This window comes from Zootoca vivipara, chromosome 3, assembly GCF_963506605.1.
Source record: "Zootoca vivipara chromosome 3, rZooViv1.1, whole genome shotgun sequence".
Lineage (NCBI taxonomy): Eukaryota > Metazoa > Chordata > Lepidosauria > Squamata > Lacertidae > Zootoca > Zootoca vivipara.
Window position 1 is genome coordinate 103,341,652 of NC_083278.1, and position 288,358 is coordinate 103,630,009.

Here is a 288,358-nt window from a genome sequence, read left to right on the forward strand (position 1 = left end):
TCTTTTCACCCTGTTCGCCGGAGAGAACAATTCACCCGCCCACCCACCCCTTAAAAAGAGGTTAGGGGACGCTGCTGTGGACGTCAGTTGGTCGCCCTGGTTAGTCAGGGGCCTGGTAGGACTTTTCCCATACTGGGCTAGCCATGATGGGTTTTCTGCCTACCTCGTAGCATGTCGTCACAACTTAGGTTAGGCGGTTAGGCGTTGGAAATTTGCATAACAATTAGATGGAGGAGGGGCAGGTTATGTCATCAACTGCCCAAATTTGGAGAAGTAATTCCATTAAAGGATTCCAGGGGCGAGGCTTGGTCCTGAGCCTGGAGTCGCCAGGGCCGTAGGGCACGCCCCTTCGGTGGCCACAGGGGGAGTTCCGGTAGATGTACATCACTGGGCTCCTTACTGGTGGTTAACTTCTCACAGACTCTAACACACAGGTTGGAGTCGGATATATTCTGATAGGTTCCAACGCCTAAGCCAATTCCGCTCAACATGCATAATCAATAAAGTTGTGGCCTTAGCCACCCAATTAAATCTTAATCGCTGTGTCATGAGTCTTTATTACACGGGAAGGAGGGACATTGCCACACAACTTGAAAGAAGATGTATGTACCTCGGTTTTTTGAAATGTAAACGTTTCTGAGCAGAAACAACTTTGCTCATGTTGATGATGTTCCATACATCCCAAAAATATTCTACAGGAATGTATTCTGCATGTCTGTCCTCCATTTTTCCATGGCATTCATAATTTGAACTGAGGTTTAGTTTATGTAATAATCTAAACCTTGGTTCAAATGATGAGGGCCATGGAAAAACTGAAGGGAAGCATGCAAACTACATCTTTCCATTAAAATAGTGTATTTTGTCTATCTAATCTGTTTAGCTACCTAAACCGTGGGATGTGTCCAACATTCCAAGAAGGACCAACTTCATCTCTGTGTCAGTTTGTTTGGACCGTTGAACAGTTAAGCTGCTGCTGCTGATAGATGCTATGAAGGAGTTGTTAAGACTCACTAATATGTAACATATCGTTTATTTTATAACCTAAGTATGAATCTGACAGTAAACTAGTTTGTTTTATTATAACACAGATTCATGTGTATTGTTTTTAAGAGGGATTAAAGGGATTTGCAACTAAGAAAGGCTCTAACGAGTCAGCAAGCCGTTTTGCTGCTGTGCAAACTTCAGTAAGGAAACGTTTGACTCTGCAACTAAACTAAAGTATATTATAAATGTTCCTACATTGGGTTATGGTTGGCCCAGAATTGCGTAATTTTTTTTTTTTTAGTTCTTGGTTGTCTAGTGGGGATTAAGTAACCCCTCCCTTCCCTCAGAGGTTACAGTAACCTAAAGCAGTGGAGATTATATATATATATTTTAAAAAATGGCTAGTGGAGATTTTGAAAGTGATCTCGGAAGAGGTTTGCCTGTTCTAAATAATTTTGTGCACTGGAAGCAACGCTTAATAGCACTTCTAGATGCAAAAGGCGTCCTTGATGCTATAAAAAGCCCCCGACCCACAAGCACAAATAAGGGTGATTTACCCAAGATAAGAGTTTGGTAAGAAAAGAATAGTAAAGCTAGATTCATCATTTTGAATGGACTTCGCGATGAACACCTCTCAATGATAAATTCTGAAGAAACTGCATCTCAAATATTAACTGATATTGAGCGCATGTTTGGAGACACGATGAAGAGCTCCTACTGGGTGTTAATACGTGAGTTAACCAGACTGAGAATGAATTCTAAAGATGAATTCACAAGGCATATGAGCCAGTTTACAGAAATGGTTCAAAAGATTCAGCTTACCTCAAAACCACTTGATGAGGAAATGAAGACATCATTTCTGTTATTGTCTCTAGGACCAAAATTCAATGCATTTGTGAGTATAATGGACCACAAAGAAGGTCTAACTTTAAGAGATCTTGTAGCAGGGGCCCAAAGGGCCACAATTAAGGTGCTAATCCCAATAAATCTTGGAATCCCAATAAATCTTGGAATATGCTTATAAATCCCTATAAATCTTGGAATATGCTTATACAGTGGTGCCTCGCTAGACGAATTTAATTCGTTCCACGGGTCTTTTCTTATAACGAAAAATTCGTCTAGCGAATCCCATAGGAATGCATTGAACCTCCGCTCGAAAAATCCTTTCGTTAAGCGGAAATTTCGTTAAGCAGGGCATTCGTTAAGCAAGGCACCACTGTATTAGAAGAGTTATGGTAACCAGATGCTTTAAAGAAACTGATGATTTAGCAAGATGCTGTCCCTATTGGGATAGAAAGTCAGCTAATATGTCAATCACAAAGAAGCAATTCATAAACTAGAACATCCACACATAACACAGGTTCCCATGCATGTAAACTAACAATATGTAACAGATCATGGTGAGAATCAAAGTTTAGTTAATGATGCTTATTGCACATGTATATTAAATATGAAATGAGGTAATGATGAATATTAAATATACAATGATGTAATGATTTATGTGATTGGTTAAATCAAAATCCTTTGTCTGAAATGTTATAAATTCCTCTGCCCCACACTGGGCGGGGTTGCAGTTTTGCGAAATGATTTGACTGTAACCCTATTGCTTTGCAACAAACAAAATGGACTCCTAACTCCTCTTGTCTCTGAGTTTTATTGGCCTAACTCAGAAGACAGGCCATTTTTGGCCACGCAACATTCTGACTGCTTATTTAAGACAGGAATGCAGAGGGAGAGCTGAGTCTCCAGAAAGAAATACTCCATCAGGCAAGGCCTCTTTCCACCTGCCTTCCCCACCCCCCCTGGCCCTGGGACTCCTCATAAGGAAACTATGCCTGGAGGAAGAACTGTGAGGGGAGAGGCTCCATCAGGCAAGGCATTCTTCCACCTGCCTTGCCTCATCCTCCAGTCTCTGTTTTTCAATTTGTATTGTATTTTTTTATGCACTGTGGCTTGCTGTTGTTTTATTGATTGTTGTTTTGAAATTATTTATTGTAAATGTTAAGAGTGGGTTTCTGTTTAATTTTCATATGCTGATATCATTCTATACTATTCGAATGATTGTTGAGCGTTACATTATTTGATTGCTTATTTTAAAGCTATATTTTATTATCACATTCTTGTATTGCATTAGATTGTTATAAGGGTGTTTTGTATTTCATTAGATTCTGTTTCTTCAGCTTGTAAACCGCCTTGAGTATTGTATGATAGAAAGGCGGTCTACAAATTAAAAGTGATGATGATGATTATATGTTAAAGGACGCATCTTTTCCACGCAAGCTATGGGCAGATGCAGTGCTTACATCAATATACCTACAGAACAGATTGCCAACAAAGGGAGCAAAGCACACACCTTTCGAGCTTTGGCTTGGGAGAATTCCTAATCTGTCGCATATACGTGTATCTGGCAGTTTGTGTTAAACGTTCCCACATAAACAACATCCATATTTGTAGTAGGGGATAATTGTGGACTCTTGCTAATGTTACGGCTAAACAGTTGCTTCTCAGTAAGAATCAAGTTGTAGGCAAATTAATTTCAGGGACGGAAACTGTAGATAACTTGCCACTTTGAAGGGCTTAACTTTAAACACTTTCCCTGAATCCAAGAAGCAAGAACACATTCCAAAACACTTATTAATCCCACTGCTGACTTCAATGAAACTTTGAAGCATAATATTTTTATTTGTTATGGTTGCTAGGTAAGTATGTTGCTAAGCTATACACTCAGAAGCCTGGCTCCTATGATGTTTGTGTAATCTGACCGTGTATACTGTACTGAGGGATTTCTTTAGTCAAACGGGCCAAGTTTAGTTGTACTTCGAAGCTACAAAAAAGTGCCATTTTTTAGCTTCCCATGTGCTGACTATTTTTTCCTTGACAACACAAACACATGTACAGTAATTATAGGTAAACAAATGTTTGTTGGAGGGGCTTGGTCTTTACATTGTGCATGGAGGTTTCATCTCTTGACTTCCTTAAATGATACCGTGTTTCTCATATTATAAGACATGTCTTATATTCATTTTTTCCTCAAAAAAACACACACTATGGCTTATTTTCAAGGGATGTCTTATTTTTTTCCTCCTCCTCCTGCCGTGGCTGGCATTGCTGCTGCGCCTATCACTATGTCTTATTTTCGGGGTATGGCTTATATTCCTTGAATGCTTAAAAATCCTGCTATGGCTTATTTTATGGGTATGTCTTAAAATATGAGAAACAGGGGTAGTCACTTTGAGATGATTCTTTTCTGTATAAATAACACCAAGGTTGCAGGTTCAAGCCCTGTATGAGACAGCTCCATATTCCTGCATTGCAGAATCTTCTCCCCCCACTGAGTTGCGCAGAGAGTCCCAGGTGCAGCCAAACCCCGACCCTTTACTCCATCCACCTTGGTTCCTGCAATAATAGAGAACTGGTCTTCCTCCATTTCGGCCTCACTGCCCTCTCTCCAGAGGCACGTTATGAATCCGCACCAGCATCTTGGCTGCGGCGTTGCGCTTGGCCAGTTTTCTGGAGGTGCCGCTGCCTATTTCAATGAACCTTTCAACCCGGCAGGTCATGGTGAATTCTTTGCGGTGTGCAGGCCCTAACTCCTGAGTGACAGTGTATTCGGGGAGCCACCGGCCCTTCTGCACCACCAGCTCCTGCAAGGCACCAACCAGGTTGCACTCCGACTGCTGTGGTGATACTGGGGACTTCATGTCCATTGCGGAACTTATGGGAGACGCAACCAGCAGGGGTGTAGCAGGGGGGCGTAGGGGGCGCTGCCCCCGGGTTCCACTCAGGGGGGTGACACTCAGCGCCCCCCACCCCATGAGCCAGCGGCCAGCCACTGCCCGGTAAAAGTCTGCTCGGCGGCTGGCTGCCCACTCACTTGCTCAGTGCACGCTTTGCTTCTTCCTGCTCGGGCTGAGGCAAGGGGCGGGCCAGGGAGGGACGTCAGCGGCAGCTGCTGCCGCCCCTCCCTGGCCCGCCCCTCGCCCAGGAACAAGCAAAGTGCGCCAAACCGGTGAGCGAGCAAGCTGCAGAGCGAGGCACCGCTCTAGCGCCGGGATCCTCTGCTCGTGGTGTTGCGTCGTGGCTTAAGAAGTCCAGATACGCATCTTCAATAGAACAGTTCTTTATTTAACTCTGAGGGCAGGAAGGCTACATTTATAGGGACAGGGAACTAGCTAGAAAGGGATACATTTTGGAGGGAACAATATCAGGCAATCACAGTGCTGCCTTTTGGAGGGAACCAATAAGACAGAGGATCCAAATACAGCAGCTTAAATGAACCAATAGTAGCTGTACCTTCTGGAACCAAAAGGCAGCTACTTAACCCTAAAGCACATACAGACAATAGTAATGCAGATATAAAATCCTTTGACTCAATACACAACACGTGGCTCCTGCACGCGGCTGTAGTGGCTTCATTCCCGCAGCGGCTGCATCCCCTTATGGCACTCGGCTGCGTACGGTGCATGTGCCATATGCATACGCCGCTGCGCATGCATGGTGCGTGTTGACGCCCCGCCCCTGGGTGCACGCCCACGGTTGCGTCCCGGGTGCCGGAATGCCTTCATCCGCCCCTGGCAACCGGCAAGGTGGGTACAGGAGTGTTGACTGGAGTGATGGTCTGAGCCAAGGGCTCGAGAGAGTGTTGGAAAGGATCCTGAGGATAATCTCTGCAATGCAGGAATATGCAGCTGTCTCATACAGGGATTGAACCTGCAACCTTGGTGTTATTTATACAGAAAAGAATCATCTCAAAGTGGCAATCATTTAAGAAAGTCAAGAGAGGAAACCTCCGTGGACATGCACTGTGTTATCCAATAAATATTTCATTTGTATTTTGTTAGTTTATTTAATAAATCTCTAACAGTATATTCCCCAGTCAAACCTTTTCCTCTTACAAGTGCAAAACAAATAACAAAATTAACAGAAGACAATGTAAAGACTAAGCCCCTCCAACAAACATTTGTTTACCTATAATTACATGTGTTTTTCGTGTCAAGGAAAAAATAGTTGGCACATGGGAAGCTAATAAATGGCACTTTTTTGTAGCTTCGAAGTACAACTAAACTTGGCCCGTTCAACTAAAGAAATCCCTCAGTACAGTATACACGGTCAGATTACACAAACATTTTCCAGAGAAGGAAAAATGATAACTCTCTTAATTCTGATATCAAGCCTGGAAACTATGCCTTATGAGGAACGGCTTAGGGAGCTGGGTATGTTTAGCCTGGAGAAGAGAAGGTTAAGGGGTGATAGGATAGCCATGTTCAAATATATGAAAGGATGTCATATGGAGGAGGGAGAAAGATTGTTTTCTGCTGCTCCAGAGAAGCGGACACGGAGCAATGGATTCAAACTTCAAGAAAGAAGATTCCACCTAAACATTAGGAAGAACTTCCTGACAGTAAGAGCTGTTCGGCAGTGGAATTTGCTACCAAGGAGTGTGGTGGAGTCTCCTTCTTTGGAGGTCTTTAAGCAGAGGCTTGACAGCCATATGTCAAGAATGCTTTGATGGTGTTTCCTGCTTGGCAGGGGGTTGGACTGGATGGCCCTTGTGGTCTCTTCCAACTCTATGATTCTATGATTCTAAGTAGGTGCCTCCACTGCACCTGGTTAAAACCCCTTTGTTTGGTCAAGCCTATCCAGACACATAGGTATTGGTTTACTGTAATTTTAATCTTTTACTGTTAATTTTAATTATCTTTTAAATGTTTTCAGTTATTTAACTGTTTTTGTTGATAAGGAATCAAAGCAAGACGAGGTGAAGCTTGTTTAAATGCCTTATTAAGCGATGCCATCACTTTCTAATGTCTTATGATGACAAGGTAATGTTGTATGCTTGGTAGGATATGTTTTATGCAGAGAAACTAAAAAAGTTATAGCTTTAACTGACATTTTCAGAAGGTAAAATTAAAAATTTTCGGTTCTCTGAGAACAGTTTATGTGTGATTTTTTAAAATCAATTGTAGATATAACAAGCTAAATGTTGTCCAATCACAAAAAATAGAAGATTTTAATTCCTCACACCCCAAAACATATTTTTAAAAGCCCTCACTGAATAAATTTGCAAAAATTACACACCCTGCCATTGCTACAGTGAACCTGGGTGGAAGGTTTGTTGTCAATGTTCTAATTATTCAGATACCTGGTTTTGCGTGAATAAGTTTAGGTTGAACCCTCTTAAAAAGTTTTTTTTAAAAAACCATTCTTTATTCATCTACTTTAATTATATACTCTTATGGAACTACAGGTTATTACAATAATCGTGCCAATGTCCTTATCTGTTTACAATTTGTTTGTAAATATTCAATAAACCATTTACCGGTACATTCTTTTATAAACCATTTCCATTCTTGTATAAACAGTTTGTTATCTTGATTTCTTATTTTTCCGTTAAGTTTCGCCGTTTCTGCATAGTCCGTAAGTTTTTGTATCCATTCTTCTTTCGTTGGGACTTCTTTCCATTTTGGGGCAATAAAAAGTTTACTTTAATAGGGGGAAAAGATAAACTATGCAGGACGAAGAATAAATGATTTTAAAACCACCTAATTAATTAATGGCTCGGTTTTCCATTGTCAGTGTATATGTCCTGTTATAATAAATTCTCCTTCAACAATGTAACTGCTATTTAAACAAGCCATGCTCAGCCCATCCCAAGTTTCCCTGACTTTATTTCCTACATGAGTAGAGTGATGTTAACAGATCTGATCCAGCCGTAGTTTTTTAAACACCATTTATTTTTAAACACCATTTATTTCAGTGGGGGACAGTTAGGCCGCAATCCTATACCCACGTACCTGGGAACACCGTAGAGCAGGCATGCCCAACTTGTGGCCCTCCAGATGTTTTGGACTACAATTCCCACCACCCCTGACCACTGGTCCTGTTAGCTAGGGATCATGGGCAAGAGAGACCCAGAACCAAGAAGAAACATCTTTTTTAAGGGTTTGCATTTTGGCGTGGAGAAGAAGCACATCCCCTCTACAAACAGAAATCACATCACACATAAGGTGGGGTTATCATAACAAACAAACGTGCAGAATCCCAGCGCTTGACGCTGCTGTTATTTCATGAACAACACAGATAATCATGGGATTATTAGGTAACAATATGGCACCAGCAGGCCTCAAACCAAAGGTGATCTTGCAGGGTTGAGAATAAAAATATGAGTATTTCCTATGAAGAAAGAAATCCTTCCAGGAAACAACATCGCCCGACAATGGATTCCATATGTACAAATAAAAACCTGAAGTTTAGCATGGGGCTGTGCAGGATCCAAAACCGTTCTCAGCTGCCACAGGAGCATATTCTCTGCGGTCAGCCGTGTGACTTCAACGAGCTTGACACTAATGACTTTTCAGTGTTTCTTGGAGATCGCCCACACTTGAAGGCTTAAGGACTGTTCTGAAGCCAGCTGAACTCAAGGCAACATTTCCATCTAATGGTAGATCGTGTCCTAGTAGTGTAAACTTTATTAAGGCACTGGGATCAGATTATCAGACTATCCAGGGACTCACAGTCACCACTCGCTAGCGAATGAGCCTCTCTGCTTGCCGTTATGTAATGCTGTGTGCGTTTCACTTTGGCTGGTAAGCTCCCGTTTTTATGTAACTCATCCCAGATCAACTGATTTCCTTCAGAGTCCTAGAGCTTATTCTCCACCAGTATAGGTGGATAGAAGAACTTGGTTGAAATTAACCTAGAATCATAGAATCATAGAGTTGGAAGAGACCACAAGGGCCATCCAGTCCAACCCCCTGCCAAGCAGGAAACACCATCAAAGCATTCTTGACATATGCCTGTCAAGGCTCTGCTTAAAGACCTCCAAAGAAGGAGACTCCACCAAACTCCTTGGCAGCAAATCCCACTGCCGAACAGCTCTTACTGTCAGGAAGTTCTTCCTAATGTTTAGGTGGAATCTTCTTTCTTGAAGTTTGAATCCATTGCTCCGTGTCCGCTTCTCTGGAGCAGCAGAAAACATCTTTCTCCTTCCTCCATATGACATCCTTTCATATATTTGAACATGGCTATCATATCACCCCTTAACCTTCTCTTCTCTAGGCTAAAGGTTTTTGTTGTTTAGTTGTTTAGTCGTGTCTGACTCTTCGTGACCCCATGGACCAGAGCACGCCAGGCACTCCTGTCTTCCACTGCCTCTAGCAGTTTGGTCAAACTCATGTTCGTAGCTTCGAGAACACTGTCCAACCATCTGCTCCCCTGTCGTCCCCTTGTACCCTCCATCTTTCCCAACATCAGAGTCTTTTCCAAGGATTCTTCTCTTCTCATGAGGTGGCCAAAGTATTGGAGCCTCAGCTTCAGGATCTGTCCTTCCATTGAGAGCACAGGGCTGATTAGTTGTGCACAACAATGCAATTTTGTGCAATTAGTACAGGCAACTCCCCAGTTACATGCTGGAATGTAACCTATGGTACAAAGGTAAGCGTCAGTTCCATTGTTCCAGCCATGTTTGCCTCTGACCTCACTCACCACCAGCATGGAGACCCCAGACTGCAAAAGGTCCCCCCCCCCCGATTTATTTCATTCAGTTCAGTATCCTACAGTGCCAGTTATTTTATATAAGCTCAAGTTTATCAGGACTCCCATCACTTGAAAACTGTATATGCCATGCTATTTGGCTTAGGTTGCTCAAAGATGGATCGGGGAGGAGGCTAAGCCCATTTTCCAGCTGCTTGCTAGCACACATATGGAAGTCATTCGTACCGAAGCCTCATCATTGGAAGGCACAGATGAGCCCTTGCTAAAACTGAGTGCTAGAGGAATTATATAATGGATCCATCACCAAGCAGACCATCTCAGGGCATGATTTATGCCTTTGTATTTTTCCAGGAGTTATTTTTGTTTTCATTTTATACATGCTCGCACAAGTAGTGTTTCCTCTCTAAGGGCTATTGCTTTATTTGCGACTGCCTTTCTTACGCACAGACGGAATGATGCATTAGGCTTTTGCTTTTCGATAAAAAGAGATTGGACAACGTGCAGAGCTGAGTAGACCACCAGTCTCCAAAGTGCTGGCATCAACTTCCGGTAGTTCTTTAAAAGTATGAATTAGGGTGGGTTTTTTTTTGTCCTAGGTGAGTGTCATCACTAATTCCTGGCAGGCGACCCATTTCTTTCCCCTCCAGATTGTGCTTCAGCTGTAGGGAGGCAGTATTTCATCAGCATTTTCGATAGTATTTTGAAAATATGGTGCGTACGTTTCCCCCCTCACAGCTACCTCACCCTGGCAAACTCATGGAGAGTAAGGCTTCCAATGGCTACCAGCCAGAAACATTCTTGCTTTCAAATACCAGTTGCCTGAAACCACGGGAAGAGAGAATGCTCTTGAGCGTGAACCCTGCTTGCGGGTTTCCCCCAGGCATCTGATCTGGGTGGTCACAGTGAGAACAGAATGCTGGATTAAGTGGGCTACTGGCCTCATCCAGCAGGCTGTTCTCATGTCATTGTTGTTGTTGTGATTGTTGCATGACCAAGGGTTGCTCCAAGTATTCATGGCAACTAGCGGATAGTGTTGGTGCTGCACTACTAAGCATATTTTCCATTGCACCTGAATGTTTCTACGTTTGTTCTACATCACAGGCTATTTTACCCATAAAACCATGACTGTTTATCATAAAATGTTCAATGTGTGGTGTGAAAGTGGCTCCAGTTGTAGCAGAAGGCCTCTAAAAGGTTAACTCATTACTTTTATAGCTTCCTTCCTTCCATAGGAGCCAACTCCCAGGGGCCGAGGTCCCTTTGCCCCCACTCAATAAAATATTTGAGGGGGCTGCTCCCCCAATATTTTATTTAAGTTGGCACCCCTCCTTCCTTCCTTCCTTCCTTCCTTCCTTCCTTCCTTCCTTCCTTCCTTCCTTCCTTCCTCATAATCAACACTAGCAAAAAGATAATCTATTATTGCTCACACCAAGTTATCCACTTTAACATTACTTGAATCTGGGAATCCTGGGCTACTGTGCTTGCATACTTTTAGAGATTAAAAGAAAAAAAACTAAAATAAACAACATTGAAGGATTTGGACTGAAACCAAGCTGATGTTGCTCTTTTGCGATTTCTTTTCCCTCCCTTTGCCTGCGTAGTGTTTTTACTGGATCAGTACATGAGCCCACAACAGAAAACCTCAGAGGAGAACAAGACTGTTTCACAGTTCACTTTGCAGAAGCCAGCTCGATTGCTTGTTTGGTTTTCTTTAACTCAATTTCCCAGTGCAGGTTTTACAAGAGATCTTAGGCTGCAATCCTATATACCAGGTACGGAGAGCTTTTTTTTTCCAACCTGAGGGCCACATTCAATTCTGGAATGGACTACTTGAGGGTGGTTAAGGCCTCTCCTTCCTTGGAGGTTTTTAAGTAGAGGTTGGATGGCCACCTGTCATGGATGCTTTAGCTGAGATTCCTGCATTGCAGGGGGTTGGACTAGATCACCCTCGGGGTCCCTTCCTACAGTTCCACGATTCTACGATTCTATTTCCACAACAAGTAAACTGCCTTCAGGGGATGCACATAGGAAATGTGTGTGTGCACGCACGCACACACACACACACACACACTGATTGCACAAAAAGCATGATTCTGCAGAACTGCCTGGAGCCACATAAAAGATTATAGAAATCAACTGCCTTGTAGTTATTGAAACAATAAACCTCTGCCAGTTCTCGCTGTTATTCAAATGTCTGCATTTAGGAAGTACAGCGAAAAAGATTTCTCTATTTATTTATTTGTTTTGCTTCAGGCGAACATGTTCCCTGCTTTTTCTTGGAATAATTAATCCGCAGAGTACATCAATAAAAGGAAAAGCAGGTTCAAGCAGCAGTGGATCATTGATGGGCCAATGCCACAGGGCCTGGCGAAAGGTTCAGCAGTGCCTCTTTTGTTGCCCTCGGATGTTCAAGCCAAAAAAAAGAGGGGGTGGCTTTCATGCAAGCATGCAAAGTAGCCTGTAATATCAACACCTGACGAAGCGATCCGATCTTAAATACCACAAACCAAGTTGCAGTGCTAAATAAGAGACAACATTCAAGCTTTCTTATGGAAAATGGAAGCTGCCATTTACCTGTTTCACCTGTTTGCTCAAGCATCCCAGTACAATGATTTTGCAAAGCTACTGGTGAGAGAGAATTTTGGTTCGGGTTGCATCTATAGGCAAGCCAACCTAATTTCCACGTTCCAAAACAGGGCAAGAACTGAAGCACAGTCCAGCATCCTGTTCTCACAAAGGCAGTAGCGTAGCAAGGGGGGCGGGGTGGGAGGCCGCCCCGGGCTCCACTCTGGGTGGGGGCTCCACTTGGGGCGCCCCTCCCCTTCACCTGTGCACGCCGTACGGACATACACGGTCCGTGCCGGCTACCCTGCGAGTGGCAGCCCGTTACGGGCCGCCGTGCGCCAGCAGCAGCGCATACTGACTGTGCATGTGCAGCATCCCGGCATGTATGGAGTGCACACACACTGGGATGCTACACATGTGCAGTCAGTACACGCTGCTGCTGGTGCACGGCAGCCCCGCGGGCCACTGTGTGCGAACAGCAGCCGGGCTGGCACTGCTGCTCCCATGGCAACCTTACGAGTGGCAACTCGTAAGGCTGCCGCGTGCAAAAAGCAGCACAGACGGGGCAGCCTTATGAGCGCTGTTTGCGCGCGGCAGCCTTACGAATTGCCGCTTGCTCAGCGGATTGTAAGGTTGCCGCGGGAGCAGCAGCGCCAGCCCGGGCGGACTGCGCATGCGCCGTTCGTCTTGACGCGTGCACCGTGATGTCACGACGCCCCACCCCCAGGGGGCGCCTCCGCATTTGTCGCCCTGGGCAGCCAAGCGGCAAGGTTCGCCACTGCACAAAGGCCAACCAGATGCTTGTAGGAAAATGGCAAAGAGGACCCGAGCACAAAGCACTCTCTTCCCACCTGGAGAACTTCTCTAGAAAAAGAGTTCACCATAAACGCATCCCTTGTTCTTTTATAATGGCAATGGCCGCCTACTTGAGAGGTGTCAGAACTAAGTTCTGGTGAGTTCTGGCTGAAAAAAGCCCTGATATTAGGTATACTTGCATACACAAAGGTATATATTACAAAAAATTCTCACTAAAATGCTAGGGGTTTTTTTAAAAAAAAAAAATCACAAAGTGATGTGGAAATATGGAGAATTGAATTCAGGATTGGAAAAAATGAGAAAGCGAGAGAACTCAAATTTGACAGATTAACTCAGCGTTTCTCAACGGCTGTTCCGCGGCACACTACTATGCCGCGAGACGCTGGCTGGTGTGCCGCGACGTGAGGCAACGAGAAGGGCGATTTGCAGCCGCCAATAGGCAGCGCTGACCCGCCAGAAAGGAAGCCGGCCAGGTCAGTCTGGAGGGCGCGGGGGCGCGAAGGGTGTTTCTCCGTCATCTCCTCGCGCTCGCTCATGGCCGCACGCCTGGGCTGAGGGGCCGGGCTTGGAAGCGGGAACATCGAGGGACGGGGCGGATCTCTCCGCCGCCGGACACAAAGCGCCGCCGACGCCGCTGCTTTCCGCAATCCTGGGAGAAGGAGGAGGAGGAGGAGGCGGCGGCGGAGGCTGCCCCTCGGGTCTCTCTCTCCGGCCCTTCCTCTCTCCCTCCTTGCGTATGAGTCAGGTATTTCCCACTTTGAGTCTGGCAGCGTCTGTCTCTGTGGTCTTAGATGAACCTCTTTCACATCACCTGCTATCTGACCCCTTTTCAACTGGAGAAATCAGGGACAGAAGCTGCTGCTATTGTTGGACAATTGGGAGTCTGAAATCCTTGTTGATTCAGTTCAAATCACTACCGGTAGGTCAGGCATGTCCAAAGTTCGTTTCAGGGGCCTATTTAATCCGGCCCCCGTGGCAGTATACAGTATGTCCTTGGGTTAAACCGCAAAAAAAGCTCAACAACTTTGGGGTAAAATTGTAAAAAAAAAAGCTCAACAACTTCAGTCGGCCCTAACGCATGTTCACTTCCGGCCCTCTTTGAAAAAAGTTTGGGCACCCCTGCACTAGGCGATCTGCCTTTTGATTACCCTTGCAATGTCCTGTCCCAGACACAGACACTGCATGTGATTGGGCATTCCGTGCATGAAGAATATTAAAGACTACTAAGGCAAGGGAAAACCAATCTTAAAGGTTCTGTAAGCGTTTAAAATTCCACCAGGTGAAAAAAATGCATTAGATTAACACTTTGCCCTGTGTTTTGTTTTCATATGCATACTCTTGGACCCAACAGCTCAGATGTTAAGTCTGTCTTGTCAAAGGTGGAGGCTATTTTTATGACACTGGGACATAAATGGAACTTTCAGCCGCACATGAGCACACTTGCAATTCCATCGCTACCCCTGCGTCAACAACATTCAACCTCAAATATATCGCCTGGGGAATTCTAGCTAATGTAAACTTCCTTATGCAACCGAAGTCAGGTAAGATCGACTGAATAAACACAAGTCTGCCTTATTTAAGCCAAATGCATATAAAACAGCCTTTGCAGTGTATTAAAGGGGGAGGGCCGCAGCGCATGTGAAATATACTCGGAGTGAATTTCATGCTCTTTATTCAGCTCATAGTCATCGAGGAGAAGAATGGCTCTTTTCCCAAAACCATCTGCTTATATACATTATTTACACAATGGGCCTTGCGTGATTGGCTACTTCAGGGCTACACCTGTGGGCCAATCAGGTTGTGGATTGAGTTCTGCCTGCAGCCTGATTGGCTGCTCCTACAGGCCAATCAGGTTGCAGATTCACTTCTGCCAGCCGCCTGATTGGCTGCTCCTGCAGGCCAATCAGGTTGTGGATTCACTTCCACCTGGAGTTGGATTGGGTAGCTCCTGCGGACCAATCAGACTGCTGATTCTGAATCCTATTGTTCTAGGATTCAGCTCAGTACATAACAGCATAACTCTCTATTGTCCTGGAGACTGAATGTCTACCCTTGTAATAGCAATAGGCAGTTTCATTCTTCATTTCAGGTGAAAGAAAATGTGATGTCACTGAAAGATGCAAAGGTACAGACACCCTGCAATGTTGGAGCAAATTGTCTCCTGTAAGGAAGTGGTACCCAGCAATGAAACTTCTCGCTTGCATAGTGGGCCAGAAAGCAGAGTGGGTGGTATATCTGGACTTGTTTTTGTTTGTTTGTTTGTTTCTTGATAATAATGTAAGATTCACTTCATACCAACACACATAAGATATAAACACAAACAGGAGCAAACGTAAGAATACAAAAATATCAGAAATGACAAATGGGGCCACCTATCAACTCTCTTGGTTTGTTAGCGAAATTGGAAGATGTGAGGAGATAGATGCCTTTTAGTAGAAACATCAAGAAGTCCATTATTTCCCACATTGGCAGCTCCAAAGAGTCCCGAAGGACAGTTGTACTGGTATAAAAGACAAAATCTGACCACACAGCATGAAAACGGTCTAGATTTAAGCCTTTGGAAACATATATACAGTGGTACCTCGGGTTACAGACGCTTCAGGTTACAAACTCCGCTAACCAGGAAGTGGTTGCTCCAGGTTAAGAACTTTGCCCCAGGATAAGAACGGAAATCGCGCACCAGCAATGCAGCGGCCGCAGGAGGCCCCATTAGCGAAAGCGCGCCTCAGGTTAAGAACCGTTTCAGGTTAAGAACGGACCTCCAGAACGAATTAAGTTCTTAACCTGAGGTACCACTGTATTGAGTTATCTTTTCTGCAATCACCAAGCTCCATATAGTTTTAATATACATAGATATTTGCAGACCCCTGCAAAATCTTCCATTTTTGTGTGTGCTGTGAATATTCTAGCTGCTGCCAACAGCCGTATTACCAGTTCTTTAGATTGTAGTCTTTGAGTATGACCATCCCATATATTTAGAAGCGAACACTGTGGGGTCATTTGTAACATAGCATATAAGGTAGTAGGGGGAGCGGGGGATAGGTAACAACATATTGATAATCTTTGGCCAGTTCCTTGGCAAAATATCTGCACTTTGTGTTTATATCTTGAGTATTGCCAGGATCAGCACCAGCAGAGTCCCTTGGTCTGTGTGCTGGAACACCAAATGGTAAGGCATTTGGAATTGTACGGTAGAAGAAGAAGTGGGGTTGATGCTCTTCCAAACCCCAGCATACGGCTACTCCTCGGGAATCCCATTATTTCTTTGGGTCTTGGGCTGGCTAGAAATACTGTCCAGGCTTGAATTTCGGGCTGAGCAACACTCCACCTAGTACTGAGCTCAAGCAATGGCTGTTTGCTCTTCAACCTGGTCTACAGCCATCATGATGGAAGGCAGGATTGGGGAACCATTTTCAGCATAAGGGTCACCTGAATCCCTTAACCAAAAGAATGCCCAGGGTCAGAGCCCACTCAAAGCGCCAATAAATAGGACCAGCACCACATTCAGCACCAAGGAGAGCAACAGGTAACCACAGACGTTGTTACAAAGCCCAATGACAACTGTAGTGATTCTCATTCTCCCTCCTGTTGGAATGATCTTGTAGGGGCAGTGCCCTGATTTCTAGCCTCACATGCTAATGCTAATGCCACTTCATAGGTGCCGCCAGATCAAGCAGAAGTTCCTTTAAATGTGAGGGATCTTGAGTGTTGGTAAATTCCTAGGGAATAGAGCTCAGGCTCCATGGATAGAGCTCATTGGTCATGGGTAAAGGACCCTGTCTCCTCTTGCGGGGAAAGTGATGAAGTTCTGAAACACTTCTACCCCAAATGGAACCAGAGGAGGCATTGTTTTCATTCCTCCTGCATTTTTGTTCTGATGTATAGTTCTTCCATATACAGGCTCCAAGAAGCAGCTTGTGAACATGGTCTTCTCCTTGTCCTTCTCATTCCAAATACGTGATCTGTGCTAATCAATAGAAAGAAGCAGAGAGAAAGAAAAGGAAGTGTCTGGATTCCGCCCTATTTCTTAGGGTAGGGGTTCCCAACAAAATTTTCTTGAGGACCCCTCATCGAGCCGCTATTGTGACAAGGACCCCCATTAATTCCTAATCCTAAATCTAATTCCTAATTAATTTTTCCAGTAAGCTTAACACTGATCTTGGAAGGGTTAGGTTCAAGGGACGCCGGCGATTTAGGTTCAATGGACACTGACAAGATCGGTTCGAGAGTCACTGACTTACTTGCTTGAACATCAAATGCATTATCTTCCTCTTCATATGTTGGCCTTTGTCGTTTTAACGAACCACTTTTTAACCAACGGTCCATTTTTAACTATGTGAACTGTAGCTTCCGCGAAAAACAACGCTTTGTTTACAAACACTACTGTTTTGCAAAGAGGCAGCGCACGCCAGGGAGGAGGGAGGGGAATGGAGAAGACAGGGTACCTGCGCGGTAGCGCACAAATGAAGCTGGCGCGCACAAAGCATCTTGGGGAGGTGAGCGTTAGTAGAATGCGCGCGCTGCCTCTTTGCAAAACAGACTCTGCGCTAGACTCTGCTCATGCAGGAAGCGGCCAAAACAAAAAATCTGTTATCATACAAAATATATTTAATATATTTTTTATTCTAATAGCATCTTGCGGACCCCTCTGGCATAGCTCGCGGACCCCTGGGGGTCCCCGGACCACCTGTTGGGAACCACTGTCTTAGGGGATCATCTGTTAGCAGAGAATACACTGCTGATGGTTCAGAGGTGCATGTGCATTGCAGAACCCTCACAATGTGCCCACAGGTTCTTAACGGACCTCTCTTCTCCATCCCACACTAGCATACTTACCTACCTCACCCTTTGGCATAAACATAACTCAGTACCATAGGTGTCGTTGTTGTTGTTTAGTCGTTTAGTCGTGTCCGACTCTTCGTGACCCCATGGACCATAGCACGCCAGGCACTCCTGTCTTGCACTGCCTCCCGCAATTTGGTCAAACTCATGTTCGTAGCTTCGAGAACACTGTCCAACCATCTTGTCCTCTGTCGTCCCCTTCTCCTAGTGCCCTCAATCTTTCCCAACATCAGGGTCTTTTCCAAGGATTCTTCTCTTCTCATGAGGTGGCCAAAGTATTGGAGCCTCAGCTTCACGATCTGTCCTTCCAGGGAGCACTCAGGGCTGATTTCCTTAAGAATGGATAGGTTTGATCTTCTTGCAGTCCATGGGACTCTCAAGAGTCTCCTCCAGCACCATAATTCAAAAGCATCAATTCTTCGGCGATCAGCCTTCTTTATGGTCCAGCTCTCACTTCCATACATCACTACTGGGAAAACCATAGCTTTAACTATACGGACCTTTGTCGGCAAGGTGATGTCTCTGCTTTTTAAGATGCTGTCTAGGTTTGTCATTGCTTTTCTCCCAAGAAGCAGGCGTCTTTTAATTTCATGACTGCTGTCACCATCTGCAGTGATCAAGGAGCCCAAGAAAGTAAAATCTCTCACTGCCTCCATTTCTTCCCCTTCTATTTGCCAGGAGGTGATGGGACCAGTGGCCATGATCTTGACCTTCATGGATCAATGCCTTGTCGTGGCGAAGGGGCTTGAATAACTCAGAGAAGCTATGAGCTATGCCATGCAGGACCACCCAAGATGGACAGGTCATAGTGGAGAGTTTTGACTAAACGTGATCCACCTGGAGAAGGAACTGGCAAGCCACTCCAGTAACCCTGCCAAGAAAACTCCATGGACAAAGACCATAGGTGTCATCTCGCGCCAAAGATTGTGGGTGCTCACAACGAAGGGTTTCAACTTTGCCCGTTGATTTCGTAGAGGCCCAGCCCCACAAATGAAGCACCCATGGCCCCCTAGGTGTAGAAGATTGCTTTTCTCCATAGCTTGCCCTTGCTGGGTCAAGACAAATGTATCTTTCTGGTGGCCTTCTGATGTAACGTTGCTGAGTTTTCCACTCGCGTGTTCAATTTTAGACAAAGGAATGTCAGTGGAAGGAGAATTTGCTGCCCAGTTAAACTTTGTGAAGACCTAAAACCGGATGAATTCTGTAAGCGTTCCCCGCCCCCTCAAAGGCAGAGTAATAAATTTATTTAACAGAGACTAAATGCTGGTGAGAAAGCAATGGGTAGATCTTGGTACACAGCGTTTCCAACTGGAAAGGAACTCTGCATGACAGCTTTATTTTATTTTCCTGGGAATTGAAGGCCCCTGATCTCCTGCATAATATAATTCCTAATATTCTGAGTTTAATTGCAGATAAATCACAAGCCTTGCTCTTTTTTTGAAACAGACAAATATCTATTTTTTAAAGCTATCCTCCCAAGCGTTTTCCCTCAATCCGCTGCACTCATTTTCCTCCGTTGGAGGACAGAGCTATGTATGCCACATGACTTGTCCTATGTAGGGAAAGAGAGAAATCTAGTTCAGTTCACATTTAAAGGTGCACTGTCCAAAACAATATGAGAACTGAAACACAGCCATTCTTCTGCCTTTGCACTTGTACACATTTTAAAATGAATTCTCCTACCAGTTTACAAAAATGCATATAATAGGGGGAAGGGTACGTAAAAATGAATATATTAGTGACATAACATAGAAATATAAATTGTATTCAGGAAATTTGCTTGCAAAAAATGTGTAGGTTGCTCAAAACTGCTTACAAAAAATGAGTTTATAGTAAGAGAAATTCACACTAAGCTGCTGATGAATTTCATGAGGATTTTTTTTTAAATTGCAAATTGCCAAAATGCAGGGAACTGAATTTAAGATTGGAAAAATAAGAAACTGAGAAAACACAAATGGACAGACCCTTCCCTCCCTAGTCTTCAGACCCTTAAATTATCCAGCTGCATCAAGTGCAATGAGGGACACTACACTGTTGTCAGTAAAATTCAGCTGGCAATCTAGTCATCTTCTGTTTGAGTGAGTGCCATGGGCGTCACCTTTGCGGGACACTTTTCTCTGCCAGATGCACACACTTATATTTTAGTTATCCATGAGATTGCACTAAGAGCTGAATCTGGTAGGATTAACCCGAGCACATAGAGCTGAAAGAGGAAGTGGGAAAGAGCGTCTCTCTTCCCACTTCCTCCTTCAGCTCTATGTGTTTTCCCTTCAGCTCTACCGTATGCATTTTTCGAATAGGGAAAAAGGCAACTACCCTCACCAGCTGATGGTCAAGGGGAAAAGGGGGGGATGACAAAGACCCTTCCTAGGTACCCAGAGAGTATCTCAAGGGTGCCATCATGTCCATGGGCCCCATACTGCCAACTCCTGGATTATGTGTTTAAATGCTGGAGGTAAAAATGCACAGGACTTGTGAGGAACTGGCCGTACATATGAAGCCCCATCTAAAAGAAGACGGAATTTCAAGGAGAGAGTTGTTGGCTTATGATTTTTTTAAAAAGGGAGCACAGCTCCAGGTTTGCATCCACATTGGTTGCATTCCATTCTAACATGATCGCACATGTTCATAGGCAAAAGATACAACTTGATAAATATGTTATTTGACCTACATATTTGAGTACATAGGTACATTGATTTTATTTTTTTATTTTTTAAAAAAACCTCTCAGTTTGCATGTTCACTTCCAAGGTACAAATTGGCACGGGTTCAACGATTTAAAGAAACCGAAACTCCCAGGTCTGGTATTTCAAGGACACGCTGTTCTCTGATACATGATTTCAAGGGATGGATTTACATGTACAGCAATTGTGTTTGTCTGAGTGGGGAGCTGTGTACATTGTTCACGATAGCACAGAACTTGTCAGGGGGAGAAAATAACATTATTTTTTTGGGGGGTGTTTGGGGCAATTCACAGGACTAATATGCATGCTAATACGCATGGACAGTTGAGAGACAGTCATGTGACTACTGTTTTCAGTGTCGTTTGACGTCAACTCGACCCAAGACATTTTGCTTCCTGAGGTGAAGGATAAATATGGCACCTCTTCCAGTCTGTGTATAAAAACTGACGAGTGAGCGAAATCTTTTTCTTGAGACAGCACCGTCCACTGCACTTGAAGGCAGCAGGCTAGCCGAGGAAGCGCAGGGTAGGAAACAAGAAGTTTCAGTGTGCTAGTTTGCCATGTTCATAAGAAAATAGTAGCTAGTCGCCATTTATAGCTGTCTCCTCTGTGAATTTGTTTAATCCTTGAAATATACTCGGAGTCGAGAGTGAATTTCATGCTCTTTATTTGGTTTGTAGCAGCAACAGAAGAAGGAGAAGAAGAGAAGAATGGCTCTTTCCCCAAAATGTCTGCTTATATGCATTATTTACACAATGGCATTGCGTGATTGGCTACTTCAGGGCTGCACCTGTAGGCCAATCAGGTTGCATATTCACTTCTGCCAGCAGCCTGATTGGCTGCTCCTGCAGGCCAATCAGGTTGTTGACTCGCTTCATCCAGGTGCCTGATTGGCTGCTCCTGCAGGCCAATCAGGTTGCTGATTCACTTCCCCCTGGAGCTGGTTTGGGTGGCTCCTGCGGACCAATCAGACTGCTGCATTCTGGATCCTATTGTTCTAGGATTCAGCTCAGTACATAACACATAACAATCCTCTCTAAAAGCCTTCGAAGGCTGAAGATTGAGTTGTGCCATTCCATTTCTGCCCTCAGCAATTGTTACAGAAAGCATGACTAGGTGGATAAAAGTAAGTAAATATATTCGCAGAGGGGCATAGTGCTAATTTTGTACTCTTGTTTGGGAAAAAAAGAATGTCAACTTTCATCTGGTTAATTGACATGGCTTAGTTAGATCAATTCCCTCTAAATGCACAAGCTAGTTAGCAAAGCACTCAGATGTCCCATAACCTAAGCTGATCCCTTCCAAACAAACGGCAGCCCTCACACGAGATTTTGGATAGATGCTGATGGGAACCACTGCTGCGTGGGAAACTTGGAATGCCCAGGCCCATGCGCCAGAGGGAACATCCAGTTTTGTTTGCTCCTGTGTGCAGATAACTTCAAATTAGTCCAAGCTTCTTAGCCAATGGCTTAGTCACATCATTGACCCAAATGTTTTGAGATCGCTGGATGTAAAAGGGATTGGATGGAGATAAAAGAGGTATAATCAGCATCTATTTATTCAAAGATTTCCCACTAGTATTGTTATCCTAAATTTTCCTTTTCTCTGCTAGCTCTCCCTGGAAACTCTGTTTTGGATGGTTTCTCGGAAACCTGTTGCATCAGCTGTCGCTTGAAACCAAATAACACGTTCACCTGGCAGGTAAGCAAGAAAAGTGACTTTGTCTCTAGCCTTTTGTACAGCTTATAGCTAGGGGTGTGTGAATATGCCAATTTTTGCCTGTCGATTTCTCATTTTCCGGCCTTAAATTCGCAAATGTCCTCATAAAAAAATCACCAGCATTTTAGTGCTCATTTCTCCTCGTATATGCAACTTAGTTTGCAAATTTGCTCAGTGCACATCTTTCTGCATAGCTGATTTCCCCAATATAATGTATTTTTTTTTTGGGGGGGTGTATTTATATGGGCACTTTGTGCATTTATCTACACATTGATTCGCTGGAGAATGGCATTGCAAAATTCAGAGAAGTGTGAACGTCGAAGGACAGCTTGTGTTTCTGATCTCATACCGTTTCAGAAAAGGTGGCTGCAGTAAATTCATTTTTAGATGCAAACTGAATCCCTATTTATAGCAGGGGTGGTGAGCCACAAGCTGTTACGGGACTGTGTGTGGTCCTTGGCCCAATTTCACATGGGTGAGGGAGCTCGGAGGAAGAGAAGTGGGGGAATGCAAGGATGGGAAGAAACCCAAAATGGATGGGGCAAAGGAGCAGGGAAGTTATCTGCAAATGCCCAGATAAGACCTCTAAGAAGAGCAACGAGTCTGCATCCCAGCTAGACAGGGAGAGAGAAAGAATGAGAGAGGAGGATGTCAAAAACAAAAACAAAAGGGACGGTCTGTTCTGGTCCACCTTTCCTCTTCTTGTCACCACTGGTATGTACGGTAGCTTGCAACAGATTATCTCCCGAGGGAATGTGGCCTCTTACTGCTGATTTATAGTTAAAGATGCAACTTCAACGCAAGGTGGGGTAACCTCAGGTCTAGGGGCTGAATGTGGCCCTCCAAACCTCTCTGTCAGGCCCTTGGAGCTTTCTCCAGGCCACACCCCCCCTGCTCCACACCCTCTTTGAGTGCTTTTGCCCAGTTGGAAATGGTCCTCGAACTTCAGTAATGACTCTTGCTTGCTGAATGTTAGACAGAGAGGCGTGAGTGTGCCTAGAAACTAGCTCATTATACAAGACAAAATTTGCAGTTGTTGCTCTGCCCACATTTCCCTCTGGTCCTGCCCACCACTGATATGTGGCCCTCTGGAGGTTCCCCAGAAAGGAATGCGGCCCCCTGGCTAGAAAAAGACACATTCCCTAATCGTGCTTTAGCGGGAGGCTGTTCCCGGAGGTGGTTTACCTATCAATCCTTCTTCACCGGCACCTCAGGGAATTGCAGTTCTGGGATGGGAATAGGGGTCTCCTCATAACTCTCTTAACAAACTGCAACTCCTAAGATTCTTTGGGGGAAGAAGTGGCGCCGTAGTGCTTTAAGTGTATACTGTGAATTTGGCGTCCATGATATGCTCCTTGCTGGAACGGCTCTGAGAACGTCTAGCCCAACTTGCCAGGAAATTTGTATAGATGCTCCCCTTCCAATGAGAGACTTTTTAAACGCCCCTCCCCCCGAGGGAACAGCAGCTGATATAACCTTTTCCCAGGCTTTCTATTCTGGCAGAAGCAGGTACCTAGTATGCCCCTGGGGGCTGATACCAATTGAGAGCCAGATTTTTGTGCCAGTGTTGTGACTGTTTCTGCTACTAATGTAGAACTCTTACTATTATATATATGCATTTATGTATGCCATAGCTGCCAAGTTATCCCTTTTTTAAAGGGATTTTCCCTTATGCTGAATAGGCTTCCTCGCGAGAAAAGGGAAAACTTGGCAGCTATGATGTATGCAGGTGCAGCTATTAAATCATCCCGGATGCTCAATAAACAAGGCAGATCTGGATGAACTGATGCTTGCCATTGTTCATGTTATGTCATAATCCAGATTTCTGTCATGTCAGTTTCGGTGAAACTACACCTGGGTTTTGACGATCCATGATCCCAGGGGCACCATAGCTGCCAAGTTATCCCTTTTTTAAAGGGATTTTCCCTTATGCTTAATAGGCTTCCTCACGAGAAAAGGGAAAACTTGGCAGCTATGAGGGGCATACATAAATGCAGAAGAAGATAAAATCCAGGACACTCAATGAAAAACACACACGAAATACAAACAAGGACATGTTTAATGGAATTGTGTTCCCCACATCCCTTTGATTGAACAAGATATCAGAGTTGGAACAAAATTCTTATTGTTTTGGAGCTGGGGGTGGGGTGGGGGTGGACACAGAGCCAAAGCTGTCAAGTTCTCCCTTTTTTAAAAGGGAAATTCCATTATGCTGAATAGGCTTCCTCGCGAGAAAAGGGAAAACTTGACAGCTATGCACAGAGCTATTGGAGAGAGAGTGTAAACATATTCTTATAAGAGCAATTTGCATTATATATATATAGCCCACTAAACATAACAGGCTTCTAGAAGTGGGAATACCTCAAGGAACCATAATGGGAAAATACATTCATATGTATGCCAGTTCTTTGGGGTATTCCCAGTTATAAATACTGTTAAATTTAGTTGGATTATGAAGCAAGGTGCAAATCCGACATTTTACTATTTAGCGTAATAGTGTTACATGCCACCCCAGTCTCTGAGTGGTGAGAGAATCCAGGGGTTCAAGGCTCTTTTTCAGGGTTCAGTTTCCTTGGAATGAAGGCCATAGGAGACTGTGGTGCCTCTTGGATAAATCGTTTTATTTACACATATATACAACCTGAGCATAAGATGGAGGGGCTCGCAGCATTAACACCCCGAACGATCTTGCTTCTCTGTTAGTTACAGCTTTGGATCCAGCATAGAGCAAACATGTCTATGCGCCTACAGCTTCCAGCCTGCTTCTCCCTCTTTCAGACATGCTACACCGGCTATTATTCTCCTTCCTAGCAGCTGGGGCCAGGGAGGACCACCCACCTGTCCTATGGCACAGAGCAACTTCTTTGGTTATGCTAATTGTGGTGCTTAACTAGTCAACAATCGTGGTGCTTTTCCTAGACAAAAGGACTGGTTTGGTAAGTTTGCTCTCCTGTGGTTTACCCCCACAGATACAGGATCCCGATACAGTGGTGCCTCGCTTAACGAATGCCCTGCTTAACAAAATTTCCGTTTAACAAAAGGATTTTTCGAGCGGAGGTTGCCTCGCTAGACGAATGCGTTTTACGAAAAATTCGTCTAGCGAATCGCGGTTTCCCATAGGAATGCATTGAAATTCAATTAATGCGTTCCTATGGGCAAAAAAAAAAATTCAATGCATTCCTATGGGATTCGCTAGACGAATTTTTCGTTATAAGAAAAAGACCCGTGGAACGAATTAAATTCGTCTAGCGAGGCACCACTGTAATTGGAAGGGACTCAGGGCACCATCCAAACTCATAATAATGGTTTCTGCAATTCATCATCAAGGCTTAAGATTCAGTTTCCTCAAACTGCCCCTCAAAGCTATTATTTCACAGGCAAACTATGAAAAAAAATATATATTCAGAATTTAGTTCTGAAGTATGGCCGGAATTGTGAGTTTGCTGCAATGTAATTTGGAACTGTTCCAGCTCAGTACTTTAGGGAGCAATCCTAGAAGACCCACTTACCTTGGAGTAAACCCCATTGAACTCAGCGAGACTTACTTGGTCTGAGAGTAGATGTGCATAAGATTGTCCTGTTATGGTCCCACTGGTATCAGAAGGAGGTATGTGCAGTGTAACTCTGTGTACATTGACTAGAGAGTTAGGCTGCAGACCGAACCCCACTCTCAGATATTCCACCAGAATTCAGTAGGACTGGCTTCTGAGCAGACATGGTTAGGGCTGTATGTACGAAATCAGTGGTGCTCACTACCAGGGAAACAGGCATACGGTAGGTTTGCACTGTTAAGCACACCATTACTTGTCCTTCCCATTGAAATAAACAGGAATTAAAAAGTGTTTCCATGGTTGCTGAATCATGCTCATGGTTTGCGACATCAGGTAAAGGGACCCCTGACCGTTAAGTCCAGCCGCGGATGACTCTGGGGTTGCAGCACTCATCTCGCTTTACTGGCCAAGGGAGCCGGCGTTTGTCTGCAGACAGCTTCCGGGTCATGTGGCCAGCATGACTAAGCTGCTTCTGGCGAACCAGAGCAGCAAACGGAAGCGCCGTTTACCTTCCCGCTGGAGCGGTACCTACCATGTTTCCCCCCAAATAAGACATACCCATAAAATAAGCCATAGCAGGATTTCTACGCATTTCCATAATATAAGCTATACCCTGAAAATAAGACATGGACGCGGCGCCTCCCGGCAATAGCTCGCTGCCCTCAGCCATGCCGCGTTGGTATTTATCTACTTGCACTTTGATGTGCTTTCGAACTGCTAGGTTGGCGGGAGCTGGGACCAAGCATCGGGAGCTCACCCCATTGTGGGGATTCGAACCACAGACCTTCTGAATCAGATCCCTTGCAGCAGAGATATGATGTTTTTGCTCTCATGCAGCATCAGAGAGAGGGACAGGGAGAAAAAGAGAGATAACCACGCCACATTAAGGACAGCTTGTCTGTTTATGTGGCATGGTGGATTGGCTAACAAGGGGGGGGGGTCACGTTGGTCAAGGTGGGACACCAACCATAGTTGGCAGTCAATCTCATTATTATCCCTCCAAGGCAGTCAGGGCATCTAGTGTTTAAAGTCAAACAGGGGTAGCCAATGTGGCGCCCTCAAAATGATGCTGAACTCGAACTCCCATCAGCAGCCTGCAAGACTGATGGAAGCTGTAGTCTAACAGCATCAGGAGAGAGCCTTGCCAGCTACCCCTGGAGGAGAAGCAGAAAGGTGACAGCCATTATATCTGAGGCTGGCATTAACACAGGCAAGTACCCAGACAGCAATGCCTGATGTCTGTTCAGGCTTTTGTAGTACAGCTGGTGGTTAGAACCAAAAGTTCTGGGTGAATAAGAGCAGGCCGCGAGCTGCTTCTTTTCCTCCCCTGTGCAAACGGCTTCCGTTAAAACTCGTAAGCCGACACGAAGACGGTAATCTTCGAGACGTGCTTCGCTTGGAAGGTGCGGTCCAGGTACTCGGTCATGTCGACTTCCACTTCTGTGGTCTGAGGGCCTTGCAGGCTCTGGACGAGGATGAGCTCACCGGTCTGCCTGTCCGAGCGCTGCATGACGAAATGGCCCCGGCCGTTGCCTGCCGCGATTCCAAAGCGCAGGCCGTCGGGGCCAGGCCGCCCAGGAGCCGACGCGGTAGCCATGCGGAAGAGGGCGGTGGGAGTGACGAGGTTGGACGGCAGAGGGAGGTAATGGAAGGAGATGGTCTTTGGGGCGTGGTGGCAGGATCTGCTGTCCATGGGGCATGGGTTCCGTTCGCATTGGCTAGGAAGGAAAGTGAAGGGTAGGGGTAGGATGGAGATACATTTATTTCTTAAGGTAAAGGTAAAGGGACCCCTGACCATTAGGTCCAGTCGTGACCGACTCTGGGGTTGCACGCTCATCTCGCATTATTGGCCAAGGGAGCCGGCGTACAGCTTCCAGTTCATGTGGCCAGCATGACAAAGCCGCTTCTGGAGAACCAGAGCAGCACATGGAAACGCTGTTTACCTTCCCACTGTAGCGGTTCCTATTTATCTACTTGCACTTTGATGTGCTTTCAAACTGCTAGGTTGGCAGGAGCTGGGACCAAGCAACGGGAGCTCACCCCATTGCAGGGATTCGAACCGCCGACCTTCTGATCAGCAAGCCCTAGGCTCAGTGGTTTAACCACAGCGCCACCTGGGTCCATTTCTTTCTTAGTGGTATGGAATATCTTTACATCCTGCCCTCCCTCCAGTCTGGAGCACAGGGCTGCAAATAGGGATGGCGATAAAGCAGCAGCATAAGTGAATCCGGAGGCGGCAAGTTGCCTCCAAGATTGAGGGTACCCAACGCTCAATGCATGTGCATGGCGTCACACACATTGCATGTTGGGCATCGTGCAATGTGTGTGACGATGCATGCGCAATGCAGGAAGCCAAGCTCTCTGGAGGAGCCAGCCGCTTGACCTGTACTACGCATGTGATGCCACACGCATGCACCATGCGCAGGGTCATATGAAGATTAAGGGGGTCTGACCCCCTTTAAAACAAACATCGAGAGGGCCAAGGTGCCTTCAACTCCACAGAGTTGGTGCACCTGAGCGAATCAAAAACCAGAGAGTTGGATAAAATGCAGTTAGTGCCAGTGAGAATATATGTCGGGCTGGCATACCCCTAACATAGTGGTCCAAACAATTGACCAAATATATAAACAATATATTCTGCAAAGATTTAGACCCCAGGAGGTCTTTGCAGAATCTTTAACTTTTCTTCTTCCCAGTAAGGCTCTGAGATGTTGTTGGATTCCATACAGGCCACCCACCTTTGTTTTAGAGTCTGAAGGTGAAATCCAGATTACCTTAGGCACTTTTCATTTCCATTTATTTTGAAGGGCAAAAATTTGGCATATTGGATTGGAATTCAATGTCACGCTTTGATGAACTGAGCGTTCCATCTGCACAAGGGTTCCTGCTTGCCAGCTGGAACAACTCCCCCCCTTCCACCACCCCCTTGCTGTTCTGGGGGTTCTCCCAACCACCTCTCAAGACAATTTCAGGGCGCATACAGCAGGAGAAGAGGAGGAGGAAAGCTCATTGTTGCAAGCAGAAGTCCTTGTGCAAGGTTTCCGCTGATGGGGCTCATGAGGTGAATCCTGCCCGTTATGGTGAACAGCACTAACCTAACCACGTCTACTCGGAAATAAGTCCCATTGAATTCAATGGGCTTACTCCCAGGTAAATGGGATTAGGACTGCATCCTAAGGCTGAAGACACACCGTACCTTTAAAGCACATTTTTCATCTGTAAAGAATCCTGTGAACTGTAGTTCACCACTCACAGAGCTACAGTTCATCGCACCCTTTAACAAACCACAGCTCCCAGGATTCTTTTTGGCGGCGAGGAAATGTGTTTTAAGGATATGGTGCGTCTGCAGAATAGACCTCTCATGGAAATCAATTGGATTTAAAGGTCTTTAACTTTTCTGGATTGTGCCCCAAAAGTTCTCTAAACTCAAACAAAGCTCCGTTTGCAACACACAGCGATGGTGCATAATCAAGGCACAGAACATTGGCCCTGTATCAAAGAAAATATAACAAGTAATCTTACTGGCTGGAGGGGAAATATTCATAAGGTTGTCGTAATGTTTGATCACAGACCAGAAAACAATATGCCAACAGCCTGGATCATCAAGATCTTTTGGTTCTTAGTTTTAAATGAAAGGAACTGGAACTGCACAGTGGGTTTTCTGGGCAGTCATCATTTCTTTCCTTATGCCCAGAACTAGGGCCTGCTCTATCATTAGGCAGAGTGAGGCAAGGGAGCAGGGCAGGGAGTATGATGAGGTGTTGGAATACAGAGCTCACTCCGTGCCACGCGTAACCTGCCCCGAGTGCCCTAAGCTAGCCTACTGCCGTCAAATGTGGCAAACGAGACGATTTCCCATTATACTTACAATGGCGATGTTTTCACATAGCTGATGTTTCCACTGGGCTTGGGGCACTCTGGATTAACACACTGAAAGCTTCCTCCTGTATTAATGCACGTTGTCCCCCTGGTACAGTTGTGCAATGAGAGAGCACACTCATCGATGTCTGTAAAACAAATGGAAACATGAAAAGCAAAGTACCAGAGCCGATGGTTTCGGTGACGTGCTTAACGCAGAAGGGGAAAGTATGATCTTCTCCACCCTTTTGCTCTCAAGGCCAGTGACAATTTGCACACTCTAACTGGTGCACAGAAGTTCCACCTAAATCCTTTCTATGTACAAGAGAAGTTTCTTGAGCTGAGCTCTGCCAAGGAAGTTTTCTGCAGATTGGTATCCTCTGACCTCTTCTTTTGGTGGTGCATTTCCTGTTTCCAGATGATGCCCTAAGTGGCCACTCCATACATATGAGAAGACCCAAGCCAGTCACCCTGTCTCAGCCTAACTCTACCTCATAGGGTTGTAGCGATGATGAAATGCATGGATAGCTTAGTCAGTAGAGCATGAGACTCTTAATCTCAGGGTTGGGGGTTCAAGCCCCACATTGGGGAAAAGATTCCTTACATTTAAAGTACTCTCCCCCCGCAAGAATCCTGGAAACTGTAGTTTACCCACTACAGAGCTATAGCATCCCTAACACAACCTTGATGGCAGAAAGTGAGGAGGAATTAAAGAAACTTTTAATGAGGGTGAAAGAAGAGAGTGCAAAATATGGTCTGAAGCTCAACATCAAAAAAACTAAGATCATGGCCACTGGTCCCATCACCTCCTGGCAAATAGAAGGGGGGAAAATGGAGGCAGTGAGAGATTTTACTTTCTTGGGCTCCATGATCACTGCAGATGGTGACAGCAGTCACGAAATTAAAAGACGCCTGCTTCTTGGGAGAAAAGCAATGACAAACCTAGACAGCATCTTAAAAAGCAGAGACATCATCTTGCCGACAAAGGTCCGTATAGTTAAAGCTATTGCTTTCCCAGTAGTGATGTATGGAAGTGAGAGCTGAACCATAAAGAAGGCTGATCGCCAAAGAATTGATGCTTTTGAATTATGGTGCTGGAGGAGACTCTTGAGAGTCCCATGGATTGCAAGAAGATCAAACCTATCCATTCTGAAGGAAATCAGCCCCGAGTGCTCACCAGAAGGACAGATCCTGAAGCTGAGGCTCCAATACTTTGGCCACCTCATGAGAAGAGAAGACTCCCTGGAAGAGACCCTGATGTTGGGAAAGATGGAGGGCACAAGGAGAAGGGGACAACAGAGGACGAGAGGGTTGGACAGTGTTCTCGAAGCTACAAACATGAGTTTGACCAAACTGCGGGAGGCAGTGGAAGACAGGAGTGCCTGGCGTGCTCTGGTCCATGGGGTCACGAAGAGTCGGACACAACTAAACGACTAAACAACAACAAAACAAACTACAGTTCCCAGGATTCTTTTTGGGGGAGGCGTATGTGTGCGTCAGATGTGCTTCAATTGTAGGGTGTGCATGCAGCCAAAGTAAATAATGAGCGGAAATATTCCAGGTTAATTGGCTTGTGGAGTGGGCAGAAAATATTTTAAGCCGTGCAATGTCAGTCTGCCTCCCTTACACAGGATGCTTTAATTTTAGAGACAACAGCAAAAAAGCCAAACAAATCCCAGCGATTAGCTCTGTTTTATCATAATCTGAAGGCATTTTCTGTAGCCAGCGAGAGCACAGAGTGCCTGCTTCATGCATACAATATCACTATTCAATTCCTTTTGGCACTTGACCGCCATACCTCCCGACATATCTAAATGGCATTACAATGTCTACCTTGTTTCAGCGGGCCTCGCTCCCTTGGCATTCATTAACAGCCAGAATTTTAAGTAGCCGTGCATTACAAACCGTTCCAAAAATCTGGCTTCTTGCACGGCGTTTGGGAAGTCCAGCTTCTATTCTGTTATCATTTCATTGCATTCATAGTCATAAAATGTATGAGTGCCTAACCAAGTCCCTGCTCCTAGGTGAGAATGGGCAGAAGTGAGCTTAAACCTGGTTGCAGAGAAACACACGGCACACAATCTAAGCAGCTTTTGGGGACCGAAAAGGCTGCATGAAACCTGCACATTCAGCGTCTGCGAAATGCCATCTGCCTCATGCTAAAGTCACCTTCACAGCTTTTCGCATCGCTGAAGATCTGGTATCCTCTGGGGCAGGAACAGCGGTACGAGCCAGGAATGTTGATGCAGGTGTGCATACAGAGACGAGGGGCTCCCTCCAGCTTGTAAACTTCACATTCATTCACATCTGCAAGGGGGAAGAAAATACTGACGTTATTTCTACTTGGACAAATTTCATGACAGGCTACACAAGGTGATCCACACCTGAGGATCAAAGCGCCAAGGATGATTCATCTTTTCTTTTCTGTTTTACTTACGTTACTCTATTAAAAAAAACACCCATACAGCACTGAGAGACTATAAACGAAAGGCCGCACAACCATATTCTGCAGCTTAGACACGGCTTTAACTTCGACAGAAAGCAGAAGCAGCTTGTAGCAGCCGACTCCTCAGAGATCTCTTGCAATTGCACTCTTACCCTGGCAGATGCTGTTTTCTGCTGTGCCGCTCATATGGAAGCCCGCTTCGCAGCTGCACTGCTGCATCCGGTCAAATTTGGCGCAGCGAGGTTTACGGCTGAACGCCGGGTCATCTGTTACGCTCCATTCGGGTGGTACTAAAGGACAAGTGGGGGAGGGAAGAATTCGCCTCCAGGACAGTGTAAAATCCCAAACCACAAATGAGAAGAAATCCTTATTTTTACACAACTAATAAAATGGAGTGGTGGATTTGTTCCACATCTGCAGCAACAAGGGGGAAAACTACACATTACACCCAATGTTTGGGGACAGAGATGGGCAAAACCATAGCTGCCAAGTTATCCCTTTTTTAAGGGATTTTCCCTTATGCTGAATAGGCTTCCTCGCGAGAAAAGGGAAAACTTGGCAGCTATGGCAAAACCAGCATTCCCATGAGAAGTCCTCTCCCTCTTCCTGTCTAAGCTTTGTGATCACTTCCTCCACATGGAGGAAAATGATATCAGTGGAAACCAGCGACTATGGCTATATTGTCAGTGTAGCTAATATTGAGCTAAATGAGCAAATGGTCTGACTCACTATAATGTCTTGTGTTTCTAGGGCCTGCCCTCCCCATCTTTCACATTAAGCTTTAAATATTCCTCTTTCCCTCCCTCCTTAACCCCTCACCACAATACATACCTGTCTGTGTTTGATATTGGCAGTTGGGGCCTGTCCACTCCTGGGGACAAAAGCATTTGTACTGTTCACCTCGGTCAACACATGTTCCCCCATTCTGACACAGGTGACTGGTGCATACCCCAATATCTAAGAAAGGGCCAATAAAATAGGGAGGTTTCAGAGCTTCGATTTATTTCCGCAACCCATAGCCTGCTTTTGAAGTTCTTCAGTGAAAGCCTACAACATTTTAGTACAAATTTCTCCTCATAATTTTCTTTCAGGTATGAAATTTGGATTAAATCTACAGATATATCTCAAGCATTTCCCTCTAATTTCTCCCCCAATCCCTAGTTGCAATCCACAAGATCCAGAGGGCACCTCCTTGGCTACCCCTGCTCAAGGGCAACCTTTGGTAAACACAACCAACAGCAATATGGCGGCTATTTGCCTGTTTGGTTAGGCAGCTTCCTTCTGGTTTTGCAAATGTGCATATCCTCCTCAAGGCAAAATACACTTTAATGGAAGAAGCAAAATCTTTTATTTGCAAGAGCTGGCCAGATTCTCCCCTCCCCCCCCCCAATCTCTATTCACCTGAGGCACCCTTTCACCTCTCCCTGGCTTATTATGTGTTGAAATAATTAGCGCAGTGGAATTCCTTGAAGAAACAGGCTGCGTGAGTGAATGCCTCATGGATTGCCACTGCTTCCCATCTGCCAAAAAAGCCAAGCTCCCCTGATCATCAATAGAATATTCTAAATAATCAGGGGCCACTAGACCATGAAGTTATTGAACAAGCAGCCAAGGAATTGTAGCCGGATTTTTCCAACCGCTCCTGCTTCCTTGAACTTTCTACAAAGCCGAAATTGTCATCTGGCTGTCCGTGCTGAGTGTGTGCACTAGGCCTCATCGACACCTGGGCTAGGCATTGTGAAGAGGACCAGACACTGCCCAGGTGTCCTAAAGAGAACAAATGGTGGTTTTTCACCTGCATAGATGCCAGCTACCTAACCATTTTTATTTTTGGTCAAGGAAGACACTGGCCATACTGAAACCATATATGTAAAAACACTATGATACCACAGTCATAGATCCATAGAGTTGGAAGCATCATCGAGTCCAACGCCCTGCAATGCCGGAAGATGTATATGGGGATCGAAGAACCTGTGACCATGCCATTATCAGCACCGTGCTCTAACCAACTGACTTCTCTACTACTGACAACCCCCAAAGGGTTATGGGAAATGTAGTTTGCTTAAGAGTGCTGAGAGTTGCTAGGAGAACCCCTATTCCCAGAGCTGCAGTTCCCAGAGTTCCCTGTGAGGAGGGAATAACAACAACAACAACAACAACAACAACAACAACAACAACAACAATACCCCACCCATCTGGCTGGGTTTCCCCAGCTACTCTAGGTGGCTTCCAGCACATATAAAAGCATAATAAAACGTCAAACCTAAAACACTTCCCGATACAGGGATGCCTTCAGGTGTCTTCTAAAAGTGGTGTAGTTCTTTCTCTCCTTGACATCTGATGGGAGAGAGTTCCAAAGCGTGGGTGCCACTACCAAAAAGGCCTTCTATCTGGCTCCGTGTGACTTCACTTCTCACAGTGAAGGAACGGCCAGAAGACCCTTGGAGGTGGACCTCAGCTGAACGGTTTGACCACTCTGAGAATTGTAATTCTGTGAGGGTAAAAGGGTCTCGGCACCCTTAAGAATTACAGGCCCCAGAATCCTTTTGGAGGGGCACCATTACTGTTTAAAGTGGCATCATAGTGATTTAAATGTATGTTGTGAATGGGACCGTTGTGGACAGCAGCAACGGGCATTCTCCTTATTCCCACTGCTCACTTGATAATTGACCAAAGGTCACAAACCTCGGGCCACAGGCCAACAGATTCCCATCAGACCTCATGCCTCTCCCCAGGCCACACCCCTTTCTTAACCCCACCCACTATTGTGCTTTTGCCCTGCTAGGATGTCTCCTTGAACTCTGGTCATGCCTACAGAAGTAGATTTCATTGCTTTGCACCTATTGCCTCCGGCGCCTCCCACCACTGCCATATGGCCTCCAGAACATTGCCCAGATGGGGAATACGGCCCTTGGTCTGAAAAGCGGCTCCCCACCCCTGTTCTAGAGTCACATCTGGCTGGCCGTCTAGCGCACTGTGCCATAATCTCTTTAGAAATGTCTGTCTTCTCGAACACAATGGAGAGTGGCAGGTCTCTGGCCTTCGCAGCCGCTCAGTCCGCCAGGGGCTCAATGGCTCATTAGCATTTTGCACAATGAGGTAGGAATTCACCTAAACAAACAGCTCTGTCAATGCACAGGGGCGTAAGCACCCTATGGAGGAGCGTGTGAAAATGTAAACCACACAGACCAGGGCCAAGAATTTTTGCATGAGTTAACTGAGAGAGACAAAGTCAGGAAAATGGATGCAAATCCCTCTCTCTCTGTCTCTCTCTCTCTCTCACACACACACACAGAGAGAGAGAGAGAGAGCGTGCTATGATACACACTGATTTAATCCAATGTTTACAAATATAGTAAGACATACAGACATACAGTGGCATAGTAATAGGGGGCGGGGGGGGGCACCGCCTCGGGCAGCCAAGGAGGAGAAGCCCCCAACTGCCTCACTCCGCGGCTTGCTCAGGGGGTTTGCCGCGGCACCTGCCTACTGTGCGCGCATGCGCCGTGCATCAAGGCATGTGCGCCGTGCGTCATGATGCGCAACGCATGCGTGCAATGGACATCCTGCCCCCCGGCAGGGTGCCTTCGGATTTGCCGCCCCGGGCTGCCAGGCGGCTAGCTACGCCGCTGAATACATAGCACAATAAAAACCAGCAACATCTCTATCCCATTATCAGGGTGTGGCTCATGGGAATTGTAGTCCAAAGGATCTTGAGGAGCACCAGTTTGGGGAAGGCTGAAGGAGAAGAATTCCATGTGCTACAAACATTATTAAATATTATTAAATATTATGAAATGCTAAACAGGGGTTCTAAGGCAGTATTCTGCAACCCTGGATTGCCAGCTGTTTTCAGACTACAATTCCCATCATCCCTGACCACTGGTCTTGCTAGCTAGGGCTGATGGGAGTTGTAGTATAATAATAAAAACAGCTGGATACCCAAGATTGGGGAACACTGTAAGGGACAGAAACCAAGCAAGGAAAGGGTTTTCTGGCATGGAGATGATTGATGAGAAAGCTTTGCTGGTGGGATTTTTGTGAGTGAGGCTGCTGTAAAAGACACAGGAGCAAGGCCAGAGGCCAGTTTCTATGGCTTAATGTAGTTAATTTCATTCCCCAATTGCATTTCAATAAGCAAAATACAAGAAATGCACACTTTAGGAATAAGTGCAGGTTAAAGTACAGTTCTGCAGTCAAGTCTCCCTACAGCTAAGAGGCAATTGCTGATATAGAGGCCCCCCAACCAACATGTTGGATCTGGTCCCTTAGTCTGCTCCCAGATTGGCCTTTCCCAATGTCCCTAGTCCCCATCTGTGGTACAGTGCTTTCGACACTGTAAATCGTAATGCCCTGTGGACTGTCCTTCTGAAAGTTGGCTGCCCAGATAAATTTGTAAACATCATTCGGCTCCTCCATGATAATATGACAGCAACAATCGCAGATAACAATGGCTCTCAAAGTGAACCATTCACAGTGGGATCAGGTGTTAAACAGGGTTGTGTTATTGCCCCAACTCTATTCATTATTTTCATTGCCATGATCCTATACTTTATCGATGGGAAACTCCCCACCGGAGTAGAAATCATATAACGAACAGATGGAAAGCTCTTCAATCTGAACCGGCGGAAAACAAAAAGTAAGGTTACAGTAACTTCCGTCATAGAGCTTCAGTATGCTGATGACAACGTAGTGCGCGCACGCTCAGAGGATGGCCTCCAAACCACCCTAAATATCATTGCAGAAGCTTACGAAAAGCTTGGCTTATCACTCAACATCCGAAAAACCAAAGTGCTGCATCAACAAGTACAAAATAACCCCTCTGCAGCGCCACAAATCCAACTCAGTGGTGTGACGTTGGAAAACGTTGATCACTTCTCCTACCTAGGCAGTTACCTTTCCACAAGGGCCAACATTGATGCTGAAATCTAGCATCGCCTGAGCTCTGCGAGTGCGGCTTTCTCCCAATTGAAGTGCAGAGTGTTTGAGGACCGGGACATTTGCAGGGAAACCAAAGTGCTTGTTTACAAAGCTATTGTACTACCAACCTTACTATTGCTTGTGAAACATGGACCACTTATGAACGCCATCTCCAACTCCTTGAAAGATTCCATCAACGGTGTCTCCAAAAATTGTTACACATCACTTGGGAAGAACTTGGGAAGACAGGCAAACTAATATCAGTGTACTGGAAGAAGCAAAGATCACCAGTGTTGAAGCAATGATTCTTCAACATCAACTTCGTTGGATTGGTCATGTTGTGCAGATGCCTGATGATCGTCTTCAAAAGCAACTACTCTATTCCCAACTTAAAAATGGAAAGTGTCATGCTGGTGGTCAACAAAAGAGGTTTAAAGACTGTCTCAAGGCAAATCTTAAAAAATGTAGTATAAACACTGACAACTGGGAAACACTGGCCTGCGAGCACTCCAGTTGGAGAACAGCCTTTACCAAAGGTGTCATGGGCTTTGAAGAAAGTCGATCTCAGGATGCAAGGGAGAAACATGCTAAGAGGAAGACATGCTTGGCAAATCCACACCGTGATCAACTCCCGCCTGGAAACCAATGTTCCCACTGTGGAAGGACGTGTGGATCCAGAATTAGCCTCCACAATCACTTACGGACCCATTGTTAAAATTGTGTTTATGGAAGACAATCTTACTCGGCTACGAGTGATCGCCAAAGAAGAAGACAGTATTCTAGCCAGAGGTGGGTCAAGTTCCTACTTGACCCATGAGGCCATTTCCCCCCAAATCATGCCCACCTTATGTCATATGTGCTGGCTGGGGCTGATGGGAGTTGTTGTCCAGAGCATCTGGAGGGAACCAAATTAGAGAAGGAAAGCTCTAAAGCACCCAGCAGTAGAACCATAGTTTGCAGAGAGTTTGGAGTTTAAATTCTCAGCAGAAGTTGAATTTGCTGCAGAATTCCCTGCTGGAGGAGCACACTTTGTTCTGGATGGAATCACAGGGTGACGCTCGAATTTGGAAAATGAGCTACATTTATTGCAGGAAATATTTACTTTGCTGAATTTATATCCCAACATTTTATCCAAGGAGTTCAAGGTGATGTATAGGGTTCTCCCAATCTTCATTTAATTCCCATAAAAACTACATGAAGTAGGTTAAGTAGGCCAGTTTCACCCAGAGAGCTTCATGAAAAAGTGGGGATTGGGATCCTGGTCTCCTAAGTCCTGGTCTGACACTCTAACCACTGCAGCATGTTGGCTCTTGATAGGAAGGATCCTGGTTCTACCTAAGATGCACTATGGTTGGTCTTCCATCTCAGTGGAAAAGAGCTTCAAGTATGTCTGCTGTCTTGGCATGGATAGGGTTGCCATATGTCAGCTTTGCCAAAAAAGAAGCAGAAGCAGCTCAACAACCTTTCTGTCCGGATTTGAAGTATGGCATGGAGGAGGAGGAGAAGGGAGTGCCGTCAGGTCAGCAGCGCAAAGAGAATTAATACTGAAGGAAGAGCAAAAGGTGAGCATAAATAAGCTCAGAGAGTCGCCTCTATGCTTCTCATGCAGGTACACCAGCCTACAGTGTAAGCAGAGTTGCACCCCGAGCCTTCCAACCACGTCTTCCCTCCATGGTTTGACATTTCCATCACACTTTTGTTGCCTTCTTACAGCTACAGGCAAGCACAGTAACAGTGGCTGCTCAGGAATATGAAATGCGTGTGTTACGCCAAATGCCCGCTCATCATCAACAGAACCGCCTTCTGCCCAGTAAGCAATTTTTTTAAAATAGAGGTAATTATGTATGAGTTTCTTGTTTTGCCAATCTGGATAAACCTCGCGTTGGTCCCCCCCCCAAAAAAAAAGCGCATAAGATTAATTACTGTGTTTGTGCCAGTCGACTTCTCAGATGTTGTCATCTGTTTCCCAGTAATAAATTGCCTATTAAAAGATTTGACATATGCTTGGATCTGCAGCCTCACACACAATGAACAACAGTCGCGTGGATTTAGAGCTACAGTATCGGCAATAACTTGGTCACAACAAATCCATTCTGTGAAACAGCTTTTTCTTTTTCTTTTTTTGCATTGCAAAGAAAGCCTCCATTGGCATCAATGGCAGTTTACCCTGAAATGCAAATATCAGTTTGGGAAAGAGTCCAACTCGCCCCCCCCTTCACCCCCATCCCTGCAAGTATGTAGTCTTAAGGCTGATCAGCTTCCCCCATGGATGCTATTTCCATTCTGCAAAAATATGCATGCTCAGTGCATTCAAATTCACTTCTAGTTTGGCCCTAACCCTGCACATCAGTGCTGAGTAACGCCTAAGGATGAATGCTAAAGTGATAGTCTTCTAAGCATATAATGTGCAAGAAGGATTAGAAGCCTGTGACTCTCCAGATGTACGGTAATTGTACTCAATCTCCCATCTGCCTCAACCGGCATAGCCAATGATAAGGGATTATGGAAGCCGTAGTCCACAAGAGCCAGCACCGTGGTGTAGTGGTTAGAGCAGGGGTCTGCAAACATTTCCAGCAGGGGGACAGTCCACTGTCCCTCAGACCTTGTGGGGGGCCAGACTATATTTTGAAGGGGGGAAATGAACAAATTCCTATGCCCCACAAATAACCCAGAGATGCATTTTAAATAACAGCACACATTCTACTCATGTAAAAGCACGAGGCAGGCCCCACAAATAACCCAGAGATGCATTTTAAATAAAAGGACACATTCTACTCATGTAAAAACACGCTGATTCCCGGACCGTCTGCGGGCCGGATTTAGAAGGCGATTGAGCCTGGGCCTTAGTTTGCCTACCCATGGGTTAGCATGTTGGACTAGGATCCAGGAGACCAAGGTTCAAATCAGCCATGTAGCTCACTGGGTAACCCTGTCCTAGTCACTTCCTCTGAGCCTAACCTACCTCACAGGGTTGTTATGAAGATAAAATTGGGAACGGGGAGAACCATGTGTGCCACTTTGAGTGTCTTGGAGGGAAGGTGGGATGCAAATTCAACCACCTTCAGCATCCGTGGCTACTCCTGAAACAGCTATGTTTGATCATCTGAAGGTGAGCGTTTATGCCCGAGCCAAGGGAATCAAAAAGTGAATTACCTGTGCACTCAGGAACATCTCCTGTCCAGCTGCCGTTTGGCTGACACACTCGAGAACTGGAGCCGATGAGTCGGAATCCAGGATCGCAGGCGAAATGAACTTCATGGTCCACCATATTCTTGGAGCCAAATCTTTTGCCATTCAGTGGGGCATCCAGGGCAGGGCAGAACACTGTGTGAGTTGGGTACACAAAAGTACCAGTAATAAAAGACGTGGTTAGAGGAAAGAGGGCAAAAGCATCACCATCACAGAAACATGCTGGGATGCAGGGGTGTGGTTAGAGGGTGACTCAGGGGGCCAAGACCCATGTCTTTTACAATGGGCCCTGGATCTTGCACCTTCCCTCCATTTCACACCCATAGTTTTGTTTTTTTTTATATGAAAAATGTTACTTGTTTTGTTCTAAGACTTTCCTACCTCTATATCCAAGAGAGACTTACAGATGTCATTGAATAATGGATGGGCAGTATATAGGGGCCATATGACACAAGGAGCCAATCGGGGTCTATCTGGTCCTATAAAGCTGCTGGCTATGCCCTGGGTTCTCAGCCTGAGCAACGTTGCCCCTGCTCTTGCACCGCCACCACTTTAGGCTTGTTGTTTTAATTACCAGTTGGTGGTTCAGGGGTGGTTTTCATGACTGTGTTTTGCAGAGTCGTCAGCCGGTGTTTCATGACACGGAGCCCCTCGGCAAATCTCGTTTCCTGCCCCTTTAGAAATTGTTGCATTTGGCGGATGGCAGTCAGAAGCTGCTGCTTGTTCATGCAGTCCTGTGGAAAACGCAAAGACATTAAACAGCTGGATCAGGCCTTTAAATGGGCCTTTATATGTACGGTGTTAAGCATGATGGTTGAGTCCAATTAGAAAACCGTTTCCCCCAATGTCTTCCCCACTTGATTTGTATCATAGAATTGTAGAATTGTAGAGCTGGAAGGGACCTTGAGGAAACAGTGGAACCTCGGTTTATGAACACCTCGGTTTACGAATTTTTGGTTTACGAACGCCGCGGACCCATCTGGAACGGATTAATTCACTTTCCTTTACTTTCAATGGGAAAGTTACAGGTAGGTAGCCGTGTTGGTCTGAGTCGAAGCAAAATAAAAAAATTCCTTCAGTAGCACCTTAAAGACCAACTAAGTTTATATTTTGGTATGAGCTTTCGTGTGCATGCACACTTCTTCAGACCTTTCAATGGGAAAGTTCGCTTCAGTTTATGAACGCTTCAGTTTATGAACAGACTTCCGGAACCAATTACACCCATGCTTCGGGTTAAGTACACTTCAGGTTGAGTACTCCGTGGACCCGTCTGGAACGGATTAATCCACTTTCCATTACTTTCAATGGGAAAGTTCGCTTCAGTTTATGAACGCTTCAGTTTAAGTACTCCGCGGACCGTCTGGAACAGATTAATCCACTTTCCATTACTTTAAATGGGAAAGTTCGCTTCAGTTTATGAACGCTTCAGTTTATGAACAGACTTCCAGAACCAATTGTGTTCATAAACCGAGTTACCACTGTACAGGAATATGCAGCTCGGCCATATGGGGATCGAACCTGCAACCTTGGCATTATCAGCACCACGCTCTAACCAACTGAGCTATTCTGACCTTCCTGCACCTCCTTCAGGGAATCCACAGTACCAGACTCATAGGGCAGAATTAACTGAGTCATTGACTTGCCTGTGCCACCTACCAAGATCCGTAGCTCAGTGGAGCACAGACTTGAGCCCAATGGTCATTTCACACGTTATATTTTTTTATAGCTGGAACCTGAAACAACTTGTGTGCTCACAACATTGTAAGATGTGCTGGCTGGACAAAGAGGAGTGGTGGGAGGCACTAGCCGGGGAACCCCCAAGGGAAACCCCAGAGGAGGAAGGCTCAGAGCCAGGGGATCGGTGGTGGGATACCGAGGAGAGGTCAGAGGGAGATGATTGGGAGGCAGGGCTGGATGCTGAAGGGGCAACAGGGTTTAGTGAGCGGGAAGAACCTGTGACAGGGAGCAGTTCAGACACTGAGGCTGAAGCAGAGGAGGGGGACTAAGAGACTGCTGAAGAATCCGGGGAGTCTCCCTCTCTTGCTGAAATAAGCTCCCCTCCATGCTGGTCTCCAAGAACGTGCAGGATAAGGAGGAGGGCAGAACAGAGGTCAGAGGTGGGCAGATGCAGTTTGAAACATCCGGGAGAGGAGAGCCTTAGAAAGGGTTGAAGGCAAGGACCTTCAGTCCTGGCAATTGCTCCATAGAGGCAAGATCTGCTGGGAAGTGTTGCTGAGATATGCCATGCCCCTGAATAAAGAGTTAACTTCACTGACAACCAAGACCTGTGTCTTTTGTGCTGACCTGTGTCTCATGCATGTGACAAATGTGTTTAAAAGCAGTGTTTCCAGCAATTGCCTGGAAACTTTGGACAGCTGCATGTAGTGCTCAGGTTGAATGCTGTAGGACAGTAGAACTTAGATGTTGCTGAGCCTTATGGAGGAGTTAGCTCCATCATCAGTGAAAGGTCACTTTTCCTTTAAAGGGCCCCCGCCTTCTCTAACATTTGTTAGAGGTTGGCTGAGGCTGATGACAATATTTGGAGGGTTCCAAGTTGGCAGAGGCTGACCTGGTTCAACATTCAAGCCAGGTGACTGTTGTTTGGCTGCCCTGAGACGTTATGCTTTTGAATCTGTTATAGTTTTCTTCTGCTACTGATTTTGTACGGTAATTCAGTAGTATTTATCTATTATAAGGGCACGTTTCCTATTGATGGAAGTTGCCAAAAGCAGGAGTTGACCATCTGTTTTCTGCTGATGGCTGCATTCTTTGGGGGCCACATGCAAGGGGTGGGCAGGGCCAGGGACAAAAATGGGTGGAGCCACTCCCCCCCCAACACCCTTCTCTCTCTCTTGTCCCTCCCCACCTCTGTTTCTTTCTTTCTGCCATCCTCCTTCCCTACCAAATGGGCTGGGGTGTTTGGGAGTTGTTGGGCGAGGTTGTCACTGCTGTATTTTGTATCTTTATTTTAGATCTGGCTGTCATTTATGTGGAAATTGTTCAATTTGGTCGTGTATTTTTTAATATTTTGTTTATTGTTTATCACTACGTTTGTAATGTTGTAGTTATTTTCCTATGTATTTCCCATGTATTTTCCACATGTTGTAAGTCACCTTTGAGCATGGTTTGAACTGTGGAAAGGTGGCATAAAAATAAAGTTATGTATGTGTGTAACAGGAGAGGACCAGATTGCTCTTGCCAGGGGTCTGAATTGTACAGGGATTTTTTAATCAGGCTGAGAGCCATACAAGGCTCTAGGACTGAACGTTGCCCAGCCCTGGTCTATGGCTGTTTACAAGATTGGCAGAGAACAAATTATATGTATTAGTGTAACAAATAAATCTGTTGTTGTTGCTGTTAAGATAGCGTGAACTTTTCCTTGGTCCAGCAAATGCCAGAATACAGGGCCTTGACAGGGGCCAAGAGTGGCTAGCTGTCAAGGCCGTGAGCTGATGAGATCATTGGCATACAACTGTCATTGTCACCATGCTAACATGCATGGCCTGACCCCTTCCCATCCTCTTCCACTGTGCTAATCAATATACACAACAGGTACCAACCTTTGCAGCTGGGCCAATGCCCGGGCAGCCAAGTTTGGAAGTCAATAATATTGGTCTTCTTGGCAGGGTGTTGTACTTGATGGCGCAAGGGTGGAGCCAGGATGAAACCTGGTGAGTTGGGCACGGACCATCAGGTGATATGGCTGGCCACACATGTTTTGTTTTGTTTACTGGGTATTTGGCTGCCCATGTCACTTGATCCCCTTTCTTCCATGGCGACAGGCTTGGTGCATAGTTGGTGGGTCTCTTGGGCTAGGCAGCTCCTTAACAGGTCCAGGCCCCCCAAAAGCACCCAAATTTTCCAACTGCTAGCACTGGCTTTGCCATGATGACATAAGCAAAACTGTGAGTGTCTGATTAAAACATCATCATCATCATCATCAACAACAACAACAACAACAACAGTTATTTTCTGCTTTGTATTCCACAACATGCTGGAAGAGTCCCCAGAATCACTTTTAGTGTCACGTGAGAAATACTTTCGTGTAAATGACTGCCAAGAGAGCAAATGGAATGCAAAGATCCCATTCAACAGCTGCTACCCCCTGCCTTTCCTTTATGCCCTGAGAGTGCCAAGATGTTCAGTCCTGTTTGCCTCCTGCAAGAAAGGAATGCTACCTATTGCACAAGGGTTTGATTCATCTGTTACGCTATCTAAATCCTGTATCCACTCAGCCATAAATGCATATCTATTGATCTGTCTGTGCAAGTTTATCAATATCTGTCCATTTATCGCAAATAGGGATGCACAAACCTGTCATTTTCAGTTTCTTTTGGTTTCCCATTTTCCCAGCCTTAAATTCAGTTTGCCTATTTCTGCATCAATTTGAATAAAAAAGTCAACACGAAAAATCAGCATGCATTTCCATGCAGGTTAAGCCTAATATATGCATCTATTTTTCTTTCTTTCTTCTTTTTTGCAATTTTGCCTATTATACATATGTTTGCAAGCAAATCCATAGGTTAATATAGTGTTTTTTTCATGCACAGTCTTCTTGGTTGGAAAACTGCATTGTGAAATCCAGAGAAGTGCAAGTTTTGAAATATAGCTGGGTTTGCAGGGGAGCTTGCACTAAAATCAGGCAAGGTCAAAGTAAAATGTGAACTGAACAAAAGTCTTCTTATTGCTGATCGCACATGCACAGACACCCCCACACAAATGCTGCTTTTGCTATGAAATTGACTTTCTTTATCCGTTGCACAACTTCTTCACCAGGATCAAAAGTCAACACTAAGTACTGGGACAGGAGCCAGTCAAAACGGAGTGACGGCAGACACAATAAACCTGACATTTCCTTACAATTTGATTGAACAAGAATTTAATTGCCATGTTTTATATGAAGCATGTTCTTGGGGTTTGGGGAGTGAGCAAGTTTTCTCTTGCCCAAGACTCTTATCATATGTAGCATACAGCAGACTCTTTAAAAAAAAAAAAAGTCATACTGGATACCTTTATAATAAGCTCTTTGTTAAAGAGTTATTTTTAACCTGAACTGCTGCGCTACTGTTAGGCATAATAAACTTCATCACTGTGCAGCTCGCTCAGCCCATTGTTGATATTCCTGCAAAGTGACTTGAACTCACAAGCTCTGCAATCACTTGACTGCACTGGTTTATTCAGGCATTAACGGAGGAACAGGTTGAGTTTCTTTCCTAACTCAGCAAGAGGGTTGCAGTTGCATTATTAGCAGAACCACTGAGCCTAGGGCTTGCTGATCAGAAGGTCGGCGGTTCGAATCCCTGTGACGGGGTGAGCTCCCGTTGCTCGGTCCCAGCTCCTGCCAACCTAGCAGTTCGAAAGCACGTCAAAATGCAAGTAGATAAATAGGAACCGCTACAGCGGGAAGGTAAACGGCGTTTCCATGTGCTGCTCTGGTTTGCCAGAAGCGGCTTTGTCATGCTGGCCACATGACCTGGAAGCTATACGTCGGCTCCCTTGGCCAATAATGCGAGATGAATGCGCAACCCCAGAGTCGGTCACGACTGGACCTAATGGTCAGGGGTCCCTTTACCCTTTACCCTTTTACAGGGCAAGAAATATAAGAATTTTCAGAGGCAGATAATTTGCAAAAGTAATTACATGCCCTACACTTCTGGAGCTGCATTTTTCACCTCGAACAGTGTCGAGGGATTTGAGGATTAAGTGATGGGAAGGCTATATTTTTAGTCTTCAAATTTCTCCAGATGAAGATTTGCATATTAGTTTGGACTGATGGTACTTATTTGGCTTTGGACTGACCTTGTTTCCTGCGTGTCTTTTCTGATTTACACCAAACATTAACCACACCTCTTGTCTGTTGGTGTGAAGTTGAAAATTAGAGGGTGTGTATCGAAGGGCACCAGCAACCATAATTTTACTTACCTGTTGCCTTTGCAGAAAGAGACACATGAGGCCGGGGAGGGAGAGCTAAAATAAAGTCCAGACTTTTAAGCAAAAGTTAACAAACAAAACACACAAAAAACAACCACCGTTCGTTTTACTGTCAAGGGAAACTTATCATTTCTTTCATGCATTGCATTTATAACCCCTCCAAGGTTTTATAGATGTTAAATAAAGATGATAGATAGATGATAGATAGATAGATGATAAATAGATAGAGATAGATTATAGATAGATAGATAGATAGATAGATAGATAGATAGATAGATAGATAGATAGATGATATAGATGAAATGTTATCCAGACCTAACCTGTTGTTGATTGGGAGAATGGGGCTTACCTGGGATGCTCGAGATTCTTGACATGATGTTAGGCACAAGAAGAGTAAGAGGCTGTATTGCAATCCAGAAAGCATGGCACTATTATTCCAAGATAGGTAGGTAGATAGAAAAGGAAAGAAAAAACTCTTCTCAGATTGCACAGGAACACCTGGCAAAGCACTTTCCTCGACAGCCAAGTTGCCCTGACTGCAAATCAGGAGGGATAGAGAGCACTCCTGTGCTCAGATCAGAAATGACTGCAGCATCACACAGCAGGTTTTCCAAAGATCCAAAGAGTAAAAAAAAATAAAAAAGGCTCAGTTTCCACCTCTCATTGGTAGGCTGCCTTCGCTGCCAGTGTGCTCCCTCCTAGGAGCTGTCCTCCACAGAAACACACCCCAGAGAGAGAGAGAGAGAGAGAGAGAGAGAGAGAGAGAGAGAGAGAGAGAGAGAGAGAGAGAGAGAGAGAGAGAGAGAGAGAGAGAGAGAGAGAGAGAGAGAGATCTTGCAAACTTGCATCTCAGACTGATGGCTCTAACATAGAAGCTTGGCTTGCTTTATTGCTGCTACTCAAAGACGATGAGTAGAAGCAACAGTCGCCTCTTCCCCATCACAGTCAAAAACTTGTGTGTGAGAGAGAAACAGGATGGCTTAAAAAAAAAATCAAAGTGGCCCATAATTTAGGATATTATTTAGATATATAACCTGCCCTCCCAAGCCAAGAGCTCACACTAAACATTAGCGTTTAAGTAGTCAGGCTCAGTAGGTGCCACTCATGTTTTCTTTAATAGGTTGGAGATTCTTGTTTGTTTTGGCTAGCAAGGGTTATTATTATTTTGCATTCATATGCCATTTGACAAAATTAGCTCAGCAGTCCTTACGGCAACCTTGTAAGGTAGGCCAGGATCATTCTCTGCAGTATTAATCTGCTGCTAAGGGCCAAAGTACACATGACATTATTCATAGTGGGTTGCTTTTGTTTTGTTTAAGTGAGCTCAAGCTTTTTTATTTTGGAAGGGAAGCAGCCTTGGAGTGCCCCAGTCAGGATCAGACCACAGCATCCGTTTCCCCACCTCACCTTCAGATTTGACATTTGTCCCTGAAGCGGGTGTCAAACTGACACTTGTTCAGACTTTCGCTTCTTCCCGCCAACAATATCTCTGGCACTGGGGGGAAAGGGGCCTCTTGCCCCACAGACATCACTGGATGGTCATAGTAATGGGCAGGCTAGATTCAGAAGTGCATGGAGCAATAGACTCACCTTTGTATACTGAGCTATATTCCACCCATGCAAAAAAGAATTCAGAGGTTTTTGCACATAAAAGGTAAAGGTTAAGTCCAGTCAAAGGTGACTATGGGATTCCGGCGCTCATCTCGTTTTCAGGCCGAGGGAGCCGGCGTTTGTCCACAGACAGCTTTCCGGGTTATGTGGCCTGCATGACTAAACCGCTTCTGGTGCAACGAGACACCATGACAGAAACCACAGCGCATGGAAACACTGTTTACCTTCCCGCCGCAGTGGTACCTATTTATCTACTTGTACTGGCATGATTTCAAATTGCTAGGTTAGCAGGAGCTGGGACAGAGCAATGGAAGCTCACCCCGTTGAGGGGATTCGAACCGCCAACCTTCCAGTCGGCAAGCCCAAGAGGCTCAGTGGTTTAGACCACACACACACAAACAAACACACACCTCTCAAGGACACATTCGTGGCGAAAACACTCAAGAAGTGTGTGGCTTCTGGGAAGCTGTGTAGATCCCCTTTGGCCCATAGGTCTAAGGTTCTGCACCCCTGACCTAGTGTGTCCTCAAGGTGAACATGGTGGGCAGGGGAGTTGGCTGGAGTCCAGGACATGCTGTGTCACCACTCCCTGTGGATATGCTGCAACATTTTGTCGCCGCCATCCCCCAACCTTCTTGCACAAAACAAAATCCTGATAATTTGTGTGGGCAAAATTGTCGAGGATTCCCAAAGCACAAGACCCCACTATCAAGATTTTAATAAGTGTCTGATTGCAACGATTAAGAAAAGTATTAATTTATCCTGACCTCTAGCACCATCTGCTGTAGAAACAGTTAAAAGCGCCACCAGAGTTAAAGCGAAAGCCATAGATCCGGTAAAGAAAATGGGGGCCCCCCCCTTAGGACGAAAGAGAAATACATTTGCCTTTTTTTTTTAACCTTTACATATCCAGTGAAGAGGTATTACCTCTGGCAAGGAAACATAGGTACTTTGGAACATAGGTTTCTTTCGTATCCTGGTTCACACTACTGGTCCATATAGTTTAGTATTGTCTGCACATACTGGCAGCAGCTCTCTGGGGTTTGGGGTAAGGCCCTCTTCCTGTCCTCCCAGGAGACACTGGGGACTGAACTCGCAACCTTCTGCATGCAAAGCGGATGCTCTGTAATTCACCTGCGACCCCTTCAGAGCAGGCAAAGCTGCATTATATGTTGTAGCATTGACGTCTGGTGCCACTCTTATCAGGATAAATTAGTGGAAGTAGGGGGAAAAATCACCCTCCTCACTAGCTTTGAAGTGTGAACTGCAAATTACTCGGAAGATGCAGTTTGGAGACTGGCTGCTTTAAAACATAGTATTAGAAAGATTCTTTTGTTTCTATCTGCCATCACTAAGGAAAGAAAACCGTATGTGATTTATACTAAGATCTTAAGGTATGGTATCATCCAGGGTCCTGCAACATCTGGGGCCCCCCACAGGATGCCAATTCCTGTTCTAGCTGAAACAGCTTAACGAAAAATGAGATTCCAGCTAACATCAGGAGGAAATTTTTGACGGCAAGAGCTGTTTGACCATGGAAGGTTCTCCCTCAGAGGTTATACAGTGGTGCCTCACTAGACGAATTTAATTCGTTCCACGGGTCTATTCTTATAACGAAAAATTTGTCTAGCGAATCCCATAGGAATGCATTGATTTTTTTTTTTAAAAAAATTGCCCATAGGAACGCATTAATTGAATTTCAATGCATTCCTATGGGAAACCGTGATTCGCTAGACGAATTTTTCGTAAAACGAATTTCTCTAGCGAGGCAACCTCCGCTAGAAAAATCCTTTCTTTAAGCGAAAATTTTGTCTTACGGGGCATTTGTTAAGCGAGGCACCACTGTATGTATTTCTTCCTTGGAGGTTTTTAAGCAGAGTTTGGGTGGCCATCTGTCATGGATGCTTTAGTTGAGATTCCTGCATTGCAGGGGGTTGGCTGCGATGGCGCTCGGGAGTTCCTTCAAACTCAACAATTCTATGAATTCCTCTCCCATTCCACTGTGCGTTATAGGAAATATACAAACTTTGCTAGCATTTCAGATCCTCGCTCCTTGCCCCATGCTGGGCGATTGTGGTACATGCTCCCAACAATACATCCCTAGAACAGGAGTAGCTAACAGGGTGCCATTGGACTACAGTTCCCACCTGCCCCTGCTAGCATCGCAATGGTGGAGTATGATGGAAGTTGTAGTCCAGTAAAAAGGTAAAAGGTAAAGGACCCCAGGGCGGTTAAGTCCAGTCAAAGGTGACTATGGGGTGGTGGTGCTCATCTCGCTTTCAGGCAGAGGGAGCCAGTGTTTGTCCACAGACAGCTTTCTGGGTCATGTGGCCAGCATGACTAAACTGTTCCTGGCGCAACGGAAACCGTGACAGAAGCCAGAGAGCATGGAAACGCTGTTTACCTTCCCGCTGCAGCAGTACTTATTTATCTACTTGTACCGGCATGCTTTTGAACTGCTAGGTTGGCAGGAGATGCGACAGAGCAATGGGAACTCACCTGACCTTCCGATCGGCAAGCCCAAGAGGCTCAGTGGTTTAGACCACAGCACCACCCACTGTCCAGTCTAGATGTCCAGTAACATCTAGAGAGAACCACCACGTTCACCATCCCTGCTCTAGAGAGATAAACCGTCTTCTTAACTACAAGATGCAACCACTGTGCTTCCTAATGTTCAAAGCACTTTGTATCTTACTTCAGTAAAACTTGCAACCACCCTGTAAGACAGATCACTGTTATCATCTCCATGCTTTAGATGGGACAGGTCTTCTAGTGAATTCATGGCAGAGGCAAGCTTTGAATGAGGGATATTCTAGCTCACACTTGTAGTCATTGTACTGTCTTCCTTTGCAGAAGCAACCTCAACCCTTGCTAGAGGTAGGAAGTGCCTTATACTGTCTAGCTCCCACTGACTGGGAGAGGATCCCCAGGGTTTCAGGTAGGGGATATTCCCAGCCCCACCTGCAAATGCCGGCGATTGAACCTGGGGAACTTCTGCATTCAATGCAAATCCTCTACCATTCAACTACCATGGTACCTCGGTTCTCAAACGCCTTGGTACTCAAATGCCTTGGTTCCCAAATGCTGAAAACCTGGAAGTAAGTGTTCCGGTTTTTGAATGTTTTTTTGGAAGCCTGGTGTGGCTATTGGCTATTGTTTCCGGGGCGCATGCACCAATCAGAAGCTGCGCCTTGGTTTTCGAACATTTCGGAAGTCAAGCAGACTTCCGGAACGGATTAAGTTTGAGAACCAAGTTACCACTGTACAGCCCTTTCCTTGCTATTTAAAAAGAAAACAGGATTGCCATATATCCCCTTTTTCATTTTCATGGGTAAAGTCATCATAGCGATCCCTTGTTAAAAGCAGAAGTCGGCAAATGTGTCCTCTTTTTTGCTCTTCAAAATATGGCAACCCTAATATGTTAACACCATGTCTAGTGAAGATAATACAGAAGTTGTGGAAGGAGCCAGATGACAATCTGTAGGCAAAGCCATATCATAGTGAACAGGGGGGGGGGGAGAGAGAGAGAGAGAAAGAGAAAGAGGAGCAAATGAAAGAGACCGTCCTAATGGGGGTGTTGTTTATTAAAATATAATCTCTATAAAGATACCGTATTATACAAAACAGAGAGATAGAACATTCTATTAATCACATGCTGTACACAGGGCTTGGAGAAGTTGCTACACAAGGCTGGCTTTGCACGACGAGAGCAAGAGAAGTCCATTCAGAACTTTTCTGGCCGAGAAGAGACTGCAGCTCATCGGGAAGTCCTGCTCCTTCTTTCACAGCAGAATCTCAGAGTCCTCCAAAGAGTCGTCCGCGTACAGTAGTTCACCGGCTAACGTGCTCCCGACAGGAAGGGTGCTAGCTTGAGACCATAGCAGCCCGTTCTGTGAGGGTGTGTGCTGCAGCAAAGGGGTATCTTCCTCTTCTGTTCTCCTCTGGCTGCTGAGGTGCTCTTCGGTGGCCCCGCTCAAAATGTATCTGTCCCCCATCCCATTGCTGTCATGGACGTCCACGGTGACCACAGTGGTCTCTGGTTTTTGGGAACAGGACTCTATGATGTGGTTAGGGTCAAGGTCCGTGTCTATCCGGGGAAACTCGGAGTCTTCTGTCAGCTCTTCCACACTGTCCTCCATCAGGCTGGTGTTAATATAAATTACGTCCTCGGGTTCGCTGAGGGCGGGCAAACTTTCCGACAGCTTCTCCAGGTGAAGCTTGAGTTCGGAGAAGACGGGCCGCTCTGTGGGATCTGTCCTCCAACAAGAGTACATTATTTCGTACCTGAGGTAAAAAGGGACAGGGTGGAGTGAATGACATTTTGTTTGCTTGACAAAAATCTTCCTGGTGGGGCTTACAACTTTTAAAGCAATTAAAAAACTCAATGCGGTTTCACTAGAACAGCAGCAGTAAAAACACTGCAAATACACCTGTGCCTTGGGAACAATGCTGTGGAGTGGAGAGAACAATGGAGGCTCTCTCTCTAATCCAGAGTTTCCCAAACTTGGGTCTGCAGCTGTTTTTGAACTGCAATTCCCATCCTCCTTGACCACTGGTCCTGCTAGCTTAAGGATGATGGGAATTGTAGTCCAACTGGAGGCTCAAGTTTGAGAAACCCTGTTCTAATCAGTCATAAATTATGGTTGTTGATGTTGACGTGGGGCAGGAAGGAAGGGAGCCGCGATCCCTGGATGGGATCCAGTTGCTGTTGTTTTGTCTGAGCTGAGGTGATGCAGCCACCTGCTGAGGCTAAGGCAGGCATGTCAAACCTGCGGCCCTCCAGATGTTTTGGCCTACAACTCCCATGATCCCTAGCTAGCAGGACCAGTGGTTGGGGAAGATGGGAATTGTAGTCCAAAACATCTGGAGGGCCGCAGGTTTGACATGCCTGGGCTAAGGAGTTTTTTGCTTGGCCAGTGCTTGATTGGGAGTCCCAGGTGCACTGCCTTTGAGTTCCATGAAAGAAGGAAGGTGGAAGACAAATAAAATAGCCCTGGGAGTGGTTTTTAATTTTACTTGTGTGTGTACTGGAGAGGAATTCTCGTTATTATTTATTAGATTCCTTCACCATGAAGACCCTCCAATGTATCTTTCCTTCACCATGAAGACCCTCCAATGTAGTGGAGCAGGAGATGTTATAAGGAGGAGGAGCTATAGCAGAATGATCTCCTTGAGCTGCATTTTGAGGACCAGTGGGTGGCGCTGTGGGTTAAACCACTGAGCCTAGGGCTTGCTGATCAGAAGGTCGGCGGTTCGAATCCCCGTGACGGGGTGAGCTCCCGTTGCTCGGTCCCAGCTCCTGCCAACCTAGCAGTTCGAAAGCACGTCAAAATGCAAGTAGATAAATAGGAACCGCTACAGCGGGAAGGTAAACGGCGTTTCTGTGTGCTGCTCTGGTTCGCCAGAAGCGGCTTAGTCATGCTAGCCACATGACTCGGAAGCTGTACGCCGGCTCCCTCAGCCTATAGAGCGAGATGAGCGCCACAACCCCAGAGTCGTCCGCGACTGGACTTAATGGTCAGGGGTCCCTTTACCTTTACCGTATATGTATGGTGCATAATACTCAGAAACATACAGGAGACAGAGCATTCACAAATGCTGGAAATTGGGCGTGGTGGGGAAGGTCAAGCAAAGAAACAAACAGACCTCAGAGCTTCCAGCTTCCCAAGCTGGAAGACTGCAGCGGTGACAACTGTCTTGAGCAAACCATGGTGTTTTGTACTACTGCAGACTCTCAGCCAACTTACTGGGAAGGGCTGTATGTAGCTCAGTGGCAGAGCATCTGCTTTGAATGGAGAAGGTCCCAGGTTCAATCCCCAGGAAGGGGTAGTTCAGACCCCTGTCTATAACCCTGGAGAGCCACTGCGAGTGAGCACAAAAAATGCTATACTGGACCAATGGTCTCTGTATAAGGGAGCTCCCTATGTACTTCCTATGTGTTATTACTGCAGTGAGATAAAATACTTACAACTCGTCTAAGCAGCCTTCTGGCTGCTTCAGCCTGTGCCCATGAAGGAGGTAGTCGTAAATTTCATGGTTCTGCACTCCTGGGTACGGAGTCATCCCTCGGGTCGCTATCTCCCACATTGTAACACCGAAAGCCCACTGCAGGGAACACAGAGATAAACATATATTTAGATAGGCGTTACTGAATACCTTGGGAAAGATAATCTCCTACAGTGCAACCCTAAACACACTTGCCTGGGAATAAATCTCACTGAACTTAGTGAGACGGATGCCCAAGTAAGCCAGGATTGGGCTCTGTTCCCTCATACATTGTTTGAAAATTCTACTTGTGATATTCCCCAAAGTGTTTGGTACAAATGTAGTGAAGCTCACATTTTGAGGGGGGGAGGGTTTTTTTTTTGCAAGTTTTGTCAACTTCATTAGATGCAGTTTTGCTGCAGCAGAACTAGCTGCGCAGGCAAGTTGTCAAAACTGACACGAGTATATAAGGGCTACTTTTTCAGTTCAAATGAATGGATAGATGTTGCATGAATTTCTCATTTTCCCCAATCTCATACAGTATAATAAATTATTATTATTCCTGTGAAAGATTTATGGATGATAAAGTAAAGACCCCTTCACCGTCTGTTTAACTCGTTGCTTGTTTTCCTTCTCTTCCTGTTTTGTGGGATGAAGGGTTTTGTTGGGATGGTATGTAATGAATTTTAACATTTTTAATTATTGTTGTGTTGATATTTGTGTACAGGCATGGTCCTCACAATAAACGGTGTTGTTGTTGTTGTTGTTGTTGTTGTTGTTGTTGTTGTATTCCTGTGGAACACCCTCTCACCAGATGTCAAAGAGAAAAAAACTACCAGACTTTTAGAAGACATCTGAAGGCAGCCCTGTTTAGGGAAGCTTTTAATGTTTAATAGATAATTGTATTTTAATGTTCTGTTGGAAGCCGCCGAGAGTGGCTGGGGAAACCCAGCCAGATAGGCGGGGTATAAATAATAAATTATTATTATTATTAGTAGTAGTATTCAGTTTGCTACATTTTCCGCACCAGTTTGTGAATTTCAGGGTGCATTTAACCTATTATACCGTACACTTTCGGGGACTAACTGCTCCAAATACAACACATTTGTGTATATTATTTCCACCAATATATTCATTTTTATGCATGCATTCCCCTGATATATACCTTCTTTGGGTGACAGGAGTGGAGGCGTGCATTGCAAAATTCGGACAAAGGCAACTTTTGAAGAACTGCTGCGTTCCATTTCGCATAATGTTTCAGGAAGCCTGAATTACATTGGTGTGCATTAAAATGCAAACCAAACTGAATGTCCCTCCCATTACTTACCACGTCACTTTTTGTCGTGTAGACGCGGTCGGCAAGACTTTCTATCGCAATCCACTTCACGGGCATCTTTGCGATGCGCCCCTGCCGGTAATAATCACCACTGTAAATCTTCTTGGATAAGCCAAAGTCTGCCACACACACGGTCATGTCGTCCCGTAACCTGCCCATAGATTAATACGAAGTAGCATTAATAAAAATTCATGTGAAAAGGACAAAGGCTACTGAAATATGTAATATTATGTGCAGGCTTCTGGGAAAGACAAAAAGCATGATGTAACTTTGAAACCCATGTGGCCCTTCCCACACGGAACCCCTGGGAAAATGAAGACCTATTAAGGGATTAGGGATCTCTAATAAGACAGTTCACAGCATTCTCACAAAACCACAACCCCTGGGAAAACCCTTGAGGGTTAAATTAGACCTTTAATTTTATAGCTTGGATGCACCTTTTAAGTGACTCATGAACACTTCCAAAATAATAATTTGCACTGATGGGAGGTCTCCTGACACAATTCCCATCAATCTACCCATATATTATTATCATGCTGATGCTCCATTGTTTGCCTTTTTTAATTCCTATGTTCTGAATTTATGTTTTATTTTGCGAATTGATGGAAACCACCCTGAGATCACATTTACACAGTCAAAGGCTATCTACAAATTGGAGAAAACAAAATAAAATAAATTGCACAGGTCCATAGATAAAGATGTTCTGGATCCAGGCAGCGGCAGAAAATATAAGTTGTTTGTTTGAAAATATAAGTTGTTTCTTTTTCTTTTAAGCCCCAAACAAGCTGGAATTGTTGGGTGAGGCCTGCTAAGATCTTTTATTGCTGCCTCAACAAATCGCTAGACAGCAGTCTGAATAGCTAGGAAAACCTGGGCTAGACCTGATCCAGATTCTGGCACATTTTGGGCACATCTTTTTATTTGAAACATTTATTCCTTGCAGTTCAGCCAAAAAGGGCTCCCAGAGAGGCTTGCATAAGATCAGGGACAGTCCATGCCTGCTGGCTTACAGTCTGAAATAAATTTCACAGAAGAAAACAGGGGTACAGAAAAGAGAGGAAAACAAGCAAACTCTGGCACCAGTTCTTAAAGTCACATGACCAGCTTGAATGGAAATAGTTTAGGAAGTGGAGGCCACTTCCCACCATGTTTTTCCTCTGCTTGCTTTCCCCCAACTACTTCCCTCAAGTCAAGGTCTGCAGTGGTTTGGAGAGAAGAGGTCAGGGAAATGAAAATCACTCGTTTACGCTTCTAAATCATAACCCACTTCCCAGCATCACTTTTCACCAGTTTGGTGCCAACCCAGATTCTCAGATCTGGGCTCTGCAACTGGTTGATCTAGGACAGCCCACAGAAAATTTGCAAACTTGGGAGAAGGATTCTTCTTTAATGTGCAATTTTTCTAAATGCAGGGAGCCTTTTTGCCTCTGATAGAACATTCAAATCTGAATGTTCCCCGCGACTGCAGACTGAAGTTCCAGCATGATTATTCTGAATCTGCTCCTAAAAAAAAAATATGTTCCAAAATTCTGAAATAAAGTAGTTTCTGCTCGACTTTTGCTCAAAGCTGCAGATTCAGAGCAAGATTAACATGCGCTTTTCATTCCTCTTTTTGGAGCGGCAAACCCAGAAAGAAGACTGAAGCTGGACTCTTTTATTAAGAGTCGAGGGAAGGAACGTAGAGACTCACATGCAGTTTCGAGCAGCCAGGTCTCTGTGGAGGAAATGCCTGTTGCTGAGGTATTCCATTCCTAGAGCAATATGGATCATAAACTTCAACAAAGTCTGCAGTGGTACATACTGGGAACGAGGAGGAGAGAAGAAGAAAATTGTAATGAATTCAACGTATTGTTAACAAACAACAACAACAACAACAGTAATGAAAATGAACAAACCTCCATTTTTAATCAGATTTAAGGCTCTTTACAAGGATAAAAGAAAACCCATTCAAGAGCAACCAAAACACATTTCCCCAAACATTTCCTAGGACAAGGCTGCCCCTTCAAATGTTCCTGGATTCCAATTTCTATCAGTCTGGCCAGCATGAATTTTCTTAATTCCTTACCTATCAATCTATCAGGTACTTATCTATCTATATATTCCATTTATACCCCACCTTTCCTCCAAGGAGCTCAAGGTGGCATACATGGTTCTTAGTCTCCCCTTTTTATTTTCACAACAACCCTGTGAGGTTAAGCTGAGGGACAGTAACCAGCCAAGGTCACCCGGTGAGCTTTGAGGCTGAGCAGGGACTAGAACCCTCCTCTCCCAGGTCTTAGTCCGATGTTCTAACCACTACACCACACTGGATCTCAGTGAACGGACGACAAAATATATCTCAGGGTTCCTTGCACAACAGAAAACCTCTTCCCCAGCCAGCTCCTCACTGACCCTGTACATGCCCCTTCGGAGCTGGGCTCTAGTAAATGATAAAATGAAATGGATCCTACTCCTTTTAGAAGAGGGAGAAATGTAGCCCCCATTTTCCATTCCAGCACAACAGCGGGCAGGATAAAGCTCTCTTTGACGGTTCCCAATTACATGCAAAGACATCATTTAATTTTCCACTTGTTTGCAGCTCATGCAGATTCATACGCTTAGTTATGAACAACTCCTTTGTTTACAGCGGCTGGACAGAATCACCATTTGTTTATAGCAGGGTTCATTTCCTCCCCGTATTTTCTTTAGTGAAATAAATACGAGAAATCAAATTATCACAAAAAAGAGCACCGTCAGCTATTGCGACAATTTGCTTTCCACTGAAAGGCCCTTCAGTGTGTTGTCCTGTTTCAATAGGACTCCTTTGTGAAAACAACAGAACTGCTTTCGCCACAAAACGTGGGACGGCCATCTCTTCCAGAGACCTTGTCTCCAGAACAATTAAAGCCTTTCTCTACTGTTCCAGTACAAGGCTAAGAGTCCATCCATGTGTGACACCAACAAGGAGGACAACAGCCTGGTCACTTACAGGAACAATTCTCCAGAAAGCTGTCATATTTCTTGCAACTGGACTTTAGCATCAGTGGGGTTTTGAACAGACATCAGATTTCCTTCGGTCTGGCAAGATGGTGGCCTTTATATCTCGCCAAGTGCGACATAACTAGGCAACACTCAAAGGTCAGGATTCAGTAGCTCAGCAGATGCACACAAGAAGAATGAATAAAGTCCCAGCCCGTTCCAAACCAAGTGATCCAAATACTTGATCTGCCTGGCAAAAGTACTCATTCACTTAAATTTCCAGAGTGCAACATCCCAAGACAACTGCCATGTTCAAATATATAAAAGGATGTCATATAGAGGAGGGAGAAAGGTTGTTTTCTGCTGCTCCAGAGAAGCGGACGCGGAGCAATGGATTCAAACTACAAGAAAGAAGATTCCACCTAAACATTAGGAAGAACTTCCTGACAGTAAGAGCTGTTCGGCAGTGGAATTTGCTGCCAAGGAGTGTGGTGGAGTCTCCTTCTTTGGAGGTCTTTAAGCAGAGGCTTGACAGGCATATGTCAAGAATGCTTTGATGGTGTTTCCTGCTCAGCAGGGGGTTGGACTGGATGGCCCTTGTGGTCTCTTCCAGCTCTACGATTCTATGATTCTAGGTGAGAAGAGGTTCATGGGCCAGTCTACCTTTATCCCACATTGTCCCCCACACTGATGCCTTCATGAACCTTTCTTGCCACTTTATTTCCAAATGAGATCCCTCCAGTTATTGAATTTGGCCGCTGAACCTTTGATGGAGCCCTTGTCCACCCTTAGGGCCCCAGATGTTGTTGGACTACAAGAGCCATCGTCCTTAAGTCAGCATGGTTAATGGTCAGGGATGATGGGAGTTGTAGTCCAACAACATCTGGGGACCCAAGGATGGGGAAGGTTGTTTTATAGGATACATTATTCTGGTGTGGCTGTGCCTTCAGCTCCTGTGCAGGTGCAGTCATGTGAGTACAGGCAGGTGACTAACAGGGGATTCAGAATAGCAGCCTGCGGAAACTTTCCTGGAAATAAGCTGCACTGAACCATACCTGCCAAGTTGCTGTCGGAGAAATAAGGGACCGGCCGGAAGTAGCAGACCGGAAGTAGTGCTGCCGCCATTTTGGAACTGGGTGGAGCATGCTCAGAAGTGACTTTTGATGCTGCTTTGCCCAATTCCAAAATGGCCGCCGCGCCAGAAGTCGCACTGCAGCCATTTTGGAACTGGGCAGAGCAGCATCAAAAGTCGCTTCTGAGCATGCTCCGCCCAGTTCCAAAATGGCCACCGCGCCAGAATAAACCGGGAAAAAACAAAAAAATCCATTTTTTCAGCTAGGAACAGCTGGAAAAACGGGGATTTCCCGGGGAATATGGGAGACTTGGCAGCTATGCACTGAACACAGTGGAACTTTGAGAGTGAACATACATAGGTTTGCACTGCCTATCACTTAAAGATTTTCATTTCTTCAAACCCCCCCCCCCTTTTTTACATGGAACCACAGACAACTTGTATTTTTCTCTCCTCAAAACAGTTTTGCTTTCTGTGTGGCACAGCATGCCTGTTGTTTTCTCAGCTTCAGAAAAGCAATACTAAAAATAAACTGAAATGGCATAGCAGGATTCAGATCAAGCCTCTAAATGTTTTCCTTCACTGGGCAGTGTTGCCGGATGAGGCCCTCCTCATTTCTTAGGAGGAGGAAGCAGGGGTTTTGTTCTCTCTTGCAATACAAAGCAGTACAACCTTTCCTCGGGAGGTGGCTGGACTCTCGTTCCTTGGAGGTTTTTAAGCAGAGGTTGGAAGACCATCTGTCTTGGCTGCTTTAGTTGAAATTCCTGAATTGCAGGGGGTTAAACTAGATGACCCTTGGAGTTCTTTCCAACTCTACGGTTCTATGATTCTATGAGCAATACAAGCCTCTATTATCACATTTCTAGACAGACTCCCAGTCTTCTGCTCTACTAACAAGGCGATTCTCTCCCAAATAATTGATTACCTGTGGGCCCATTCCAAGCCTTGAGCGAAGGAGGAAGCTATGCAAATCTCCATATTTCATGAATGGGAGAATCACCATGGGTTTGGGGACCTGCTGAGAACTTGGTTCTATACACACACCTAGAAGGGATGGAAGTAAAATCAGCACAGCACTTTCATTCAACAAATGTCTGCTGGGAAACTTGAATGAGGGATTGGTCCAGCAGAACTTCACCCCAGGGAATCCCAAGGCATCTATCTGGTGAAAATGGGGAGTGGGGGGGCTCTGCTTCACCTTCCTGCAACTCATGATAGTATCTTGGGGGGGAGAGCATCTTGGGGTGCCTGGAAGCCTGTGAAGGGGTGAGGATGCACTGCCTCATTACATTGCTGGCACATCCCCCTCCGCCTGCGTAAGGGAGAAGGCAAGGGGCTTTAATCTCTGCTCATCAGATTATGAGCAGGGATTAAATCCTGAGCATGGTTTGGGGGGAAATGGCCTGGTGGACCAAACTGAGCATCCCTCCTCACCCCGGCCAAAGATGTTCCCCACCCCTGATTTATCAGACAAAATAGCTACTACTAAGGCCTCAGCGGAGGTAGTGACACACACAAACACACCGGCCTTGTGCTATGAATAAAATCTTGTCCCTGACAACTGCCACTTCTTGGTTGACCCACCCAGAAGTTTGATGACATTTGGATGATCGAAGTCTTTCATGCAAGCTGCTTCTCTGAGGAACTCTTCGATTTCTCGCTGGGAAAAGCTGTCCACTGAAAAATTGCAAGAAAAGGGAAAAAATGCTTATTACAAAAGGTAACACCCCTTTACCCATTCTTTTAAAAAGTGTTCATCTCATCACCTTCTTTGTACCAATACAGTTTAGTTGTGAGCAAGGGGGAGATTAAAAAAGGAACCAATCCGTGTGCAGGAAAAGGTTTCTGGGATGTTGGGGAACAGAGACGATGTCTTTTGTGCTCTGGCCTCCATTTTAGCTTCATCTCTTTTCTATCCAAGCAGCTTTTCCTAATGTATTTTCTGTGCTGTAACTTCACATGTCTTGGGAACATGCACACAGGGAAGAAAACGTTGCTTTTCGATTACTGCTTGTACTAATTTTACCCCGTGTTAAGTCCATACCTGTCAAGTTGCTGTCAGAGAAATAAGGGACCGGGCCGGAAATAGCAAACCGGAAGTAGCACTGACGCCATTTTGGAACTGGGCGGAGCATGCTCAGAAGTGACTTTTGATGCTGCTTTGCCCAGTTCCAAAATGGCCGCCGCGCCAGAAGTCGCACTGCAGCCATTTTGGAACTGGGCAGAGCAGCATCAAAAGTCGCTTCTGAGCATGCTCCGCCCAGTTCCAAAATGGCCACCGCGCCAGAATAAACCGGGGAAAAACAAAAAAAATCCGTTTTTTCAGCTAGGAACAGCTGGGAAAACGGGGATTTCCCGGGGAAAACGGGAGACTTGGCAGCTATGGTTAAGTCTTCTGTGCTGAGGTATGTAGACCATCAATCTCTCCATGTACAGTCATACCTCGACATCCGAACGCTTCAACTTCCGAAGGTTTCGACTTCCAAAGGTTTCGACTTCCAAAGTCGACAACCCCTGGAAGTCCTTTTGGCGCACGCATTCTGCACCTGCGCAGAAGCGCAAAATCGTGCTTCGTGCATGAACCGTAGCAGCGCTTCGACATCCGAAAACCTTGACTTACGGAGACGGCCACAGAATGGATCGTCTTCGTAAGTCGAGGTACCACTGTACTTGCTGGACTTCTTAAATCTAGAAGGATTTTCTATCATTTTCTTTTGTAGAGAAGCTCCACAGTACTGTCAAACCTCCCTCGCAACCAGTGCCGGATTTACGTATAAGCTAAACAAGCTATAGCTTAGGGATCCACTCCCTTGGGGGCCCCCAAAAAATTTAAAGGAAAAAAACCTGGATGTACATTTCCAAAATATAACATTAAAAAACAAATAAAACCTACATACAGCAACAGTGTTTTGTGTTCTGTAGGCTCCTATGATGTAGGTAATGGGCCCTGCCCGTATTTCACTATTAATATGCTTCTTCTTAATTGTATTTCAGTTCAACAATTACTTTGATAAAATACATATTTTGTTATGTGCAAATGGCTTTAGATACCTATTAGGTCCATAAATTACAGTGGTACACCGCAAGACGAATGCCCTGCAAGACGAATTTTTCGCAAGACGAATGCGTCTTGCGATCTGATGGTGACTCACAAGACGAATTCGTTTTGTGAAAAATCCGTCTTGCGAATCGCGGTTTCCCATAGAAATGCATTGAAATTTAATTAATGCATTCCTGTGGGCAAAAAAAGAAAAAAAGAAATTTCAATGCATTCCTATGGGAAACCGCGATTCGCAAGACGAATTTTTCGCAAAACGAATTGACTTGCGGAACTAATTAAATTTGTCTTGCGAGGCACCACTGTACCATATAGCATATATTCAACACAAAAAACAGTGACAATGTTGTTGACAAAGGACAGCTGGACATATAAATAGCCCCATTACCTTCAGTAGCTTAGGGCCTCATCAAACCTAAATCCGGCCCTGCTCGCAACACACCTAGGGGCATCGGAATGCTTCTTATAAAAAAATCAGAACAACTCTAGACCTACTAGATCTGCTGGTACTTACATTTCATAGTTTTCACAGCTACTTTCTGGGTAGTTCCATCAGGATTGCTGAGATTCCCTTCCATGACTGATCCAAACTCCCCTAGATGAAGAAGGGGGAAAAACACCTTGCATTTATATCTGTCCCACACTTAGAAATAGTTAATCAGCTTTATTGGGCTTTCTTAAGTAATGTTTCATTCTGGATGGTTTTATTTGATGTTTTAAAATATATGTTGCACACTGCTTTGAGATTTTAAAATTAAAAATATAAAACGGTACAGAAATGAAAAGAAATGAGAAAAGTGGGAAGAATGGGATACAAAAACTTATGGAATATGCAGAAATGGCAGAAATATGCAGAAACTTACCGGAAGAACAATAAATCAAGATAACAAACTTCTAATGAAAGAATGGAAATGGTTTATTGAATAATTGTAGATAAATTGCAAACAGATTAAAAACATTGGCAGGATTATTGTAATAACCTGCAGTTTCATATTTATTTAATGTAGATAATTAAATGAGCAAATTAAATGAATTTGGATATGCAGAAGATATTTAAAAATAAATTTAAGGAACCACAGAGGGGGAAGGATGTCAAACTTTGAAATGTTAAATCGATTGTAAAACTAATGAAATGTATAAACTTGAAAATTACAAATAAAAACTTTTTTTAAAAAAGAAAGAAATGAAATAATGAAATGAAATGAAATAATGAAATGATGATAATGATAATGATAATGAATATAATGATGATGATGATGATGTAGCATTTCCTGAGAGTTGATGTGGGCACTACAGTGGTACCTCGCAAGACGAATGCCCTGCAAGACGAATTTCTGATGGTGACTCGCAAGATGCATTCGTTTTGCGAAAAATTCGTCTTGCGAATCGCTGTTTCCCATAGGAATGCATTGAAATTTAATTAATGCGTTCCTATGGGCAAAGAAAAAGAAATTTCAATGCATTCCTATGGGAAACCGCGATTCGCAAGACGAATTTTTCACAAAATGAATTGAATCGCGGAACGAATTAAATTCGTCTTGCAAGGCACCACTGTACTGTGTTTTCCCAGGGAGCAAGTCTGGTCTTGTAGATGCTAAGGGAGCCAGATTTCACCTTGCCCAGCAGAGGGCAAGCAGGAGCTTCCTCCTGCCAGTCTGGGGAGCAGAAGGACTCACTCAGGGCATGCCATTCTTACCTTCTCCCAAGATCTTCCCCAGAGCCAGGTTGGTCCTAACAATCACAACATCCTGGAGTTTCTCCTGTAGCTCTTCGCTCACACCAAGGCTGCCCACTGCAAGAGAGGCCTTCTGATGAGTTGGGGGGGAAGGGAAATGGCATGCATTTGGATTCAAAAGCCTAAGGCATCTTTTTACTTTAACTTCAGCTTGGTCAACACCAAGCTGCAAAGTTACATAGTACAGCTTTTCCTTGACTACCCGTGTTTCTCATATTATAAGACACCGTCTTATATTTATTTTTCCTCAAAAAAAACACAGCATGGCTCATTTTCAGGGGATGTCTTATTTTTATTACGTATGGTACAGCAAGAAGCTTCGTCGGATCCGGCTCTGTTGGGCGGGGTGGGGGAAAGGCGAAGGAACGATCCTGCGCCTTTCCCCCACCACTGCCAAGCCCCATGCCGGTGGCAAGCGGCAGCGGGGGAAGACCTTCCCTCGCCGCCGCATCTTGCCTGCCTCCCCCGGCACGGAGCGCAACTTTGGAGGTCTCCGAAGTTGCGTTCAGTGCCGGCTTTTCGCGGCAAGACGCGACGGCGGGGGAAGGGGCGTCCGTCTGAGGCAGCCCGGAGATGCGGCTGCCTCGTGTTGGAGGCTTCGTGACTCCTCTTCGTGGCAGCAGCATCTTCCTTTTCCTCCCACCACAACCCGGTACGGCTTATTTTCGGGGTATGCCTTATATTTCACCAACCCTTGGAAACCCTGCCATGGCTTATTTTGTAGGTATGCCTTAAAATAGGAGAAACACGGTATTCTACTTCAGAGCAAGGGTGAATAATCTAGTGACTGGTTATATTTTCTCTTCCTTACAAAAAGAAAAAAGTAGAGTATCAGCAAGTGACTTACAAAACTTTAAGAGCATCTAGCATAACGTAGATAAAAGCTGTACGAAAAACTCATAAGGCAGGCAGCAGCAATGTACATATATATCTCCATCAATAAGCACCATCAACCGCCAAACGCTTGGGAGAAGACATACCTTTTACTTGACAACAAAAGGAGATTAATGATGGTGCTGGCGGGGGGGGAATCTCTCTAGGGGTCCTCCACAAGTGAGGAGCCATCACCGAGAAGGCCCTATCACTGCCACCCTCTGCGCCTCTACCTCAGAGAGGGCACCCAGAGGAGGGCCACAGATAAACCATTTTGATCCACCAAATGCATTAAAAAGGTTAAGGGGGCCCTGACCATTAGGTCCAGTCGTGACCGACTCTGGGGTTGCGGCGCTCATCTCACGTTATTGGCCGAGGGAGCCGCCGTACAGCTTCCAGGTCATGTGGCCAGCATGACAAAGCCACTTCTGGCAAACCAGAGCAGCGCACGGAAACGCCGTTTACCTTCCCGCTATTTATCTACTTGCACTCTGCACTGCTTTCAAACTGCTAGGTTGGCAGAAGCTGGGACCGAGCAACGGGAGCTCACCCCGTCGCAGGGATTCGAACCACCGACCTTGTGATCGGCAAGCCCTAGGCTCTGTGGTTTAACCCACAGCGCCACCTGCGTCCCTTGGTGCAAATGCATTACTGTTTATTAAAAAATATAAGAAACAAAACATTAAGCAGCTGTAGTGACACATCCAAAACTTACGTGTCAGTTCAATAGCTCTGCGGCCGTAGGACTTCTTTGCTCTGTAATTTACAGCCAGTTCTGACTCATCACTGCTGAAGGCGTACCTAGGAGCGGGTGGGTGGACAGAAAACACAACACTGTCATGGCACCGTAACAGTTCTCCCATCAGCCTGAATTCTTTGGAAAGCACGGGATTCACAGCTGCAAAACGAGGCCAGGGGGTCGTCACAGACAGGTGTTGGGCTCACAATGAATTTTTTTTTTAAAGGAAACGTCACTATTCTCATGTTTTTCCTTTGAACGGATTGACCAACACACTTGGTTCCATTACTTTATCTCGAATAGACTCCTGAATTAAACTTGACTATGAGAGAATGCTGAGTCACTCAGCTATTTTGGGGTGGGGTGGGGGGGCCGCGAAGCTATGTTGGTTATTCATTTCCTATTCCTATAACCATGCTCTTATGAATAACAATGTAAAACCCTATAAACTTTCACTTCCGTACACTGTTGTATTTTCCCTTCCTGGCTCGCAGTTCCAAGCTTCTCAAAAGAGAAACCGAGACCTTCTGAGCTGGAAGGGCCAAAGCGATTAACCTGAAAGCAATTAGCATGCATAGAAAAAGAAAGAAAGAAAGAAAGAAGGGGAGTAAGAATAATAAAATCATAGACGAGGGACAAAGCACAAAATAAGGGGTTTACCTTTTTCAAAAATCCTGCCCCTCACCCCCCCCAAAGAGGCTAGTCTTATTGTTTTTTAATATTTTGCGCTTTTAGTCTTTGAAATATGTTTTTATTTTATTTCAAATTATATTGTTTTACTGCTTTGTTGTTTGCTACTCTGTGTACCTTTGGGAGGAAGGCTGCTGCAGCAGCAGCAGCAGCAGCAGCAACAACAACAACAGCAACAACAACATTCACCCCAAGAAGGAAGTTTCCATCATCATCATCATCAACAACAACAACAACAACAACAACAACATTCACCCCAAGAAGGAAGTTTCCATCTAAACAGAACTAAGATAGTCATCTGTGCCATCCATATACAGTACCCAGCCAATGCAAACTTTCAGTTTCCTTACTTCCTCTACGGTAATATCCCAGATCAGCACAACAGAACACAAAAGACCAACATTTCACAATATCCGAGCTCAAATCACCCCAAGTGCCCTCCCAAAAGCTGTGGTTTTGGTGATGTGATGGAGCTTGGGAAGTGAGCAACTTGGAATGACACCACTCAAGTGTTGGGAGTTTTGCAAAGAAGGGTAATAAGTTTACTTTAAAGCCAAACTCAACAAGTGTTTTTAATGAAAGCTGGTGTAGCTCAGAGGTGTCTGAGGAATCGAAGACCCGTTAATATTTCTGCAGCAGGGTCCCAGCAAGGTCCAGCAACAACCCAATCGGCAGGGAAAGGGAGCCTTTCTACCCACTGCTAAGAAAGTCTTCTCACTTATCGAGTGAAAAGAGGAAAGTAAAAGGAAAGTAAAAGTCAGCCATTGAGTGAAAAGAGGAAAGTAAAAGGAAAGTAAAAGTCAGCCATTGAGGATTGACTCTTAGGGTCATCCTGGAGAAGGGACAACACCAAGAAGGAGTTATTCTGTGTGTTCCAAAGCGAAGCATTTAGGGACACCAAAAATATAAGGTGCTCCAGTTTATACAGAATGGTGTGCACGTTCCGTTGTGTGCAGTTGCACCTCAGGGAAAACACAACTTGCATTGCACCAAAGGAAGATATTGGAGCACCAAATCGTTCGCCCGCGTGAAGGGCAGCGCGTGGAGATCTGTACTGATTGCAATGCATCTCTAAATATTATTATTGCATAATTGTAGGATTATACTGTTGTCTTATGGGACGTGGGTGGCGCTGTGGGTTAAACCACTATGCTGCTTGGGCTTGCCGATTGAAAGGTTGGCGGTTCGAATCCCCACGACGGGGTGAGCTCCTGTTGTTCGGTCCCTGCTCCTGCCAACCTAGCAGTTTGAAAGCACATCAAAGTGCAAGTAGATAAATAGGTACCACGCCGGAGGAAAGGTAAACAGTGTTTCCGTGCACTGCTCTGGTTTTGCCAGAAGTGGCTTAGTCATGCTGGCCACATGACGCGGAAGCTGTCTGCGGACAAATGTCATCTCCCTCGGCCAATAAAGCGAGATGAGCACCACAACCCGAGAGTCGTTTGCAACTGGATTTAATTATTATTATTATTAATAATAATAATAATTTATTATTTATACCCCGCCCATCTGGCTGGGTTTCCCCAGCCACTCTGGGCGGCTTCCAACAGAAAAATGAAATAAAATAATCTATTAAACATTAAAAGCCTCCCTAAACAGGGCTGCCTTCAGATGTCTTCTAAAAATCTGGTAGCTGTTTTTCTCTTTGACATCTGATGGGAGGGCGTTCCACAGGGGTCCCTTTACCTTTATTGTTGTCCTAGAAGGGTCTGTGGCCGCGACTGTCACGAAGCGACACTGCACTTCTGAATTTGCCGCTGCACTACCAGTATAACTTGCTAAAGGCCAGACCAGATGTCTATATGTTTATTAAGTATATGGATTTGAAGAGTTGGTGGGAGGGTAGCTTTTTACACTAAAGGAGTGCATGGGGAAGGGAGTGACATGACCTCCCCACACTCTGCTGTCTAAAGACATTTTTGCCAGCAAGCTGGCATGGAGAAAATGCCTTAAAGCCTTGGAGAGCTGTCACACTGCTCCTGTAAGAAGTTCGCCTCTCCATCTCTTTTAATAGCCAAACACCCCTCACCAGCCCTGCTTCATATACTTCTGGAATGGGTCCTAAACACTGGCAATGCCTAGAGAGGACAGAGTGTGCATGTTGCCCAGATGAGGATGAAAAACCATTTTTTTTCTGCCTGAAACAAGTTCCCCAGCCCTGCTTTAAACGAATGTTACAGCGCCTTGTTAGCTGCGATTCTCCAGGGCTCAATCTCTTAAAAGTTAGATCTGTGTAAGTTTGTGGGGGTGGGAAACACACCTTGTCCTTCTTGAACAGATGTGCAGAAACATGTACAAAAGCACCAATTGGGGCATTATTATTATTTTGCATCAAGGCTTCGCCACAGCCCGGTTTTCAGAAGCACGTTAGGAATATCTATCTATCTCTCTGGCCCACTCAGAACAGCTGCTCATTTCAAAAGGTCTTACGAGGAAGGGGCAGGAGCTGGTCTGTTTGGAACTTCATTGTATAAGGTCACAAGGGGAGGAGTTTTGTGAGCCAGGATTACAATGGACCTTTGTTGATGCAAGAAAACAATCCTTGGATAAAGCAACATGTTAAAAGTGACTAAGGATCAGAAGAGGTGAGTGTTGTAAACAGGATCCATATTTGCAAAGCACAACCTGTTCTGTTTCTAGAGGGCTGCCCCCCCTAAAATAAATCTGATTCCTGTGACAGAATTGCTCCCAATTTTAGAATGACCAGAAGGGGACCTAAGGCAGAGGGTGCAGATTAGAGTGGCCTTAAGTTCAGAGAAACTTGACTGTGTGTTATTATTTTTTTGTAAAAATATCCAAGACAATTAAAACCTTTAGCAGTCAGAAAACTGTTCACAATCACATGCTCAACTGAATCACGTTTCACAAAAAGGTTACAGAGCCTCTATTATCCAAATCTTCTCATTACATGAATTTGGGCTCTGTGTCCTTTCTTACTGCTCACTGGGGCATCATGGAGCTAAAATCCAGTTTATTTAAATGCAATTTTGTTTAAGCAGGAGAAAATTAAACAAATGCTTAAGGCTGCCGTCCTGTGCATTCTTGCTGGGGAGTCAGTCCTATGGACCTCTGTAGTTTTACTCAATGGCTCTTACTGACAGGCAAACATGCATACCATTTCAGCCTAACTTACTTAAGTCTTGGGCTGAGCCTGGGAAGGAGTTCAGCACTTAACCAGCCAACCACACTGACCTCTATTCAATTATCCTGCTCAATATAGACTTTAGAAGGTAGCTTCCATCACAGGGGATTGTGACTATCCCAGATGTATGGCAGTTTTCTGGCTCAACATTAAAGGTGGACGTTAATGTCAGCTTTATGGCAGATTGCTCCTGAAACCCAGTGAACTTTTGCATCGCCTGATCAATGAATTTTGGCTAAAAACCAACTCCCAAGCTTAATATGATTAGTATTTTGTATTTTTTGTGTGTACTTACCCAAACTTGGTCTCTTCTGTGAACTTTTTCCTGATAATCACAGACACATACAGGATTAACCCAACAACGACAACTCCACATATAAACCCGAGGACTATCGTCGGTGAATGTGTGCTTCTTGATGCTGGAGTCGAAGAAGAGGCAGTGGATACGAAACCTAAGACAATAAGATGCGTTACAGAGAAAAGGGAGTGGAGATCCTCATACAGTTTGGGGACCTGGGGAGTGTTGAAGCGATGATTCTTCAACATCAACTTTGCTGGACTGGTCATGTTGTGCGGATGCCTGATTATCGTCTTCCAAAGGAACTACTCTGTTCCCAACTTAAAAATGGAAAGTGTAATGCCAGTGGTCAACAAAAGAGGTTCAAAGGCTCTCTCAATGGAAATCTAAAAAAAGGAAATATAAACACCGACAACTGGGAAACACTGGCCTGCGAGCGCTCCAGTTGGAGAACAGGCTTTACCAAAGGTGTCATGGGCTTTGAAGACGCTTGAACTCGGGATGAAAGGGAGAAACATGCTAAGAGGAAGGCACACTTGGCAAACCCTCACCATGATCAACTCCTGTCTGGAAAACTATGTCCCCACTGTGGAAGGACGTGTGAATCCAGAATTTGCCTCCATAGTCACTTACGGACCCACTGTTAAAATGTGTTTATGGAATACAATCTTACTCGGCTACGAGTGATTGCCAAAGAAGAAGAGGAAGAGGAAGAGGAGGAGGAGGAAGAGGAAGAGGAAGAGGAAGAAGAAGAAGAGGACAGTTTGGGGTCCTGGGGAGCTGTTTATGAGGGAGATTCACAACAAGATTTCAAATATGTTCAAAGTAGGTGCAAGTGGATGGCTTCACTAGATTTGCCCGTTTTGAACTGGTTCAAGATGCGACTATATTGCAATACACATCTCTTGGTTCAATCACAGAATCATAGTAGAGTATTTACACGGCATGAGCCCTGATTTGTTTGCAGGAATGCTGAGCAACATTATGTCATTCAAAAGCTATCTCACACCACAGCGGCAAGAATGTTACTTGCCCCAAAATGGAAAGAAGCAGAAGTCCCAGCAAAGGAAGAATGGATACAAAAACTTATGGAATATGCAGAAACAGTGAAGAATGAGAAAGCAAGATAACAAACTTTTTTAAATAAAAGAATGGAAATGGTTTATTGAATATTTACAGATAAACTGTAAACAGATAAAAACATTGGCAGGATTATTGTGATAACCTGCAGTTTTATAAGGTTATATATTTAAAGATGAATAAATGAGCAAATTAGATTAATTTGGATATGCAGAAGATATTAAAAATAAATTTAAGGAACCGCAGAAAGAGGGGGAAGGAAGCCAAGTTTTGAAATGTCAAAATGATTGTAAAATTAAGGAATTGTATAAAATTAGTGAAATGTATAAACTTGAACAGTATAATTTTTTTAACAACAAAAGTTGCCTCGCGCCTTCCACTGCATTTCTCCAACACTTTGCTTATTGCAAAAAGTCTGATTTGGGGGTGGCAAGCATGTGTGTTGCGCAACAGCTCCAAATAAACTTTCATTACACACCCTTGAATTTGCTAGGTTATGATAAGGACATAAAGGTGGGCTTGCTGGATCAGGCCCATGGCCCATCTAGGCCAGCATCCTGTTCTCACAATGGACAACCAGATGAGAAACCCTCAAGCAGGGCCCAAGCACAAGAAAACTCTCCCCTCCTGTGGCTTCCAGAAACTGGAATTGAGAAGCCTCGCTGCCTCCGACTGTGGAGGCAGAGAACAGCCTTGTCCTTTGTTCATTTGCCCAATCCTCTTTTTTAAAGCCATCTAGGTGATTGAATTCCACCTGAAGATACTGCCAGGCTGCAAGTGTTCCTTAGCTCATTATCGCGCTACATTAGTCCAACTCACCATTCCCTGGAATAAAAACTGCCACTGGATCACTGAATGGCCCCACTCCGCCATTTGTAATGGCAGCTACTCGCACCATGCAGGTTGCATTGATGGCCACGATTGGAATGTGAATGGCGCTGGACTCTTTACCGGTACGCGAAGAGAGATTCTGCTGCAAAGGGGGAGAAGTTCTTTAAAATGCAGAGGAATTCATGGGGAAAGACTTTCCCCCTTTGTAGACCCATTTCCTCCCATTAGACTAAATAATTAGCTGAAAACCAAGATTTATCCCCATCCAACAGATTAGATTTCATGCTTGTTTGCTGAACATAAACAGGCAGCGCTCATGTCAAGAGAACAGCTATTGATTCATGGGGAGCTACAGTTTCTGTGAAGGTAGCACTCCAAGCACGGGATCGTAGCTGGCCAGCATTTCTTACTACCGCCAGAGTCAAAACTCAACGTAAATTTTACCCAGTTCTATAAGCTTCCAGCTGCGGACCATCAAGCCCTGTCATTGCAAACCTGTCCTCCTTACAGACAGAGCCAAATAGTCAAGGGGACGAACAAAAAACTTCCCAAACTGGAGTGCTAAAAGAAAGCCGAGGATGGGAATGGTTTGTAAAATTCCTTGCTTTCTCTCCCTGTGCTCGGCCTTTTCCCACTCCTTTCTGAATTTGCAAAGCCACAGGAATGTTCCCAGGAAGAAGTGCCACTTAAAAGACAAAGTTAATGTGTTTAATTAGAGAAAAATCATGACTAGCATTCATTAAGGACTGTAAACTTTTTATGGGTTTTTTGTGTGAAAGAGAAAATGAACTTGGAATATCTGGATTTGAAGACTGAAAAAATATTGGTTTATGGAAAATAGAGTGGTTGGAGGTTAATGAGTGAATACGATACTTAGCTGCAGGACAAAGAACTGGGAATCTTTTTATCTTTCTTTATTCTTTTTTCATCTCTCTCTTCTTTCGTTCTTCCTTCCCTCCTTTATTTCCCTTTTTACTCTTTTCTTCTTCTTTCCACCTCCGTTCCTTTTTAGATTAAACATCTCTTTTATTTCAGTGTATTATGAAAAGATACTTTCTATTGGATATGAACTTTTGTATATCTTTGGACAAGTATCAATAAATATAATTAAAAAGTGCCACTTAGGAGACAAACAATGGGGCCAAACCAGCTACTATACAAGGAACAGAGAACAGGCAAAATAAATGGGCTTCAGGAATCTCGGGAACCCAAAGCCAACCTCATCTCACATGTTTGCCCATGAACATTTGATACAAAGCATCAGGGTGCAATCTTGTGTCCACTAGCTTGAGAATAAGCCCGATGAAACAAAAATGAGACTTATTTCTAAGTAAACATGCGTAGGACTACAGCCTTAAGATATTCTTGAGCATTTACTAATGGTATGGAAATTACAGTGGTACCTCGCAAGACGAATGCCCTGCAAGACGAATTTTTCGCAAGACGAATGCGGCTTGCGATCTGATGGTGACTCGCAAGACGAATTCGTTTTGTGAAAAAAATTGTCTTGCGAATCGTGGTTTCCCATAGGAATGCATTGAAATTTAATTAATGCGTTCCTACGGGCAAAAAAAGAAATTTCAGTGCATTCCTATGGGAAACTGTGATTCGCAAGACGAATTTTTCACAAAACGAATTGACTTGCGGAACGAATTAAATTCATCTTGCGAGGCACCACTGTACCTGTGTTTAAAGCAGTATTGCCATTAATGAAAATAATAATTCTGACAACTAGGCATTCTCTTAACACTTGTGGTATTTGGTTGTGTACATGGGAATGCAGCAGACATACAAGGTGCCATTTTTGATCTTAGATGCCATGCTTGTAGCTAGAATTCCTCCAGAGACAAAATGGGCATTTGGGCACTTGCAGCTAAAGCAGCTTTATGCAGGAGAAAAGCAAATTGTTTTAATAAGCTTAAGTGACGCAGCGGCATCCCAGCCAGATATCTCTCCAATAACGCTAGCATATCTGATTTGACACAAGAGATACCCTTTCCCGTAAATTCCCTGTTATTTCCTGGACATCCAGTGAGTCAGCTGAACAGCTGAAAGGATGATAGGTCCTGCTTCCTGGTGAACCGCTACTGAAAACCAAAACACACAAAAAATAATTTCTTCTGTGACTCACAGTCCAGCTGGCAGGCTGGCATGTAACACTCAGTGTCTTCGTAGGGCAATGCGTTACGGTAGTACAGCTTCAACTGAATAAGGCTGTATCAAAGGACTGTGTAAACAGGAACTAGGCAAAATTATGAAATGATTAAGGCTCTCAGTTGATCGTTAATAGACCAATTAGCACACACACCACCTCAAAATGGAGAAGCTTTAACAAAAGAGGGATTGGATACTGGTTAACAGGGAGCAAAGGGTGGTGATGGTGGGTTACAAGTCAAATCTGTTTATATACCCCTTTATATAGCCAAGGTTTGTTCTTGGTTTACAGCTCATGGTTTATCTGGAGCAGGGCCAGATTTAGGTTTGATGAGGCCCTAAGCTACTGGGGCCCTTTATATGTCCAACTGTCATTTGTCAACAACAAATTGTCGCTGTTTTTGTGTTGAATATGTTGTTGTTGTTGTTGTTGTTGTTGTTGTTGTTTAGTCGTTTAGTCATGTCCGACTCTTCATGACCCCATGGACCAGAGCACGCCAGGCACTCCTGTCTTCCACTGCCTCCCACAGTTTGGTCAGACTCGTGTTCGTAGCTTTGAGAACACTGTCCAACCATCTCATCCTCCGTCGTCCCCTTCTCCTAGTGCCCTCCATCTTTACCAACATCAGGGTCTTTTCCAGGGAGTCTTCTCATGAGGTGGCCAAAGTATTGGAGCCTCAGCTTCAGGATCTGTCCGTCCAGTGAGCACTCAGGGCTGATTTCCTTCAGAATGGATAGGTTTGATCTTCTTGCAGTCCATGGGACTCTCAAGAGTCTCCTCCAGCACCATAATTCAAAAGCATCAATTCTTCGGCGATCAGCCTTCTTTATGGTCCAGCTCTCACTTCCATACATCACTACTGGGAAAACCATAGCTTTAACTATACGGACCTTTGTCGGCAAGATGATGTCTCTGCTTTTTAAGATGCTGTCTAGGTTTGTCATTGCTTTTCTCCCAAGAAGCAGGCGTCTTTTAATTTCGTGACTGCTGTCACCATCTGCAGTGATCAAGGAGCCCAAGAAAGTAAAATCTCTCACTGCCTCCATTTCTTCCCCCCTATACGGACCTTTGTCGGCAAGGTGATGCTATATGGTAATTTATGGACCTAATATGTATATAAAGCCATGACATGCAACCAGTCCATGTAGAATGTAGGCAACCTATATATAGAAATGAGCAAACCAGTGATATTTTCGGGAGCTGGGTAGCAGGCCATTACTTACATCATAGGTGTCTACCGAACACAAAACACTGTTGCTGTATGTAGGTTTTATTTTATTTGTTTTTTATCTTATATTTTGGAAATGTACACCCAGTTGGTTTTTTCCTTTATTTTTTTTGGGGGGGGGCAAGAGAGTGGGGCCCTAAGCTATAGCTTGTTTAGCTTATACATACATCTGGCACTGATCTGGAGGAGACAAACCCCAAGTTGGGGTACGGATGACACACTAAGCCGAAACATGGCTTAACTGGGGATAGCAGCAACAAGGAGGGGAGGAATGAGGCAGCCACAGTCTTATTTCCGGAAGTCCAGTATTTGCCATGAACTAGTTCACAGATTGTGAAGCTGAGGCTCCAATACTTTGGCCACCTCATGAGAAGAGAAGAATCCTTGGAAAAGACCCTGATGTTGGGAAAGATTGAGGGCACTAGGAAAAGGGGATGACAGAGGACAAGGTGGTTGGACAGTGTTCTCGAAGCTACGAACATGAGTTTGACCAAACTGCGGGGGGCAGTGCAAGACAGGAGTGCCTGGCATGCTCTGGTCCATGGGGTCACGAAGAGTCGGACACGACTAAACGACTAAACAACAACAACAGTTCACATAAACAAAAGATCAAGAATCTCTGAACTACCCCCGAAAGTAGTTCCCATAATTGTGGGGTGAACTAAATGTAAACTATATTTATTTTGGGGGGCAGAACTTTGAACGATTTCTAATTTATCTGCATGTTTATTCTCCTCCAACCCACCCCAACCGGGAGGCCCTGGCTCTTAGCATCGACCAGAATTCATTTTAAAAAGTTAGAATATGGAGGCGACGATCTAAGGCTTATTGGGCAGATACAGAGGTGTTGCTGTTGCTGAGGATGCTTAGTCACTGTTGCTAAGCAATCAGAAGGAAGGAATATAAGGCATTTCCTATATCTTCCTTGTTGAAGAGATTCACTCTCTTCCAACCGGAGCAGCTTGCAGTGAGAAGTACAAGTACAGAAAGCAAGCAAATTATGCTTTGTGCCCCTAGCAGCTCTATAGCTGGCACAAATTAAGTAGGGTAAGTCTTCTGTAGTAGGGAAATACAACATTGGGGGAAGCTTTACCTGTTGACATTCTGCTTGCCAGACATCTTGTTACCAGTCTGTTGCCTCCGATTTACTTTTTGACCTTATATTTAAGCAGCTTGTAACATTCTGAACTGTTTTTGGCTGAGGATGAACTTTTTATGAACTAGTTCATTTTGTAAAAGGATAAACCTAACTGGAACTAGGTAAAGGTAAAGGGACCGCTGACCATTAGGCCCAGTCGTGACCGACTCTGGGGTTGCGCGCTCATCTCGCATTATTGGCCGAGGGAGCCGGCGTACAGCTTCTAGGTCATGTGGCCAGCATGACAAAGCTGCTTCTGGCAAACCAGAGCAGCACATGGAAATGCTGTTTACCTTCCTGCTGTAACGGTTCCTATTTATCTACTTGCATTTTGACGTGCTTTCGAACTGCTTGGTTGGCAGGAGCTGGGACCAAGCAACAGGAGCTCACCCCGTCACAGGGATTCGAACCGCCGACCTTCTGATCAGCAAGCCCTAGGCTCACTAAGGAACTTGAACAAATGAAAATGAACTTTCCCAGCCCAGCACTGCAGAAGCCTGCATGCTCACGTGTCCACACTGAGCCATGGTTTGGTTTAGCGTCATATGCAAACTGACTCATTCTCTCTTAGCCAGGGTTCGAATCTAGTTAGCAACCCCTGGTTAAGAGGGAACCAGAGAAGCATAAAAAATGGTTATCATCTTTCCTGATATGAGGCTTACAATCACTGTTGAGACAAGCAGAAGTCAGGGCCCCCAAAAAGAGAAGGTGGCTGAAGAAATGGGACAGGCGATCCCATGTTCCCAGTCTCCTAAGATCAGGAGCAGTACACATTTGCACCATCTTTCAAGTGTATTTAACTCTTGCCTAAGCAACTTTTGCTGCACAATAAATCTGTCCTGTTGCTAGAAGCCACTTGTCTTTTGAAAGGGCTTCATTAAGAACTTACAGCCTGACAAATGATTTACTGTCGTACTTAGGAATGTTCAAGAGCAAACAATGGAGTATGTTTTATTACATCTGAGAAGCTGAAGGCACATGCAGAATGTGAACTGCCTAGATATTAAAAGTTTTGGCATCCAGCGTTTTTCTGGAGAAGCAAGATGCTAAGATTTACGCCTTCCTTCTCTGAGGATGAAGGAAGTGACCTTTAGTTAAGACAAGTTGATGAGTTTGCGTCTCCACCCTAGACTAGTCACAAGACCATATTATCACTTTGCTGATTTCAGTCAGTTTGAGCCCTTTGATTTCTAAATCCCAAAAACATTAAAAAGGGAACAGAAAACTCTAGTCGTCCAGAAAACAAGCATGAATCACATTCCCCCCTTGCATGGGAGATTTGAAAACAACGAAAACATTTGCGCCCTGACCTGAGCGCAAGCCCCAATGAACACAACAGTGCTTATTCCAGCATAGGCATGCATAGGATTTTGGTGAGCCGCGGTGCAGTTTCTTTTCAGTACCTCAATTTTGGACTCAAAAAGCCAATCTAATATAAATAAAATCTACTCAGTGGAAACCTAAACTAGGAATCAGGATCTGTTTTGGATCATGCTTCTATCACAAGTATAAACTTCTTGTTTTCTTTTTTCCTTCCTCATGGGACTTGTGATGCCACAATTTTTCTGATGTAGGCCACCACATTTCAGATAAAAGTGGGGACTTCACTGCCGTTTTCTACCTGCTCAGAGGCTGGGAGGGCTGAGTGAGGCTTGCTGTGAGTAAGACTCCTCACTCAACAAGGTTTCTAAGTTCAACAGGCTTTTTGCAATGCTCTCATAAGCAAACACAAAAGGCTTCAAAGTATGAGATTGCAGGGTCTTCCCAAACATCCTTTTAAGCTACAAGCAGCTGAAGATTTTAGGGCCAAATCTTCTTATCTCATCCATAAAGCCAGGGATATAGGATGAATGCCAAGTCTGGAGCAGTGCAGACTTAAGAGCCTCACGGTGCAATCCTGCGCATGTCTACTTAGAAATACGTTCTTACTGCGTTCAGCAGGACTAGCTATGAGGTAAGTGGATGTAGGACTGCCACCTCAATCTCTTAACTGCTGCTAAATATCTGGGGCCATTTGGAGAAGGCATGTCCCCTTCCCTGAGCAAATTCACCACTCTGCCTTAGCTGCATTTACGCGATACATCAGCACCTGTATTTCGCTTAATCAGTGTTCAAAATAACTTTAAAAACTCTGGTTAATAGGAACCTGGGTTGTTCACTGGCCTGGTTTGCATGTAACACTAACCCATAGTTTATAAACCATGGTTTAGCAAACCATCGTTAATCATTGGGCCCAGCCTTACTACTTATCTATGGTTTATAAAATACAATTTGAACATGCTTGGCAAACCAAGGTTTCCTGTTGGTCTCAAAAGCTTGGCTATCATTAACCATTGTTTAGGGTGACATGTGAATGAGGCCATTGTTTCAATACTTACAAACACCTCTGAATTCTGCCACACATGAGAGATGCTGTAGCCTTGAAGTTCACCATTCATCTGTGCAGAGGGAGGTTTTATCCACGTGACAATCACAGAAGAGCTGGACTCGTTGACGGAGAGCGTGACATTCCCAGGCGGAGCAGAGGGAGCTGAAAAACACACAGTGGAAAAACAGAAAGATGGTCATTTCCCCATTTTGATGACTTCGGGGAGATGTGAGCTGCAGAATTGTAGGGGTGGGAGCACACAGCATTCAGAGAACAAGACAAAAACAAGTGCAAGTAGATCACAAGATAGGCACAGGGTATGTAGGGACAGGGTATGTATGTAGCATCTTCCACTCTTTTTTTTTTTAAAGGGCTACATGCATTGCTTGAGTGACACAGAAAGTGAATACCCATCTGCTAAGAAAATGGCAGAGATACGAGAGCAGGGTGTGTGTGTGTGTGTGTGTGTGTGTTGCTCATCATCAGTGATGCCACTGCCACAGTCCAATAGGTGCCCACAACATTCGCCCAACTACATTCCCATGCAGCAGCCACTATCCTAATTGACAGTATACTGGGCCCAGTAGGGGCAAAATAATGATAAATTTCCTATCAACAAAAGCATTACCTTGTGTAGGGGGCGGGGAGGGGGAAGAGATTCTGGATCCTGCTGCAACAAGTTAGGTATGACATGTACTATTACTTCGGGTAAAAAGTGCAACCTGGAAATATCTTGGATAATCATACGGTAGCACAGAATAGGCTATGGTTTGCAATATATACGAATATAGCAGGGGGGTCCAACTGGTCGACCGCGATCGACAGGTCGATCCCCGGGTGACCGTGGTCGATCGCGGGATCCTTACCGCTCGCATTGTTTTGAATCATGTCTATGCCCCCTCGGTCTTTCCGTGCGTCACGTTTAATGGGTGCTCCTTTGTCTGCTGTAGCGTTGCGTTTGCCTGCTAGTGGCTGCATTGTTGTCATGCTATTTATTGCTATTCTTCTCAATTGAGAAGCCCCACCTAAGGAAAGATTTTCTCCCCTAAATAAAGCCCAACAACTTCAGTCTGCCCCCCTAAAAAAATGACACACACACACACACACACACACCAGTTTTTACTGCCAGATTTTTTTCTGGAAGTAGATCGTAGTCTCTTGGGAGTAGGATGTCCCTGTAATATAAAGTTGAATGTGGAAACTTGATGGGAGTGTTCTTGAATGCAATGCTGTAAATACGGGGCAGAGCTTTAGCACAGCCAAACCAAAGAACCTTGTATGAACTTCAGCTGGGAAAAACTGAGTTAAAACCGCTATTTGGCCATGAAGCTCACTAGATGACCTTGGACTAGCGGCAATATTTCAGCCTAATCTACCTCACAGGGTTGTTAGGAGGAGAAAAATGGGAGCAAACGTTCCTAAGCTCTTAAGAGGAATCGGAAAGACACACAAACATGATACTGCTACCAAGGGCTACTTTATTCACCGGGATAGCATTGCGTTGTTTGTTTTACTTACCTCCTTCTGTTGTGTTGGCAATTATCCACGGGCTGAAGCCAGACCAGCCTACTTCGTTCATACAAGAAACAGAGATGTTATAATCCTTCAGGGCCCCCAGATTCTGAATACGGTACAGATAAGGAGGCACAGAAGCGTTGAAAACCAACGCAGAGGCATTGCTTGGTGCAAAAGCATCCTTCACCTGAAATGAAGAACAAAAATGGTCAAGGCAAAGATGATTCAGCAAGGAGTTCCAAAGCTACAGGCACAATTATCTGCCAGCAGCCCTGCGTAATATTGCAAGGAGAGAAGTGGCAAGGCCGCCCTCTCACCACAGAAAATAAGCATGTTGAACAGCAAGGAATGGCTCCCTTCCACAGAGTTACAGCAAATGCCCAAGGCGAGAGGAAGAGAGGCTTCAGAAACACATTTGGAGTCAAATCAAAGTATCTCCATGTGTTACTCATGTGAAAATGGAAAGCAACTAGTAATTCCTAAATCTGCCTAGGCCTAGCTCTCACCTGAGTCGTAAAATGAGCTGCAAATCTTCATAGTGACACTGAGGTCCAGCGCCAAGGGCCTTCTGGCGGTTCCCTCACTACGAGAAGCCAAGTTACAGGGAACCAGGCAGAGGGCCTTCTCGGTAGTGGCACCCACCCTGTGGTAGTAGCACCCGCCCTTCCATCAGATGTCAAAGAGAAAAACAACAACCAGACTTTTAGAAGACATCTGAAGGCATCCCTGTTTAGGGAAGCTTTTAATGTTTAATAGATTGTTGCATTTTAATGTTCTGTTGGAAGCCGCCCAGAGTGGTTGGGGAAACTCAGCCAGATAATTTATTATAAATAACAAGTTGTTGTTGTTGTTGTTGTTACAGTGAGAGCTTATGTCACTAGATGTGTCCAGAGAGAAAACAAACATGCAGATCCTTGTACCTAGAAAATAAGCATGGCAGGGAGAAACTAGAACCCTTATCCCTGACATGCTATCTTTTTGTGTGCAGGGTGTCTGCTTGTTTGTTTTCGCAAAGACATTTTTTTTATTTAGCCACGTGATTTCCCACCTGCAGCCAAATAAACACGAAGGCAATGATTCTTACCCTCACCCTCAGCGGAGAACCATTTTCCTCTGTTTCGTTGCCCCTCTCAAATTATCATTAAAACAAGGCAAGTACATTGTGCAGGGCACATTTATCTTTATTTTTTATTCACGTCAATGCCGCACACCACCAGACAGAAAACAAAAATTAAGCAGCCATTGATGCTACCAGATGCTCTGGCAGGCAAATACGGGGAGAGTAAATAAAACCAGCTGTTTTCTGTTTTTGGTGTATTTCATTTGCCATCACATTAATGGCTCTTGTGTCACCAAAGGTGCCTGAGGCCATTTGGTCCAGGCAAAGGGACGAAACCAAACCACACCGCCTTTTAAAAACATCAACAGCTTAGTAATTCTGGCCTGGTTTTGTGAGTATCAAATGCTAAGATCTCTAAAAATGGTCTTGCCTTGGGGATTTTGAATGCGCTCGAATTCAGAAATTCTGCTCTTTTATAGTATCTGTAAAGTGGCCAGTTATATAATATTAAGTCATAGGGTTTCTTTAAAAATATTATTACTTTCCAACCTATTTCCGGAGTTTCAGCAGGAATGCAGCATCGAATACCACTGACGTGACAACATCAAGAAAGGAAAGGCATCACCCTGTCCTGATCCACCCACCGCAACTCACAAAAGCAGCTTATTAGAGTTTCCAAAAGGCAGCCGGTGCTACTTAAACCGATACTGTGGAAATATCACATAGGAAACTCAATAACCAGGCTCACAGATGCTTTTATGTTTCGGCACTAGAAGGAATGCATCTGTGCAAAATGAGATATGGAAAACAAAATGCCCTGACCTTTCTTAGGAACAAGAGGAAATCCTGATGCTGTCCAGTTATCTGCATGTAAGGGCACTTCCTCAGCTGAATGAAACAATTATTTAAAAGCGTAGCATGATCGCAAAGGGCGGCCTGCTGTGCGGATGTGACTCTGCACCCCTGCATTGCCCCGGACATTGGGTTCCTGCCTGCATCCTGGGGCTTTCCCCAGGTCTACAACCAGACATGGAAAGAACAGGGAGCAATGGGCTTGTGGCTTCCAGCCAGGAGACCTTGTGACCTGCTTTAGCCAATCATGGCAGCTTCGGAGAGTGTTGCTCGGTCACTAATCCATGAGATCTTGTGGCTCTGCAACAGATCTCTGGCTGGGCTTATTCTCTGTTCTGCACAGAACCTAGCTGGTGCAGAAATTAATTTTATAACTAGGGATGTTGGCGAATTCTGACGGAAACGAGAGCAGAAATCACTTATTCATCCAATGTCCAGAATGGAAATCAATCCAGCGAATATTTACTCTTGCTGTTGCTTTTGGTCTGCAAACAATACACCATTAAATTTAAGGCCCCTGCCATTTGCATCGAGTTTCCTTTGCATTTAAATGAGTGGAGTGGAACAACGAAATTAAGTGGGTTGCATAATTTCACCACAGCGGGCAGCAAGATGAACAACATAGTTTGTGGCAGAAGATGGGATGCAGCAGAATGGAAGCGGAGGTGCATGTGACAAATACAGGGAAGAATGGAAAACGATGCCTTCTTCCATTCCTTTCATCCCTTTACATTGAGATCTTCTTGGTCCATTGAGCTAATATTGTTAACACTGACTGGCAGCAGCTCTCCAGGGTCACGGCCACGGTTCCTTCCCAGTCCAACCAGGAGATGCCAGAATCTGAAACAGGAACTGCCTGCTTGCAAAGCACAGGTGATATTCAATTAAGTTGTACTCAGAGTAGACCCATTGAAATGAATGACCACGAGTGTATTAGGTCCACTAATTTCAATGAGACTACTTAGAGTAAAACTGAGCTGAATACCATCCCACATGCCCTTCTCTTGAGTTACAGCCTTGCCCCATTTTTCTGTTTTCCAAAAATGTTTTCTGCCAAATAAACAATAGGGGTGAGGAAAGGATCAAGGGAACAAGTACCCGCCCCCTTGCTGCTGTTCTCCCAGTCAAAATCACCCCTGAAAAATCTTTTTTAATAAAGAAAAGAACAAAACAGTGCTGTTAGGATAGCAGTTACAGTACTTGAGTTTGTGTATAAATGTGTAGCTGGACACTAATAATAATAATAATAATAATAATAATAATAATAATAATAATAATAATTTATTTATACCCCACCCATCTGGCTGGGTTTCCCCAACCACTCTGGGTGGCTTCCAACAGAAGTATTAAAATACACTAATTTCTTAAAGATTAAAAGCTTCCCTAAACAGGGCTGCCTTCAGATGTCCTCTAAAAGTCTAGTAGTTGTTTTTCTTTTTGACATCTCGTGGGAGGGCGTTCCACAGGGCGGGTGCCACTACCGAGAAGGCCCTCTGCCTGGTTCCCTGTAACTTGCCTTCTCACAGCGAGGGAAACGCCAGAAGGCCCTCAGCCCTGGACCTCAGTGTCCGGGCAGAGCGATGGAGGTGGAGACGCTCCTTCAGGTATACTGGACCGAGGCCATGGCTCTGTAGCTTATTGCCTCCAACCAGAGAATCCTGTTGCTTTTCTGACAATCACTAGCATGCTTTCCAAACACCCCTTTCCCCATCACCAGCAGCAAATCAGTCTCCTCCCGGCTACTCAGAACATGCATAGGTGTTTTGTTGCCTGAACTAGCAGCTTCCATGGGATGTGGATTGCCACCTGCAGCATAATGTAACGAGCAGAATGTTAAACAGAGCAGGCAGACTTAGTTCAAAATCCCTATCTAGCTGCGGTTGGCCGGTTATCTGCTTTCAGCCTAACCTACCTCGCAGGGTCGTTGTGAAGATATGGGGGAAACCTTCTGCACTGCTCTGTGCTCTTTTATTGGAGGAAGCATGGGTTGAAATGGCAACAACGAAATAATTGAAGCATCCTTGTGTTTTCGAGGTCATAAACGCCGGATGGCAAGAGTGTTGTTCCTCGTATCCCATTTGTCCAGGCGAAATAAACAAGCAAACGTCCCCCGCTTCGGCATTCAACAGCTACATTAGGGGCTGCAGCCCTAATATGCAGGCTGCCTCCACCCCCCCCCCCCAGAAATCAACGGGATGAGAGTTGTTTAACCCTTTGGAGGATGGCAGCCCACACACACACCCTAGGAATCTGGGATGCACAAACTGTTATTGTGAAGCCGGGCGGCTTCTGAGAAACCCCAAACGCCAACCGCTTAGATACCAAAGCTATTTGGCTGCGCTCCAACATCCACACAGTTCTGCCCATTTGACATGGCATGACCGAAGGGAAGCGAGATAAAATGCGTTCAGCGTTACTGTGAAATGTGTCAAATGCTTAAGCAGACGGTGCCTCGCTTGATAACTTCTGGCCATTTTCAAACTGCAGAGCGTTTCACCGGTACAACAAGCTCTTGGAAAGTTGAAATAGTTAAGGCAGAATTCACGGGAGGGGCAGGATCCAACCCTGTTGCTTTTTTCCTCCAGCCACCATCCCAGCCAGAGGGCACTCAAGGCGACATCATGCAATAAAACCTAAACTCATCGCCATAAAACCCAGAGTTAAACATTTAAGAACAGACAACAGGAAAACACACAGACACCCTGCACACACTAAGCCAGTGCGCTCAACAACTTGGCAAACGGAAAGGTTTCTGCTTCCAGGAAAAGCATTAAAAAGAAGGGACCTCATCTGATCTCCTGGGGAAAGGAGATCCAAAGTGTTCTCTGCACAGTATCATAAAAAAAAAATAGGCAGCTGCCTGACACCAGGTCAGACCATTTAGATCAGTACTGCCTACACGGACTGGCAGCAGCTCTCCAGTTTTAGACAGGTTCCTCTCCCAGGGATGCATCTGAAGCTGGGTTCTTCTGCATGCAAACTACCATCATCTTATAGCTGTGCCCGCTTGGAGATGGGGGGGGGGGCTCTTGCTCAAGGCCTCCCAAAATCTGGCACCAGTAACTATACAATCCTGATCCATACTGATGACCAGGGCAGACTGTGCATAGGCAGCCTTTGACACAAAGGACGCCTAGAGCATGTGGAGGTTGAAAGCCAAGCTAGCAAGTACCACCTTGTTTCTCCCCACCATGCACTCAGTTCCACCTGGAATGGATGTTTGCAAAAAGCGTTATGTATCCGCTCCTGAGAGCAAGGGCCAAAGAGAGGCATTGCTTGTGCCTGTCCCAGATACAGAACCCCTTTGCACCTGAAACTCGCCCCTCTCCTCACCTGAGCACCTTTCAGAAGCATCTTGAGGTCTACCTGTTTGGGCTGGCCCTCAATGCTTTGGGTTAGGTCTGCCAAGGACTTGTGAGGCAACAAGGTTTCATTCTGTTACGCTGGGGTCTTCTGCTCTTGTTCTCCCCCCTCAAGCCTTACGGAAGGGGCAGGCTACGGTTGTAAGTAAATCAATGAACTCAAAGGGAGCTGTGTGGCCGTTTCACCTGGGTGACTGAGCCAGGCAATTGCTGTTTAATTTCTTGCAGGCAGACACCGAAGGAGTTGACGCCAGGCTTTTCGTAAGTTGTACCCTGAACTCATGAAATTGACAGCAGCCACTTGGACTCACAGATGACTCACTTATGAACTCTGATCGGAGTTCCTTCTACATGTGCCACCCAGAAGTCTCTTTAAGAAGAACTGAAAATGCCACTTGCGCATATTACTCCCAGCTATGAGGAAGGCAACTCTCTCTTTTTCTTTCCAACCACCCTTTGCTTTCTGTTCCTATAGCCAAGCCTGGCTTCCAGGAACCCAGGTTAACAGGTTAACCCAGGTTAAGTGACTTACAATAATAATAATAATAATAAAAAGGTACGATAAAATAACCCAAACAGTCAAAATTTAAAAAATGCAAAGTATCATTTCCTGTCCACCCAAAAGATGAACACGAAGAACAGGCCGGAAGAACAAACCACATCACGGTCCAAATGGCTGGTGACCATCGCAGGGTGTCTAAATATATTTCCCTTCTGCATAACACTAGTTCTATTTTCAAGCTTCCCTTTGCAGGAAGGCAAACTAAGCCTGTGACATTCAGGGCAATCCTCATTTGCAGCAGTGCACCCAGAAGAATTGCCACATCCCCCATATTCTGCAGCCTTGCAACAGAGGGCAGAGAGTGCCTGGAGGCGGTTGGAGGATGGATGGCGGCTAACAGATTGAGATTGAATCCTGACAAGACAGAAGTACTGTTCGTGGGGGACAGGAGGCGGGCAGGTGTGGAGGACTCCCTGGTTCTGAATGGGGTAACTGTGCCCCTGAAAGACCAGGTACGCAGCCTGGGAGTCATTTTGGACTCACAGCTGTCCATGGAGGCGCAGGTCAATTCTGTGTCCAGGGCAGCTGTCTATCAGCTCCATCTGGTACGCAGGCTGAGACCCTACCTGCCTGCGGACTGTCTAGCCAGAGTGGTGCATGCTCTAGTTATCTCCCGCGTGGACTACTGCAATGCGCTCTACATGGGGCTACCTTTGAAGGTGACTCGGAAACTACAACTAATCCAGAATGCGGCAGCTAGACTGGTGACTGGGAGCGGCCGCCGAGACCACATAACACCGGTCTTGAAGGATCTACATTGGCTCCCAGTACGTTTCCGAGCACAATTCAAAGTGTTGGTGCTGACCTTTAAAGCCCTAAATGGCCTCGGTCCAGTATACCTGAAGGAGCGTCTCCACCTCCATCATTCTGCCCGGACACTGAGGTCCAGCACCGAGGGCCTTCTGGCGGTTCCCTCGTTGCGAGAAGCCAAGTTGCAGGGAACTAGGCAGAGGGCCTTCTCGGTGGTGGCGCCTACCCTGTGGAACGCCCTCCCGACAGATGTCAAAAAGGAAAACAACAACCAGACTTTTAGAAGACATCTGAAGGCAGCCCTGTTCAGGGAGGCTTTTAATGTTTAATAGATTATTGTGTTTTATTCTTCTGTTGGAAGCCGCCCAGAGTGGCTGGGGAGACCCAGCCAGATGGGCCGGGTATAAATAATAAATTACTATTATTATTATTATTATTATTATTATTATTATTATTATTAAATATCAATGACTGCAACCTTATGCTCACTTGCTTGGGAGAAAGCCTCAACAGGACTTACTTCTGATGAGATTTGTATACACGACGGCACTGGAAGTAACCATATGAAACACCAGGTAAAAGCAACCACACAAATGCTGAACAACAAATAAAGGCATACCTGAACCCTGCAGCGGCTCAAAAGCGAATAGCCATCGAAGCCTGGGACCCAGGACACTGCTATCGTGTGAGCTGTTCTGCTCCTCGCTTGCACCTCAAGAGGAGGGGACGGGATTCCTGCATTAGAAAGAGCAAGACCTTCAGCAATAGTGCTTGAATATGGCAGCCAGCACAACACACACATACCATTGCCAGGCCTTCTGGACACCATGCAAAACCATCAGAATTGCTGGATTTTATGCTTTGGGGAGGGGGCAGAAATAAAAAAAACGGCCAAGCAGTCTGCTTGCCAAATTATGACCAGACAGTGCCCACTATCCTATAGGCTGGTTTATTCAAAATCAAATTCCACTGTATTCAGTGGGGTTTAAGTGTCTGGGAGTGTGCTTAGGATGGTAGCCAAAAAAGACAAGTTAGTAATATTATTTTGTGTTTGTCCCTCCCTGCTTCCAAGATGCTCAGGGTAAGTTTATGTGCACCCCCCCCCCGCGCATCGCGGCCTGCCAAGCACACACCCCACACTTTTTTTTTTACTCACAACCATTGCAGAGGGGAAGAGTGCTGTTGAGTTCAGGTCACTGTGAGAACAGGATGCTGGACTAGATGGGTCAGGGGCCTGATCCTGCAGGGATCTTCTTAACTGCTTATGCCTGCAGGGATTTGAACCCAGGTCTCCTAAGTCTAAGTGCAACATTCCAGCTCAGGTATGAGAAAGCTGTGGCCCTCCGGACGGTGGACCTCAGTGCCGACCAGTGTCAACCAGCATGGCTAAAGATCAGGGACAATGAGAGTTTTAGCCCAGCCACAACTCGAGAGCTGAGCTAGAATGGAGTTCCCCACCTCTGATTTTGCAGCTTCAAAGCACCATTGTTCAAATATATGAAAGGATGTCATATGGAGGAGGGAGAAAGATTGTTTTCTGCTGCTCCAGAGAAGCGGACACAGAGCAATGGATTCAAACTTCAAGAAAGAAGATTCCACCTAAACATTAGGAAGAACTTCCTGACAGTAAGAGCTGTTCGGCAGTGGAATTTGCTACCAAGGAGTGTGGTGGAGTCTCCTTCTTTGGAGGTCTTTAAGCAGAGGCTTGACAGCCATATGTCAAGAATGCTTTGATGGTGTTTCCTGCTTGGCAGGGGGTTGGACTGGATGGCCCTTGTGGTCTCTTCCAACTCTATGATTCTATGATTAAGAAAAATGGGTAAAGATGACACTACAGTCACAGGGTTAGGTCTGAGCTCTGCAGCATCCTGACCATTACCTGGGAGGACTCTGGTTTTCACCTTACTCTTCTGCTACATAGGAGAAAGATCCCATAAAGGACTTCAAATAAGTAAGTGTCTGAAGGTCTCTTCTGTATGAGTGTAACAGACAGGGCACTGTAGAGACATTGCAGGAACATCTGCTCCCACAAACACGCATTGCTCCCGACTATAAATCTACCCATCATCACAGTCTGGTTTTAATGAATATTGAGTTATACAGTTTTATTTTTAAGTTGCTGTTAGCTCCCAGAGCAATCTAGAAACTCAAGTAATTTTAGAAAAATAATAGAAACAGTGTTATCCAAGGCCAAAGCCAATCCGTCTCAAGCAAACAAGAGTTGTGGGTTTGTTTGTTTTTTAAAAAAGGCTTGGCAACCAGTTTATTCAGGGATCATCAACCTTGAACACATTTGGAGTCTTGAGAGAGGAGAGAGTGTTTTGGGCAACAACCCTCCACCCCAATTGCTCTCTCCCCCTTCCCCTGAGTCACCACTGCTCTGACAGGGAGAAAAGGGAGTCGGAGAGAGAGAGAAAGAAAGAAAGAGAAAGAGAGAAAGAGAAACAGAGAATGTGTGTATACACAGACATTTTGCTTGCTTTTCCTGTTAAAGCTGGGTAAAAGTCAGATCCATTAGGATAAATACAGATTTGTGTGATTCTGCTCAAGGTTCCCCACACCAAAAAAGTCAGCATCAAATTAAAGTTTGCATCAGTAGTCAGTGCAATAAAAAAACAACAACAAAGATCTGGTGCTTGACAGTACCACAAAACCACTGATCCAATTTACAGATCTTTATGATTTTAAATAGGATCAGGGCTGGCTCTAGGGGTAGGCTGGGTGGCGCGGGGCGCCGGGGCGCTGCGCTCTGGAGCGATCTCCACGCCACGGCGCCCGACATGCTTGAGACGGCCCTGAATAGGATGGCAACAAAAACAACAAGCCAACCAACCTATGATTGTGGGTTTGAGAGAATCCCTTGTAAAAATGATGAGAATCCATAAGGATTTGTGCCTCGGGTCCCATGGGGGGGGGGGAAATCATGCAATTTCAAAATCTGTTTTATGGCGGGTGGAACTGGTTGGAAATAAATAATGGAATAACTATTACCGTGTTTCCCCTTTTTTAAGACACCGTCTTATAACTTTTTTTCCTCAAAAAAACACACGGTGTCTTATTTTCAGGGGGTGTCTTATTGTTATTATGTTTTTATGGCATCTATGGTTCCGGGCGGTGGGGCGGCAGGCCTCCTCGGCCGGGCCATGAAGAGGCCAGGCCGCTGGCTAGGCGCTCCGCCCGGCAATGCCTTTGTCTCGGTTTTTTAATTCTTTCTTCTATTTTCCCCCTGCCGACCGCTCCAAGGTTCCTGCTACTTCATTTTTTGGGGGGGGGGTGTTTCGCATGAGGATGAGCAGTGCTGAGGGATCCCGCCCGGCCTTAGACAGGCCACCCGCGCGCCTTCCGAGCTTGGCCAGCCGAGCTTGGCAAGGCGGAAGGCCTCCGGGGAATGTGGGGCCCGGGCAAGGCGGCACTGAGAGCCCCCACGGCCGCGCAGCCATCACCCTTGTTGCTGTGTTCCTTTCAAGCCTCTCGCTCAAAACGAGGCGCTCACTGCACTTGGAAGGAGCCGCGCGCCCACGGCTCATGCAGCAAGGGCCCTCCCGACTCCTTCCCAGGCGCCCCTTTCCCCTCCTCCTTGCCGGTTTTGGGCGGCGGGCGGCAGGCAGGAAGAGGCCAGGTCGCTGGCTCGGCGCTCCGCCCGATCGGGGCTGCGGAGCGCTCCGAGCGATCGGGGCTGCGGAGCGCTCCGAGCGATCGGGGCTGCGGAGCGCTCCGAGCGATCGGGGCTGCGGAGCGCTCCGAGCGATCGGGGCTGCGGAGCGCTCCGAGCGATCGGGGCTGCGGAGCGCTCCGAGCGATCGGCGCTGGTTCTGGACGCCGGGGCGGCAGGCCTCCTCGCCGGGCGCTCTGGCGGCGCAGAAGGGGCCAGCAGCGCTCCCGCCGTGTGTCGCCCCGGTGGTGCGGAAGGGCCTGCGGGCCTCCCGTCACCACTCTGCCTTGGGCCATGCAGCCCAGGACACTCCGGCGTCACGGAAGGGGCCAGCAGCGCTCCCGCCGCTGTCCATCACTCCAGTGGTGCGGAAGCGCCCGCGGGCCTCCCGCCGCAGCTCAGCCTTGGGCCATGCAGCCCACAGGGGCGAGCAGCGGCCTCACCTCTGCCTGGCCCGGCAGCAGCAGCAGCAACAGCAGCGGGAGGACAAGGACGGCGCTGCTGCTGGGTCCCGCTGCCTCGAGGCGAGAGGCGCTGCTGCGCGGAGGTATGGCTTATTTTCAGGGGGTGTTTAATCTGCACAAATGCTTAAAAAGCCTGATATGGCTTACTTTCTGACTACGTATTAAAAAGGGGGAAACACGGTAGTTGACCATTTGAGGAATTACAGGATTATGAACTATTTTTGGAACACACTGCAAGAGACATAGCAAAGCAGAGCTAAGTATGATCTCTGTTCAGGACCCAAAATAACAATTTGCCTTATTTAGAAGAAAACTGTGTTCTTTCTGAGTCCTAAATCTAGGAAGATCCCTGGAGAGCAAATAAAGGAAAGGAAAGGAAAGGAAAGGAAAGGGGATTTTTATTTTTACATTAGACTGCTGCTGAATGGAATACTTTAACAAACTTGACCATCTATCCCAGGATCTTTAAAAAAATCTCTCCCATTACATAAAGCAATAGTCCCCTACACTGAGTGTCAATCGGGGACAAGAGGACCCACTTCTGCCCAAATTAAATTGGGGTCAATCATACCAGATAAAATATATAAATCTAAATCAATCTACTTAATATTCAGGTCCGCTCCAAATCAACAGATCCCCATTATGCTTCCAATGACATCAATGAGGGCCAAATAGGACTTTCCAAACTGTGTGTCGGCTGCAGTGTGTAGGTGTGTTGTGCAAACGCTCTCCATGCTCCTCCCGGGGCTGGAAAGGGGTTAGTTTAACCTCTGGTTGCTAGTAAAACTGAATTACTGTGTCATGAAATGATGCATGTCTAAAAAGTGTGTCACCAACATGAAAGGTTTGGAAAGCTCTGACCTAGAAGTTTCTCCAAACATTGCAAGAGCAGAGGTAGCAAGAATCATTGCCTTGACATGGCTGTAAGCACATGCAGGGTCAGGGACGAAGATTCCTTTTCGTTGAGTGAGGGAAGTGAGGACCCCGAACCTCAAGAGGAAAGACATGCAGGACTAGCCGCCAGACTCCTGCTATCAGTCGGACCTTCAGGATTGATGCTTCCTGAGGATGTGGCACTGGTACCCTCTGACTCAGAAGACTCCACTGTAGAAGACCCAAGAGGACCTGAGACTCCATTGCTCCATCACTGTAGGAGATTCCTGGAGCCTTCATCATTGCAGGACACCATCCTTGGGGCAAACCTTTTAACCCAAAATTCCCTAAATTGCTCTTCCTGAAACACTGCACAAACTGAAACACAGCTATTCTAAATGGTTACTCTTCCAAATTTTGTGGTGGCAGTTCCCCAAGCAAATGCAGTGTGCAAAAGTGTGTCTATTGGCATGCATAAAAGTATGTGTCTTGGGGAAAATAGCATGCAGAAATGCTGTTCAATAATAAAAAATCACTTATTCCAGCAGACATTTTAAGATAGTGTTTGGGCCTACTATGAAAGGTGCAAGAGCCTTAACTTATTTTCCACCTGAATGTTGGGGTCATCGTGACAGATCTGCAAATTTCAGTCTGAATCATCTTTCAGGCTCCACTTCATTGCTAGTGACAATTGTTGAGAAATCACGCAGAACAAATGCTGTCCAGAAATTGGCTGCGCCGCTTCCCACTGATATACAGGCAGGTTCTCAACACTCCCTTGTGCTCATCACAGAATAGCTGAACCTGGGCAAGTTGGAAGCAGTCAAGAATTGCAGGCGTGCACAATCAAGCTCATGTCATACTTATGGCTGACCTTTTATATTGATTCGGGCTTCTGTTGATGTAGCCACACCCTTCACGTTGTGAGCTTCGCAGTGGAAAACGGCGGTTTCGTTAAGACCTGCAGCCCAATTAAAACAAGGCGATAAATCATCAAATCAAAGTAAGGCGGAACAAAACGAGAATCTCAGCAAGGTGGCAAACGGGATTGTGACAGGGGAAGAAAGAAAAAGCCATTGAAACCACTTCTCCTCCAACTCGGCTTCCTTCTTGAACACAAGACCACAGAAAGAAACCCAACTCCCAGGTGTTGTTTGTGACGATTCGGGTAAACATCTCAAGTGTGACACTTCGCTAAGCGCAAGGGAGATTCTTCGTAGGAAAGACTGGCTCATTTTCTTTTCTTTTCGTAAAATTATTTCCCTTTGCCAAAGAAGGGATTGAACACTTTGACAGAGCAATTTGAAAACCTGCCTGCTGTAGGTATGGCCAAGCGGCGAGTGAAGCCATGAAATGGAGAACTTCTGACAAACCATCAGCGAATAAAAGAGGAACCATGCCAACTCGGTTGCTTTTACAGCAGCAGCCTCCCCCAACTTGGTAGCCTCCAGATGTTATAGACTAGCTGGCAGGAGTTGTAGTCCAAAACATCAGGAGAGGACAAAGGCAAAGGTAACACCAGGCAGGGGAGGGGCTGTGGGCTATCATATCTTATTGGAACCACGACTCCCATCTTCCTTGTCAATTGGCCATGCTGGCTAAGTCTGAATGGAGCTAGAGTCCAATAACATCTGGAGGCAAGGGCGTAGCCAGGATCAAAACTAGGGGGGGGCAAGCCATGATCATTCAGGGGCGGGGCCACAAAGTGGGAACGTGGGCGGGGCTACAGGGCCAGCTGGCCTGACGACATCGTGGTGGCGGCAGCGGCCACCTTGTGCTTCTGGGGCTGGCAACGGCGGCGGCTACCCTGCTTGGCTGGAGAGGACGGGAGGGTCGGGCAGGCAAGAGGGGGTGACAGGGTGGGCGAGGGCAAGGCAAGGCACGGCCGCAGTCACGACGGCTCCGAGGCGTTGCTGCATATCAGCATAATATTTCAACCATGTTGTGGGTTCAAGCCCCACCTTAGGAAAAAATTCCTGCATTGCAGGGGGTTGGACTAGATGACCCTTGTGGTCCCTTCCGACTACAATTCTATGATTCTATTGATATATTGCCATAGCATATGCATCATTCTGCTTTCTTGAATTGTCCTACTCCTAGGCATAGCAGCCAACTCCTAGAGGCCTAGGTGCCTCCCCCCCCAAATACTAGTAAATACCGTATGTGAAAGAGTCATCCCCCCCATGTTGATGGGCTTTCTATGTGGGGCTTATCTGCCCCCCCCCATATTTTATTAAGAATGGAAGAGGGAGGGAAGGAAGGAAGAAATAGAGAGAGGGATAACTCATATTTGTGGGTGCCTCTGGGTGACGCTGTGATGCTGGAACTCTGCAGCAAGAGGACGGGAGGGTCGGGCAGGCGAGAGGGGGTGGCAGGGCGGGTGAGGGCAAGGGAAGGCACGGCCGCAGTCACGACAGCTCCGAGGCGTTGCTGCATATCAGCATAATATTTCAACCATGTTGTGGGTTCAAGCCCCACCTTGGGGGAAAAATCCTGCATTGCAGGGGGTTGGACTAGATGACCCTTGTGGTCCCTTCCGACTACAATTCTATGATTCCATTGATATATTGCCATAGCATATGCATCATTCTGCTTTCTTGAATTGTCCTACTCCTAGGCATAGCAGCCAAATCCTAGAGGCCTAGGTGCCTCTCCCCCCCCCCCCAATTACTGGTAAATACCGTATTTGAAAGAGTCACCCCCCCATTTTGATGGGCTTTCTATGTGGGGCTTATCTGCCCCCCCCCAGTATTTTATTAAGGATGGAAGAGGGAGGGAAGGAAGGAATAATAGAGAGAGGGATACCTCATATTTGTGGGTGCCTCTGGGTGATGCTGTGAAGCTGGAACTCTGCAGCAAGAGGATGGGAGGGTCGGGCAGGGGAGAGGGGGTGGCAGGGCAGGCGAGGGCGAGGCAAGACAGGGCCGCAGTCTCGATGGCTCCGAGGCGTTGCTGCATATCAGCATAATATTTCAACCATGTTGTGGGTTCAAGCCCCACATTGGGGAAAAATTCCTGCATTGCAGGGGGTTGGACTAGATGACCCTTGTGGTCCCTTCCGACTACAATTCCATGATTCTATTGATATATTACCATAGCATATGCATGATTCTGCTTTCTTGAATTGTCCTAGGCATAGCAGCCAACTCCTAGAGGCCTAGGTGCCTCCCCCCCCAAAAGAAATTACTGGTAAATACTGTATTTTAAAGAGTCCTCCCCCCCCATGTTGATGGGCTTTCTATGTGGGGCTTATCTGCCCCCCCCCCAGTATTTTATTGAGGATGGAAGAGGGAGGAAAGGAAGGAAGAAATAGAGAGAGGGATAACTCACATTTGTGGGTGCCTCTGGGTGACGCTGTGATGCTAGAACTCTGCAGCAAGAGGAAGATACCGGTACACCTGTACAGGAGCCTTGTAAGCAGCTTTCTCTCTGCTTGATTTACAGCAGGCACGTCCAACAGGTAGATTGTGATCTACCAGTAGATCACTGGATGTCTGTGGTAGATCACTGCTAGATCACTGGCACCCCTAAAAAAAGCTCACCCAAATTTTTCCTCCTCCCTAAAAAAAGCTGAACTATGACCTGAAGCCCTAAACAAAAATGGGCCTCCCTCCCTCCTAAAAGAAGCTCAACAAGTTTGACCTAAACCCCCCAAAACAGGGCTTCCCTTCCTTAAAAAAACTCAACAGCTTTGACCTGAACCCCCCAAAAGGGGGTAGATCACTCCCAGTTTTTAACTCTGTGAGTAGATCAGAGTCTCTTGGGAGGTGGCCACCCCTGATTTACAGTATACAGATGCAGGAGGAGGGGCAGACTGGAACACCAATGCTTTTTATAAACATCACTGTGTCTATCAAAGCTACAGCCCCCCCTTCTTATTCACTTCCTTTTAGCCTTGCAGGGCCACCTTAGTCAAATTGAATCCTCTGCACCCTCATTAAATCGCCAATAGAACTGTTAATGCGATCCCTGAATGCCCATTAACAACTCCCACTGAATAACAATAGGGTGAATAGGGTGCACCTTGCCTGAAGGGATATTTAACTCCATTGTCTTAACTGCTTAAGTACTGGTAGCCACTTTGCTTTATTTATTTGATGTGTTTTTGTTACAGCTGTGTTCCCGCCCCCAGCAAGTGGCGAGCTGCTCTTGCTAAAGCAAAGCCCTTTCCACTTCAGTTTTTGGAGGGGCAAAGTATTGGTTATGGTCTGTAAAATACAATAATTTTTTGCTTCTAGGGGGGGCAGCTGCCCCCTCCTGCCCCCCCTGTCTACACCCATGTCTGGAGGGCCACTGGTTTCGCATTTCAGGATTACACCCCTAAACCCAGGCTTGCTGACTAGGTTTTCTGAAGGCAGAAGGAAAGAGGTTTCCCCCTCTGCCCAAGTGAGTTGCCTGTAATGCAATGGGACTTACTTTTGAGTAGACTTGCATAGGATTGTATTGTAAGGCTATCCTATACACACTTACTCAGGAGCTGACTATAGCAGGACAGTCTTCCAATTTGCACTCGAATATGTGTTTTTTAGACACTTGGGCTTGTAGACAGGGCAATACAAGTTTTTTGTTACTATAATAAAGAAAACCACTGCTTTTCCATTCATTCATTCTACTTTAAGCTCTACCTAGGGTGGTCAGATAAAAAGAGATCAGGGCTCCTTTACCTTTAATAGTTCTGTGCAGAAGATGGATGCTCACCAGGTAGCCAGCTATTAAAGGTGCAGAAGCCTTGTCTTTTCCCCCCATCTGGCCAGCCTAGTTCCACCTACGATGGAAGGCTCTGGCTTTGGGCAGAGGTAAGATTCACTTCTTGAGAAGCAACAAAGCGAAAAGCAGAAGAGACAACTGAGGATTCCCCTCCCCCCTTTTTATGTTGCTTGGGTGTAAAAAGAACAACTTGTCCTTCGCAGAAACACAATGTGATCCACCCATCCCTGTTGTTGCCCTCCCTTTAAGTGGGGCATTATTCCACCCAAGCACTCGCTGAAACTAATGTGAGCTGAACAAGCAGGAAGCCTTGGCAGAATTCGCCTTGTGGCTTCTCCTCCTTTGGGAAGTGCTGTGCAGTCTGGCTGGTGGGTGGACCGAGTTATTTGTAGATGGCTGGGGTGACCTGATATTTAAAAAGACAACTTCCTTATTTTACTTTTTTTAAAAAAAAAACCAAGCGGGGAAGAAAAAAATTGCAGAGCTTAAACCGCAGGAGTTTTCCTGAAGTTTTAAGTTCTGCAACTTTTTCCCCCTCCCCCTGCCAAAAATCTGTATCTCTCCAGGGTTAACTCAGTGGAACGTTCCAGCTGAATCACGGGAAGATTAAAACACCACACTTGGAATCACGTACCCAAAGTTAGATAATTTAACGTTGCCTTAAATTCTGATCTATTTCATTTCTTAATCCACCCATCCCTCCTCCACCTTGGAAGAAGGCAATTTTTAAACTAGCCTGCTAAGAGGTTAGCAGCTTGCACTTCCATGTTGGAAAAAAATTCTCCCAGCATGAAAACACAGACTAGTCTCTTGGCAGGCTAGTAACTTTGGTAAGTCTAATTTACAAGGCTGATAGAAGCACAGGAAGCTAGAGTTGGGCTCCTTGCTGTCATCTAGTCCAACCTCCAGGTCAATGGAGGAATCGTGCAGCTACGACACCCCTGAAATATGACTGCCCAACCCCTGCTTAAATGCCTCCAGTATGGAAAGCCCTCACTATTGTGCCAAGGCAGTTTCTTCCACTGCCAAACAGCTCTTACTGATGCGAGGTTTCCAACCTTCTTCCTGAGAAACTCCTAATAAATTTCTGAAGAACCTCAGATTTCCTAAGCATGCAGTTTGCAAGGCCTTTGGCTTAAAGCCAGGCAAGATAAGCAGCAGCTCGCTTCAGAAAACAAGACGCGCGGCCATGGAATGAGGCGAGATTTCATTCAGGTCAGCAGAAAGTAAAGCTCAAAAGAAACACTGCAATCTAAGGTAATCCCTGGTTAACTAGAGTTCGCCTTCTTTCTCTCTTCGGATGCCTATCGAGCATAGCTGCCAAGTTTTCCCTTTTCTCGCGAGGAAGCCTATTCAGCATAATGGAAAATCCCTTAAAAAAGGGATAACTTGGCAGCTATGCTATCGAGTTCTCAAATCTTGCAAGTGATTTCACTGAGAAAGTTAGCTAAGCTATTTAAAAATGGTTTTTAAAAAAGGAAATGCCTACCACATTCTGCAATACTGAAACCATTTTCTCAAAGGCTTTGGTAAGAACCAGATAAGCCACTTGAAAGGACCACACCCATTAAAACAATCCCTTAAACCAGGGGTCCCCAAACTAAGGCCCGGGGGCTGGATGCGGCCCAATCGCCTTCTAAATCCGGCCCGCGGATGGTCCGGGAATCAGCATGTTTTTACATGAGTAGAATGTGTCCTTTTATTTAAAATGCATCTCTGGGTTATTTGTGGGGCCTGCCTGGTGTTTTTACATGAGTAGAATGTGTCCTTTTATTTAAAATGCATCTCTGGGTTATTTGTGGGGCATAAGAATTCGTTCATATTTTTTTTCAAAATACAGTCTGCCTCCCCCCACAAGGTCCGAGGGACAGTGGACCGGCCCCCTGCTGAAAAAGTTTGCTGACCCCTGCCTTAAACCAAGGAAACTGTGTGGCTATCTCAAGGGGGGATAATGCCTCAAGGGTCCCTCCTTCCCCCCCCCCAGCAATAGCTCCCTAGAACAGCCTTCCCCAACCTTCAGTTCCCAGAAGCCCAGATAAAATGGTCCACAGTCAGAGATGCTGGATGCTGTAGCCCAAAGTATTTGGATGGCATCAGGTTACAGAGAGCGCCTGCACCCGAATTGCACAGCAAGCAACACCTGACGAAATTCCTTCTTCAACATACCAACTAAAGGCCCACAAGAGCCCATCGAATGGACTTGTCTCGAAAACCATTCGGCTCACCTGGCACAGCCAAGACAGATGGAGAAATGTCAGCTTTCTTGGTAATTTGGCTGCTGTTCCAATGCCAGTGAATCGCAATGGGCTCAGGGGGCCCCACAGCATGGCACGTGAGATTGAACGGCGTGTTCCGGGTAACGTTCAGCCCCTGGGGCTGCTTAAGGAAGTACGGCAGTCCTGCCACGCAACAGGAGAGAAAGGATGGTTAGGCAGACTAAAGAGACAAAGTGCAAACTCCAAAGAGTAAACTGTAATAACACAGATCGGTATGAATGATCCCATCATGGCAAACTTCAGATCTGTTTCCCCCCCCCCCCCCGAGCAAGAGCAATGATGTCATCTGCTGGAGGGCCAACTGGCAGACCCTCCTTGCTCCTCTGGACAAGTGAACCGAGGTGATAATGAGGCTTTAGCATAAAGGAAGGGAGAGAAAGAGACAAATACAGGTGAAACTCGGAAAATTAGAATATCGTCGAAAAGTGGATTTATTTCAGTAACGCAACTTAAAAGGTGAAACCAATATATGAGATAGATGCGTGACATGCAAAGCAAGATATGTCAAGCCTTTATTTGTTGTAACTGTAATTATTTGTCATTAGGCGGGTCAATTATAAATGGAATTTAATTAATGAAATGTAATAGCGATGTTTATTTTTGTATTATTGTAACTATTTGTTTTATTACTGTGGAATTTCCAAAAGAAAGCATTTGTAAAAATCAAAAGAAAAAGAAAAACTAATAAGTTGCATTACTGAAATAAATGCACTTTTCAACGATATTCTAATTTTCCGAGTTTCACCTGTAAGTACGAGTTGGACACTTTCCTTTTCTTTGATGGGCTTCCCCCTTCCCCCTACCAATTTAAATGGTAACACTTCTTTTGCAAAGAAAAAAGCTTTTAATTAGAAACACAGACTGATGACGTATCTTTTGCTAAAGCGTTATACAAGTCGCCGCCGTGTCATCAGAAATAAGCACCACTGAGATCAATGGAGCATCCCAAACGTGTGTACTCCCCTTGGAGGCGTGGCTATGCGAGCCACTGTGATTTGCTCCCAACATTTCAAAATTTACCACTGCATGGACAGAGTCCCAGATTCCTTATCCCTGGTCTAAGGAGAGGGTTTCCTCAAGGAAGCCCCTACTACAGTTCAGAAGCGCGGGAGAACTGTCCAGAAAACACGGTTCTGCCTCTGACAGCACAACTCTATGCACTTCTACTCGAGAAGCAAGTTACACTCCCGGGTATGGATTGCTGCATGATCGTGACTACCTGGGCAGAGGGAAAGTGAGAAGACAGGAGGCAATACTGACCAGGCTATCCTGCAGTTGAAACAAGGGTGCCTGCCCTCTGTTCTGGAAGCAGATGGATAAAATACTGTATATGCATTGGCCTTTTTGAGCGTAACATGGGTTGCAAACGGAAGACCGTTCATACAAGGGGTCTTCTCTTTCTCCCTTGCAGATCCCTTTACTCCTCAAAAAGCTTCTCCGCAGGATCGGGGCGACCTACTGGCCTTTGTAGGCTACGCCATGTGGGTTTGCCGGAAGATAATGGGGAGAAATTTCATGAAAATTGGAGCTTCCTCCAGGTTTTTCCGCAATTTCCCAGATTGGTTCTGCGTTTAGTTCATTTTTTTCCCTTCCAGTTCTCTCGGAATAGTCACTCTCATATTTGTTAATACAAAATCTCCCAAGCTAGCTATTCATCCACAGTTTTACATTATCAAGTGCTTTCTTTCAAAACTAAGCATACCTTCCAACAAAACCAAAATAGGATCTGACACGATTTCTTCGCTGTTGACTTTCAGTTTGCAGGTGTAGGACCCATTATCAGAGCGTAGGACATTGGGTATACTGCATGGGAGAAGTGGGGGAAAGACTTAAAATTTTGGTTTTTTTTTCCTTAAGAAAACATTTCTATTCCACCTTTCATACACAGCAAGAAGACCGGGTACTCCCCCCCCCCAAAAAAAAGAACAATAAAATTGCAATTAAAAATAGAATGGCCAGTAAGTTAATAAGGAACCAATGGATGGTATTATTATTATTATTATTTAATACTACTGAGTGCCAAGAAGACATAAAAGCTAATTGCACACGATTGTTAAATTATGGGATAATTAAAATATACCATAATTAAAATACACAATAAAATGATTCAATTGAAACATTAAGATATAAATGCCCATGATTAAAATGTGCAATAAAATAGCACAGCAATAAAAAACAGCAGACTCTTGGCTGTGAGCCCTGGAAGACCTGCTCCCTTCCTTTGCAAGCCTTTTCCCACCTGGCCTGGAAGGGTAAGGCCCTGACTGACTCCAGCTACAAAATATGAGGCTGCTGAACAGAATCTTGGACGGGCCTGTTGTTTAGGGAGTTTTGTTGTGGGTGGGGGGTTGTCACTGTGAAATTTTTGTATCTCTATTTTGTATCTTAGGATTTATGTGGAAGTTGTTCTAATTTGGTTGTTTTGGTTCAATTTGATATTTGGTTTATTCTTCATGACTACTTTTGTTATGTTTGCAGTTATGTAATTTTTTTATACGTTGTAAACTGCCTTGAACACGGTTTTAACTTTAGAAAGGTGGCATACAAATAAAATGATTGATTGATTGATGGTAAAGAGATCAGTGTAAACAGGTGCATCTTCGGAGGCCGGCGGAATGCCAATAAAGATGCAGAATCTCATGGAATGCAGTCCCTGCTTAAATACAACCCTGGTGAAAAAGCCCGCCTTTGCATCAAAACAAACTAATAGGCCATGTTAAGGTTAAGTGGGTTCAATCTGTTGGTTTTAGTGTCCTTACTGGGAGAGTAAGGGGGCAATCTCTGGGTTATTTGTGGGGCATTGGAATTCGTTCATTATTATTTTTCAAAATATAGTCCGCCGTCCGCCCCCAAGGTCTGAGGGACAGTGAACTGGCCCCCTGCCGAAAAAGTTTGCTGACCCATGGTCCTAAGTCTCCTTCCGCTTTATGATTCTAACTCGTGCTTTTTCATACTTTTACAATATTAAGCAGCTGCTGACCGGACCTTTGAACTGCACGGAGGTTACTTACTTGAAAGTAGATATCATGGTGGTCACTTCGTTGTCATCAAACTGAAAAAACTGGCTGGCTATCCTGTCGGCGCCAACAAGCTCCTTCCCATTCTTCCACAAGGAAATGAGTGCCGAGTCGTGGTTGATTAGTGATTTAGGAACACTGATAGAGCAATTAAATTTTATTTCCATGTGCTCGGCAACCACGATACTTCCTACTGTAGGGTTGAACTTAAACGACCCAAGAGGGTGAGCAGCGTTGCCTTCAGTAGATAAGAGCTTATTCGTTTTCACAGTATTGGAGTCTACGGGATGTGTCGGTGCATAGATGGTGGGAGTGCTGTTTATCCTGACCTCCAAGGAGCGGGGAAATCGGTGTGCGCCATTCGAGTCCTTTAAAGGTAAATGTGATTTTACGGGTGCCGACGAGTCGAATCCCTTCGCTTCTTGTTTCGCTTCAACAGGACCTGCAAATTAAGACAAGTTTTTTGTTCCAACATTCTCAACAAGGTTACACGGTTTTTAAATTCCCCCTTACCTCCAGCATCTTGCCTTTGTCTACACTGGGCGATGGAATACAGATTATCAGATGCTTTGAGGGTGTTGACAGGGGAGATGACTTTGCAAAGAATCATAGACTTGGAAGGGACCTCAGTGAAGGCTGGGCCATTGGGGCAAATGGGGCACTGCCCTCTCCCAAACACAGCCTGCCTCCACGTATCCCACTCAAGTAATATTTTGACCCTGGATCCTAATAGCGCCTTTTCAATCTGCGAATTATTTTCCGTAAATCTGTATTTTTTTATCAAGCTTAAATATTGTACTCAACTGCTGAGAACTTAACCAATCTGCCACATGATCTTTCATCTCTCCATATCTTTCAATTTGTAATCCTCCCCAGTGACAATTAGCGGGTCTATATGTACTCCAGTTTATCTGTATGTTAATTTTTTCCCCTAGCCAGGGCTTCCGTTGATGACAGCCACATCAATGTTTTCCTTTCTAGTAGGTTTTTATATTTTCCCCATACCTTAAAGAGATTTTTCCTGATTATGTGGTTTGAAAAGCTCTTCTATATCCTAGCCTTCCCGTACCACAGGCACACATGCCATCCAAATTTTAGATCATGCCCTTCCAGGTCTAACAGGTGGCTGTTATTTAGTAAGATCCATTCTTTCAACCAGCATGAACATGATGCGTCAAAGTATCATTGTAAGTCAGGGTGGGCAAAACCAACTCTCTCTTTGGTGTCAATCATAATTTTATGTTTTCTCCTGGGTTTTCTTGCCTGCCAAATAAACTTAAGATAGATCCTTCTGCCATTCCTTGAAATTTCGAATATCATTAACTATAGGTACCGTCTGAAATAGGAATAGCATCTTTGGGAGTATATTCATTTTTATTGGGCGTTCCCGTTTTGGTGATGGCAGCCCTGGTTTAAGGAGCCATTTGGTGCCTGAGTTTCTAATGCTGAGTTCAACCAAAATATATCGTCCTGTAACTGAAGTCCATTCTGTCCCTCTAGGGATGAGGAGTACCAGTCTTTGCCCTCTTTTATGGGGCAGCCCTCCGGGGATTTGAAGAGTGCTGCTATCAAGGCTCCTTCTCAGCTGTCCTGCTTCTCTGGGTTACACAGATCCAACACCGTAAACTTTTTCTCATAGGATTTCACTCCGCCGACCCAGAGGGCTAGCTGTGCTAGACCCATCTGCCCTGTACTTTACAGTCATACCTCTAGTTACGTATGCTTCAGGTTGCATACTTTCAGGTTAAGTACGCGGCGGACCTGGAAGTGTTTACTTCCGGGTTCCGCCACACGTGCATGCGCAGAAGCGTCCTGCGCGCTTCATGCATGCGCAGAAGCGCTGCTCTAGATACGTACTTTTCGAGGTGCGAATTGCACCCCGGAACGGATCAGGTACGTATCTAGGGGTACCAATGTACATTTTAAACAGTATCATACTAATAGCCATGGCTCCCCCCCAAAATCATGGGAACTATAGCTTGTTAAAGGTGCCAAGAGGGTGCTGATATCCTCACAGAGCTACAGTTTGTAGATTTAACTCAGAAGAGGGATTGATAGTTAAAACTACTCTCCCAACTGTAGCTCTGGGAATTGTCGCCATCCATTCTACAGAAAGAAAATAGAAGGGATTTGCGCTGTGTGCATGTGTGTGTGCCTGAGCAGCAAAGGAGTAAGTGCTGTTCAGCAAAAACTGAAATGCAACACGCCTGAATATGCTTAATAATTAACTAAACTTTTTGCTTGAACTTTGCCTGTGCAGAATTGTGAACATTTGTCCCAATTGCTACTCAAGGATTTGCAGCCCCCACTGTTGGAGGGCAAAAGACACCCACGGTGTCATAATGTGTGAACCATGTTTCTGTGGGGAAAAACAAAAGCAAGCCAAGCAAGTAAAAAGCCAAGCAAGTCTCTGCCCCCATCTGCACTATGCCTTTAAAGCAGTATCGTAACCACTTTAAACCGCCGTGGCTTCCCCCAAAGAATCCTGGGAGCTGTAGTTTGTCAAGAGTTTCCGAGAGGACCCTATTCTCTCCACAGAACGACAGTTCTCAGAGTGGTTTAGAAACCAATCCCTTTTCACTTGTGAATTAAAACACCTATAAAACCAGAAAAGCTTTAAAAAAGCAATATAGGTAATGGAAAGGTATGCGTTGGTAGGTTTTTCAGGAAACTTTCAAAACAACTTAGTGATGACTTCTGCTTAATGCCCAAAGGCAGGGAGTTCCAAAGTTTAAGCTCTGCCCACCAATGCGGAACAAACATTACGGGGCACTTGTAAAAAGTTTTACTTCTGTTTCACTTCTGTTATAGGCGAGATTGCTTCTATGCCATGACTCAGGGGTGTAGCGTGGGGAGAGCATGGGGCTGTTGCCCCGAGAACATGATTTTGAGAGGGCACGAACCTCATGCAGGGATCCCTAACCCGCCTGCTCCTGGGGGTCTCTGGGCCCTGGAGCCTGGCCTGGCCATCCCGCCACAGCCCCAGCCCCCTTGCTGAATGACTGCCCAGCTAGTGTTGGGGGGATGCACCCGCCAAGGGCTATGTCAACTGGTCGGGCTTCCCCCTGCATGGGCAGGCAGGCAGCGCAGCCCTGCGAACCCTCCTTGCCCCACACCTGCCCGGCAGTGGTAAGGGTTGGGCTGGGCATGTTGGGTTTCATTTACCCTCCGTGCCCAGCCCCTGCTCCCACCTAGTACATGTGCACCCCAGGCGCCAAGAAAGGACACAGTAAGGGGGGGGGGAAACCACACTGAATGTTATGTTAGGAGTCGAATACGGTTTCCCCCGACAAAGAATACTGGGAACAGTAGTTCACCCCTCACAGAGCTACCCTTAGCAAATGACAGTTCCAGGGATGCTTGGGGGAAGGTCATGGGCACTGAATGTGCTTTAATATACGGTGCGGATTTGCTCTATGGCGTGCATTTCCTATCATATGCAGACGTGCCTTGGAGCACTATATAATTTCAATTCTTTTGCATGTGCAAATTGTAACATACAGTACATGCCTTGTTAAGGTGTGGGTTTATTTGGTGCACACATCCCGCTGCAGTGTGTTACTTCATGTGTGCTACTTCATGTGCCCTGTCAAGGGCCTCCAATGAACTCAGATGGGAATCCTTTCCTCTCTCTTTTTTTAACAAAGCTCACAAAAATCTTGTGAGGGTAGGTGAAAGTGAGAGGCAGACCACCTATACTGTAACCACTGACCCTATCACTTGGATTAGAAGCACATTGTGCAATGCAGCCCTTTAAGGCAGGTTGAAAGGGTATGCGCATGCAATCCACTGCAAGAATAGTCATCTACGGCTATTTCTGCCCACAGCAACTCCTTGGTTTTAAGACAATTTTGTTTTGTTTTATTGTCCCATTTTCTGTGGATTGTTCTTGCGTGCACCGCTTAGAAATGCAAACAATTAAGCAGGAACGTACAGTAAATGCCTTAGGTGAAAAATAAATAAATAAAAGTAAGTTTCCCAGCTGCCTTCTTGGCTCCACCTTTCCTCTGAAGCCTGCCAGGCCGGTGAAGATGTGATCTATGGCTGGAGCAAAAATCAGGAGGGGATTCCGAGTAAGGTCAATTGGATAGAACAGAGGTGGCCAGGCAGGAACAGAGATGCCAAACAGCTTTCTTCATCCCACTGTGCTCCCAAAAGCAGCTACACACACACACACACCGGGTCAGTTATCCATAGCAGCTACACATTGTGTTTATCTCTGTACTGTATACACTAAATTTAGGAATTCATTGTATTCCTAATGACTGTTCAAAAGGAACCAATGGCCAAGCACTGCTCCCACATATGCAATGGAAACTGTGGCCAGAGCAAGGAGAGTGTGTGTGTGTGTGTTTTGCGGGCTCAATTTATGAAAACAAAAGTTGGGGGTGGTACTCAGACCTACCGAAAGGAATGGACCTGTCTTAATCGGGTTGGTTAATTTCAACGAGTAAAAGCTTTGCTGAATTACCACCCTTTTAAAAAACCTTGCCTGGAAGTTAAGGTCTCTCTACTCGAGAAAAAAAAGGGATGTACTGTATAAGAAGAGATGGAGGCAATCAATCTCTGATCCCGTTCGGAGATCTCTCCCTCTTTCTTCCTCTCTTCATTCACAGGCAGGTGCCAAGCCCGAGCTGTGCTCGGATTAAAAGCGAGGACAAAAGTAATCCTCTCCCCCCCCCCTTGCAAACTCTCTTTTCGCATAGAGCGCAGGAGGGTGGAGGGATGACGTTCCCCCCACCCTGAGTCCCAGCGCCTTTCTGGAGCCTACCAAATGCAAGGGAATGAGACACCCTCCAAAACGAAAAGTTGGAAGACGGGGTAACCCCCCCCCCCGACACCTTTCCGACATCCAACCAACTCCTGTTCCAGGACTTCGGACGCGTAACCAAACGCGGGAGGGAAAAGAGGCGCCTTACCTTTTGCGCAAAAGGACGACGCCGACGCCACCAGCAGCAGACCCCAAAAGCTTCCCATGGCGACTTTGAAGCGGGCTTGGCAAGCGTCCGACCAGGCCACCTCCAAAGCCGGGTTTCCCTCCGGAGCCGCCGGGCGAAGAGTCCCCGCGGCGCTCAGACGCCGCCGCAGAAAATCGCCAAGCCAGAGATCCCTGACCCAAAACAAAAGTTCTGGGCGAAACTTGAGCGGAGGCGGGGACGGAGAGAGGTCCCTCCTCCTCCTCCGACTCCGGGGCGGGCGCGGGGAGGCGGATTTCGGGGGGCTGGGAGCGGGAGGGCTGGCCTTCTTCTGGTCTGGGAAGAGAAGGGGCTCCGATTCCCGCCAGGGGGCGAATAGTACAGTACTTGGATGGAGACACGCAGGTCGTACAGGAATCTTGAAGCGCCTTAAAGACTCCCCGCGGAAGCTTACATGGTCGCGGCAGGAGCTTTTACGCACACATAAAACTCACACACGTAGAGAGGCTAGTAGTTACAGGTAGGTAGCCGTGTTGGTCTGCCGTAGTCGAAACAAAATTTAAAAATTCCTTCCAGTAGCACCTTAGAGACCAACTATGTTTGTCATTGGTATGATCTTTCGTGTGCATGCACACTTCTTCAGAATCTGAAGATTTATTTTGTTTCGACGTAGAGAGGCTGGCATTGTAAAGCAGCCCTCGCCAACCTGGCGCCCTCCAGATGTTTTGGACGAAAACTCCACATCGGATGGGAGTTGTCCCAAAACATCTGGAGGGCGCCAGGTTGGCAAAGGCGGTATGTAAACAGTAAAGCACTGCATTGCAAAGCTGTGACACGACTGTGCAAAGCTGAAATGTATACAAGATGTGAGTCGCGGGAGTTGACGAGATTTATTGGGGGGGGGCAGAACCGAGTTATCTACAGTGTGATGGGTCAGTTGGTTCAGTAAAGGTAAAGGGACCCCTGACCATTAGGTCCAGTCGTGACCGACTCGGGTTGCAGCGCTCATCTTGCGTTATTGGCCGAGGGAGCTGGCGTACACCTTCCAGGTCATGTGGCCAGCATGACAAAGCCGCTTCTGGCGAACCAGAGCAGAACACGGAAACGCCGTTTACCTTCTTGCTGTAGCGGTACCTATTTATCTACTTGCACTTTGACGTGCTTTCGAACTGCAAGGTTGGCAGGAGTTGGGACCCAGCAATGGGAGCTCACCCCATCTTAGGGATTTGAACTGCCGACCTTCTGATCGGCAAGCCCTAGGCTCTGTGGTTTAACCCACAGCGCCACCCGCGTCCCTACCAGTTAGTTCAGTATTTTTTATTTATTTACTTGCCTTTGATGTGAATGGTCACCTTTTAACTTGTATCCATTTGAGCTTCGCACTGAAATTTTTTTATCTCTTTTGCGTGACCTTTTGATCCCACTGTTTACATTTTTTCCTTGTCAGGATCCCTTTGTCTGTGTGTGGATCTGCCGGGTTAGAATCGCTTTGGCATCTGAGGAAAGCTTATACTCAAACATCCTGCTAGTTTCTGAGGTGCCAGAAGACTCCCTTTTATCCTGAAAAGAGAGACAGCAGGATCTCACCTGGCTCTCAAATTATTGGGGTGTAGTGATGTTAACCTTAGTTAGTTTTAAGCCAACTATGTGGCATAAGATTTGATAAAATTGTGGTGAGTCAGGGTTAGGGCTTGTTTAGGCTTCATTAAGGGCACCTTTACCCCATTTTTGAGCACAGATCTCAACTTACCAGCCAATGATAGCATTTTAAAATTATTATTTAAAGTGCTTCCCTTTATCTCGAATGTTCTAAACTTCAGGGCGGACCCGCATCATGTATTTAAAGCACATTTAAATCTGTGTCAAATGTACTTTAATTGGCGTGGATCTGTCCAAAAAGTATACTTCTTATTGCCCATCTCTGTAAAATGTTCTCTCTTTTGATTATTGATAATACTGCATTTTAAACTTTTTTTTTCAGGCAATTGTTGTATCTCAAAGTGGCTCACATAAACGAAAAAGCAGGCCCTGTCATCAGGCTTAGAGGCTAAAAGGACAAGAGCCCCAAGGAAAGGGGAGGGGAAATGTGTACTTCAAGGTTAGAAAAAAGTGGCAAGCTGCAAGCATTTATGGCCATATTCTCACATCATATGTTTAAATCGGTATAATAACACTTTAAACAGTCATGGCTTTCCCCAAAGAACTCTGGGAGTTGTAGTTTGCTAAGGGTACTGAGTGTTGTTAGGAGACCCCTAGTCCGCTCAGAGAGTTACAATTCCCATAATTCCCCGTGAATATGGATTGTTAAACCACACCTGGGACTAAGTTTATAAATGCACTGGAAGCTGATATCTGTGAAAGGCTTTTCTGGCGGGGGTGTCGGGGGGGGGAGCAAGAAAAGGTTTTCTACACTTTTAAGAGATTCACGATCACATTATAAAACTAGACAGGTTTTTTTTTTAATGGCTCCCAGATTATAGATATAAGCAATCTGTATAGTCGTGTCCGTAGTGTGTCTCAGATATAAAAGTACCTTTCAAAATTAAATAAATAATGGTGGGGCCAGGCGGGAGGAGATGCAAATTGTTCCCAGATGCCTTTTAACGTCTGGGGGAAAGAAGAAAATGCTTATTCAGTATACAGCCCAAGCTGCACTACTGGCAGATATTGAATTTCTGCTTCTCTCTCTTTTTAGCCCTGAAAACGTATTGACATCTTGAAGCAATCAGCGGCTTCGAAAAGGCACGTGCCTCCAGCAGCCCAAGGGACAAGCAAGACATGACAGCAGCAACAGTCTTGAGTGCCAGGCCTGGGTCGCTTCCATTTTCCTGCGCAGCAAACTGTGTCTCTGTGTGAATTTAAAGCACAGAATGGGTAGCAGGGTGGTGTTTATATGTGCCAAATCTTTTCCCTGGCTAGGCCTCTTCCCTCTAACATTGCTTCTGCCTGATTTTCTCTCCACGGGGCTAACTCCCACTATGGGCCTCTTTCGACATCCCCTTTTATTATGGCACATTCAAAATCATTTGTGTTCATGAGGGTATCGAGCCAGTTATACCAGTGATGTGCGGTGAATTTTTTTGTAGGGCTGTATGTAGATTTGGTGACTCCAAGGGTCATCGAGTCAAACCACCTGCAACGCAGGAATCTCCATTCAAGCATCCCTGGCAGAGGCCTAAAAACCATCAGTGAAAGAGAGTTCACAGCCTCCCAAGGAAGCCCATTCCCCGGCCGGTCAATTTTCCAGTTCCTAGCAGCTTGCAAAAAGAAGAAGAAGAAATTGGCTTGGCTTTGTTTTTTGAAGAAGACAAACCCAGGTGGAAGGGTGGATTCCATCTCCCAATTTAGAAGCTAAGCAGGTACACGGAAAAGTCCTGCCAGGAACATTAATGGGACTAGGCTGGAGCCGCTAGTTCATGGACCGCACACCACTTGAGTTATAGGCCATCCAGCTTTCACAGATGTTTGTGCCTGCAAAGGTTTGGAGGCATACTAAGTTGTATTCAGACCCGCTGAGATGAATGAACCTAAAATAGGACATGAGTCCACTGACGTCAGTGGATCTACTCTGAGTAGGACTAGACTGAATATCACCCACTGCTTTGTTTTCAACCAGTGCTTGTCCTGTAACTTCCTGTTGAAATCCTGAAAGTTTTAATACCACAAATGGTGTTTTTTTTTAAGGGGGGGCCCCACTTTCATTATGCTGCAGCACAGAGTGCCCCTTTAGAAGGCAATAATATACCCTCCTATAATATACCCCTATGGTGCTGGAGGAGACTCTTGAGAGTCCCATGGACTGCAAGAAGATCAAACCTATCCATTCTGAAGGAAATCAGCCCTGAGTGCTCCCTGGAAGGACAGATCGTGAAGCTGAGGCTCCAATACTTTGGCCACCTCATGAGAAGAGAAGACTCCCTGGAAAAGACCCTGATGCTGGGAAAGATTGAGGGCACTAGGAGAAGGGGACGACAGAGGACGAGGTGGTTGGACAGTGTTCTCGAAGCTACGAACATGAGTTTGACCAAACTGCGGGAGGCAGTGCAAGACAGGAGTGCCTGGCGTGCTCTGGTCCATGGGGTCACGAAGAGTCGGACACGACTAAACGACTAAACAACAACAACAACATACCCTCCAACATTTCTGGGATGAAATTAGGGGCGTCCTGTTCCATAATACAGTAATAATAATATTATTATTTATACCCTGCCCATCTGCCTGGGTTGCCTCAGCCTCTCTGGGCAGCTTCCAACATATATAAAAACATTAAACATAACAAAACATAATAAAACATTTAAAAACTCTGCTAGGCAGGGCTGACTTCAGATGTTTTCTATAGTTTGTATGGTTATTTATCCATGTAGTTTGGGAGTCACATAGCTCTAGACCCCCCAACATTTCTCCTATGAAAATAAGGACGTCTTCAGGAAAAGCTGGACATTCTGGGATCAAATCAGAAACCGGGATGACTTCTGTAAATCCGAGACTGTCCCTAAAAAATAGGGACACTTGGAGGGTCTGCAATGATGCAAAAACACTGGGGAAGCATCTCTGATGGACTAGTAAATATGGATGGTCCAGTATAAAGTGACCACTAATGGGCTATTATTGTGACATGTTGCAGAATGTACCTCCACAAAAATGGAGCAGTTTGGAGGGACCCTATAGGAGACAAATACACCCCCCCACACACACATGTGTCTATCTGGGGAGAAGGCGTTTCAGCTGGAAGGGGCAAATAGGGGAGCAGCAGCACCCCTGCTTCCACTGGACTTTTATTTTCTCTCCCCCCACCCTCCAATTTATAGGGAAATTGGTGATGACCTGATTCTGACACAGGGTCATGGTGCCATAACATCAAGTTTGACCCTTGGAAAAGAAGAAAGCAAAATGTGAAACAGCTGTTATTAGACAACAGGGGAAATGATTTTCCCCTTCAACCTAGAATTCTTAGTTTTGCTGTGTTCCTATGGGGCACAACTACTCCTGTCTTCACTAATTTTAAATTTCTACAGATGTATGGTTAGGAAGGAAGGCCTGCAGCCAAAATGCTGGTTCTTCTTTTCTTTAATTTTCCTTTTGGTTTGTTTACAGCATGTATAGCCCACTCTTCATCGAATGGTTTCAATCCCAGAGTGCGGAACCAAGTAATAAAATTAAACTAGAGAGAAACAATATACAGAAATGCCCCCCCCCCAAAAAAATCATATGAGCAGGACAACTAAACAATTCTATCATAAGGCAAACAAGCAAAATTGCAACAACGTAAATTAATATTTCCAATTTAACAAAGTTAAATTGCAGGGCTGCCGGGTAGTGATGTTCGGATGGCCCTATCTATTTCAGCAAAGAAGTTATTTTTGCAAATATTGTTGTAGTCTTGGCTTTTGCTTGAATCCAGTGGCTCACAAACCATCCTCAATAGCAAAATCCTTCTTATACAGTACTAGAATCTTCAGGGAACCCTTCTCACATCGACTTCTCTGCCAAGGAATAAATTGTACAGATTTACTAATATTTGTATGGCCAGATTGGGAGTCCTCTAAAAAGACTTGCATTTCAAGGCTCAGGTTAACAAAGAGTTCTGTTGAAAGCTGCTTTTTTTAAAGAGTTACTTTGGCGCAGCTCCTGCAATGTGAGACCGCACTATTGTAATCACTTCTGAATTTTTTTTAAAAAAGTTTGCTTGACACCTACTGCCACCAACTGGAGATGCAGTTGGCTTGTCATTACTTCATCACTTATTTTCAACATGTGGCTGTTCAAAGAGCAGATATGTTCCTTGAAGTCTGCATCTATTGGCACCGGAGTTTAATTAAAAGCAATGCATCAAAGTGAAATGAGTTGCCTTCCTGAGAAGAGATTAACAGTCTGGTGATTAGATAACAAAGTTGGAATAGCCAGGCTCCAGGGATGAAAATTCCATTGCTGAAGAGCAGTCACTAAGTGTGCTTTTCTGCTAAGGATTTGGTGTGTGGGGGGGGGGGGTTGTGATTCAGTTTACTTTTAAAGGTGAATCTGCTTGAATCACACTTTCTGAATCAGCGACACTTCAAAATTTGCACTTCTCTGAATCTTGCAGTGCAGTTCTCCAACCAAGTTATGTACTGGGGTACAGAGTTCCTTAAATCCATGTACTGTATTAGTAAAAATTTCATACAAAAAAACCCCCTTTTATTTAGGGGAAATTACTTTGCAAAAAAAAATGTGTATATTAGGCACATTTGCATAGAAACATGTGTACATTAGCCGAAATTTACACCCAAATGCCGGTGGATTTTCACGAGGACTTTAAAAAACAACATTTATGTAATATATAGTACTATACAATATTTTCGGCTATATTATTAACAAGATATTGGATACTGCAATGGATTGTGTTAGGTTACATTTTAATAATATGCTGATTTGTATATTCCACTTTTTCGTACTATTTGGATAACTGGTGACGTTATTTGGCTTAAGCAATAAAGCTTTGGATGTAGAAATAGAGGCGTGACATTTTATTCTTTGATTTCAGTAACATGTGATGCAAACTTCCCATTGGTTATCTCAATATTCCAAAAAAAATGGAATACTCGGTTCTCATTTAATTAATGTGAAAGTGGTATTCATACAGTATTTGTGAAAGTTGGGAGCACTGGAAAGTGGAGCAAGGTACTTTTTAAAAAAATCAGCAAACAATGGCTATATTTTGAGCACAGTCACAAAATGTGTTGTTCATTGGAGCTGAGCACCTGACTAGATTCCGCCCCTATGTTCTCAGTGAGAAGCCAGAGTCCCATTCACAAACTACAAACGGACATTGCTTGGCATATTAACTTGCTGGGTCCACTCCAGGGACTTGTCACCACGAAGAGGGGTTTTACACAGCTGAGCCTTATTAAACGCTTGCATAATTGTGGCTTTTGTATTCCACTTGGTGAAAGTAACTTGGACTAATAAGTGCCCGGGGAAATAATGAGGACTTGGTTCCAGGGTATGTTGAAATTTGAGACGTGTGCTTGTTAGCCATTTACTGGAACACCAAGACAACCACTGCTAAGTTAGCAACATGCGCTATTGAAAGCAAGGAGAGAACTCCACTTTGTTTCAAATGAGGGGGGGAATGGACTTTTATCAGGCTGATCCTACAAGCTGATGTGTGAGCAATTAAGCTCATTGGATCAGGCAGTGGTATCTCAGCACATATTTGAGGGTGCATTTGGCACTGAGATGTGACTACAGCATCTGCATGGTAATTGCCATTAGTTTGGTGCCCAGGCTTGTGATGGTGGCTAGTTCTCAAGATCACTTAACACAGATCAGTTACTCTGAAGTGAGGAAAGGGTGTCTCCAGTAGCCTCAATGGCTGTTGTGTTTCCCCAAAGCCCTATGGGCTCAATCAGCATCACCTCCAGGCTGAGGCTGCTCCTCCTCTCACCTTTTGGCTTGCTTGGAGATGGCAAATGAACAGGTAGCAACAGCAAGGAGATGCTCCAGGGATTGGCAGTGGGCCCCCTACTAGGCTACGAGGCTCAGTGCGTGCCCAGGTATGCTGAACCATGTCACCATTCATGGCCCTCTTTTCTCTAGCTCGGTTGCATTTACAACCCAAACTCAAACCCCTTTTTCCACCTGGTCCAATGATGTTTTAGGCACAGATAATGACAACTGAAATCTGTGTGCCTAATTCTGCATAGAATTAGGCTGTTACTTGGAAGGAAGGTTACTCCAGTTCCCGTGGAGTATTATATCTAGGGCTGCAGCCAGCCATTACATCACCTTTCAGCTCTCAGCCAAACATCTGCCACCTTCACACCTCAGTGTGTTTGCGTCAGTGGGCTTGCAGCTGTTTTACTCTGGGCTCCACAGAACATAGCCCCGGGCCTTGCTCTCAATTCCAGGACTCAACAGGGCAGCATGTGACATAATAAGAATACCTGAGTAGTTTTCCTTTCTCAAATGAGGAACTATATGGAGAAGATCTTGTGTCCTCACTAGGATAAGAAATAATAGCAAGAGCTATTGCCAAGGTTAATTTCCCTTGGCTTCACATCTTGCAGTATCCGTACCATGGAGACCTTTTCTCCTAAAGGAGCTGTGTTTATTTATTTTTATTAAATAAGTGATATGCGTCCTGAAGCCTGAAATGGTACAGTCTATGCCACCACCGCAGGACTTGACCCACCTGCATGTGTGGAGCAGCCCCATACTATGTTTGCGGCTACTTTGAAGTAAAGTCCACTGAGTTTCAGCGACACTAGCAAGTTAAGTGTGCATATAGGGATAGGCATATTAACCACTAGGTGCCAGTGTTTTGACCCACTTGCCAGCACCCTGTATTTCTTTTTAAAAAATTGTTTTTAACTGAAAGATTTTCATGGACAACGAAGGTACATACAGTATAACCTATCTGTTTGCAGTTCCTAGAGTCCTATCCATGGGTTAGTTACATTTGGTGTGAGAGACACTGCTGAATCAGCATAGCAAGACTTAGAAATGGTGGTGGGACAGGTGTGTGTGTGTGTGTGTGTGATCCCCTCCCTCCTATTGCCATAGAAAAGGCAGCTAAGTTCTCTCCATCCATCATCCCCCTTAATTGTTTGTGCAATTTCTAGGCTACACTCATCAACCACAGGCTTATAAGCTGTGTGCAAAAAGACCACTGAAATACACACCATGCAATCTGTAAAACTACCCCTAATACAAATTCCTGGCTGTTCCTAGTCGCTTTGATCCCTATTCTCTCTCCCCGCCCGCTCCCGCTTTGCATTTTTTTTGCACGGCTGATCTGATGAAGGTCATCTGACAGCAGCAAGAAACAAAGTATTTAGTCCGTAGATTCAGGTAGGTAGGTAGCCGTGTTGGCCTGACACAGTCGAAATAAAAATAAATTAAAAATTAAAGAATTGTCCAGTAACACCTTATATAGACCAACTAAGTTTGTTCTGGTACAGTATACCGGTAAGCTTTCGTGTGCATGCACACTTCTCTACAAGGTGCTACTGGACAATTCTTTATTTTTATTATTATTTTTATTGAGTCCCTAGTCCTCGTGCCCTCCCCAGGGACTGTTGCCACAGGATTGTTCCCCTGCCCTGCCCTCTCTTTGCTGCCCTAAGCAGTTGTGGGAACCCCCCTCGCTTCTCCCCCTGGCCTGTTTGCTGCGTCCCCCGCGCTGGTAGCCCCGCCCTCGGCCTGCCGCGCGGGCGGTGATGGGAGTCCCAAGATGGCGGCGCCCGTCTGAGAGAACTTCGGAGGGAGACCGCGCCGCCCGCCCAGCCGCTACCCAGGCAAGAGACACCGGGAGGAGCCGCTGGAGCCCAGGCCCGCAGCCGACCGCGCTTTCCTGTGTCACTCAGGTTCGTCAGCTAGTTGTTAAAGCCCCTCCTGCCTCCTACCTTCCCTCGGACCCGTTACCCATCCCTTCCCGCGGCTCGCTTCCTTCGGCGCGGAATCGGAGCTCCGTATCTCGCGCGCATCTGCATCCCCGCCCCGCACTCGCGGCGCGTGCCCTGCGCGCGGGAGGAAGCCGCCGGGTTGGCATGGCTCTCTTCCCGGGTAAAAGAGGTGTGCGGGGTTGCAGCTTCGCCCGGCTCATTGATCCCGCAGGCGGGCAGGGTGATTTGTCCATGTCCTATTAATAATAATAATAATAATGGACTTATTATGGTTGTTATTGCTATTGTTTTTATTATCATTCAGTTTTTATACCGCCCTTCACCTTGAGATTGCAAGGTCTCTCTCTGTGTGTGTTTTACAATAAAAAAATAATGCATACCATAATAACAAAATAAAAAAAAAGCAATCTCTTTGGTAGAGAAAGGCATCCCAGCGAGCTGTGGTTTTTTCCTTGTCCAACTGGGGTTTCCAGTTTTCTTCTTGCCGGGACTCCTCAAGCAGGATGTATGGAAAAGGGGGGGGGAGGCACAAGTGTCAAGCTTTTAGGGTTTGCAAACTGCAACAGTAACCCCGTGCGAGGACAGGGATATTCGGAAAAGGCATAAGAAACACCAAAGCCTGCCATGGGAGTAAGTGCTTTTGAGCTCAGTTGGACTTCTGATTGTAAACACATAAGTGGATTGCACTGTGAATGTTGTTGAGTTGGGTTTCCAAAATAACCACAAGATTATTATTATTTTATGTTGCCCATTTATCGTATGTCCAAAGGACAAGATACACACCAAATGGTGTGTTATTTTTAAATCTCTGGATAGATCCTCTTCCTTGGAAGTTTTTAAGCAGAGGTTGGATGGCCGCCTGTGATGTAAGCAGAGGTTGAGGTTCCTGCAACTCTACAATTCTATGAGGAATGTGTAACCTAGAACATATGCTTGGAGTCAGTGCTTAACTTAGGCTGCACTCCTAACCTCAGTTGCTTAGGATTGAAGTCCATAGGATTTATTTCTAAGCATACATGGTTAGGATTGTGCAGTTGGTTACTCTGTCAACCATAAGATATTCCTTTAATACACAGCATCTGTTACAAATCAGTGCACTTCCATTATAAATAACAACAACAACAATTTATTATTTGTACCCCACCCATCCGGCTGGGTCTCCCCAGCCACTCTGGGTGGCTTCCAGCAAAGATTAAAATACAATAAAATGTCAAAATTAAAAACTTCCCTAAACAGGGCTGCCTTCAGATGTTTTTTAAATGTCAGGTAGACAGCTTGCTCCAGTTGATTCAAGCATTTTCAGTGTAGGTTGATCATTTTCAGTGCAATAAAAGGGCCGATTTGAATGTCTGGGCTGAACGATGAGGGTGGAGACACTTCTTCAGGTATAGAGGGCACGACTATCACAATATGAGTACTGGCACCTTTAATTTTTTAAAACCAACGTGATGATAATGATAAATGAGGGCAGCCAAATGAATAAGGGAGAGTCGAAGTATTGTGCATGCTGAAAAAAGTCACACTTGAAACCACCTCTGCTTCTATATTGGGTCTTTCTTCAGAAATAATGTTGATATTTGGAACTCATGTCGAACATCTATGAAGAGAGGGTAATGATGATTGCAGCAGGGGATTTGCAGGAGTTTGTCCCTTTTGGCCGTGACCACTGCAAGCACCACCCGAATGCGCTGAACCTGCAACTTCGTCAGCTGCAACCAGCCTCGGAACTTTGGTCGTCAGACGGAGCAGCTGGTTTGGTGGGATCCCTTCAGGAAGTTACGATCCATGAGAAACACAAGGTAGAGCTGCCTTCGGCTTCAGCATTTAAATCAGAGAAAGCCTATGTGCCAATGTGCTGTTGGAATAGCTCTGTTGGTTGAGAACGAGGCTCTTAATCTCAGGGTCGTGGGTTCGAGTTCCATGCCGGGCAAAAGATTCCTACATTGCAGGGGGTTGGACCTAGATGGTCCCATCCAATTCTATGGCTCATGGTCCCTTCCAGTTCTATGATTCTGAATCAAAATGATCAGCCGGTGAGGAAGGGAAGAGGAGAAGAGGTGATAGGAAAATACAACGGCCTGTTAAAATAGTTTCTAAGTCGTAGGAAAAGGTGATACACATGTTGATATTTTATTGATAAGTAGACTTTAGTGAACACTCAAGGAGCATTAATCACATGAACAGATAGGTTGTAGGTGGTGGGTTATAACTGTAGATATGGTGAACACGAATTACGAGCGCTTGCAGCCTCATGTAACACCAGCTTTGCGTATTTCCTTTTCTCATTTTCGTAACGTTAGCTCTGCATATTTCTTGACTGGTTACAGGCACAAACATGGTGCTGAACTCTTCTGTGCTTTCTCCTGTACTAGTGCTAAAATTGGGGTCTTGCTCAGTGCTTTTTTGGGGCAGGCTAAGGAAAACTAATACCCTCTTCCATTAGAAGTATTACCGTAATGGTTAATAATACTGAATTCAAAGCATAGCCGACTGAGTAATCTAGGAGTCAGAGTCCCTTGTGCTATTAAAATTATTTCTGAAGTATCTGCAACTGGTTACTGTCAAAGATTGGATAATGGATTAGATGGCTGTTAATAAATTTTCCATAGAGAAAGTGACACACTAGGGAGGAGTCTTACTTCCCCTGTTCTGTAGATTACTTATTAGCCCTGATATTGTCTCTCAAGCTCTTATTTTTTAGCATTCATGTACTCATTTGCATCTCAGAGTAGCTTCATGTTCAGCACACTCCTTGATTTCCTGGCAGAAATTAAAAACATGCAGAAGGACAGCATCAGAAATGCAAATTAAATATTGTGCTTTGACTGAGATGTGTCAGACACCTGCAGCAGTCTTATACACGTAAGGCTCTGCACAGTCTAAAACCTATCTGTTCTTTTTCTTATCTACGTGTGTTCAAATCCGGCTGGATTTTGCGGAATTTGATCCCGTTGATTTAAACGTTGTTTTATGACACTTCATGATGATGATGATGATCACAGTGATGATTTATTAAACGCAATAGTCCCTTGCTACCTAAAACATCTCCAAGCAACTTTCTTTTAAAGAGACGATGAAGGTGATTGCCTCACTACGGAAATGATTGGCATTTAAAAAATAATAATCATTTTCCAACTAGAGCCCATACTGCACTCTTAGCTGTGTCCCACTGGATGAATCCTGACAACCTGAAATTCTGTTTCCCTTTAAATCGCTTTGGTGCTCCTTCTGGCCATGCAAATTGAAATGTGTTCAACTTTTACTGACCAGGGCAAGATCGACTTAATGTAACTACAACTAGCTAGGACCATTCTCTGTTCCCTACTAGTCTTTGAAAACTCACACCAATAAGCATAATACGCAGCCTTTGCTAATATTTCTTATTCATCCCCCCCCTCCCCAGGAAAGTTGGCAGTTAAGGAAGGGCATTAGTGATGTTGGCGAAGAAGTGGAGTACGATGAAGAGCTTTATGTGGCCGGCAATATGGTCATTTGGAGCAGAGGGAGTAAAAGCCAAGCTTCTGCAGTTTACAAAGCGTTTACGGTGGACAGCCCTGTTTTGCAGGTATGGAAACTGACATGTTTAGCTGCAAGTTGCATATGAAACCGAGGCCAGAATTATCCTTGCACTTGCTTAGGAGAAAGCCTCGTGGGGATCAGTAGCACAGACGACCAGTCAGATATGCAGGAGTTCGGGTTGTGTGGTCTTTTTATATAAGCAAACAGCCTTATGCCACGTCAGGTCCATCTGCCTCAGTATTGTCTGCTCTGACTGGCAGCAGCTCTTCAATGTTTCAGGCAGGAGTCTCTCCCGGCACTACCTGGATGAGGAGAGAATAACATGATGGGGGCAGGGAGGAGCATTTTTATTGTATACTCATTAATATACCGGTAGTTAAGATTATAAAATGTTTTCTGAATCCCATCAGGAATAAGGTGGGCTAAGATAATGATAAATGAATGGAGATTGTGATTTAGGTGAAAAGAGTGTATTAATATCAAATTCCTTGTTACACAGGAAATGCTCTGGTGTGTGGATTGTGTCATTTTGTGGAAATAATTCTTCTCTTATTTTTTAAAAAATGTTTTTGTTGTTCTGATTCAGATTTGTTATGTATTTATTGTATTGTAACCCACCTTCGGATAATTAAAAGAAAAAGGTCTGGCTATACATTGAAGGAAGTAAATGAAATAAAATAAGCATAGGCACTTGCAGATGGAGTTTGCAAATAGTAAATGCAAGTGGAATTTCCATCGTTCTGCCCGGACACTGAGGTCCAGCGCCAAGGGCCTTCTGGCGGTTCCCTCGCTGCGAGAAGCCAAGTTACAGGGAACCAGGCAGAGGGCCTTCTCGGTAGCGGCGCCCGCCCTGTGGAACGCCCTCTCATCAGATGTCAAAGAGAAAAACAACCACCAGACTTTTAGAAGACATCTGGAGGCAGCCCTGTTTATGGAAGCTTTCAATGTTTAATGGATTATTGTGTTTTAGTATTCTGTTGGAAGCTGCCCAGAGTGACTGGGGTATAAATAATAGATTATTGTTATTATTCCATGGTTTCTGCCTGAAATGGCTGCCCCCGACCGGCAAAACACAAATGAAGACGTGGGCAAACTCTGGCTGTTCAGGTATCTGAATCAGCTGTTTGCGTAGTGTGGTTTGGGTATAATTCTTTGTGTTCAGATAACTGAGATTTCAAATATTGAGCTTTCCGATAGCGAGACCTGCGTTTACTCTTCCTGCTGCATATTTTTATTTTGTTTCAGGCATTGTGGTGTGATTTCTCTATACCCAAGGATAAGTCTGACAAAACGGAAGGTCTAGTTGCAGGTAGGTAGCCGTGTTGGTCTGAGTCGAAACAAAATAAAAAACTTCCTTTAGTAGCACCTTAAAGACCAACTAAGTTTTTATTTTGGTATGAGCTTTCGTGTGCATGCACACTTCATGTGTGCATGCACACGAAAGCTCATACCAAAATAAAAACTTAGTTGGTCTTTAAGGTGCTACTGAAAAAAACGGAAGGTATGTTTCATTTTTATTATGCTTCATTTGAAGTCTGGAAATGATTAACTTTCTTTTTAAATACGTATGCCTCACTTTCCCCCTCCTCACGAGTTGCTTAAAATCTGCTTCCAGGCGCAAACATGAGAAACAACAGTAATAAATGATCCAACGTGAAAGGCATCGTCTGTTGCAATATGCTGTAGTTTCCCCAAAACCAAGTGTGTGAAATGCAATCTGGTTTGGGGAGAAGGGTAGCTGAATGGAAGGTTATTAAATTATGTTTATTTGTTCCCCAATTTCAGACAGCACCGAAGTAGTAGAAAAGTGTATCTGTATATTACAGAGCTCTTGCATAAATATCCACAGCATTGAAGGAAAGGATCACATTGCTTCTTTGCCCTTTCAGGTAAGCATATGTAAAAACCAAATTCAGAAATCGGGAAGAGTTGCTGTGCTCACTAAGCTTGCCCTCCTGAGCTGTCTTATTTCTTTGAATAAAGTGTTAATTTAACAGACGCCGTGTGAGTTATTGCTAACTTGCCCCCCAACACCTGCTCCTGACATCCTTGCAGGGAAAGTAAGAAGCATGATCTGAGTTCGAGGCCATATTCCAGCCAGGCAACTAAGAAGGGGGCAAAGCAGGGCCGTCGAAGGGCATGGGGTGGGGGGTGGCTTGGGGACAGCCCCGAGGCAGAGAGAGAGAGAGAGACCTGCAGGGCTGCATTTGACCCCTTGGTTCCCCACCCATGTTATAAACAAAGCATAAATCATTTGTGTCTTGGTACCTAAAGCCTTGACATTATTTGCCAGGTAGTTGAAAATCAGAAGCTTTCAAATATCACGGATATAAACATGTGAATGTTGTCGTTTAGTCGTGTCCGACTCTTCGTGACCCCATGGACCATAGCATGGACCATAACTTTTTTTTTTACATATAGGTAGCCAATGTCTGGACAACAAAATATGGCTTGCTGTTTGAACGTAGCAGTTCTTCGCACGAAGTGCCCCTTAGCCCAGCCAGGTAATTAGACTTTATTGATTCTTGACTGCATGGTAAGAAGATGGTCCAGTGTCCTTAGTAAATGTGATGGCCCACACATTCTGGGGCTCTTTAACTTCATTCCTTGGCATGTCTCTTGGCAGGATGAAATTCTGTAGCTAACAGAGTGGGTAAAAATTTCACGAGATTTTTCTTTTAATCTGATTTTAATTCGTAAATTTTCCAAGTTATGCTAAATGTCCCTTTGAAAATAAACTGACTTGAAAAACACGCAGGCACCTTTGCAGCAGATTGGTATTAATTTAAAGTACATACAAATGTGTCAATCCCTTAACAGAAAAGCCCCAGAAGCATACACGGGTATTTGGACAGCATGAATATCTGCAAGAACCAGGTTTTTTGTGTGACTATGCCGTGGCTCATCCTGGAATTGTAACCTGTATCCGTTCAAATAGTGCAAAGCACAACATGATATTAGTAGGGCTGCTCTGCTCTGTATATTCTGAGATATAATGTCACACACTTTGTTTATTTACCTATCTTGCTTTTCAAAGTTTTAAATTTAAAATAAATTAAAAGCATAAACCAACTTAAAAACGATTTCTGAGTGTGATCCTAACTTATTAAAGTCCACACGTATAGGCTGTATTCAAATGTCATACTCTCTGATCTTCCAAGTTGTGGTTTGGAGGACTGGGAATGAGCGCCTCTCCTTCCTGCCTCCCCTTATGTTCCCAGCTTCAGGGGACACTTCCTGGTTTGCCAAACTACAGTCTGCTGTTGTATGCAAACCTTCTGTTACTTACCAGTTCATGATACATTTAGGATGCTGTACTAAGTTAAGACTGTGATCCTAACCATGTCTACTCAGAAGGAAGCACCATTGAATTCAGTGGTGCTTACTCCCAGGTAAATAAGGTTAGGAGTGCTGCTCTCCGTTTTGCCTGCAGTGCTTAATATTTTGTCCCATTTTCTTTTCAGAGAACCTTTGCCCACCATGTTCAGCATGCTGCATCCGTTAGATGAAATAACACCAATGGTTTGTAAGTCAGCAGGTAAAATATGTAATTCTTAAAAACAAGGAGGAAAAACAAGTCCAGCTGAGCGGTATTCGGAGATGCTTGACTGATGTTTTGCTGGTCCCTGCTTTTGGTGACATTTAGGAATTTGGAACACTAATTGCTTCATCGATTGAACATTTTTTGCTCTGCTGTTTAGGAGAACCAAGCTCCCAGAGCAGCAAAAATCTTTGTAAGTCTTACAATCTAAAAGTCAGGGCACAAGAGGTAAAGGGATTGGGAGGGAGGAGGAAAAAACCAACCAACCTGGGCACTAATTATTAGTTATTAAATTTAGCAGGTTGTGGAAATAGATTAAAGTACAGGGGAAACCCTGGCACTTTCTCTGGAGGCCTCAATTATAGTATTTGGTAGCTGAAGCAAGGACTGTAATGTGATTGATTGATTGATTGATTTGATTGGGGAGACCAAAATCCAAAAATAAACCTTTGAGCATTTATCTTAGTAAAAGACATTTTGCTGAAGAGGTTTCAACTCTCTGTTGCATTAATGGTAGTAGAATTAGAAAATTAAAAGGAGGGGGGTGTACCCCTAACAAGCACGCACGGAAGAAATACCTTCCAAGGGGTCAGGACAAAAGATATTGATTATATTTATAAACTACCCTTTTATACCATTTTTAAATGTTACAATACAACGTACCGGTATATGCAACTATCTTACAGTGCTGAGCTTGTGGACATTTCAGGAAAATGTAGCTGTGAATAAATTCAAGAGGTTAATTCTGCCCTCTCTAAATTTTAAAATAATCCATATTGCGAATGCCAGGAAGAGGTTTCTGTAATTAGCCTTCTGCTGAGATGTGCTTATTCATTTTGTTAATATATTACTGGGACTTGTTTCTCATCCTCTAAAATGCAGGTGACTTGCCTTAATAGGTTTGTTCCCCCCATGTTGAAATAGACAGATAGGTCTCCAAAGCTGAAAATAACCCAAGCAAAGGCATATACTACAGCCCCACAAGGCCCCACATTAGTTCTGCACCACCACACTCTTGCCTTTGCCAGACCCATCTCCTTGTTGCCAATGTTTACGGTGGTGTGCGCATGTTGTTTTTGAACTATGTCTCCTGCGTGGCCTTTTCTCTTAGGTGGCTAACCTGACTTTTCTCTGGCTTAGCAGGTTTGTTTGGTTCTGCCAGAGTACAGTACGTTGCTGACTATTCGATGAGAATTGTTTTCCTCAACGCTGAGCCTTCCATCCTAATGACGTACGATGCCACTCAGAGTGTGCATACCATCTGGGCGCTTCGTCGAGTAAAAGCAGAGGTAAGGAGCCAAGCGCAGGATCCACATGGAAATGTTAAAAACTAGGAGGCTCTGCTGCTTTGATCCAGTTCCTGTGCCTCGTCCCACCCCAAAGACTACTCTGAAGTAAGGAGATAAACCTGGGGGGGATCTGTGCTGCCACTGCTGTCTGTATGCTAGTTGCTGGTTGCTCAAAATCCTAAGTGCGGAGGGTGTTGTGGCACTCGGGTCCTGCGTTTAGGTTTCCCATAGGCATCTGTTTGGCCACTATGAGAGCAGGGTGCTGGGTTATATGGAAGCAAAGATCACCAGATTCTTCGACATCAACTTTGTTGGACTGGTCATGTTGTGCGGATGCCTGGTGATCGTCTTCCAAAGCAACTGCTCTATTCCGAACTTAAAAAATGGAAAGCGTAATGCTGGTGGTCAACAAAAGAGGTTTAAAGACTTTCTCAAGACAAATCTTAAAAAAATGTAGTATAAACACCAACAACTGGGAAGCACTGGCCTGCGAGCGCTGCAATTGGAGAACAGCCTTTACCCAAAGGTGTCATGAGCTTTGAAGACGCTCGAACTCAGGACGAAAGGAAGAAACACGCGAATAGGAAGGCACGCTTGCAAACCCTCACCGTGATCAACTCCCACCCGGAAACCTAGGTCCCCACTGTGGAAGGACGTGTGGATCCAAAATTGGCCTCCACGGTCACTTACAGACTCACTGTTAAGGCTGTTTTCATGGAAGACAACCTTACTCGGCTATGAGTGATCACTCATATGGACCTTTGGCTGGCTCCAGTAGGGTTCTTATGTTTTTTATGATCTTGGACCTCTCCTCGTTGAGTTGGCCCCTTAAACTTTGGATGCATTTCATGTTACGGAGCCTGGATAGCTCAGTGGGTTAGAGCGTGGTGCTGGTAACACCAAGGTTGTAGGTTCAATCCCTGTATGGGTCAGTTGCATCTTCCTGCATTGCAGAGGGTTGGGCTCCTCAGGGTCCCTTCCAACTCTACAATTCTATGATTCTATGCTTTAAGATTAGATCTGTACTTCAAGGTTACGTAAAAAGCTATGTAGTTTCGAACAACATAAGCCGATTTTTGTTGCGCTCTTCTCTGCAGGAGCAAAGCACTGTCTTGAAATTCTCCGAGCAGGTGGGGACCCCTCAGTATGCGGCCGCCAGCAGCTCCTTCACAGTCCACCTTCGGAACCTGTCTAAGGGTGACTCGCCCGTGGCTTCCCCGTTCCAGAACTATTCCTCTATTCACAGTCAGAGCAGGTCAGCATCGTCCCCCAGCATTCACTCCCGATCACCCTCCATCTCCAACATGGCAGCTCTAAGGTAGGCTGATAAGCTTTGCAAAGAACTATACGGGGGAACAATGCATGCTACGAATCCTGGCTTACTGAAATCTTCTGCGGGTGGTTGCAGCTTCAGACTCCAGCCTTAAAGGGTTGTGGAGGCAGAGCTCCCGTGTGTTGGGATCATATATTTCATAAGCTGAAATGCATTCATTGCTCTTCAGCTTCCCTAACAGATTTTAGCCTCTCAGATCTTGTTGGGTCACCAACCTTTCTCTCCCACTGGGGCAAATGAAGAATCTCGGGTGGTATTCAGCTAACTTGGCCTTATTCATGCGAAGATTAGCATGAGTGCAATGGAACTTCCCCATGCACGCCCAGCACCCTTCCCGAATCTGGTCTGGAGAGTTTGGGGGAATCCCTTGAGCGGATTTAGGGGGCATGTGGGTGGAGGAGAGGTTTGGAGAATCCCATTCTGCTAGCAGTAATCCTTGCACTAATGGGACCCTGCCTTAGTGCTGTGTTGAACACAACCCCCATTTTCACTCTTTACTTCCTACATTATGAAACTATGATAGGGACGTTGCAGTTTCCACATTCTGGAAATGCTGCTGTAGAGGTTCCCTGCCCCCTTGAAACATTAATCGCCTTGTCAATTCCTGGCCAGCTGCAAAGAACATTACCTTAAGAAATATTTCTGTGCTGGCTGTAGCTGTTGGGAGTTGCAATGCAAAACATCTGGAGGTTGGTGAAGGCTTGGATTGTATGCTCCTTGGTGTTAGGGGCTTTTTACTTCCTTCTTGCACTGAATTTTGCAGTGCTACACAGCCACATTCACACATTCCAACAAAACCTGTTGCCAGTAGTTCTAATAATAGTCCTTAAACAGGATCCTAAGAGCCTGCTTCTCTTCCCCATCACTTCAAGCAGTCCCGTACAAACTTAGGGATTGCGTCAGTTTTCCATCCAGGCTGCAGTCTCTTTCACTGTGTTGGAAGCTGCTGTGGCTGCAACACAGCTCTTTGCATCCCCTTGCTCAGTGTGGAAAGTAAGGCCAGTATTTTTTTATTATTATCTCCATATCATACATGCTGGTGCCTGCTGAAAGATAGCCGCTTTCCAGAAGCCCATGAGTTCATAGTTGAAGATCTGAAGTGGAGCATTAAAATGTAGACCTCCTCCTCTTTTGAAGTGTGAGCACCTTGGCTTTCTGGTGGAAAAAAAGGGGCGTTGGACGTGTAACTCATCACCGGGGAAAATGGTTTTCTTTTCACAGCCGATCTCACTCCCCGGCCTTAGGGGTGCATTCGTTCTCAGGAGTGCAGAGATTCAACTTCTCCAACTATGCACAGTCTCCCAGGAGGCACAGTGCCTGCCATTCTCCAAACAGTGTGATAGACTCGTTCTTTGCCCCAGAAACGGAACTCATTGTTCCAGAGCTTTGCATAGACCATCTATGGACGGAGGCCTTCACTACCACAAGGTTTGGAATAATCCTATCTATTCAGCAAGGGGTCTCAACAGCTGGGGGATGCTTTCTCTTGAGTGGGGTGTTTTATTGTTTATAAAGTTTGGAGAAAATAATAGCATTGCAAGTATGTGTCTGAACTGACGTGCCTGTCCGCTGGTAAAAGCAAAGTTAAGAAGCCGAGCGTGGTATCCACCCGGAAATGTTAAAAATTAGGAGGTGCTGCTGCCTTGATCCAGTTCCATGCCTTGTCCCGCCCCAATGGCTGCTCTGACGTAAGAAGGAAAAACTTGGGGAGATCTGTTCTGCCACTGCTCCCACAGGCGGAATGCCTCTCTGTATGTTAGTTGCTCGAAAGCACACGTGGTTTTTGTTTGTTTGTTTGTTTGCTATTGCCAAGGTCAAGCAAGATTCTTAATGGAGGATCCTGTGTCATATTTTAAGTTATGTCAACCTTTTATTTATTTATTTTAGAGTATTTGTACCCCGCTCTTCAGCCAAAAATTTCTCCCAGAGTGGTTTACATTAAATCAAAACAAGACATTCCCTACCCACAGGCTTACATTATAATAAACAAACAAGCAAACAAACAAACAAATTAATAATACAGCACACAAGGGAAAAGGAACAAGGAGGGAAGAGAAAACTCAAAACTCGGGCATCATACTTATGCCATGATCTACCGTAATAAACCAAAGAAAAAGTTCAGATTGACACAAATCTATTCGTGATAGATGTCGGCCACATTCACACTGTACATTCAAAGCAGCATGATACACCATTTTAAGCAGTCATGGGTTTCCCTAAAATATTCTAGGAGCTCTGGTTCATTAAGAGTTCTTGGGGGAGACCCCTCTGACACTACTGTGCTTGACTGTATCTCCTATTGTTTTGTTCTTGATGCATTCCATTTCTTTCAGTTGTGCTAGAAGAGTTATTTGCTCTACTAGGAAAGGTTTAGTAAAGCTCATACCCAGATTGCAGACTGCAAAACTCTGATTGTGCAAAATGGATTCAGAGATGAAATAAAATGGGGGGGAGATTTTCCTACGCCTAGGATTGCTCTGTTAGGGAAGCATAAAATATTCTACAGTTTAATTTGTAAACTTTGAGTAAGCCAAAATTTATTCTTCTTTTTATTATTTGAATATTGACAGAGAGAAGAATTCTCAAGCCTCCAAAGTATTCATTACGACTGACCTTTGTGGGCAAAAGTTTTTGTGCTACTTAGTGGAGTCGCAGCTTCAGTTACGGTAAGTGCATTTCAATATGTTACTTTCTCAAATTGTTGTCTAAAATACTGGAAACATAACCAAAAGAGAGCTGAATATTATTGCAAATCCCAGATTTTAGCATTCAGAAAGGGGATTCATTCGCATATCATGGTAAATGAGAAATATCATAGACATAAGAGAGTATTGGCATTCCACTGACTCTTGTTTAGGCAAGCATTCCCCTGAACGTGAACTTCTGATCTTAATGCTGTTTTTAAACTGTTTCAATTGTCAGCCTTCTTAACTGGCTTGTATATATTACTTTAGAAAGTTTTAATGCTCTGATGAAATTGTTATTGTTTATTTTAATTACGTAGGAATAGTATAATTGATTTTATAGCATAAACTGCTTAGAAGCATTTCGCCATACAAGCAGTATGGCAAATAATAAGCCACAGTTAATTGTTTACCATGAACTGCTTCTGACTGCTTCTCAGTTTTCATTTCCTATTACTCAACATTTTCATTTCTATGCTGGAGGGCTCTCCAGAGGTGAAGCAATTCCCCCTAATGATGGTTTGTCTATTCAGACATGCAAAAATCATAGAAAGTACCAACTGTCATTTTTTATTCTCATTTATCGTCCAGTTACAAACCATGGCTTGCCATTTCGGATATCATATCAAAAAGTTTCATTGACCAAGCTTGGGTTTGATGACGAAACCGAGTTCCTCTCTAAATGTGGCGCTTCAAGTCAAGCAACAGCATTTATTCATATTTATATTCAAAACGTTAAGCATTAATAGCCTCCCCAGCCGGCAGCCATGATTTTTGTTGTTGAAAACTGCAGTGCAAAAATAATACTGGAGAGATTTCTTTGTATAAGGTTTTGCTGTTTTCTCCCCTGGTGTTTAGCTGTGTAAAGTTTCAACAGAGTAACGACATGTCACAGTTGATCTTTGGCTCTGTCACCAACATCCCGGCAAAGGATGCAGCTCCGGTGGAAGTAAGTATGAGACTGTGAAATGTAGGGTGTGCAGACAGGCTTAATGCCACTTGATTGCATGTGCTCAAATGCCAGCGGATGAATTTACTCTTTTTCTTTTGTCCTTTACAGAGCATTGACACAATGCTGGTTCTGGAAGGCAATGGAAACTTAGTCCTGTACACCGGAGTGGCTCGGGTAAGTGTTCGTTTTATAGTGTTTATTTCATAAGATTTATATGCTACTCGGTTGCAAACCAAGCAAAGAAACCTCAAAAACCTTTCCTCTAGCTCAGGGTCTCCCAAACAGCTGTTTCTGGACTACAGCTCCCATCACCCCTGACCCCTGGGCCTGGTAGTTAGGGATGATGGGAGTTGTAGTCCAAAAAACAGCTGGAGACCCAAGTTTGGGAAACCCTGCTCTAGTTTGAGGGTCGGCAACCTTTTTAAGTCCAAGGACTTTGTTCCTTTCTGTGGGGGGAAGCAGCTAGAGGCAAAAGCTAGTCATTTATTACTTACAGCTGGTTCTAGCATTCCATTCGTTGCTAGGCTTGTCTTTTTAGGGACGCTTTGGACTTTAAAAATTCGCTCTCTTGGAACTCTACATAGCTTCTTCATTTCTCGCCCGTTACAAGGTAGGGAAGGTTTTTATACCTGGTTTGCCAGCTCCGTCACTGACGATGTCCAATCAGATGCCTCGCCCCAGCACCCCTCTGGACAATGCCAATACTCCTTCCAAGCCCTTGAACAAGCACCTCGGACCCTTAGATGAGGTAAGGGACTCTGCTGTTTCCTATGTGGGTGTATAGATCATCACTGTCACTATTGCCCTGTTTGTGCTTGGACTCAGAGCGGTGACTTGTGGGGAAGACTCTTTGGGGAGAAATGAGGCCCACAAAAGCTGGCCACGTAAGGGTCAGGTGGAAGGCTTTAAATGAAAAGTGTGGTTCTTGGCATTCTGCTCAGACACCACAGGTTGCAGACACATGCCCTAGAAGTCCCAATTCTAAATCCTAGTTTTGACCTTCATAGCCCTTTAGAGCGGGCAACAAAGTTCGCTGAAAGCTCACCTTCTCCCACATATACCTGCCTGAACCTTGAGATGCTTTTCAGAAGCCCAGCTCTGGGTGACTTTGCCAAGTGAAGTGAGGCTTGTAGCAACTAGGAAGAGGATCTGCTCAGTGGTGGCCTCCTGACAGTGGAATGCCCTCCACAAAGAGACTTGCTTGCTACTTTCTTTATGGTCTTTTCAGTTCTATGAAGACCTTTTTGTTCTCCCAGGTCTTTAAAAATTGCAATCTTAAGGCAGTGAATGTTAATCCATTGTTTCTGTCTGTTGTGATTTATTTCTGTATTCGAAGTATTTAAATATTGTAAACTAACAAACAAATTGTAAGGAAACTGTAGTCACAGCTCGATTCATATCTTTCTGAACCTGCTAGGGAAATTGGTTTTGTTTCATCCTGAATCTGGGCTGTTGATAATAGTGCTAACAAAATTTAATTTTTGCCCCCCTTTTGCCCCCCTTTTAAGCAGGGAGTGTTGTCCCCTGTTCCAGAGCTGAGGGATTCTTCCAAACTTCAAAATTCCTCTTACATTGATGATTGCACTTTTCAGCAACTTTCAACTTTTATTCATTCTGTGAGAGATCCTGTCCAGAACAGAGTGACTCTGGTAAGTGGTGTTCTGTGAATTGAGAGTTAGCTGACCTCAGTCGAGGTCGAGGCACAGTAGTTGAAGGGTTTCCAGCTTGGTTCTGGGAAATGCAATTTCAAATCCTTGCTCATCCATGCATTAATCTAAAACTTAGTCCCAATGTTCGTGAGCTTTGTCTCCCTCTCCTCTCTTTCACGTTCTAGGTTTAACAAATAAATTATCTGGTTCATCATTTGTTAGATCTTCAAACCACAGTTTGCTTGCTGATGAGCAGAGAGAGTGAAACCCTGGTGTTAAGGATCTTTCCTTTCCCCCTTTTCTTTATATTCTTCCCTTTGGGGGCCTCTTGCCAAAAGAAAAAGACCATGCTTTTGATTTTCCATGGGTCTCTTGATCATGATAACCGATCACTTTAGTTTATGTGAATGGCATATGCTAGATAATTCACCTGTTGTTGTTTTTCTTCTCCCAGGAACTCAGCAGTGGCTCCATGGTCAGAATTACCATCCCAGAAATTGCAACTTCAGAATTAGGTATGATATTTAAGAATAATACTTTTTTTTGTTCTTGCTTGTGAGCTCTACTCCCCCCCCCCCCGGTCTCACCGGTGATATTGAATCAGCAAATTAAAATCCAAGCTCTGAACCAGTGTAGACTTAACTTGGATAGGACTCAGAGCATAATTGCTGGAGCAATTATCACTTCCAGGTCTCTCTGCCATGATTAGGAGAACAGGACCAAGAGAACAAAATTAACCCCACCGTTTCGCAGCTGATTCCTGTAGGCTGGGGCACAAAGCAGGTCCTTTTGGGATGTCCATGAGTTCCCATGTTATGAGAGAGGGAGAAAAAACCTTTCTCTATCTGCTTTTCTCCATGCCATGCATAATTTTATAAAATTTGATGGTGTCACCCTGGGCCAGTTAAAAGCAAATGGCTTTCAAGTCACAGAAATGGATTGAGTGGCTCAATGACCAAACAGTAATCTTAACAGTTCTTTCTTCACCCCTAAACAGTCAAAAGATGTTTACAGGGCATCAAGTGTATCCTGCCCAGAGAAGTAGCCGTGCAAATGCTCGTCAGGTGGTATAATGCCTACAACGCACCGGGTGGACCAAGTTACTACTCGGAGTGGAACTTATTTGTTACCTGCCTCATGAACATGATGGGCTACAACACGGACAGAGTGGCCTGGACTCGTAATGTAAGTGACTTCTGCAGCGACATCACTTGACTTCTAACCAACAGCTTAATACTAAGGCGCCACTTGAAGGGTGGGAATTCCACCATGTGCTCTGAAGTTTTGGACTACTGCAATGTGCACTTTGAAGGTGACTCGGAAACTGCAACTAATCCAGAATGCGGCAGCTAGACTGGTGACTGGGAGCGGCTCCCAGGACCACATAACACCAGTCTTGAAAGACCTACATTGGCTCCCAGTACGTTTCCAAGCACAGTTCAAAGTGTTGGTGCTGACCTTTAAAGCCCTAAACGGCCTCAGCCCAGTATACCTAAAGGAGCGTCTCCACCTCCATCATTCTGCCCAGAAGCTCCGAGAAGGCCTTATGGTGGTTCCCTCACTGCGAGAAGTGAGGTTACAGGGAACCAGGCAAAGGGCCTTCTTGGTGGTGGCACCTGCCCTGTGGAATGCCCTCCCATCAGATGTCAAGGAAATAAACAACTATCTGACTTTTAGAAGACATCTGAAGGCAGCCCTGATTAGGGAAGTTTTAATGTATGATGTTTTATCACATTAGTATTAGTATTAGTATTAGTATTCTGCTGGGAGCCGCCCAGAGTGGCTGGGGTATAAATAATAAATTATTATTACATTATTATTATTATTGATCCAAATACCTTCAAGCTGTGTAACAGGCTTTCTGCTAGTAACAAGGTATTGCTGAGATAATGTATCCTGTCCCTTCCCTGTACTTCTGATGCAGTTTATCTTAGAATTAAACTACATATACACAGAATCTTGCAAGCACTAGCAGCAGCATGGTTCCCTTGATTTTGGGTGCTCACACATCTTACTAGTTATTGCTTGGCTCTATATAATAGTTCAATATAGATCTTAGAGCAGGGACAGCCAACCTCCAGGTTGTCTGGGGCTGGTGAGAGTTTTAGTCCAAATCAGGGGCAGGGTTCCAGGTGGTGGAGGCTAATGCAAAGAAATAATCACAATTGCACGTGGAACTGTTGCACGATCAGCTTTGCTTCTTCTGACAGAACGATTTCTGTAATGTATGAAAACTGAAATTCAGTGCCCAGTGTGATTATTCATGTATCTGTTTATTTCAGCTTGATTTTGAAGGCTCTCTTTCTCCAGTCATTGCTCCCAAGAAAGCCCGGCCGTCAGAGACAGGATCAGATGAAGTAAGGGAATAATTTATCATTTTAATTAGTAGTTCCTGACCAGCTGGAGGATTTTTGTGCATTCCTCTGATTCGGGAGGTGCTCCTTCCTAGGCTTGTATGGGGCTTAGCTAAAAAAACACACACATTTGTATGAACTTGTTTGGTGTTATGTGAGCATCAGGTGTGCTCTTTTGACTTACAGCAGGGGTAGGAATTGTAGTCCAACAGGTGAGAGTTTGCACTTCAGCCACAACCTGGTGTTTTGGACTGAAGGCTGACTTCACAGGTCTGCATATCACTTGACGAACTTTGATGATTAGCAGCTCGACATAAAAAGCTCCCAGAGGGATTAAAGGTAAAGGGACCCCTGACCATTAGGTCCAGTCGTGACCGACTCTGGGGTTGCGGTGCTCATCTCGCGATATTGGCCGAGGGAGCCGGCGTACAGCTTCCAGGTCATGTGGCCAAGCATGACTAAGCCGCTTCTGGCGAACCAGAGCAGCACACATAAACGCCGTTTACCTTCCCGCTGTAGCGGTACCTGTTTATCTACTTGCACTTTGACGTGCTTTCGAACTGCAAGGTTGGCAGGAGCTGGGACCGAGCAATGGGAGCTCACCCTGTTGCGGGGATTCGAACCGCCGACCTTCTGATCGGCAAGCCCTAGGCTCTGTGGTTTAACCCACAGCGCCACCCGCGTCCCAGAGGGATAGCTGCAAGTAAAACCATGGAGAGTGGAGGGGCATCTTTAAAAGACTAATAAATGTACTATGGCATAATATTTTGTGGACTAGAGCCCACTTCATCAGATTTGGAGTTTGGTTTTGGTACAACGTAGCTCCGATTGTTAATGTTATCATTGGAAAAAGCATTGTGTTTGGGGTCAAGAGGTGTAGGCTGATAACCAAAGCTTTGTCTGCTCTCTGATATCTATTTGACACATGGAAATGATCACCATTGGTGCGTGTTTCAGAAGCTGACCAGGCAACATTTCTTCCTGAACTCGCAATATGAAAGACATTGTCATGGGTGCCAGTTTCTGAACTGTGCTAGAGAATGTCCTAAAATGCTAATGAGCACGCAAACAATGTCTTGACAAAATAGGCTCCAAAAGGCCACACCAGCGAGAGAAAGATCCTGTTGCAATAGGTACATTCATATTAGCTCCTGCTAATAAAACGTTATGCAACAGTTGTCTTTCAGAGGCCACAGGACTGTGTTTCTTAAAACCAAAAGCATGTTAATAAGCATCTTTTTAAAAACAGCTTGAGAACTGTAAATGCTGCCTATATCACATTGATGATCTCATTGTCTTTGGTGTTTTTAACTCCCTGCTTTGCATTCTTTCCTTTAAAAAATGCAAAACACTCCCTCCACTATATAAACTAAAACAATTCAGTCTGCAGGATTGTCTCATATGTCCTTTCTCATTCCCTTCCCCTTTCTTTAATCCAGGACTGGGAATATCTGCTAAATTCTGACTATCATAAAAATGTTGAGACTCACCCTTTGGCCAAAGCTCTACGGCTGGATCCACTGGAAGTGAAATCTCCCAGGGACAGCCTCTCACCCAACCACTGCTTGGATTCCACCACCCTTCTCTTCCCCCACATCCCAGCTATTTTCTGCGTGCTCCACTTGATCTACGAGGAGCTCAAGCTGAATTGCTTGATGGGCGAAGGGATTCGTTCCCTTGTTGTCCTTCTGGTTCAGCTGGCAAGGTATGTCCTTGTGGGTGTGAACTCTGGCGGGTGGTGTTTCCTGGAGTTGGGCCTTAAAGCACATCTGATCTTTTTTTAAAAAAAATACAAATTTAAGTAAATGGAGTGAGTGTTTAGAGAACAGTATAGAGAAAAGGCAAGTAAGTGGTGACATCATCAGAGTTTATAACTTTATGCACTTGTTTATTATTTCCCCCTTTTAGGGACTTGAAACTGGAAGCTTATCTTGATTATTACTACAGAGACTATCCAGTGCTTGTAAAGACTTCCAGCCAAGCCTGCATAATAGACCCAGGTGCGTTTCTAGAGAATAGCTTGGTTTGCTTTGCAGAAGAACATTCGTATTAGTAACCGTGTCACTAATCTACTGTGTGTTTAGAAGCCATTCTGCCAGACTCTGACTGTGTAGCTGTTACTAAAGTGCAGTCCTAAATCTTTTTAGATTTCTCCACATGCTGTATACAATCCAGTAATAGCATTTATTTTAATGAATCCCAGAACTGGAAAACAGATTGCCAATGGTTCATGGTCCTTATAGCCTCTTACTGTCCTCCGCAGCAGCCTTCTCCAACTGGGTGCCCTTCAGGATGCTTTGGATGACAACTCCCATCAGCCTTAGCCAGCATGAGTGATGGGAATTGTAGTCCGAACCATCTAGAGAGCACCGGGTTGACCTACGTTGCTATATAGCAATCATGATTAACTCTGGTACTAAATTTTATGCATTGTATTTATTTCAAATAACTTGCACTTATTAGGGTTTTGTCTTTTATATTTGCTGTTGTTCTTTGTGGCTGAGAAGAAATCTTCTTAACAAATACACATTTTTGGAAGGCAGTGTCAATGGATGCTGTTTGTGAAGCACCTAATTCTGCCCCCAGAAAATAAAATATATATTTACCCTACACACCAAAGTTCCTGCAGTGTTATGTGCATCCAAATTCTCCAGGCAGTGAAAAGTATCAAAGGTGCTCAGGACTAACTTAGGTTTGGTTTCCTTTGGCCCGAGGTTGCTGGTGTTTTAATTTGCAAATATGCAGGCTGGAACATAGCTCAGGGATGGGGAACCTTTAACCCTCCAGATGTTATTATTCTACCCCAGTTCCCATCAGCCCCAGACAGCCTAGCCAGTGGCCAGAGATAGTTGGCACCATAATCCATGTATGGGGAACATGGTGAGTTCTGGGTGCTTTAGACTACAACTACCTTGATTATTAGCCTTGCTGTCTGGGACTGCTAGGAGTTGAGATAGAACATCTGGAAGGCACTGGTCCCCCATCTCAGCTACATCTTGAGGGCAGGGGACCCCAAGTTCCCCAGCTCTGGCGAAGGAGGTTGTTAGCACTATATGAATGGTCCCAAGCTGGTCTGGTAGCATTAATCCTATACGGGTGGCAGTGCTGTGGTCTAAACCACTGAGCCTCTTGGGCTCGCCAATCAGAAGGTCGGCAGTTTGAATCCCTGTGATAGAGTGAGCTCCAGTTGCTCTGTCCCAGCTCCTGCCAACCTAGCAGTTCAAAAGCACGCCAGTGCAAGTAGATAAATAGGTACCATTGTGGCGGTCTGGTTTCCGTCATGATGTTCCGTTGTGCCAGAAGCAGTTTAGTCATGCTGGCCACATGACCCGGAAAGCTGTCAGTGGACAAACTCTGGCTCCCACGGCCTGAAAGCGAGATGAGCGCTGCAACCCTATAGTCGTCTTTAGCTGGACTTAACTGTCCAAGGGTCCTTTACCTTCTTTTTTAGAACCACCTCCAAATTATTAAAATGGCACGTCTGACGTGATACTTTGTATGATTCAGCCCAAACAGGTTTCATGCACCATCCTTCCTTTTTCTCGGCTGAACCTCCGAGCATCTTCCAGTGGCTGAGTTCCTGCTTGAAGGGAGACAGTGTGCCACCCTACCCTTACTTGCCCGGAATCTGCGAAAGGAGCAAGCTGGTGGTGCTGGTATGTGCAGCCAACGCTTGCAGAATCGGCACTGCAAATAGGTGTTGGCACACTCCGCTGCATGTTGTCTTTGTTGTTTATTAAATTTGTATACCATCCTATACCTGTAAGTCTAAGGGCGGTTCACAACACAAGGTTACAATATAAAGGCAAAAAAAAATGCATAACAAAAATAATTAAAACAGTTAACGATACTAATGTGTACAAACTAATTTTTAAAAAACCACACTTCCTAACAAAAGCCCCTAGCCAACCCCCTACAAATGCAAAAATCAAAATTAACATATAGCATTTAAAAACAATTTAAAGCAACAGCTTTAAAAAATCGTAACAGTTGTGGCCTTTAGCTAGTACAGGGATCAGCAAACTTTTCCAGCAGGGGGCCAGTCCACTGTCCCTCAGACCTTGTTGGAGGGGGGCAGATTATATTTTTTTGGGGGGGGAAATAATTAACGAATTCCTATGCCCCGCAAATAACCCAGAGATGCATTTTAAATGAAAGGACACATTCTACTCATGTAAAAGCACGCTGATTCCCGGACCGTCCATGGGCTGGATTTAAAAGGCAATTGGGCTGGATCCAGCCCCTGGACCTCAGTTTGCCTACCCATGAGCTAGTACTTATATTAGAATACAGGTCTCCCTGCAGAGAATTGCATTACCTATGCACAATTCTGTACAGTTTGTATACTGAAGCCAACAAGCAGCTGCACTCCTAGCATTTCACATTCTTAGCAATATCGTTGACTTTTCCAGCACAAAATCTTTACAGCAACTTTTAACTTCACTCTTTATCTTCATCTTACGTTGCTCATCCCCTTACTCTAAATCAGGCACCCCCAAACTGCGGCCCTCCAGATGTTTTGGCCTACAACTCCCATGATCCCTAGCTAACAGGACCAGTGGTCAGGGAAGATGGGAATTGTAGTCCAAAACATCTGGAGGGCTGAAATTTGGGGGTGCCTGCTCTAAATCAAGGGTGAGGGATCCCTTTTATCCTGAGGGTCACATTCTTTGACGGGCAGCTGGGCAGGCAGGATGCAAGACAATAGTGAGGGGAGTCAGAGGAGGAAATTGCCCAGCGCAGTGGATGTGACTCTTAAGTTTGTACAAGATGAATCTACTGGATCTTTTGCAAAAGCGAATTTCTTTCTCCTGAGCAGAGTGTTGTGCTGTACATCCTCGGCGATGAAAAAGCGGTTTCAAATGAGGCATCCAACTATTTGTCCAGGATAACTACAGGTAATACGTTCTTTGAGGCTCTCCAAATGCCCATAGGGATGTTCGTTGTGTTTTGCTTGCTTTATTTACATCGTTTGTATCCCCGCACCTTCAACAAGTTCCCAGTTGACTTACAGAGCTGTAAGAAACAAAAAGTGCAACTTACTACTACTAATAAAAGAAGAAAAGAAAGAAATTGTACAAATTAAGAGCATTAAACTAAAGCAGTGACAGCTCCCTCAAGCAGAGAGTCAAACCAAGCCATTCATTCATAAGCTGCTTACTTTAGCAGTTCTTAAAAGCCCACGGAAACAGGCGTGGTTTTGCCTGGTGCTGAAATGACAGCAACAAGTTCTCCACGTGGGCCTCCTGGGAGAGGGCATTCCAAAGGAGAGGAGCCACCACGGAAACGCCTCCCTACCCTGTTTTCATTCTCTCTCCTTTCTTTTTCTTAGGGCAGCGAAAGCAGCAAACTGAGCAAGAGGAATCTCGGTATGTTAATTAGTGAATGGCGTAAAGTTCCACTTGGGAGCTATCGTATTTTTCCGTGTATAACACACCTCCTATTTTGGGGGACTCAAAATTAAGAAAATGGGGAGAGATTGCCCAGAGTTGTTGAGCTTTTCTTGGGGGGGGGAATGCCTAAAAACACCAGAATACCCTTCGTTCACCCCAATTTTAAAGAATTATTTAAATGTTTTTTTTAAAAAAAACTCATCTTATACATGGAAAAGTACAGCTTTTTGGCGCTCGCTCTTGCTTGCTATCTCCTCCCTGAGCAATATGAGAGCTACTCTCTTGGTTTGTGGGTTCTGATCAATTCCTGCCCTTGGGAAAGTCTTATTTTCCGCCAAAGGACCTCTAAAACTATTGATCTGACCACGCCTCTTTCCTCTGCTCTTAATGGTCTTTTTCCTGAATTGCCTTAGTTTTTCAGGGAATTTCCCCTTAAGAGCCAGATGGAAGGAGGGGGAGATAAGAGGCCTGGGCCACAACAGCGAGAGAAAGACCCTGTTGCAGTAGGTGCCTTCTGATCTGATCTGGCCCCACCCCTGCTGCTTCCTTCCTTTCAGGCAGTAGAGATGCCAAGGCTCAAAATCTGTCTGGAAACTGGCCACTCACTGTGGAACAAAGTAGGGACTTGGAGGAGCAGGAGTATTCTGGTAGTGAGTGGGGCCAGAGGCAAAAGTGGCTAGGGCAATGGACAGAGACGCCAATGGACAGAGACGCCAAGTTCTGCCCAACATTGGTGGGGGGGGGAGGCTTTCACACGTGTCAGGAGGGGGCTACGAGGCCTGCCATGAACCGCTGCTGCTGTAGCAAGGCCTGGCAAGGCCCAGCCCCTCAAGATTGGGGAGGCTCAGTCCCGTTCCAGCATACTTTCTTTGGGGGTGTGTGTGCTTAGGTGTCCTCAGCCCCATAGAGTTGGCACCTATGGCAATGGATGTGACACTCACAAGATGCAAGATGCATTGTCACAGTTTAAGGATACATTCCGGCCAGGCAGAAGTACAGGTGAAACTCGGAAAATTGTAATATCGTCGAAAAGTGCAATTATCTCATAATGGTTTTATCTTATTTGTAGACTTTTAATTTTACAATTGAATTTTAACATTGTATTAACCTGCATTTTAACTGAATTGTTTCTTTTATACTTGTGTTGATATTATTTGTTGTTAGCCGCCCTGAGCCTGGTCTTGACTGGGAAGGGCGGGGTATAAATAAAATTATTATTATTATTATAAGTATTAGTATTATTTCAGTAATGCAACTTATTATTTTTTATTTTTCTTTTAATTTTTACAAATGCTTTCTTTTGGAAATTCCACAGTAATAAAACAAACAGTTACAATAATACAAAAATAAACATCACTTTTGCATTTCATTGACCAGAGGTCAAAGAGAACAACAATTACCAGACCTTTAGAAGGCATCTCAAGGCAGCCCTGTTTAGGGAAGCTTTTAATGTTTGATTTCTGTATTTTAATGTTTTGTTGGAAGCCGCCCAGAGTGGCTGGGGGAACCCGGCCAGATGGGCGGGGTATAAATAATAATAATAATAATAATAATAATATATTATTATTATTATTATTAATTACATTCCATTTATAATTGACCCGCCTAATGACAAATAACTACAATTACAACAAATAAAGGCTTGACATATCTTGCCTTGCATGTCATGCATCTATCTCATATATTGGTTTCACCTTTTAAGTTGCGTTACTGAAATCAATGCACTTTTCGACGATATTCTAATTTTCCTAGTTTCAACTGTAGTTGAGGAGGACATAGAGCAGGGCTGGTGAGGTTGGGGTGGCCTAAGGAGAACCCTCAGGGACAGGTGGAGAGGCATGGAAACCCCTTTTTAGCTCCTGGGCTTCAGGTCTTTCTGCAAGAGCAACGGCAGCGCATTACATTCCTCTTGTTTTCCCCATTGTTGTGCAGATGCAGTTTTAGGCACAGCACCTCTGCTTCCAGTCTTGCGGAAAAGCTGGTTGTCTGGATGACGAATGTAGGTAAGGAGATCTTCCAACTTTATGCCAGGAATTTATTTATTTTTTATTTTTAAAAAGTATTTATAAATCCGCCCATCACCTGAAGGTCCGAGGGCGGAAGAAATACATACACTCCAAACCAAAAATGAAGAACAAAAAATACAACTTGTGTCTGGTTTTGTGGGCGTTCTGCGCGCATATAAATAAAGGCTAACAACTTCATTTTAAAATGTGTGAAAGCAGAATCTAGAGACACATGTCTCTCCCCCCTCCCCCCTGAGCGGAAAGCAGTCTGAAATTGCTTCTGTGCGCACACATGCCGCTGTTGTCTCTGGCCAGAGATGTTTCATAGGTTTCATACGAACGTGCCCCATGGGAAGCAGCGTTTCACTTAGAACACCTTTAACTCTCTTAAAAACCTTTGTCTGTCTTCATCCTGAAGGATTCTAATGCCATGTGCCTGTACCTACTGCGTGTAGGGGGCAGGGATCACTGGCCTGCTAAGGCCATTTTGGGCAAGCCACTCTCACCCTGTGGGTTGATAATAGAGGGGCTTCATAGGAACATTCAGGATTCTAAAGTGAGTGTCCAGTCGTTCCTTTGCTGGAGCAAGACAAGTTGTATTCCCTTCTGCCCATGAACTTCTCAAGGAGGTATAACTGGCTTGCAGTCCATGGAAACTGCTTCCCCCTCTCATCACTGCCCTTGATCCTTCTCAAACCCTACTGTTTGAAAGCTGTTTCAGAGACTTGAGGAACAGTATGTGACCGTTTGGCAAAGCACTTTCCAACATCCCCCCCCCCCATGCTGCATTTTGAAGTCCTGACAATTGGGTCTTCAAAGCACAGTATCACCTGCTTCACTGATATCAGGTGATTGAAAGGTGGGCACCCACCTGTCAGATTTGATTCACCAGGGCCAAGGGAGCTAAAGATCTGGCTTGCTAGCCAGGAAAGGTTTCCCCGCCCCTGTCCTACAGGGTATGTTTGCATCTCTGCTTTTGTGCCTACAGGCAGTAATGTGCATATTTGGACTTAAGATGGGTTCGTAGAATTTAGCATGCAAAATTACCCCAAGGTTTGTTTTCTTTATGATATTAGGATTCACCTTAAGAGATCTGGAGTCTTTGCCATTTGGAGTTGCTCTTCCTATTAGAGATGCAATATATCACTGCCGACAGCAGCCTGCCTCTGACTGGCCGGAAGCAGTCTGCCTTCTGATTGGCCGTCAGGATCTTTCCAAACAGGCGTGTGAGGGAAACTTGCCTAAGTGTAAAGCTGTAAGTAACATAATCGAAGGCAGAGAAGTATCTTCCAGAGAAAAGCTGGGAAGATTCCTTAAAATTATTTTCTGAGATTTAATGCCTGTGCTTGGCTTTCAATTTGTTTAAATTAAAGTGAAAGAATATTTCCAGTTTTACCAATAATGCCTTTTTATGGAAAAGGGGGGAAATTTTGAATGTTTGGATTTGCATCTTCCATGCATTTGTCTAATCCCCTTTCAAAGCCTTCCAACTTGGTAGTCTTCACTATGTTTTGTGGTAGAAAATTCCATAGGTTAACTACGCTCTATGCGATGAAGTGTTTCCTCCTACCATTCATCTTTATTGGCTGACCCCGGGTTTTAGTATTTTGAGTAGGAGAGGAATGCTTTCCTCTGATCTTTCTCCACACTGTGCATAATCTTATATACCTCTGTTATGTTTCTCACCTCCAATACTCATTTCCCCCCTTAAATATATAGCCTCAAACATTCCAATCTTTCCGCACTGAAAATACAATTTCTCTCTCCCTCCAAAAGTCTGACACCCAGGTGCTCTCCTCCGAAATGCCCTCAACAACAGAGTCAGAAGAGGACGACGACGGAATGAATGATATGAACCAGGAAGTGATGTCACTAATATGGAGCGAAGACCTGAGAGTGCAAGAGGTGCGCAGACTTCTGCAGAGTGCTCACCCTGTCCGTGTCAATGTAGTTCAGATGCCAGAAGTCAGTGACCACGAATATATAGAAGAAAAAGAAAACCGGTAAATTGTTGGCTTTCCTAGAACCTTGTTTGTCGGAGTGTCATGTTGTGTTGCTGCAGAGATCCCCACGTTTGCCGAAGTCAGGCTTCCTGGCAGTGCTTCCAGACACGGGAAGTTCCTAAGGGTGCTGGGATCAGCAATGGGAGTGGGCAGTTGGGAAGCTCAGTAGAAAGTTTCCTTACGAAAATGCTTTTTTCTTTTGCAACTTTGAGGTTGAGGGCACTTTCAGGCTGTCTCTGTTTTTGAGTGGGATTCATGGAATCCTAGAACTGTAGAATTGGAAGGTACCCAAAGGGTCATCTAGTCCCAACCTCCTGCAATGCAGGCCTCACAGGGCAAGTTCAGGTTGCAAAACTTGTTTTTTGGGAGCTCTGGTGCAACAAACCCACAGATTGCCAAAGACCGGACTTTCTGCAGTAAGGAAAGTGACAGGGAAATACACTGTATAGCATTTGCCCTGATGCAACATCATCTAACCTACCCACAAACAAATCGTAAGGAACATGCATTCAATAGCAAATGTCATCTCCCTGCAAACAAATTGGGATGAATCTTCAGTAAACATTGTTGTCTGGAAGCACCTTTGATGTCTCTGTTTTAGCTCTGCCACTTGACATGCCAAATCCCCTGCAGACCTGTCAATCTGGAAGAGCCCTTGGCACAGGCAATAGCTGTGGAAGCCTCCCCAGGCATAATCCTATATAATAAAGTCCCTGTGTCTCTGCGTCCAGTCCCTGTGTCCCTGTGTCCGCGCTACTGGCATGTGCCCCACGGACACAGGGATTGGACGCAGAGACTTGGAGCCCAGAGACCGGCCCCTCCTCCGCCTCCTCCCGCTGTCCCGAGTGGTGACGGCCTCCTCCACCTCCCTTCTCCTGAGGAGAAGGAAGAGGCCTCTGCCTTCGCCTCCCGCAGCGGATCTCAGGTAAGCGTGCCGCCCCTCGCACTCCCGTCTTGCCGCCCCGCGTCACTCCACCGAAGCAGGGAGGTGGAGGAGGCCGTCGCCACTCGGGACAGCAGGAGGAGGCGGAGGAGGGGCCGGTGGGCCTCAGGCGCTAGACGGAGGTGATGCCTGCGCGGTCCCAGGGCTTCCCCTCCGTTCCCGCCCAGCTAACGCCCGTTTACTGAACGGGCTGAATGACACTAGTCAAAACATAAAGAACAAAAGAACACAACTGGTTTGTTTGGAGGAGCTCTCTCTTGTCTTCCAAAAGAGAGGATGGGAAAAGAAACAGGGTCCACCTTGAGCCTAAGACCACAGACAAAGAATCCTAGCCTGAAGGAAAAAAGCAGGGTAGACTATATTTAATATCTCACTGGGTGACTTGCATACGAGTGTCTGGGCCATTGCAGACCAACCACCACAGACAAGTCCTTGCATCACTTCAAACTCTTGTCTTTTTCAGTAGACTCCATTCACACAATCTGCTGCCTGCCATAAAATATTCACGAATAAAGTATGGAGAAACCAAAATTCACGCGTTCATCTGTCACCCAGTCCACAGATTCACAGGTTTCCTATCTGCTTTGCTTATTTCACATTGGTGGAATGTTTGATGCAGTGCTTTTTTCTTAAAAAAGAAGAAGTTTTGGGGTATTCTCCTTTTCCTACTCATATTGAAATACTGCCCCTCAATGAGGCCAAACTTAGATTCACAAAATGTTGAGGAGTATGCGTACCCCTGCGTCCCCACCAGAAGAAAGCACTAGGTATACAGTATTCGGAACACTAAGAACAATGCTTTGTTTATTTGTATTTTATATTCTTACAGCTTTTTATTGCCCGTTTTAAAGTTGATTGTGTAACATAATTTAGTTAACCGGTTGGTATAAGCGTGAGTGTGTGTGTGTGTGTGTGTGTTGTTGTTGTTGTTGTTGTTGTTTTTATTAAAAAGGGAATAATATTGTTGGTTGCATTCTTTTCTGTGTTTGATTTTCACCAAAGGCTACTGCAGTTGTGTCAACGGACGATGGCTCTGCCTTTGGGAAGAGGAATGTTCACTCTGTTCTCTTATCATCCAGTTCCAACAGAACCGTTGCCTATCCCCAAATTAAACCTGACAGGTGTGTTCCTGCAATATTTAGCATGATAACCTGATTTATCTGCGTGCGCACAGAGAAAGAGAGAGAGCACTGCCTGCTCTACAATGCTACCATTAAATCCATGACACTTCTCTGGATTAGACAGTGGGGGGAAACTGAGGAAGGGAAGGAAACTTCAGGATAATTTGAGTCTCAAACAGGAACAAAAAATAGTAGCTCTTATAGCATGTTTGTTCCTCGAATGAGGGTTTATTGGACTACTAGCTGTGATGGCTAAGCTCTGCCTCTATGGCCAGAAGCAGCAATCGAATCAGGCCACTGTCATGATAATAAAGAATAATAATAATTTTATTATTTATACTCCGCCCATCTGGCTGGGTTTCCCCAGCCACTCTGGGCGTTTTACAGCATATATAAAACACAAGTCAGTTTGATGTTTGCAGATAACTATAGTTTACTGTGACGCAAAGCAGCTAACTATGCTTAGCCCTCCCAAGCAGAAAGGGGTTTTCTTCTACGGTTTTGATTCACATGCAGTTGGTTGTTTTGCACCCTGTAGGCCGGGCTCCTCCTAGGAATACCACAGTGGACCTCAACAGTGGAAACATAGATGTGCCTCCGAACATGGCTTGCTGGGCCAACTTCCACAATGGCGTTGCTGCTGGGCTGAAGATTGCGCCTGCTTCTCAAATAGATTCTGCATGGATCGTCTACAACAAACCCAAAAATGCCGAACTAGCCAATGAATACGCAGGTTTCCTCATGGCCCTGGGCTTGAACGGCCACCTCACAAAGCTCGCCACACTCAACATCCATGACTACTTGACAAAGGTGAGGCGCTTGACCCAAATGCAAAGGGAGGAGGATGTCATGATTTTTGTGTTTCTGACTATAGTCAGGTGGTCATGCCAAACCATGGTTTCTGCTAATCGCAGTTTAGTACCCAGACATACAGGCAACCACAGTTCAAGCCTGCTTGTCTGCCTTTGTTTTCTGCTTGCCCGGCAGTTCTGCCTCCAAAGGCAGACCAGCAACTGTAACCTTCATTACTGCATTGCAGCAAACCATGGTTTTATCAACGATGACTTCGCACTGGTGAAAAGCATTTCTCCTTGTGCAAGGGAAGGCACTAGATCTTTGCCAGTTCCTCCCTACCCACTGCAGTTCCCCACATCCCTAAAAAAAAATTAGTCTTGAGAGGCAAGGAAGGGCCCCCTCCAAACAGTATGTGTGTGTTGTTTGTGTGTGGTGTATGTTAAAATAAAAGAATCCTGAACATTGGCCTCAAGCTTTTCGGTTTGGGGTGCAGCTCATGAGTGTGCCTTTGTACATTTGTTCCATTCAAAAAAGGCACCTGATGGATGCGTTTGTTTCTCCTGGCAGGGCCACGAAATGACAAGTATTGGGCTGCTGCTTGGGGTCTCAGCCGCCAAACTAGGCACCATGGACATGTCCATCACTCGCCTGCTCAGCATCCACATCCCTGCTCTTCTGCCGCCAACTTCCACTGAACTGGATGTGCCTCACAATGTACAAGTGGCAGCCGTGATCGGGATCGGCTTGGTGTACCAAGGCACGGCTCACAGGCACACGGCCGAGGTTCTGCTGTCGGAAATAGGTAAAGCTCCAGGGGAGGAAATCTCTTGGGGCTGCATCCGGGTCATGAATGTTTTGCGCAGGTAGCCAACGCAGGTGCCCTCCAGATGTTACTGGACTTGCATCATCCCTGACCACTGGCCATGCTGGCTAAAGCTAAGTTGTAGTCCACAACATCTGGAGCGAGCGCTGTGTTGGCTTCCCCTCGCAAATGATTTCATGGAGACCTCCTTGCAGTTGTGCGAATGGACAGATTAAGCTTTTGCTGCTGCAGGCTAAAATCTTTAAAATTTTGGCCCCTGATTTGTCTCTGATAATATGATATTGAGCAAAATAGGGTGATCTAAGCTTTTCAGTATTAAAATTCAGGTTCATATTTAACTGAGTAAAAATCAACTATTTTCTTTCTTTCTTTCTTTCTTTCTTTCTTTCTTTCTTTCTTTCTTTCTTTCTTTCTTTCTTTCTGTGTGGTGTAGTGGTTAAGAGCGGTAGACTCGTAATCTGGGAAGCTGTTGTGTCTGTTGTGGGGGAGGAGGGGAAAGGAGATTGTTAGCCGCTTTGAGACTCCTTCGGGTAGTGATAAAGCGGGATATCAAATCCAAACTCTTCTCCTCCTCCTCCTCCTCCTCCTCCTCCTCTTCTTCTTCTTCTTCTTCTTCTTCTTCTTCTTCTTCTTCTTCTTCTTCTTCTTCTTCTTCTTCTTCTTCTTCTTCTTCTTCTTCTTCTTCTCTCTCTCTCTCTCTCTCTCTCTCTCTCTCTCTCTCTCTAGTTTTGACTTATTCTTCTTGTTGTTTTAAATTTAAGGGCGCCCCCCTGGCCCTGAAATGGAGTATTGCACTGACAGAGAGTCCTATTCGCTAGCTGCTGGCTTAGCTTTGGGCATGGTTTGCCTCGGGGTAAGTGTAGCTCTCTCTTTTGGGGAACGTGTGTGAGTGAGTGAGAGTGAGATAGAGAGAGTTGCTGGACTGTTTGCTAGATTTTCATCTGAATACAGCACCTGTTTGTTTGCTGAGCATGCTTCAGGCACCTTGGGCTGCAAACAACGTTCGTAGAACAGGATAGGGCTGAATTAACCCATTGCTCTCCATTCCTCCTGCAGCACGGCAGCAACTTGATAGGCATGTCGGACCTCAACGTGCCTGAGCAGCTTTACCAGTATATGGTTGGCGGCCACCGGCGGTTTCAAGCTGGAATGCACCGTGAAAAACACAAGTCTCCAAGCTACCAGATTAAGGTGCACACTTCAGTTTTCTTAAACCATGCTTCACTCCGAGTCAGACCGTTGGTCCCTCTAGCTCCCTGTTTTCTTCATTGGCTGGCAGCATCTTCCCAGGGCTTCAGGTAAGGGGTCCTTCTCAGCCCTACCTGAAGATGCCAGGGGCTGATGCTCTGAAACTGAGCTCTGCCCTTTGAGTACTGCAAGGACCAGCCTTTGTGCACTGCAGCTTCTCCCCTTCATCCTTTTGTAAGGAATAGGTTGGTTCGTTTCTTTGCACCTTTTTTCAAGGGACCTCAGAGCACCATATGTGGAGTTCCAAGACAGTCTCCCATCTCAGTTACTGGTTAGGCTCAGCCCTGCTTTTCTTGGGGGGGGGGGCAGGAGTCCATCAGACCACCTTCAGAGGTTGTTGTGAAATAGATATTTTATGGGAAGCCATTTGTAAGTGGAATGAAAGTTAAGTAAATATAAAAGCGGCATGCGACATCGTTCTCTATCATCCAGGCTGATTTATCTCCCTGCTTTTATTCTTTACAGGAAGGAGACACCATAAATGTGGACGTGACTTGCCCAGGCGCGACTCTGGCGCTAGCGATGATCTACCTAAAGACTAACAACAGGTATTGGGTTTGGAATCGTGCTTTATGTGTAAGAGGCGTAACCTTTTAGGCGTAATCACAGGGCTTCGTGCTTAAGGGTACTTGCAACTCATCACAATGCAGGCAGTCCCCAGAATGGGATGGAGGAACACGCCATTCAATAAATGCAAGGAAGCTTTGCAGGTCGGTCTGAGCGTTTGGCATTGTGCCTCTGTAACTTACTGAAATGAGTGAGGATCGTAGCAGGAGGGCGGCAGAGCCGAAAGATTAGAGGGGAAGTTAGAAAAGCAGCAAGCAAATTCAGCCATTCAAGATGTGCTCTGCCGAAGCATGTCTTCATGCTTCCCTAAGCAAGCCATTGTAATTCAGAACTCTCTCATTTTATTTTTTTACTTACATTTTGCTAGGTCCATTGCTGACTGGCTTCGAGCTCCGGACACAATGTATTTGTTGGACTTCGTGAAACCAGAATTTCTATTATTAAGGGTATGTTCGTATTTGGGGGTTTTTGTTTTTGTTTTTTTGCTCTTCTGCAATGCCCTTTGCTCAAAACGGAATTTCCTTATTTATTGAGGGTTTTTTTAAAAGAAGGTTTATATACCACTGAATCAACAAAAGCTTTTAAATAGTTTACCTTTTTAAAGATTTAAAATAAGCTTTATTTCTTATTAAAACATTCACAAATAATAACAAACACACACACACATGGATATAGCAAATCATAACAAAACATATCAAATATAAAGGAACACAAAAAACTAACAAGGAAAGAAGAAAAAAGAGAGAAAGCAAAAACCAAAAAAAAAACAGAAAAAGAAGAACAACTTCCAATCATTTTAATATTGCTTCCCTTTTCAAATATGATACATTTACTTAGCTTCTTCCTTATTTAATATAATTAGTCTATCTCTCTTAAATACCCTAACTCTGTATTTATTTTCTTGTGAGTCTCAGTCTAAGCAAATCACCAGTTTCACATTTATACCTTCTTTATACAGATATTCTTCCACATACCTCCATTCCTCTTTAAGTTTCTGCTTTAACAGATTTGCATAAAGTAAACCCAATAAAAGGTAAACTACTTAGTCTATAAACTACTCCTCAATATAGACTAAGTAGTTTACTTTTTATTGGGTTTACTTTATGCAAATCTGTTAAAATAAATTGTATGAATTACTTTTGCATGTTTCAGTCTGGACACATGCTGGTTGCCGTTCCTGCCATTCACCTTTTTAAGAAAACACCCCCCCACCCCACCCCCCACACACCAGTGCTCTCTTTTAACCACCAAATCTCCATCCTGTCCCAGTTTTAGAGTCACTTTGCATATGAGAAAGTTCGTACATGCAAGGCCAAATGTGGCCAGCAGAAGTGCAATATTCAGCAAAGCCAAAACACCTGCGTGCTCATCAGTTGGCAATATAAGATTGGGTTGCTCTTGAATCTGTCTGCTAAATTGCTTGTTGTGTTAAAAAAAAGTATTCTTGGGTGATTTTCAGCAGCAAAAAAAGGAAGCCCAGAAGTGCAACCCAGAAAGTTAAAGATACTCTTGTTCAAATTATTAGGCCTTGAGTCAAGTGCTACTTTTGCAATTGATCTGCTCCCATTGGCTCACTTGTTTGTTTATTGCATTTGAATCCCACCTTTCCTCCAAGGAGCTCAAGGTGGCTCCTTCCTTCCTTCCTTCCTTCCTTCCTTCCTTCCTTCCTTCCCGTTATATCCTCACAACAACCCTGTGAGGTAGGTTAGGCTGAGAGACCGTGGCTGGCCCAAGGTCACCCAGTGAGCTTCATGGCCATGCGGGGATTTGAACCCTGATCTAACCACTCTAGTCGCAGACTATGAAAGCCTGCGTCTGGTTGTGTAATGGTGCACAAATCGTTCAAACCAAGTTTGCAAAATAGAATGCTTTAGTAGATTATTGCACCGGGCTGAGAAAGAGGGTTTGCGTTTTCCCCGACAGTCTTGAGAATTGCAGGGTGCTTTTGGGTTCTAAGCTTGAAACAGAAGTGCCTGTAACTTCCTGATCGACTCAAATTGATTGCTTAGGAAATCTTACATGGTTGCCTTTTCTGAGCTCATCACAACTCGCTTTCCTTTACTCTGTTCTGATCCTCTTCTTTGTTGGTCTGTTTGCAGACGCTTGCTCGGTGCTTGATTTTGTGGGATGACATTCTGCCCAGTTCCAAGTGGATTGACAGCAATGTGCCACAAGTAAGTAGCACTCCTCCAACTAAACTGTTACACGAAGCCAGCGGTTCAGGGAATTTCTACCTTCGGGGGAAGCCTGTAAATATCCACAGGTCTGGATGAGGGTGCCTTGTACCTCTGCTTCATGCCACCTGTTGCTGAGGACCATGAGTATTCTAGTGTACACAGCGGCCGATTTTGCACCATAATGCCTCTTTCTTAACAAACCAGGATATGCACAAGTTGCTTGCAAGTATCTGCAGTTCCTTTTGCAACCACTTCGCTCTGCCCAGTGAACAAGTAGCTTGGCTTTAAAAGAGGATTCAACAGATTCATGGAGGATAAGACTATCAATGGCTACTAGCTGCAAATGGCTATGCCCTGTCTCCACAGTCAGAGGCAGAAATGCTGGAAACCACAGGAGGGGAAGGTGCTCTTATGGGTTTCCCATAGGCATCGGCCGCTGCGAAAATAGGATGCCAGACTAGATGGCCTGGTCCAGTAGGCTCTTATGTTTTTAAACCAGAATTCAGCTAATAATTTCACCTTTTCTGGTCCTTGCTAAAGAGTAATAAACTAAAGAAAATGCATGTGATGCTTCCAGGAGGCAGACCTGCAAAACTGCCCAAGTTTTCTGGTTTCCTCCATTTTCCCCCCTTACAGGAATAAAGGCTTTTACACTTTGTGGCTAGAGACATGCATGGAGTTGACATGTCATTTCACGTAGACAAGACAAACTGCACAAATTCTAAGCATGCTGACTTGAGAGCAAGCTCCATTCATGGAAGTTAATGCCAGCTAACCATGTGTAGAAGGGAGCTGTTACTTGCATTAGTCTCTATAAAAGAAGACATGCAATACTTGCAGATTGTATCTGTAACGGAATAATAGGTTACCAGAGTCCTCTGGTTTTCAGGCATCCAAAATTAAAATCTTGTGGCTGGGTTCTGACTTTAAAAAGTAATGTACAGTACATCCACGAAGCTACAGAAGCATTTGCACAAACAGCAATGACTCTCTGCATCTGCTGGCTTGTTTTTAACAGATTGTGAGGGAGAACAGCGTATCCCTTCATGCAACTGAAATGCCTTCTTCCGAAGACCTGAATTTGGAGACTCTGGCGTAAGTAATCAAATGGGACTGATTCCTACTTCCTGTAGTCCTTGGGCAGGTATAGCAAAGGACAAAGTCGGGGCCGCTAGACAGTCAGTGTGGGAGGTTCTGTAGCATGGCAGCTCCTTGTGCTGTGGGGGGTATTATTGGGTCATTGTTTTTATTTTAATTTTATACTAGCTGGCCCTGCACGCGTTGCTGTGCGTTAGTCTGTGAAATGGAGGGTAATAGCCCCCCTTCAGATCCCCCTGAGCCTCAGAGTCCCCCTGAGTCGAGGCGAGATACTGTGGAGAGGGCAGGTTTCATCCCTGTGTCTCCCCCCACCCTGTTCTGACCCATTACGTATCCCTGCCCTCTATTCAGACACACACACACCCCCAGGCAGGCCCCTACCTCCACTTGGCCTAGTCTGGAAAGCGGCCTAGTCTGGGTCTGATAATGGCCGCCTTGGTGGTTTCAGTTGCTTGGTTGATGATGTCATTTGGTTTGTGGGTGTGGCTTAGATTTCACAGGAAGGGAGGGGTGGAGGAGGGTATTATGCCACTTGAGGGCGCTGTTTGACTTGGTGGAAAACCAGGTCTATACCTGCCCAGGTGTGTGATTTGAGGGATTTTTGTCCCCAACAACGCTCGGGGAGTGGCCTGGATCGTTGTGTCAAAATTTCAGGACGATCGGTCAAGCGGTTACGGAGAAAAGTGGAACCTGCACTTTCAGGATTTTTACATTTTTATATATATAGATATTGTGGTCTTTTTTGTGAACTGCCCTGAGACCTCCGGGTTTAGGGCGGTATATAAAGTCAATGAATATAAAAAATATATATGGAGTCAGACCCCTTGATCCATGTGAGCCAGAGAGGCAGCAGGTCTTGTTGGAAGCAGCTGGCATGCGAGGAAGCTTCTTCCCTGCCTGTCTGCCGAGCTGCTCAGCCAAGTCCTGCTCCCCTCTGGAGAAAGTCTCCTCGTGAGCCGGAGGTGCAACAGGGCTTTGCTGAGACTCCCGGCTAACAGCTGACGTGTGGGGAAGCGCAACAGCCCTGCTGCTTTCCCATGCATGCGTGAATTGAACATGCATAAATGCCTGTACTGCAAATGTATTGTCATCAGGCACCCTTAGAGATGAAGAAGAAGAGTTTGGATTTGATATCCCACTTTATCACTACCCGAAGGAGTCTCAAAGCAGCTAACATTCTCCTTTCCTTTCCTCCCCCAAAACAAACACTCTGTGAGAAGGGTGGGGCTGAGAGACTTCAAAGAAGTGTGACTAGCCCAAGGTCACCCAGCAGCTGCATGTGGAGGAGCGGAGACGCAAACCCGGTTCACCAGATTACGAGTCTACCGCTCTTAACCACTACACCACGCTGGCTGATTGTGTGGGCATCTCCTTCTGCTTGTTGAGCTTTTGGAAGTTAATAGAAAGACTGAATAAGTGCTTTTGCCAATCTTCCTTTTTCTTTCCATCCATCTAGTCCCAAAGCTCCAGGATTCGGTTGCACTTTTGCACTGTATTAGCAATATGAGAACAACCTCTTGAAAATATATAAACCCCAAAACAAGGTTGTATCAAGATTACTTTCCCAAACCATCTTAATTCCGTGTCCCAAGTCCTTTTTTAATGTTACCGTTGCACTGCGGGAGCCTCTTTTCCGCAGGGTCATCCCACAGCACCGCTGTAACGTTTAAAGGCCCACAACCACATGGGCAGGTCCAATTGCTTGGATCAATGGAAGCCCCAGTTTATTGTTCTAAAGTCCCATGTGCTTGACCAATTCCATGTTGTTTTGGACCCTTGAACATTACAGCTGAGTCACTGGATAAATTCATGGAAAGGAGTGTGTAGCAACAGCATCCTGAACGAGCAAATGCTATTTGCGAGCGTTCCTAGGACAGGTCAGTTCATCCCTCCCATTTTCTTCTCTAGGACTTTCCTGTTGCAGAAGTTAGCTCAAGCAATTGCATGATTTTTTTTTTAACCAGAGAGGTAGTGGAAGCCAGTGTAATTTGATATAATCTTTTAACTGTATATGAAGACACACGTCATGCCAAACATTTCTTTTTAGGCAGGCTCATGTCTACATCATCGCTGGGGCCTGTTTGTCTTTGGGCTTTCGATTTGCCGGTTCAGAAAACCTAGCTGCCTTTAATTGCTTGGTAAGTGCATCAGTAGCTGGTCAGGGTTTATTATCATAGACTTGCATCTCATGCCTGGGACAACTAGCTCATGCCTGCTTTCTGCTTTGATCCACAAAGGGCCAGCAGCAACAGCAACAACAGATAACTTAAAATAACCTGCAGCTTTGTTGCTGCAATAATATAATGTTCAGAACATTATAGGGTGCCCGTTGGAAGAAACACTGTTTTAGCTTGTTTTCCGGGAGGTTGCAAAGGGAGGCTGCAGTGTGAGTGTGTGTGGTTTGATGAAACCGGGGCAAAAACTGAGGAAGCCCTGCTTCTTACCTCTGGATTATAGGTTTAGAAGTGTTTGCTTCAAGGCCAGGTGGCTTTCAGGTCTCTTCTGATCTCTTACGAAAGAAGAATGAAGGATGCATATTTATGGGCGAGACTTAAGCAGGGGGGACGAGTGAGTGGTTTGCATGTCTTGAGAGTCCAAGTTCACTCCCTGCCCCATGGTTGTTTCTTGCGCTTTCCTGACATGTGCCAATTTTGAATTCCTCCATCTAGCACACATTTGCAAAAGATTTCATGAAGTGTTTGTCCTCGGCTACGGCTTCCATAGTAAGTTTCTCAAGATTTGCTATTGTTAATAGTAAATTAATTTAATAATGCTGTTTTGGTTGAATTTTTTTGTGTGGGGGGGGAGGGATCATTGGGCCATGACCCTGACCCCACATGTCCTCAAGTACTGCAGTAACCTACCCTTCTGCTAGCTAAACAAACAGAAGAGAAATGGGTACTTGTTCAGAGTTTGCTCCACAGCTTGCTTTATTTATTTATTGCCTACTTTTGACCCTAAGGTCCCAGAGCAAGTTACAACATTAAAACACAGTATTAAAAACAGTTTTAAACAACTTCCAGTCATAAAAACAAGGTGAGTCTTAAAAAATAAACATCTCAAATGCTAAAAGCCAGGGTAAAGAGGTGCATCTTGTATCATTTTCCAGAAGCTGTACAATGAAGGTGCCAGGCGCATCTCTGTGGGGAAGGAGTTCTGCAACTTAGGGGCTCCCACAGAGAAGTCCTTTTTGCAGGCTTCCACCCCCCCCCCAAGTGTCTGAGGACAGAGGGGGCCCTCTCCCAATGTCAGTGCCCAAGAGGCCCTGTAGGGGGAAGGATGTGGTCTTTCAGATATTTGGGGCCTGCGTCGTTTACGGCTTTAAGCACACCTGAGGACCTAGAATGGGGTCTGCAAATGAACTGGAAACCAGTGCAGCTATTCTAAAGTAGGGGTTATTTGAGATCTAAATGGGAACTGTATTTTGGACGAACTGAAGTTTTCCAAGTGTGGAAGGGAGTGGGACTGTCCTTTCGCGCAAAAAATCAACTCCTGGCTTCCCCCCCGAAAGTTTATTCAATTCGGCAACCCAATTTAGATACACGTTTTGCTGCTCCTTCAGCGATTTGGGAACCCCTTTGCTGACCTGCTGCAAACCACCCAAGAGTTCTGACTTACCTTTTGCCTGCCATCCCAGTTTAGATGAAGGAGCAGCCTCTCCCCTATGAGGAATGGTTACAACAGACACCTTGATGGTTGTCCTTCTTTTAAAACCCAGATACACACACTTAGCTAGGAGCAATTCCCATTGAACTCAGGGAGTAGCCATGCATAGGATTGTGGGAGGGAAGTCATTGGTTTGCTTTTGCTTTTATTGTGTATTTTGCGTTCTCATTCTGCATTTTTCTGCTGTGGAGGTGCCTTGTGGTCTTCAGATGAAGGGTGGAATAATAATAATAATAATAATTAATAATAATAATAATAATAATTTCTGAATAAGAAGACCTTCCTTGTTCCTGAGCCTGGGGTTGTGTTGCTTGCCTGCTTAGGAGATACAAGGGGAACTGACCACTTGCCTCCTCTGTGTACATATTTAAGGCAGGTCACTACAACCTGGAGACTTGCCTGAGTGTGGTCCTGATGTCCCTTGCGATGGTGATGGCGGGATCGGGAAACCTGAAGGTCCTCCAGCTCTGCCGCTTCATGCACAAGAAGACTGGTGGGGAGATGAACTATGGGTTCCACATGGCGCATCACATGGCTCTTGGGCTCCTCTTTCTGGGAGGGGGAAGGTAATAACGTCATTTCAAAGGGAAACCTCCCCCCCCACAAAGCAAATATGCATATCAACACCCCAATATCTCCCTGCATATTCGTTACGTCCACAATCCTTTTTCCCCCCCTTCCAAAGTAGATATTGTTGTATTATTATTCATTATGAAAATTTGTATACCACTTAATTGCAATATCGAGGTAACCTTTGGCCTTTTTTATTAAAAAAAAGAAAAAGAAGCAGCAGCAATTTCCAGTCTTAAAAGGACTCAGAAGTTCAGGGAGGAGTTAAAAACACAGGAAGGTGTCTGGTAAAAATTTGAGGGGCTGAGCAGTAGCGCTGTGCATCTGGTCTGGACAAATCCTGGACTCATTTGGCGGATCTGGAATTTGTCCTGTTCATGCTGAGGCAACCCCAGTCAGGTCCACCTGGAGCGATTTGCGTCTATCAGAAGTGGTGGTGTGTGGGGGGTTTGTAAGGCAGCAAAGAAGAGGGGTGGGGGAAGGAGACGATGCAGGTAAGACTCACTGCTGGCATGTCTCCTCCCCCCCACTATTGTCACTGAATGCGTGACAAATTTTGGTTTAAAAGCTTAATTAAGCATTAGGAGTCTGCAACACCTCTGTTTATATTTGGCGGCTGAAATAGTCTGGGGCCCAATTTGGATCATTGCATTGGGGACCCTGAACTATATTAGGGCTGCCTTGCACAGCCCCTACAGAGCAGACATTTATTGTTAGAAATGAACATCTTTGATAACCTGCGCTTAATTTCTGCTTTGCAGGGATAAGCACCAATTCCATGCTCTTTTATTGCATCAATATAAAAGCAGGGATATATATATATATATATTCTTTTTTTTCAGGTACTCACTTAGCACTTCAAATTCTTCCATAGCTGCCCTGCTTTGTGCTGTGTATCCTCACTTCCCAGTTCACAGTACGGATAACAGGTAAGGCTTAACCAGCAGATTTGGTTAAAAGAAAGATCCTAGGAAAGCTCAGTTTGACCCAGCAACATATAATTTGTTCTGCACCTTGGGAGGCTTTATTTCGGTTTCCCGGTGCCTGTTGAATGCAGTTAGATCCAGGACGGAGCCTTAAAATAACCTTCCTGCAGTAATTGCACTCTTTCTATGCCCAGGTATCACCTCCAGGCCTTGCGGCACCTGTATGTCCTGGCAGCAGAGCCCAGGCTCCTTGTCCCTGTGGACGTGGATACAGATACGCCCTGCTACTCACTGCTGGAGGTTACCTACAAGGTAGACTTGATTCTGTGGGGTGAAGGGGACTTACCTGAAAGGTTGGGGGCAGAATGTACACAGTTCCCCCTGAGCCAGCATGGTTGTCATGTGCTTTCTTCAGTGGTATAGGTTGACTAAAGTGTGTGGTTTATTTTGTATTTCTGCCCCCCCCCAACCAAAGGGAACTCAGTGGTATGAGGAAACAACTGAGGAACTGATGGCACCCACTCTTCTTCCAGAACTCCACTTACTGAAGCAGGTATATGACGGAGCTTGCTTTATGGCAGCCTTCTTCGGCTGGGTCCTCTCCTGCTGTTTTGGTCTACAACTCCCATCAGCCTCAACAAGCACAGCTGGGGGTGGGGGTAGAAGCAGCCATAGTGTTATTCCAAGATGCAAGGGATGGAAATAGTATCGTCCCTTGGCATGCCACCTTACGACAACATGGGTTTGATATTTATTATAGAAAGTAGGGTGCGATACCATGAGAATTAGTGGAGACAGCGCTTGGGGTTAGGTTGCTTGGTTTAACAACTCTGCTTTTAAACTTGGTTTGCAAAAAAACCTATTGCACCTACAGTCCCGCTCTGGATTTCCGTTTGAGGAATGGAAACATCATTGGTGAACTGTCATCTCAGGTGCATCTTTTGTGGCTTATGGAATACAGTTCCTAGAGGTCTAATAAACCATGCATGTTGTAGGTCATTGAAGGGAGGACATTAAAAGTCCCTGGATATGAGTGACACTGCCCGTGGTGTTTTGATCCCATCCAATATGTATAAGGGACGCGGGTGGTGCTGTGGGTTAAACCACTGAGCCTAGAGCTTGCCGATCAGAAGGTCAGTGGTTCGAATCCCTGTGACGGGGTGAGCTCCCGTTGCTCGGTCCCAGCTCCTGCCAACCTAGCAGTTCGAAAGCACGTCAAAGTGCAAGTAGATAAATAGGTACCACTCCAAGCGGGAAGGTAAATGGCATTTCCATGTGCTGCTCTGGTTTGCCAGAAGCGGCTTTGTCATGCTGGCCACATGACCTGGAAGCTGTACACCGGATCCCTCGGCCAATAATGCGAGATGAGCGCTGCAACCCCAGGGTTGGTCACAACTGGACCTAATGGTCAGGGGTCCCTTTATCTTGAATATGTATAATTCCCTGTGTAACTGATTTTTATCTTTATTTTATATTTCCAGATCAGAGTGAAAGGCCCCCGATACTGGGAACTGCTGATTGATTTAAGCAGAGGCACACACCATTTGAAGTAAGTCGTCCTGATGATGCTTTTGCAATAACAGTATAACAGCCCACAATTATGGTTGCACTGCAGACACACCAGAGTCCAATTGTTGTAAAATCTGTTTGCATGTAGAAGTTGTCTAGTGGCTGGTGTTAAGCAGATACGGAGCTTTTGTTGTTTCTAAAAAATGTTATCCTTGATCAAGCAATTTTCTCCTATGTGTGGAACGCCTGTGGATTTTTCACATCTTCTGCAAAGCAGAGCAGACGTTTCCTCCCTTTTGCACGTGAAACTCACAAGAGATCCAGCTCTGTGCATATTATAAAATGGATCCAGTGCAGACTGCTGGAGCAAAGGTGTTACACAGTATGAAAATGGACAGAACAGCAACAGGAATACCACATACCGGTACTTCCATCTGGTTTGCTGATATATCAGCAGGGTGAAAACAGGCAATAAAATCAAATGACTTAATAGAATTGAAAGCATCTAGGGCAGATAGCCAACCAATCCCTCAAAATGGTGTTCCTACTTCAAAAAAGCAAGAAATCTGCTCAAAAAAAGAAATCTGAGACCTTCAAGGAAATCTGGGTTTCCCCTTTTTGAAATATATTTTGCCTCACTGATTAACTTTCATAGCTCCTTCCCATTTTGTGACATTTTCTCCCTGCCATTTTTTCTTGGCTTTCTCTTTCATCCTCTGCATGGCAGTAGGCATGCAGATATCCTTACCAACGACTCTTAATGCATAGCTTATGGGTTCATGATGCAGCCACCTTGCTGGAGCTAAGCAGGTGTGCGTCTGGCCAGTGCCTGGATGGGAGCCCACCTGGGAACGTAAGGAGTTCTATGCTGGATATAAATGTATATCAGTGGATAAAACTCTGCAGAATAAAACAACAGTGCTTCACCTCGGCATTTGTAGGGAACTTTCAGGTGTTGCATGGTGCAATGATGCTGCAGTATCTGTCCTCAAGGTATGTGAATTAGCATGCATAACTTCTTAATCCAAAAAACCCCCCAAACCTTCATTTCTTCTTGCAGATCAATTCTTTCAAAAGATGGAGTCCTGTATGTAAAACTGAGGGCTGGGCAGCTTTCATACAAAGAGGACCCAATGGGTTGGCGAAGCCTTTTGGCGCAGACTGTCACCCACCGAAATGCGGATGCCCGTGCGTTCAAGGTAGTCCTTATGGCCACTGTTGGGTGACAAAAGCCGCAACGAATATAAACTATATAACATGGGTAGGCAAACTAAGGCCCGGGGGCCGGATCTGGCCCAATCGCTTTCTCAATCCGGCTCGCAGACGGTCCGGGAATCGGTATGTTTTTACATGAGTAGAATGTGCGCTTTTATTTAAAACACATCTCTGGGTTATTTGTGGGGCTTGGGAATTCGTTCACCCCCCCAAAAAAAATAGTCCAGCCCCCCCCCCTCCAGCCCCCTGCTGAAAAAGTTTGCTGATCCCTGCTATATAACAAGCAAAAAGCGGTAAAACCTGAATTTTCCGTTGGGTTGTGAGGCCAGTGGTTATAAGGGAAAGGTCATCTTTGGAAAATTAACGCAAGCTGTGAGAGGCAGCTGTCATTCTGGTGGAAATTCCACTGGGAAGACCCCAAATCCCTCGGTGGTCAGTGCAAAACGGCATAAGAAACTGACCTGCGTTGGGGAAAGTTTCAGCCGCCTGTCTCATTCTCTCCCAAAGGGCTGAAATGACACAGCTTTGTTGGCTCAGCTGTGCTGGTAAGGTAGCAAGATTTTCAGCTGCATGAATCTATTTTCAGATCAGCTTTTTGCTAAGGGGTAGTGTTACCTCCATTATGTTTTTTTTGAAGATGGCTGGACCATTCGTCTGGGAAGTGGCAGGCTAAAGTGAGGAAGGGTTGTATGAATTGCAGTTTCCCCATGAACCACAAAGAAAGAAACAATCCTTAATTTTAAATGTCACCTTCCTTTTCAGCCAGAAGCTATTTCTGCTTTTACATCTGATCCTGCACTGCTTTCATTCGCTGACTATTACTGCAAACCGGCTGCAAACACGGGGCAAGTAAGTTGTCAGCTGCAAAACCTAGCTTTTAAAAAAAATATATTAAAAGGCAGGCTTTGGCAGAGATGACGATGAAAGAGCTTTTAAAACTACTTGATGCTCTTGATAGCAAAATGTGCAAAGAGCTGGATTCACAGAAGTTTTGAAGGACATCATTTCCCATTAAAAAAACACATGATGTGCGAACAGGTGCCATGAAAGATAGCTCTAGCCAACTGGATAGATAACAATACAGGTTATTTTATTGTTATGATAGATAACAATACAGGTTATCTATTTTATATATATATAGTGAAACTCTACTCTCAAAGACAGCATGCCTGTAAATGCCCAATTGCTGGGAATTATGGTAAGGCTTTGTGAAGACTAGAGTATCCTGGTTTTGCATAGGAGGAATTTAAAAATAAAAGAACGTATGGGTGGGATGATTCGCACTCTAGTTGACAAAATCAGCCTCTCCAAAGTTTAATTAAGGTACCAGCAGAGTAGGCAGTATGCCGGTGTGGGCAGCTTGGGTCCCTCCCAGATGCCATGGAACCAGGCAGAGGGCCTTCTCGGTGGTGGCGCCTGCCCTGTGGAACGCCCTCCCATCAGATGTCAAAGAGATAAAACAACTATCTGACGTTTAGAAGACATGCAACAGGCATGTTTCCTGTTTAGGGACGTTTTTAATGACTGATGTTTTAATGTATTTTTAATCTTTGTTGGAAGCTGCCCAGAGTGGCTGGAGAAACCCAACCAGATGGGTGGGGTATAAATATTATTATTATTATTCAAATTTATTAAATGATGCCATATAGAGGAGGGGGAGAAAGGTTGTTTCCTGCTGCTCCAGAGAAGCGGACACGGAGCAATGGATTCAAACTACAGGAAAGAAGATTCCACCTAAATATTAGGAAGAACTTCCTGACAGTAAGAGCTGTTCAATAGTGGAATTTGCTGCCAAGGAGTGTGGTGGAGTCTCCTTCTTTGGAGGTCTTTAAGCAGAGGTTTGACAGCCATCTGTCAGGAATGTTTTGATGGTGTTTCCTGCTTGGCAGGGAGTTGGAATGGATGGCCCTTGTGGGGGCCAACTCTATGATTCTGTGATGATGATGATGATTACAGCCACACCTCGGCTTACATAACCCTCTGGTTACGTAAACTTCAGGATGCGAAAGTGGGAAACCTGGAAGTATTTTACCGGGTTTTGCCGCTCCCGCATGCGCAGAAGCGGTCCTCTGGTTGCGAAAACTTTGGGATCGGGCTGGACCTCTGGAATGGATCCCGTCTGCAACCGGAGGTACCACTGTATTATTATTTTTGGATTCCATCAGCCTCAGCCAGCATGACCAATGGTCAGTGGCAATGGGAGTTATATTCCAGTAACAGCTGGCTCCCCACCCACTGCAACATGTATAGTGTATTTTCCCCCTGAATTACCTCTTCTTCATTTTTTTAGAAACAGGAAGTGTTCGACCTTTTCTCTTCTCTCCTGTACGAGTGTGTTACTCAGGAGAATCCCGAAATGTTGCCGGCTTACATCGCAATTGACCAGGTAAAACTGCGCAATCCTTTTCATTTCAGCAAAGTGTGGCTTTGCTCGTGGTTGCTTATTTCCCTGCTGGTTTTTGCCCGTTAAGAAAGCAAAGACCATAAGCCTGTTGCATTTCTAATCGCAGTATATCTTGATTTTTAACCTATGGAAACGTGTCTGGATGAATGAGTAGTCGTAGCAGAATCATGCCACCTTGTGACACTGATCATGCAAGCTCCCCCTAAGCTTTCTTTCTGATTGGCCCTGTTTAGGGAAGTTTTTAATGTGTGACATTTTAATGTATTTTTAACCTTTGTTGGAAGCCCCCCAGAGTGGCTGGGGAAACCCAGCCAGATGGCGGGGTAGAATAATAAATTATTATTATTATTATTATTATTATTATTATTATTATTATTATTAAAGTCTTTAAACGACTCATTTTATAAGCTAGTTATCTGTAGATCCAACAGTATTGAGTTACTTCAAGCTCTTTTTTCCTTTTCCGCTAGGCTGTGAGAAGACTGGAAAAAAGAGAAATGTCAGAGACATTTGACTTGTGGCAGATAAAGTTGGTTCTAGAATTTTTCAATTCCAGAAGTCACCAGGAGAGAATGGGGAAGAAACCACACCGGGGCCTTTTTATGAACTCTGAGTTTTTACCTGTGATTAAGTGTTCCATCGATAATACCTTGGATCAGTGGCTGCAAGGTAAAAGTAGCAGGAGATATACCGCTAAATGAAGCAAGTTTTGTGCAGCTGTCAGATACGACTCTCCTCTGAATGGCAACATAGCTAAGCCAAGACCACGAATTCTTAAGACCACGAATTTCTGCCCCCAAATGACCCAGTGTTCATTTGCAATCTCTAGTAAGGGTTTTTGGGTGTGTGCATGCAAGCCAGAAAGTCTGAAAACGATTCGGTTCTCACCGTGATTTGAAGCTGTTCCAAAAATTAAAAACACCTGGCTCTGTATGGGCTGAATCCAGTTAAGTCATTGTGCGAGCCAAACAACTTCCACGTGTTCAGTGGAACTTCCCCTCGCTCTCTTCCCCTTGTGTGTGGAGGGCTGGGGGAACTCCCGGAGCAGATTGGGCGAGGGGTGGCAGTGTGGGGGTGCATGTGGGGGCGGGAGAGGATGCTGAAATTCTGTGTCACGGGTGGAAATTGTTCCACTCATGCAATGACTTCGTTGGAAACCAACATTAAACATCTGAGAATTTTGTTTTACTCATTTCTGTGCCATCATTCAATTTAAATTACCCCCAAGGCAGCTTGCACAAGAAAACCAATACACAATATCAAAACAAAACAAAAATGCAAACCAATTTTCTTAACACTGCTTTTTTTATACTGCTGCTAATAGGTTTTTTAAAAAACAAAAAACAGAGCTTCAACATTAGGAAATTTAAAACAAAAACAAAAGCATATTTTTTTTGCAGGTAACCAAAGGGTATCATAAGGACGCGGGTGGCGCTGTGGTCTAAACCACTGAGCCTCTTGGGCTTGCCGATCAGAAGGTTGGCAGTTCGAATCCCCGCGACGGGGTGAGCTCCCATTGCTCGGTCCCAGCTCCTGCCAACCTAGCAGTTCAAAAGCACCCCAAAAAGTGCAAGTAGATAAATAGGTACCGCTCTGGCGGGAAGGTAAAAGGCGTCTCTGTGTGCTGCTCTGGTTTCGCCATAAGTGGCTAAGTCATGCTGGCCACATGACCCAGAAAAACTGGGTACAAACGCCGGCTCCTTCGGCATAAAGCGAGATGAGCGCCGCAACCCCAGAGTAGTCTGTGACTGGACTTAACTGTCAGGGGTCCCTTTACCTTTACCCTTTTAAAGGGTATCATAGTAGCATTAACTGATGCTTATTTAGGGGAGAGGGTTCGTTCAGTACTGTGTGCTCCAGTTCATGCTACTGCATACCTGCCAAGTTCCTGTCTGAGAAATAAGGGACCGGACCGGAAGTAGCAGACCGGAAGTTGCACTGCAGCCATTTTGGAACTGGGCAGAGCTGCATCAAAAGTCGTTTCTGAGCATGCCCCGCCCATTCCAAAATGGCCGTCGTGCCAGAATAAACCGGGGGAAAACCCGTTTTTTCAGCTGGGAACTATCTCTCTGTGCATCTTCCTAGGGAAGTCCACCCCCCTTCCTGGAGAATGAGATTATTTTTAATAAGCTTTGTCCTGGGAGGAATCAAACAGCTCTGGCTTCCCTCTATTCACCATAGCCCTGTTTCAAGCATTCAAATAATATACGTGAAAATAGCCCTGTGCTATCAAACTGTTACCCCACATACACACACACATGAAGAAATCCTGTGTAATAATAGCAAACTCACTTGCAAAGTGCTGACCTTTATGTAGCCAGAACATCATCGTAGACACACAAGAGGGAGAGAGATTAGGAGGCTTGGGGAGCCCAGTCTTTGTGCAGAAGTACAAAAACAGAACCCAACAACTTGACTGTTGAGAGCGGTATAGAACGGAAAACCAGGAGAAGGGCAAATGGATTGGGGTATCTTGGAAGGTCATGGCTGGCTGGTTATCATCGATTTTTGTGTGTATAGCCTCTGAAACCACACAACATAATTTATAGAATTTTACAGCATATATTTTTTTTACAGCAAATAAGTTTTAAAGTTAGAAATCATCAACATAGCTTCTTAGCTGCCAGAGCCAATATGTCTACCAGGTGTGTAATTTGTAGGTCTTTATCAGCTAAGAGTTGGACTGTCATTTCCTGGGGGAATTGGCCCGAGAACCACTTAAGAACAGACAATATTTTCTCTCTCTCTAGGCATTGTATATAAGGGGCAAATCAGCAGGTAGTGAGTGCATTATACCCTTGAGCTGGTTGCATCCATGGATGCACTTGCTTGTCAGAACCTTGAACCAGGAACATTTCACACTGCAACATTTTGCGGCGCTTCCACCTGCTAAATCTGAGCTTCACCTCTCTTGTGTGTTACAGCGGGAGGCGACGTCTGCTTGCACTCCTATTTAAGTGGACAGCCAACCGACGCATCGCAGCTAAGTATATTGGCCTGCTTCCTCATATATCATTCTGTTCCAACACCGGCACAGCTGTTAGCTGGAGGCTTGGAAGGTAAGATTAAAACCCAGCTCTTAATCACCATTATTATTATTATTATTATTATTATTATTATTATTATTATTATTTTGGGGGGATAACACTGAGAAAACCATGGATTACCAACACTGTACAAAAATGCAAAAGTTGGTCCATCTCAACCTAAGCCTAATCTTATAACCAAGACTGTACAAAAATGCAAAAGTTGGTCCATCTCAACCTAAGCCTAATCTTATAATTGTAGAGTTGGGAGGGAACCCAAGGGTCATCTAGTCCAACCCCCTGCAATGCAGGAATCAGAGCCACGCAGAGATGTTGGAAACTGAATATGGGTCCTTTTCCCGTGCAAGCCTTGTGCTCTGCTCCTGAGCTTTGGCCTCTCAATAAATCAACTACAGTATTGTGATATGTTAATTTGGCCAGCAAGCTGTTGCTCTCTTTAGCAGTACTTTACCAGTTGTAAGGAACAAGAAGACAGGAGCTGAATAAATAACGATGATAATAATAATATAACAAAATGAGTTTATGGCAGTGATACTATTATTATTATTATTAATATTTATATTTCACCCATCTGGCTAGGTTTCTCCGGCCACTCTGGGCAGCTTGCAGCAGAATATAAAAACATAATAAAATGTAAAATGCAGCGACATATTTTATACACACTGAAAAAGAGTTGCCATGCTGCATCTAAAATGCACTGCTTTGGTATATTTGTTCTACTTGAAGGTGTAATCATTTCCCCCCTCCTCTTTATTCTTCTAGGTTGTACAACCTTCTCTGAATTGCTGTTGAAATTCAAGCCCCTGGGAATGCCCTTCCATGCCCTTCTAAGACTCGCCCCTCTGTTGCTGGGGAATCCACAGGCAATGCTTTTGTGAAAGCAATAACTTGAATTTGACACAACCGAGAGACCAAAACGCCAGTATCCGTTTAGCATTTGACATCGGACGGAAGAGGCATTGATGAAGTCAGGCTTTGCTTTCTAAGTTTACAAACTTCTTCCTCAGCGTTTTCCATTCCCTTTTTATGTTTTGAGAGTGATAAAGAGAGAGAGAGAGAGCTTTATATATTGTTGGACGGTTTACATGCCCGTGCAAATTAATATGTTTACTTTTTTGTAAATAAAGCTTGTTTGCCAAAAGAGAGAGAGAAAGAGAGAGAGAGAAATATTGACAAACTGGGAAATAAACCACCTGGAATCAATTTGTCAACAGCTCTTTTCGACACAGCATCCTTGAACTAGCAGCGCTACATTGCCCATTTCTTCTAAATGTTGCGATTTGAATCTCCGGGTGGGAGAAACACACAGAGAGCTCAGCTCAGTGCCTTCTTTGAAGCCACCTTTGCACATGTATTTCCAAAGTCTGATCGCTCAAAACAAGCAAAACCTACAGTATAGTACTACTGCCACGCATACTCCTTCAGTGTAGAACGGTAACTGGCTATACATCATTATGAATTCAGGTTCCATGCACTTTCAGAGAGGAACGATATGTTACAAGAAACACGGGGTTGCCAATGAAAACTCTAGCCCTGTGCTGCTTCGCCCCTCTCCTGCCACTACCCACCCCATTACACCCAGTAATACAGTTCTCCTTATGTTGTGATCTGCTTATTTATTTATAAAATATGCCACCTTTCTCGGGATAGCCCACCCAAGGCGGCTTTTAAAAGTATAAAACAGTGGGTGGAATTCAACGTAGTGCTAAGGTGTGGGGGGAACAAAGTCTGCTCATGCAACAGGACTTTCTTCCCCTGGGTGCCCCCAGCGCTCCAAAACAGATTTAGGGGCTGCAGGAAGAAGCACACCTTGTTCCATGCAACTTAGTTGACTCCTGCAAAGTACATATGAAAAACTTGGAACAGCACCAATATTGAATATCCTTCAAAACCTGGGCTATTTACAACCCTATAACCAAACCTATTTTTGTTGGCATCCGGCTGTCTCGAGAGACAATGGAATGCACCTCCAGGGCTGAAGTCAAACCGCTGGAGAATCACAGCGCCTGCTGTGGCTGCAGAGACCAGTAACTCAACTGGAATCACAGCTGAGGAATCCCTGATCGGTGAACATCCAACCACTTTAGGAACCTCCAGCGAAGGAGAGTCCAACACCTTCCAGTGGTTCCAGTGTTCCACTGTGACTTCCTCTGAAGGGTCTTCATGCTCACAACACTTGTGGAACCTGTAGTCTTCTAGAAGTTTGCGGGCCTCAGCCCCAACCAGCATGGCCAATGTCACATAGATCATTTGAGTTACGGTCTAGCCCAGTGGTTCTCAAAACCTTTTCTCGTTGCCACGCTTTCAGAATGAAAAATTTGCTCACGCCACACCAAATTTTAAATTGGTAAGAAATACATTGGAAAACATTTGTCCTCGGTATCACCTGGTGCTCTTGCTCTCATTTTGAAAAGGGACCTATCCATATTCTGCAAAGAATTTTCTTATATACTATACTGCACTTAAATGTTTCTTTGATGACCCTTGAATCTTCCTGCCACACTTTCCATCCTCTCATGCCACCAGGGGTGGAGGAAGGGGGGCGGGCCGCCCCGGGTGCCATCACTGAGGGGGGGCGACATTCGGCACGCTGCCCGCCTGCAACTCTGTCGGGGGAAAGGGGAGCTGCTCCTCTTTGCCTTCCCCCTTCATTTTGACAGCTGGGGGAGGCTTGGGGGTCACAGGTGGGCAGCGTGCCCCACCATGCTCCCAGGCTGCTTCAGGGGCGGGGAGCCTCACCCAAGCTGCCAAAAAGAAGGGAGAAGGAGGGGAATGCCATCGGCAAAGCAGTGCCCGCCCCCCCAGGAAGCAGCCCGGGAGCGAGAGCATGGGGCAATGGCGCACAGCCCGCCCGCTGCTCCCAAGCCTCCCCTGAGAGATCCCCATCCCTGCTCCTGCTTGCACAGGAGTAGGAGCTGGATCGGGGCTGCTCTGAGGCGCTCCCTCAGAGGCAGTTCAGGGGCTCTCAGATGCAGCTGCCGGGCTGCCTCCACCTTCCCCGACCCCAGCAGCTATTCTGCCTGGCTGCCTTCAGGTGGTGCAGGGGCTCTGATGCTGAGGTGGGGGCTCTTTTAAACTTCTCCCTTGAGGGGAGAAGTTCAAAGGAGCCCCCAGCCATGAACACCTCAATGGAAAGTGTGACGGAGCCTTAACCTCCCTAGCTGAGCAGCCCCAATCCAGCTCCTATGGTACTTTTGTGCAAGCAGGAGCAGGGTTGGGGGTGGTTTAGCACTTCCTTCTTTTAATAATTTCAATGTTGTGGGGAGTGACAATAAATTCTCCACACCGGGTACCACCTGACCTTGCAACACCACTGGGTGCCACACCCTTTGAGAACCACTGGTCAAGCTGCAGCTGAAGGCCAGCAGTTCTAACCCCCTTTTTTAACAGGTGTCAGAAACTGGACCTGGAAAGCAATGCATGCGGTGTATATTCATTCTATGCCTAAGCTATGCTACACACTCAAGCTCCTGATAGGATATTAGTCTAGGAGTATATCTGTGCTTGGAGCATGCAAACTAAATGGGTGGAGATAAACAACCAAGAAAGCTAGAAACGAGAACAGAAGCAATGAAAATCCAAACTATAGCAGATGCTTTAAACTTACAAATGAATATACATACAGCCAAATTGTATTTTATTCTTGATTACTAAGCAAGCAAATGCATAGCACACTCATGCAAGTGTGCTACCTCAGCTCCTTGCTTAGCCAATTTTACAATTCACCTAAATTAATCATTGGACTCCCAGCTCATACACAGCTGCAAATCCATGTGTTAAAACTGGCAACGTTTAGAAAGGGGAGGAAGAGTGTTAAGGGGGGGGCACATTCCTATTTTATATAAATCCTATTTATAACTAAACTGCAGAGGTTTATTCTATTTGTTGAGAGAAAAGCAGTAGAAGCATAGAGTTGGAAGGGTCCCAAGGATCATCTAGTCCAACCCCCTGCAATGCAGGAATCTCAGCGAAAGTATCCATGACAGATGGCCATCCAACCTCTGCTTTAAAAACTCCAAAGGAAGAGGGTTCACCACCTGTCGAGGGAGTCTGTTCCACTGTCAGAAAGTTCTGAGCCGGAATCTCCTTTTCGCTTGGAGAGCTGATGAACTTTTAAAAAAACGCACTCCAGATCCTGGTGTTTTGTTAAAGCAGCAAGTACCTATAGTCCAAAAGAGCCCTACTGGATCGGGTCGCAGACCCATTTAGCCAAGCATCCTGTTCTCACGGCTCCCCCGTTTGCTATTCCCAGCAAACTGAGATTCAGGTCGCCTCCGACAGCGGAGGAATCCAACACACGCGCGCAAGGCACGCTTCGTTTTCAAGTGGGCAGGATGGAGCAAAAGATCTCCGTTGGTGGTGGGGTTTTTTTGGGGGGGGGGAGTGGATGCTTACTGTACATGACCCCCCCCCGGGATCCGAAAAATAGCTGAGTGATTTCGGGCTCCCTTTGTAAGCGCTTGGCGAGCGCATGCAAGGCTTCTGGGCTGGAGGAAGAAGCTCGATGAGTGAAAAGCTTTGCACCGCAAGCGTGTCATAATTAGATCCGAGAGAGAAGCTTCCTGTTTCCCTTTTCGGGTTTCTCTCTCTCTCTTTTTTCCCCAAGCTGTCACTCACACAAAATTTGAAACCAGCCGGTAACGTGACCCGCCCCACCAATGATGTGAGCCGAGCAAGGCGACTTTCATTTCTGGCGCCCGTTACAAATGCGAAGTTGCGCACTCTTCGCTCCTGCGCACGTGGGAAGAGCTGGAGGAGATATTGGTATCAGTCCTTGCAAAGGGCTGGTTCTGTTATTTTGAAATCGTTTTAAAACTGCGCTTGGCTGAGGGACGGATCCCGACAGCTAACTTCAGCAGGCTGGCCAAACAGACCTAAGGAACCCCCCTCGGCAGGAAGCTATGCTGGTAAGACGCAACTTCATCCGTCTTTTTTTTTTTAAACGGCACTTTGCGCAACAGCCAGCTGCAGCTTTGGACGTGGAGCTCCTATAGTCTCGTTTGCAAATATCACGGGGGTTGTGTGTTAAAAGCTTCCACCGATCTGCTCTGTAACTGCCCCCTCCTCTAATTTTGGGGGAGACAGGAAACACCCGGGTCTCAAGCGTGCCAGGAAACGCCGCTGCTTGATCGGAAAGCCCTTCTCTCTCCGCAAATTACGCACCTGCTCTCTGGATCGTTATTTTCTCCAGGTGCTCCAGCCTTGGGCCAGAGTTTTTGGAAACGGGTATTATCATTACTAGACTCTGATTCAACCCTATCCTGGTCTGCAGACGTAATTTGGAAACTTATCATTCATTCAGCTCAGTGATGTGGTCTTGTTCAGTAAAGTGAAAATAATTCAGGAGGACTAGTATCTTCTGAGCAGAAATGTTGTTTTAGCGCTTTGAGAGCGGGCTTGCGGGTGTGTGGTATGGCAGAGGGTCTGTGGTAACAGGAGTATAGACAACAGGTTCTTGAATGAGCCAGAGTTCTTTTAGGAAGAAAACTGGAACCCGATTCCTGTTAGCGATGTCTAATTTTAAGAACGCGAGGCAGCTGCTGAGAATCAGTATGTGTGAATGCCTCACCTGTGGATCACTTTTACTCCACCAATAATTGATACCATTGCTTGAACAGTGTCTGATGTTTTTGTTAAGTTCTGTTGTTTTTTAAAAAGTGCAAATTGTCTTTTGAGGGCTTTCACTAAAGGCAGGATAGACATACAGTGGGACCTCGGTTTACGAATTTTCGGTTTACGAACGCCGCGGACCCATCTGGAACAGATTAACCCACTTTCCATTACTTTCAATGGGAAAGTTCGCTTCAGTTTATGAACGCTTCAGTTTATGAACAGACTTCTGGAACCAATTACACCCATGCTTCAGTTTATGAACATTTCAGTTTAAGTACTCCGCGGACCCGCCTGGAACAGATTAATCCACTTTCCATTACTTTCAATGGGAAAATTCGCTTCAGTTTATGAACGCTTCAGTTTAAGTACTCCGCGGACCGTCTGGAACAGATTAATCCACTTTCCATTACTTTCAATGGGAAAGTTCGCTTCAGTTTATGAACGCTTCAGTTTATGAACAGACTTCCGGAACCAATTGTGTTCATAAACCGAGGTACCACTGTATCTGCAAAGGCAGCCTCTGTGCTAGGGAGAAAGCAGGCTTTTTAGCAAAGGTTGGAAGGTTATCTGTCGTTTTCAAGCAGTGACAACAAACATCCCTGGGCAAACACATCATGGCAGATGAGGGTATACTGTACTTAAGTCTATTCTACGGAGGTGCAAAGCACTTTGGACACCCCAGGGGAGTGTGTGGAGAGCAGGTCATTGGAACAGCCAGTGTTTTATTCCCTCCCCTAGGAATGAATGGCAGGCATTGACTCATATGAGGGAAAGTAGCAGGATCCATGTTGGGGCATCACAGGAGATGGGAGGGGATAAAACCTAGCTGCACTGAGCCCCTTCTTTGATAACTAAAACCGCACCTATCTGCATAGACTCATTCTCTGCTATTCTGCATTCTGGTCTTGCCAGCAGAATGTTGGTAATTGGCTTTGAAAGCTGAGTGGCTGGATTCAGTTATAGTCATAGAATCATAGAGTTGGAAGAGACCACAAGGGCCATCCAGTCCAACCCCCTGCCAAGCAGGAAACACCATCAAAGCATTCTTGACATATGCCTGTCAAGCCTCTGCTTAAAGATCTCCAAAGAAGGAGACTCCACCACACTCCTTGGCAGCAAATTCCACGGCCGAACAGCTCTTACTGTCAGGAAGTTCTTCCTAATGTTTAGGTGGAATCTTCTTTCTTGTAGTTTGAATCCATTGCTCCGCGTCCGCTTCTCTGGAGCAGCAGAAAACAACCTTTCTCCCTCCTCTATATGACATCCTTTTATATATTTGAACATGGCTATCATATCACCCCTTAACCTTCTCTTCTCATTAACCTTAACCTCCTTTCCCCCTTAAATACACACTGTAATCTTAAAGCCATTTATTTGGAAATAATCCACAGGAAACTGAATGGGAGTGACTTCTGAGCAGACATGTTAAATAGACTGTCAATTGGGGCGGGCGGAATGTGATGGTAGAATATTCGGAAGGTTCGGGTGCCAACATGAGAAGTTTAAAAATAGCAATTGCCATTTTCCAGGTGTTTTATGATCAATAAAACTAAGAGATGGACAAGTGAGGCCTAGAGGATTGTGTTTTGCTTCCAGACTCAGGTTTCCAACCAGTTTCTGTATTTAGTGAGAGTAATTGACCTAGTTCAGGGGTTCCCAACAAAAGTTTCTCGAGGACCCCTCATCGAGCCGCTATTGTAACAAGGACCCCCCCCATTAATTCCTAATCCTAAATCTAATTCCTAATTCCTAATCTAATTTTTCCAGTAAGCTTAACACTGATCTTGGAAGGGTTAGGTTCAAGGGACGCCGACGATTTAGGTTCAATGGACACTGACAAGATCGGTTCGAGAGTCACTGACTTACTTGCTTGAACATCAAATGCATTATCTTCCTCTTCATCTGTAGGCCTTTGTCGTTTTAACGAACCACTTTTTAACCAACGGTCCATTTTTAACTACAGTGGAACCTCGGTTTATGAACACCTCGGTTTATGAATTTTCGGTTTATGAACTCCACGGACCCATCTGGAACGGATTAATTCATTTTCCATTACTTTCAATGGTAAAGTTTGCTTCAGTTTATGAACGCTTCAGTTTATGAACAGACTTCCGGAACCAATTACACCCATGCTTCAGTTTATGAACGCTTCAGTTTAAGTACTCCGCGGACCCGTCTGGAACGGATTAATCCACTTTCCATTACTTTCAATGGGAAAGTTCGCTTCAGTTTATGAACGCTTACTCCGCGGACCGTCTGGAACGGATTAATTCACTTTCCATTACTTTCAATGGGAAAGTTCGCTTCAGTTTATGAACGCTTCAGTTTATGAACAGACTTCCGGAACCAATTGTGTTCATAAACCGAGGTACCACTGTACGCGAACTGTAGCTTCCGCAAAAAACAACGCTTTGTTTACAAACACTACTGTTTTGCAAAGAGGCAGCGCACGCCAGGGAGGAGGGAGGGGAATGGAGAAGACAGGGTACCTGCGCAGTAGTGCACAAATGAAGCCGACGCGCGCAAAGCATCTTGGGGAGGTGAGCGTTAGTAGAATGCGCGCGCTGCCTCTTTGCAAAACAGTAGTGTTTGTAAAGCGGCACCTAACGGCATACAGCAGAACTATTGCCTCTATCTAATTCTAGTTTTGTGCTAGACTCTGCTCATGCAGGAAGCGGCCAAAACAAAAAATCTGTTATCATACGAAATATATTTAATATATTTTTTATTCTAATAGCATCTTGCGGACCCCTCTGGCATAGCTCGCGGACCCCTGGGGGTCCCCGGACCACCTGTTGGGAACCACTGACCTAGTTCATTTTTGTGTGTGTTTTTTTTTTTCATATTTGTATCCAAGCCTTCCTCCAACAAGATCACTTCAGGCTGCCATTCGTGCACATTTTATCCTCACAAAAGCCCTGAAGGAATTTGACTGCCACCCTTTGGCTTTGTGGCAAGCAGGAACTCAAACCTGACCCAAGTCTAACTCCAACAAACTAGAGTGCTGGCTCTCATGTCTCGCCTTTCTCGTGTTGTTGTCAGTCAAGTTTTGCCAGAGTTGAATTGTCTGCATCAAAGCCAGCAAAATGAGCATTGCAGAACAAACTGACAACAACGGAGCATTAAATGCAATGCACCTGTATTTTTTTATTTCGCAAGAACTTGGCTTTCCTGTGGCAGATGTTGCAAAATCTGGGGGCTTCCCATAGATGGTTACAGAGCTCTCTTCAGGTCTTCAGCTTCTCTAGAAATGGAAGGGAGAAGGCGTAGCAAACGTTGCAGGGATGAATAGGCCAGGCATCCCCAAACTGCTGCCCTCCAGATGTTTTGGCCTACAACTCCCATGATCCCTAGCTAAGAGGACCAGTGGTCAGGGATGATGGGAATTGTAGTCCAAAACATCTGGAGGGCCGAAGTTTGGGGATGCCTGGAATAGGGCAATAAACATTTGAATATTCTCTTTGGCCTTTAAACATGTCAGTATGAAATGTCTAATTCTGTTTTAGTCTGTTTTTGGCTTATTGTCGATTCTAATTACATTTTGAATTTTTCTAAGTACCTGTTTTTTTTAACCTGTTCTTTTACTGACAATTTTAATGTGGGTTTTTGTTTTTGTTTGGTAAACTGCTTAGCGGTTCTATTAAGTACTGCCCCCAGCCCTATCTGGATGAAGATGCTGGGTTTGAACCCCAAACCTTCTACATGCAAAGCATCTGCTTTTCCATAAAGCTAGGCTGTTTCCCATTGTTGCGTTTTGTTAAATAAGCGTAATTTTGTTGGCATCCATCTATCTGAGTGCCCTCCCCCAGGGGCGACATAGCAGCCTCCCCGGGCACAAGCCTGGGCAGTGTGTATGGGAGTCCTGGGCTGCCCAGGTGACAAAAATAAGCACATATTTTTGGATTGACCCTGAAGGGGAAAGATCCACAGCTTGGGTAGCAGGTCTTTACTTACAGTGCTGCCAATCAAAAAAAAAATCAGGACTGTAATTTGGCAGCTTCATGTGTTCACAATCTCCTTTTTTGATATTATTCTTCCTTTACCGCCTGAAATATACTCAGAGTCTTGTAGTGATTTCTTTTTCTTTTTTTAAATTATTTTTATTAAGGATTTTCTTGGGTTACAAAGGTAGTGCAGTGCCTCATGCATCATTTTTACACATCAATATTGCTTGTTGAGACATTATGAGGAAGGGGGGAAAGAGGTGGGTGGGATGGGGAGTTGGGTGTGGTGGATTGCCAATGTTCCTGTTTTTCTTGGTATGTCTAGGGGTTCGGCGTCGGCGTCGTTTGTGCAGGTTCTCTGTTGTTTGTTTGTGCTTCTCTGTTGGTGAGAGAGGTCGGGATTCGTCTTAGGATGTGATTGCTCATTTGTGGTTGGCTGTGATGATCTTTAGTTTCTTGTGTGAGTGGGGAGGGAGGGTGTTTTGATTAGGTTAGCCATATTGATTTGTATGCTGACGGTAAGTTTTTGTCGTTGTCTTGTTGGGCTGTATAAGTGATGAAGGGGAACCATACCGGGGTGAAGGTGTCTTCTTCTGTTTGTCCCCATGTCAGTTTCAGCTTACTGGTTAGTTTTTCTAGTAGGGCCGTTTCCCATACAACTTGTTACCATTGGTCCATGCTTACCCCTGACAGGTCCCTCCAGTGCCTGGCTATGATGTTTCTAGTTGCTGATAATAGGTTCTTTGTGATCTGAGTGAGCGTTGTTATCTTGAAAGATATTTAGTAAAACCAATTCTGGGGTAATTTCTAGCACATGCTTAGCTATCTTAAAAATTTCTTGCATGGACGTCTTCCAGAATGATTGGATTTCAGGGCACTCCCACCACATGTGGAGATACCGTATGTGCCTGTGGGTGTAGTGATTTCATGCTCTTTATTGCATCTCGTAAAACAGTGAATGAATTTTCCTCAAAACCTCTGGCTTTATATACATTATTTACACAATGGGTCCCGTCTGATTGGCTGATTCTGCTTCCTTCCTGGAGCCTGATTGGGCTGCTCCCACAGGCCAATCAGGTTGTTGCATTCTAGGATCCTACCTGCCTATTGTTGTAGGATCCAAGCTTAGTACATAACACCACCCCAAAAAATTAGGGCAGCATTTTTTCCACTAACATGAATTAGACAAGGTTGATGGGTGGCAACTTGAACAAAGTTAAGGAGCTAAACAGAGATTTAAACTTGCATTTCTTACAACTAAACTCTCGCCTTCAGTCACTTTACCACATTGAATTTCCTTTTTAAGCACGAGTCAATCCGCAGTGGAACCAGGGCCCACAGGAGCTCAGCTCTGGCACCTCTCAGGTGGGTGCCATTGTTCTCCTAAGAGAAAGAGACAGCTTCGGCACCTCTTTTTCTAGAAAAACGGCACTCAGTAGAACCTCAAGATTGGGAAACTATATCTTGTACTTGTAAAATGTTATTTTAAATGAAACTATTTTAAAATGTTTGCAGCTATCAATGCACTATCTTAAACTTTAACAATGCATGGTGTGAAACCCTCTGGAGTTCTTCTGAATTTGCCTTGCTGTATGTTGCCAGAGTCCGAGCCTGTGCAGGCTGTCAGAAGTTCTGCCTGTTTGCATTCATATTCTCAACAGGAAGAACTGTGAGAGGAAAGGGGAAAGTAACAGCAGGCTGCGATTAGGGAATCCGCAACCTCTCACCTGAGAGATCACCCCTTCCCCACTGTTCTTGGCTGCTGGGAGTTGCATGGAGGGATGTCAATGCTTTTACACACACCAATCGGCACCTTTAGCTCATAACTATTTGCATGTTTAGCAACCGAGGAGCAAAGGCAGCCATGCTTATTGGAGAGGCATATGTGTTGCAGCCTCTGAAGTTTGCATGGTTGGAACATAGTGGGAGGAGGGCTGTAGCTCAGTGCATGTACATTTACATGCAGAAGTTCCTGGGTTCATTGCATTGCAGGGGGTTGGACTAGAGGACCCTTGGGGGTACCTTACAACTCTATGATTCTATGAATCCCTGACATCTCTAGTGTTGTAGGAATTCTAATGTCTTATATATATAAAAGGGACCCAGGTGGTGCTGTGGGTTAAACCACTGCGCCTAGGGCTTGCTGATCAGAAGGTCAGAGGTTCTAATCCCTGTGACGTTCGAAAGCACGTCAAAATGCAAGTAGATAAATAGGAACCGCTACAGCGGGAAGGTAAACGGCGTTTCCATGTGCTGCTCTGGTTTGCCAGAAGAAGCTTTGTCATCCTGGCCACATGACCTGGAAGCTATACGCCGGCTCCCTCGGCCAATAATGCGAGATGAGCGCGGAACCCCAGACTCGGTCACGACTGGACCTAATGGTCAGGGGTCCCTTTACCTTTATATATATAAAATAAATGTTCATAAATGTACAAGGCAAACACATGCATCAGTACTGTATATAAATCACGTGTAATGGTGCTGTTGTGGCTACTCTTGAGTAAAGACGCCCATGTCCGCTCTGTCTTTAAACAGTTTTATTGTGCATAGTATTTACAGTGCAGAGAGAGCAGAAAACATGACCTCTCAGTCACTCGCAGAATCCGGGAGTGGACGTTTCCTGTTGCATGACCAGCATCAGAGTTTGGGCACCCCGAAACGCCTCCTCCCGACCTTACGTTTGGTGGCGCGCCTTAATTCAGGCGATGGAAGGGGCTGCATGTTCCCCTCCACCTGTTGGTCAGGTCGTTGCAAAGGCTCTCCCAGATCGCTGAGCCCTGACTCCTCCATCCCGCTCACTTCCTCATTCCCCCCACCTGACCAGCTGCTGCTGCTCTCACTGGGCGAAGTGCTGGTCAGCAGGATGGGGGGAGGCTCCCTGTATAGAGGTCCCCAACACCACATGTCTGAAATAGTACAGGGGAACAATCCTGAAGCCATTTTGTCTCTCCCAAATTGACCTCAAATATTTCTCTGCAAGGTAGACGGACGGAAATGGGAAAAGCTTTCCAGTTGTCTTTGGACTTGTAGGGGCTTACACCTCCCTGTAAATGCAGTCTGGAAAGTACACTATCAATATGTGTATCAATATGAGCACACTATCAATATGTGTAAGAGATTCAGGAACTACCGTGTCAAAGGAATGGCCAGGCTACGCAGAAAAGGCAATTAGGAAGGCATTATCAGGTATCCTGGCAGACAGGAGAGAAGCAATACACTCCTATTTCTGCTGGAGAACACCTCTTTCTATGTATGATGTTTTGGGGCGTGGTCATACCTGCCAAGTCCTGGACGGAAAAATCTGGGTTCGGCAGCCCACGACACCGGAAGTTGCGTAGACGCAACTTCCGGTGGCGCTTTGCCCTTCTATGGGCACCAAAAATTGCCAGCGCCGGAAGTCGCTTCTACGCATGACCGGAAATGCGTAAAAGCGACTTCCGGCACCGCCGCTGCCATTTCTGGTGCCCATAGAAGGGCACAGCGCCACCGGAAGTTGCGTCTACGCGTTTCCGGGCACACGTAGAAGCGACTTTCGGCGCCGCCATTTTCTGGTGCCCATAGAAGGGCAAAGTGGCGCCAGAAAAATGGCCGTTGGCAGAAGCAGATTTAAGGGAGAATATCGGGATAAAAACCTAAACGGGAGACCGCCGGGAAACGGTAGGAAAAAGGGGTTTCTCGGCGAAAACGGGATACTTGGCAGCTATGGGCGTGGTCTTGAGCTACAGAGGAGGCAACTTTCAAATGTCTACCAATGTTCTAGGTCCCTCTCCCACCCTCCCTGCGTGGGGTGAGCGGGTGACCCTGTTGCAACAGTTTAATAAAGATCAGGCTTACTAGCTTGCTTTGCTTCTCAATATTCTCTGGTTGGCCTCTGTTATTTTCTCCTACCGATAGAGAACCTACTTAAGGACTCTATATGGGCTCTTAGATACCCCATCATAAGAGTTTGGATTTGATATCCCGCTTTATCACTACCCTAAGGAGCCTCAAAGCGGCTAACATTCTCCTTTCCCTTCCTCCCCCACAACAAACACTCTGTGAGGTGAATGAGGCTGAGAAACTTCAGAGAAGTGTGACTAGCCCAAGGTCACCCAGCAGCTGCATGTGGAGGAGCGGGGACGCGAACCCGGTTCCCCAGATTACCAGTCCACCGCTCTTAACCACTACACCACACTGGCGTAAAGGAAAGGGAGCAGTATTTTTATTTACAACACTAGGTAAAGCTGCGAAACACTCCCTGTCTGAAGCCCAGGAGAGCAGCTGCTCGTCAGTGTAGGCAGTGCTAAACTAGATGGACCAATGGGTCTGACTTGGCGTAAGGCGGCTTTCCTTGTTCTTTCGTTCCTGGTCTCCTGTGCAAAGCTGAGAGTTGCACCTGTTGTTCTGCCTACTTGTCCTCTGCCATGGGGCTCCGAGAAGGTTCCTTATGTGGGAATGCAGTTCTTGGGGTGAGAACATTTGCCCATACCGACTCTTTTCACATTCTTTTCTAGTGATGGACTCATTTGGAGAGGGAAATAGGTTCTTTGATGGCACTTCTCTAAGCCAAGCTGGCTTGACCTATTTTTTTTTTTTAGGCCTTGCTAAATCCATTGATCAAACCCACATTTACTAATTTCAGAATTAGGGGGCAAACTGGCACCCAGGAATTTAGAGGACCCTTGCCCCCTACAAAACCATGCCACCAGCTTGTAAAAAAAACAATTGTCTTTAGAGTCCTCCAGCCCTTGAAAACACAAAAATGAAGAAGTTTGAAGTGCCATCATTTTGTCAGTCAAATAGCAACTGTCGTAATAGTAAACCACAGCACTGGGTTACTCCTATGCTCTTTCATAACTTTCCTTACTCATTTGTAAACTGGACTGTGGGTTAAAAAGTAGTTTAAAAACCTTGCTATTCATCACTAGCAAGTGGTTTTGGCTCAGACACGTGGTCTGTACATTTATGTATGTGCTTGCTTGGTACATTTATGAACATTTATTTTATATATATATGAGACCTTAAAATTATTATAACACTATGCATTATGATAGGACTTGGTAACTAAGCATTAGTTTCCACAAGGCAGCTGTGAAGTCCAGTCCCAACATGATAGCACAATGTCTTGTGCATTTATCAACACAGATATTGCCTCAAATTGATGACGTTACATAACTGAGTCTTTACGTAAGTCAACGAACACATTGCATTTTTTGTTTCTTTTAACCTGTGATTTGTTCCACATCTCTAAACAGGGTTTTGTTTTGTTTTTGTTTTGTTTTGCTTCAAAATGTGGGAACATTTGACTTGGATTAGCAAGAGGCCTATTTTAGTTTCCTGTCTCATATCTTCTACCAGGAAAAATGGAGGAATTTGCTTGTCAAAAAGGAGTCCTCAGCACCCCCTCCCCGCAAAGTCTAAACACGTTTTGGGTGGCTTTGTTTCTGAGTGCGTAGGTTTAACCTGTAAAACACCTTGACGTTTGTCAGCCAGATGAAATGCTACCCTTTTCAAATGGAAATACGCTCAAGCTTACGAAGTGTTGCCATTCAAACTGGTTAGCCTGAAGGAGGAAGCCCTCGAAAGGAAAAGGAGAGAAGTACCTAGCCTCTGCTTGACTCTTCTCGTCCCAACTTTTATCTACGTTTTTGGTGAAACAATAGTATAACTACAATCTTTCTTGCTAGAATCCTGCTTTCTGATCCAAAGTTCTTTGTGACAATAGGGGTTGCAGACTGAAAATGAGAGCCAACTTCCACCCACGCAGGGCAGGCTCCAGCTTTGATGGGCAAAGCGCCCTCTGGTGGGCCTCCTCTTATTACAACGATGGGCTCCCTAAGATGGTTGGATGGCACCTTGTACACCTCATTCTGGCAACTCCTGCAGCCAAGCTGGTGCCAAATGTATTGCTCTGCTTTCCTTTATATGACATCAACGAGGCCGAGAAGGGGGTCTTTTTGTCTGGGCAGCCAAGGAACTCCATGTTGTTGTTGTTTAGTCGTTTAGTCGTGTCCGGCTCTTCGTGACCCCATGGACCATAGCACGCCAGGCACTCCTGTATTCCACTGCCTCCCGCAGTTTGGTCAAACTCATGTTCGTAGCTTCGAGAACACTGTCCAACCATCTCGTCCTTTGTCGTCCCCTTCTCCTTGTGTCCTCAATCTTTCCCAACACCAGGGTTCTTTCCAGGGAGTCTTCTCTTCTCATGAGGTGGCCAAAGTATTGGAGCCTCAGCTTCAGGATCTGCCCTTCCAGTGAGCACTCAGGGCTGATTTCCTTCAGAATGGATAGGTTTGATCTTCTTGCAGTCCATGGGACTCTCAAGAGTCTCCTCCAGCACCATAATTCAAAAGCATCAATTCTTCGGCGATCAGCCTTCTTTGTGGTCCAGCTCTCACTTCCATACATCACTACTGGGAAAACCATAGCTTTAACTATATGGACCTTTGTTGGCAAGATGATGTCTCTGCTTTTTAAGATGCTGTCTAGGTTTGTCATTGCTTTTCTTCCAAGAAGCAGGCGTCTTTTACTTTCGTGACTGCTGTCACCATCTGCAGTGATCATGGAACCCAAGAAAGTAAAATCTCTCACTGCCTCCATTTCTTCCCCTTCTATTTGCCAGGAGGTGATGGGACCAGTGGCCATGATCTTGGTTTTTTTGATGTTGAGCTTCAGACCATATTTTGCGCTCTCCTCTTTCACCCTCATTAAAAGGTTCTTTAATTCCTCCTCACTTTCTGCCATCAAGGTTGTGTCATCTGCATATCTGAGGTTGTTGATATTTCTTCCGGCAATCTTAATTCCGGCTTGGGATTCATCCAGTCCAGCCTTTCGCATGATGAATTCTGCATATAAGTTAAAGAAGCAGGGAGACAATATACAGCCTTGTCGTACTCCTTTCCCAATTTTGAACCCATCTTCCCAATTTTGGACCTCCATACACACTCCCATTGCTCAGGCGTGTGCCCTGGGGAGGGCATTTTGCTGCTGCTGATACAGCGGTTTGGCTTCACCCCCAGAGGTGCCCTCCATTGTGTCTCAAAGGAGTCGTGGTGCCATCTTATCAGACCCTCTTCTGGTGGAGTGAGAAGGCCCAAGTAAGGATGAACTCATTTAAAAGTTCTAAGAAGTTCTTAACAGTTCTAAAAAGTCCTTTGAAAAAATAATACAAAGAACTTGGAGAGCCGCTGCCAGTCGAAGCAGCTAGCACTGGGCAGTGGTGTTACATGTTTTGGGGTTTTGTGGGGGATGGGGAACCACAGCTCGTTGGTAGAGCACATGCTCTGAGCCTCAATCTCTGGTATTTCTAGTTAAAAGGATGAGTGTTAAGGTGGTGGGAAAGGCATAGCTGCCAAGTTTTCCCTTTTCTCACGAGGAAGCCTATTCAGCATAAGGGAAAATCCCTTAAAAAAAAAGGGATAACTTGGCAGCTATGGGGAAAGGATATCTGCCTCTGTCAATCACTCAGAAAATGGGCTTGATTGACAGATAAAGTTATTGTTGTTTAGTCGTTTAGTCGTGTCCGACCCTTCGTGACCCCATGGACCAGAGCACGCCAGGCACTCCTGTCTTGCACTGTTTCCCGCAGTTTGGTCAAACTCATGTTCGTAGCTTCGAGAACACTGTCCAACCATCTCGTCCTCTATTGTCCCCTTCTCCTTGTGCCCTCCATCTTTCCCAACATCAGGGTCTTTTCCAAGGTGTCTTCTCTTCTCATGAGGTAGCCAAAGTATTGGAGTTTCAGCTTCAGGATCTGTCCTTCCAGTGAGCACTCAGGGCTGATTTCCTTCAGAATGGATAGGTTTGATCTTCTTGCAGTCCATGGGACTCTCAAGAGTCTCCTCCAGACTGATAAGGTAGCTTCCACTAAATATACCAGTTTTTCTTTTTTTCTTTTCTTAAAAAAAGGTTAGCATCACATCTGGAAGTTTGTTTTTAGAATGCTATTAAGATGGGCACAGCATCAGATATTTTTACACTTTCATGTTTTGTTGTTTTTGTATGTGGTGAAATCATGCCTTTTTTGCCATTCTCTTTGGCAGCAGCGCCACCTGCTGTTGAAAGCAAAGGCAGTGAAAGATAAAGGGTGAGAAAGGGCATCAATAGTTTTCCTCTCACGAAGAAAGAAGTCGAAAATCTGTTCTGTGCATCTTTCATGTGAATGTGTAATTTTCATTGGCTGAAATGCACATTCAGGGTTTGTTTGTTTTTGACTGCGTTTCTTTCAAACCCCACTGCCTAAGGTTGGAGAGAGGTTTTTTTTCTCTCTCCATAGATTTTAAGTTAGTCTGAAAACAAGGGGCCTAGCTGTGGTATATACATTTGTACCACTTTCACCTATGAAAAAATTGTGTCTTTGTAGGCTTTCTGTACTGTGGCAAATGCTGTTTAATCAGTAGTGACAGTATGGTGAAAATAAAACCAAGAGACATGGTGGCTCTTTTCAAGAATCTCAAATACTATGGTGTTTTCCCAGCGTAACCTGCATTGATGCTAATGTCAACTTTTTAACGATACCAGTTAGGTTCCTGCATCTTTAATAGTTATATTTTTAATAGTTATATAGAAGAGGCGTTTGCATGATAAGCTACACCTGCTAAAATTTCTTCTTCCACACATCTGTTGCAGGAGCTATTCCACTTACACCAGATGAATACCGTTTTATTTGCCTGGCTTTTTTAGATCTGTTCTATAAATTACTGTATTTTTAAAAACTGTTTTTAAGCTACTCTGGAATAACCTTTGGGATTGATGATGTGTGGGCAATTAAATCTAAATTAATAAATATTCATACATAGGCTCAAATAGTAGAACAGGAACACTCTTAGAGCTCATCTGCACCGCTCCTGAAATTCTACATTTTTCAAATCTGGTTTGTGCATTATAACACTCAAAATTTAGAAACCAAATGAATAGATAATGTGGGGGGCGAAAAAATCCTACTAGGCGATCAAAATGGAGTAACAGCACCAGAATTAGACAGATCAGTTAAAACGGGGGGGGGGGGGACCAAATGAAACTACCAACTACCTTTTTTCGGTTAATAGAAACATTTGATTTAGAGGACGCATGGAGAAACAAAAATCCATTCCAAAGAGAATATACCTTCTTTTCCTATCCGAAAAATTCAGCAGGAAGAATAGACGCCATTTGGTTAACTAAGGAACTGACCTTAAAAAATTTTAAAGCCGAAATTCAACCAAAAATGGAATAGGAAAAACCCCAACAAGATGGAGGCTGAATGAATCTCTTCTAAAAAATGAAAGCATTGTAGAAGAAGCAAAAGAAACATTAAAAGAATTCTTTAAATGGTTCAGTACCTATGCAGTTTGTTAGCTGTTGTCTCATTCTTTTGTACCAGGAACACACATTGGGCCTATTGTTATTTCGGATCTAGGGCCTTGTTGCTTCTTAAAAATTTTTTTTAAAAAATTGCCCATGCCATTTTTGGCTTACAACACATGGACACTTCGTAAGCAGTCCATAAAACCTGCTGCTGTGTCCCCACATTATTGATAGATAAAGGAAAATCCAGCTTGTGGTCCTTACTGACCAACAAAATTTACAACGCATTCTCAGGCACTCCTCCTACTTAAGGTGCAAGGGGGGTCTTCCTCCCTGGTAAATCTACCCAGAAAGGAGAGAAAGATTCACTCAGATATTAACAGCAGCAACAATGAAAACAAAATGGGGACTGAAGGCAATGGCTTTGGCACAGAGGAGGCGTTAAGGGACAGGGCAAAATAGGATAACCCAAAAAACGTGATATGGCAAGTGCACAGTACAAGACACCGTGCCATGTGTAATGGATTTAGAAAACCTTTTTGCTGCAAGACAGACCCAAAAAAGAAAATAACAGAACACCACTGGTTATCACATACAGCTCCCAAGTTTAAACAGTACAACGCATCATCAGAGATCTACAACCTCTTCTAGACAGTGACAGCTCCCTTTCTCAAGCTCTGGGAGGAAGACCTTTCATTGCCTACAGACAACCACCCAATCTTAAACAACTCCTCACCCACAATAATACAACCACCAGACTTAACATGGACACTGGTACCAGAGCCTACAATAAACCCAGATGCCAACTTTGCTGCCACATACACCCGGACAACACCATTACTGGCCCCAACAACATCCAACATACCGTCTCAGGACTATTTAATTGCTCATCCTCGTAACATTGTGTATGCCATCAAATGCCAACAGTGCCCTTCAGCTCTCTATATTGGACAAACAGGCCAAACCCTACGCCAAAGGATAAATGGACATAAATCTGACATCAGGAATTACAAGACAGAGAAACCAGTAGGAGAACACTTCAGTCTCCCAGGACATTCTATACAAGATCTTGTTGTAAAAATTTGCGGAGCTACACGGTCCTAGGAATAAGTGGATCCTTGACCCAGGTAGAGTCCAGGTATCCTGGCAGGCAGACGAATTTAAGCGTCTCCTGCCCACCAAATAACAGAGACCAAACCAGGACGTACGAAGCAAGGCACTTTTATTTTCACTGTTGCAACAGGGTCCTTCCTCTCACGCAGGAGAACAAGGAAGGAACCCCAAACAAAGGTGTCTTGCCCTTAAAAAGAAATTTGAAATTGGTTTCAGCCCACCCCCCAGAAGCATCATCCATATGTCACAGAAGGGGTGTAGCCCAAGACCCCCCTCCCTAGATTCATCATAGGTACATCATGAAAGGGGAGGTCTGGTGGCAGTAATCTGAGCAGTCTGGACCCTGCCCCCTGCCCCCAAAACCTAATCAACAAAAAAGAGAGATATTTACATTTCCCTGTTTCCCAGCCAAGTTAATCACACCCTTTTGTCTGGCACCCAGGTATCAGGATGCCAGGGATTATCACTTTAATTCCTGAGACAATGAGAAGGTTCCCCCCACCCCCCTTCTTCCTTGCAGAGGAACACCTGGTCAGAGAGAGAGAGTCAAAATGGTGTCAGTCAGGCCTGTCTTCCTGTGCTGCTTCAGACATGTTTCTGTACATTCATGTACATGTTTTATGAACAATTATTATATATATATATATGACCTTAAAATTCTTATAACAATCTCAAAGTAGTTGTCTTACTACAAAAGAATTTCAGAAATAGACTGGAAAGAGAAGTTGCTGAATTGCAACTTATCACCAAGCTTAAAACCATGGAGAGACCTGGTTTGAACAGAGACGTTGGATTCTTATCTCATTATACATGATAAAGCGATCTTCAGCCATCTCACCCCTTGCTTTTTCATGCAAGACCATTTGCAGTCGTTTACAGTCATCAACAGCTATCAGTCAGTCAATCACCCATTTCCACCACCCTCCTGAGTGATACCCCTCTCCACCCTTTCTCTACATATAAGCGTCTGGGGACTTCTATTTCAGTGTATCTGAAGAAGTGTGCATGCACACGAAAGCTCATACCAAAATAAAAAACTTAGTTGGTCTTTAAGGTGCTTCTGGAAGGAATATATATATACATATATATACATATACATACATACATATATATATATATATATATATATATATATATATATATATATATATTGCATGTTCACCTTTAGGCAGTAGATGGCACTAGCAACACACTATTGCTGTCACATCCTGATTTTTCATGTTTTCCTTGTGTGAGGAAGGCATATATATTTAAGTCCAAAACAAGATCACATTAAAACACACACCAGCACTTGGCATGTCTGTAAACACAAAGGCCAAGAAGCAGCTGCCACTTCTGATCAGAACCACAGAACAGTTTCCACAAGGTCTTCTGAGGACAAGTGTAAATATATATATATATATATTAAAGGAACTCCTCCGAGGCTCTAATTTAAGAGCCTTGCATGACTCATGTAAACAGAAGTGGCGCAACTGGTGAGTAATCCTGATAGCGCCTTTCTGTAAATATTTAATCGCAGTCAGGCTTCCAATGAGCCAGTCGGATTTTGGGTATTAAGACAATTACGATCTTAAAGGAAAGACGTGAGGGACGGGAAGGAGCTGTTCTCGTTGCAGGAGATTTGCTGCTTGTTTTTCTATATTTACTGTTGACCTGCTTTGTCGCATATATTTTAAATTAGCGTTTCTCCTTGTTGTTAAGCCGTGCAGAGAACGTGGTTCTAGAACGGCATATGAACGGCCTGAAATAAGTAAAGTAAAGATATATATATGAAATTCAAAATTCAGCCGACGAACTGAGGTATAATGACACTTTTGCTGCAGGTAGAAATATCAGTATTTTGACATTCAGTGTATGAATCTTTACCCACAAGCATTTTGGGGGCAAAAGAAGAGCTTTGAGAGGACGTTAAAAATTCTCTGCAGAGAGCAGAGTGGCTTTCTTTTGTACTGGTGCCCTGACTATTCACCAGCCAGCGCAGGATCATAGAGGATCACTGCTCCATCACCCAATCAGATTTGCCTATGGATTATGTTGAGGGGGGGGGAAGGAAACCAGTGCTTTGCCCTCAAAATGATCTCATGCGAGGGAGGGAAGTTCTGCCTCTGTTGCTCAAGCGACTGGGCTGTGCTAGCAACACATCACCCTGATTGCCTATTGTGGTGCTCCTGTAAACATTTTCACCCACTTTTGAGGCCTCTGTCAAAATCACAAAAAGGTGGGTGCTTTATGTGGGTGTTTGCAACCCCTTCTCTTGCTCTGGCATTGTGAACTGACTGAGGTTTTAGAGTAAATAATTGTGGTACCGTAATTACCGTGTTTCTCCGAAAATAAGACACCGTCTTATATTTATTTTTCCTCAAAAAAAAAAAAAAACACCACACTATGGCTTGTTTTCAGGGGGTGTATTATTTTTCTCCTCCTCCTGCCGCGGCCGGCATTGCTGCTGCGCCTATCACTATGTCTTATTTTTGGGGTATGGCTTATATTTCTTGAATGCTTAAAAATCCTGCTACGTCTTATTTTACGGCTACGTCTTATTTTCGGAGAAACAGGGTACTTGGTCAAGGAATAAATAGTTGATAGCCTCGTGGACTTACAAAATTTAACTCCACCTACAGTAGGTTTTGTCCGTAGACCAGCCTTTGCAATAATAATAATATAAATAATAATAATAATAATAATAATTAATAATAATTTATTATTTATACCCCGCCCATCTGGCTGGGTTTCCCCTGCCACTCTGGGCGGCTTCCAACCGAATATTAAAAACAGTACAGCATCAAACATTAAAAACTTCCCTAAACAGGGCCGCCTTCAGTTGTCTTCTAAATGTAAAATAGTTGTTTATTGCCTTGACATCTGCTGGGAGGGCGTTCCACAGGGCGGTTGCCACTACCGAGAAGGCCCTCTGTCTGGTTCCCTGTAACCTCACTTCTCGCAATGAGGGAACCGCCAGAAGGCCCTCGGTGCTGGAGCTCAGTGTCCGGGCTGAATGGTGGGGGTGGAGACGCAACCTGGTGCCGTCCAGATGTTTTGAATTGCCATCCCCACCTGCCCCTGCCAACACAACCATCGTGTCTGAGGAAGATGGGAGCCACAGTCTAAGAGATACAAGCGGGCACCGTGCCAGTGAAAGCTGTGAGATAGACTTTTATGCAATTTCCAGATGTTTGCTTCCAGCTTCCCCAGTGAGGGGAAAACAGGAACCACCACTACCTCACCCCAGAGAAGTCCCGTGCTTCCTTGGAGTGTTGCAGTCTCTCGGGGAAGGGTCACAATGACCGAGGAGAAAAGGGAAATTCATAGCTTGGAGATACAAGCTGAGGTTGGTTCTCTAAAGGCAGTCCAGAGAGTAGTGGTTGGAGAAGCAGGTAGCAAGACTGGGCTGTGGTGGCAAGGAAGGTTTCGAAGTGAGGCCTCAAAGCAGCAGGTAGCTTTTATAAAAACACACCACATCCACCCAAAACTTGTGCAACGAAGGGGACCATCCCTGCTGAAGCAGGAGCTGGAATCATGTGTTGTGATGAGCTAGCTCTGTGTGGCTTAGGTCAAGGACACTCTAGGTGGCCTTTGGCTCTTCTTCCCACCTTTCCATGGGGCAGATGCTATGAGTTGGCCTCAGGTGTTGGAGAAGAGGTTCATATAGGAAAAGGACAAGAGAGGTGGAGCCAAGCCAAGAGCCTATTGGGACCCAAGGAAGCCTATCGTATTCCACAGAACTATTGAATTTGCTTGGCAAACTCCTCTTTCTCTGCCCACACTGCTAATCCTGCTCATGCGTTTGACTAGCACCAACTGCCCTGGGAAAGAGCTGACGTCTGGATTGTGGCTGTCTGGTTGGTGCTAGCTGGTTTTTCTTTTGCACAGTTTCTCACCCTTCCGGTCTTGAATTCAATTCGCCACATTTCCAAGCCCGTTCACGTGTTGTTCTTGAAAAGACCTCATGCAAATTCGGCGGCATTTTAGTATACTGTACACACTATCGAATGCAATTTCCCCCTAGTATGGATATTCATTGTATAATGTGTTTTTCTGTATACATTTCTGCACTGCAAAATTTGGAGAAGTGGGTCAACTTTGACAGGTGACCGGGAGCACCCACACATCGGTCACCTGGTGACATCAGATGATTGACAGGTGGAGGAACCCACCCACTTGTCAAAAATTGGCTTGTCGGGTGTTGTTGTTGTTTAGTCGTTTAGTCGTGTCCGACTCTTCGTGACCCCATGGACCATAGCACGCCAGGCACTCCTGTCTTGCACTGCCTCCCGCAGTTTGGTCAAACTCATGTTCGTAGCTTCGAGAACACTGTCCAACCACCTTGTCCTCTGACGTCCCCTTCTCCTAGTGCCCTCAATCTTTCCCAACATCAGGGTCTTTTCCAAGGATTCTTCTCTTCTCATGAGGTGGCCAAAGTATTGGAGCCTCAGCTTCACGATCTGTCCTTCCAGGGAGCACTCAGGGCTGATTTCCTTCAGAATGGATAGGTTTGATCTTCTTGCAGTCCATGGGACTCTCAAGAGTCTCCTCCAGCACCATAATTCAAAAGCATCAATTCTTCGGCGATCAGCCTTCTTTATGGTCCAGCTCTCACTTCCATACATCACTACTGGGAAAACCATAGCTTTAACTATACGGACCTTTGTCGGCAAGGTGATGTCTCTGCTTTTTAAGATGCTGTCTAGGTTTGTCATTGCTTTTCTCCCAAGAAGCAGGCGTCTTTTAATTTCGTGACTGCTGTCACCATCTGCAGTGATCAAGGAGCCCAAGAAGGTAAAATCTCTCACTGCCTCCATTTCTTCCCCTTCTATTTGCCAGGAGGTGATGGGACCAGTGGCCATGATCTTGGTTTTTTTGATGTTGAGCTTCAAAAAAAATATGGCAAAATATGGCTTGTTGGGTAGGAGGTGATAAAGATCTGGATTCCCAGGCCAAAAACTTTCCCCATCCCTTCCCCTGGAGTCTCATCCCACAATGACTGACTGACTGATTTGTTTGTTTGTTTAGCTTCCCACCTTCCCTCCCAAGCACCTTGAGGGTGGCATGCATGATTCTCCCCCTCCACATCTTATCCTCACAACCCTGTGAGGTAGAGAGGGTGAATAGCCCAAAGTCACTTGGCGAGCTTCATGTCCAAAATAGGGATTTGAACCCTGTTCTTCCAGGGCCTAATCCGACACGCTAACCACTGTATCAGCCAAACATATTCACTTACATTTGTTGAAAGGAACAGCGCTTGAGGGAATGTGATCTGAAATCTTCCCCTTTGTATGGGTGTTGAAGATGGGCGATGGTTTTGTGACACAATCGGGCCGCCTTGGCTTTTTGGGGTGGGGGTGGGGGTGAGGAACATATTCTGGCATGGTGTCAACACTGTCCAATTTATTTGATGACTTGTGCATCAGACAAAATGTTCTCGATCATGTGGAAACATATAGTGCGATTATGTTGACGTCTTCGAAACCTTGCAGGATGCATTGTTGATCTTTTCTTACCAGGTGATATAGAAGTCATTTTTGGTTCCCTTCCCTTATTTTGACTCTTAAACAGAAGAAAACAAAACAAATCTGAAGTGGGATGGATTGATTTCTTTTTGTGGGATCATGACGAAGAAGCTCACTTTTGTGTGTGTGTGTGGGGGGGAATCGCTCTGTTTTATACAAAGCGCTGCTCACATTAGTGGTGCTATGGAAATCACGAAATAACAATAACAAATAGCTTGGGTGCCTCTCAGTGTTTTTAATCTGGTGGCATTATTTTTAAGTCCTTTTCGTTCCGGCGGGAGCGCCTCGTAGTCAAACGACGTGTTACATGTGCCCAGCCCTACTTGACGGCAAGCAACAGTCAAGAAATTAGTTTCATTAAATCTTGCCTCTTGTCCCCCGATGATCTCAGCGCACATAGGCCCCTGTGCCTTCCAAGCCAGAGATTAGTCTCCACCAACTGTGAATGGAAAGAGAAACCTGATCTCTGAAAAAACAAAGACTTCCTCCCGCCCCTCTTGCCTCTCTGTACATTGTGAAGCTGCTGGCTTCTACTGCCCAAGGTATTCTCCCTCCTTCTCCCTGACAGGCCTGCCGTAGCCATCCAGAGTCTCTTATCTGCCAACTGCAGTCAAACCAATTTTTAAAAAGGGCTGAATAAGACGGAGCTTATCTGGAGAGCGAGGCCTTATCTCCAGCCTGTTTGGGAGCTAGCAGCCCACTGTGTTTACAGGGAGAGGAAATAATTTTCTCAGAAGGCAGGGGGGGATTTCTTTCTGCAAGATTTCTGGTCCTTGGCGACCTGAAGTCCTACAGAGGAAAGCTTTTAAAAGTGCGCAAGCACCGGTGGCTTTTGTTGCGAACCAGTTTCAAGTCAAGTGTCTTGCAATCCTTGGTGGGAATTTGGGCAGCCCTGATCAGAAATGAAAGAAAGAAAGAAAGAAAGAAAGAAAGAAAGAAAGAAAGAAAGAAAGAAAGAAAGAAAGAAAGGGGCATCATAGAAACAGGAAGTGACGTCTGCAGTCAGAAGTACTAGTGTCATCCCTCGTTTCAACTATGCGGAGCCGCTGGCGTCGGCGGAGGGCGCGTGAAGCTGAAAAATGACCACTGCTAACAAGACACCACCCGGTGCAGATCCAAAGCAGCTGGAAAGGACTGGAACTGTTCGAGAAATTGGATCACAAGCTGTTTGGTCACTTTCCACTTGTAAACCAGGATTTGGTGTGGATCAGTTACGAGATGATAATCTACAAACATACTGGCAGTCTGACGGATCACAGCCTCATTTGGTGAACATCCAATTCAGGAGGGAAACAACAGTGAAAACGCTGTGTATTTACAGTGGTACCTCTACTTACGAATTTAATGTGTTCCGAATGCACATTTGTAAGTCGAATAAATTTGTAAGTCGAATCCCATAGGAATGCATTGGGAGAAAAAAATTGTAAGTCGAAGCAAACCTATCTAAACCGCATCCAAGATGGCGGACGGAGCTCCGTTCTTAAGTAGAAACATTCATAAGTAGAGTTATTCGTAAGTAGAGGTACCACTGTATGCAGATTATAAATCAGATGAAAGCTACACTCCAAGTAAGATCTCTGTCAGGGTAGGAAACAACTTCCACATATCTACAGGAAACCCGGCAACTTGAATTAGTGGAGCCCAGTGGTTGGATTCATGTAGCCTTAACAGATACTCATAAGAAACCTATCTGCAGTTTTATGATTCAGATTGCTGTTTTAGCCAATCACCAAAATGGAAGAGACACTCATATGCGGCAAATCAAGGTGTACAGTATACACCAGTGGAAGAAAGTTCTATTGGTAAATTTCCTAGGTGTACAACATTTGATTTTAATGTTTAATCAATTATTTTATTTTTCTGTTGGAAGCCGCCCAGAGTGGCTGGGGAAACACAGCCAGATGGGCGGGGTATAAATAATAAATTGTTGTTGTTGTTGTTGTTGTTGTTGTTATGCATTGTAAATTGCTAGTCAGAGGATGGCGTATTGGTCTAAAGCAGGCACCCCCAACCTTCGGCCCTCCAGATGTTTTGGACTACAATTCCCATCATCCCTGACCACTCGTCCTGCTAGCTAGGGATCATGGGAGTTGTAGGCCAAAACATCTGGAGGGCTGCAGGTTGGGGATGCCTGGTCTAAAGGAATACGAAACTCAAAGTAGGTATAATAATAATAATAATAATAATTTATTATTTATACCCCGCCCATCTGGCCGGGTTCCCCCAGCCACTCTGGGCGGCTTCCAAAAAAAAAACAGAAATTATAAAATACAGAAATCCATCAAACATTAAAAGCTTCCCTAAACAGGGCTGCCTTGAGATGCCTTCTAAAGGTCTGGTAATTGTTCTCTTTGACCTCTAGTGGGAGGGCATTCCACAGGGTGGGTGCCACTACCGAGAAGGCCCTCTGCCTGGTTCCCTGTAACTTGGCTTCTCGTAATGAGGGAACCGCCAGAAGGCCCTCGGAGCTGGACCTCAGTGTCCGGGCAGAACGATGGGGGTGGAGACGCTCCTTCAGGTATACCGGACCGAGGCCGTTTAGGGCTTTAAAGGTCAACACCAACACTTTGAATTGTGCTCGGAAACGTACTGGGAGCCAATGTAGGTCTTTTAGGACCGGTGTTATGTGATCTCGGCGGCCGCTCCCAGTCACCAGTCTAGCTGCCGCATTCTGGATTAGTTGTAGTTTCCGGGTCACCTTCAAAGGTAGCCCCACGTAGAGCGCATTGCAGTAGTCCAAGCGAGAGATAACTAGAGCATGCACCACTCTGGAGAGACAGTCAGTGGGCAGGTAGGGACTCAGCCTGCGTACCAGATGGAGCTGATAAACAGCTGCCCTGGACACGGAGTTGACCTGTGCCTCCATGGACAGCTGTGAGTCTAAAATGACTCCCAGGCTGCGCACCTGGTCTTTCAGGGGCACAGTTACCCCATTCAGGACCAGGGAGTCCTCCACACCCGCCCGCCTCCTGTCCCCCACAAACAGTACTTCTGTCTTGTCAGGATTCAATCTCAATCTGTTAGCCGCCATCCATCCTCCAACCGCCTCCAAGCACTCACACAGGACCTTCACCGCCTTCACTGGTTCTGATTTAAAAGAGAGGTAGAGCTGGGTATCATCAGCATACTGATGGACACCCAGCCCAAACCCCCTGATGATCTCTCCCAGTGGCTGCATATAGATGTTAAAAAGCATGGGGGAGAGGACAGAACCCTGAGGCACCCCACAAGTGAGCGCCCAGGGGTCTGAACACTCATCCCCCACCACCACTTTCTGAACACGGCCCAGGAGGAAGGAGCGGAACCACTGCATGACAGTGCCCCCAGCTCCCAAGCCCTCTAGACGGTCCAGAAGGATGTTATGGTCGATGGTGTCAAAAGCCGCTGAGAGATCCAGCAGAACAAGGAAACAGCTCTTACCTTTGTCCCTAGCCCGCCGGAGATCATCGACCAGTGCGACCAAGGCAGTTTCAGTCCCATGATGAGGCCTGAATCCTGACTGGAAGGGATCCAAATGGTCCGCTTCTTCCAGGCGTGCCTTGCAGGTAAACTAGCCTTGCATTTAAGCACTAGCCTGGTAACCAGAGGCAACTAGGAATTGCATGCAAGTGAGTGAGCAGGCTGATAGCATAGGAACGGGGTGCTCTTTTCTTTCTCTGCACCTGTCATATAAACCAAGTTGGCTGCTAGAGGAGGGAAACCCCATTCTCTTAGCTCTGCTTATAAATGCAGCTCTTCGTGCCACCTTTGTTAGCCACTAAAAAAACTTTGCAGGCTACTATTGACTGAGTTGCTTATTTTAGAAGGCCCAGGTGAAACCTATAATCTTGCACTGGGCTGACTTAGGTTGGTGTAGAATTACAGTATTTTTCACTCCATAAGTCACACTTTTTTCATCCTAAAAAGTAAGAGGAGATGTCTGTGTGTCTTATGGATCGAGTGTGTGGTCCCTGGAGCTGAACTGCCCAGGATCGAAAGGCAGATCATGCTTCTTCTTCTTTTACAAAAGAAAGCTAGAGGCTAGCAAGAGGGAAACAGAGTGTTGAAAGGAATCAGCTCAGCAGCTGATTGCAAGAGATCGGGGAGGGAGATAAGGGAGCTAGCTCTCTTTTCTGCCCGGCCAGGCCCCTTGCCTAGGCCTCAATTGTTGTCTACAGAGGGAGACATGTGATTGGCTGATTAGATTATCTGTCTGGAAACTGTAGAAATGGGTCCCTTTCCTTTCCTAAAGAAGCTGCAGAACTGTGAGTTGAACCCCATAAAAACAGGATTTTTTCCCCCTTTGCAAGCTAAGCTGAACAACTTTGAGTTGATCCTCAAAAATGGAGCTTTCCCCCTTTGCAAAAGAAGCTTCCTGAAAAATTTAATGGGGGGGGGGGGCAAAGGCACCTAGGCCTCTAGGAATTGGCTGCTATGCCTAGGACAATTCAAGAAAGCAAAAAAAAAATATTCTTGTTTTTCTCCTCTAAAAACTGGGTGCGTCCTATGGTGATGTGCGTCTTATGGAGCGAAGCCCATTCCCCCAGGAGGCAGTGATGACAACCAGCTTTGATGGCTTCAAAAGAGGATTGGATAAATTCACGTAGGAGAGGGCTATTGGTGGCTACTGGCCAAGACTCCACAGAATGCCAGTTTCTAGAAAGGGTGCTCTTGTGCTCATGTTCTGCCCCTTGGTGTTCCACAGGGATCTGGTGGACCCCTGTGAGAACGGGGTGCTGGATGAGGTGTGGGTGCTGGATGATGCCTACTAGGGACCCTTAACCAGCAATTTTAAGAGGACATATTGTGTGTACTGCTAGTCTCATGACTACCAATTGGTTTGAAACCTGGTATTGGTTATTTGCTCAGGAAGACAAAATTATTAGTGTAGGAAAGAACTCAAGAAGGTAAGGTCTAGGAATAGGGGGGAAATTCAGTTCAGTTTGTGAATCTATAAGATTAATGCTCCCTGAAACAATATGCAAACTAAATAAAAAATTCATTCCAGTAGCACCTTAGAGACCAACTTACGGTAGTTTGGTATGAGCTTTCGTCTGCATGCACACTTCTTCAGATACCTACCTGTAACTAAAACACAGCCAACCTTCAAAGTTCATGCTTAATCTGAATTTTCCCCACAACCAACCATTATTTACAGAAAGGCATATATTAGTCGGAAATGTGCATAAAAACGGATATACAAGTAAAACAGCATACAAAAATGCATTATATTAAAATAAATTGCTTGCAAATGTGTGGATAGGAAGTTGGATAGGAAGTTGACACTGCATACAAAAATGTGTTTTATTAGGGGGAATTTGCACTAAAATGCTGAATAATTTTAATGAGGATTTAATAATGATAGAAAATGGCTGCAGAACTGTTGAGAAATGAATTTAAGATTGGAAAAAGGAGAAACTCTGAGGAGTGAAATTGAATGATCTTTCCATCCCTATAGTAAGGACACATTCAGATTGCAGACCCCCATGATGCCTCAAGCCAGGGTCTCGAGTCTGGTAATTGTTCTGGGGGGCATCTATGCAGACTCAAAGCAAAAGCCCCTCCTAGTCCCTGCTCATCAAAATGGGTAAGAGCAGACCAAGGCGCAAAATGAAGTTGCAGGATTCAATATGCCCCCCAACTAGGATCAGAGAGACCCTTCCTCCAAAACTTCTTCCAGGACATAAGGGTTTGTAAACACCCAAAGATTACACCTCATCACCACCACACCCAGAATCCATGCAGCATAAAGAGTTGCTCTACAGACAGAATTCCCTGGGAAGTTGCTCCACCAAGCCTCTAGCTAATGTCACAAGGAAAGTCTCCCAGGCATTCTCAAAGAACCTATTGCACAAGATTTTCATAATACAGTTGTACCTCGGAAGTCAAACAGCATCCGTTCCAGAAGACCGTTCGAATTCCAAAACATTCGGAAACCAAGGCGCGGCTTCTGATTGGCTGCAGGAAGCTCCTTTGGGTTCCAAAGATCGTTTGCAAACCGGAACACTCATTTCTGGGTTTGTGGCGTTCGGGAGCCAAAACGTTTGACTCTCAAGGCGTTCAACTTCTGAGGTATGACTGTATAGAGTTGGCGTGGTCCAGTAATTTTTCTCTGCAAACTTACTAATTTAAAAGAGCCCTTCTCAGCATCCAAACCTCTAGGGTCTGTGGTTTTCATAACACTCTGTTAAGGAATGTTTTTATGTATTAATGTATTTTTAATCTTTTGTTGGAAGCTGCCCAGATGGGCGGGGTATAAATAAATAAAGGTAAAGTAAAGGTAAAGGGACCCCTGACCATTAGGTCCAGTCGTGACCGACTCTGGGGTTGCAGCGCTCATCTCGCTTTATTGGCCGAGGGAGCCGGCGTACAGCTTCCAGGTCATGTGGCCAGCATGACTAAGCCACTTCTGGCGAACCAGAGCGGCACATGGAAACGCTGTTTACCTTCCCGCTGTAGCGGTTCCTATTTATCTACTTGCATTTTGACGTGCTTTCGAACTGCTAGGTTGGCAGGAGCTGGGAACAAGCAACAGCTCACCCCGTCACAGGGATTCGAACCGCCGACCTTCTGATCAGCAAGTCCTAGGCTCAGTGATTTAACCCACAGCGCCACCTGGGTCCCTATAAATAAATATATTATTATTATTATTATTCATTTGGATGACAGAACGTTGAAGAGGAGAAAAAGTGATTTTCTTTTTCTTAATATTTAATCCAGAAGAATTTTTTTTTAAAGACTGGTATCACTACAATATACCACATGCATAGTTTTATTGGGTGCATTTTGTCAGCTATGCACTTCTAACTGGAAGCCCCTCTGCATCTAAGCTTTAGGGACTGGAGACGCTAAAACACGCCCCCCAAATGACAGCTGTCGGGATGTACAGTTCAGAATTGGTATAGTTATCATAGCTGCCTTGTGCCCAATCGATGACCCAGGGCCCTTGTATAAAAGGTGCACCAAGCAGAAAATATCAGATAACACGAGATCCAACGGAACTGGTTTTATGTTCTCCCAGACTACAGAGTACTGTATGTCCAAGGCTATGAGCACAGATGGTCTCGTTCCAGTGTGACTCTGGGTCTCCTGGAACTGTAATTACCCACTATTGTATAGTGGAAAAAAAGGGAACAAACTTGAGTCACTTGGACAGTCTTCAACCAGAAATTCAAGTCCCTACATCAAAGAGTTGTGCAGCTGTGAAGCATGAAAGGCAAGAGGTCCAAATTAGCAATAAGGTCACATCAAAGTTCAGATAATGCCGAGGGCGCGTGCATAAGGGGATACCCTTGGGAATGGGGGCGGGATCCACAAAGCAAGTGCCATATTTGTTGAGACAATTCCATGAGAGCTGCCATTCCAGAGAATAAAATTCTTTCCCCCCTCCGCCCCTCCCTTCGGTAGATGTGAATCTAGGTTGTCAATATTAGCCAAAGTCAATAGACTTGAACCTTGTTCTCGTGAACAATTGTTTCACAGTTTCATAAAGCCTTAATTCGCTTTTAACTTCTCTTCTGTTCTTGCTGTGTGTGTGGAGAGAGAGAGAGAGAGAGAGAGAGAGAGAGAGATTTAAAGTGGGTGAACAGGCAATACCTATTTCTGTGTCAGAATGCTTTGGTTCCTAAAAACATTACCAGAATAACATTACCATCTACCCCCCTCCAGCTCCCCACAACTCCAAAGTGCCTCTTACTTGGATACCATGCAGAGAAATAGTAGCTTGCAAAGATTTCTGGAGAAATATAGCAAAGCCAGTGCCTAGGATGGTATTATTATTATTATTATTTTATTTTGTGGTGATGCTTTAATGATATTTAGATCTTACCTTTCTATCTTTAAAAGTTCTACCAATACAGCTATTAAAATGAGCAAACAGTCAATAAATAAATAAATAAATAAATAGTATAGCAACAAAATGAGAATTAAATCAGTCAGGATTTGGTCTCCTGCCAAATGTTTCTCTCTCTCTCTCTCTCTCTCTCTCTCACACACACACACACACACACACACACACACACACACACACACAAACACACACACAAACAAACAGTACAGTGGTACCTCAGGTTACAGACGCTTCAGGTTACAAACTCCGCTAACCCAGAAATAGTACCCCGGGTTAAGAACTTTGCTTCAGGATGAGAACAGAAATTGTGCTCCAGTGGCACGGCGGCAGCAGGAGGCCCCATTAGCTAAAGAGGTGCTTCAGGTTAAGAACAGTTTCAGGTTAAGAACGGAGCTCCAGAACGAATTAAGTTCTTAACCCAAGGTACCACTGTATTTAGAACATAGAAGATGCTTTATATACCAGATTAGGCTGTTGTTCTGTGCTCAGCAGTGGCTCTTCGGGGTTTTAGCAAGGAGTATTTTGTGGCCTTGCCCGGAGATGCTGGGAATTTGAACTTGGGACCTTGTTCATGTGCTCTTCTGGGGCCGACCCAGATCCTAACAATGTCAGAAGACCATTCAGGCTAGGACCAGACAGGCCTGTGCTGAAGACTGAGTAGTAGTTAAGGATGTCCCTCACGGGCAGGGTTTCCATGATTACAATTTATTATTTATTCTGTCTCTCTTCCTCTCTCACTCTGAACTTGGTCCTCCTTGTGGGGATGAAGACAAGGACTTTGTGATTAAAAACCATGTATGAACAAATACAGACCCGAGGCACTTACTCTTGACCGCAGCGGAAGTTCATCGCACAGTTTGCCATTGCTCATAAATGCAGGATGAAGTGTCCCGTTCAGGCTACGTGGGGCTTCAGGGGGATTCTGCCATGCACTAATTACCCTGACAATGTGTAGACAAAGCACCTCTGTCTGTGGCCCATAAATGCAACTTCGTATACGGGATCCAAATTCTACATTTTGCACTTGCATAGATGCTTTCATTTAGAAATGCAACTGTGCTTTTTCAATAGTAGGCTTTTCAGTCATTCTTGTAGCTAGGTCATTTATAATCATGGGATATAAAATCATTCAGAATGGTGAAGCAGAGAAGGAGGACTGGAAAAAACGGTGGGGAAAGGATTAAGCACCCCATTTCCTCCCCAGCTACTTTTGCATTCTAAATTCTACCCCCCGCCAAAAAACAACAACAACCCAGCTTTGCTTGAAAGGAAACATAAGGCTATGGCATAGTAATTGTTCCCTGACACTTTTTGGTTACCGTTTCTGCATCTTTCTTCCAGTAATGGACCAGCTAAAACTCCATTGCAGAGGTGAGACTACATCTCCCAGCTCAAAATTCATGAGTACAAATAAAATTGTTCTATATAACATTTACAACACCATTGACAAAACCATGCACATAACATCTAACAAGAAGTTAGGATTCTATTCAGGGCTGTCTTAAGCATATGCAGCAGCACCGGGGTGCAAAGATCCGCCTCCCCCCCCCCGGTTGCCCAGTCCCAGACGTGCAGGAGGGCAGAGCTGGCCGGCCGCCTCAGCATCTTGCTGGCTCGGTGGCCCCAGAACCCGTGGCGCAGAGCCACCCGCAGCAGAAGAGCCCACCGCGGTGCTCCAACTGACAGGCGGGCTCTTCCCTGGACTCTCGGCCTGGCGCCCCTGAGAGGCCGGCGCCTGGGTGCCCAGCACCCCTAGTGCCTATGGGTAAGATGGCCCTGATTCTGTTAATGAATCGCCTCTGAATTATCTCAGTGACAAAGACTATTGCACCTTGAATTGTGGGCTCCTCCAGATGGGTATTTTATTGTGGCTGTATTCTATAGCGAATTATTGCCACAGTAATAGTGCATTCATGGTGGATTTATTCTGCTTAATCGGTTGTTCTGCAATGTTTCCCCAATCCTGCTATGTTGCTGCTGTCTGGAGCGATAAAAGGGGGGCAAGGAGCTGCACATTTGCAGTATAAAATGTCTCACGTTTTCCAGCACTGATTAGAAATGAAGTCGTGTGACCACACCAAAACTTTTTACAGCCATAAACAGTATTGAATGCAGGATCAACAACGTGCAACCTCCCTGATAACATCGTGGGCGCGAATAATAATGAAAGCACAATAAAAGGTGATGTCTAGAGGAGCTCTTGGTGTGCGTGCACTCACTCATAGGATCGTTCCAAAACGTTGCCCCGAGGACACCAAATCTTTATTGCCCCAGTTTTCTTTCCATACAGCTTCCATCAGGAATATGACATTCGATACTTAAAGGCCCTATTGGAAACTCTTTGGCTTTTATGTCCAAACAAATGATCTTGAGGCAAGGCGGGGGGAAATGTTAAGGAGAATCAGCGTTGCATGTTTTGGAGAAAGGAAGCTTCTCAGCAGTGGTTCTTTCTGAAAACTTTGGTTATGACCACAGCGCTCTGTTTATCTTTCAGAAAAGAGGGGGGGGGAGGGAATGGTTTTGCGGGAGCTTTTCCAGGATTCTGCCTTAGGGGGAAAAGGCCCCTGCCAGTTTTCCTTAATCATTAGGGCTTATGGGTGAATGTTTTCTGAAGAAGGCTCCAGCCATCTGGGCAGTATACGGACATGTAATTATGCCGGTGTTTAAGGCAAACAAAAGACTTGCTGATCAGCAGTTTTTTGTGCAGGCTGCAGGTGGCTGAGAGTTTTTTAGAGGAATGTCACAATGTATGAGAGGAGGTTGGGGAGGGGGGGATGACTCAGAAGTGCTTGGTCACTTGTGGTTTTTCGTTCATGGTTTTGCTATGACTATTGCCTTGTTTTTACTTTAGCAAGAAAGCAGGTGTTTTGTGTCTTGGTGCAAAACAGTATTTTGTAACAGGGCTGCAACTGTTCCATGCAATCCATGGTTGCTTAGCTCGCCAAGAAGGGAGCCTTTTTAAAAAATAATAATAATACACCAGGGTCACACAAATGGTTTTCAGCAATTTTTCTGCAGTATCTATAATATCATAACTCTCAAAAGTCATGGATAGACAGACCGACCGATTGACTATAGTCTTTGGGAAACTTTCACCAAGACCGTCTGTGAAAGCCCGGGAGCAGGTGCCTAAGAAACCCTTAATAAGAATACAATAAAGTTTGTCATTGGTATGAGCTTTCGTGTGCATGCACAATTCTTCAGAAAGCTCATACCAATGACGAACTTAGTTGGTCTCTAAGGTTTTCCCAGTAGTCATGTATGGAAGTGAGAGCTGGACCATAAAGGAGGCTGATCGCCAAAGAATTGATGCTTTTGAATTATGGTGCTGGAGGAGACTCTTGAGAGTCCCATGGACTGCAAGAAGATCAAACCTATCCATTCTTAAGGAAATCAGCCCTGAGTGCTCACTGGAAGGACAGATCCTGAAGCTGAGGCTCCAGTACTTTGGCCACCTCATGAGAAGAGAAGACTCCCTGGAAAAGACCCTGATGTTGGGAAAGATGGAGGGCACAAGGAGAAGGGGATGACAGAGGACGAGATGGCTGGACAGTGTTCTTGAAGCTACAAACATGAGTTTGACCAAATTGCGGGAGGCAGTGGAAGACAGGAGTGCCTGGCGTGCTATGGTCCATGGGGTCACGAAGAGTCGGACACGACTAAACAACTAAACAACAACAAGGTGCTACGGGAAGGATTTTTTTAAATTTTGTTTTGACTACGTCAGACCAACATGGCTACCTACTTGTAACTAAGAATACAAGGTAGTTCTAAAAACTTTTTTTTTTACTAACATGATGTGTGTGAATTACCTTTTGGGCATATGTGGTGGTTGTTGCAGTGCAAATAGGTCCCAAATCTCTGACTCATGATTGTGTAAAAAAAAAAGCCCTATGGTTGCTGGAGTAGAGGTAAGGCTTGTTAGATTGCAAGAATGGTAATAATTAACTAATAGCTTAAATTTCTATCTCACACCTTCAGCAGGACTGCTTTCAGAATGCCTTTACAATAGTTGACATTTGCACCATCAATAAAATAACATGACCGTACAGCAGCAAATAAAATGCAATCCAGCCAATCGATACCAAACAAACGAGAGCTTTAAAAAGGGCTTGATAAAGTGCTTGAAAGGTAAAAACCCATGAGATCTTAAAACACAAAAAAAGTTTTATTTTGCTATATTGGTGCCAAGGGAATTTCTGCTTCCTTGGAAATCATAGAATGGTAGAGTTGGAAGCGACCCCGAGAGTCATTTGTTCAACCTTCTGCAATGCAGGAATCTCAACTGAAGCATCCATGATGGATGTTCATCCAACCTTTGTTTTAAAGCCCTCCAAGGAAGGAGAGCCTGCCTTCTGAGCTAGTCTGCTCCACTCTCGAACACCTCTTACTGTCAGAAAGCTTTTTCTGATGTTGAGTCGGAATTTCCTTTCTCGTAGCTTGAATCCATCGGTTCACATCCTACCCTCCAGAGCAGGAGAAAACGAGCTTGCTCCATCTTCCATGTGACCGCTCTTTAGATATTTGAAGATGGCTATCAGATCTTCCTCTGACTCCCTCAACCATTCTTCCTTTTTTAAAATCCTCCAGTGCGTCGGAAGACAAGGTAGCTTTGATGTGCACCAAAATACATTAGATGATTCATGCCAATGAAGGCCTATCAAGTGCAACATCCTTTACTCACAGAGGCCAACCAGATGCATGTGGGATGTTTTCAAGCAGAGCATGAGTGAACAGCACTCTCCCCTCCTGTGATTTCAGGCAACTGGTATTCAGAGGCATACGGTATCACCTCTTACACCAAATTAGTAGACATCCCTCATGGTGAGTAGGCATGGGTAGTCTTAGCCTCTATGAATTTGTCTGAACTGTCAAACATGGGATTGTATTTTTTTTGAAGATAGGAAGCTTTCTCATACTATGTCACACTGTTTTTCCATCTAGCGCAGGGTTTCGGGAATAATCTCCATGAAATCTGATAAATACTGTGTCAGTGCCAAATATAGGGCGCTTCCAGCGACCTGTTCGTTGGGTATTCATCCTGATCTTTTTGCAAGGGTGTTGGTTAGTGAGCATTTACTCTTAATTTGTTTCTGAGGACGTTGGATGATCAAAGCAAGTGTTAGTTTCTCATCACTTTCCTTGTTGCAAAAAGCCTGAACTTTTGAAAAAAAAGAGAGGAGGTTTGTTGCGCAAGACTTCCCAGTCGTCCTTAATGCTGCAAACTGAAAAATTTGCCTCTATGTGACAGTCTGGAAACTCCCTTAGTATATGGGAGTTTGCTTGTTACTAGCCAGGGCCTCTTGCCTACTCTCCCTTCCTGTCCATTGGTCATGAGCAGAACTCCAGATGTTGCAAGAAAGAAGGCACTTCCCATTAAAACAAAAACAAAAACCATTGGGGGTAGATTCTGTCTTACTCATCTTGTTCATTATTTATTTATTACCGCAAATTTATATACAGTATCTCCCTTCATCCCAAGATCACAGGGTGGTTTACAACATAAAAAACACAAAACACACAACATACAGTAACAGCAGGTTAGATTTGTGAGTGGCAACAGTCAAGAGCCAGATAAGGTCTACAAAACTATCCCATATTTTCAGAGCTCTCCAGCTCGAACTAGCTCAGTTGGTTAGAGCATGGTGCTGATAATTCCAAGGTTGCAGGTTTGACCCCCCCCCCATATGGGACAACTGCATATTCCTGCACTGCAGGGGGTTGGACTAGATGGTCCTCAGGGTCCCTTCCAACTCTACGATTCTATGAACTGCACATGTAAAGGTTTCTATGAATTACCGGGTACAGTACTGGTTTGCAGAGCATGAGGCCTGGAGATTCTTATCCCTGCTGCTCATGCCAAGTTCATGTACTTTAGGTGGCATTTAACAGTGGTAGCCCTGCCTATGTGCAAATGTCATGGCAATGTGGGAAAACAGTTAAGGCTCACAGTTGTTTGGCTGTGCTTCCATTCAGAGCAGATTTGGTGGGGCTGGAGGCTGACTGAGCAAAGTGATGAACCCCTTTAGACTTACCTGTTAGCAGTTGTGCTATGAACAACACTGGATGGCTGAGTCTCTCTGCATCTCAATGTCCCAGAACGATGCTAGGGCAGGGAGATTGCCAGAAATTAATATGGCACTCAGCTCTGCTCAGAGCACTGTGCTAGAAATGTTTATAATGGGAGCAGGCCAGGGATGGTGTTGGCAGTGGGCCCTGCTGGGGTACTGTAGCCCTGTAGCTTAAGGATGCCAGGTGTTCACACCCGCCTTGGACCTTCCTACATATGAGCAGATGAAAAAAGTTACTTCGATGCAGTAAGCAATCCATGTTCGTGAATTTCCCTGAAAGGGGAGCCATAAAACATTTGGAACTTCCAGACAGAGGCAGTCCCATTGTTCAGTTCCGTTGTAGTCTCCCTGCTTCAGAGTTAATTAAGTGTCTTCTTCACCCCAATGTCCTGAAATAGATAGATTACAAAAAGCTTGTTGGCAGGCAGGCAGGCTTCCTCCTCTGTCCCTGTTTGATCAACAGGTAATTTAATTGACTCCGCAGAAGTAGAATAGTGAAGGGATCGGAATGGGGGTGAATGACGTTCCTTCCCGAATCGCAGCACCCGCCAGAGGAAGTCACCCTGTGGTACCAAATAAGGTTGCCAGCTAGCTTACCCCCAGAGGCAAATGCTCCCTTAATAAGCACACATACCTCGCAAAATGAGATGTCTGGGCTGGAAGGCAGGGAAGAGATCAAACAGTTACCATGCCCCTGATTAGGCTCCAGCCCGTAATTATAATCCTGCTGTTTCCATGGTTTCCTGATCGCACGGCGACTTTGCCCATGGGGCTGGTCAGTTTTTGGACGGAGGAAGCCCACCCACTGGAGCCCGGCTGCTTCTCTAATTCTCTTTCCGTACTTGTACGCACAGCAGAAGCTTTGCACTGAAGCCCTGTATCTTCAAGATGCACAGGGTGTACGATGTATGGCCGATACTGGCCCGTTAGCGGATCAAACTCCCCGGGGCAGATTTTAGGCTGTTTATATACAGGAACCACAGTAAATGTTTATAATGCTGCAGAATCAAGAGATGTTCGTGCCTGGTTACTCTTTTACGTTGGGTGGATATGCAGGGCCGGCCCTATCATTAGGCAAAGGGAGGCGATGGCTCCCGGGGAGGCAGTGCTGATGAGGTGTTGGAAGACTTAAGCTGTCTGTACCCTGCATGGCCTGTGCTGCATCATACAGCGTGTTTTTTGTAAGTCGCCTTGAGTTGCCAGCAGTGGGGGAAAGTGACTAAATAATAAAGTAGAATGCAATTGCTGCCTTACACTGTATCCAGGGCAGCTGTCTACCAGCTCCATCTGGTACGCAGGCTGAGACCCTACCTGCCCGCAGACTGTCTCGCCAGAGTGGTGCATGCTCTGGTTATCTCTCGCTTGGACTACTGCAATGCGCTCTATGCGGGGCTACCTTTGAAGGTGACCCGGAAACTACAACTAATCCAGAAGGCGGCAGCTAGACTGGTGACTGGGAGCGGCGGCTGAGACCATAACACCGGTCTTGAAAGACCTACATTGGTTCCCAGTACGTTTCCGAGCACAATTCAAAGTGTTGGTGCTGACCTTTAAAGCCCTAAACGGCCTCGGTCCAGTATACCTGAAGGAGCGTCTCCACCCCATCATTCTTCCCAGACACTGAGGTCCAGTGCCAAGGACCTTCTGGCAGTTCCCTCGCTGCAAGAAGCCAAGTTATTGGGAACCAGGCCTTCTTGGTAGTGGCACCTGCCCTGTGGAATGCCCTCCCACCAGATGTGAAAGAGAAAAACAACTACCAGACTTTTAGAAGACATCTGAAGGCAGCCCTGTTTAGGGAAGCTTTCAATGTTTAATAGATTATTGTATTTTAACGTTCTGTTGGAAGCCACCCAGAGTGGCTGGGGAAACCCAGCCAGATGGGCGGGGTATAAATAATAAATTATTATTATTATACCAAGTCAGACCATTGGTCCATCTAGCTCAGCGTTTTCTACACTGAGTGGCAGCAGGGGTTCATACCCTGCATACCCTACCTAGAGATGCTGGGGGTTGAACTGAGGAACTTCTGCATGCAAAGCACATGGGTGTGCAGCCCTTCCCTGAAGCCCATGGTCCTACCCCAAAGCTAGCCGGCTTAACCCTCCGAGGCCCAGGGCAAGTGTACCTGGCTGCTACCCGCCTCTGCACAGGTTTGGTCTGCTGCACCAAGCCTGATTCTCTGTTGAGTGCGTTCTACAAATGAAGGGCACTACTGAAAACCCCATAGATTCACAGACACCACAGGAGAGTTTTAGTGGTGGTGGGTTTGGTAAGCAAATTTCCTTGGAGAAGTAGCTAACTGCAAGAGTGCCAGGTGACCTATTCATTGAGCGTTCTTCCTGATGCCCTTGCACAAAACCTACGTAGAGTTAGATCGTGCCCAGTCTTTATCGGACATTCATGTTGGTTGGTTGGTTTGCAGGGCAGTTATACAGCAGCAAACATTTACCCTGATTTGCATGTGGGGCATTTATGCATCTTCTTCTCACTAATCATTTGTTCACGAGGCATTTCCCTGTCATTTTAACTACCCCAAATCCATGGTTTGTTTTTTTTTTTTAAAAAGTGTGTTTGTCACGTAAGGGTGACTTGGCTTTAATCCACTTAAATTGCACAAATCTACAGGCTTTCAAACCCCAACACTCACCTAAAAAAGAAAGAAAGAACAGATTTGTTCTCTGTTCCTTCAGAGGACTCAAAATCAATAGATGAAAATTTCAGGGAAGCAAATTTTGCTTGAATGCCAGTAAGAGCTTTGATAGAAGTATTTAAGGAGAGGATGGATGGCTACATCTTAGGAATACTTTGATTCCTACATTGTAGATCCTGCATTGAGCCCCAGGGGTTGGAACAGATGACAATCTAATATCCCTTCCTTAATTCTACAATTCTTCTGTGGCCTGCCTCCCCCCCCCCTTGTAAACAGGGCAGCTCGACAAGTAGAGGGGTAAATCTTGCACTGTTATCTCCCCAAATGCAAAAATTGCCCATCAATCCCTGGCCTTATTGCATGTCAGCTAAAATGCTTACAAATCAAAAGCATTCCCAGAAACTGCCTTCGCTCTATTGTGTTGGTATGTGTCCGGAAAAGAACAGCAGCCCTTGCTGTGTTTTTTTTTAAAATGTGAAGTTGCTACTTGGTGCACCTGAATGGACCTCTTGACTTTTCAGGTGTTTAGTGGCTACGCAGGGGGTCAAAACACGTAAGTGCTAAGTGCAAATTATCAGCCGGCATTGTGGAGTCAGTGTTGAATGGCTTTTTTGTAACAATAAACCTGGAGAGCATTCATTCTAGACGACAACCTTTGCATTTTTTTCATTTACCCCCAGAAGAGCTTTGGTCTGCTTCCAGCCATCCACCGAGAACCCCCTAGTAAATAGTTCGTAGCAGAAGTCAATAATTCAGGCTGATTGGCAGGGTAACCTTAGCTTAGCATATTGTTTACGGCTTTTGGTATAACAAGACAGGAAATCTGGAAAAGGGGAGCGGGGTGGGGGAAGTTAGAGCCTGTTTTTGTGTGTTTCCCCCTCCTCCTCCCCAGCAAGCATGGATGGAGCATTATGGAAGAAATATGGTAACTCTTTAAGTTAGTTGTGTATCAATGAAGCAATCGGGAGGGGAAATCTTCCCGATGAAAAGATCACGTTGCTCATTGAAATTCAAAAAGCCTCCTTTAGACTGTCCCCATCTTTATTTTACTGGAGAGTTTCTCGTAAGTGTATCCTAATCCCTTAAGAAATGTAAGTCTCTGGGTTGCAAGTCTTGGGCCAAGAGGGCACAGATAGTTCATATTGATATTGATTTTTGCATTTGGTTCTTTTGTCCTTTTCTCCCACTGGCCCCTCTAATTGGCTGCCAAGGTCCCTTTGGAGATTGCTAATAGTGTGAAAGTGCATCTTCCCAAGATCTCACATTCAGCAGGAACTGAAAAGACAAAAGAGAGGAGAGAAGGGGGGGGAAACAAACCCTACCAGGAGACAAAGCTTACTGGCATCAATTCTGAAACTCCCTTATTTTATTAGCTCCACAAAATGCCCTTTCCAGATGTTCACTTGAATGGCTGCTGGATTTTCATTGCATTTCCACAAACTCTCAGCATTTGCAAGCCTGATTATTAGATTAATGTTTTCAAGTTGTAGAGTAATGTGGTGATTAAAACAAAATGGCTCATCATGGTACAGTACGTCTTCTGTTGAGGCTTCAGATTACTGTAATTAATGAAGGGGGAAACGGGGTTATGAATGTGTGTTTGATTCAGCATTGGAAATGAGTATGTCTCACAAATAACCTTTAAAAATAGTAGCTTTGTGCCACAGCAAGAAGCCAGGAAGTTGATTCTCTCCTGCCCTTAAGTTGTTGTTGTTTTTTTAAAAAAATTAAATGCTGTAACCCACCCTGAGACCTTAGGGTGAAGGATGGGCAACAAATAAATAAACTAAATAAAAAAAAATAACAAGGATGATGATGATAGGAGCTTTTCAGGTGGGTACCTGGAACGTGGGAAGCAAACTTATTGATTATGCACATTATTTATTTAATTATTGTTGGCTTGAATAGTTTGTACTTGGTTGGTTTTCCCAAACAGGAGATTGACAACAGGTTAATTTCTTTAAAATCCTTCTTTGTAAGTGGGTGTGCTTCAACGAACCACAGGCTTTTAGGAATCGGAACACCTGAGGTTTATTTAAACTAATTCGCTGTTTTACTCATGAGTCCACATTCTTCCCTTTTCTCTCCTTTCCATCCCATACTCTCCTGAGCTCCAAGCCCCACTTGACTCGCCCACCCCTTACTGCAAGCTCTGAAGTGACAGGAGCAGGTTTCAGCAATTCCAGCCTGCTAGATCACACTATACTAAGAAGCCGACTGATATTGTAGGCAAGAAGTGCCAACTGAATGTCTTGTTCATACCATACCTTTAAAGCACCCCACAAAAAACCCTGGGAACTGTCATTCACAGAGCTACAGTTCCCAGCACCCTTAACAAACAACAGTTCCCAGTATTTTTTTGGGGGGGGGGAGGGATGTGCTTTAAATGTGTGGTTTGCATGTAGCTTCGAGGAAGAAGTTTTCCTAACTTTGAATATGAGACAAACATCACTGTAAAAAAGCAAACAAACTATTTATATCACAATAATTTATTCGGCCATCAAATTAATTGCATTAGTCTGGAGCAGCTAAAACAATAAAGATTATTGCACCATTTATTTGTTGACCCTTTAGGATGCAGCACAGCTCTAGTTTTGGCCACTAGAGGGCGCTCTCACTGTTCCATCAATAAATGGTGGTTGGGAGGACATCAAAAAGATTTCTCCTTTCGTTATGGTTGGAAGTAAAATGTATTGATTTCAGCGGAGCTTACTTCCAATTAAACATCCTTAGACTTCCAGCCAAAGGCTACGTACACACTAATGTAGTTTTCCTCGACCCACAACCATTCACAACATGCTGCTTTCAATCTAGAATGATTCTAGAGCCATGGTTCCCAACAGGGGGGAAATTTTATTTTTAAGGGGGGTAATTCGAGAATGAGTTATTAACAGTGAATGGACCTTTTAGGCTTCCTACACATGAATAGGAGTTCACTTTTTGAATAATAAGAATTATATGTTGCCGGGGGCAGGCATCAAGATTTTAGAGATACTTAAGTGGGGCATGGCCAAAAAAAGCTTGGGAACCACTGTTCTAATCTAGACCCTGGCGATCCTGGGTGGGTGTGGTTATTCGATACAACCCTCAGCTTGGTCTTTTGGTTTGGATACAACCACCTTATACCTGTTTTGAAATGAACACAGTGCAGGGTAACACGGAATCAATCTGCAAGGAGCTTTTCTTAGAATGAAACCAGTTTCTCAATATGCACTTTGTAGGGGCAAAAATTACAAATAATAATTATATATATATATATATATATATATATATATATATATATATATATGTGTGTGTAAATAGGGCATGTGGTGGGTCTCCGCTTTTCTCTGAAACCGCTTGACTGATTGAGGTGAAATTTTGACACAACATCACATGCGAATGTCCGAAGGATCTGGTAAAGTTTGCTAAGACAGGTGTCACACCTCCGCCAGGTGAAACCCCCCCCCCAAACCCCGTATTTCAGAACTCACAAATCATACGAAAGTGCATGCTGGAAGCACAGGAGAGACTGCAACACAGCGCCCTCTAGCGACGGATACACTGGTACTGCACCTAGGAAAGCTTCCCTCTCCACAGTATCTCGGCTCGGCTTTGCAGACTATGCCGCTTTCCAGACTAGGCCGAGTGGAGGTAACACGTGTAAAACAGGGGGACTCTGAAGGTGAGGGGAGTCTGAAGGGGGACCCTGAGGCTCCATTTAACAGACTGAGCCACAGCAACGCGTGGCAGGGCCAGCTAGGAATATTATTTATTTATTATTATTATTATTTTATACCCCATCCAGGCTGGGTTTCCCCAGCCACTCTGGGTGGCTTCCAACAAAATATTAAAAATACAATAAAACACAAGATGTCTAGATAGTGTGTGGACTGTGTAGAGGAAAAAAACAACAAGTATGCCCCTTTCCTTTTTTCACCAATGTTATCTTACGAAGTGGGCAGGCGACTCTTAGTACTCTTTTGTATTCCTCGATTTCTGAACAAGAGAAGAAGTGTGGTCACGTTCTCCTCTCTTGACAGGGCCAAATGGCTACATGTACACTGTGGAAATTTAGTATATATATATATTCGCTCAAGAATCCCCTATAACTTTTCTTTTGCTACCCAGGACTAAAGAAACTATAATGGTTTATTAGGCTGAGACTTAGTTTTGCGGTCTGATCTTCGTGTGTAGAACATGATTAAACCACAGTTTCCTGGTTCTGATGTAAGGAGAAACTGTTGTTTAAACCAATGGAAAAGAATGGTTTAAACCAGTGGTGGCCAAACTTGGCCCTCCAGCTGTTTTTGGAACTACAATTCCCATCATCCATGACCACTGGTCTTGTTATCTAGGGATGATGGGAGTTGTAGTCCAAAAACAGCTGGAGGGCCAAGTTTGGCCACCAATGGTTTAAACAAACTACAACAGAAGTACTGATACTGGCAGACAAAGGAGTACAGAAAAGGAATGGATCACGTCATTCCCAGCCTAATGAACCATGGTTTATTAGGCTGAGATACCTACGTCTGACATGGCCCACAGCCTTAAATAGATTATTGACCGAGACAGAAAATGAGTGTGCTTCTTCAGGGTCTGAATATAGTCATTATTAGCGCAGAAAACCATAGCGGTAAAGTTTTAACACTTCTTCACAGATGCTTTCAGAAACAGATCAGTCTGAGTAAATATTCTCACACACATTGGCTTGTGTCTTTCTTTTTGTCTCATGCTTAGCTCAACCTTGCATGAGGTAACTGGACCATTCTCTGCTGCTTTAAATCGACTGGTTTAATTTGGTTTATCCAACCCCCCCCCCAAAAAAAGGTGTACAGTAGCTGCAGGCTTTGGTGGATGCAGTGTTTACTGTTTGAAACTGAGGAAATCTGGAGCGAAACTCCGAAGGGACCAGCTATTGCCAGAGTAGGGAGATTTAAATCAACTCACTGTTCCTTTGTGAGGTAAAAAGTAAAAAATTAAGCTATACGTTTTGTGAAATATGCTGTTAGAAAGGTCTGCTTAATGCCGGCAACTTTATTTATTTATTTATTTATTTAAAAACAACTTTGTGGGACCCCAGTGTGGCCTGGGTCCTGGCAGCAAGGGGGTCGGAAAGGAGGGACAGAGTTAACGCTTTTCCCCCTTGCAACAATGTGCAAATTCTACTGGCTACTGTTTGTCTTCCCCTCCCTCCAAGTGCTTCTTGCAGCAAAAGTGCAAAAAGAAGGTGTTCTGTATTTAAACAAACCTTAAAAATAAAAATAATCACATAACATGTGCTTTTGACCCAAAGAGTCTGTGCTATTTGGCTCATGAATTGCCCCAATAATATTATATAACCTGTTGGTCATACATCTCATGCTTGACCTCGAAGAGTCAGGTGTTGTTGTTTTTATCTGCACATCAATTATTAGGGATGGCGGGAGTTGTAGTCCAGCGACATCTGCAAGGCCACAAGTTCCCCTCTCCTGTTTTAACAGGAAGGAAGGCCTTTATTCAATATGGCTTAGATTCCTTTTTGAGAAGTGGTGCTGGCTGTGTTTGAAAACTTTTTTTCTGCCTGGTCCTGTGCCTTTGACAAGAGCACGGTGTGCAGGCATGAGCAACTGATGTTAATGCTCAGCCTTTTCTGCAAATCGGAAAACAAGAGCAGGTCTTTTTGAGAATGGTAGCCGTAATCCAACACAGTTGCAATGAATTCAATAAGTACACCTCGCCCTGTGCTGGATTGGGGCCTACTAGTGTTAATTTTAAACCAGAGAATTTTTAACAGAAAGAGGATAATAAAAATTTAATTAAATTTTCTTTTTCTTTTTGTGTCGCTACTGGATTTCCCCCCCCCCCAAGCCTTGCTCAAGGAGCATCCAGCCAAGGTCCTTAAATGCTGAAAGCCAAGAACACTTAACTAACCATTAACTTGCTGTTGCTAATTTTGTTTGTTTGTTTCTTCCTGGCAGGGCTACTTTACCTTTAACAGCAGCACAACAGGAAGTATCTAACAGGTGTGTTTCCCTCTACGTAGTGATGCTGATGGTCTCCCTTTTGTGCAGCTTAAAGACACAACATCTATTCTGGAGAAAAGAACCAGCAGCTCTTAAACGATCTTATAATGGGTAAAGCTGGTGGAATCTGTCCCAGAAAACTGGGGTGCAAATGGCAGTAGTAGACAGGTGGAATTGCACTTTAATGCCATTAATACAAACATGTTCTGTGCTCAGTCTGATTCTTCAAACCCTTGTCGTTGTTCCCCACCCCACCCCATTTCCCTTGAAAGTTGTCCAACTTTGCCACAAAACAGCTCGCTAGGCTGTGTAAGGTTTCGTTTAGGTTACAGGTAGGTAGCCGTGTTGGTCTGGATCGAAGTAAAATAAAATAAAAAAATTCCTTCAGTGGCACCTTAGCACACGAAAGCTCATACCAAAATAAAAACTTAGTTGGTCTTTAAGGTGCCACTGAAGGAATTTTTTTATTTTATTTTACTAGGTTTCGTTTAGTAACATACTGCAATAATTATGAAAGGAGGACACTTTCCTGTTTCTTAAACTTTGTCCTTTTTCTTCCTTCCCACTCTGGTGTGGCAGGTTAAGGGAATCCTCTTAGAGAGCCTTTCCTGCCAGCTGGGATAGCTCAGTTGGTAGAGCATGAGACTCTCAGGGTCGTGGGTTCAAGTGGTCGCACGTTGGGCAAAAGATTCTTGCATTGCAGGGGGTTGGACTAGATGACCCTCGTGGTCCCTTCCAACTCTGAAATCCTACGATTCCTGCCACTTGGCAACTAGGCTGTTGCTGCATGCAGCTTCACAGGGCAGGCCTTAACAACGCTGGTGGAGGTTTAGCTACCAGCTCCGGAAGAGTCAGGAGTCCAACTTCAAGTGGCAACATGAATCTTTCTGCGGTGACCTTAAAGGCCAAGATGGCCCCAGATGGCACTGTGGGAGGCTGACCTGCAGCTGTTGTGATTTAGGATTGCTCCTCCACAGATAAATCACCAGAACTCTTGAGATTTACCGGGCTGTCTCTTGGCATATATAAAAAGGTCAGCGCTTTCTTCTCTTGCTAGGGAAACTGCCCATCATTCAGGGAATTAACACACCTTGTTAAAGTGAGCCACCTCTTTTAAGAATGTATAATCTATAAGCACAGGACAAAGCTGTTAACTCGTAGGGTATAACTGGTATTACAGTAAGTCATATTATAGAATTGTAGAGCTGCAGGGGACCCCGAGAATCATCTGGTCTAACTGCCTGCGATGCAGGAATATGCAGCTGTCCCATACGGGGACTGACCCTGCAACCTTGGTGTTGTCATCACCACGCTCCAACCTACTGAGCTATTATGAAAGTTTGCAGGTTTAGAGAGCCAAAGGGGGTAGAGTTATGTGGGGAGTGCACTTCACAAGTTGAAAAGAAACACCCAACAGAGGTCGCACCCACACCATACATTTAAAGCACATGGCTACCCCTAAAGGTCCCTGCCAACCTAGCAGTTTGAAAGCACGTCAAAATGCAAGTAGATAAATAGGAACCGCTACAGCAGGAAGGTAAACGGCGTTTCCATGCGCTGCTTTGGTTTGCCAGAAGCAGCTTTGTCATACTGACCACATGACCTGGAAGCTGCACGCCGGCTCCCTCAGCCAATAATGCAAGATGAGTGTGCAACCCCAGAGTCAGCCACGACTGGACCTAATGGTCAGGGGTCCCTTTACCTTTACCTACCCCTATAGAATCCTGGGAACTGTAGTTTACCCCCCCCCCAACTCCTAACACCCTTGACAAACTAAATTGATGGGAAAATGCCCTTTGCTTTGGCGCAGCGTCAACCAAAAGCAAATCTGAGTGAATGCTCATTAGATTGCCAACATCATCTAATCTCCCTGCAAACAAATCGGGATGAATGTTCCACAAACAGGTTGCCTGGAAGCTCCCTAAAACAATATAGCAAAGAGGGCCTGCCTAGCAAGCAGGTAGTTATATAAAGCATAGATGCTGACACACCTGAGACTTTCGGCAGTAAAGTGTTGCACCACTCCCCTAACAGCTAATGATACGGTGCACAGATCAGCCATAGTCATGGCCCAGCAGCCAAACTGTACTGGAGATGCGATAACAAAATCACTCAGCTGAACTGGGGGGGGGGAGAGGGGGGACGACACCCCCCAAGGTTAACTCAAAATGGAAAGTTTGGGGATTAATTCTTCCAGATGAAATGCCTCTTTTAATTTGAAGCTACTGGATGACTTAGAAAACCCACAGAGCTCATAAGGAAAGTAAAATGCAGATTTTCAAATTCTGCAGGCTGTTGCTGCTGACATACTACCACTGTGGGAAATTAGGATCAGAAAGCAAAACCACTAGTACCGCAGGTGCGCTGGGACTGGAAGAGTACAACTAAGCATAAAAACGTCAGTGTCCATATGGCTGAGCATACATCAGTTCATTGTCCAAAGAAAACAACATCCCCCAGTTCGCCATGCATCTATGGATATGCCTTAATTATTTTATTTCTTGGATGACATCAGTTTTATGTTCCCTCTGGAATCGCAAGGTCAAAGGCTAGCGTCTCTTCAGCATTAACACACACATAATATTTTGTCTGAAGAACTGATAGGAGGAAATTAAATACACGGGGCGGCCAAAGTCCCTGGACTTCAGAACTACAAGCCAAAATCATAACGTGACTCAGAGAGCTACAATATACCACATCTACTTGCTACTTCATCTCCCTCCCCAAATCCTCTGCCGTTAGATCAACCCTTTGCTCTCCAAAGCCCCAACCACATCACCTGTGCCTCTCACTCTCTTAAAAAAAACCACTCCTCAACCTCACCGACCAGGGCTTATCCCAATATCTACAGCAGCTCCAAATGTTCCCTTTCTTCCGTGATTTTCCAGTTTCCCCTTCCCAGCTTACCCCCTTCAGTTAACCCACTCCTTCCCCCCACCAAACTTCTGTCCCGTTATTCTCTTTGTGCCCTGCAGTATTCTGATGCCATAACTCTTAAGAACACCGTAAGAGCCTATTAGTCCAGCATCCTGTTCTTACAGCAGCCAAACTTGCAAGCATTGCAAGAGCGCAACCCTACTCTGCCCACTTGTGATTTCCCAGCAATTGGGGTTCAGAGTCATGGTGCTTCTCACAGTGGAGGTAGAACTTTGCCATTGTGGCTCGTCTTCATATCCCAGGATCTTCCTTGTAGCTGGGGGGTGCTGGGGGCAGGGGAAGATGAGGAAAAGGTACATCTTCACTATCAAGATTGCAGCCAACGCAGATTATCTTAATGTTTCACTTTAGCTGGGTTATGTGCAGGGCCTTTTGCCCTGATTTTACTCTGATTTTATTCTCATAGGTTCTTCTTAAACCACTGACAGACCCTTCCCCTTCCTTTGCTTCCTCTACACCAGGGGTAGGCAACCTAAGGTCCGGGGGCTGGATGCAGCCCAATTGGCTTCTCAATTTGCATTTAGGGCTTTAAAGGTCAACACCAACACTTTGAATTGTGCTCGGAAACGTACTGGGAGAGAATGTAGATCTCTCAGGACCGGTGTTATGTGGTCCCGGCGGCCGCTCCCAGTCACCAGTCTGGCTGCCGCATTCTGGATTAATTGCAGTTTCCGGGTCACCTTCAAGGGTATCCCCACGTAGAGTGCATTGCAGTAGTCCAAGCGGGAGATAACCAGAGCATGCACTACTCTGGTGAGACAGTCTGTGGGCAGGTAGGGTCTCAGCCTGCGTACCAGATGGAGCTTTTAATGTTTGATGTTTTAGTATGTTCTGATATATGCTGTGAGCCACCCAGAGTGGCTGGGGAAAGCCAGCTAGATGGGCGGGGAATAATAATAATAATAATAATAATAATAATAATAATAATAATAATAATAATAAAACAAATTATCACCTGTCTTCTCTCTCTCTTTGCAGTATCATATTTATCATCACTTAAAGACGATTTCTTAAATTAAAACTTGTCTTCTGCATAAGGATGTTAGCCGTGTATCGAAGGAGGATCATCTAGAGGTAAACAAAAAAACAACACAATTTTTGTATTTTGTTTTGCTGAGTGTTGAAGCCACACTCTTTCCTCATGTGTTAACTGTGTTGACAAAAAAGGCCTACGATTTGCGCAAGATTTTATCATGGGTACCCTAAGCCTCCCACTTTCCTTTCTCCTGGCGTTTTATGGGCCAACATATTGAGTAATACGGATAGGGTTGTTACCTATCTTGGCAGACTTCTGAGATTTATGTCCTTTTCTTGAACTTTGGCAATGCTTCAGTAACTTACCCTGCCAGTAATGTGGCACTCAGCTGAACTCAGCTGAGCAAATCTACTTATATGGGTTTTTTAAAAAGTGTATTCCAATATGTTGCCCTGTTATTCTTATTGTCACTTTCACAAGTAACAGGGATGGTGAATCGATTTTCCCACGTAGGAAAACTATCACAAGCTAGCAGTAAAAAAATAACCCACCGTTTAAGGATCTCGGTTTAGAACTGCCTAGAGAAGTTACTTTTGCCAACTCGAAACTGGCAAAGAAGATAACAACAAGAATATTAAATCAACAAGGCTAAACAGATTACTTCACGTAGAGTGACAGCTGGCCATGAGTGATAACACATGATAATGGCTTGTAAAAAGTCGAGATATGAACTGAGCAAATATGATTCCAGAGCTACTATCTTGAGTCAAGCATTTATGACAGCCTGAGTGAGTAGTACCTGTTCTGGCACAGCTTTGAGGGCTCTGTCCTCTTCTTGAACCTTGGCAGCACCCGTATAACTCGTCTTGCAAGTTAATGTAGTGCTCAAATGAATAGAACTGAACCCACTGGATTCCAAAGCCACCACCTGACGAAAGAGTTTAATTATAACAGATCAGTTGTTAATAAATAAAAATAAACCAGAGGCCTCTTCTGTGTGTTTAACCTCACAGCCTGCTATTTGCAATACATGGCCCTTTGATTATGCAGAATCACAACGGACAATTAAAAACCTTATGTTAGCACAGATCATTCTGTTAATGCATTTGCTGTTGTCTTTAACACATATACACACACGGTGAGGTTGCAACATCGATTCCGTTTGCTAGATTCTTTTAAAAGTGGGATGGAATTATTTGATATCTTTGGACCTGAGCCTTTCCCCAGTATTTTCAGTCTTTCACAAACAATGCGATAATGAACGGAGCTTTGTTCTGTTTGCTCCAATACTGGCTTGGTGCAGGCATAACATTGCAGATCTTCCAAAAGATGCTGAAGAGGCTTTCAAGGTTCCTCTGTCTTTCCTCATCTCTGGTGTGAATTCTCTCTCCACCACTTTCCCTTGCTGGCTTTTGTGGTGGTTTAGTGTCATATCTTGCACAGTTTTATTAGGAAACTAGCCAAGGAGATAGTGGGACCATTGGAAAATGAGCAAAGAAAGGAAGACAGGAGAATTGCAAGGAACATATTTGTGTGAGTTCACTGCAGAAGATGTTGAAGGGGGTACCCACACCTCAACTATTGTTATTTTCCTGGAAATGTCTGACGACCGGTCTCTGTGCTATGCCAAGATCATGCCTGACCACATCCTGGAAAACCTTTGAAATGTGTGCCGAGCCCAGGAGTTGGTGACGAAGTGTTGCGTTTGTTATTTGAAGCATTCCTAAAACTTATTCACCACCACGGTTGGCTGAAAATAGTACCTTGTGGTCACGTCACCATGTTAAAAGAAAAAGCAATGTCAATCAGCTGTGAATTTGCTCCATGAACTTCTTTACATGCAGTTTTAACTTATATTCTAGGCGATGTCTTTTCTCTGTAGGAGAAAACAAAGAAAAACAAAGGAGCTTGTGGTGGACTTTAGGAGACAGAGGAACAAGGTCCAACCACTTTTGTGTAGAGAATTTGTGTAGAGAGGGTAACAACGTTTAGATTTCTAGGCATTGAGTTACAGGAGGATCTGTCCTGGAGTGTTAACACAAGGTGGCTTGTGAAGAAGACGCAGCAGAGACTGTGTTTTTTGAGAATTTTAAGGAAAAACCATCTTCCACAAAAGCTGCTGCTTGCCTTCTATCACTGTGCCATACAGAGCGTGCTCACGTATGGTTTATGTGTGTGGTACGGAAGCTGTACTTCTCAGGATAGAGCAGGGCTGTGCAGAATTATTAAAACAGCAGAGAGCATTATTGGCTGCTCACTCTCCACCTTAGAACAAATCTACACTACCAGGTGCCATAGAAAAGCACTAGACATATCAAGAGATCCAACGCACCCTGGTCACTATTTCTTTGAGCTCCTGCCATCGGGACGGAGATATAGAACAGCGTTTCTCAACCGCTGTTCCGCGGCACACTAGTGTGCCGCGAGACGCTGGCTGGTGTGCCGCGACGTGCGGCGACGAGAAGGGCGATTTGCATTGTCACGTGCCTGGCGGCCGCCAATATACATCACTAACCCGCCAGAAAGCAATATTTCTCCTCCTCTTTCCCAAAGCTCAGTGCAAACGAGCCTGGCGGCCGCCAATACACAGCACTCACCCACCGAAAAAGCAATATTTGGCAAGTGTTTCTTACAGTCATAATTATAATATAGGGCGGCACAGAGTTAATTTTTTTAACTTCTTTAATGGTGGTGTGCCTCGTGATTTTTTTCACGGAACACGTGTGCCGTGGCCCAAAAAAGGTTGAGAAACACTGAACAATGCAGGCAAGAACGAGCCGTCTCAGGAACAGTTTCTTCTCTAGAGCGATTTTGGCCTTAAATGGAAAGCCTGGACTTTGAAGTCATCTTATTTTACTTGTTATTTTGTACTAGTGTATTTCAGCCCGTTCAATAACGGGCTCTAGAAAATTCTGGGGTTCGGAGAAGCGCTTGCGCAGCGCTTCTCCGAACCCTGGGACCTGTCATTGCTGTTGGCGGCAGGGGGACAGGAACGGAGGAGGAGAAAGCGCTGCTTTCTCCTCCTCCGTTCCTCTCCCGCAGCCGCCGACAGCAAGGAGACCTCCCAGGGTTCGGAGAAGCGCTTGCGCAGCGCTTCTCCGAACCCTGGGACCTGTCATTGCTGTTGGCGGCAGGGGGACAGGAACGGAGGAGGAGAAAGCGCTGCTTTCTCCTCCTCCGTTCCTCTCCCGCAGCCGCCGACAGCAAGGAGACCTCCCAGGGTTCGGAGAAGCGCTTGCGCAGCACTTCTCCGAACCCTGGGACCTGTCATTGCTGTTGGCGGCAGGGGGACAGGAACGGAGGAGGAGAAAGCGCTGCTTTCTCCTCCTCCGTTCCTCTCCCGCAGCCGCCGACAGCAAGGAGACCTCCCAGGGTTCGGAGAAGCGCTTGCGCAGCGCTTCTCCGAACCCTGGGACCTGTCATTGCTGTTGGCGGCAGGGGGACAGGAACGGAGGAGGAGAAAGCGCTGCTTTCTCCTCCTCCGTTCCTCTCCCGCAGCCGCCGACAGCAAGGAGACCTCCCAGGGTTCGGAGAAGCGCTTGCGCAGCGCTTCTCCGAACCCTGGGACCTGTCATTGCTGTTGGCGGCAGGGGGACAGGAACGGAGGAGGAGAAAGCGCTGCTTTCTCCTCCTCCGTTCCTCTCCCGCAGCCGCCGACAGCAAGGAGACCTCCCAGGGTTCGGAGAAGCGCTTGCGCAGCGCTTCTCCGAACCCTGGGACCCGTCCTTGCTGTCGGCGGCAGGGGGACAGGAACGGAGGAGCGCTTTCTCCTCCTTCCTTCCTCTCCCCCAGCCGCCGACAGGAAGGACGCGTGCACTCTCTCCCCCCCCCTCCTCCAACCGCCGCTCCTCTCACGGGCCAGGGAGGGTTGTGAGGAGGCCTTCGCCGGCCTCCACCCTCGCTTCCCTGACGTGCCCTGCAGTGAGGCAGTGTCCGGCGGGAGCGGCAGTTGGAGGAGGCAGAGGGGGGGGAGAGTGCGCGCGCGCAGTCTCTGCTGTCCAATCCCTGTATCCCTGGGGCACATGCGCAGTACCCCAGGGACACACGGGACAGCTTGGACGCAGGGACAACTTGGACATTATTATATAGGATTATATTTACTGTTTTTAATTAGGTTTTGTAACTTTGGATTATGCGGAATGCTTTATCTGAGTGGATGTAGCAACCGAGTAATTTCGTTGTTCCCGCAAGGGGACAATGACAATAAAGATATATTATCTTATGTTCTCTGAATAGGGGGTTGAGCAGAACCACTGTCTTGGTGAAGGCATCAGCTGCTTGTTTTCGCCACCAGAATAAAACACCAGGTTGTCTTCAACCAGGGAGTGGTAGTGGGAGCCTGGAATCAGCCAGTCAGCTCTAGCAATTCTTTGCCTGGCTGCTGGAAGCAATGCATTGTGAGGGTCATGGTACGCAGGAAGCAGGGAATCTGTGAACAGATCTCCCAAAGCCATTTAATTTTTCTAAAGGCAACTGAATCAGGGACAGAAAATTGGGTGGGGTTGGGGGGGGGCTGACTCACTCACCTTGCATGGATTATCTCTCTCATAAATTGACCCACCCTGCCAGTCCTTGAAACCGTTGCTAGAATATTTTCCAGGGGTGGTCATAGATTTACAGAAGCCACCCCGGTTTCTGATTTGATCCCAGAATGTCCCACTTTTCCTTAAGACGTCCCTATTTTCATCGGAGAAATGTTGGAGGGTATGCTATTAGAAAACTCAGGAAGATGGTTTATTTATATCGGAGGTGCCGGGGGGGGGGGAGGTTAAAAAGGCTTCTTCCCAGCTCCATATTCACAATCGAAATCAACACCCATGACTGCAGACCTTATCATAGAACCATAGAGTTGGAAGAGACCACAAGGGCCATCCAGTCCAACCCCCTTGGAAGAGCGGATCACACATCTCACTCGCTGTCTGTAGTAGTTTGGCCCTTAGTGGCCTTGACAGGCAGAGTCATGGATTTGTTCTCAGGCTAATTAATTGACTGAGGTGTGAAGTGAGCGGTAGGCCCAATGCTAGCCCTTTCTACCTGTAATGGCCTCTGGATAGCTTAGCATCTGCTGTTTCTGACAGCCAAGACAAGCATCAATGGGGAAAACGGATTTCTGCTAATATAATCTGATCTGATCTGGCCTGTTTTGCTTAAGAGGCTTCCTTGCCAGACAGCGTAATTTCCTACAGTTTACTCTCTGGTCAGAGGACAATTACATATTTTGAAGAGTTTTTGGGGTTTATTTTACTTTTATTCCTTCCTTCCTTCCTTCCGAAGGAGCCCAAGATGGCAAATTCAGCAATAGCAATGCATAAAAGAAAACCAAACATCATTAAAAAAAATTTTTTTTTGTACGAACAGTTATCTCATGGTCACTACAAACAGTGTCATTCAGCCATCAAATTGAGTAAACAGAAATATTTTTAATTTTCTCCTGAAAGTCAGTAATGAGGGAGGCAGATACACCTCTCCAAGGAGGACATTCCACAAATGGGGGGCTGTGGCTGAAAAGGCCCCGTCATATGTCAATAGAAACCCAGGCAGTCCCACCAACAAAACATTGTCCCAATTACAGGTAGGTAGCCGTGTTGGTCTGGGTCGAAGTAAAATAAAAAAATTCCTTCAGTAGCACCTTAAAGACCAACTAAGTTTTTATTTTGGTATGAGCTTTCGTGTGCATGCACACTTCTTCAGATACCAATTGTTGTCCCAATTGTTAAACGTCGAAGCTCCCACAAGATGGCAGCTGGCCACTTTGGAACCCTTGCTTGTTTGTATTTTTTGGTCAGCCCTAAGCCCAGGTCTTCAGCCCCTCATAGCTACTAGATTGGCCATGTTCCGAAACAGTAGCTAGAGAAGGACGAGCTCAGTAACTGTACTGGTTTAGCTGGTCCCCTTATATATGTTTCCCAGAGGAGTGAGGAGCATTTTGAAATTACCAAGAAACCACATCTCTCATTTCAAACTGTAGAGCATGTCTAGGCAGGTCCTTAGAAGCCGCATAACACACGGAGTTAACTGTGCCTATAATTTGCAACTGACCCAAGTAAATTGATACCATGGGATGGTAAGCAGATAAACTCTGAGAACTATTACTTTATTGTAACCCTGTTTCCGTCACATATTGACACAGAAATCCACATCAACGTGGATAATAAGCAAGAGACAATTTTTTCTGTTATCGACAGCATCCATTATACCAATAAACGACAGCAGGGCCCCCTTGCATCACCTCTTTATATCCACAACATTTTTACACATGCCTTGTGCATTGCCGTGACATTTCCCTTTTTAAAAGGCCTCTCGTGTTTATTTCCAGTGAGTGTTGTGTGACAAAGGAATTCCTCAGTTTTGGCTCTTATCTTCTGTTCTTCCAGCTGCCCAAGCGAATGCCTGCCATAGCAGATGCCCTGGCTTCCTTGCTAGCACATGTCCCAATTCTTTCCGTCTTTATTTATAGCTGACTTTGAAGAACTCTCTGAATCTTGGCATATGTTGAAATTCGTTAAGAGATCTGGAGAGCAGCGTGTCGCAGGAACATAGGAAGCTGCCTTATGGTGAATCAAACCAGCCGCTCTCCGGGGCGAGATGACATGGGGTTCAAACCTGTGACTTTCTGCATGCAGAGCAGATGCTCTGCCACTGAGCTATGGCCGAGCTCTATTTCTCTCTTGCACCTGAATCAGGTGTAGCCAGGCAAATGCTGGTCCAGGACCTGGATGTTGTGGTGGGGCTAGATGATGGCCAGTAAGATGAAGTTGAATCCCAACTGGGCTGAGGCCCTCTGGGTAGGGCAGGCATGTCAAACCTGCGGCCCTCCAGATGTTTTGGACTACAATTCCCATCTTCCCCAAACACTGGTCCTGCTAGCTAGGGATCATGGGAGTTGTAGGCCAAAACATCTGGAGGGCCGCAGGTTTGACATGCCTGGGGTAGGGGATTTCCGGGTCTGGCAAGTAAGCGGTTGTTCCTGTTCTACACAGAATTGCCTTTCCCCTAAAGGAGCAGGGCATTGTCTCAAGGCTGCTTATTGTAACCATCCTTTACTGCCAACTCCTTGCTCTGCCCCACCCGCAAACACCACAGACCCTGGCGTCACCTTTCAGACTATCCAGAGAGATTTCCTAAACTTCTGGAGCAGATCTGCTCCAGAAGTTTAGGAAATCTCTCTGGATAGTCTGAAAGGTGATGCCAGGGAAAGGAAAATCAGCAAAAATCAGTTCCCCTCCCTCATACTGGATTGAAGGCCCTTTGGCGAATAGAAAGGTAGCCTGAGGATCCAAGCCAGCATCTGTGGTGTTTGCCAAATGAGGAAGGGCCAGCCCTACTATTAGGTACAGTGAGAGGAATCGTTTTGGTGGCAGGCAAAGGACGGCAGTGGCATCCCATTGACTGTTCTTCCTGAGCAACCGCAAACATTTCCCTCTGCCACATGCTCTGTCTTGGTCCCCCTAAACTAGCTTGCTGCCTTAGGCGTTGAAGTAAAATTCAGCTGCCAGGCCAATCAGCTTCTGTCCATGGAGTGGAGAGGGGGGCATCTTGTCCTTTGCCTCAGGCAGCAATATGTCTGGGGCCAGCCTAGTGAGCTGTGAGCAATAACAGTTGGACAGTTTGGGGATTTGGAGACATTCAGAGCTGTAAATGTGTGAGGAGGCTGAAGGTGAAATACTGTATGTTCTCTCTCTCTCTCTCTCTCTCTCTCTCTCTCTCTCTCTCTCTCTCTCTCTCTCTCTCTCTCTCTCTCTCTCTCTCTCTCTCTGAAACACTGAGGTGTGGGGTGGGAGCAGAACTGACCCCTTGCAGGAGTTACTGTTTGCCACCGCTTATGCTCTGTTTGTGTATTTTATAATACAGTACACAAGTTCCATGCAATGGAATCTAAACCTGATAATTCTGCCCTTGGAATTACTCTCTGCTCTGGGAAGCGGGGAGCACATAACAATATTTGAGGGCATTGGCTTACATGCTACTGCGAAGGACAGCTTATTTCCTGCTTGCATTGAGTTGCCTTCTAAGACGATACACAAGCTGGGATTGATTTCATTCTACGCAACTTTTATTAGTTACAGGCTAGCTTTTCCCTTCCCCATGCTGTACATCTGCATTCTGGCTGAGATGCCTCTTAGATCTGGTTTACTCATGTCCCGGCAAGGGATGGAAGGGTCTGTCCATTTCAGTGCTATCATTTTCACATTTTCCCCATCTTAAATTCAGTTCTCTATACTTCTGCAGCAATTTTTTTTTACTAATGTATACATTTTTGCAAGCAGTTTCCTCCCAATATAATGCATTTTAATGTTACTTTCACTTATATATTCATCTGTACGCACCTTCTACCTTAGTATGCAGTTTTATAAACCTTGGTTGTTTGGTGAACTGTACTGCAAAATTTGGATATATTTGGGAGAAGAACTGCATTTCAGTTCACATATTGTTTTGTAGGTTTGCCATATTTCAAAAAGTGAAAATATGGACACAAAAGTTGTTGGGCTTTTATTGGCAAAGTTGTTGAGCGTTTTTGGTGAAATATATATTTTAAAAAGCGGGTTTTTCAGCTACATTTAATTAATTTTGTCAAATTCTCTATACTACAATATGTATGGATTTTCATGGACATTTCAGCAATTTCCTCCCACACACTGTTTATGAGAGCTGAATATGAGAAATTGCGGACCCATCCGCAGTGACCCCCCCCCCGGAAGCAAGGCCAGAGCCAAGAAGGGGAACAAACCCTGCCCAATTGACTAAACCTATAGCAGAAAAGCCCGCCAATCTCCCACAACTGGTCTGGGAATTCCCCATGGACGGCTACCTAGCCCTGGCCTTGCTCCCAAGGGCGAGGGCCTGGTGTGACAGGCCGCAATAGCCGCCCGCCCTGTAAACAGCCATTCTAAGGTCTGAGGGCAGGGACTAAGGTCACATCCACACAGTCCATTTAAAGCACTCTTATACCACTTTAACAGTCATAGCTTATCCCCCAAAGAACCATGGGAAGTGTAGTTTGTTAAGGGCGCAAACCTCTTAGATCCACAATTCCCAGCGCTCTTAAGAAACTACAGTACCTAGGATCCTCCATATTTATTAGAGCTGTGGCTCCCGATTAGCTGAGTACAGTGGTACTTCTACTTACAAATAACTCGACTTAGAATTTTTCTACTTACAAATGGAGCTCCGTCTGCCATCTTGGATGCGGTTTAGATAGGATTTTTTCTACTTATGAATTTTTAGATAGGGTTGCTTCGACTTACGATTTTTTTCTCCCAATGCATTCCTATGGGATTCGACTTACAATTTTTTTCGACTTACAAATGTGTGTTTGGAACGCATTAAATTCGTAAGTAGAGGTACCACTGTACTGTGGACCCTCTGTTTTTTCAAAAGCCAAGTCTTTCGAAAATACTGAAATTTCGATGGCAGTTTTTGTTGTGTGAACGGGCCACCCATTGGGAAACCACTGTATTAAAGTGGTCTAAGAGTGCTTTAAGCAGACAGTGCAGATGCGGCCTAAAAGAGACACAACACAAAAGGGATTTGGCGGGCAGAGGGGGGAAGCAAACTCAGGCACTGGTGCTTGGTTACATCGTTCTTGTAATAATCATCCGGAAGAGGAAAGAGTCCAAAGGGAGGAGGAGCCAGGTTCTGGCTGGTCTCTCAGGGGAATCAGGGGACATCAATACACCTTCCTCTGCCACATACAGAAACTTCTGTGTGGGCAGGGGCTGCTATGCATAAACACCTACACAAATGGGTTGGCCCCACTCATGTGATATGCCCACTGTGAGGTGGTATGGCTCACATGAGTGCGACTCACTCACACGGGCATTTTCGTGCCTGGGTTCCTATTCATTCCGAAAGTTCTGTGAGCTGTGGGAAAGGGTGTATTCGGCTTGCTCTGGGCCCCTTGCCGTGTACAAGCCTACACACTGAAAGGAAATACCAGTGATGATCAAAAGAATGGCAGGAGGCTCCTGTGTTTATAGAGAGTATTCCTGATAACACACTCTAACCTGGGTGGCTGTACTTTGATAGCATCTTGCTCCCACCCCCACCCCACCCCCGCAACTACCATAATGCATTAGGAAATATGTCTCCTCGTATTACAATAAGCTCTCTCTTTGTTGCATCTTTTTGTTAAAAGTAATTGGGCAACCTATTTACTGAACATTCATCCGGTTGGTTTGTGCAAAGTTTTCAGGGGGCGTAGTTGACACTGGCTATTGTTGATTTGTTTTTGTTTGCAAGGTCGTCAACCAAATCTAATCCTGCACTTTTCACTTTATTTTCCCATCACTTTCCTTATCTCAAAAAGTCCAGTTGTCTGTAAAACCTGTATGTGATTGAATTCCATCCAAAAATAGTGACAGTCTGGCCGTGGCCATAGAACCCAGATATTTGGAAGTGGAAGGAACTCCCAAATTACCTGGATCTAGGGGCAGAGAAAGGGGGGCGGTGGAGGCAGCCCGCCCCAGATGTCATCACTGAGGGGAGTGACATTCAGCGCGCTGCCCACCCGTGACTCCCAAGCCCACCCCAAGCCGTCGGAAGGGGCGGAGCTGTACTGCCTTGCCAGCAGCCTTCCCCCCTTCCCCCTTCATTCTGACAGCTCGGGGGAGGCTTCGGAGTCGTGCTGTTGCCCCCCCCATTCCCAGGCTGCCTCCTGGGGGGGAAGCCTCCCCCAAGCTGTCAAAAGGAAGAGGGAAGGAAGGCTGCTGGCAAAGCAGCGCAGCTCCCCCCCCCCCCCCGCCCATGAAGCAGTCTGTCATGGGCAGCTCACTCCGCCCCCATGGGCAGCTTGGCTCCTGGGACGCTTGCCCTGCCCCTGGGTGCACAGAGCAGCTAGCTCCACCTCTGCCTGGATCGGCAAGAATCTTGCATTCTGTTATTGGTATGAGCTTTCGTGTGCATGCACACTTCATCAGATAACACTGAAACAGAAGTCACCAGACCCTTATATATAGTGAGAGGGTGGGGAGGGGTATTACTCAGAAGGGTGGTGGGAATGGGTGATTGGCTGATAGGTGTGGTAAACCTGTTGACGTCTGTTGATGACTGCAGATGGCTAAAAATAGCTTTATCATCCAATCACCCATTCCCACCCCCCTTCTGAGTAATACCCCTCCACACCCTCACACTATATATAAGGGTCTGGTGACTTCTATTTCAGTATACCTGGAGAAGTGTGCATGCACGCTCATACCAATAACAAACTTAGTTGGTCTCTAAGGTGCTAGTGGAAGGAATTTTTAAATTTTGTTTCGACTACGACAGATCAACACGGCTACCTACCTGTAACTTGCATTCTGGGTTTATTTTTTTGCCTCTGCTGAATTTTCTCTAGTGTGTTAGCACAGTCCTTTTGATGTGTTCCAAACAGAGTACACAACTGAAGGCCAATGGAAGTGCACTCTTTGGCATATGGGGTGTGCAGCATGCTACTTTTCCCCCAGCAGGTGAAAACCAAAACCAACAAAAAGGACAATCACTGTGTATTTGCTAAGAAGACCCTCTTCCCTTCAGGAAATCTTTAGGCATGCTCAGAGGTGCTAAGTTGCGAATCCTATACATTTCTGTCTGGAAGTCGTAGAATTCCAGCAAAAATTGAAATGGGGCAGAAAATGCTAATGTTCACCTGTTTGCCCCAAGTGCAGCACATAAATCAATCCAGTGAATATGACAGGTATTCGCTGTTGTTGCTTTCAGTCCGCAAACAATATGTAATTGATTATGTTCCCCTTCCCTCTCATTTGCATTGAAAAGAATGGAGTGGAATGACATGATGTAATTAAGTTATGCAGCTTTTCCGCAGCAGACAACGAGATGAAGATTGTAGCTTTTGGTGGAAAACGAACTGCAGCAGAGCAGAAACAGTGCTGCATGTGACGAAAACCGGGAGGAACGCGAAATGATGCCTTCTTGCATCGCGACTCAGAAGTAAGTTTAACTGAGTTCAATATGTCTTACTTCCAAGCCATGGGCGTAGGCAGGGGGGGGCAGGAGGGGGCAGCTGCCCCCCCCCTAGAAGCAAAAAAATTAATGTATTTTACAGACCATAACCAGCACTTTTCCCCTCCAAAAACTGAAGTGGAAAGGGCTTTGCTTTAGCAAGAGCAGCTAAGTCTCCGCTTGCTGGGGGGGGGGGGACACACAGCAGTAACAAAAACACATCAAATAAATAAAGCAAAGTGGCTACCAGTAGTTAAGCAGTTAAGACAATGGAGCATATATCCCCAGGCAAGATTCGATAGCTGACCATTTCACCCTATTGTTCTTAAGTGGGAGCTGTTAATGAGCATTCAGGAGCATTAAGAGTTCTATTGGCGATTTAATGAGGGTGCAGACTCAGGGGATTCAATTTGACTAAGGTGGCTCTGCAAGGCTAAAAAGAAGTGAATAAGAAAGGGGGGGCTGTAGCTTTGACAGACACAGTGATGTTTATAAAAAGCATTGGTGTTCCAGTCTGCCCCTCCTCCTGCATCTGTATACTGTAAATCAGGGGTGGCCACCTCCCAAGAGACTCTGATCTACTCAGAGTTTAAAACTGGGGGTGATCTACCCCCTTTTGGGGGGTTCAGGTCAAAGCTGTTGAGTTTTTTTTAAAGGAAGGGAAGCCCTGTTTTTTGGGGTTTAGGTCAAACTTGTTGAGCTTCTTTTAGGAGGGAGGGAGGTCCATTTTTGTTTAGGGCTTCAGGTCATAGTTCAACTTTTTTGAGGGAGGAGGAAAATTTTGGGTGAGCTTTTTTTAGGGGTGCCAGTGACCTACCAGTGATCTACCACAGACATCCAGTGATCTACTGGTAGATCACAATCTACCTGTTGGACGTGCCTGCTGTAAATCAAGCAGAGAGAAAGCTGCTTACAAGGCTCCTGTACATGCAGAGTTCCAGCATCCCAGCGTCACCCAGAGGCACCCACAAATATGAGTTATCCCTCTCTCTATTTCTTCCTTCCTTCCCTCCCTCTTCCATCTTTAATAAAATACGGGGGGGGGGCAGATAAGCCCCACATAGAAAGCCCATCAACATGGGGGGATGACTCTTTCAAATACGGTGTTTACCAGTAATTGGGGGGGGGGGAGAGAGAGGGGCACCTAGGCCTCTAGGAGTTGGCTGCTATGCCTAGGAGTAGGGCAATTCAAGAAAGCAGAACGATGCATATGGTATGGTAATATATCAATAGAATCGTAGAATTGTAGTCGGAAGGGACCACAAGGGTCATCTAGTCCAACCCGCTGCAATGCAGGATTTTTTTCCTAAGGTGGGGCTTGAACCATGGTTGAAATATTATGCTGATATGCAGCAACGCCTCGGAGCCGTCGTGGCTGCGGCCATGCCTTGCCCCGCCCTTGCCCGCCCTTCCACCCCCTCTCGCCTGCCCGACCCTCCTGTCCTCTTGCTGCAGAGTTCCAGCATCACAGCGTCATCCAGAGACACCCACAAATATGAGTTATCTCTCTCTCTATTTCTTCCTTCCTTCCCTCCCTCTTCCATCCTTAATAAAATACGGGGGGGGCAGATAAGCCCCACATAGAAAGCCCATCAACATGGGGGGATGACTCTTTCAAATACGGTATTTACCAGTAATTGGGGGTGGGCACCTAGGCCTCTAGGAGTTGGCTGCTATGCCTAGGAGTAGGACAATTCAAGAAAGCAGAATGATGCATATGCTATGGTAATATAGCAATAGAATCATAGAATTGTAGTCGGAAGGGACCACAAGGGTCATCTAGTCCAACCCCCTGCAATGCAGGATTTTTTCCTAAGGTGGGGCTTGAACCATGGTTGAAATATTATGCTGATATGCAGCAACGCCTTGGAGCCGTCGTGGCTGCGGCCGTGTCTTCCCTCGCCCGCCCTGCCACCCCCTCTCGCCTGCCCGACCCTCCCGTCCTCTCCAGCCAAGCAGGGTAGCCGCCAACGCTACCAGCCCCAGAAGCACAAGGTGGCCGCTGCTGCCACCGCCACGATATCATCAGGCCCGTTGGCCATTTAGCCCCGCCCACTTTGTGGCCCCTCCCCTTCTGTGCCTTGGCCCCGCCCCTGAACGACCATGGCTTGCCCCCCCCCCCTAGTTTTGATCCTGGCTACGCCCCTGTTCCAAGCAGTGAAGTAGGTGGGTACAGGATTGCTACTGGGAATGTCTTCAGTTCCCACCTGTGCATGTACATAAATAAAGCTTGATGTGAACTCCTCTAGAAAAAGGACAGTGAGGTGCAGCTCATTGCTGCTGCTGTTTCACATGCATTTACTGCAATATATGATTTATAATGCTATTTTTTCTGACAAGGCATGGAAACTAAGTATACCTGTTTCCATCTGAAAAAGGCTATGGGTATGTAATAGAATAGTTCATAAAGAGCAATATATAGGAAATAAAAAGCTATTTGGAATGTATATTTATATATGAATTTCCATACCAATTTATTGAAACAAAGGATGTGGTTTCTCTCAAAAGCTAAACTCGAGGCGATATTTTCGTTTTTTAAAATATAAGGATTTATAGAAATCAGTTTGCTTCATTAGCCAGCTCCGTTTTATTTTACAGCTCTGTGTGTATTGCTTAAAAGTCCTTGCTATAGTTTTTTAAGTGCGGTTTGAGGGATTTATTTTTATGTAGTGCAGTCAAATATGTCATCTGAAGCTGAGCCATATATACTTCAATCCTTTAGAATGTTTGGAAAAGGACTGGCTTTTTCTGATCCAGATTTTCTTGGCATCATTTTATTAAAGCACCTGCAAAGGGGGGAAAAACAACATTTCACATCCATCTGGCTTGGTTACATGTGAACTGCCCACATTATGTCAAGTGCAATAAAGGCAGGAATAAAAACAAAACCACTATCAGCTAAGAGTATTTTATTCATTTTTGAGCAACGGAAGCAACTTCCTGCCTAGTACTACAGTAACAGCTGAAGTTAGCAATGATCATGCAACTGTATTATATGTTAGCATATGTAGCTGAGGTGGAGAGGCCTACTCATATGAGACGAGTTTTACTGAGGCTGGAAATATTTGCCTTTGAAAAATGTTAGCAAGTGCTGGTCACTCCCCTACTGAAAAAGAAGAAAGTTGAGGGAAAAGAGTGGAGTAGCCCTCGCTATTTTTTTTAAAAAACAGAACTAAAAATCTGAAACTATGCTTGCATGCACATCGTGCGTTTTAAAGGACCCCCCAAAAAAAGAATTCTGGGAACTGTAGTTTCATTTATTTCGTTTTGTTACATATTTTGTGTTTTCGCATTGTATTTTTATGGTGTAAACTTCCCTGTGATCTTCGAATGAAGGGAGCCATATAAATTTTAATAAATCAATAGGAAACCCCTCACGGAGCTACAATTCCCAGCACCCTTAATGAACTATAGTTCCCGTGATTCTTTTGAAGGGTGCTTTAAAGGGACAATGGGTATGCAACCTAGAAAGCAATGGGGGTTGTGTCTTCTATGTCATCACAAGCACTGTCCAATAGGTGCCTGCGGCAAGTGAAGAAGAGCATTCTGCAGCTCTTTCACAGAAGCTGGACTCTGCTAACTTGGGGCCAAACAGGATAGTTGGTGCAGTTATTATATCCTTCTGTTGAAAGCCCAGGTGGCATCTGGCGTAAGGCACCTTCCACCAGCTTAGTCTGGTGCTCCAGCTGTGTCTTCTCCTCCTGAAAAGAGATATCCTGGCCACTGATACCCAGCACCTGGATTAGACTAGACCACTGCAGTGTGTTTTATGTGGAGCCACATTTGTAAACTACTCAGAAAGCTCCAGTTGGCATGAAATACGATAGCTGGGTCACTGGTTGGCACTAGCTCCAGTGAACTTCATTGGCTTCCCATTTGTTCCAGGGCACAATTCAAAGTGCTGGCTTTTAATCTTGAAAGTCATTTTGGGCTTTGGACCTGGATATCTGAAGGACTGGTTGCTGCCTTAAGAATTTGCCTGGAGGGTGTATGGTTGGGGTTCCTGCGTTCCCCTGTGGATGTCTATACTGTATACCTAATATGCCCTTCACATCTATAACGCCTTAAGGGGGACACCAGCGTTCAGCCTGCTCATATCATTTCAAATAGAAACAAACAAACTACTGGCATATCTAGATCTTTATTATTTATTTTAAGGCCAATATCTATTGAACTCGATCTACCGGTATTTACTTTTTGCAACTGCTTCAAAATCACACACTGCAATGATCCTGTCAGTTTAGCTGGGTCTGCCGTGGCTAGAGCGATGGCATCAATGTACTAACTCAGTTGATAGATTTTCATCTCCAATTTCAGGGAACCATATGTTTCGTTTATTTATTTCCATTGCCAAAGGCCTGGATCCATGAGTATCTTGCTTGTAGAAAGGCGCTTCTGCTCATGCAAGGAGCACCCTCAATTTCTGCCACCCGCAACCCCAGCTGCAGCTGCCTGTGCACACTTATTAACCACACTTGGGATGGCTGGAGAGGTCGTGCCTTGACTGCAACGGTGGTCTTACAAGGCAAGAATCAGTAGTTTTCCTCCCCTGTATGCCGAGAAGCTAACCTGCCCAACTCATTTCCAGATGACCTGTTTATTGAGCATTCATCCTGATTTATCTGCACAAGTTCGTGGGGAGGTTATAAGACGCCATCTGTTTATTGAGCATTTGTTCTGATTTGTTTGCAGGGAGGTTAGATGATGTTTTCTTAAGTAGGTGTTATTTCACACCTTCCCCCCCCCCCTCACTTTTCTTATTGTAAAATGTCTGGCGCTGCGGGGAAGTGGTTTTGTTGCTCAAGAGCACCAAATGATATTGAACTGTGCAACCCGAATTCACTGATATGTTATATAGAATCCCTCCTGAAAATGGCAACCACCTGGAAGTGCCCCTCTTCTCTGCTTGGTGGGAGAGGTCTCCACACCCACAGGCATAGGAGAGCGAACTGATGAAGCCTAGGCTGAGTTGCGCCACCTTATTACTTTAGACCAGGGGTGTCAAACTCAAATTCATCGGGGGCCGCATCAGCAGTTTGGTCACCCTCAAAGGGCCGGTTGTATCTGTAGGACTATGTGTCCACTCTTTATTATCATAAATTATTGTCACTGCATTCAATTATTACTGTTTTTTGTAATAATGTAAGTAATAACTAGCTCTGAAAGCAGAAACATAGTCAGAATAATGGCAAGTAGATATTCAAATTACAATTATTGTACAATTTATTGAAAAATGATTTTTGGTAACTGCACTGGGTGGTGGAGGCTCGCTAGGGTTTCATGCAGGACCTTTGCAGAGCTACTAGTACCTGGAGATGCTGGGGTCCTTCTGCATGCAGGGCAGATGTTCTGCCAGTGAGCCACCACCCTTCACCAAAGGGACTGGCTGAGGTTGACTCACTGGAGCTGCTCTCCTGGTTCCAGGGTTTAAGGGCCAGAAGTATAAAGCAGCATCCTATGTTTCTGAGGAGAGGAAGAGGGAGGGGAGGGGGAGGGAGGGAGGGAGGGAGGGAGGGAGGAAGAAAAGAGGGAGTAGGAGGGAGAGAGGAAGGAAGGAAAGAGGGGAGAGAAAGAAGAGTAGGAAATAAGGAAGGGTATAAAGAAGGAAAGAAAAAGAAAGAGGGAGAGAAGACGGAAAGGGAGAAAGAAGGAAGGAAGTAGAGGGAAAGAAAGAATAAGAATGAGGGAGAGGAAGAAAAATGGGAAGGACAGAAGGAAGGAAGGAAGGAAGGAAGGAAGGAAGGAAGGAAGGAAGGAAGGAAGGAAGGAAGAAAGAAGGGAGCAGGAAGGAGAGAGGAAGGAAAGAGGTGAGAGAAAGAAGAGTAGGAAAGAAGGAATAAAGAAGGAAAGAAAAAGAAAGAGGGAGAGAAGACAGAGATAAAGAAGGAAGGAAGGAGAGGGAAAGAAAGAATAAGAACGAGAGAGAGGAAGAAAGAAAGGGAGGGGGGGTCGCCGCCTTGATTCAGCGCCAGAAAAGAGTGCGAAGGGACCCAGGGGCAAAAAGCATTTCCTGTGCAGCGTGCGGCAGCGGATGTCCGTTTTAGGAGACGTGCGTAAAGCCTCAGAGTTGCACGTTCGTGAGGCTGAGCCGCGGCAGGAGGAGGAGGAGGTGAGGCAAGAGGAGGAGGAGGAGGAGGAGGAGGAGGCTTGCCGGGTCGGTGCCCGACAGCGCCGTGCGGAGAGTCCCGAGCCTCTGGGACGCAGCAGTGCTCTGTAGCACTTTGAATCCTCCTCCTCCTCCACGCGGCGCTGCTGGGTGCTTTGTCTGTGCTTAGCAGCAGCAGCCGTTTCCAGGCGCCGAGCCGTGGCAGGAGGAGGATTCAAAGTGCTACAGAGCACTGCTGCGTCGCAGAGGTTCGGGACTCTCCGTGCGGTGCTGCTCCGGCCGCCTTTCTACCCCCCCCCCAGCCCCAGCTGTTTGTCGGCCCTTTGTCGGCGCGGCGCTTCAGCAGCAAGGTCCCACTGGCTGGGGCGCTCAGCGGGCCACATGACGAGGTCTGGCGGGCCGGATTTGGCCCCCGGGCCTTGTGTTTGACACCCGTGCTTTAGACAAAACCCCAAAAGCAGACGGGATACCCACTTCAAAGAGCAGGCAGCAAACAATCCACAAAGAACTAAAGCAAATGTAAAACATAAGCAGGGGTCCCCAAATTGATAAGAGTTGTTTGTGAGGGTAGGTTAGCTTACGTTCTGATCTAAGAGGTGGCAGGAATGTTATTGTGGCGGTAGGGTCCCTGCTCAGTCTCTGAAGGCATTTCTGGGCAATTAAGAAACAAACAAGTCCAAAAACATAGTCGCTACTTAGTTGATTCAGGGGATCCCAATGCGTGTCCTTGAAGTTGTAAAACTGTTAGTTGCCGCAGGGAATAAAAATATCTTCCTCCAGGAAGTGCTTCTCATGCGAAAATCACATGTTCTCAGCAGTCGGACTGTAATTTTACCCTCTGGTTAAGTTGCGATTTTTCTGCACCGCAGCAGTGCATCTTTTCTCGTTTTCTATGTGCAGCGGAATCGCATAAGATTCCACACTTCCAATACAACTGCTCCACATAGGAGTGTCATTGCTGCACACAGAACAAGATCTGGGAAAGCTTGAACACTAACTGAAAATGAGTTGCTCTTGCAACTTCACATACTTACCAGGACTTTACATTTACATTTTCTTTTGGCTAATATAATTTTCTCCATGGAGATCCCCCCCCTTTTCCATGAGTTGTGGCAAGCGCACATTCTTTTCATAAATTAATTTGTCCTTGCAAAGCATAATGTCAGCATCTTTTTATTCCCCTTTGTGCCTGACATTTAATAGGTTTTTGTTTTCCATGGCAAAAGATACCGCTCTGTTATTTAGGTAGTAGAGGAGGAGAGAGGAAGGTTAAGCCAAAAGCAATAAAAAAAAAAGCATAACCGCAATTAAATGTCAGCTGATCGGCTTTTAGAAAACAGTCAGCTCCTTCTCTCCCCTTCTCCACTCTCCTTCCTTCAAAGTGCTGTAATTTAGCAGAAAGCCAAAGCAGCAAATGAAGCACTTGTTTCATGCAGCCAGCTTTTAGCAATGTGTTATTGGTTATTCAAAGGCAAAATGAGATGTGAAACATGAACTGTCTCTCCTCCCCACTGTGGGTCCATTAAATTATAGAGACAATATTGTAGTGCTTAGCTAGCATATTTATTGCAAGATGTATCCCATTATTATATGTTAGAGAAATGAGTGCTTGTAATGAACCCAATTAGTAAGGAGGCAGCTGTTTGGATTGTTACACCCATTTTATAGGTGGGTAATCAGATCTTGCAGTCCGCGGTAGAGCTGGACAGATGCTTCCTTAAACATGGTGCCCTATGCAACCTGAGGATTCCCATTTTGAAGGCACACGTTTTGTACAACACAAATGCAGTGTGTGATTCTTCATGCACTATGCGAGGCATGTCAAACTTGCGGCCCCAACCACTGGTCCTGCTAGCTAGGGATCATGGGAGTTGTAGGCCAAAACATCTGGAGGGCCGCAAGTTTGACATGCCTGCACTATGCTATAAGAAGGCATGCAAGTGTTCCAAGGGGAAGTGCTTGTTTTCAGTGATGAATTTGTGTGGTGGTTCATTTTGAATTCTCATGATGCAGGATGATTTATTTATTTATTTATTTATTTATTTATTTATTTATATTCTGAAACTTGCAGGAATTTTCTAAGCTTGCTGCTTTATTGGGACTGTAATATAGCTGATTCAGACAGTCAGTCAGTCAGTCAGTCAGTCAGTCAGAAAGAAAGAAAGAAAGAAAGAAAGAAAGAAAGAAAGAAAGAAAGAAACACTGTAAGAGTCCTTCCTACAAAACCAAACCACAAGTGGGAAGTTACCTATTTGAATGCTCCCCCAGATCAAAAGCACCCTACATGTTGGGGAGTAAGTTTGTGATGATTAGGTTTGCCCTAATTGTTAGATTTTCCATTTGCAGGTTGTTTGTGACACATCAACAGGTCTCAATATTCTACAGAGGGAGCATTCAAATGTTTACATTTCCTCTTTCAGTTCCTGCTGTTGGACAGAAGCCAGTGGATCATCTAGTTCAGGCATCCCCAAACTGCGGCCCTCCAGATGTTTTGGCCTACAACTCCCATGATTCCTAGCTAACAGGACCAGTGGTCAGGGATGATGGGAATTGTAGTCCAAAACATCTGGAGGGCTGAAGTTTGGGGATGCCTGATCTAGTTCAATTCTCTGTCCTGAGGCAAGAAAGAAGCCTGCCCAAGTGTTTTTGAGCTTTTCAAAACTTCCAGCAAGGAAGTGGGATTCTATTACAGGGTACATGTTCTCAGTCTGACCCAGAACCCTGGAGTGACGCTTCCCGCGTTTTCCTCCAACATAAGAGTCTGGGCACCCCGAATCTCCTTCCACGTTTCCTCCTGCGTAATTCCGGAACCGGAGGGGAAAAGGGTCTCCTTTCCATGTTTTCCTTCTCCCCCCTTTTCCCCGCTCTCTCTTCCTCTCTCACATGCAGCAGAAGCTCTGCTATCCTGCCAGAGCCCTGTCTCCTACTTCCTCCTTCCCCACTGGACTCTTCCCCCTCCCCGCTGGCTCCGCTGCTGGTGGAAGAGCTGCTTCTCAAGATGGGGGGGGCTGTCTGTACTGTTTCCCCCTCACATAATGGTTATCTCTCTGTGGACAGTATTAGTCTTTCTCATCTTGTCCTCAGTTAAAGTTGCCAGATCACCAGTATCCCACTCTGGGCAGCTTCCAACAAAAATACTGCTACTACTACTACCAACAACAACAACAAATCAAACCAAACATTAAAAACTTCCCTAAAAAGGGCTGCGTTCCACAGGGCAGGTGCCACTACTGAGAAGGCCCTCTGCCTGATTCCCTGTAACTTCACTTTTCGCAGTGAGAGAACTGGCAGGCGGCCCTCAGCGCTGGACCTCCATGTCTGGGCTGAAGATGGTAGAGATGGAGACGCCCCTTCAGGTATACAGGGCCGAAGCCAGGTAGGGTTTAATGGTCAACTCCAACACTCGGTATTGTGCTCAGAAACATATTGGGAGCCAATGTATACTTTTTAAGGAGCAGTGTCATGTGGTCGTCTTGTAAAATGTCTGTCGATGTTGCTGTCACACTGAAGGGCTGGTTTTTTGGTTTCTCAATTCCTGAGCGACACCAAGCTGTTAGTCTGCTGTGTATTTTGAAAAGTTGTTTGTTTGCTTGCTATGCCTTGGGACACCTCTTAAGATATTTCGCATGATGGTCCTTGAGGTCAAGAAGGCTTTTTGTCTGTATATGTATATAATTGGATGCCATTTTGAATTGAGATGGCAGACCAAACCTTTCCAAACCGCACAGATTCTAACAGCTGGTCTCAAACCCGCACGTATTTTTTTGGTTTCTTAGAATTCCTGGGCAGCACTCGGTGCAATGCTCCTTGTAAAAATAAAAATTAATGAAATAACTAACAATGTGCTGCCCTTTCATGACTCCCAAACTCAGCCGTCTGACTTTGCCTAACAGTCTGAGGCAGCTTCATACATTCATGGACACTCACAACTCCTTCTATTAAAGTACTGAGTTTCATTCACAAAAATGGCTTGCGCTCCAGCGCTCCATTTGGTTTGTGCTGTTTCGTCTCCACCCCTGCCCCCTCCCCACATTAGCGGTTGGGGAATTAATATCTCCATTAGAGGGTCTGGTCCAGATTCCACAGAAGTTAGTAAAAGTCTTAACTCTGGCTTCAGTGTGGGAAAGATGGATCCTTAATGTTCCCATGAAAACATTTCTCAGGACTTCTTTCTGCAAAGGTCTAAAAGTTCACCGGAAAGCAGAGCCACACACTCCGGTTATTTTTGACAAATTTGTTTATCCGTCCCCCCTACCTCTTTCCCCCACTTTTTTTTAAAGACCCAATTTTGATCTGGGTTTATAATTTCTCCCAGAAGCTTCACTTTCTTACAAAAACACATTTTAACGGAATAGTAAAACAGTAAGTGTGACTATAAAGTGTGGGAAAATATTGCCCCTTCGTTTCCTCATCTCTCCCCCCCCCCCGCCTTCTTTTTGGCACAGGATTGACATGGGGACCTAGCATGGTTATTATTCCCAGGACAAGCCGGACCGTTTGCAGTTGTGCTGCGTGACCTGCCTCGGTGTCAGTGGAAGCCACAGAAAGGAAATGAAAGGTAGGGGAACGGCGAGCAGCTTTCTATTAATGTATGTTACGCGTAAGGATCGGGTGTAGAGTGGCCACGTTTCTAAAGGCGCAGGACTTCCGTTGCTTTAGGGCTCTGGAAGCAGGACAACATCCTGCAGGCACAGCTGTGCATCCCTGCAACACTGCAATGGGAGAAGCTACACCTGCTAGGCTATTGCTGGAAAGTTTTTAGAAAAGCCCCAACCTTGCCCTGGTTGCTTTTAGACAGCCACACTAGACAGTATTTGCTCTAGGCGATGATTATTATCTGTCTGCTGTGCGGTGAGCTAGCCATTAAAAAAAATAAGGGCCCTGGTATTTACTGAAACAATAGAGCGAGGAAAAGAAGCCACATTTTTGACTGACTGGTGCTATTGCTCTCTCCCGCTCTTCCTTTGAGGAGCTAAAGCATGGTCTGCATATGGTTCTTGGGCGGTTTCCCATCCAGATAGTTTGCGGAGTCTGGCGGGCCTAACTTGCACCATGAGCACCCAGACAGTTGTTATCTTTCCTGAACTTATGAGACTGAGCAAGAGAGAGAATCGACTGTCTTGCATGGGAGCAGGGAGACCATAGCAGTAGGTACCAAGGTGATCCATGGCAGCACCTCCAGTTGAAAGGATCAGGTAGCAGGTGATGGGGGAATGACCTCCTCTCTGAGACCCTGGAGAGCATCTACTGGGTGGCAGAAACCAATGGCAGCATCCTAATTTTTATAGACATTTTGGCGCCTCCTCCCCACCAGGGAGGATGTGGTAAGTGAACAAGAGGGAATAAGGATCTACAGTACATTGGGATATGTTTCCCCTGTGGATCCTGCCACCTGAGGCAGTCGTCTCACATTGCCTCATAGGTGGGCCGGCCCTGGCTGGGGTTTTCACAGTGACATTGGTAGCGGCAGGGAGTAAAAGAAGGCAAAGGGAACCCAACAGGGCTGCTTTGAGCCAGAGTGATTGGACAGGACTGGAGGTGGTCACAGGGTCCACCAGTTAACTCCCGCTTAAGATTTCACCAACTGCTATTTTAACTTGGTAGTGTCGTGATGTGTTAAAAACAAACAAACCACTGTTGGGCTGACCCTTGTTCCAGGCACCAAAATAAGTCCCATAAATTTGCTTCCTACAAGATGCTTTCAATTAGAAAGGGACACTCTGATGTAAAAAGGAAAGGTGACAAAAAAGCTAAGAATAGCTTCGCGATCAAAGGTACATCTCTTTAAAGAAGGATGGATCTTTTTAAGGCTGCAATCTTGTGCACATTTGTCTGGGAGTGATGGGATGGTATAGATTCTCAATGCACACTGGCGTGGGGCTTCCTTTGTACTTTGTCCAGAAGCTGTAGTTAGCGAAGCAGAATGGAAGTCCGATCTTTTGCTACCCTGTGCAGATCTAGCTTCAAAACTCATTCACGAACTGAGAGCAGTTAAGACTCTGTCAGCACCCTGCTCAAAGATCCAACCGCCTGTGACTGGGCCAAATTCAAGATGTTAAAAATTAGTATTTGTTGTTGTTGTTTAGTCGTTTAGTCGTGTCCGACTCTTTGTGACCCCATGGACCAGAGCACGCCAGGCACTCCTGTCTTGCACTGCCTCCCACAGTTTGGTCAGACTCATGTTCGTAGCTTCGAGAACACTGTCCAACCATCTCATCCTCTGTCATCCGCTTCTCCTTGTGCCCTCCATCTTTCCCAACATCAGGGTCTTTTCCAGGGAGTCTTCTCTTCTCATGAGGTGGCCAAAGTATTGGAGCTTCCTTCCAGTGAGCACTCAGGGCTGATTTCCTTTAGAATGGATAGATTTGATCTTCTTGGAGTCCATGGTGCTTATATAGGCTTGGGAGCTATTTATTTAAAGGAATGCCTTGCCCTGTGTGTGCCCACCCAACCTGCAGAAGGGGCAGTGTTACAGGGCCACATAATGTTCCGTATTTGCGAGAAATCAAGCTTTTCACACAACAGCACCTATTCTTTGGAACTCCCTGCCTATTGACATCATGCAGGCCCCTTCACTGTACTGTTTTTGATGTCTACTGTTTTTGTTTTTTTGTATAGGCCAGCCTGCCCAGATAAGGAATTTTCTTGTGTACATTTGTATTTAAAGCGGTTGATTTTATACATATTCTGATAATTTTTATTATGTCTATGTCTTAAAATTGCTATTTTAAATGAATACTTTATACTCTGTATAATCTGTGGTACCTCTGCTGAGGTATTGTTATAAACTGCTGAGAGATTATTTTTCTGCTTTAGCTGTTGCTTGGTAGCATTCAAAAGACAGTCCTGAGGTATTTGTCACCCTGACAAGCTGAGGCATGCTGGTTCAAATGACCCTTAGTTGTGGTTTGTTGGTTTACCAGAACTTCCTTGACCAGCCTTTGTTGGGTAGCAAACATACACAGGCAGAGCTGACTATCTAAACTGAACCCGTGTGTAGAGCAAGTCTTTAAAATTTTATTTTGTTATTCAAATTTGTGTAAGGACAGTTGTGTCCAGTCTATCTGTGTTTCATGAGAGAGTTTCAAGCACACTCCGGAATTTAGGTTTGCCACAATTGAAGTGGTTTTGAGTGCTCTGCTGCCTGGCACAACAAGTGCACTTCTTGTTAACAACTTTTTGTGCTTAGGAAAGTCATAGAGGAAAGTTTGGGATGGTCAAATGATTAACAGGAAAACACAAACAAATCAGGTTGAAAGCTCAATGAGCAGGTCATCTGTAGGAGCCCAAAATCTTTGCATTTGTAACTCTTTGGTTTCGGACAACATTTTTAGCTTTTGGTCCTCGCTCTTGGATTGAATTGTTCATTCTGCGGCTCTGTCTGCACTATACATTTTAAACAGTATCATACCACTTCAAACAGCAATAGCTGTCATGAAAGAATCCTGGGAACTGTAGTTTGTCAAGGGTGCTGAGAGTTGTTAAGAAATCCCTGTTCCCCTCACAATTCTCAGGGCGGTTTAACAATCAATCCCCGGGGAAATCTGTGCATTATAACTCTGTGAGGGGAACAGGGGTCTCCTAACAACTCACTCACTTGCCAGGATTATTTGGGGGAAGCTATGCCTGTTTAAAGTGGTACGGCGATGTGTTAAGTGTGTAGTGCGGAGGTAGCCTAGGAGACAAAGGACCAAACTACACGTTATATGTAAGCGCATGTGTGTAAACACAGTGTCTTTCTATAAGGAGTTTCAGTAGTGCATTGTGGCTTTGGGGCGGCCCTGTGAGCAACAGATGAGGAGTGGGAGGGCACAATCCGCCGCATCTCCTCATCTACCGCATCAGCCTTAACGACAGGACCAGCCCTATTAATTTGTTACCTGTGTCGCTCTGTTTGGGGCTCTGGGTGAGCACTGTCCTGTCCTCTTTTAGTGGCACTTAATTGGTTTTTGGATTCCTTGCATTCCACCCCTCCTTTTTAACTGGAACTGAATTTTAGTACTGGCTGTTGGTTTATTTTCACCAGCTGCTTCTAGTTGTTAATGGATTGTTTGTTGTTACTAGAGTTTTTGGTTTTCAATGTACTGTGCATGCTGCCGTTAGCTATCCTGAGACATGTCCTTATGACATTGCACTGGAATTGCAAGCTTCAACTTGGAGGATTTACAATCTGTATTAGACGGACAAGATAGAGGGTGTGGGAGAGGTCAGGAACTGCCCAGGAGTCGTGGGAGGATCAGGGCAGGGGGGATCCAGCCCTGGCATTTCCTGCAGCAATTATGTGTGATATATGAACGATGCATATGCCTCCTTCACCTTCACCTGGGAGCTCTGAGCAGACAGCTGGGGGTTCCTAATATATAATCATTGGCCTGTTAAGGCAGAACACTGGTACCGTATTACACTGGCGAGGTCCTGCTGTAATCAAGATGGATCAGAAAGATCTTGCTAAAGAAGTGGGTTGTGAAAAGACTCTTTGAGAACACAGAGGGCAGGTCCACACCGGAGTATAATGTGGAGTTGAAATTGCTCATCACATGTTTTCATTAAGTTTGTGCCGTCCACGTGACGTGCATTGCAAAGAACTGCAGTCACACAGATTCTCCCCTCTGATTTCAGATTTCCCCAATTTGGGGGTAATCCGATTAATTGTTGAAAAAACCGAGCTTGCTCTGCTGCACTTAGGTAAAAAGGTAAAGGTACCCCTGACCGTTAGGTCCAGTCGTGGACGACTCTGGGGTTGCAGCGCTCATCTCACTCTATAGGCCGAAGGAACTGGTGTTTGTCCGCAAACAGCTTCTGGGTCATGTGGCCAGCATGACTAAGCCGCTTCTGGCAAACCAAACCAGCACACAGAAACGCCGTTTACCTTCCTGCCAGAGTGGTACCTATTCATCTACTTGCATTTGACGTGCTTTCGAACTGCTAGGTGGGCAAGAGCTGGGACCGAACAATGAGAGCTCACGCCATTGCGGGGATTTGAACCGCCAACCTTCCGATCAGCAAGCCCTAGGCTCAGTGGTTTAGACAACAGCGCCACCCACGTCCCATTGCTGCACTTAGTTAGTGGTATGATATGCAGAGGACATTTCCCTGTGGGTGGAGCAATCCCGTAGGAAGGTGCAGTCCGTGGCTGACCACTTCAGCAGCCATTATACTGATCTGAGCTTTCGCCGAATATTGCTGACAAATTTTCAAGGACGTGTTTGCAATCATAGAGGAAAAATTGGGGACAGTGGGAAGTGACACTTGGCTCTTAAATGAAAATAGACAGTTTGAGGAAACTGATTTCCGGGGCTTATTCCAGAGTCCTTTTAGTGTCTGCACAGGGTTGGCAGTATTTTACACACAGCTTGCCTTATAAAAGTGTTCTTCCGTGTTATTTCAGTATCTTCTCTCATTTCTTGTTTTAATGTTGTTAGTTTTTCAGTTTGAGCTGTCGACATATAAAATTGGATGGGGAATAAAAGATGGACACACATTTTAAAGTGCACCCACTGAATGTTGAGCATCCTCTGTAATTCCTGACTTGTGTATGTATGTGTGTGTCTGCAAATCCTCTCCAAACATATTATTCCTTGTGGGAGGAAATTACTTCCTTTAGCATTAGAGGGGGGAGGATTCTAACTGAGTTGGAAAGCGTTTTTCCTCCCACGGTATGGACTCCTTCCTGGAATAAATTTGAGATACAGTGATCTTGAGAAGTTGACTAGTCATACTCTGAAGTATGAAGAGAATGTAAGAGAGGAAGTGGTGGTTGGTGAGTCAGCATGAGTAATCTGATTACAGTGAACATGAAGACTTGAGTTGAGTTTTCTCCCCTGTTAATCATTTCATTATTAATATTTTTAAAGTGCAAGGAAATAAGTGATATTATGCCTTTGTTGATAGCAGTTGTTTTTCATCAATCCTTCACAAAGTGGTACCATCTCCAGATCAATTTCTATCACCTTATTTCAAAGAACATGGAGAGAAGAAAAGAGAGGAAGGAAGGAAAGAAAGAAGGGAAAAAAGAGAATGGTAAGCAGCTTTCTTTTCTATCATTGCCCAGACTGTGTGGCTTAAGGATATACTGGCACCTTAAGATTTAGCTGCTCTTCCCAGCAAGCAGAGTAATGGTTCAGAATCCAGTGCATTCTCATGTACAAAGGGTGGTCTTCTGTTGTACAGCAGTTTTCTGACGATTGGATTCTCAATGTTTTACCTTCCTTAATTAATCTGTTTTAGATTTAGAATCTTACCTAGCTGAGAAAAGGCTTGCAGACAAATTGGGAGTGTTGCATGACAGACTGGACACTGAGCAGTGAAGTGGTGCAGAGAAGTGACAGTCCTTGAAAAATAGAGTTCAGAATACAGTGCTGGTTTTTAAGTCCCACACTCCACAGGAGGGGAGCTTGCAAATCAGGATGTCTGCAAATCAGGATGTCTCTGATTTTTGTGGAGAGCCCCTTATAATGCTGGGGGGGGAAACTTTTTTCTTTTTTCTTTTGCATTGCTCTCTTTGTAGCACTATGCCACAAATCCAGTGTGCCCTTCCTTAAATATACACTTACAGATGAAAGTCTTCAGCTTCTCCATATGTGAGAAGGTGATCTGAATAGCTTGTTGCTATGTTGGGCTGCCTACCCATGACAACCATCTAAAACTTAGTACCTGAACAATTCAGCATGCAAAATGCCAATAATTCAGGTTGGTGGAAATGATTCCGATGGATTTGGTGCCGTTGCAGTACTGTAGCTTATTTTACTTTCAGTGTATGCCAATGTACTGCCAGCTAGGTTTGGGCATTTGACCATTTGAATAACATTTGGCCAAGTCACTAAGTCAAATGTTGGCCAATAATGTGCAAGCATTTTTGAAGCATTAACCTAATAGAATAATGTTAGGAGATAATTAATCGTAAAATTATGTTAATTATGCAAACCACAACTCAGTTGCTTCAATAATAGTCAGATTACCTGTTTAAAAGTTTTCAGGTGTCGGCAGTCCAGCCCCTCACAGGAGCTTTGCAGAGCAGCCAACTAGATCTCATGCAGGATCTACTTCCGGGTTCCAGCAGCAAGCAGAATGGTGTCAGGGGCATCCCTAGGCAGCGGCCTCTGCTCTTGCTGACGTCTTCTTTTCCTGTTTGGGATGCTTGCAAATGTAGCAGGCAGACAACAAGAGAAGCTTTGTTGTGCTTCTTGGCTTGACCCCTAACACTGCTGTAGTGTTAGGAGGCAGACAACCTTTAGTCTTCCTATATAACACTATAGCGAATTCTGTTTTAAGATGTAAGCTGCTATCTCACTGCTGCATTTTTTTATCTGATGCATTTTTGCACCTACTTGACAGTCAGAAAGGCTCCTGGAGAGCCTTACATGCAATCAGTAAAGAAAGGGAAAAAGAAAAGAAAGACAGACCCTGTTTCATCATCTAAAAGATGCAATAAGGAAAGGAAAGGAAAGGAAAGGAAAGGAAAGGAAAGAAAGAAAGAAAGAAAGAAAGAAAGAAAGAAAGAAAGAAAGAAAGAAAGAATAGGTTGGTGAGGAAAGAGGAAAAAAGAGAACTTGGGCACCTATTCTTCAGTAGTAATTCTGATCCTGACCAGCTGGAAAGAGAAGCATTTTCAGGGAGAGGATGGGGCAAATATGGCTGGGCTCCCACCTAAGCCCAAGGGGTGGCCTTGCTTTCCATCTCACCTGCTGCTGCAACCTGGTGGAATAGCATGAGTGCTACCTAGTGATGGGTGTTAGTCTCTCTCTGTGTGTGTGTAGGCGTAGGCTTGATGCAACATGTCTTTCAGCAGAGCCGATGGAATGTGTTTGCCATTGTTTGTGACTGCAGCCACATATTGTCAATCTAGGTGGTCAATAGCAGCGGCCTAGCTAGCCGCTCGGGTGCTTGGTGCGGGGGCGTGTCCTGCAGCCAGGGGCGTGGTCATCTGCCCATGGGGCGGGGCAATCCACCTGTGGGGGCGGGGTGAGTCTCTCCAATGCTTGTAGGGTGGCTGAGGGAGAGGTAGTAGGCAGGTGCAAGTCCCACGCTTCCATTTCAGGCAGCGTGGAACCTACAGGCGCTTAAGCCACCACATCACTCCTAAAAAGTTCGTGAGCCCTTTAAAAAAAAACACCTCATTTTGTCACTCCCTCCTCAGTGATGACACCGGGGGCAAACCGCACCCCCTTCTTCCGCCACTGGTCAATAGACAATATTTTGACCAGCCCATTGACTCGAGGGGCAACACCGCTTCCAACCCATGTGGCTGGCATTAGGTCAAGGGCAGCTTAGTAGGCCCACATTGTCCTTGCAACAGACACTGTGTGTGTTTTCTCCAATATGAATGGATGGCCAACTACCTACCTTTGTCTGCTTCGCAATTCTTCACCCAAATGCCTACTTTTCACCCAGTTTCCAAACGGGACTTGAAGGGGGGAAATGAACTCACACACCCCATTTTGAGCAGCCAGGCCTATCAGTTCCACGCTGAGTCTTCTGGAGGTTTAGCAGTTTGTTTTCCTCCTCGCCAAGTAGGTAGGCTTGCAAATATGTTTTGGATGAAGGAGTTGTAGCTACTTGCAGGATCTGGATACGACGTCAAAAAAGTGCTAGCGCTTTGATTAAGCTACAAAGGTGAGGAATGAGATCGGCTTTACTATATACCTCTCAATTCTTCACACACTTGACAATAAAATGGATGATCTGCACCTTATTAATCAAGAAAACTCAAGGGAACTCCAATATGCTAAAGAGGAGAGTTTGAGGAAAGGAGGCAGAAATTTGTACAACCAAGCTAGGAGCGTACTGACGAAGGAGATTATAGTGGCAAAACGAACCTATGATTCGGACTCAATTCTCAAACATGTCTCGGCTACTCTTCGGAAGAATTTATAGAACATTTCTGAATATAAGAGAACATCTTCTTTTACTGAATATAAGAGAACATATTATTCTGCTCCAGAGAGTCAAAAATTGGCAAACGACCTGAAACAGTTTTATAGCAAAGTCAAGCATTATCAACTAGAGCAATTCACTCGGCGCCAGAGGCACCAACAACCACCTCAACCTGTTCTGAAGTCACTGCAGGGACAGAAGGCAAAAGCTCCAGGCGCAGTCGGAGTGGCTCCTCTTTGCTTGAAATAGTATTCTGCACACTCCGATCCTCACACAGATATTTAACAGATATTTTGTATAAAGTATGTTTACATTGTAAAATTAGCCGAAGCAAATTCCAAGTATGTAAGTACTTGGCGAATAAATTACTATTCTATTCTATTCTATTTATTGGAATTCTAAATTGGCCAGTCCAGCCCCAATTGCAACAGCAGTTCAACAACATTCTGATTTGTGTTCAGGTGTCTCCTAAAATGCTGCCAATTCTGCCTTTATAAAATGGAAGTTCTTGCCATGTGCTTCGTTGACCTGAGCAATTATTTCTCAGGATGCTTTGAATGATGCAAATGATACAGTTTCCTCCAGCAATATCACTTAATTCCTGTTGCTCTCTGGGACCAGAGGTAAACCCAGTTAAGTGGAAATTGCCTTTAAGGTGACATTTTGGGGTAAGAATTGGTGGGTGTGGGAAGAGTTAACCTTCGCACCCACCAGTTCTCATCTGCAATTCTCATCTCAAGGTTACCTTTGTGTAACCTTGATAAACACAGGAGTTTTGGGAACATGTGTTTGCAGACGTAGATGTATTCGTTCCTTGTGCAGCTGTGTTTGTGGAAGCTCTAGCCATTTCAGACGGAATATGCACAGAACTATCAATAGGACTGTGGTTTTAACAAGATATTAAACCCAACTTTTGCAAAGCTTGAGACGGGAGTCTTACATGAGCCCTGGGCCACATTTTGGCCACAAAATGCCAATTTCCCAGAAGAAAAACTATGATTCACAGGAACTCCACAACAACAGGCAAAACATGCACACAAACACCAAAACAAATAAAGCACAGAACCCGCCTCCCACCCAATAAAGCAGTTCACACCCTCCACAAATAGGCACCCCTCCAAAAAAGGCCAAAAAAACTCATGGAAAAAATTAAGACAGACCGGGTCTTGATGTATCCTGGTGTCCATGAGCACCATGGAAAAATGATTCCTCTTTTAATCTCCTTTAGATCCAGAGACAAATAGGAAGTTTCAAAGCCATGAAGTAAAGGTTAGGTTCTGTGCGGAAAATCTTTGCAAATGAAGCTTAAGGAATCTACCCTTTTTTCTTTTTCTTTTCTTTTTTCTTATTTACAAGATTTACATATACCAATCTTCATTTCAAAATTCTACTGCCAGACTTCAGGTGCGGGAAACTGAATCTGTTTTGTTCAGTAGCAGAAGCGGGGTGAGGTGGCAACACTTACTTGACCTCCTGACAGTAGCATCAGTGCTGCATACCAGGAGGGAAAGTTGGGGGAGCAAGGTGGTGAGGAGGTCGGTTCTGCAGCATCTTGCAATGCGTATGGGCTCTGCTGGTGTGTTTGCACAGCGCTGACCTTCATGCCACCTTGTCCATCCTCCCAGTACTCAGTGGAAACTCCACAGCCAAGAAGAAGAAGAAGAAGAAGAAGAAGAAGAAGAAGAAGAAGAAGAAGAAGAAGAAGAAGAAGAGGAGTAGTAGTAGTAGTAGTAGTAGTTTGGATTTGATATCCCGCTTTATCACTACCCGAAGGAGTCTCAAAGCGGCTAACATTCTCCTTTCCCTTCCTCCCCCACAACAAACACTCTGTGAGGTGGGTGGGTCTGAGAGACTTCAGAGAAGTGTGACTAGCCCAAGGTCACCCAGCAGCTGCATGTAGAGGAGCGAAGACGTGAACCCAGTTCCCCAGATTACAAGTCTATCGCTCTTAACCACTACACCACACTGGCTCTCACAGAGCCAAGAGGTCAGGAAAGCACCACAGCACCATCTGCTACTACATACCAAGCCAAATCCATGTGAGAAGGTGGATGCCTTAGAGGGGAACCTTTTCATCTTCTGAGAGCTGCATTCCCTTAGTGTCAGCGTGTTGAGGGCTGCAGTACAGGTGATGGGTGGAGCAGGAGCCAAAAGTACCTATCTCTTCTCTCCCTCTTTTTGCCTGCCCCTTTGTTCTCTTTCCCTCTCTCTTCCTTCCCAGCAGGCTATCAGGGGAAGCACACCTGGCTCTTTCCAGAGATCTGAGCTGATTGTATACAGAGGGCTATCCATCTCCTTCCACCGCTACAGTATTTTATGCTCTTCCCTCTCACCATTTCCCCCCCTCCCAGGGTGGTGCAGTGGTTAGAGCAGGGGTTGTCAACCTGGTCCCTACCGCCCACTAGTGGGCGTTTCAGGACTCTAGGTGGGTGGTAGGGGGTTCTACGGCACAAGCTGAATTCTCCTTCCATTGAGCACTGGTGGGCGGTAAGGAAATTTTACCATAAAAAAAGATGCGTTAGTGGGCGGTAGGTATAAAAAGGTTGACTACCCATGGGTTAGAGTGTCAGACTAGGACCTCAGAGACCAGGGTTCAAATCTCCAACCAGCCACGGCGCTAGGTGGCCTTGGGCCAGTCCACCTAGCCAACCTCATAGGGTCGTTGTGATGATGCCGCTCACTTTGGATTGGATTAATCGGCTAGACGTGAGCACAGGCTAGGCCTTTGTCGAGACTCCCAACTAGTGAGGTGAGGTGAGAATATTCACTGCTAGAATATTCTGCGGAGAAAATATTCTCCACAAACTGTAAATTCTATATCATCTACACAGCTGCTTTAAATGTACACACCTCATTAATCGAGAATATTCTCGAGAATATTCTCCAAAAGGTTATTCTCGAGAATTTAATATCACTACTCCCAGCTCTAGATTCAGGTAGGTAGCCGTGTTGGTCTGACGCAGTCGAAATATATATAAAAACAAAAAAACTGTCCAGTGTCACCTTTGGTATAAGCTATCTGAAGAAGTGTGCATGCACATGAAAGCTTATACCAAGAACAAACTTAGTTGGTCTCTTAAGGTGCTCCTGGACAATTATATATATATATATATATATATATATATATATATATATATATACTCCCAGTTCATACAAATGGGCATAAGGCACAGTCCCCAGCAGTCTGTTAGCCCCTCCAAAATGGTGGGGCTTTTTTGGGTGAAGCTCTATCTTGCAACATTTAGCTAATAATAATAGTGTATCAGTGGTAGATTTATACAGGGACATCCACACACTATGCCACTCATTAGTTGATCTGCTGTGCTTCCTCGACGCTCCTTCATTGTTGCCATCTGGAGGGGCACTCTTGTGCTATAATGCAGCAAAAGCAGAATTTAAAAAAACCACCCCAGAACATTTGTGGTATATGCAGCTGCAGGGTTTCAGCAGGATATTATGGGACATGTACTGTTTGGAAACGAAGCAGTGTGTTGGCCGCAAAACCTTTGCATGTGCAAACCATATTGAAAGCGTGGTCGCGTATAACCACCCCAATACCATTACTGCACAGTATAAGCAAAAACCGTAATGGATGCATGATGAAAGGACACCTGGAGGAGCCCTGAAGCTACTAGGAAAGAGGGAAAAGAACTGCAGGGTAGGGGTGTTGAACCTGTGGCTCTCCAGGTGTGTTTGGACTCTCTAGCATGGCCAATGGTCAGGGATGATGCGAGCCGTAGTCAGTGACAAGTGGAGAGCTACAGGTTCCTCACCTGTAGGGAGAAGCGTAGCAATAAATAAATGACCCAGAAATGATTGCAACCCCAGCTTCAGAAATGTATAGCCTCATCCGCAAGTGAAGACAAAGAGTGCATAAAAATTACAGTGTCATTGTAGATGAAAGCAGAATTTGAAAGGTGCTGATTAGCTTGCTTCTTAGTCACTGCTTTGGTGCCCTTTTCTCTGTTGGGATTTCTTTCTGTGTATTTTCAAGTGGATGTTGCTTACGGTAAATGAAACTGGGTCTACATTGTTGAGATTCACGAGAAGAGACTTCTTCTTTTTGTCGGTGAACTCCCAGTGACCTAATTTTGGGGCAGGGGGAGTGCTTTGCTGTCGCCTACATACAGTCACTCTAGTGTGTCGACTTTTTGGGGTTAAAATTAGTAAGCAGCACGCTCTTTAAAATCAGCTTATCGCTGACAATGAGCAGTTGAATTTGCCTCCTTACAACATAAATGGTGCCGTGCTTTGTAGTTTTTTGGAAACAATGCCACGTAAGGAGAGAATTAGATACTGTATTGTGGTGGCATGACCCATATGTCAGAATGCAGATCATGTCAAATTATGGTAATGAATTGAGTGGGGCCGGGACGGGAGTGTGACTTTAAAGTCAGGTGGACTGATTTAAATCATTGATGGCTTAAATAAGCAAGAAAGGGGCATAATTTTTCATGTATATTTTGTAACAGTGACGGTACAAATCTGACCATTAGACAATGTTAATTTTCAAATAAATGGAGTACAGTGTTTACACTATATATAGGGATACTTTGTATCATATGTTTTATTTAAAAAAATTAGGGTGTTGTTGTTTTTAAAAAAACGCTAAATTAATTAATAACTTTAGTAAAAGGTTTTTATATACATACATACATACATACATACATACATACATACATACATTCATTTGGGGGGGGTGTCCCTGCAGGTTTGTTATTGTTTTCAAGGCATTTTCTAATGGATTTTGAGGTTTCGTCTTTTCAAAATGTAACCAAGTTATGCTTTAAGGGCTATGAAGAATATTTCGAGAAATTGTTAGCAAAAATGTGTGTATTTGTTGAAACGGCATACAAAAATGTATTTATCAGGAGATATTCACACTAAAATGCTGATGAATTTTCATGCGGATTCCTCCCTCCCCCCCCCCAAAAAAATATTCACAAATTGTGGTAGAAATGTGGAGAACTGAATTTATGTTGGGAGAAATGAGAAAAGGAAAAACAAACCTGACCTATTTTGCCATCCCTATCCTCTGCCCAGTTCTGCATATACAGACCCTCCAAGTGTCCCTATTTTCCAGGGACATCCCTGATTTAGAGAAGCCGTCCCAGTTTCTGATTTGATCCTGGAATGTTCCATTTTTTACTTAGGACATCCCTATTTTAATTGGAGAAATTTTGGAGGGTATGGAGATATCCGACCCTTGAGCTGTCTGAATGAAATTCCGTATAGAGAAGGGTTATTAAAATTTTCCATTTTCTGTGGTTTATTTTTTATGTACACCACGTAGATATGCAAAGAATTAAGCAGCATACAGATGTCACGAATAAACAAAATAAAAGGGTAAATGATGGCATAAACTGACCTGAAATTGACTTACCAACTGCATGTACTTAAGGGCTTATTAACAAGAAGCCACAATGCTATTTAGTGAACATATTTTTCTGTGGTTCATCTATGGTAGCTACTATGACAAGACATTTCACCAGTAAAAGAGCAGATAGGTCTCTTGTCAATGTTATTGATAAAACTAACACAACCCGTGAGACCATAGAGTACAAATTCATTTATAGAACTGAGGGAAGATGAAACACTCAAGTGAGAATGGAAATCATGTTTTGAAAGTAAAAAATTACCAGTCTTCAGTCAGAAATGCCCTTTGGGGGCTATGCCACAAGATATGAATGCATGAAATGACTAGTTTTCTCACCGTTTACTATCACCGAGAAAAAAGCTTTCTTTTTAGTGCCTTGGATCAGGGAATTTGTATGTTCCTCTTCTCAAATCTTAGGCTTGCAAATTAGCTTTCTTTTATTAAATTTATCCCATGCTTTCCCAAATCGCTCTGAGTCCCAAATCGCTCTGAGTCTTCCATACAAGCAGTTTAGAGGGACAAAACTGCTTGACTTCAACAGAACAGCTGCATCGTGTCCCTGCATGCCCCTACCTCGGCATTATTTTGTAATTTTCCCAGGTAAGGTGGAGGATGAGCACAGGTCCAAGGCTATTTTTCACTGCTGGAGCAATGACAGCATCTGTTGGGGGGGGGATTAAAATGGCGGCGGGGTGAGTCCAGTTGGGTGTATTGAGACTCCTGACACTGCTTCCATACCCTCCTACGTTTTCTCACCTGGATTCGCCAGCTTTTCTCTTCTGCCACTGCGGCTGGACCTCCACCTTCTCAGCCTTCTTGCAGCCTCCTCGCCACGTCTGCCAGAAATGGTGCATCCCCTTCCGGGAAGTGTATTTCTGGATGTGCTGTTCCCACTTCCAGAAGCGCAGCGGAGGCAGAAGCTGCCATGCATAGCTGCCAAGTACCCCGTTTTCTCCGGGAAAACCCCGATTTTACTTACCTTTTCCCGGTGGTCCCCCGTATCACTCCGTCTCCCGTTTTTCTCCGTTATTTTCTCCTGCCGGCGGCCATTTTTTTCTTTCCGATTTGCCCTTCTATGGGCACCAAAAATGGCCGCCGCCGGCTTCAAAAGTCGCATCTACGCATGTCCGGAAGTGCATAGACGCGACTTCCAGTGTCGGCGACGGCCATTTTTGGTGCCCATAGAAGGGCAAAGCGACACTGGAAGTTACGTAGACGCAACTTCCGGTGTCACACGGCTGCCGGTCCCAGATTCTGCAGTCCGGGACTTGGAAGGTAAGGCCATGGCGAAGGCGAGACAACAGAAGCGGGACATCTGGGATTTCAAACAAATGCCGGGGAGGCTTCTGTAAATTCCGCTCACGGCAGGACTTCTGGGTGCTATGTGCTTGGCTGCTCCTTAAGTGGCCCAAGAGTGGCACTGGCAGAAGTGCAGTGATTGGGTGCTGGACCCCACACTTTGGTTTCTCTATAATGTAATGCCTTGCATGCCCATGGCATTGCATTGTGCAGAATGAAGATGTCTGTGGGCTCACATGTTTCTTCCGTGATGAGATATTGGGCTGCATATGTGTACCTACTCGGGGGGGGGGATGTGTGAGCCCCACATTTTGGCTTTGCAGAGAATTGTGATAATGGGAAACTTCCTGTTCTGGTCGCTTGCTGTAGCATTCAAAGCGGCCTGGGTGTTGTAAGCCAAAAATGGCTTATCTTCTGCGTTAGCCCAATAAAACTCAGAGACAAGAGGAGTTAGGAGTCCGTTATGTTTATTGCAAAGCAATAAGGTTACAGTCGAATCTTTTCGGAATACTGCAACCCTGCCCAAAGGTCGGGCCGGGGTATTTATAACATTTCAGACAAAGGATTTCAATTTAACCAATCACATAAATCATTACATCATTTTATATTTAATATTCATCATCTCATTTCATATTTAATACGCATGTCATTACCTAATCTAATACGCATGCGCAATAAGCGTTACTAACTAAACTTTGATTCTTACCGTGATCTGTTACATATTGTTAGTTTGCATGTATGGGAACCTGTATTACGTGTGGATGTAACAATTTATGTTCTAGTTTATGAATTGCTTCTTTGTGATTTACGTATTAGCTGACCTTCTATCCCAGTAGGGATTGCTTCTTGCTAAATCATCAGTTTCTTTAAAGCAACAGGTTACCATAATTCACTAATATAAGCATATTCCAGGATTTATAGGGAATTACATTATTACCTTAATTGGGGCCCTTTGGGCCCCTGCTACATGGGCATACTGTATATAGAAAACAGGTTCTGGGGTTGAAACTTGTTTTGAAGAAAGGGAGAGGACTTGAAAACTGCCGTTCATTGCAGTTTAGCATTGGCCTTATTAAACAGGGCCTAGCCTTGAAAAATATTTCACACCCACTAATATATATTTTTTTAACAGTTTGTCGGTCTCTTTCACTGACAGGTTCTGTGGGTGCACCCCTAACTTGATCTTGTCCACATCATTTCAGAAAATATCTACTATTTAGGATTTCACAGGGAGGGAGCTCGTATATTTCACAACCTCTGATATTTATGCTGAGATCAGGCAACGCCGTTGAAATATACTCGGAGTCGAGAGTGAATTTCATGCTCTTTATTCAGCTCATAGTCATCAAGGAGAAGAGTAGAAAAAGAATAGCTCTTTCCCCAAAACCATCTGCTTATATACATTATTTACACAATGGGCCTTGCGTGATTGGCTACTTCAGGGCTACACCTGTGGGCCAATTATATTGTGGATTGACTTCTGCCTGCAGCCTGATTGGCTGCTCCTACAGGCCAATCAGGTAGCAGACTCACTTCTGCCAGCCGCCTGATTGCTGCTCCAGCAGGCCAATCAGGTTGCGGATTCACTTCCACCTGGAGTTGGATTGGGTAGCTCCTGCTGATTCTGAATCCTATTGTTCTAGGATTCAGCTCAGTACATAACAGCCGTCTTCTTCCGGAGGGAGCCCTTTCCATTACAGTCAGATTGCCCAGGAGATAATGAGTTGCTGGCTGACTTGCAACTGCTTGTAACTAAAAGGACTTTAGCAGCAGCAGCAGCAGCAACAACAACAACAAAAAGCCTCGGTCCGGTATACCTGAAGGAGCGTCTCCACCCCCATCGTTCTGCCCGGACACTGAGGTCCAGCTCCGAGGGCCTTCTGGCGGTTCCCTCATTACGAGAAGCCAAGTTACAGGGAACCAGGCAGAGGGCCTTCTCGGTAGTGGCACCCACCCTGTGGAATGCCCTCCCACTAGAGGTCAAAGAGAACAATTACCAGACCTTTAGAAGGCATCTCAAGGCAGCCCTGTTTAGGGAAGCTTTTAATGTTTGATGGATTTCTGTATTTTAGAATTTCTGTTTTTTTGGAAGCCGCCCAGAGTGGCTGGGGGAACCCGGCCAGATGGGCGGGGTATAAATAATAAATTATTATTATTATTATTATTATTATGGCGCTGCATTTAATTGTTTCACCTGCACCTGAATATGCTCGGCTTGTCAAATTGTCATCCTCATCTAAATTGCACGGTGAGAAAGTTGAGTAAACATTTTGTCAGCTGAATTTTCACTTCGCCACTCAGTTGCACGACGGCAGACAAAATGTTTTCAACATTGTTATAACACTAAGGAATATAATTAAGCACAGCACATTAACATCGCAATGTGTGCTTTTATTATCCTTTGTTCGGCATGTCTTTTCACTTTGCCATCTGGCTTGCTGAAGCTAACTTTCAGTTTAATTAAACTCCTTCGGATCCTACAAGGTGCAGCAATAAGACTAGCAGTGGGTGTGTTTAACAGTCCTATACTGGGCTCTTGGAGTTGCTGTGGGTGTCAGCAACTGCTTGAAAAAATTACCAAGCATTTTCAGGATTTGTTCAGGCAAAAATGGACTGATTTTATTGATCATTGCAAGAGATGCAGGTGGTTGCCCAGAGCATGTTAGGGATTCTCAGTGTTCTGCTATGTTATGGAAATTCTGGGTGGCTTTCTGCTTTGTTATTACACCGAAGTTGTAAGCCTGATCTCAACCTGACTAACTGTTAAAATACCTGTTAGTCCATTTCCTACTTTGTTCAAGCTTGCAGTATAAATAGATTTTTTTTTAACTTTAACAAACGAATTCTTCAAGCATTCCTACACAGGATACAGCCACCAGGAATTTAATTATGTGAACTGGTTCACTAGCTTTGGGGTGGGCTGAATTCCCATGGGATATTGGGCTGATCCTGCCTGTAACCCAGAAAATATTCTTTTTTTAAATAATCCTGAACCATTTCATACTGAACCATGACATAGCCAGTAGTTTTAATGATTGCTTTTTATGATTAGGCTACTCTTAACATTTAATGTAGTTTTTAATGTTTTCCTATATATACCAGTATATTTTTGTATATATATATTGTTGTACATTCCCCTTATTATATTTTATGATTCTTTTTTTAAAAAGAAAAAAAAAAGATTGTGATTCAGTTCCACTATCAGTGGTCTGAATTACCCCTATTGAAATGAATTGGAAAGTGAAACAACCAAATGTATAAGATAACTGGGTTCCATTCTATCACCAGCAGCTTCTTAAAATAGGGTAGAGAAAACTCTAGCATTTTTGTGTGTGTCCTAAAGTGATTCTGCCACTTCAAGATCACTTGAAGCGTTCCCTTGTTTTTTAGATCTGTTTATTTGTTATGTACAACAATAAATAAATAAATAAATAAATAAATAAAGGGATTGTTTGGCCCCAGGAATAAATATTACCTGAAGAGTTTATTATTCTGCTCAATGTTGCTATTTATTTCTCTAATCATTGATGATATAAAGGTAAAGGGACCCCTGACCATTAGGTCCAGTCGCAGACGACTCTGGGGTTGCAGCGCTCATCTCACTTTACTGTCCGAGGGAGCCGGCGTATAGCTTCCGGGTCATGTGGCCAGCATGACTAAGCCACTTCTGGCGAACCAGAGCAGCGCATGGAAACGCCGTTTACCATCCCGCCGCAGCGGTACCTATCTATCTACTTGCACTTTGATGTGCTTTCGAACTGCTCGGTTGGCTAGGAGCTGGGACTGAACAACAGGAGCTCACCACATTGCAGGGATTTGAACCGCCGACCTTCTGATTGGCAAGCCCAAGGCTCTGTGGTTTAGACCACAGCGCCACCCGCGTCCCTATTGCTTTGCATATGGTATGACGTAATACTCTGCTACTGCACCTTTGGGGTCTTAGTAATGGTTGTTACGTTACAACAATAATAAAAAAGAGGGGGGATTTGTTCCAAGTTGGCCAAAGTGAACACTTTCATAGTGCAAACTTTTTTTTTCTTATTTATGATTTTCTTTTGGAGAATAATAAAACTAAAAAAAGAAAGGAAACAAGAAAGAGAAATAAATTAAAAGAACAATAATGATCCTAATAAAATACAAAATTATATAGAAATAAATATATCTCCCTCTATCACCATTTTATCTCAATCTTCAGTCCACATACAGATATTTTAATCTTTCCAGCTCCTACCTGGAAGAGCTTCCATCTTCCTCAATCTCACACCCTGAGGAAAACCATTCTCGCCTGCATCTGACCCTGGTCTCCCCCTCTTCTAGCCAGTCTTAAACTCAGTTCTCCATATTTCCACATCCGATTGTGATACTTTTAAGTGCTCATGAAAATTATCAGGATTCTGGTGTTAATTTTTCCTTTAGATACACTTACTGACCTACTTTAGCTTGGGGGGGGGGCACGTTTATTTTAGTGCATTTGTTAGGAATCAGCATAAGACTATCTAGTTGTTAACTGGGCATGCTCCATCTCTACAGGTAGATGAAATTATACGTAACACTTGGTGGCCATCTTGACTGTGGGTCCTGCAGGACGCCCTCCCTGCTTTGTTGGCCTTTTCCCATCTGGCCTGGAAGGGCCTGGTCTCCAGTGATTTCTGCTACAAAAGCTGCTGCTTAAGGTACTAGAGACCATCTTACCCACGAGTCCAGAAAAACAGGCTGCTCAGAACACCTAGAGACCTTCAAAGTGGGGCAGGAATTAAGGGCTTCTGTTTGAGCCAAGATTTAATTTTGATGCTGTGTTGTTTTTGCTGTTTTGCATTCTGTTGTTAGACCTTCAATTATTCATTTTAAAGGGGCTGTTTAATTTAACGAAGGAGGTGCTTTCATTTACTTAATAATTAAATAATTGTTATGTTGTGTAACTTGTGAATTATGTATTTTTTCCTGTTGTGAGCCGCCTTGAGTGTGGCTTACTGTGGAAAAGTGGTATATAGATCAGTGATAATGATGGTAGCATTTGTGATCATTTAATAATTCTCTTTCTTTCTTTCTTTCTTTCTTTCTTTCTTTCTTTCTTTCTTTCTTTCTTTCTTTCTTTCTTTCTTTCTTTTTTTTAAAAAAGCACCAAATATTTATTTATATGAGGACCTCCAATCCAAGTTTCTGACAGGCTCGTATCTGTTTATCTTCATTGTGGCAATGCAGCATCAAATGTTCTGGCTCAAAGTATACATTTCTCTGGTTATCTCTCTCTCTCTCTCTCTCTGACCTACACAGTTCTTTCTGTGTACAGTGGACGCTTGGGTTACGAACGTGATCCGTGGAGGAGGCACATTCGCAACCCGCAGAGCCGTGTCTACGCACGATTTAGCGTAGATTTAGCTGTTTAGATAAAGCGCGATTTAGCTGTTCTGCGCCTGTGTGAGCGCCGAAACCTGGAAGTAACCCGTTCCGGTACTTCTGGGTTTGGTGCGGTACGCAACCTGAAAACATGCAACCTAAAGCGTCTGTAACCCGAGGTATGACTGTACATTTCATACATGATGGGATGGTTGGATTCAGAGCCTTTGCAGTGGTGGCTCCTTATGTTGGGGAGGTTCACCTGCTACCCATGTATGGAAAGATTTTAGAGAAATCACAGGCTTTTAGAGAACTTTTAGAAACTTTGGATTTACTTTTTAATGTTGAGACTGCTGTTGCCATTCTTTCTTGTCGGTTTCTACTGCTGTTCTGCTTTAGTTTTGGATACTGAAGGTGCAGAATATAAATGGTGCGAGTGAGAGAATAAGAAAATAAATGGTGTGAAATTGGGTGAGTCATGGAAATGTAGGCAAAGTGAAGCTTTGGTGCATCAAAATAAACATCTTTTGAAATCTCAAGCATTCTTATTTTAAGGTCTTCATAGAAACGTCCTGCTCTTTCATGATTTTCAATTCTGCCAACAGCCTAAATTGCAGCAGACTCAAATAAATTTTGCTACTTCAAGTGCGAAGAGTTTAGAAGCCAAGAGAAAAGGGTTTTGTGTGTGTATGTGTGTGAGTTTTTTTGTTGTTTTTTTTAGCATACACCTCTGCTTCATGGTGGGTTATTTATCTTGAAGAGAAATGCGGCAGCTGTTATAGGTCAAAATCATCGTAATGAGTTAATGATCTCCGCTTTTTGGCTGCTGAGAAAAAACTCGGTTCCATCTGAAATTTTGTAGTTGAGCTCACTGGCTACCAGGAATGAGATTGAAGTGTTTTGTTTTATAGCAGCAGTAGAACAAAGTCATTAAGCTAGTCGCCATTCATCACATCTTGTCGCAGTCAATTCCTTAAGTTAAATATGCAATGGTTTCCTTTCCTTAGCCATCCTAAAACAGCCCAATAAAACACAGTCATGCACGTGTTTTAATTCATATGTTAAATTGTATTTGTTAAATTTATATCCCATCCTTCTTCCAAGGGAGCCCATGGTGACATGATCATGTGAAATAGTGTGCACTTTCTCCAGGTTGGAGACTGAGTAGCGATTACTCTCTTATTTTAGAAATAATAGCATAGGGTTTAAATGAATGTGGGTCTCCTTTAGGTCAGGAGTTGGCAACTTTAAGTATATGGGGAAGAAGAAGAAGAAGAAGAAGAAGAAGAAGAAGAAGAAGAAGAAGAAGAAGAGGAGGAGGAGGAGGAGTTTGGATTTGATATCCCACTTTATCACTACCCGAAGGAGTCTCAAAGCAGCTAACATTCTCCTTTCCCTTCCTCTCCCACAACAAACACTCTGTGAGGTGAGTGGGGCTGAGAGACTTCAGAGAAGTGTGACTAGCCCAAGGTCACCCAGCAGCTGCATGTGGAGGAGTGGAGATGCGAACCCGGTTCCCCAGATTACGAGTCTACCACTCTTAACCACTACACCACACTGGCTGTCGCTGTTTTGGGGCAGGAATCAGGATTCAATCACATACTTGCAAATTTAGGCTGTGCAATTGAAGCTGAACAGAGCTCTTGTACAACAAACCCATTGACTTTTTACAGTAAGGAAAGTGACGGGACAGTGTGAGATAACAATTGCTTGATATAATGGCCTAGAATCTGCCCTGAAAACAAACTGATAAATAGCTGGCATTATCTAAACTCAGCGCAAAGTTTGTGCAAACAAATGAGGATGAACGCTGGACAAACAGGTCGTCTGGAATTGGCCTAAGCCTCTGGAGATTCAAAAGGTCAGGTGGCTGGCTGTAGTTGTCATTTCAGCTGCGTAGGCTTCACCGTGGAGCAGGAAATTCCACACAGATTCCTGTAAGACATCAGGAAGTCTTTGAGTGAATGTGTTACTATAAGATTTTCCTGTTGTCGCCCTCCTTGTCCATGAGAGTGGGTGGGGTAGCCATCATGGTGCCCTCCAAATGTTTGTTTCCTCCAACTACCAGCAGGCTCAACCAGCAGAAATGTTGTTGGTTGGGGATAATGGAAGCTGTAGTCTGGCAGAATCTGGAGAGCACTCACATTGGCTACCTCTGTGTTGGACAGTTGGCCCTGCTTTATATTGAGAGTGGATCTCACTTCCCTATATGGGGGACAATGAGCATTTTAACATTGAAGCTAGGTCACTGAAAACATCTCTTTCTGTGCAGTACTTGAATAGGTCTATGAATGGTCTTTTGTATACTACTTCTTGATTTATCTTGCAGCAACGTTCTCATAAATCAGTTGAGGCCAACGAACGTGCCCTTTGACAGCAAGAAGTCAGGAATATAGACCAGGTTTTTTTGGGGGGGGGGGGAACGACAGCCAAACTTTCCCTGGATTTTCCATTTCAGGTTGCGGATAAAGAGTTGCTGCTGGAATGAAAATAAATGACAAAAGCGGAGGAGACCTGGATTGTATGAGTAAATGCTTGTGCGACTACCTAAAGCAGAGTTTCCCAGAATTGGGCCTCCAGCCGCTTTTGTACTACAATTCCCATTATCCCTGACCACTGGTCCTGCTAACTAGGGATGATGGGAATTGTAGTCCAAAAACAGGTGGAGACCCAAGTTTGGGAAACACTATCCTAGAGGGATCCGACACCACCCACATTTGCATTTTGTATGATGCTGTCTTGAGTAATGGCACCAGTTTAGCATTTGTAGATGGACCACAAGATGTAGTAATGGCCCCCAACTTGGGTGGCTTTAAAAGAGGATTAGATGTATTAATGGAGGACAAGGCTATTGAAGTCTACTAGTCACAATGGCTGTGTTGGAGGCTGTATGCCTCTGAAAATCCAGTTTTTGGGAATCACAAGCCGGGAGAGCACTGTTGTACTGTTCTTGTGGGTTTCCCACAGGCTGTGGCACCAACCTGAACAAAAAAATTGGGGGGGGCGGCACATCATGCTCCCTCTGAGCTGGGGACTAGTCTGGCATGCCCTCAAGAAGGCACAGTGACTGCAGGCATTCTGTCACATGCCTCTCGCCATCCAGGCCCCTGCCTCTCCTACGCCCAAAGCCCACTGGCCAGGAGTGCTCATTGGTGCTCGGGCTGCCACCGTGGTAGTTTGGGAGTTATCCCAGAAGGGGCCGCTGTCCCTGCCACAGGAAGGCGCCACCTCCGCTGGCTCGCCAGTCCATGCCAAGCTACACATGGAGCTGAGCTGCTCCATGCCAAGCTTCACAGAGAGAGGAAGCACAGGAAGGAGAGATGGGTAGCCGGACGGGGGGCAGACATTCCTCCTTGTTCCTCCTGGAGACAAGCCGGAAACAGAGGGCACTATAATAATATAATAATAATTTATTATTTATACCCCGCCCATCTGGCTGGGTTTCCCCAGCCACTCTGGGCGGCTTCCAACCGAATATTAAAAACAGTACAGCATCAAACATTAAAAACTTCCCTAAACAGGGCTGTCTTCAGTTGTCTTTTAAAAGTAAAATAGTTGCTTATTGCCTTGATATCTGGCATTGCACTGACATCCCCCAGAGAGCTGAGGGGAGGCAGCAGACCGAGGAAGGCAGGTGGGTGGGGGAGAAAATGTTGAGGGGATTGTGCCCCCAGAAGAAAATTATTGGGGGTGTGTGTCCCAAGGTACCCCTAGAGTTGGTGCCTATGCCCAAAGGCCTCTGGTTGGTCACTGTGAGAACAGGATGTTGCCCTACATGGGCCTTTGACATGATCCAGTTCTTATGATCTCAGTAATGCTGTTATTGAATATTTAAACCCTGCTTTGGGGGCTTCAGGAATTTGAATTAGTCACGCCAAGAATCACCAACTTGCTATGTTAATGGGACCTGGGATTTATTATATTGCTGGGGTTGACTGAGAAGGCCGGGTTCCTCCTCCCCATCCTTGCCTGAATCAACTCAGTTTTTTTTAGTTTTTTTAAAAAGAAATCTTCAAAGTTAATCCACAGGTGGTGGGAACTCTGAGTTACGCAATGTGACAAAAAGCCAAGTAGTGAGGTTAGGCACTCTGTAACCTACTGGTCCGTTCATTTATAGCTTCTGTAGGAAAGCAAAACATGGCACTGTTCCTTCCCTTACCCAAACAGTAAAAACCGATGAGCCATTGCACCAGGCTTGAAACTACAGCTGTGGGAAGCATCAAAAGCTTTTACCACTTGAAAGTTCTTGAAGCACTACCCAAGGAAAAGGTTGCAGGCAAGAGCTAGGTGCCAGGAAAGATCCACAAGTGATAAGGGCTGGCTGTTTTTGTTAAACTGGTATATAATTGTATAATTGGCACCTTTCGAAATTTAAAAAATGGGCTTTCAGCAGAGAAAGTTGTCCTAACATTATGGAAGAGGAGCATTACTTAAATATAAGTTCAAACAAACAAACAAACAAAACAATAAGCAGACCCTCTGAAATCTGTGTGACTTAAAGTTTATGGGTCATGAATCTTGTATGGCTAACAAGAAGGTCCTAACCATGTCTTCTCAGAAATAAATTCTACTGGATTCAGTGGAGCTTATTCCCAGGTAAGGGTAGTTAGGATTACAGCAGTTTAAGTCACAATCCAATCCTTGGACTGTACCATTTGTTGGTTAGATTTTTCACTCAAAAAATCAACTATATTATGAATTTTGCCTGGTTGATTGTGCAGCAGAATTTCAGGCTTGACCCAGGAGTGGAGCTGCGGCTGGCGGCGTTGGGCCAATTCAGACTCCAATGATGTCACACCCCCTCAAAAAAATGCACCCGGGGCCACTGCTCCCCCAGCCCCCCCATACTATTCCACTGGTGTGCAGAATATCCAGTATAATTCCACCCCTAATGCATTATTACTTTGTCAATAACATGTTGCAGAATGCACTCACAAAAAACTGGAGGGCCCTGACCTGAGACAATGCTTCAAAAATAGAAGAGAAATGGGAACTTTTGACTTAAAACAGTCGCATGAAATGTGCTCCAGACTTAATATGCCCTCATTTTACTAACTGCCACCGATTCTCTCTCCTGCATTTCTGTAAAATTGCAGCTATCACATGTGCTCAATTTTGTGAAGTTGTTTGTCTCTCAGCATCCCCAACCCCTGGCAGTAGCTTGCCCTGAAAGTAGATTAAGAAAGAATGAAAAAGTTACCATCTGATTTGCCGCAGAAATCACATTGACTCATTTGGTGCCTCTCGGGTCCTCCGGCCCCCGCGGAGAAATTCCCAGTGCACAACAAGCCAGAAACCTTTTGTCGGTGAATTTTGGCAAAACCTGAAATCTCACTTCATTTTTGTAGCAATGTGTAAAATGTACAGCGTCCCTGGTCAGGCTCAGCTGTGTCTTTTTCAAATGCTGCCTAGTTGGTTTAAGATCAGAATCCTAGAATGATACTTTTGTTAACTGATAAATTACCTAAATTGCCTAATAATAATAAATACTCCTGAAATGTTAGGTCCATTTAAAGGTCCATTTATAGGTTTTGATCTCTGGCTTGGGCTCAGGTAAACAAGGGTGCTGGATGCCAGGTATGTTATGCTGGATGCCAGGTATGCACAGGACCGCCTCTTTCCATATGAACCTACCCGGACCCTGATATCATCTTCTGAGGCCCTTATTCGTGTGCCTCTTCCTCGAGATGTCCAGAGGGTGGTAACAAGAGAACGGGCCTTCTTAGCAGTGGCTCCTCGTCTGTGGAATGCTCTCCCTAGGGAAGTTCGCCTGGCACCTTCATTGTGCACCTTTAGGCACCAGGCAAAAACATTCCGTTTCAACAAGGCGTTTGAAGTTGATCTGTTTGACATCCTATGCCCTTTTAAAGCGTGGCTCTTTACTGGGGGGGGGGTTGATATTGGGTTGTTTTTATTCTGATTATATACGTTGTGACCTTTTCTGTGAACTACCCTGAAACCTCCAGGTATAGGGTGGTATACAAATTCAATCAATGAGAGGAAGGAAGGAAGGAAGGAAGGAAGGAAGGAAGGAAGGCACGCACCATGGGCGTACCCAGGATCAAAACTAGGGGGGGCAAGGGGAGGGGCCAAGGCACGGAAGGGGAGGGGCCACAAAGTGGGCGGGAACAGCGAACTCGCGCTCCGCCGGGCTGTGCCCCTCCCTAGAAGCAGGGCTGGTGGGCGGAGGCGGAGCCCAGCCCAGCGGAGCGCGAGTTCGGCGTTCCCGCCCACCGCGCCGCGCTCCCTGGTTCCCCGCCGTGCTTGGCCTTGCCTGAGGGCGCGCTGGGGAGCTGGAGGGAGGGTGTGGCGCGGCGCGGCGGGAATGGCGAACTTGCGCTCTGCCGGGCTGTGCTCCGCCTCTGCCCACCAGCCCTGCTTCTAGAGTAGGGCAGCTGCCCTAACTTGCCCCATGGTGGGTACGCCCTTGGAAGGCACTATAACCCCTGACTGCTAAATGCTGGGGGCCATGAGGGAGAGCTGTTGTGGAATCAGTGCCTTCTGCACTTCCTTGGAGGCATTTGATTAGCCACTGTTAGGAACAGGATGGTGATAAATGGAAGGGAGCCTGCTTTGTGCAGGCAACCCCTGTTTTAGGCGTGACCGATATGTGCAATCATGCACAGCGCCGAACCCGGAAGTGACCCAGAAACATCATAAAAGATGTCACTAAAAGGGTGGAATGGAGTGTACCCCCCCCCACACACAAAAAAACTGTGGGTTGCCGGTATACAGAAGACCCCAAGTTGAATCTCTGGGATCTCCAGGTGGGACTAGGACTGGTCTGCCTTGGTACAGTGGTGCCTCGCTTAACGAATGCCCTGCTTAACGAAATTTCCGCTTAAAGAAAGGATTTCTCGAGTGGAGGTTGCCTCGCTAGACAAATTCGTTTTATGAAAAATTCGTCTAGCGAATCACAGTTTCCCATAGGAATGCATTGAAATTCAATTAATGCGTTCCTATGGGCAAAAAAAAATTCCCCCCAAAAATCAATGCATTCCTATGGGATTCGCCAGACGAATTTTTCGGTATAAGAAAAGACCCGTGGAATGAATTAAATTCATCTAGCGAGGCACCACTGTATAAGGCAGCTTCCTATGATACTGTCACACACCACCGCAATCTCAACGAGATTCCAGAGGCTCTGTGATTCCTTTTTGGGAATAAGACACAGAAGAGACTGTGGTGCCTTTACGATATAAGGTTTCTTTGCACACATCTGAGCCGACTGTGGAGAGGTTCCCAGCACCACACACTCCAAGAGGGTTTCTTGTTTCTCTCATAGGTACAGCAGTTCTCTTTCCCTCGTAGCTGCCATGTTGGAGTCAAAGCTGCCAGCCCACTTTCTGCTCCCCCCCCCTACTTCCGGCTTACCAAACTGCTTGCAAAAAAAAAGAGGCCACTACAGTGGAACCTCGGTTTACGAATTTTCGGTTTACGAATGCCACGGACCCATCTGGAACGGATTAATTCACTTTCCATTACTTTCAATGGGAAAGTTCGCTTCAGGTTAAGTACAGACTTCCGGAACCAATTGTGTTCATAAACTGAGGTACCACTGTAATTTTCCTCTTGCTTACACCACCCCCCACTGCCAGTTCTGTCAAACTCCACCCTTAACTCTCCCTTTTGTCTTTCTAACTAACCGACTGTTGAGGGAAGGAGCGCCCCTCTCACATTTGCCTTCATTGTCTCCCTAATGACCCATCTTCATGGGTGATTTCCAGGACACAGGAAGCCAGCTTGGGTTGCATTTTAACATGCTAAATCCAGGGGTTCCGATCTTTTTATGTTGGGCTAAATTATACGGTGGTGTGTTTCAACACAGGACTTACCCCAGCCAGATAGAAAAGGGGCAAGGGAGGGAGTAGAGGAGGGTTTTCCAAACTAAGGCCCGGGGGCCAGATGCGGCCCAATCGCCTTCTAAATCCGGCCCGTGGACAGTCCGGGAATCGGCATGTTTTTACATGAGTAGAATGTGTCCTTTTATTTAAAATGCCACATCAGGATTATTTGTGGGGCCTGCCTGGTGTTTTTACATGAGTAGAATGTGTCCTTTTATTCAAAATGCATCTCTGGGTTATTTGTGGGGCATAGGAATTCCTTCATATATTTTTTTCAAAATATAGTCCGCCCCCCCCCACAAGGTCTGAGGGACAGTGGACTGGCCCCCTGCTGAAAAAATTTGCTGACCCCTGCAGTAGAGAGTCAGATATCCCATCATCCCTTCTTTGGGGCCACTTTCAGAGTTTGAACTCTTACATTTTACTTTCTTAGGACTGAAATGAACCTCCCACTCTCCACCCCTAAAATGTAGATAAGCCCTGTAGTGGCTTATCTACAATTGAGAGGTATTTTGGAGGCAGGAATTGGGCATGTCCTATGGTGTTTTCGTTTTTTTGTGTTTTTGACCGCTGAAAGATGCTTCTCTGTGGTGCTGTGGCTGCAGTCCCCCCCTCCCCCCTTTTCCTTCCCTTTCTGCCTAATCTGCCACCAACACTGTCAGCCAATGGCTTTCAGCATTTAGATTGCAGCAAAGAAACAAAATTTGTTGCACCAGATGCTTCTTTGTCTTAGTAGAAACAGTTCCAGCCAAAAGTCTGTAGGGGGTGTTATTAATAAAGGAATCATGTTAGAGAGATGCCGCTTGAGTTTTAAATTCTCTTACGTTTTAGGCTGTTGGAGTTATAAAAGCGGCTGCGTGCACATATTTATGACAGCTTTGCACTAGCACATCTCAGGGAGCAGCTTGTATCTGTATTAAATTTTTAATTTTCATTTCCAGTTTGTTCTTGGAGGGATTTGATTGCATGGGGTTTTCATGGGTTTTCTTGAAAGAGGCAAGTGTTAGTTACTGGTAATGCCTGGATTGTAGGTGTCTCATACATGGGATTGTCAACATGCCAGCTATCTGACAAAGCACTATGATCATGGGACAAATTTAGCATTTGGAAGAGCTTCACCCAGACGTGTATTGATAGGTAGACCTGTTTTGCAGAAAACTGCATCTTCATAACGTCAAAACCTTTAAAAAAAAAAATCTGATTGCACTGGGAGGTTTTAATTCACCAGCTATGCATTTAACATTCTTATTACACCTATCAAAGCTTGGATTTTGATTCATTTGGATTTTTGTTGGAGCTGAATTCTGCTGGTGTTTTGCTGAATTGGACAAAAAACACATATTTTCTGTTTACTGCTGTCATTACAGTATAGTGTTGTTGTTGGTTCTATAGTAATTGTAAGTAGTTGAGTATGTAACTTGTGAACCCACTATTGAGTGGACTAATTCAAGAAAGGGGGTGTACAGTATAAACAAACTTTCCTTCGTATAAGCATCCCAGTTTGTTTGTTTGTTTGTTTGTTTACCTTTGGCAGAATGTAACTTGGAAGCCAGGGAGAGAACAACTCATAATTCACATACTGAGAAATGATATCATATTTGATAATACATTTTTATTCTGAAGCCTGCCATTCCTGTTGCCTCTTAAAATTATTGAACAAAAGGACAAGGAAGGGAATCATAACTCGGTGACTCAGCTGCTGCCAGTCAACACAGACAATTCTGGGAAGATAAATAACCTATGTTCTTAAGAAATCGGCTCAATTCAGGCATCATTGTTTAGAACCGTAGTAGAACCATTGAACTTTGAATTGTACAACTAAAAAACCATGGTATAAAACTGCTTGTCTGCTGCCGCCTCCTGATACTTTCTGTACTTAGTTTTAGCAATATATAGTTTGCTGGTCAATCCCAGACCAAATTATGCCAACTGCTGTTAAGGTTTCTTAACTATGTTTTGACATGATGTCTGAACTGAACCCTTCTCTTCTTTATGAACATATTACATGTTCATACCTTTGCTGCACTATTTGTGGAATAACCAACCTCATTAAACCAACATGCTTAAGTCTAAGTAATGCAGGCTTAGCCAGGTAACTTCCCCTTACCTTGGAAGGAAATGGGTATTCAAGCATGTTGGGTTTGGGGGGGGGTTGGTTAAGTTTTATTGATCTTCGGTGTATAAACACAATTAAGAAGAGTTTCCCCCCCTCTTAACTTACCCCCCAATCAAACCTTTTGTCCAAACCACAGCCTGATTTGATAAAAATACATGTGCTGTTTTATAAGTCAAATCATAGCAATCCATCCTGATGAATGGGATAGAGGTGTGAGATAGGTCGCTGTCTTTTGCATTGTGTGTTGAATGAGGAATCATTGCGACTTCTGCTTTTATGGCATGTTTGCTGACAGTGTTGCTCCATTCATGTCCACGTTCCTAAGTCTATTCTCACTATAATTAAGGAGCTTTAGTTTGGGATTTGCTGTATTTTAGATGAATGTTTTTGAGAAGTGCTAACTGTTAGCGGAGTGCCATAATATATCAGCTTCGTCATGTGATTTTGACCTTGCAATTATCCTGCCTCCTAAGCTGTGTAAACAGAACGTTAGTTCTGGGCGGTGCCCACAATGTCTGGTACGGCATGTTTTCTTCATTGCTAGAACTCGAAGGTTTTGAGCTCCTGGGGTTCTTTTAGGGACAAAGTTCAGGCAGGGGATTTTGAACCTTTGGGAGCCTAGGTTGGTTAAAGTCAAAGCTTGGTCAATTCTCTTCTCTTTACACACACATGTCCTCAAAATTCCCCGTCCTACAAAAACAACCAGGGGGACCATTTCTCCAGCAGGAGGAGAAATTTCATAACAATTTGTCAGCGTGCAGCTCACCATGAATATAGGTAGTAGCATAGCTGCTTTCTTTTTTCCCTAAGGTCTTGCTTTGTTTTGTTTTGTCACTACACCTGTAACTCTGTAGGTGACCCGGCCACCCTTTTGCATCCTCCACAATTCCCTATGCTTAGCATCTTTCCAGGGCATTGTGGGAGGAAATTGGAAGCTGCTACAAAAATAAATTAAAATAAATGGTGGGGGGATATTGGGAGAAAATTCTGCTAAGTGGTTATCTTTTTCAAGAGAAGTGGGAACAAGAAACAATTCTGAAATTTTCTCAGAAAGGTAACTTATGAGAAAGTGTGGTTGGGGCTTGCTGCGGAGGCTGGAATGTATCAGGAGGTTAGGACATATATTTTGTGTGTGTGTGTTGCACCATGCTGGATTAGAGAATGAACTGGGATGTGAGAGGTCACCAGGTCTCATGCCTGCAAGATCCCTGAAGGGCCTCAGACAAGCCACTATCTCTCAGTCTCTGCCCTACATCTACAATATGGGACAAATAGCACTAGGTGGCCTGCTTATCAGGAATACACTGATAAGGTACACAAAGCACTTTGAACCCTGAAAGCACTATTTAAAGTGTTTTCACGTTTCTTATTTATTAATTCACATAACCTAGGAACCGCAAAAGGAGGATATGGAAACACGTAGAGCACAGAAGCCTTGGTCAAAGCCCACAGAAGTAATACAAAGCCATGGCTTAGCTGCATATGTACACTGCATGGGCGTAGCCAAGAGGGGACAGGGAGGGGCAGCTGTCCCCCCATCAATAAGAATACATAGCTAACTGAGGTTCTGCCCCCACTAACAAAAATCCTGGCTACACCCGTGGTATACCCACAATCTCTCCGGTCAAATTCCAGGTTGACTTCACACTTACGAATCTCCTTTCTTGGTTTTCTTGGTGGCTTTGAATGTTACAATAGCAGGGGGAAGCATGCATGGTGAGGGGAGGAAACTTGCCTATCTTCTGCTGTGCAGATGGTTTTAAGTTTGGGCATGAAATCCTCTTTTTTGAGATCCTCCGAGCAAAACGCCGCTATAATGCTGGATCCCAGATGCTGGGAGTCTTCCTTTAACTATTGGCCTTGAGGCAGCAGAGTTGCCACACTAGCTCTTGTTGCAAAATGGAGGTGTGTTTACACAAAAACTAAGGAGCCTAGAGTAGCAACAGGCTTCCTGAAGAACATATGTGCCTTGAGCCTCCCATATGGAGAGAGTGCATCTGATAAATAGAGTAAATAATATTCTTGCACATGCCTTCAAGGCATGTGTTGCAATATTCCACAGGAAGGAGTGACCTGTCTGCTTCATTTCCTTTCATGAATCATGACGGCAGAATGATGATTCTCACCAGTGGTAAGGCAAGACGCTCTTGTTATCTCCCTTTCACTGGGAGTGTTTTCACTTATTTTCCTTTCTCACCCCTACTCATTGCAAAACACTGGTCTTGCCCACATATACAAGAGTAAAGCTTTCTTTAGCAGCTTATTTCATTTTCTTCTGCTTCACTTTTTTGGGTTTTTTTTTTTGCATGAGCTGCTTCTTTCCTGCACGTGAATGAAGATTTGAAGTTCCGACCAGCTGAGGACATTGGGTACAGCATTACTATTGCACCAGTTTTTGAAAAGGGGCATGTATTAATTGCTCACTTCAACATGTAGCATGTGTGTGAACTGAGATTCTAAAAATTGCATATTTAACCAACCTGTGGGCATAGCTTACTCTGTCCTCAGGACACGGGGCTTTGGCTATAGGGAGCTCCTTCAGAATATTCCAGCCCCTGCCCAGAATTCCTAGCTTTTTTAAAAACAACAACAACAACAACAACAACACCCAGTAAGCATTTTTTATTTATACATATTTAAGGGAAAACATCCAAGCAAAATTCTGTTCAAGTTCTCAATAAGAAGTAAACTTGGTCCTAACTTCGACTGTGCTGACAAGAAGTATAAAGATCATAGCTGTCAACCTTCGGTTTTGGGAATGAGGAATCCCATTGAGCTGTCAACTGTCTGATATGAAAGTAACGGCGCTGAATAAGGGAATTTCCCACAAAAAAAGCGGAAAGTTGACAGCACTGATAAAGATCCTGGGATAAAAAGCTAGCTTTCATTTTATTAAGGGAATGAAATAGCATTGATTAAAACATGCATATAGATGTTTACCTACATGCATTTATTACCCACCACCCTCTAAGGCTGAGGACCCTGCCACAACAGTGGTAGGCCCTGCTGAATCAGACCAGAGGCCTATCTAGTGTGCAACCAGAAATCAGCTATAGAAATTGTGGAAGCAGGACCTGAGTGCTGCAGTGCACTTCCCAGCAACAAGCATGCAGAGGCATACTGCCTTTGACCTAGGTCGTCATGGCTGGTAGCCGTTTATATCCTCCGTGAATTTTCCCGTTACTCTTTTAAAGCCATCCAAGTTGTTGCCCATCACTTCAGCTTGGGGTAGTCAATTTCATGTCCTGACTCTTTCAACATTCAGCTCCGATGTTTACCCCTGTGCTTTAGCATCGTGAGAAAGGTATAAACAGTTTCCCTACATGGGTGTAGCCGGGTGTGTGTGTGTGTGTGTGGTGGTGCTAGATCAAGTAAAACAATAGAAATAACTAACTAACTGACCAATCACTCGGTTCAGCACGCCCTAACAAAAGTCCACCAAGTCCTGCCTTCTCTAACAAAAATCCTGACTACGACTACATGTTTCCCTATCTACACACCATACATAATTTCATACCCATATCTCCTCTTACTAAAAGTTGCAATGGAATTATTTCATCCCCTTGATCGTTTTGTGTGTCCTCCTGAATCAGCCCTGCAATATTGGCACTTATATTTTCAATCCCTTTCCTCGGGATTTTGCGAAAAAGGCAAATTTCCTAGCATGGGTCAGCATCTTAATTGAGCTGGCCTCTATGACTCCAAGGTCTGGTTATTGGTCAGTCATTCCTAGTTTTGATTCTATTTGCATATATTTTAAGTTAGGATTCCCCCCCCCCCCAAACGTGCATCAGTTTGCACTTGTTTACATCATGCGTTTCCATTTCACTGTCTATTCGCCCTGTTTGGAGAGATCCTTTTCGGAGCTGCCCACAATTCCTTTTTGTTTTAACCACTCTGTGTGAGCGATTTGGTGTCATCAGCAAATGTGGTTACCTCACTGCTCACCCACAAGTCTAGATCGTTTACCTTGCCCGCAACATGCTTGTTGTGGCATATACTGTACACCCGTGTATCTCAATGACCCGATCACATTTTACACCCTAGTAAAAAAAACCTATAATAATTTACAAAGTGTTCTTCCAGAGTAACACATGGTAGGGTGGTGCTAAATTGTACGTTAATAGCATTTAAAAAAAAACCCCAGCGAAACTGTAAAATGCTTGCTTCTTAGATTGAAAAGCCCCAGAGATGCAACAAAATAATAATTTTGAAACACTGGAGGTCTTGCTGTAGAAAGATGGTGCTGCTTTTAAAGTACAAGAGCTCTGATCTCAAAACTCGACCCCACTCCACTGCTCATTACAATAATAATAATAATAATAATAATAATAATAATAATAATAATAATAATAATATCACATCTGCTACCTTGTTTCTGGTGGTTTACGTAATGTGAACCCTACAGGAAGAGCACAGAGTATCCACAGGCTTCCTGAAGGGGGGAAATTCAAGATGCTGTTATCTAGTGAACATTGTTTCTATTTTCCTATTTCATTGCTTTAAATAATTTTAAACTGGTTTTAGCATTAGCAACTTAACATTAGCTTTGGCGTGTAATGCCTTTGAATTTGTGTGGTTGTGTGCAGACATTTGTACCTGAAAGAGAGTTCTCTGTAACTTGAAAAGCAACACTCCCAACAACAGAATTGCCTCATTGTGTGGTTTGGCTTTTGTTTTGCGTCATGGACCTACTGCTACATATGTGTCTCTGGCCCATTCGAGGAGCTCATAAAGTAAAATGCAAATTAAATGTTATGTATCTACCTAGAATACAGTCCTTGACATCTTTCTTTTAACATTAGCATTTTTTAACAGTATTATGTTGTAAATGCATCTTGGAAAAATCTAGAGCTGCCCTAGGACAGACATCCAAATTTTATCTCTTTAAAAAACTTGATAGCAGGCCCTTTAAAACCCACACTTACAGTTTGCCCCTTTCTTTCCAGACACAAATCTGCACTCTAAAGCTCTGTGTCCAAATATTTGCTTCTTCTTGTTCTTCTTCTTCTTCTTCTTCTTCTTCTTCTTCTTCTTCTTCTTCTTCTTCTTCTTCTTCTTCTTCTTCTTCTTCTTCTGTAGATCTTTCCCTGCAAAATTTGCACCGAATAGGAGCAAATTTCAAGTTGGGTTTCTGCATATTGCTGTTTGCTCCAATTGAACTTTAAAGAGCTGGCTTTCACAGGAAAAGCTCCGGCGGAGGCGGCGGGGGGGGGGGTGTAGGTTGGGGGAGCTGGGAAGGCATTCAGACATGGAGATTTAAAATACAGACCTGTGCCTGGAAAGAGAGGAGGAAATGTGAGTGTGGATAAACCCATAGATTTAGATATTCATAATACTGACTGCAATAATCATTACTGCCAATGTGTGTCCTTTGTTGTTCCAAACAACAGAGCCCCAAACAATCTAGATTGATTGTTGTAAATACTACCATGTATGTAAATTTTTACAAAATAAAAAAATTCCTTCCAGTAGCACCTTAGAGACCAACTAAGTTCATTATTGTTATGAGCTTTCGTGTGAAGTGTGTATGCACAAGAAAGCTCATACCAATAACAAACTTAGTTGGTCTCTAAGGTGCTACTGGAAGGAATTTTTTTATTTTGTTTTGACTACGGCAGGTCAACACAGCTACGGTACCTACCTGTAACACTAAATTTTTGGTGTGTTTTAAATATTGTGCTGGGAGTACCGTTTTCTGACACTTTGCCTTACTGTCAACTTTTCATATGGGGCAGTTTTTGTAATTGTGCCTTTTATGCCTGGCACAAAACAACTGTGTGGTCAGAGTATGTTATTATAACTGTTGCCCTTTGTTTTGTGGTGTGGATGTGCAATACAGCTAGTATGAATTTATGTGGTGTATGCATTTTCAGAAGCACTTCACTTTCTGGAAAGAGTATATAGCTGGTTTGCTTTATAGCTTTTAAGGCAGCTATGGCACGGATGAAATACAAAGTTCGTGCAGAGATTTCCCGTATACCTTTAAATTAGAAGCTGAATTGGGAGATAAGGAAGCTGTGGTTTCCCCCACACACGGTTTCCCTTACCCACTGCCGACCCCAGTCCAGACTTGCTTTCACCAGTAAACAGAAAGGAGTGAGGGGCAGGGCATAATGGGTAAGAGAAGCCACAGATTGCTTCAGCTGCTGATTCATCGGTGAATTGAATGAGAAAACTCCGAATTGCGATGCAGCAATCTGTTTGCATCTGATTACCATTTCGACAAAAGTGCTAATTTAATATATTATGGTTACAGGTAGGTAGCCGTGTTGGTCTGGATCGAAGTAAAATAAAAAAATTCCTTCAGTAGCACCTTAAAGACCAACTAAGTTTTTATTTTGGTATGAGCTTTCGTGTGCATGCACACTTCTTCAGATACACACTTCTTCAGGTATCTGAAGAAGTGTGCATGCACACGAAAGCTCATACCAAAATAAAAACTTAGTTGGTCTTTAAGGTGCTACTGAAGGAATTTTAATATATTATGTATTTTCTTATGTTTGTTTCACCAAAAAGGGGCTTTTCTTACCTTGTATGCATCAGGATTTTAAAATTCAAGACAGGCCTATAAAGACAGAAGGCTCATTTCTGTTTACTTTGGGAAATGCAGCTTCCTGAATATGCTAAATCACTGACCCTGTTAATGGAAGATGCTTTGCACATAGCTTATGCTAAAGCAGAGGCAGCATTTAACTGTCCTAAGCGATGTCATGAAGGCCTTGTGTGTTTGCTTGTCAGCATGCAGGACAATGTAAACAGATTCATAATGACTAAAAAGGAAATGAGTGGGGGTTACTAAAAGAAACCACTGGGTTTTTTTTAATGCATAAAGGAAGATCTAATTAATATAAACAGTGTTGTGCATCTCTGAAATGTGAAATATGTAATTCAGGGCTCTTCCAAACAGTTGCTATTTGGGGGGTGGGATTTTGCAGCTCTTGAACAAAAAACCTGCTTCCCCTCAAAGATGGGACGTTTTATGATAAGGAAACTGGTAGACAACTGCACTGGAAATTTGGGTCAGCACCTTCTTGACACAATGTTGCCTAACCTCCCCACAAACAAATAAGAAGAAATAAGTACTTTTTGTGGGGGACAGGAGGTGGGCAGGTGTGGAGGACTCCCTGGTCCTGAATGGGGTAACTGTGCCCCTGAAGGACCAGGTGCGCAGCGTGGGAGTCATTTTGGACTCACAGCTGTCCATGGAGGCGCAGGTCAATTCTGTGTCCAGGGCAGCTGTTTATCAGCCCCATCTGGTACGCAGGCTGAGACCCTACCTGCCCGTGGACTGTCTCGCCAGAGTGGTGCATGCTCTAGTTATCTCTCGCTTGGACTACTGCAATGCGCTCTACGTGGGGCTACCTTTGAAGGTGACACGGAAACTACATTTAATCCAGAATGCGGCAGCTAGACTGGTGACTGGGAGCAGCCGCCGAGACCACATAACACTGGTCTTGAAAGACCTGCATTGGATCCCAACACATTTCCGAGCACAATTCAAAGTGTTGGTGCTGACCTTTAAAGCCCTAAACGGCCTCGGTCCAGCAGACCTGAAGGAGCGTCTCCACCTCCATCGCTCTGCCCGGACACTGAGGTCCAGTGCCGAGGGCCTTCTGGCGGTTCTCTCACTGCGAGAAGCCAAGTTACAGGGACCCCACAGAGGGCCCTGTGGAACGCCCTCCCACCAGATGTCAAAGAGAAAAACAACTACCAGACTTACCAGTAGATAACATGTAATCTGAAGGCAGCCCTGTTTAGGAAGCCGCCCAGAGTGGCTGGGGAGACCCGGCCAGATGGGCGGGGTATAAATAATAAATTATTATTATTATTATTATTATTGTTATTGTTATTGTTATTGTTATTATTATTAGGGAAGCTTTTAATCTTTAAGAAATTGGTGTATTCTAATATTTCTGTTGGAAGCCGCCCAGAGTGGCTGGGGAAACCCAGTCAGATGGGTGGGGTATAAATAATAAATTATTATTATTATTATTATTACTGTAAATGTGTTGTCTGGAAGCAACCTCGGAAACAGAATATAAGAGGAGAGGAGAGTGCAGAAATGTAATCTAGTGATAGTCTCTGAGCTCCTTCAGACAACCTGTTTATCTACCATTCATCCTGATTTGTTTGCACAAAGTTTCTGTGGAGGTTAGGTTAGATCCAGTCTTTATTAACCATTCCTTCTGATTTGCTTGCAGGGGGGTTACACAGCAACACACATTCTGCATTCACGCTTATTTGTTTGCAGTGTGTTTATCATCTTCCTGTTAATCCTTCATTCCTCGCACACTTTTCAGTTTGTTTCCCTGTCACTTTCCTAACCTCAAAAATTTAGTCCCTTTTGTAAAGTGGATTTGTTGTGCTGAGGTGACAGAGTGCTTTAATCCACTTTATCTGCACAGACCTAAATCTCCTGGTATACGCCTGAATCCCTACTACGAAATATTGACAGTCTGGAGGGGCCCATTTGTATCCCGGTCTAAACCATCCACAACAAATACTGTCTTAATTCCTAACCAGTAGATAACATGTAACTGACTGCTTATTGATCCCAAGGATTATACTTTCACACATACCATTAATTCACATTACCAGTACTCAGGATTAAGGTGCAATCAGAATTAAGAGTGGGAGGGCAGTATAACGTAAAAGAAGCATTTGGCTGCCAAATTATAGGCTTGGGTGATTTTGCTGAAAATTACCCTTCCTGTAAAAAAACCCAATAAATTAATAAAAATAAACCTGGTTCTTCCACCTAGGGAGTCACTTAAAAATGATGTGCCATTAGTTCTGCATGCTGATAGCCAGAACCTTTGGCCTTGAACACATAAGTATATTTTCTTAAGCCTGTACATTTTATTAATTTGTTTTATTCATATTCTGCTCCATCCCAAAGGCCCTGAGCAGTTTATATAAGAGTTTAAAACATTACAGGTGGGTGGGGAAGCAACAAAGTCTTTCCTTTGCTTATGTTTTTGATATTATCTTTTGGTAACACTTCTCCGTCAAGCTGGTAATTGAAGCTTGGTTGTCCTTATGTGGCCGCAATCCTGTATGCATGCTTACCTGAGGGTAAATCCCATTCTGCTCACACAAGGCCTGATCCCCTTGGTTGAATCAGCAAACATAGGTAACATTAAAATCAGAGACCAAGCCCCAGTAGAAGCTACACTTAAAATAGGGGAAGAAACACGAACCACCCTCTCATGGTCCTTCAGTCGCATCTTAGCAACAAATAAACTAATAAGAGAAAAAGTCTCACAAAACTCTCCAAAACTACTTCAAAGAATATGACATAGACAATACAATTGTGCCCTCCTTTGGGACACAATGAAAGCAGTCACCAGAGGAGTTTGCATAAAAGAGAAAGCATCCCTTAAAAAACAGGAGGGAAGAAACCAAGAGAGGCTTGGCCGAAACGTTCAGCCTCTTTTCTTTGGCCTTAGCCCCACTCCTGTCCGTCCGTCCATTGTCCTCCCTGGCCAAGGGCAGGTCAAAGGCCCACCCACCAGGCGGGAGGCACCCATCCAGGTAAGCCCCCCCGCTCAGTGCCGCAAACCGTGCTCACCTGTAGGGAAGGGAGGGCGTAAATTAGCGAAATAGAACAAGACATCACGGCCTTCTCATCACAATACAAACAAACAGAAGCTAAAAGACTCCTTAAACTTATAGGACAAAAATGGAGGGAACTCGACTCACAAGAAATCCACAAAACAGTGATCAACATTCCATACTCAAAACAATGCTTCTATGAGTATGGAGAGGAAAACTCCTATTAGCAAACAGGTGTAGGGAAAAAAATCACTGAAAACAAGAATACACTGCATCACAAAAAAGACGGCAACATAACATTCTCCCCCAAAGAAATAACCTCAGTATTCACAGAATCTTACTCCAACCTATACACCTCCCACCCAAGGAGGAAATCAGAAAACTCCTAGAAGGACTGACCATGCCATCCTTAACTGATGCGGAACAGGAATTCATGGACAGTCCTATCACCCTGGAGGAAATAGATACGGTCCTCAAAATCCTGAAACCACACAAAGCCCCAGGCCTGGATGGCTTTGCAGCAGAATTCTACAAGAAATTCATACAACCCCCTAATGCCCTACATGACCCGCCTCTTCATTGGCATCAGAAAAGGGGACCCCATTCCTAAAACCTGGACCACCTCCAAGATAGTCTGTATCCCCAAACCACTTTTTTCTTCCCAACCTTATACTGCATGCAACACTGTCTCACAATAAATGTGACTGATCTTTAGAAAACACAACTTGAAAAAAGAGTCAATGCACGTATTTCTGTAAACTAAGAAATCTTTAATAAAAATATATATTTTAAAAAAATAATTGAAAAAAAGGAGAAAAGAAAACAGCTTCTGGTTTTCTGCACGTGTGGGTTCCGATATTGTAAATGTTTCATCACAGCCATTATTTACCTCTTTCACCTCCACTTATTATCTTTTAACAAATAAGGAGAAAGGAACTAAAACTGACAATATATTAAAGACTGTGGTTATATTAAAGAAGGTGAATATATTAAAGAATACAGGAGGATGCAAATTAATATGGATGATTTTATTATTCCAGAAGTTAATAAAAAAAAGCCCCTCTTTCTAAAACTCCCCTTGTTAATTATTCTGTCTCTGATATGACAATTTAGCCATTAGAGAAACTTCCCATATCTTCTGCAGCAATTCTTTTAATGCTGGAATTCTTTTTTCTTTCCAAAGTTGAGCAAAGTTGAGCCTGTGTTAACAGACTGGCGATTAATTGCACATCCATATTTTCTACTTCTGTTTTTGATATGCACATAATAGTAGTTTTAGGTCCTCTTGAGGGATTGTCTCCTGTCATTTTCTGTAGTGTGTTGAGAACCAGTTTTTTATTTTATTTTCAAAGCTCCAGAAACTCTGTTGGTAATCTGCCCTGGGGGAGGGGAAAAAAATCTTTGGATTTAAAATACAAAGTCACACACTTGAGGCACTGAACAGCAAACAGATTTTGCTATTTTGAGCACCCGAGGGTTAATATAACCAGTTCTGAGAACAATGTGTGATTGACAAAAGCATTGATAGTCTCCCCTTAGCACCTAAAACCACTTAAGTGATGTAGCTTATTGTAAATCCCACAATGAGGGTGTTCTTGCTATTGACACAGTTTCTTTTTCCCTCCACCTCCAGTGACAAGCTAGAAAATTACCTCAGGGGTGCTACAATTCAAGGGGGACAGACATAAATTGACATGCATCATGTTTTAATAATAAGGAGCAGAGTAGGGACAGCCATTGCTCATATCCAAGAGAAATATGTATCCTTGAGTTATGGGAAATATCAGTGGCATCAGTTTATGGGGTTTAAAAGTTCACTCTTCTTGTGGCTCTGAGGTAAATGGATACCGTATACTACAGTGGCACAGTACACAATTGTGTACAGTACACAATTGGTTCCGGAAGTCTGTATTTAACCTGAAGTGTACTTAACCTGAAGTGTACTTATCCTGAAGCGAACTTTCCCATTGAAAGTAATTGAAAGTGGATTAATCCATTCCAGAGGGGTCCGCGGAGTACTTAAACTGAAAGTACTCAAACTAAGCGTACTTAAACCGAGGTATGACTGTACTGTATAGGAAAATGCCATGAGGCAAATTGGGAGAAGTTGGATAGCCCATGGCAAATGAAAGTCAGCCCTCAGAAATGAAGTGGCGTGTGATGTAAACATGGCCTGATTCTTCCACAGATAATGTAATTCCCCTTCTTTGCATGTGTGCATGAAAATGGGAAGCAGGGTCTGGGGTGAAGCAACCTGGCAGGCAGAGTTTGCTGAAAACCAAAAGGAAAAATAAATTCCGGTAGTGCTAGTGATTATTGCTGTTTTTTTAAAAAAATGTGTGGATATATGAATGCAAATCTGTGGATATACATTATTTCACAAAGGCTGCAGCGATAGCATGTCCAAGTGATACCTTAATGTGGAAAGCCAGAAAAATTGATAACTACAAAATGCATCTACCTCTTTGTCTTCTTTGTTTTTTTTAAAAAAATGTGTTGTGTTATATGGGATGCATACCTACCAACAAATGGGATCAAATTTAAAATAACAAAGGATAATATTTTATTGGGCTTTTGGATATGTCTGTGTGTTCCCACCTACCCATCTGAACCCTCTAAATTGCCCTATGATTTCAGTGCTAGCTTCTCTGCAGGAAACTTTAGTTACTTAATTTTCTCTCTCTCTCATGAATTTATGATCTTGAAATTACTATGTGCTGGGCTGCTAAATTGGTTTTATTAGCTGTAGTGATTTTAGTATTACAGAATTTTTTATTGTGTTTGGTATTCACAGTCCTGTTACGATGTTTTGTATTGGTTTAGCTCTGTGAGCTCTTCCTTGGGCGTCCTGGTGAGAAAGCTGGATAATATGAATTTAAAAATTATAATACAGTAGTAATAATAATAACAACAGGTAATAGATATAATTATAATTTACGAATGCATGCTGAAAAGGCTGCGCTGAACTTTCTACCACTTGTGGAAGAAGCTGCAGTAAAGCAAAGAAATTTTTTTTAAAAATTTAATCTTGGTATTAAAATCAAGTGAACACATATGGGGGAGACGTGCCCCCCCTCTTTGCAGAGGCAGCGCATTTATCATTGTATAATTTGCTGCTACATAAATCATAAGACATTTTAGGAAAAGTCAACCAACCCCCAAACACACCAGCTCTAATGAGAAGAATACATTAAAACACCTCCGAAGTGCAGTGTTAATCAGCTGCATGTGAATCCATATGAAGCTCAGCATTTGCTTCTTCAAAGGGTTAGCGCTAAGCAGGAACCAAGTGCTCACGGTGGATGACAGAATGGGGTTTCTTGAGATCCCCTGTGGATTGTAATGTGGGGAGGGGGGGAATCCAAAGGTTGTACTTCTACTCCAGTCTCACATAAATTGTCATCTTGCTCCACTAAGAATTGCCAGAACACAGGGAAAAAGAAATGAATACATTTTGAAACAATTAGAATTCAGCGAGGAAACACTTGGGGGAATATGTTAGCAAACATTCTAGAATCTCTCCACTAGACAGGAAAAATTGGCCACAAAAGAAAGGTAACACCCACAGAATCACAATAATTTTAGGGCAGTAATATTCGCTCAGCCACATACAGTTCTCAGACCACCTGCTGTAGACATTTTGCTTTGCCCCTTAGTGTGTTGTCACCATCCCCTTCCAAGTTTTCCTAACTTCTCTATACATTTCCTCATTTTTGTTTCAATAACTTATTTGAGCATAATTATCATTGTACAGGCAACTCCTGTTTTGCGTGTATTCAAATGATGCACGACTATGTGTGCACGGGCTGTTTTTCAGAAGAGGGTGTGACGGCATAACAGAGGAATGGTGGGCTTACGTGTGCTCCGCTGACATGTGTGATGACCCAGAACGTAACCCCTGCGAAAAACGGGAGTTGCCTTATATACTTTTCTGCATTTTGTTTCCCTCAGACCTCGCTGTATGCAATTCTTCCCCCTCCCTGTGTGTATTTCAGTGCTAGACAGTGGGGTGGGGTAGTGGTGCTCACCTGTCCTCCTTACAGCTGAGTCGCTGCTGCTAACCAGAATGAAGAGAGGGAGGAGTAAGCAGGGAGGTTGGCATGGTGCAAATGAGTGCAGAATTGGTTCCACTGGGGGGGGGAACCACACCAACCTCCCTGCCACACACCCCTCTTCCTCCTGGTAAACAGCAGCGACTCAGCTGTTAGGAGGTCAGGTGAGTGCTGCTACCCCACCATGTCGTTGGCTACTGTGTATACCTGTAACTAAGGATAAATAACCCTCATGTGTATGATGAAATAGTTCACAAAAGCTTATTACACCATATTAAACTTATTAGTCTTTAAGGACCCATGTGCCTCTTAGTTTTCTTTGTGCCATTCTTCTCCTAGTAGTAGTAGTAATTCTGGAGATCTGGAGTGCAGTAAGGACTGTAACTAGGGGCACGACTGGGGAGCAGAAGTGGTGGGCAGAGGATGGATGGATGGATTGGCCAGGTGCACGGGGGAGCTATTTTGGTAAATGTGTGAGTGTATGTGAGAAATTTCAAATCGTTTTCTTACTTTTCACTTCAGAAAGGAGCGCTGAAATGATTAATTCTGTTAGATGAATCAACTAAATGCATGCCACCTATTAATCAGGGAAGAAATTTTAAAATAAAAAAGTTTACAATACTGTAAAATGTAATGAAATGATAATGAAATATATGACTAACACTGGATCTCAGCCTCTAAGTAAAATGGAAGTGCTTTGAACACACACATTCTGCTCTGAACACAAATTAGGGGTGGGCAAATCTGAAAGTATTGCTCTCTTTCAGTTTCTCAGTTTCCCAATCTTAAATTTGGTTCGCCCCATTTCTGCATGAGTACCGTATTCATTTTACAAAATCCATGAAAGTTCATATGCCTTTTTTGTGTGCATTTTTGCAAGCATTGCCGAGAGAGAGAGAGAGAGAGAGAGAGAGAGAGAGAGAGAGAGAGAGAGAGAGAGAGAGAGAGCTGCACCAGAAAATTCCAATAGACCTGAACTACGAAGGGTACCTGCATTTCAGTTTGCATATTGGTGTTCAGGAAGTACAGATTAAGTAGAGTGGTATTAAAACAGAATGAATTTCTTCCTTATTGCTGACATCAAATGGCTTCACAATGCAATGGATGTGTATTGAAACCATGTCCACCACATTTTATAAGCTCCTTCTAGTTTCACCTTTAGAATCTGTCACATTCATAAATGGGGTGTTTTCCACAGGTTAGGGAAGCTACCCAGAATGCCTAGTCTGTCGAGGCCTGCAGTCCTAATTTTCTTAAGACTTGTGTACTCTTAATCGGTCATAGGGCCTAAATTCACTTTACATTAATGCTGTGTATTTAAAAAAAAAAACCCGGGGTGTGTGATTGTCCTGAAGAATGCAGCATGTGGGGTGGTGAGATTTAAATCTTCTATTTCCAGCTACAATATTAATGAAAATCCACGCACCCACCCCACCTAGTATGGTAATTTCGGAAGGGGGTGAGTGTCTCCCATGGGCACCAGTAAAAACATTTTCCTAATGCTAACTGTTGCATGTTTGTATGCCTGTGTGCTCAGTTATCATAGGTGGGAAGGAACAGGTTAAATCCCACCTCCTAAGAACCCCTGGTGCTTAATTTTTAGAAATCCACAGTGGAATTGCTAATTGTGTCATCAACATTATGTGTAGTTGGGTCATTAAAGGTTGAGATGGGACCAAGACTAGCTCCAGGTTTGAATAATAATAATAATAATAATAATAATAATAATAATAATAATAATAATTTACTTATACCCCGCCCATCTGGCCGGGTTCCCCCAGCCACTCTGGGTGGCTTCCAACAAAACATTAAAATACAGAAATCAAACATTAAAAGCTTCCCTAAACAGGGCTGCCTTGAGATGAGATGCCTTCTAAAGGTCTGGTAATTGTTGTTCTCTTTGACCTCTGGTGGGAGGGCATTCCACAGGGTGGGTGCCACTACCGAGAAGGCCCTCTGCCTGGTTCCCTGTAACTTGGCTTCTCGTAGCGAGGGAACCGCCAGAAGACCCTCGGTGCTGGACCTCAGTGTCCGGGCAGAACGATGGGGGTGTAGATGCTCCTTCAGGTATACTGGACCGAGGCCGTTTGAAGAGGTCCTTTGCTCTGTTGGACCTTCTCTGGTGGGCTTTGCAAGGTTATCTGGCTGTGATGGCATCGCTCCAAGTGGTTGTATCTGGCCACACTTTTAATTTCCCATAGTACTCCAAAATGATGCTAAGTTGGGATAATTGTTGGAAATTAAAAGGGTGGCTACATCCAGCTGCCCACTGCAGCCCAGAATGCTGAGCCAAAAATAAAGAATTAAGTGGGGGCCATGCAGCTGCCCAATGATGCCAGGTGTGACTATCCAAACTCAGCTAGGTTAATGCAGTTTCTCAGGTCTATTGTGGATTTTCTGTAGATGTGCTCTCAAAGTTCTCAGCAGTTGTCAGCTTGGGTGATAAGGATTAGGACGGTTACTCTGAATGTCTACAAACAGGAGTCATATGCATCAATAAGGTGTTTGCGAAAATAGAAAAAAGTCACACACTCACACCCCAAAATCAGATTTTGAAAAGGGAGGGAGTTGTGGTGGGAAGGGTGGAACAACGTAAGCTGAAAACATTGGGTGAACGTTGTTGTTTGTTTAACATGGAACTGATTTTCATTTGAAAAACCCAGAAGTGGTCAGAGACCATGAAGAAAATGTACACAAAGATCTGCAAATTGCACGTGCCGCTTTATTTTGTTAGTTGCAGATACAAATCATGTGAGGCTTGGCTGTTTGTATATAGACAACAGTCTTTATTGGAACCATGGGTGTAGACTGAAGGTATTTTAGATATTTGTTTAAAATAGGAAACAGCTGACAACCTACTTTTTCTTTTAAACAGTATTTTATTTCTCCGTGTACTGTAGGTGTTTTTATTATTATTGTTATTTTCAATTTAAGTGGGGGCAATAGGGAAGTTTTTCTAAATTTGAAACCAGCAAGGGCTTGTCTGACTATCGAATCTCTTGAAGTGAGGTTTCATCTAAAGATATATATAGGCTTTGTGTGTGTGAAGCTGACATGTGTGATGATAGCTCCTTCTAAATGTCAGATACCTACAGCACATGCTGCAAGTGCTACCTCTTATCAAACCCAGAGCCCTTTCTTCCTTTTAAAAATATGTTTATGTAAATTCAGCCTTTATGAAGCCAGAACCTGTTTCTCTCAGTTTTGTTTTCGGCTATCTTTGATGAAAAAGATCGACAACCTACGCATTAGTCTACAGTTGCTCCACAATAAGTATACCCACAAAACGTTTTGTGCATTGGACATTACCCATGCTTAATTTAAAGGCATCCTTCAAATTTTTGGTGTGTTGGTGGGAGGACTGTTTGCTGGCAGGGCAGCTATCAAGACCTGAAATCTGCAAGTTTGACCACTAACTGGAGCATATATTTTTTATTTAAGTTTCTAACTCCCACCGTTCCTCCCAAAGGAGCCTAAAGTTGAAAACATCTCAGCAGTGCTATGTTTACAAAAATGTAACTTAATCAAAAACATCTTAAAAGGTTTAAAAGCAATCACTTGCCAACACAGTTGCTAATTTCAAGGTTGCCACGGCCAATATCTCTGTCGTCCAATGCTTGGGTGAACAGCAATGGTTAATTCCACCCCGCCGAAAGTCACGGAGGGCATTCCACAAACAACGAACCACCACCGAGAAGTCAACGCCAACCAGGGAGCAGCCAGGGGTGTCGCCACCAACAGGGCCTCTCTTGCAGTGTTGCACAAAAACTTCCATATTTGGAAGTATTTATCAGATATTCTGAACCTTCATTAGCCAGCTTTTGTATGTGAGAATAAACACACTAATGATGGAAACCAGTGTGGCCCAGTGTATGTTATGCTTTAGATTTGTTTTGAAAAGGCTTTTGGTCATGTACTCACTGAGGTCCATCATCACCTCGTCTGTTGCTCTGCCACCTGTACAAATAAGAGGCCTCCCTCAAAGGGCTGGTGTGTTGCGGAATGAGTTATTGGCTGCACAGCCCATTGCTGTAACAGTGGGTAAGAGTACCGTACAAATAAAAACATGTCAAGGCATCAGATTGTTTTTTCTCTGTCTCTCCGGTGCAAACACGTAGCAATGTAATTTGGCTTACTAATAAATTCTGCGTTGTGAAATGACTTTTCTGATGCTTCACTTGGATTTCATCGTTAGAAAAGGATGTTTCTGAACTACTGCATAGTGAAACTCCCCCCCCCCCCCGTAATGACTGAATGACTGTGCCTGTATTTTGGAGGCAATATTTTAAAGAGATTTGAAAGTGTCTTAAGAGAGTTTATCCTTTACATTTATTTTGTCTGCCCTGTCTACTCTGTTTATCTGTTATCCAAACAGGTCTTGCAAGCTTTGAAACCGTTGTAGAAAGCTGCAAGTACATTTGCCAGAAGCAAAGGAGGAATGAGTACACACACCATGAGCAGCGATGAGTCTTTCAAGCTGCATTCATCTCTGAAAAAACGTTGGCGGTCGCCAGCATAAAGGTGCAATCTTCTGCATGCTTACTTGAGAATACAGTAAATTAAGTAGGCATTACTAGCAAGTAAGCACGCATGGGATCAGGCTGCAAACATATAGTTGAACTCCAGGCAGAGTTGTTGGTTCATCCGTTTCTGTGCTTGAGACATGGCTGTTTCAAGAATAGATCAAAGCAGATGCATTTTGTTCGTTGTTTCATCTTAACTGTAGAAAAGTGGCATAGATGTTGCTGCTGTTGTATTTAACCTTTCTTCGATTAAATCTTTACATATTGTACCTGCAGGGATGCCATTATTCCACTGTGAACAAATTAGATCTCCTGTTGCCTGTTTGCATTTTTTGCAGTGCCGCAGCGTTTAATAGATCGATTGGTTAATTGATTAAACAAAGGTTTTCATCACCGAAAAGTGGCCTCGATACATTTGTGCGCCAGGTTTTCTTTTCTGAAAAAGATATTACTTTGAGTGCAGGTCTTATTAAATAACAAACTAGAGAGTTGGTAAGCATCTTTTTTTTAAAAAAGGCATTCCTTCTCTCTGGCTTGGATCCTAACTAGCACCTGTAGATGGAAGAGCTCCTTCTATTCACAGATGAAACTGAGATCCTGCTGGCGGGAGAAGGGAACCATTTATTACCAATTCACCATTTCCCCTACACCGGTTCCCATGCTACGTTCCCAGCCCCAATGGGCAGATCTTTTGGGTTTGGGGGCCGAGATGCAAGTGGGAGGGGGAATTGGTGAAAGTCACTTCCACCTCTTTGCTGGTGGGAACAGCATCCTACTGTTGTGGGCCATAAAACAGCTTATCTCCTGAGTTTACGCCAATAAAACTCAGAAACGTGAGGAGTTAGGAGTCCAATGTTGTTTATTGCAAAGCAATAGGTTACAGTCAGATTGTTCCGCAAAACTGCAACCCCGCCTGGTTGGTCCAGGCAGT

The 288,358-nt window shown here is 44.8% G+C and overlaps 3 protein-coding genes and 3 long non-coding RNA genes across 12 annotated transcripts; 4 read left to right on the plus strand and 2 right to left on the minus strand.

Moving 5' to 3' along the window:
• The first annotated feature begins 13,394 nt into the window (after positions 1-13,394).
• Positions 13,395-18,513, plus strand: LOC132591835 (uncharacterized). The gene is made up of 3 exons (XR_009557249.1): positions 13,395-13,777; positions 14,210-14,399; positions 18,379-18,513. It is a non-coding gene; the product is annotated as an uncharacterized LOC132591835 (long non-coding RNA).
• A 3,296-nt stretch (positions 18,514-21,809) lies between these two features.
• LOC132591918 (uncharacterized) lies at positions 21,810-25,053 on the plus strand. Its single transcript, XR_009557390.1, has 2 exons — positions 21,810-21,922; positions 21,996-25,053. It is a non-coding gene; the product is annotated as an uncharacterized LOC132591918 (long non-coding RNA).
• FBLN7 (fibulin 7) lies at positions 24,705-46,642 on the minus strand. Its single transcript, XM_035111111.2, has 8 exons — positions 46,347-46,642; positions 40,641-40,800; positions 40,031-40,201; positions 32,789-32,914; positions 32,110-32,247; positions 31,681-31,818; positions 29,522-29,660; positions 24,705-27,371 (listed from the first exon to the last, which is right to left on the minus strand). Exons 1-8 carry the CDS (start codon positions 46,419-46,421, stop codon positions 26,999-27,001), a joined length of 1,320 nt encoding a protein of 439 aa, XP_034967002.1. The 5' UTR covers positions 46,422-46,642; the 3' UTR covers positions 24,705-26,998.
• A 4,532-nt stretch (positions 46,643-51,174) lies between these two features.
• On the minus strand, positions 51,175-106,595 carry MERTK (MER proto-oncogene, tyrosine kinase). 2 transcript variants are annotated; one of them, XM_035111110.2, is made up of 19 exons: positions 106,304-106,595; positions 101,379-101,826; positions 100,070-100,170; positions 98,317-98,490; positions 92,259-92,345; positions 87,015-87,130; positions 79,813-79,996; positions 78,305-78,456; positions 71,394-71,547; positions 69,492-69,615; positions 65,341-65,426; positions 63,714-63,809; positions 62,532-62,612; positions 60,544-60,636; positions 59,885-60,003; positions 56,620-56,729; positions 54,921-55,080; positions 53,577-53,713; positions 51,175-51,892 (listed from the first exon to the last, which is right to left on the minus strand). In XM_035111110.2, exons 1-19 carry the CDS (start codon positions 106,359-106,361, stop codon positions 51,391-51,393), a joined length of 2,982 nt encoding a protein of 993 aa, XP_034967001.2. In that variant the 5' UTR covers positions 106,362-106,595; the 3' UTR covers positions 51,175-51,390. The 2 variants fall into 2 exon arrangements, with proteins under 2 accessions (XP_034967001.2, XP_034967000.2); XM_035111109.2 differs by having other exon boundaries at positions 69,492-69,648.
• Positions 106,596-115,473: 8,878 nt separating this feature from the next.
• On the plus strand, positions 115,474-167,047 carry ANAPC1 (anaphase promoting complex subunit 1). 5 transcript variants are annotated; one of them, XM_035111102.2, is made up of 48 exons: positions 115,474-115,644; positions 117,246-117,482; positions 119,087-119,248; positions 120,448-120,511; positions 120,988-121,091; positions 121,624-121,706; positions 122,667-122,740; positions 123,884-124,032; positions 125,130-125,350; positions 126,587-126,793; positions 127,936-128,031; positions 128,908-128,998; positions 129,110-129,175; positions 129,612-129,749; positions 130,510-130,650; positions 131,105-131,165; positions 131,648-131,835; positions 132,933-133,007; positions 134,444-134,709; positions 134,913-135,004; positions 136,512-136,660; positions 137,824-137,902; positions 138,337-138,373; positions 140,330-140,400; positions 141,480-141,658; positions 142,180-142,406; positions 144,352-144,470; positions 145,009-145,280; positions 145,833-146,067; positions 146,850-146,941; positions 147,145-147,279; positions 147,802-147,884; positions 148,271-148,349; positions 150,003-150,077; positions 151,099-151,175; positions 153,226-153,316; positions 153,848-153,901; positions 155,217-155,410; positions 156,257-156,343; positions 156,535-156,652; positions 156,816-156,893; positions 157,822-157,889; positions 158,910-159,048; positions 159,827-159,913; positions 161,355-161,450; positions 161,939-162,137; positions 164,393-164,527; positions 165,278-167,047. In XM_035111102.2, exons 2-48 carry the CDS (start codon positions 117,270-117,272, stop codon positions 165,391-165,393), a joined length of 5,862 nt encoding a protein of 1,953 aa, XP_034966993.2. In that variant the 5' UTR covers positions 115,474-115,644; positions 117,246-117,269; the 3' UTR covers positions 165,394-167,047. The 5 variants fall into 5 exon arrangements, with proteins under 5 accessions (XP_034966993.2, XP_034966995.2, XP_034966994.2 ...); XM_035111104.2 differs by having other exon boundaries at positions 130,513-130,650; XM_035111103.2 differs by having other exon boundaries at positions 123,887-124,032.
• Positions 167,048-169,228: 2,181 nt separating this feature from the next.
• On the plus strand, positions 169,229-216,606 carry LOC132591836 (uncharacterized). 2 transcript variants are annotated; one of them, XR_009557251.1, is made up of 3 exons: positions 169,229-169,422; positions 212,445-212,489; positions 216,405-216,606. It is a non-coding gene; the product is annotated as an uncharacterized LOC132591836 (long non-coding RNA). The 2 variants fall into 2 exon arrangements; XR_009557250.1 differs by lacking the exon at positions 169,229-169,422 and adding an exon at positions 185,784-185,924.
• Positions 216,607-288,358: the final 71,752 nt, after the last annotated feature.

Coding starts and splice junctions, on each gene's coding strand:
- FBLN7 (XM_035111111.2), bottom strand. CDS start 46,421: ATGCTTTCTGGATTGCAATACAGCCTCTTACTCTTCTTGTGCCTAACA. Junction 40,202..40,640: donor CACCCCTGAACCACCAACTG/GTAATTAAAACA, acceptor CAACTCACACAG/TGTTCTGCCCTGCCCTGGAT. Junction 32,915..40,030: donor AGATGTTCCTGAGTGCACAG/GTAATTCACTTT, acceptor GCCCTTTCTTAG/ATATTGGGGTATGCACCAGT.
- MERTK (XM_035111109.2), bottom strand. CDS start 106,361: ATGGGAAGCTTTTGGGGTCTGCTGCTGGTGGCGTCGGCGTCGTCCTTT. Junction 100,171..101,378: donor ACCATGATATCTACTTTCAA/GTAAGTAACCTC, acceptor TCTCCCATGCAG/TATACCCAATGTCCTACGCT. Junction 98,491..100,069: donor TATTTTGGTTTTGTTGGAAG/GTATGCTTAGTT, acceptor GTTGCGTGGCAG/GACTGCCGTACTTCCTTAAG.
- ANAPC1 (XM_035111102.2), top strand. CDS start 117,270: ATGTCGAACATCTATGAAGAGAGGGTAATGATGATTGCAGCAGGGGAT. Junction 135,005..136,511: donor AGCCTGCATAATAGACCCAG/GTGCGTTTCTAG, acceptor TGTATGATTCAG/CCCAAACAGGTTTCATGCAC. Junction 146,942..147,144: donor TGGGCATGGTTTGCCTCGGG/GTAAGTGTAGCT, acceptor TTCCTCCTGCAG/CACGGCAGCAACTTGATAGG.